This window comes from Prionailurus bengalensis, chromosome E1 (assembly GCF_016509475.1).
Source record: "Prionailurus bengalensis isolate Pbe53 chromosome E1, Fcat_Pben_1.1_paternal_pri, whole genome shotgun sequence".
In the NCBI taxonomy this organism is placed as follows: Eukaryota; Metazoa; Chordata; class Mammalia; order Carnivora; family Felidae; genus Prionailurus; species Prionailurus bengalensis.
This window is the reverse complement of record NC_057347.1, coordinates 57036727-57266356: the sequence shown is the minus strand read 5'-3', so window position 1 is coordinate 57266356 and position 229630 is coordinate 57036727. Positions and strand designations below refer to the sequence as shown.

At 52.5% G+C, this 229630-nt stretch overlaps 4 protein-coding genes and 1 non-coding gene across 6 annotated transcripts; 2 read left to right on the top strand and 3 right to left on the bottom strand.

The window, feature by feature from the left end:
* Nucleotides 1-12905: 12905 nt before the first annotated feature.
* Nucleotides 12906-21474, bottom strand: TMC8 (transmembrane channel like 8). 2 transcript variants are annotated; one of them, XM_043585692.1, is made up of 16 exons: nucleotides 21273-21474; nucleotides 20456-20823; nucleotides 20115-20263; nucleotides 19590-19739; nucleotides 19215-19297; nucleotides 18587-18723; nucleotides 18121-18268; nucleotides 17596-17766; nucleotides 17162-17301; nucleotides 15654-15777; nucleotides 15258-15355; nucleotides 14890-15073; nucleotides 14589-14647; nucleotides 14335-14493; nucleotides 13825-13903; nucleotides 12906-13429 (listed from the first exon to the last, which is right to left on the bottom strand). In XM_043585692.1, exons 2-16 carry the CDS (start codon nucleotides 20614-20616, stop codon nucleotides 13172-13174), a joined length of 2100 nt encoding a protein of 699 aa, XP_043441627.1. In that variant the 5' UTR covers nucleotides 20617-20823; nucleotides 21273-21474; the 3' UTR covers nucleotides 12906-13171. The 2 variants fall into 2 exon arrangements, with proteins under 2 accessions (XP_043441627.1, XP_043441626.1); XM_043585691.1 differs by having other exon boundaries at nucleotides 14589-14719; nucleotides 21273-21464.
* Nucleotides 21475-24829: 3355 nt separating this feature from the next.
* Nucleotides 24830-37856, top strand: TMC6 (transmembrane channel like 6). The gene is given in 21 exon segments (XM_043585690.1): nucleotides 24830-25409; nucleotides 25586-25725; nucleotides 25891-25986; nucleotides 26228-26386; nucleotides 27623-27728; nucleotides 27894-27990; nucleotides 28200-28400; nucleotides 28402-28461; nucleotides 28688-28878; nucleotides 30360-30504; nucleotides 31309-31464; nucleotides 31794-31945; nucleotides 32069-32150; nucleotides 32368-32465; nucleotides 33266-33361; nucleotides 33621-33696; nucleotides 34521-34654; nucleotides 34757-34933; nucleotides 35088-35166; nucleotides 36838-36905; nucleotides 37576-37856. Coding segments are annotated over 21 exon segments (2424 nt in total). The 5' UTR covers nucleotides 24830-25353; the 3' UTR covers nucleotides 37631-37856.
* Nucleotides 37857-42056: 4200 nt separating this feature from the next.
* Nucleotides 42057-141722, bottom strand: TNRC6C (trinucleotide repeat containing adaptor 6C). The gene is given in 23 exon segments (XM_043585685.1): nucleotides 42057-45073; nucleotides 49741-49880; nucleotides 50357-50427; nucleotides 51160-51354; nucleotides 53292-53408; nucleotides 55626-55769; nucleotides 56198-56389; nucleotides 58227-58394; nucleotides 61532-61763; nucleotides 61996-62079; nucleotides 65434-65553; nucleotides 67096-67242; nucleotides 68665-68814; nucleotides 70231-70373; nucleotides 78252-78309; nucleotides 79638-79718; nucleotides 83108-83274; nucleotides 84995-85141; nucleotides 85144-85209; nucleotides 96844-99453; nucleotides 121303-121629; nucleotides 140869-140890; nucleotides 141672-141722. Coding segments are annotated over 20 exon segments (5175 nt in total). The 5' UTR covers nucleotides 99236-99453; nucleotides 121303-121629; nucleotides 140869-140890; nucleotides 141672-141722; the 3' UTR covers nucleotides 42057-44712.
* A 45075-nt stretch (nucleotides 141723-186797) lies between these two features.
* LOC122484693 (collagen alpha-1(I) chain-like) lies at nucleotides 186798-189948 on the top strand. The gene is made up of 4 exons (XM_043582653.1): nucleotides 186798-186927; nucleotides 187140-187966; nucleotides 188080-189096; nucleotides 189201-189948. The coding sequence occupies exons 1-3, from the start codon at nucleotides 186798-186800 to the stop codon at nucleotides 189031-189033; spliced, it is 1911 nt and encodes a 636-aa protein (XP_043438588.1). The 3' UTR covers nucleotides 189034-189096; nucleotides 189201-189948.
* Nucleotides 189949-228374: 38426 nt separating this feature from the next.
* Nucleotides 228375-228459, bottom strand: TRNAQ-UUG. Its single transcript has one exon. It is a non-coding gene; the product is annotated as a tRNA-Gln (tRNA).
* Nucleotides 228460-229630: the final 1171 nt, after the last annotated feature.

The following is a 229630-nucleotide window of genomic DNA, read 5'->3' as shown; positions in this document are numbered from 1 at the left end:
AGGGACGCCAGGAGGGCCCGCCCCTCTGCCCCACCCACACTTTGCCGCCTGCCCTCCCGCCTTCTCCAGGAAGCCCAGCAGATAGATGCCTGTCTGGGCCTCACCCGCCCAGGACCCAGGCTCAGAAGCACCCCCTCTTTTCTCCCCATTCCATCCCAAACCCCAGCCCACAGCCTGGACGCCCTCCTCGACTGGCCCGTCGCTCTTTGCTCCCGTCTGGAGCTAAGCCTGGGGGTGGTGTCGAGGACCCTCTCCGCAAATTTTCCCGGGCTGAGCCAGGCCCCAGGGGTGTGTGACTTCAGACTTCCATGCCCAAGATGGTATGCAGACAGAAACAAAGTTTCCAGGGTGACAGGCAGAGGGCAGAGTTTAACCCAGCCCTCCCCCCCCCCCACCCCAACATCTTTAGAGCATCTGAACAGAGAAGGTTGATGGGGTGGGGTGGGGGTGCACTCCCTAGGGGCCACGGACTGACCAGAAGGGAAAAATTCCAGACAGTTTTTGCTAGTTGCGGGTAAGGATTAATGAGTGGGTGCTGGGGGGGGGGGGGCGGTGCTCAGAATCCTCCCAGGTGAGCCGCACAGTGACAGGCGACTAGGCCACCAGGAGATGGGGTGCCACACCAGGGAAGAGGGGAGCAGGGGTGGGGGAGGAGGAGGGGACGCTGAGTGGGTTGTTGCAGCTGGGCCTTTTCACAGTCTACCCCACCCTCTCCCCAGACCTGCAGGGACGGTGAGGACAGGGGCCACACAGAGGTCCCCCCACTTCCTATGGACCTCCCCTGCCATCACAGGCCCTTCTATTCATTCCATCCCCGTCCTGAAATTGTCACACTAACACCATGTGTGCTCGTGGAAGAACACCAGCCTTCAAGAATCAGGGCCGGCAGGGATTTCCTTCATTCAAATGGCGAGTCCTTCCGTAGGGGACAGACAGCCGGGGCCCTCTTGAGGGGACTCTGCCGAGCCCGCATCGTCTGGCCACAGCCTTGATGATAAAGGAGTTAAGATTCCAGGTTAGACAAGCACACCTCTCAGCCACCCCTCCCAAGGCCTCCAGGAATTTTATGGTGCCAAGCGCATCAGTGCCCTGGGCAGGAGAAGGGGTATAAGGCTGAGTCACTCCACTAAATGAAGGGGGGCACTGAATCACCAAGAGGGCAAGCGTCGGCTCCTGGTCACGTGGCGAGGGAGAGCCTGGTCTCCGTATCCCATTTATATATTAAAAAAAAGTTTTTTAACGTTTATTTATTATTGAGAGACAGAGAGACACAGAGCATGAGCAGGGGAGGGGCAGAGAGAATCCCAAGCAGGCTCCAGGCTCTGAGCCGTCAGCACAGAGCCTGACGCAGGGCTCGAACTCACACACTGCGAGATCAGGACCTGAGCCGAAGTCAGTCGCTCAACCGACTGAGTCACCCAGGTGCCCCTCTCTATCCCCTTTATAAAAGGGAAAACCGAGGCTCAGAGAGGTGACGTGGCTCTCCCAGGAGTCTGGCCTCTGGAAAGGACAGAGACGGAAGGAAGGGACACTGACGTGAGACGAGGAGAGTGCCAAGGATAGACTCCCGGACAGCGGCCACTGAAAAGCTTGGCCAGGGAGGGAGGAAGACAACCAGGAGACGGCTGTGTCTAGAGACCAAGGCAGGCGAGAAGTTCACGGGGCAGAGGTTGTTGCTGCCAAAGGCCAGACAGGTGCAACACGCAGAGGCCTGTGGGGCTTGGGGACAGACAACACAAAGGCCTGGTCGCTTTACAAGTCAGTGAACCGAGAGCCTTAGACAGGGGACCCCAGGAGGTCCAGCCCCTGCCTCTTGTCACCAGCTGGGAAGCACCGACCTATGTGGTTCCCACGGAGAACAGAAGCCCCTGATCCAGCCTGGTCCCCAGGAGGCTTCAACCCCGCTCCTCGTGTCCCTCCCCAGACCCGTCAGGAATACAGGCGAATGAATGCCCCACCCGGAGGCCAACTGACTCCATCACAGGGGAGTGTTGGTCGGGGTCAGATAAAGCCACGGAAGTGCAAGCCCTCAGCAGACACGTGGCACACAGTAGGCCCTTCACAAACTCTTGCAGGTGATGCATGAGCCACATGGCCCTTCGTTTGCCCTGGAGGCAGCCCTGTCCTCCAAACCCGCTACCCGGCCTCCTTCTCGCTGTCCCCCACATCCTGCACCCATTTCCTACCCGATCCGCGAGCTTGGCCCAGCAACCCAGAGGCAACAGCGGCAATGGAGGTGAGGCTACCAACCAGCCAGCACAGAGGTGGGTACCAGGGGCAGCTGCCCCGTGAGGGAGGCGGGGGTGGCTGAGCTGGCCTCCCTTAGGCAGGGCCAGGGCGGGGGGCTCTCCTACCTCCCGCTGACCCACCCAGAAGTGCCAACCGCCCCTCTGGAAGCCAAGGGGCCCTCTCACCTGGGGACACCAGCTTGAACGGGCTGGGGTGGCCACTGAAGTCGTTTTCAGCCTGGCTCCAATGCCAGGCTGACATCGGGGTAAGTGGGAAGAAGTTGGCAGACTGCCCGTAGTTCAGTCCCCGCTGCACGTGGACCTGTGGGTCCTTCCCGACAAGGCTAGAGGCGATGGGTGGGCTGCCTGAGGGCACCCGGCAGGAAATCTCCACCCTGGGGCCTGTGTCTCTGTCCAGCAAGGTGGAGTTAGCCTGTAGCTGAGACATGGGCTCCGATAGGGTGGAAGAGGTTAGCAAGGCATGGCTGCGTGACCTTAACACCCTCTCCCCAGCAAATTCCCTCGTTTCAAAGCGCCTACTGGGCTTGGAGGCCTGTCATTGCTGCCTCCTCCAGGCAGCCTTCTGGATTACTCCGTCTTTTTTTTTTTTTTAATATTTATTTATTTATTTATTTGTTTATTTATTTATTTATTTATATTTTTGAGACAGAGAGAGACAGAGCATGAGCAGGGGAGGGGCGGAGAGAGAGGGAGACACAGAATCCGAAGCAGGCTCCAGGCTCCGAGCTGTCACCACAGAGCCCGACATGGGGCTCGAACTCACAGACTGTGAGATCACGACCTGAGCTGAAGTTGGCCGCTTAACCGACTGAGCCACCCAGGCGCCCCTCCATCTGTCATATGCCTGGGTTTCAACCCTACTTGTAGTGTGTACCACACAATTTCACATTTGGTTTTGTTCTTATGGTACATTCTGGGTTGCAGACTTACCAAATAAAAATACAGGATGCCCAGTTAAATTTGAGTTTCAGGTAAATAATGAATAATTTTTCGGTATGAATATGTCCTGTGCAAAATTTATCTGGCAGCCCCTATTTATATTTTTTCAGTACTGATCCTTTTACTGGAATACATGTTCCTTCAGAACAAGAACTGTCACTTAGAAGAATCTGGATTCTAGGAGCTCCTGGGTGGCTTAGTCGGTTGGGCGTCCGACTGGCTCAGGTCATGATATCACGGTTTGTGAGTTCGAGCCCCGCGTCAGGGTCTGTGCTGACAGCTCGGAGCCTGGAGCCCGCTTCGGATTCTGTGTCTCCCTCTCTCTGTGCCCCTCCTCTGCTCGCACTCTGTCTCTCTCTCTCTCAAAAATAAAATAAAAATAAAAAAATAAAAACATAAAAAAAAAAAAGGGAGTGACGTTCCGATCCATGCTACGGCACAGACGAACCTTAAAAACATTACCCCCGGGAAAAGAAGTCAGACACAAAAGGCAACATCTGTTCTATTCCGCTCGTGGGAAATGTCCAGAATAGGAAAATCCTGAGACAGAAAGCAGACTGGTAGTGGGCAGGGGCCGGTGGAGGGGGAAATGGGAAGTGACCACTAGTTGTGCAGGGGCTTTCCTTTCGGGGTGATGGAAATGTTCTGGAACTAGATAGAGGTGTGGTTGCGCAACATTGTGAATGCATCAGATGCTGTGAATCGTCACTTTAAAATGGTTAATTTTGTGCTAAGTGAAATTCACCTCACCTCAATTTAGAAAGGAGAAAGTAGGGGAGGGGAGGGGGGAGGGAAAAGATAGAGGTAGGGAAGGAGGAAGAGAGAAAAAGAAGAAGAAAGGAGGAAGGAAGGAAGGAAGGAAGGAAGGAAGGAAACAAACCCTACTGGATAAAAGGCTACCTCTGGGACTTAGACTCTTTTTGTCCAGAATATTTTACTACAAAAACAAAATGAAATTAGGATGTGAGTAGGAAGCACGGAGAGGTTTGAACAGAGGTCGGGAGAGCGGACGGTGGATTCAACTTCTAGGTTCAACCAGTCTGTCGACTGGAACTCGCAGGACAGGCGTTGGTGTGCCTCGTGGTGACACCACCCATCTCGGGTTGGTTGGCTGAACCACCCGCTGCAGGAGACGGCAGCTCCTAATGCGCATGTCCAGCCGGGAGGCATGCGCGTTCCAGGCATCTCCTAAGGCGATAAAGTGCGCGCCTCGAGGACGCGCCGAGCTGGGGATTTCCTCCCCGAGATAGAGACAAGTTAGGTGCCAAGTCGACCAGCCACCCGATCAGCTGGCCCCGAGCTCGGACCTGATGCTGGACGGGGGAGGGGAGGGGGAGCTGAGACCGGGAAGGCCTGTCTGCCCCCTGGTATCAGAGGCCTCCTCTGCCAGACCCTCCAGGGTGCCTGGGATGCCCGGCCCCTGCTCCCAGAGGGGTCAATGTCTGGTTTAAAGGGGCCGTCGGAAGGCGAGAGTAGAGGGTATGACCCAGATCCACAGGGACCAGCTGAGCCAGAGAGAAAGATGCCACTTGGGAAAGCAGGATTCCGGAAGGAGACCGGACGCTCCCAGCCCTTGGAAAACCCAGGACCAGACCCATTGCCCGGCCACGCCCCGAAGGCGCTTGCGGAACTTGGAAGTAACTTCTTTGTTTTGTAGGCGGGTCCTGGAGTCGACCTGATGCAGAAGACATTTCTAAGAGCTTCCTACTGGCCCTCTCGCTGCCAATAGTGAATTCTCCAAGGCAGAGAGGCCAGGAGGAAACAGAGCTGCTTTCGGAATGGGGGTTTGCGGGGCAGGGTCGGATTGTTCATGTTAATGGTGCCTGTTGAAGAATAGTGGGGGGGCGGGAAGGGCGCCTGGGGGGCTCAGTCGGTTGAGTGAATGACTTCGGCTCAGGTCATGACCTCACGGCTCCTGAGATCGAGCCCCCCGTTGGGCTCTGTGCTGACAGCTCAGAGCCTGGAGCCTGCTTGGGATTCTGGGTCTCCCTCTCTCTCTGCCCCTCCCCCACTCGTGCTCTGTCTGTCTCTCTCTCAAAAATAAACATCTAAAAAGGAGGAGGAAGCAAACTGGAAGACATATACGACTCTCTCTCTCTCTCTCTAAATAATAAACATTAAAAAAATAGTGTGCGGGGGCAGTGCTTGGGGGCATAGAGAAAAGGGTTTACCAAATCGAAATCTATACCTTGTGCACCACCCTTGCCCTGCTGGGCACACTGGCTCTGGAAATCGCACCGCCGTCAGAAAACTGCTCACCGAGCAGAGAACTGGAACCAACCAGAATGTTCTTCCTCCAGAGACATTTCCCAGGAGTCCTGAAGTTTCTGACCCCTAAGCATAGTTCTTTCTAGATCAGAGGTTCTCCACCAGAGGTGGCCTTGCTTCCAGGGGACCTTTGTGTCTGGAGACATTTTTTTTTTTTTTTTGCTCCCTTCAACGGAAGGAGGACCTATAAAAGTTCAAAGGAAAAGCTGGCCGCCTTTGTTTCCATTTCGATGGCCATTAATAGAAGCTTGATTTACATAAGTTCACAGACCAGAGTCCCGTGAGCTCTGTAAGGGGGGTGGGGGTGGGGTGCAGGGTGGGGGGGGTCACTTTTCAGGACCGGCGTGGTCTTCGTCTTTTGATTGTTTAGTTGATGCATTTAACCCACGGGAAGTGAGTGCTCCGGCACGCACTTAAAAATTCATCGCCGCGTCAGAGCACTGGAATGATGCGGTGGAGTGGAGACAAGCCCACGCTCAGACCCGAAGCGGAGCCAGGCTGCGCTGGGCTGAGTGGGTGGCCGCGCAGAGCCCCCTTCTGTTGCTAAGGGAAGAAGGAAGCCCCTTGGGGTGTAAGCGGGGAGAGCGGAGCTGCCGCCGCCCCCGTGGCTAGGCGGCTCTCCAGACTTGTGTGTGTGTGTGTCATAACCGGAGGCTTGGAGATTTGAGTCCCAAACCCAGAGTTCCAATTTCTTAGACCTAAGGTGGGGCCCAGGGATCAGATGCTGAACAGCCAGCCCACCTTTGAGGGTTGAATTGTGTCTTCCCAAAAGATACCTTCCAGCCCTACCCTGCCCCCACCCCCGGGGTAATTGGCTGCAGCCGCAAGGAATTAATACAGCACCCCCTCCAATGTGGCTCTTATGAAGTGGTCTAGAACGTCACTCAAAAATTCCAAACAGGTTTTAGGCACGAATGGGGGACAATCCGAGGTTCCTTTGCTCTCGCTCGGGGAGGGAGTACAGTCTAGCTGGGATCCATGCTTCAGCCAGGTCCCCCTCCCCCCACCTGCTGAATGAGAACATTGTCATGTGTTCATGGCGGCCCCACGGGGACCCCCAGGCCCCCAGCTCCGCCTACCCTAGCTGTTGTCCCTGGTGCTGGGGGTCCCCCACAGCCTCCCCAGCACTGACCTGGGAGGACAGGGGTGGACTTCCCCTCGACACTTCTGGACTAGTCTCCCTCTTTCCTCCCTAAACACCATCCTGGAACCTCGTATCTTCAGACGTATTCTGCCCTGCTCCCCTGGGCTACCATTACCTAGAAACACCCACCACTCCCTGAAGATTCTTGCCCCCGGTTCCCACGGTACCACACTTGCCCGAATTCTTGGGGCTTTCATTTTTTTTTTTTCATTATATGAAGTTTATTGTCAAATTGGTTTCCATACAACACCCAGCGCTCATCCCAAAAGGTGCCCTCCTCGGTACCCATCACCCACCCTCCCCTCCCTCCCACCCCCCTCTTGGGGATTTCAAAACACACAGAGATACTCTTTCCAGTATCTTGGTTCTTCGGTTCCTTCACTTCCAATCTCTCGGGTCCAACTTCTTGCTCCCACTGAGGCGTTTCGCTGCACAATATTCTATGGCAAGACTCCACTTCACTCAGCCGTCCTCTGAGTCGCTCGGGCCAAAAACCTCGGGATCATCTCTCGCGGCTCTTTCGCAGCGCATCACCTCGTATCCTCAGCACGTGCCACTGGCCTGACCTCCAGAATGTCTTGATCGCTTCTCCCCAACCACCCCCCCCCCCCTGGGGCTCTGGCTATCACCAAATCTCGCCTCTGGATCCAGGGAGCAGCCCGAAGGCCCCTGGGACGCCCCCGTGGTTCCCATCCCGTCGCTTCTCAACACAGAACCCGCGAAGGGGAAAGCGGCCCAGGTCTTCGGCGCAAACCCTGCCCCTGTAACTGCTCAACCCTCCTCCCCATCAAGCTCTCCCCTCCCTACTGCTTCCTGCGCTCAGGCCTCGCCGGCCATTTCCTCCTCCAGCTTGGGTGTCTCTTTCTCAGTGACGATCTCCCAGTAAATGCTGCTGCCCCCGCCCCGCCCCACCCCGTATTCCTTTCTACTCTTACCTGCTTGCTTTTCTCTAGAACTTACCACATGCCAGCACACTGTGCAAATCGCTTATTTTCACTGTCGTCTGTGTCCCTCCCCCTCCCAGCCCCACTGGAAAGTAAGCTTTGTGAGGACAGGAGACCTCTGTTTTGTTTCTGCACATCCATCTTGGGGCCTAGAACAGTGCCTGGCACCGAACAGGTGCTCCAACAGGCTGTGCTGAATGAATGAATGATTTAGCAGCTGGTCTCTCAGGAGTTGGGTTAGGGAGGGTTGTTGGGTAAGGCTCTGAGCAGAAGGCAGGGGCGGGGCGGGGCGGGGGGCAGACGGGGGTGGGGGGGACAGGTACTTCCCGGGGTCGGGGACAGGAATGTCTGCCGCCTCAAGCTGCTGTCTCTTTTTAGCAGAAACACCACAACTGCCGCGTTTGTTTTTAAAGCGAATGAGGAAATGATAGTTCTGCCTCTGCCGCCTTCGCGCGAGGCCCACCCTTCAGTGGAATAGGGGCAGGTGCCAATTCTGTGACCCCGTGACCCAGGGAAGGTGACGGTTGAGATAAGCCAGGGAGGCGCGCCAGCCCCCAGCCTGGTGGAGAGGAGGAGGTGACCCACCACCTTGACCTTAAGGGTCACAGGGCTAGAAATGGGGGCGGGGCAGAGCAGGGCGGGAGGCAGGCGCGGAGGCGGGCCCAGGAGCGTCCCCGCCCCCTGGCTCTGTACCGCCCCCTGGTGGAGAGCGGGGACCCTGCCACCCTCCGGCTGCCTCTGAGAGTAAGTCAGGCTCCCTTGGCCGCACCTCTGAGGAAGCCTGGACTTCCTCTTCCTCGGGGCAGAGACGCCCCACTGGAATGCCCCCAGCCCTCTCTGGGGCCACCCCCACCTGGCAGAGCTGGGGGGCTCCAGGAAGGGCTCCTGTTCCAGATCGGGCCCCTGGGGTAAAAAGACTGGACGTGCCTGCCCAGGGACATGCGCGCTGCTCCCTCTCCCTCCCCCACCACAGCCCAGGTGGAAGCCAGCGCTCTCCTGGCCCCATGGCCCCTGGAGGTCCCACACTGGCCTGCTCACCCCGCTCCTCTCCGCACCCCCCCAAGACCCCGCAGGAGTTGAGGCCAAGTTCCAGAATCGTCCAGCTGTCTGCCAACAAACACCCCCTCTCTATCAGCAACCTCCACCAGCCGTCTCCTTCCCGCGGGCCACTCGCCCTCCTCCTGCTCCGCAGAGAAGCTGCTGGTGGCTTCCAGAGGCGAGGGTGATAGGGGAGTAAGCAGAGAGCCCAGGACGCAGAGGCCGCCTGGAGAGCCTCCTGCCGAGGCCAGAAGGGAAGCCTAGGACTCAGCAAGCGTCTTCACTCACAAAAGCTCTTTCGAGGCCTCAACATTTGGTGTCATCATTTTGTGGATGAGTAAATAGCGGGCCCAGAATGATGCCGCGATCGGTAACGGGGTCACAAGGGGCTGGTCTGAGACCCAAGCCCACGTCTCTCCCTCTCTCCTGCACTTCCAGAAGTGTCTGTGCCTCCAGGTCCCTCTCTTGTGCTCACTGGCACCCCTGCACAAGCCTGCTTCCCCGAGGCCCTGGTAGGGCTCCCTCCTGCCCCCTGCGCGATGTCCCCAGTGGCTCACCCAGCAGGGCCAAGCAGAGCAGCTGAAGGAGCCTCATGCCTCTGCTGGCAGAGGGCCCTCTGCTCAGGCTCACGAGAGCCCCCTCAACAGGGCCACCTCCACTCTGGGACCCCTAGGAGGCTCCCAGGGTGGGTTCCTGCAACAAGGAGATAACCCGGAGGCCACAGCACCCCATGGCCTCAGCAACCAGGGCTGGGCCCAGAACAGCTAGGCCCCCGCACCGCCCCCCCCCCCCCCCGGGGAATGAGTAGGCCCCTGGGACTTGGAACTAAACCAGGGCTTACACTCAGCTGCCACTGCTGGGCTGTAGGGGCCTGGGCCTGTTTGGTAGGTAGATGTTGGCGTCATAAACCCTGGAATATGTATGTTACTGGCAGAGGGGTATTAAGGTTGCTAGTATATATTTTTAAGTGTATTTATTTATTTTGGGAGAGAGAGAGAGACAGAGGCAGAGAGAGAGGGAGGGAGAGAGAATCCCAAGACACGGGGCCAGAACCCACAAACTGCACGATCATGACCTGAGCCCAAAACCAAGAGTCTGATACTTAACTGAGCCACCCAGGTGCCCCAAGGTTGCTAATCTTCTGATTTGAGATGGGGTCATTATTCTGGATTATGGGGACGGGCTGTTATTCTTTCCCCAACCCCCCCCCCCCAAAGGGGAGTCTGACTTACGGGCAGGGTATCTGGTGGGATGGACCCGCTGGAGACACAGGCAGGAGAGGCCATCTCTGCTCATGTCACACCAGTTTGTTAGTGACCCCCTGTCGGGCACCTGCTAGGTGGCTGACACTGGGCTCAGCCCCCAAATTAGAGCTCAGACCGGATGAGGCCCCTGGTCACCCCTGGACGGTGATGCAGTGTGGCAGGCACGGTGCTCCAGGACTGCCCTTGAACTCAGAGTGGCATGGGGGCCCTTTCTCACACCTGCGGACAGTGGTCATTCCCCAGGACCGATGCCAGCCAGTCTAAAAGGAGGCCAAACCACATCACATACGGGTGGCATGCGTGGCCTTTTTAGCAGTCTGCAACAGAGCTCACCGGATCTGGGGAGAAGGGTGGGAGTGAGCCAGGAAAACAGAGAACACTAAGGCCAGACCAGGGCTGGGGGTGCTCAGGGCAGGGGGCTCAGGGCCGCCTGGAGCAAGGGAGCAGGTAAGGTGTGGCAGCCGGGCTCCTCCTGAGCCAAACCTGGGGCTGCTGGGCCGGCGGGACCTCTTTATAGCCACGTTCAATTAGGGTGTTCAATTAGGGTGCCCCATTGTGACAGCCTTCCTCAGGGAAGATGTCCCACCCCCAGCGGACCAGCTCCCAGTGGGAGCTGTTCTTCCTACCAAGCTTCACAGGCTGACCACATGCCCATGCCCCATACAGCCCAGGGGTGAGCACCTGACCCAAGGAAGGCAGGGACAGCTGCCTCTGTGTACCCCTGGCCCTGCTCAGGGAAAGCCACTGGGGCCTGTGACATCTGGGCACGTTGGGAAGCTGGTCTAACGGATGACCCTGCCACCTGTGAGCAGCAGGAAGGATGAGGGGCCCGTAGCCAGAGCCCAGGGGGCAGATGGCTTGGAGCTCACCTGGGGACTAGATGGGTCAGCGCCTTGGTGGCTCCCCTTCTCCCCAGCAGGCGAGAACCAGCATCTGTCACTTGCCCCCCAGATCGTGGCTCGTTCCCCGAGGATGTGCCCCGTGGGCTCACCTACCTCCCTGCATTTGGGGAGCAAGGGTACCCCCCCTCAGTTTCCTAGCCAAATTCCCTTTCACAAAGCCTGTCCTCACTCTGCTGACATGGTTGGGGGAAGGAATCGAAGGAATTAATGATTGCAGAAGGACAGAAGGATGGTCTAGGTCGCTGCCCACCTGTCTCCCGGGGAGGCCCCGAAGCTCACGTCTTTTCCTCCATGTTGTGCTCCGGGGATGGGGTCTGAGCTCAGGCAATTCATGAGAAGCCTCCTCCTTCCCTCCAGGTCGGAGGAGAGGTGGTGGGCGGACCCGAGGAACATTCCCCCCAGGGCTTTGATGGGTAGGGCATGTCTCCTGCCCCAGCCAGGAGCCCTCTCCAGTGACCACCTGTGTCGCTGTTTTCAGAGGAGGCTGGTCCTCTGAGCTCTTCTGTCTCTTCTCTCCGCAGGCTGCATGTAGGATGGGACTCATCAGGACCCAGGTCACCTAGACTGTGTGGAGCAGGGGCTATAATACAACCTCAGTTACTCAAGGCACACATCAGGACACTTGATAAGTAATTGCTCATTTAACCCTCAGAGGAGGGTGCCGTGAGCCCCACGTTGCGGCTGAGCAAACGGGCCCAGACTTTGACTGTCTTCTCCCTGGTGTTGCACTTGCCCGGTTCTCAGCAAAGGTTTGCTGAAGCCTGAGAAAGTGATAAGCAAAGGCCCCTGGTGTTTCGGTGCAGCCTTCTACCATTCTGGGCCAGAAGAGCATCACCCCCGGAGGCTCATCACCAGACGGCGCTTGGCTCCACCCTGAGTTTCTGTTCCAGATCCGTGGAGCCTGAGAAGATGCATTTCTACCAAGCTCCCGCGGGATACTATCGCTGCAGGTCAGGGCCACGCTCTGTCTTGTTAATAACATGTGTCACTTTCACCCGAGACAGGCCAGTGGCCCTCCCCTGACCGAGCACACAGCACCACGTGTTTCCCGGGAACAGGGCCCTGCAGTTGTTGACAGACTGACGGGTCATGTGGCACCGGGTGGGTGAGAGAGGACAGCGATGGGAGGAGGTGAACCGGTCCAACCTCCAAAGCCCACGTGAGGGCTTGGGCCCGAGGGCAGTGGGCCAGAGCCGCCTCCAGCCTGGGAATCCTGCCGGGTGCCAGGCTGCCGGAGGAAGTAGAGGTTTTCCAAGCACGTCATGGGGTTTCTCCTGACCCTCCCTCCCGAAAGTTCTTTGGGCCAGCATTCTCAGCCCTGGCTGCGGGGGAGAGTCATCGGGCAGCTTTAGAAAGTCCCGATGCCTGGCCGCTGTCTGCACCTGCGCCAAACAGGTCAGCAGTCCTGGCACAGGGCCAGTTCTTTAAGGCTGAGAGTCACTGCAGGGGTGGGGGTGGAGGCCCTGGGCTGCATCCCTGCTCCGCGGCCCACTGGCTCCACCCCCTCCCCAGGCTGACTCTGGGGTGTGTCCAACAATGCAGGTCTACACTTGTCTCACAGCTCTTGTGGGGCGCCTCCCTGCCACCAGCCCCGCCACTCCTCGAGGTCAACTGAACGTGAGGGCGGGGGTCTTGGGGGGCATGGAGGAGAGTTAGAGAACAGGTTCTGTAGAAGCTAGGGCCAAGGGACCTCTGTTCTGGGTTCCTGAGGAGGCCCACTTTGTTGATGTGGGGTCCTGGGTCAGAATAGAAGACCATGAGGAATGCTGCCAGGGAGACGCTGGCCGTGGACCATCTGTTACTCAGACTCGGGTAAGGTCTGGAAGCACCCCCCACCCCCACCCCTCCACCCCGGTCAGGGGGCAGGAATGCACCATGCTGGTGTAGTGTGGCTCTGGGACCAGCTCTGCTGCTTGGTGACTCCAGCATCACTTGTGGGTCTCAGTGCTCTCATAGGTGGAGAAGGGATAGCAGGAGGCTGGTTGGGGGTGGGGGGCGCGGGGGGCAGCAATGGGCACTCAGAGGACAGCAAGCCCCTAGTGCAGGCGTGCTCAGCGGTGGCCGGGTCTTGCCCTTCGCGTAGATGTCAGCGGCGCTCCCCACAGGAAACACTTTCTGAGCACTTCCGGTGGGTGTGTATTTATATATCGCATTCGTGGCTTACTATGCTAATGTATTATGTGCGTTATAAACCATCCAACAAAAACAGAAACTTTACAGGACCGGGCTAAAAATAGAAATACAAGTCACCATATTTTCTTCCTGCTGCCCGGGGGCTCTCCTGCGTCTTGCTGGAGGGCCCACTGAGAGGGGCAGTGTTGTCCGGCACGGGGAGGGGGCAGGAGCTTGGGGCCAGGGGGACTCTGGTGGGGGAGGTGGGTCGAGCCCCGGGGAGGCTCCGGGCCCGAGGCAGGGGTCGATGCTACAGCTCTGAGCCGCTGGGAAGGCGGAATCTACGCGCGGGGCCCGGGTCACCGAAGAGCCCCGCGGGATCCTCGAGGCAAGGTCCGGGCCTGGGGGTCCTGGGGCCCGGGGAGCCGGGGCACGGGAATCCAGGGCAGAAGGATCGCGGGCGCGAAGCTCGGGAGTGAAGGGCCTCGGGCCCCACAGAGTCGCCGGAGCCCGGTTCCGGCAGCAGCCGCGACAGGTCCTCCACCAGGTGCCACTTTTCCTGGACTTGCTGCAGGGATTGGGGGAGAGCGAGCGGCCGGTTACGAGCGGCGCCTTCACCCCGGAGCCGGCCGGGACGAGCAGCCGGCCCCGCAGCTGTACCTACGAAATCCGCCAAGCCGGGTCCCTTGCCCCGCCCCTGCCCCGCCCCTGCCCCGCCCAAGCCTCGCCCCACCCAGAGGCCACGCCCACGCCTCCGTGAAGTCAGAGACCACGCCCCCAACAGTACCGCCTCCAGAAAGAAGCCACGCCCCCACCAGGGCCCCGCCCCTCCCTCAACCCAGAGCCACATTCTATCAACCCCGCGTTCCCAAGCCTAAGGCCATAGGCCTGTCATCTGGCTCCCGGCCTGAGGCCACGCTCCGGGGCGAGGTGTGACCCCTCCCCAGCCCAGCGGACACTCACCCACACCAGTTGCTTCCGGATCCGCTGGATGGCCCTCGCATTGGCCTGGGACTGGGAGACGCAGACGGTCAGGACAAGGCTTTGGACAGACAGACAGGAATCCAAGGTCATCTATCCCTGGAGGGCAGGTGCCTCCCCTACCTCCTCTCTCCCCACCCCAGTGTCTTAACGCCTCCCAGGGTTTTTCTGTCTGCAGACACCTTTCTCTCTCCTGTCCTTCCTCCCCCTGGCAGCCTCTTTCCTCTAAACGGCCGTAAGAATACCTCAACTGCAGGTTTTTAGTGTGCCTGCGGGAGGGATCGTGTGTCCCCGTGGGTCACACAAGGTACCTGCTCGAGGGGGCTGCCCAGGGCTACCTGCCTTTGGGCCCAAGCTCTGTCCTCTGGGACCCTGCCCCCCTGCCTCTCCTTGTCTTGCTCCCAGATCCCACGAGTGTCTGGGGGTGCTCATCGAAGGGCGGACGCCCTCCCAGGTGTGCCCCCTCTTGGCCCCTGCTGCCCTGAGAGGCACCTGAGCAGGATGAGGACGGGGAAGCTGAAGGCGTGGGAGCCCAGGTAGCGGAGGGCGCGCTGGCCAGAGGGCGGGAGCCGGAGGGCCATCAGCTCTGGCACCACCTGCCAGGGGGCCGCGTAGTTGGCGAAGAGGCCGCAGTCCCAGGAGGAGTGGATGCTGGGGAGAGACAGCCAGGGTGGGGCTGGCGTCAGGGCCCCGGGCGAGGAGGGGCTGCCTGCCCCCCCAGCCTCGGGCACCTCTGCTGCCCTCACCTGCTGACCACATAGCCCAGAGGCACGACGGCCAGGAGCTGGCCCAGGATGAGCACCAGCTGGAAGAAGAAGGTGGAGCTGGAGGCGCGGAATCTTCGGGGAGAGGCCTTGGAGTTCCTCATCAGGGTGTACTGGGGGAGGCGGCAGCAGGTGGGGAGGCTGTGAGCCGGGGGAGCCCGAGGCCCAGGGCAGTGCCACTGGGGGGCTGGGCGGAAGCGGGACGGGTCCCGGGCTCCGCTGCCGCTGGCTCAGGCGCCCACGCAGTGCCCCTCCGGCCCCCTCCCAGCCCCCGAGCCCTCACCTTCTTGATGTAGAAGGTGAGGAAGATGAAGACACTGTTGAGCAGAGGCAGCAGGGGACAGTAGAAGAGGCCCATCCAGGTGATCGTCTGGCCGGCCACAATGTCCAGGACATTCTTGGGCACCAGGAACTCTTCCCGGTCCAGCCAGACCCAGAAAGAGCCTGAGAACCGCTCCACCAGCAGCCTGGGGGAGGGGAGCATCCAGATACCCACAGCAGTCGTGACCACTGACCGTCACACACTCAGTCGCGCCGAGCGTGTGGTGGGAAGAACTGCTCCCCCTTGGCTGTGGCCACCGGCCATCCCCCAGACACGCCTGGGTCACCCCCGCCGCCCCCAGGTCTCCCCACGGTGTCCCCGGGGCTCACCTCCTAGGCAGGCTGACAAAGAAGGCAAAGGCCACCGTGAGGAGGAAGTTGAAGATGCTCAGCTTGTACAGCTCTTCCCCGACCGCGTTCTCCCAGCACTGGAGCAGAGGGGCACGTGTCACCCAGGGTCCCCGGCCGCCCCTCGCCCACCCACTGGGGGCCTCTGTGTTGTAGGAACCCTGCCTGGAGCCCGATAGGATTGCTAAGTGAGAACGGGGGCCTCCAGGGGAAGAGCTGAGCAGGGACTCCCCTCCGCCCCCCCCAGCTAGGGCTGCCGCCCTGCCCAGCGTGCTGTGAACAGTGCCCCCTGGAGGAGTGCAGCGCGCTCTCTCCCAAAGGTGAGACCGGAGAGGGACGAGGACAGAAGGGACAGGCCTGGAGGGAGCCACCAGCCACCTGGTAATCACAGGCGTTGTAGCCGAAGGACTCACAGCTGGTCTTGTTTCTGCCAAGGCACAGCACAGTCTGGCCCAGAGAGAAGGAGAACATTCCCAGGCTGGCCAGCTTCAGCACCACGCACCTGGGGGGGGGTGGGGGGTGGGGGGGGGACCGTGTCAGGGGAAGGGGCTCGGGTACGTGGGCCCAAGCCACCCAGGTTACACGTGCGGTGGAGCTCCGTTGGAGATCATGTCTCTCCGGGGTCCGGCGCACTCTGATTCCAGAGCCCAGCCGACTTCCAGCCTACTCTGTCCGGTGGCAACGTCGCCCAAGGTGTGTTCCCCAGAATTGTGGTCTCCAGATGATTCATGAAGCAAGGGTTCTGTTTTTAAATCAGCGTGGGAGACACTGTGTAGCCCAGCTGCCCTCCCCCTCCCCCGCGGTCACACTTGGTTTAGAGTTTAATATTCTCGCAGCAGGTGGGAGCTCTGTTTCTACCCTAGCCCGCTTACACGGTCTCACGTAGCACAAACATGCCCACGGGCACTCCTGAGTGTTGCATGACTGGATCACACAGGCAGGATGGCTTTTAACCCCAAACCGTCTCATGCGCATTAGAGCTAAGTGTGGACTCTCAGCTGACATATGACACGAGTTTGGCTGCGAACAGTGGTTCTGTTGAGGGAGGCTGGGAGGCAGGGCGGGTGGGGGCTTATTTTTTATCTTTGCTTTTTGTCAGCATTTTGAAGTTTTTTTTTTTTGTTTTTACCACGTGCGTGTGCTATTACCTATCCCAAAAATAAAGTTTCAAGCCACAGTCAGCCTTGGAGGAAAGCTGAATGGGCTGCAGACAGCTTCTGCACAGGGGAAGCAGGAGAGAAAGCCGGCAGAGCCAAGCAGGGGGGTGGAGGGGGAGACGGAAATGCTGAGCTGGAGCTCTGCGGGGGCTCAAGGAGGGGCTTGGGGTCCAAGGCGAGATCCTCGTCCTGAGCGGGCAGACAGAGCAGAGCATGGGGGTCGGGGGGGGGCTTGCATTTGAACCTGCACCCAACGGACATGGTGAGCTTGCCTTTGGCTGAGGCCCTTGACCCGTGCGAGCCTCAGTTTCCTCATCTGTCAAATGGGAATGAGGATGGTCCTGACTTCACAGGTGAAGGTTGTCAAGGTGAGGGGTGGAAACCCTCGGGGCATGTGGGTGCTGTGCGCCTCCCACCTTCCTGGTTTTCCCGGGCGAGAGGCTGGTTCCCAACCCTTCCTGGCTGTTTTGTCACTGGCCCCTCCGAATGGCTGGTGCTTGGTCCAGGCAGCTGGCTTACTTTGGAAGGAAAGGACTGGAAAGCTTTAGACGGAGGCTCTTGAGATCATGTTTCTGGAAGCTTCTGCATACCTTCCCTTGCTCGGGACCACTGGTGCCAGGCGGTAACCAACACGGGCAGCAGGACGCGGCGTCCTCAAGTGCCCCCGGGCCCTCCGTTCCTTCCCCTCCACACGCTGTCCCCCCTGTCACCCCCAAGGATGGCACTCACCAGATAAGGGTGAGGTTGACCTCAGTGTTGGGAGGGTAGTTCTCCAGCTGGATGAGGAAAACAAAGAGCAGGGGACCCACAAAGTTGACCAGGGCGATGACCCCCGGGGGCAGGTACTGTAGCAGCACGAACAGAGACTCCTGCGGGGAAAAGCAGGTAAGGGGGTGCGCACGGGCTGGGGGGGTCCCCAGCGGCTCCCTCGGGCCCTACAACCCCCTCAGGTGTAACTGGTGCGGGCCTGGCGTCTGGAAGCCCGCGGGCTATTCGCGACTGGAGGATATCGCGGGGAGAGGCGCTCTGGCCTGGTCGTGACCTCGGGCGGATTGTTTTCAACCTCTCTGAGCCTCAGCTTGCTCATCTGCAAAGTGGGACCGCCCCGTCTCCCCGCCAAGTTCTGGCCGGGATTAAATGCATGCGCGTCAGTTGCCAGGCACCTCTTTGTTGTCCTGTGAGTACTTGGTGGCCCAGAAGATGGCGCTGATGGCCCCGACCACCAGGAGACCGATGAGGACATTGACCCGCAGGTAGGTGAGCAGGTGGCAGGCCCTCTGGGTCCGGGTCTGCTGCTGCATCAGCAGGAATCGACGCCCTTCCTCCAGCTCCACCTGTCATGGGGGCGGGGACACAGACAGGTGGGGGCTGGGTGCTGCGTGCGTGGAAGGGGCGGGTGCCCTCCAACAGCGCAGGCCCAGGTCCGTGTTGGTCGGGAGACAGGCCGCCAGCATCCAGGCAAGGTTGGGGCGACCCTGGGGCGGGGGCAGGCTGAGGGCTGGTGGCCGGTCTTATCTAGACCGCCCCACCTCGCACCGTGTGCGTCTGCTCACGTCCAAACAGCGGCACAGCCCCACCTCCAGCTGGAACGCCCTACGCACGCGCGTGTGCACACACCCCCGACACACGCTTCCAAACCACGGCCGCTCACAGACCCAGGCGTACACGCACCACACGCTTGCACACACCTTGAACTCGTTGCTGATCTCGTGCTTCTTGATGGTGGCTGCTTCCTGTCCCCGGATACAGAAGTCCCAGGAGGAGAAGACTTTGACACTGACAGGTGACCTGTAGTCTTGGCCCAGAAACAGCCTCTGTGGCAGCTCCTTTACCATCCTGGAGGGGGCCGGAGGCCAGGGCTCATGGGGGAGGGGCCTCTGCCCTGGCTCAGGTCTGGGGTGGGAAGCCCCCCGACAGTCCTGGGGGCAGCCTGTGGCCTCAGCTATCGTTGGGGGTGGGGAGACAGGGGCGGTGTCCCCTGCCCCTGAGCTCTGCAGCTGGGGACACGGAGTTCAGGCCCTGGAGGCATAGATGAGCCTTAGGGAACAGGGGCCGAGGCCCTCCTGCTAACTTGGGGGTGCCACGCCAGGGGAGGGGCGATCAGGGAAGACCCCGCCCCCCGGAAGGAGGTAGAGGCCGGGGCTGTGCTCTCACCGCCGCAGAGTCCCACAGAAGCAGAGGAACAGGCAGGCCAGCGGGCTCAGGAGGTAGGCCAGGCGGATGCTGTAGGCCGAGCTGCTCTCCGGGCCTGCCCGGTATGCGCCATAGAAGAGGTAGGTGGTGTTGAAGGCCTGGGGACCGGGTCGGGTCGTGCAGGTGTGTGCTAAGTGTTTTCCAGGTCTCGGCTCTTTAACACTCACAGTACCCGCATCAGGTAGGGGGTGAGAGCCTCCCTATGTTACAGTCTCAGAGCAGTTAGGCAACTTGCCCAAGGCCACACAGCTTCGAGGAAGAGACATTGGCACATGGGAGTCTATACGGTAACCCCTCAGTGGCACCCAGGGGTGATGGTGGGGTGGTGCTTAGTCCACAGGCCTGGATGCTCCCCCAGCTGGGCTCTGAGGGCCATGGGCAAGTGTCCAGGGGCCTGGGCTGTGCATACTGGCCTCAGCCTCTCTCTGACCCCGTCACTGTCCCCACCAGCCTGTTTGTGTAGAACCATTTCCCTAGAAGCCAAAATGCCTTTGGAGGGACTGGGGTCCTCTTAGACTGCGGTCCCCTGGGGCCAGTTCTCCAGGTCCCCCAGCCCCCCTGGCCCATAGTGAAGGCAGAATCCACTCACCCTGCCGGTTAAAACATTCCAAAGTTGATTGTGGAATCTGGGAACACCAGTCTGGGGCTGGAGGCCACCAGGGCACTGGAGGGCTGTCGGGAGGGAGAGGAAACCAATAGGGAAGGGTCCCCAAGGGACATCTACTCCACAGCCCCCAGTCCTGGGGAGGCCCGAGCAGGGCCCTGAGGATATGTCGGGAGGTATGTCATGAACACGGCCCGGCAGGGAGGGTCCCAGGGCTGGACTCAAGCAGGAGGACGCCTGGGACCGGGACACAGAGGGTAGGGCTGTCCCAACACCCTGAGCCCCGGACCAGCCCCTCAGCGTCGCCGGGGGTGCCTGTGGGCTCCAGGACACTATTCCCTCGGCGGGTAGGGCACTCACTGAAGTTAAGGGAGGGGCCTGTGTCAGGGGGGCGGAGCCAGACCAGGGGCAGCAGCACGAAGCCTGCGGTCAGGAGCACGGTCAGCAAGTTGAGCAGCAGCAGGAAGCGAAGGAAGGTGAAGTAGGACTGGATTCCGGTGCCAAAGAGGCCTATGAGGAGAGGAGGGGGTCCTTCAGGGCCGCACCGAGCCAGGGGCCCCCCTGAGAATCCGAGGGCTGTGGGTGGCCAGCCTCGCGGGGACCTCGGTTTAGGGCCCTGGAGGCTGCCCTAGCAGTACCTCTGATGGCCACCAGGGGGTGCTGCCATCTATCGAGTTTTGCGCCCCGCTTGGGGCGGAACTGATGCGGATGATGGGATGGGGGGCGATGGTTGTTGGTGGGGGGGGCGGTGAGGGGGGAGGGCGGGGGTCATGGCAAGTGGGCTGGTGCCCTCCTTGGGCTTCTAAACTGGACTTGGACTCCAGAGAGTCCTAAACTAAATTGGACTCCAGAGAGGGGAGGTGGGGGTGAGGGCGCACGTCCTACCCCCGATCTCGTAGAGGGCGTCTTCCCAGAGGCCGAAGCCCCGGACCAGCCTCCGCGCTGCCTCCCCTAGGCGCCGGCCCGCTGTCTGCCCCCTGCGCCGCCATCGCTGCCAGCGAGAGGTCTTCACCCCCCGGGGCTCCCGCAGCTGCCTGGGACGGGGTGGCGATGGGGGCGCCCTTGAGTCACCCGCTGTGCCCCCCGGGCCAGGCAGAGCAGGGCCACGAGGCAGAGGAGTTTTCCCACTGCCGGTGACTCGGACCTTCATTCAACAGGTGCTTCCTCTCGGGGCTCCCCCTCCCCCACCGTCTGATCTCCAGCCGTGTGGGTCCGCGTGTACCCACCGGATGAAGCGCTTGTCCACCATGGTATACGGCAGCCCCCGGACTTGTGCCTGGGAGGACCACAGCCGCCCGATCTCTTGCTCGCCCAGCTCCTCCACCCCTGGCTCAGGCGCTGGCTCCCCGGGGTCCTGGCCGGACCGCGCTGCCGGCCTCCGCAGCATCTCCGCGGTGGGGGTGGGGTTGGGGTTGGGGGCGCCGGGCCGCCCCGCCCCTCCTCCCAGAAGGGCTGGGGGCTGCCTGTCGGGCGGGCTTCAGGGTCGTGGCCCTGGCATGGCCAGAGATGAAGAGAAAGAACTCAGCCGGAGCAGGTCTGGACTCAGTCCCCATCCACATCTCAAAGCGACACACAGCCAGAGGCCTCCGTTTCCCTGTTTGTCCACGGGGGAGAAAGGCCTAAAGGGCACAGAAAGATGGGACTGTCACAGACACAGACAAAGCCAGGTGTGGCCACAGAGAAGTGCGAGGGGGCCCAAGGCCTGCTGTACCCCAGTTACGCCTGCTGCCCGGGGGGTCACCCTTTGGCAAGACCATTCCTGTTCTCGGGGTGCCAATTCTCCCATTGGGAACGGGCCCCCAAACCCTGACAGGTCCAAGGATCCGGCATCCTGTGGCAGCACCGATTGGGATGTGCTGGGACTCGGTCTGCCGGGCGCCCCCAGGGACCCCAGATGAGGGGGCGTGGCTATGGTCTCAGACTTGGGAACCGGACCCTAATAAGCAGGCTCTGACCCCCACCCGTTCAGCAGCCCTCGACCTCGGTTTTCTCTTTCACCCCCTCACGCTCTGCCTCCTTCCCCCCAGTGTGGGCCCAGCTCACCTGGGGACAAGGGACCACCTCCCCGGAGGAGCCCCCTCCTTCGACCGGGTCCCGCCAAGCCAGGCGGGACTGTGAGGGAGCCGAGGGGAGAGGGGTCACATGACAGGAACCCCAGCTCTCCCGCCGTCTCCTCCCCCCTCCACTCCTCGCCCCCACCTCGGCAGTTTCCTCCGCTTTCGCTGGGGCCGCCACTTCCTGCGGCGCGCGGGGAGGGGGGGGCGGGCGAGCAGGTGGGAGGCGTGGCGGGGCAGCCTCCCGGGCGGGCGGCTCGGTTGCGCCCTGGGTGGGGGTCGCGCCCTCCCCTCCCCGCGGCTCCTGCGGTTGCCGCCTTCCTCGCCCCCGCCCCGAAGCGAGGACTGCTCACTTTACACCCGGGGAGGGGGGGGGGTGGCTTCTTATCTGCGGGTCCCAGTTTGTCCTCTCGGGAGAGCGCGATAGTGGCCTAACGGGTGGGCCCCATCACTTAGGGCTGCTCAGTTTCCAGACGCCCTTGGCGTTCCTGGCAATGAGCACAAGGCAGGGACCTAGAGCCTGGCCTATAGTGAAGGCTCAGGAATTGGCACCTTTGGGGCGGCTGAATTTTCTGCGAGCAAATCGTCTAAGAGCCATCTCGGCCATTTCTCTCTCCCGGGATCCCCTGGGGTCATGCCCTTCCTCCTTGCTCCCTGTCCACCTTCCTTAGGGCCCAGTCCATCTCATAGCTGAGCTCTGGTGGCTTTTCTGCACCCCTGCCTAGACCCCTTCAATTTCTGAGCCCCTCTGCTATGCCAGGCTCCAAGCTGGGTGCTGGCTCCCAGGGCGCAGTGGGCTCAGAGAGCGGGGGCAGGGGTGACAGACCGGCAAAAGATCATGTCAACAGGAAGTGACAAGTGCTCCAACAGGGGTTCAATCCAGGGAGGCTTCCTTGAAGAGGTGACTTCCAAGTTGGGCCAGGGTCATGCAAGTAACATGGGGCTGGAGCGTGGGTGTGCGTGGGGGGCGGGTAGTAGTGGGAGGAGAGGCAGGGGCCTGGGCAGGCCTGGGTCTTCATGGCCACCTGCCTTGTGGCAAGATCCCACCGGCAGTAATCCACCAGAGGTCCACACTGACAGCTGCAAAAAAGCCCCAACCCTGGCCCCTCCCTCTTTGTCCAACTTCAGGCCTGCGGGCCCCTTTGCCTGTTGCATTGCATCTTTTCATCCGGGAATCCTGGCTTGGCCCACCCGTTGTCCCCCCTCCCCTCTCCTTCCTTTCTGCCTCCCACCCTCCCGGCCTCTCAAGGCTTCTCCGGACCGGGAATGTCCCCCCCCCCCCACTCTCCAAATCCCGCCCATCCTCCCTCCAATCCTTGGGAGCCTGCCCTCTGACTGCCAGGCTTTCTCAAAGTCAGGTTTCTCAGTGGGGCTCTGGGGTGGACTAGACTCGCGCCCTGGCAGATGGCATGGGGGGAGGGGGGACTGACGAACCCCTGAGCCTCAGTTTCCTCATCTGTGAAGAAGGGACATGGGTGCCCACCTCCCTGGCTTATGGGGAAGAGCGACAGGGACAGTCACAGTGGCCTGGCCGTCTTCCCTGGGTCTCACCCCCTCCTGCCCACCTAGCACACAGGAAGTGACCCAGAACTGTGGGCTGACAAACGAGGCAGAAACCACGCCCAGACCAGAGGGGGGTGACAACCCGGGTTCCCCACACGCCAGCTTCGGAAAGTCGTTTGTCAGCAGGAGGACGCGCTGGAGGGCAGGGTTACCCAATCTGGTGTCGAAAGGCGCTGCCTCGGTGGGGCTTTGCAGCATCGTGCTGGTTGGATAACTGCCCGGGGTGGGGGGGGGGGGGGAAGGGGCGGCTGGGAATTACAGCCCCGATTGTTTGAAACTCGGGGAAACTGAGTCCCACTGCCGGTGTGGACCTAGGCTGAGGTCGGAGTAGACCTGGGCGCTCGGCCGCCCGCACCCTGCTCAGGCCCGGCGGGGGGGCGGGGGCGGGGTTGGAAGGTGGCCCGGCGAGGGCACGGTCGCCGCAGGGCGCGGGGCGCGCCGGCGGGCGGGCCGGGTCACGTGACGCCGGAGGCCCGCCACCACGTGGGCCGGGCTGGGCGGCGCAGCTCCCTCGGGCCCCGCGGGTCCTGCGACGGCCCCGGGTCGTCCCCCCGGGCCCGCGGTCACTCCCTCCCCCTGACCCCGCGGTGCCCGCCCCCCCCCCCGGAGGCGGAGCCCCGACTGCAGCTCCCGGCGGCGCTTTCAGGGGACAGGTGAGCGGCGCGCGCGCAGGGCCCCTCCTCCCCCACCCCGCGCGTCCCAGGTGAGCGGCGGGGACCCGGGGGTCGGTCCGGGGCTTGGGGGCGGCGCCCGGGTCCTCCCCGCCCGGCTGCTTCCCCCCGCCGCGGACCCGCTCCCAGTCCCTTGGGGCCCCCGGGGTCCCCGGGGAAGGGGGTTCCACGCCGGTTGCTTCCCCCCCCCACCCCCCGCCCTCAAGCCCCACCCCCGCGGGCCGCACCGGGGAGAGGGCAGTGTTGGTGCCCGCGACTGGGACGCGGAGGGGCGGGGAGGGCGCCGGGTCGCGCAGGCAGGTATCACTGGCCCCCGGCGGCGGGGGAGGGGGGGCGGGGGGTGGGAGACTGGCGGGGCGGGGGGGGGGGTCGAGGGGTTCCCGGAGTTGCTGCTGTCCCTGGGCTCCAGGCTGGGCTGCTGCTGCTCCCAGGGGACTCGCTGCCCGGCTGGGGTGGGGCTCCTGGAAACCGGCCCCACCCCTGCCCCTCCTCACCTGGCTCAGGGCTCAGGAATGGGGTGCCCCGGAAACTCTGCCGGACCTGCCCGGGCCTGGGGCGGGGTGCCCAGGCGCTGGGTGTCCGCTGGCAGAAGTCCTAGGCAGTGACGGGGAGCCCAGGTGAGCCTCTACCCCAGGCAGGCCTCCGGGATCCAGGCCTCTGAGCACCTCCCACTCCTTCCCCAACCCCCTCCCCCCAACTCCCCCTCCTCCCGGGGAGAAGGGGTGTGTGGGCGAGGCCTGTGGGTCTGAGCCTGCAAGGGGTCTGTCTGTGGAGGAGGGAATTCTAGCTCTAGGGACAGGATTGGGGGGCACATGGTCGGCCCCACCCCCAGCTCTGCTGGTTCCCAGCTGAGCTCCTGCTGGAGGGAGGGGAAGGGGCTTGGCCTGGGGGGGGGGAGGGGCTGGGCTGAGAAACGGAAGTCCTTGAGGCCCCTAAGTGAGGACACTGTCTGGGCACCCTGGCCTCACCCAAGGAAGTCCCCTTGAGTTGAGCCAACTTTTCTGAGCGCCGCGTTCCCTGGGGGTGAGTGTAGGGAGGACCGGGCACCGAGCAGACGCAGGGCACAGAGTGAAGAGCCCACACAAGGTCACGCTGGTTCCAGTTGGCCCCAGCCGACCGCAGAGCCCTCTGCCTGGACACAGGCTGGACAAAAGCAGCCTGTTTAACGCCCAGCCCCCCTTCTCCCAGGCAGCTGCCCTGGCCGGCCCCTGGGGTGATGAATGTAGGGGAGTAGGTCTGGTGACCTTGCAGCCCGGGCCGGCCCAGTGGGGAGAGCAATGTTGGTGGGGGGTGGGGGCTAGCTGTGGGAGGGGTTTCCTGGGAGAGGAAGTGCTCTGGGGTTATGGGCAGGCCCAGGAAGGAGGGCTCCGAGTCGCCCTGACCCTTTTCACCAAGAGAGTGGGGGTGTGTCCGGGGCAGAGCCCTTGGGAAGGCCAGCCGTGTGCACAGACACCCACCCTTCCCTTTCCAGGGACTGGCGCCATAGAGGAAACCGGCGGGGACTGCCCAGACCCCCCTCCCTTCCTTCCTCTCTCCCTCAGGCGGTGGAACGGGATCCCCCTCGCCCCCTTCTGGCATGAGTTTTATTCGGGGTCACTAGCCTGACCGCGTATCGGGCTGTGGATGGGGGGCGGGCAGGGGCTCGGGCGGCCCAGGCTGTGAGTGCCACCTCCCGCGGTCCCCAGGGAGCGGGTGGTTCGGCCGGGCACCGGGCATGGAAGGCTGACCTTGGTGCAATATTCTGTCTCATCAGATGGGCAGCGGGAGGCTTCGGGGGCTGCACCCAGGCTCTGAGCTGCCCTAGGGCTGCAGACTGGCTGGGCGTGGGCCCTAGACATGGCCCAGCCGCTGCCCTTTGTCCTCAATGTCCCTGAGCTCCCGGAGGACCATGAGTAAGTGGTCTGGGCCTGGCGGGGGTGGGGGCTGGGCGGCGGGCTGGAGGGCAGGGAGTCCCCAAACTCCCTGCCAGGGAGAGGCCATCTGGACCAGGGCCCGGGGAAGGGGCGGCCGCTGGGGCGGGACCGGGGCAGCTGAGTCCTGGACGCCCGCCCCCTTCTTGCCCCCGCAGCCGGGAGCCCAGCCCGTTCGACGAGAGTGAAGTCCATGACTCCTTCCACCAGCTCATCCAGGAGCAGAGCCAGTGCGTGGCTGAGGAGGGACTGGAGTTACGGCAGAGGGGGCTGGGGGCCGCAGCCCCGGGGACCTCGGGTGAGCCGTCCTGGCCCAGGCGCCCGGCTGCTGCCGTGGGCCGGGCGCTGGGCCTTCCCGGCCTCTCAGGACACCCCTCCCTGCTGCGTGCGGGCCCCAGGTGGGGACCGGTGGCGGAGGCCGCTGGCCAGCCGGGGCCTCCGGACGAGTCTTTTTTGTGTACAGGCAGTGGCCGCCAGGCCCTCGTGGGGCCCGAGGATGCTGCTGCCCACAGCACGGCCACGCTCCGCATCCTGGCCAGCATGCCTAGTCGCACCATCGGTGAGTGGGACCCTGGGCGGCCGCGGCTGCGGGTGGCGCTGTGAGTACCCGCCCCGCCCCCTCCCGGCCACCGCCCGGAGCCCCCGTGCGGCCTCGCTGGGTCGCAGAAACGACCGCACGGATAAAAAGAGGCTAAAAGATAGGCTCCTGGGAAGCCAGCCGGTGGTGCCTGGGTCCCGGGAGAGGCGAGGGGCGGGGAGGCACAGCGGCGCGGCCCCCTGACCTGCCACCCCCCCTGCAGGCCGCAGCCGCGGGGCCATCATCTCCCAGTACTACAACCGCACGGTGCGGCTTCGGCGCAGGGTCAGCCGGCCCCAGCTCGGGGGCGTGGGGCGCTCGGCCCGGCCCAGCCTCCGCCTCTATGACCTGGAGCTGGACCCCGCGGCCCTCGAGGAGGAGGGTGAGTGAGTGGGCCCCGCGCCTCGGTGGGTCGGAGCCCAGGCCGGCTCCCCTCCTGCCGCGGGGCTGCCCGAAGGCTGCCAGGCCTCGTGAGGCCTTGCCACGGTGGGGGGTGGGGGGGGGCAGGGGCGGCCGAGAAGCGGGGCCTTCGGGCCGAGAAGGGTTTGGCCCGGGGCGGGTAGCGGTCGGAAACGCCTGGCCCACACACTCCCACGCTGAGCACCCGTTGCATATGCCGGTCTCGGCTTTGGGGTGCGATGAACCTGGGGCTGGGTCAAGTGTGGGAAAGTCCCTGACCGGGTCTGGCTCACCGGCAGCGAAACAGATCGAACCAACTCAATGGAAAAGCAGATGATTAAAGCACAGATAAGGGCGACGGAGGAAAGGCACGCTGCGGGAGGGGGATTCAGGGAGGCTTCCTGGAAGAAGTGACACTAGAGCAGAGGAGCATGTGCAAAGGCCCTGGGGTGGGAGGCCGGTGTGGAGGGGCTAGAGGGCAAGGGACGGTGGTTGCAGCAGGGCCAGTGTCACGGGTTGGCCTTCAACCTGGTATCCTCTGGTGTTCAGGTGCCCAGAGCTCAGGCACTGTGTTGGGGCCCCTCCTGTCTCCTCCCCAGTTTGCTCGAGGCCCTGCGGCAGGGGACGGACAGTGCGCAGGGAGGCACGGGCTCCAGGGTCAGGGTGAACTTTCCAGCTTCACTTTGCAAACCGGGCCGGGTGTCCGTCAGCTTTCCGAGTGTCACCTCTTGTCTGGGAACTTGGGGTTGGAGGGCTGCCCCCTCCCAGGGTGGTGGTGGAGATGAGAGAGGGAGGGGCGGGTCTCCAGGCGGCGCCCTCCCCCGTCACCCCACGAGAGCTGGTGTCGTGGGCAGTGGTCGGGGCTGGGGTCGGACCTCATCGCTGCTGACCGGGGTGGGGACGGGGGGGCGGGGGCTCAGGTGCGACGGGGGTCAGAGCAAGGTGCTTGTGGGGGCTCAGGAGGAGAGTCAGGGTCGAGGAGGAGGGGCCCGTTGGCCGAGGTGGGGGAGAGTGAAGACGGCTGGTGCGGGAACACAGGCGGGCATGGCAGGGCTGGCTTGGGCAGCAGGAGCAGAGGCCTCCTGGGCCTGGGCGGGCAGAGGTGTGTGTTGGGGTGGGGCCGCGGGGGCGGACAGGCTTGTCCGGGGTCACGGCCACAGGTGCGGGAGGGAGGGGTACGGCGGGAACCGACCCGGGTCCGTCCTCCGTCCTCCTGCAGAGAAGCGGTCCCTGCTGGTGAAGGAGCTCCAGAGCCTGACGGTGGCCCAGCGGGGCCACATGCTGAAGGGAATGCCCTTGGGCCTGGCCGAGAAACGCAGCCTGCGGTCAGTGCCCGTCGGGCCCGGGCGGCCCCCGCACCCGCTTCCCTGGCCGGGCTGGGTGGTCGGTGAGAAGCCCTCCCCCCCCTCCCCCCCCCACCCAGCTTGCAGCAGGCGGGGAGGGAGCTGGGTCCATCCCTGGTCCAACCTTGATGTTGCCTCCGCGCCCAGAGAGGAGAGCCGGACCCTGACCGGGAAGCACAGGGAGCAGCGGGGCCGGCGTGGGCTCTTCCCCTGCTGCGGTTGGCTCCGAGACACCTGCGTCCTGGTAGGAGCCTCTGGTCTGGGATGGGCCCAGGGCCGCCAGGTGGGGGGGGGGGGGCTTTCGTCCCCTGCTGTCCTCTTGGTGGGGTCTCCCCTGCCCGCACCCCCCCCATGCCTGCAGGCCTGCTCTCCCCCCCCCCCCCCCCCCCCCCCCCCGCCCAACCCGGGAGCTGGGGGCTGACCCTGCTGCCCTTCTCGCCTTGGTGCCCACAGGCCCTGCACGGCCTGGGGCTCTGGCTGCTGGCGGGTCTGCACGGCCTGAAGCCCTGGCGCTACGCCCTGAAGCGGATCGGAGGCCAGTTCGGCTCCAGCGTGCTCTCCTACTTTCTCTTCCTCAAGACCCTGCTGGCCTTCAACGCCCTCCTGCTGCTGCCCGTGCTGGCCTTTGTCGTGGGCGTGCAGGCCGCCTTCCCCGCCACCAGCCTCCCCGGGCCCCGTCCCCGCCTTCACGGGCCTGGAGCTGCTCACGGGCGGGGTGAGGGCCCGGTCGGGGCGTCCGTGGCTGGGGGGGGGCCCCGACTCGGCTGTGGCCCTTGGCCCACCTCCCCGCTCTCCCCCCACCCCGGCCCCGGCCCCGGCCCTTCCCCTGCTCTGCCTTTCTCCTCGCCCTGCCCCCACGGGTGCCCTCCTCTGCCTCGCGAAGCCCGGGGCCCGGTCGGGCGTGGGAACGTCGCTGACGCGGCGGGGCCTCCTGCCCGCAGGGCCGTCTCACCCACACCGTCATGTACTACGGCTACTACGGCAACAGCACGCTGAACCCGCCGTGCGTGCCCGCCCCGGACGGCGGTCAGTGTGGCCGCGAGACCGACGGCCTGCCCTACAACATGCCCCTGGCCTACCTCTTCACTGTGGGCGGAGCCTTCTTTATCACCTGCATCACCCTGGTGTACAGGTAAGGGCCCCGCACCCCATGACCTGCTCTGAGCACAACTCGTCGGCCGCCCGTCCGTTCACTCGGGGATCCTTCCTTCCTTCCGTCCGTCTGTCCATGCATCCATCCATCCTTCTTTCCTTCCCTCCTCCCTCCCTCCCTCCTCCCTCCCTCCCTTCCTCCCTCCCTCCTTCCTTCCCTCCTTCCTTCCTTCCTTCCTTCCTCCCTCCCTCCTTCCTTCCTTCCTCCCTTCCTCCCTCCTCCCTTCCTCCCTCCTTCCTTCCTTCCTCCCTCCTTCCTTCCTTCTTCCCTCCTTCCTCCCTCCCTCCCTCCCTCCTCCCTCCCTCCCTCCCTCCTCCCTCCCTCCTTCCATCCTTCCTTCCTCCCTCCCTCCCTCCTTCCTTCCTCCCTCCTTCCCTCCTCCCTTCCTCCCTCCCTCCCTCCTCCCTTCCTCCCTTCCTCCCTCCTTCCTTCCTTCCTCCCTCCTTCCTTCCTTCTTCCCTCCTTCCTCCCTCCCTCCTCCCTCCCTCCCTCCTTCCTCCCTCCCTCCCTCCCCCCTCCCTCCCTCCCTCCTTCCTCCCTCCCTCCCTCCTTCCTTCCTCCCTCCCTCCCTCCTTCCTTCCTCCCTCCCTCCCTCCCTCCTCCCTCCCTCCCTCCTTCCTCCCTCCCTCCCTCCTTCCTCCCTCCCTCCCTCCTTCCTCCCTCCCTCCCTCCTCCCTCCTTCCTCCCTCCCTCCCTCCCTCCTTCCTCCCTCCCTCCCTCCCTCCCCCCTCCCTCCCTCCCTTCCCCCTCCCCCCCTCCCTCCCTCCCTCCCTCCTCCCTCCCTCCTTCCTTCCTCCCTCCCTCCCTCCCTCCCTCCCTCCCTTCCCTCCTTCCTTCCTTCTACCCACCCACTCAACACTTTGTCTACCCCACAAACACTCGCTCTGCTCAGCTCGGGGCAGGAAGGTGAATGAGCACAGGGTCTGCCCTTGAGGGACTTGCTGTCTAGGGGAGCAGACAGACTAGTGAGGAGGCTGGGAAAATCCAGAGTCTTCGAGGCCTTTGCCGACTGTTATGGAGCGTGGGAGACCGAGTCAGGCTGGCTTCCGAGGGGCGTGTCAGACAGGGAGGTTAAACGCCAGCAGGCAGGGGAGAAGCAGAGGAAAGTGTTTTGGTTCTCGGCACAGGCAGTGCAAAGGCCCTGGGGTCAGCCGGCATATTCTGCAGCCGGCCACATCAGTGGGTCCTGGAGCCGCAGCCCTCGTCTAGCTGCGTATGGCTGGCGGGTACCGTATGAGACAGGCCTGATGACAGGCTTGATCGAGGGTGGCCAGCGGTCTGCAGCGGGATGCCCGGAGCGCAGGGCTGGAGGAGAGGGGGGTGGGTGGCGGGAGGCTGACGTGGCGCTGGGAGGGCTCCTCTGAGTGGGTGGTGGGTTTCGGCTGCAGGGAGTGTCCTGACTGCCTTCTCCCGCCCTCTGTGCCCCTCGTCACCTCTCTGCCTGGCTCTGCTCCTCCCAGCATGTCACACTCTTTTGGGGAGAGCTACCGGGTGGGCAGCACCTCGGGGGTTCATGCCATCACCGTGTTCTGCTCCTGGGACCACAAGGTGACTCAGAGACGGGCCTCCCGCCTCCAGCACGACAACATCCGAACCCATCTGAAGGTGAGCTGCTCGGGGGCCCTGGGGCTGCTGCCCCGACCCTGCGTCCCTGTGTCCCCGCAATGCCAGTCCTGGCCTGTGTCTCCTGCGTGTGGCGGGCAGGGGGCGGGTCTTGGCCCTGCTCACAGTGGGTTCCGGACACGGGGTGGCCCCGGGAATCATCCTGGATTTTCCTCCCGTGCACGCCTCTCTCTCGGGGCTGTCTGCTGGCAGGGGCTAGTGTCCCCGGTCCTCGAATGTGCAGGAGCCCACGTAGCTGGGACGCGCCGCTCACAGCGGGTTTTGGTGGGCAGGCGTGCTCAGGGTGGGTCGTTGCTGTCGGCCTGTCCTCGAGGCTGCTCTTGGGGCCCTGGGCCAGGAGTCCCCGTGTTCTCTGGTCCCCCAGCGGGAAAAGGCCCCGGGGCTCCCGCCTGCACGCAGCCCTGCCCCGCCCCCGTGGCCCGGGGCAAGCAGGGACTGTTCTCTTCCTGCGCTGTCAGTGAGCAAACTGAGAGCCGAGGTTTGGTCCCTTGTCCGAGGCCGGTAGCCCAGCTGGGCCTTGTGGGTTCTCCGCCTTCCCGGGGTTCGTGTCCGGGGATCCCCCAGCTTTGACCCGGCTGATGGGCCCTCGCCCCTCAGGGAGCTCCCGTGGGTGGCTCGGCAGCCTTCACACCCCAGGGCTCCCGGTCAGCCGGGGGCCACCCCCCCCCCCACGGCAGGTGGCAGGGGGGCTCAGGTCCCTCTTTGTCCCCGCGAGTGTCGCCCACGCGTCTGCCTGTCTCCGCGCGTCTGTCGTGGGGTTCGTGACGGGCTGGCTGCCGCCCGCAGGAGCTGCTGGCCGAGGGGCAGCTGCGGCAGGGTCCCCGGAGCGTGTGCGGGCGGCTGAGGCAGGTGGCGGTGCTGGGCCTCGTGTGGCTGCTGTGCCTGGCGATCACGCTGGGCTGCACCGTGGCCGTCTACGCCTTCTCCGAGCTCATGATCCAGGTGCGGGCAGGGAGCGGGCGGCCCCGGGAGCTCTGGGCAGGGGGTCAGACCCCTGCTTCATTAGGGATGGGTCCCCGGTGACCGGGCCCCTGCGCCTTCTCCCCCGCCTTCTGATCTTTTAGTTTCTTCTTTTCTTTCTTCCCCCCGCCCCCGGCACCTGTGTCCCCACCCCCTTCCCGTGCCCCCACCCCCTTCCCGTGTGGGTTGAACTTGAGGACTGGGGTGGGCCTGTTCTGGGGGAGGGAGGGAGGGAGGTGCTGCGGGGCGGTTGGGCCCCTCCCTCCGCCGGCGCACCTGCCCAGACGGCCGCCCCTCCTCCCCTCCCGCAGAGCCCCGTGTCTGCTGAGCAGGGGGGGGCGCTGCTGGCCCTGCCGGTGGTGGTCTGCCTCCTCAACCTGGGGGCCCCCTACCTGTACCGCGGCCTGGCGGCCCTGGAGCGACACGACTCCCCAGTGCTGCAGGTGTACGTGGCCGTCTGCAGGTGTGTGTGCAGGCGGGGCGGGCGGAGCTTCCTGGGGCACGACCCCTGTCCCCCCCCTCCCCCCCCCCCCCCCCCCCGGGCACCCCTGTCTCAGCACCGCCCCCGCCTCCCCGTCCTGTCTAGGAACCTCATCCTCAAGATGGTCATCCTGGGAATTCTTTGCTACCACTGGCTGGGCCGCAGGGTGGGCACCCTGAGGGACCAGGTGAGGGGGGACCTGGGTGGCGCTGGGGAGGCGTGAGGCCGCGGGCCCGTCGCGGGGGGGGGGGGGGCGGCCCTGCTGCGAGGGCTGGGGGGCACCCGCCGTGTGGCGCCTCTGGCCTGGTCTGCGGCCGATGGGAGGGCCCCCAGTTGGGCTGCTGGGGCGGGCAGGGTGGCGGGGGCACCAGGGGCACAGGGGGCTGAGGCCTGGTCTGTTTCAGTGCTGGGAGAACTTTGTGGGCCAGGAGCTGTACCGGCTAATGGTGCTGGATTTCATCTTTATACTGCTGGACACGCTTTTCGGGGAGCTGGTGTGGAGGTGAGGCCCCGGCCCCCGCACCTGCCTCCTGGGCACCTGCCCCCCCCACCCCTCCGCCGCTGGCAGGGCGGGCAGGGATCCCCTGGAAACCGGGCCTCGCCTCCCGGATCGGGGCCGTCCATCCGCACCCACGACGCCTCTTCTGTACATCATCAAACCGAGAAAAGCACAAGACAGGATGTACCCCCCACCCCCGTTTTCTTTTTAGATCGGGGGAGGGGGAAGAGTTTTCAAAATGATGTATGATCTCAGTCTTGTGCAAAGGGGGAAAAAGGGAAGGAAGGAAGGAGAGGGACGTTTTCAGGGCGCTGCGGGTGCTGACGCTGGAAGTGTTTTTATTTTCTTCTGTTTGTGTTTTTTTTCCGGGAACATATGCATTTGATAGTAATTAAAAAAAGGGATGTTTGACAGTGAAGCGTGTGAAGCCTGGACGTTGAACAGAGACTGAGGGGTGGGGGGAGGGGGGATGGTGCGCCCGGCGGGCTGGGTCAGTGGAACGTGCGACTCATCATCTTGGGGTCGTGGGTTCAAGCCCCACGTTGGGTGTGGAGTTTCCTTAAAAAAAAACAAAAACAAAAAAACAGAAAAAAGACTGGGAGGAAGTCAGCTGCAGCCTGGAGCCCCTCAGGTTGGGGGCCTCGGCCCGCCGAGTGCCCTGACATCAGCTGGGCGCCTGAGGGGGGCGGGCAGGGCGGGCGGCTCGGCCCCAGGGGAGGGTCACCGGCCGGGGTGCCTGCCTGCGGGGACCGCTCCCTGGGCCTGGGCCTCCTAAGTGATCCTCAGGGGCTCCTCTGCCCCAGGCTCATCTCCGAGAGGAAGCTTAAGAGGAAGGAGAAGCCGGAGTTTGACATTGCCGGGAATGTTCTGGAGCTGATTTACGGGCAGACCCTGACCTGGTGAGCATCTTCCGCCGGCCTGCCACTGCCCGGCCAAGGCGGAGCCCCCTTCCCCGCTCGGGACCATAGCAGGGCCCCGCCGTGGGACTCTGGACCGACGCGGGCCCCGACCCCTCCCCTCCCAGCCTCCTGAGCCCGGCCCGGCCTTGGGGTGCGGCCGGGAGGTCTGACCCCGGGCCGGGCCTCGGTAGCCCTGGGGTGCGGCACAGGGGTCGTGACCCCAGCCTCCGGACTGCAGCCCCCACCCCTGTCTCCCCAGGCTGGGGGTCCTCTTTGCTCCCCTCCTCCCTGCCGTCCAGATCATCAAGCTGGTGTTTCTCTTCTACATCAAGAAGGTAAAGGTGCCCGCTGGGCCCCCAGGAGGGGGGCAGGGCCTTGGGAGAGTGTGCAGCCAGGGCGGGTCACTGGGCTGCTGGACCCGGAGCCCCGGCTTTGGAACCCTCCCCTCGGCCCGAGTGGTCTGAGGCCGGCATCCCCGGGCTCCCTCTGGGGTCAGTCCCATGGTCCCCGGGGAACAGCCGACTACCCCCCTCCCCCCCCCCCCCCCCCCCCCCCCCCCCCCCCGCCTTACTGCCTTTCATAGGCTGGGTGGCATCCTGTCGGGTCCCTGGGTGTTGCTGGGCGCTCGAGCCTGCCGGGCCTCAGGGCCTGGCGCTGGGAGCTGCTCTGAGCGGAGGCCTCCACCTGGGCCGAGGGAAGCGGGTTGGGGTTGGGAACCAGGTTCTCTCTGGCCCTCCGTTTCCTCCTCTGGGCGATGGGGACAGTGCCCTGCTGGAGGCGACGTTCATAAAGCACTGGGCACGGTGCCCGCCCCAGCAGAGACCTTCAGTCAGCCGGGTGGTTGTTTCTATGGACTCTTCCGCACACGAGGGACGGTGGACGAGCCCCCCCCCCCCCAACCCCCGCCTGTGCCTCGGTCTCCCCCCTGTAAAGCAGGAGACTGGCCTGGCCGGCTCTCCCCACCCCGCAGGCTCACACGCGGAGGGTCTCCTTCGCGGGGGGGGGGGGGGGGGGGGGGGGGGGGGAGGAGGAGCCCGTCCCGTCCTGGGGTCTGGGCTCAGGGCCCCTCCCCCGCGGGAGGCCCCCTGCCGGGCCTGGGGGGGGGGGGCCGAGGCGGCAGGGCAGTGGCAGAGCGCAGCCTTTGTCCCTTTGCCCCCAGACGAGCCTGATGGCCAACTGCCAGGCGCCCCGCAGGCCCTGGCTGGCCTCCCACATGAGCACCGTCTTCATCTCGCTGCTCTGCTTCCCGTCCTTCCTGGGAGCCGCCGTCTTCCTCTGCTACGCCGTGTGGCAGTGAGTGGGCGCTTGCCGCCTGGGGGCGGGGGCGCGGGGTCGGCCCTGGGTTCCGGAGGCGCTGCGGTGTGGGGTGACGCGCCGGCCGCCGTCCTCCCCCAGGGTGAAGCCCTCCAGCACCTGCGGCCCCTTCCGGACCCTGGACACCATGTACGAGGCGGGCAAGGTGTGGGTGCGGCGCCTGGAGAAGGCGGGCCCTAGGGTCTCCTGGCTGCCCTGGGTCCACCGGTACCTGGTGGAAAACACCTTCCCCGTCTACCTGGTGTCGGCCCTGCTGCTGTGAGTGCGGGTGGGCGGGGTTTCCGGGGGAAGGACCGGCCCGGGCGGGGGGGGGGGGGGGGGTGGGGTGGGGGGGGGGAGGGGGGGAGGCCCCATCCTGTCCGTCCCCCCTCCCCGCCACCCCGACCCCAACCGACTCCCCCATTTCCTGCAGGGCTGTGATCTACCTCAACATCCAGGTGGTGAAGGGCCAGCGGAAGGTCATCTGCCTCCTCCGGGAGCAGATCAGCAATGTGAGTGCCCCTCCCACCCCCTGCCCTGCGGGCCACCTGCTCGCTGAGCCCCACCCCCCACCCACCCAGGCTGCTGAAAGGGTCTATTTGCGAAACACGTGACACCACCGGGGACTGTGTGTGGTTTGCACTAAGCAGAGGTGAGGAGGGAGGTGAGGAGGGAGGCGGGCGGGTGGCAGAGACCCCCCGGGGACAGGGTGTGCGGCCCTGCGGGGCGGGGAGTCTCTGTGAGGATCTCTGAGACATGGAAACAGCTGCTGGACTCCCTAGGGGACTCATGTCAGGTTGCGGACCCCGTTCGGTGCCTCCGTTTCAGAAACCAGGGGAGTGAGGTCGAAAGCGGGTCGGGATTTAAACATTTTTACGAAGCACGTTGCAGTTTGTCGGGAAAGTTTGAGAGGCAGGGTGGGCCCGGAAGCCCGGGGCGCGGCTCCCTCCTGGGACCCCTCGGGATCCGCCGGTCCCCTGCCGCCCAAGCCCACGCGGAGAGGCCGCCCGGCCCTGCCCTGCGGACCGTCCCTCCTGCCCCGAGCGTGGCTCTTTCCCCGCTGGGTTACTGGACCTCCTGTCATGTTAAAAGCACGTGGCTGTGGCATCTGGGTCGCTTGGGTGGCATTTTCCCAGCTGGGGAAGGTGTCTTGCCCGGGTCCGGGCTGGGTGCTCGGGGGGACCGGCCGGCGACAGCGGGTCCCCGCACAGACGCCGCCCTCCCAGGGCTGTTTTCCTTCTGGGGTTTTTCACTCGTGCACCCAATGCTCGGGCCACTTTGGGGCCAGCTGTGCCTGTGGCCCGGCATCCACGTGGGGCTGGGGGCCACGCCTCGTCCAACTGGGGGTGAGGGTGGGGGCCGCACAGCTCCACCTGCTAGTTCTCGGCCAGTGGGGCCAGCGGAAGGACGGGTCTCCAGGCGGGCCCTTGCTGCAGACTGCGTCTGCCCAAGGCCAGGCCCCGCCCCAGGTCTGCGGCCTTGGGGGCTGCAGGTCTGAGCTCAGCTAGCTCCCCAAGTGGCTTTTCCCGGGGCCTGGGAAACTGGGTGGCTGACTGAGCGCACAGCCCTCCAGATCCACCAGTTGGGACGGAAAGGGCCCCAAGCCCAGGGCTGTGGGCGGGTTGCAGAAGTTGGAGAAAGCAGGCCAGGATGCTCCCCAGAGTCTCTGGAAGGAGCCGGTTTGGCTGACACCTTGATCCTAGGCCCAGTGAGACCCATTTTGGACTTCCGATCTCCAGAACCGAAGGATGAATTTGTGTTGTCTTCAGCTGCTAAGTTTGTGGTAATTGGTCAGAGCAACAGTAGAAAGGGACACAAGCCCTATGAGGCAGACATTCTTATCTCCCTCTTACAGATGGTGACTCTGAGGTCAGAGAGGAGGTAATTTGCCCAGTGCAGAGTTAGTAAGTGGCAGGACCAGTTTTAGATTGGGTCAGGCTGACTCTGTGGCCTTCACTGGGCCCCCGATTACATTTCCCTTTGCACCTTGGCCGCTAGGAAGCTTAGATCTCTATGTATGCCCATTGCCTGGCTCTTGGTTTTTCCATCCTTGTTTGGTGCCTCTTTCCCCTTAAACCTTTTGTGCTTGTCCTGTCCAACAGTCCTTGTGAGCTCCCTAAGGACCGTTCTGAACAGACGGATGGACAACTGTTCCCTCACTCTTTGTGTTCTGGCCTTTCTAGGAGGGGGAAGACAAAATCTTCTTGATCAACAAGCTTCACTCTGTCTACGAGAAGAAGGAGAGGAGCAGGTGAGGGGCCATGGCGGGGTCAGGCACTTGGTGCAGAGCAGGGGTGAGGAGGGCAGGGGTGCTGGCCTCCCTGGCTGCTCTCCTTCCCACCTTCCCTGCTCAGGTGTGGTGAAGTCTGGTGGGCAAAGGCAGGCAGAGGAGAAGCGTGTGCAGGGGTGGGGTCGAGCTGGGCTCTGAGGCCCTTCCCCTCCTGTCCTCCCTGCCACGCCCTTTTCTTTCTCAGCTGGGGTGCCCGAGAGCTGGCCCCGCAGTTCCTGGGGGGTGCACGCTCCGGGCGGGGTGGTGCAGCTTGCTGTAGCGTCCCTTCTCCTCGCTCCTCTCTTACGTGTGGGCAAGCCCACCCGTCTTCCTGCTGCCCCGCCTGGGCCAGGTTGGGCAGGCTGAGGAGGGCAATCCAGGCCCCGGGGCTCATCCCTGGGCAGCAGGAACCTGTAGACTGAGCCATCTGACAGCCCCGCCCAGCCTACAGACACACTGGAGGTCTGTCCAGCCCCTTCCGGGCTCTCCAGAAGCTTCTTTACCCTTGGCTGGGGCGGGGGGGGGGGGTGTCTGAGTGCAGCCCCTGACAAGGGCTGCTGGGTGTCTGGCTGGACGACTCCTCAGCCTCCTGGGTGGGTGACCCGCTGCCCCCAGGACAGAGGGGCCCCTTGCTGACTCCCCCTTCTGGCAGGGGTGGTAGAACCCAGGAGGCCGAGAGGCTCGAGGAGGATCCGGACGCCCGCTAGGACAGCCCTGCATCCGCTCACAAGTACCGCCCGTGCCTGTCACCCTACGTTTCCACGGCCCCGCAGGCAGAGACGCCAACCTGAGACGGTGCACGCACCGGACAACCCCACTGGGCTACAGGGAGGGTGACAGGACTCTGCAGCCCATCGAGGCTGGAGCTGGAGGGTGGGCGAGTGGGGCTGGAGCCCCCCCCCCCCCCCCCCCCCCCCCCCCCCCCCCCCCCCCCCCCCCCCCCCCCCCCCCCCCCCCCCCCCCCCCCCCCCCCCCCCCCCCCCCCCCAGTGGACTAGATCCTGCTCGGGACTCTATTTATTCTGGTAAAAATATTTTGCAGAATGGGCCTCTCTTGGGAGTCTGTGCTCAGAGCCGAGCCAGCCGGGCGCCCAAGCACCACTGTGCTGTGTCCCCCTCCCCTTGCCTGCGGATGACGTCCAGGCGGAGGGCGTGGGAACCTAGGGCCCCTTTATTTCCTCTTTCTGGCTGGAGGCTTCTCTTCCCTCCCTCCGCAGGGGTGCGGGGGTCTGGCGCTAAGCACAGGGCGCCCTCTGCTGGCAGAACCTCAGATGGCAGGTGGGCCAACCCATGGCTTGACAGGTGCCCCTGGCCAGCCTGTGCCAGGTGGCTGGCACCTGTGCGGGCAGCCAGGCAGGCAAGGAGCAAGTGTGGGGGGTGTCCAGGGTGACAGAGCTCTCAGCGGTGGTATCCCGCGGTTACAGGGCCGGGGGTGTGGAGAGCACAGGGAGGCTGGGGGATGGCGTCCCAGTTAGCAGCGGGCCACAGGGACAGGAGCCTGCCAGGCAGAGGGGCAGCCAGCATGCAGGCTGGGACGGCCTGGTGATCCTGTGGGGATGCCATGAACCCGAGAGTAAGGGAAGGTGGGGAGAGGCCATCACAGGCCCCCGTGTCCCAGGTCTGTGGCAGCCGGGGAGATGGCCCCACGACTTCTCATCCCACAGGGGAATCCAGAAGAGCACAACTCGGGCCTGGGCGAGGCAGTGGGGAGCGCCAATCAAACCCACGGCGGAGACAGCACCACCAGCAGTGCCCCCAGCCGGGCCCACGCCCACCTGAACCGTCCCCTCTCCGAGGACGATCTCACGGGGGGTGGGGGCGCGTAGGACTGTTCGCAGATGTGCGGGGACAGGTCCATCCGCTGATGTGGCCCCGGAGGCTCACCTGGCACTCTCTGTAGGTGGGGGGCGGCGCCCTCGATGCCCCCGACAGCTCGATTCCTGGCTTGCCGTGGCCAGTCCCAACACGGGGCTTGGGGATCCCTGCAGATGGCTGGTGCTCATCCTGGGCACGAGCACGTCGGGGTGAAGTTGGACGGGCGTCCAGATGGAGGGAGGCTGGCCAAGGACCCTGCGACACGCCCTTCCCGACACCTGCCTCTAAACGGGCACAGACAGACCACTCCCAGTTTGAGCTGCCTCATGGCCCCTGTGAGGTCAGGCCAAACTGCTCTGACAAGTCAAAGGCCTGCCCAGGTTTCTGTAGAACTACCATGTGTGACGGCTGTGTGTGTCCCTCACTCGAGCACGAACTCGGGCGCTGCCGTTAGGGCGTTTCGCGGGTGTGTTTAGCACGTACAGCCAGCCGACTTTAGGGAGATTATCCCCAATAATGTGTGTGGGCCTTACCCAGTTGAAAGACCTTAAGAGCAAAACACAGGTTTTCTGAAGAAATTCTGCCCCAGGACCGCAGCACTGACTCCTGCTGGCCCGGCTCCCACGTGAGCCCACTCTCCTCCTGGACACCCGCCTCCCGTCGTGCTGTTTCTGACAGCGTGCGGCCTCAAGATCCTCCGGTCAGGGGCGCCTGGGTGGCGCAGTCGGTTAAGCGTCCGACTTCAGCCAGGTCACGATCTCGCGGTCCGTGGGTTCGAGCCCCGTGTCAGGCCCTGGCTGATGGCTCAGAGCCTGGAGCCTGTTTCCGATGCTGTGTCTCCCTCTCTCTCTGCCCCTCCCCCGTTCATGCTCTGTCTCTGTCCCAAAAATAAAAACGTTGGGGAAAAAAAAAAAAAAAAAAGATCCTCCGGTTAGCGCATCTCACCACGTTCCTCCTGCGCCGGAGCCCCCGGGGGATCGGGCCTGCGCAAGGGCTGGGGCGTCGGACGGGCCCGGATCCTGACCCTTCTGAGCTGATAGCCTCGCGCCTGCTCTGTGACCTTGCCCAGCCGGGTTCCTCACCTCGTGGGGCTGCTGGAGCAAATGACAGGTCCTGTACGGTGCTTAGCGCCATGCTTGGCATGGGGATTTTGCTTAAAAAAAAAAAAAAAAAAGTGATCTATAATTGCCAAAAGAGGTCAACTGAGCACTTAGAAATTGCTTTCAGGGGCGCCTGGGTGGCTCAGTCGGCTGAGTGTCTGACTGCAGTTCAGGTCATGATCTCGCGGTTCGTGGGTTCAAGCCCCACATCGGGCTCTGTGCTGACAGCTCGGAGCCTGGAGCCTGCTTCACATTCTGTCTCTCTGCCCCTCCCCCGCTCACCCTCTGTCTCTGTCCCTCAAAAACAAAATAAACGCAAAAAAAAAAAAAAGAAAAGAAAAAGAAAAAGAAAGAAATTGCTCTTCCAGGGGCCAGGAGGTTGACGGAGCTTTTGGGCTGATGACAAGATTCCTCCAGGCCACTGCTGCTCGGCTCTGGCTGCTCAATGGAGCCAAACGGGGAGACTAAAACTCGGGGGCCGGGGCCGCCCCCAGGGATTCTGCTTGCTTAGTTTGGGAGGTGTCCTGGCACTGGGGTTTAAAAAAAGTTTCCAGAGAATTCTAACGCAGCTTTGTGTAGCATCTGACACGGTCTCTTAAGCCCAAGGCAGAAGTGCCCAGGGAGGCGGTGTTGGGAAACGTGCTTCCGTTTCCCAAACCGGGGCGCCGGCCGGGCCTGCTACTTCTCCGGTTCCTGGTCAGACAGCGTCACGCAAGGGGAGCTCATCAACCGCGTTTGCACCGAGATGCGATGCGCAAAGCTGGCAAATTAATTATGACTCCGGTCGTGCTTCCTTGGGGGTTTCCCTCGATCCATCCCGAGCGTACGGCACCAGGGCAGAATCTTCTTGAAACGCCGCTCTGCGTTTCGCTCTGGTCAATGAACACGGGCTCAGCTGCTCGGCATCTTGGGTCTCCTCTCCAGTCATAGAATCCGTGCTCGCCCCTCCCCCCCCATGCCTCCTCCTCGGGCCTCCTGGCTGCGGGAACAGCCCCTTCTCAGCACACTCTGCTACCACCCACCGGGCATCCGGTCTTTTGTCTGCCATTCTCCCCGGGTGTTGCCAGGACCTTGTAAAAAGCGCAGCTCCGCACCTACCCTCTTCTCGATTCCAGACGCCGAGCCTCCTCTTGTACTGTGGGCACCGGGACCCCCGCTGCCCACTCCTGGTCCACGAACAGTCACTCCCGACCTGGGCTTACGTAGGGTCACCCACCCCGTCCCCAGCTTTCCGCAGCCCGTTAAAATCTGATCCGGCCTCCCGGGCCCGGGGCGGCCCCACCTCCAGCCTGGCGCGCCCCTTGGATGTTCTCGGGGCGCGCTGAGCCCGTCGCCCTGGGGAGCAGGCGCTGCCAGTTTGCTCTCTCGCAGAAACCCTGTGGACACTGCACCTGCTTGTTGGGAGCGCCGGGTGCGCTTTGCCCCGCTTCCGGCCTCCATCCCTTCTGGTCTTGCGCTTCTCGGACCGTGAGCCCCTCGGCGCGGTCCTGCAGCAGCTTTCCAAAGAGGTGGGGCGGAGCCAGGAGTCCGCGGGCCTGCCTTCCCGCTGCGGAAGGGGAGCGGAGACAGACCCTCCTCCTGCCAGTCTCCGGGCAAGTGGTCACAGCGGCGGACGTGCCGGCTTGCCTCCCAGAGACCGTCTTCACCATCCTGGTGATTAGAGGCGCCGATGCTTCCGGAACCGTTCTAAGGTCATGGTGTTCGGCGCGGACCCGAGAACATCACCGAAGCGTTCGCCTTCTGGCTGCCGCCGGAGGGAGATAACGGCACCGAGAGCCGCCGCGTCCCGGCCGTGCCTGGACTCCCGCTCTGCTCGTGCACAGTGCTTCGTGAAACGTACCTTCCACGGCTTATTATGGGTTGTTTTGCAAGGATAAACGAGGGAACGTCTAGGAAACACAGAAGACCTCCATCACGCGCTTCTGTTCAAATATTTCTGAGGCCCAAACCGGCTCGCGGGGGCCGGGGGGCCGCAGGCCCTGGCGGCGTCTCGGGCTCTCGACCATCCGCGGTGGGGCTTCAGTGCGAACTGCAAAGGTACAGAGACAAATGAGAACATTATCCGCCACCCAGCCGGCATCCGGAGCTCCGTCTCCTTATTCGCGTCGGCTCGGAGGCCATCAGAGAGGGGCGCGCTCTCTCCCCCAGCACATACAAAGTGAAAATCGAGGATACCTGTCCTTGGGAAAACAAAAACAAAAACAAAAACAAAAACCACATTTATTTGAACAGCCAAGAAAAAAATTGCAATTTATTAAGATTCAACAAAGCGTTGTCCTTTTGAAAGCAACTCTCGGTGCGTGTTCTTTAACGATCACATTCTATGAGGAAAAAACATTAAAAGCCACAAACTTGTTTTTTAATCTCAGAGTTACAGACATCTTTAATTCAAAAGAAAAGGTCAAAAAAAATTAACAAAAAACAAAAACAAACAAATAAAGCGTCTTCACTTCCATCCCCAATTTTAAAAACTCCGCTTTTCTACAACCCGATGCTAGGCGGCAGCACGGCCCGCTGTCTGGACGCACACGCATGCACGCACGCGCGCTCGCACATATATTTGCCGTACACGCGTAAGTAGGTGTACGCCAAATACATAGGACGCAGGTAACGGCAATGAGATGCACTTACTCTGAGGAAGGTTTGTGTAGCTAAATACACGACTAAACTTCAGAAAACAAGTCTTGAACCCGGTTTGTGCATAGTTCATGATCCTCTATAAAACCAGCTTTTGTCGATCTGCAATTTTGCAGGACTTTCTCTTTTTTTTTTTAAATTTTTTGTTTTTTTTTTTTTGTTTTTTGTTTTTTGTTCTTTTTTTGTTTTGTTTTGTTTTGATAAAACCATTAAAAAGCTAATTAAAAAAAATGTAATGCACAAGTTTCCTGATCAAGCAGGCAGGGAGCACAATGTTCATATATTTTTAAAACATACTTGAGGGTATGTTACTCCATTGTCTTTCTTTCTTGCAAAACAATCAAAACATTGATCATTTTTAAAACATAAAGCAATTTTTAATATATAAAGCACTCTTCAAACATCTATTTCTTTTGAGTCCGTTATTTGGTAAATATGTAACTGCTACACATTAGAGATTAGGTATTTTTCTTCTTTGTGGTTTTTTTTTTTTTTCCTTTTTTCTTTTTTTTTCTTTCTTTTTATTTTTTTTGTTTGTTTTTTAATAACATCTTCAGTGCTAGGAGTCGGGTTACAAAATACATGAAATGGTGTGGAGCTGCCCCTCGGGAACCCTGGCTTTCCTGAGAGCGCGTCCACATGTGCAAGACAGTGACCACAACGTCTCGTCACCTCGACGAAGGGGACACTCGACAGTCCACAACGATGGCCGGAGGGAAGCGACGACACTTGTTCAATCCCAGAGCTCTGAAGTAGCGAATCTGCATTCGGAAAATAGGTTTCTTTACCACGGAAGTCTCTTTTTTTTCTTTTTTTCTTTTTTTTTTTTAAATTCCTTTTTAAAATTTTTTTTTTTTTTTTTTTTTTTTTTTTTAATTTTAAAGTCTGAAGGAGAAAAAAGGGTCTGTAAACAGGTGGGAGCCCTGAGCACGGGCCCCTCCGAAAGCGGTCACCACCCAGGTCCAAGTGCTTGGCCCCGCTCCTCGTGCGGGGCCGGTGGCTCTCACCAGTATCTATGGCCACGGTCCAGCACCAGCTGTTTTCTCTTTCGCTTTATATTCCAAATGGAAACATGGTGCAATACTCTGGTAATAATTCTCTTGCATTAGTCCACAATAAAAAGCTGCTAAAGGTAGGTATACATATTATTTATCCAGAGATATACACTGTAATTTTTAAACGCAGTAACAGAGTCCTTGAGTAAACATTTACACGTGAATTGTCACCGGCCCTGTCCTATGAATTCTCTTTAACGTATAGGATTAGCGAAAGGAAGAGCAGGGACACTCAGTGCAAAGTTAGAAGCTAATAATAGTAACAAACGTTGGACCAATGCGCCAAAAAAAAAAAAAAAAAAAAAAGCATATACTGAATAAAAGGGAAAACCCACAGTTAAATCCTCACACGCTTAACACACAAACACAGAGGGGTGCGCACACGCGCGCACGCACACACACGCGCACACACGCACATAGGCTGTGAACTCAGAAATGTTTCCTGGAGCCTGTCTCCGCGCACTGGTGTCAGCTTGGGAGTGCGGAACTGGACGCGGCGAGCGCACGCGTCTCCTTGTTGGCCTGCTGGATTCAAGTATTTGCATGTTCGATATGTCTTTTTTTTTTTTTTAACTTTTAAAAAATATTTTTTGGGATTAAAAAAAATGACGGGAAAAAGTAACGAAACAAGGGTAATGTGCATAGGCGGGCCCGTGGGAGCGGAGGGCAGAGCGCAGGCGGCCGCGTGGAGCCCGCGCTCTGTGCCCAGGGAGGGACACCAGCCGCCCTGACTGCGGGCCGCCTCTGGTAATGTGCATAATCGTCACAGGCTCGTTTCACATAGGCTTTCTCGTCTCCCTCCCTCCCGCCCCCCTTGATAAAATAACCCTTTCCAGCCCACGATCTGAAAAGTGCCCTTCATGATAGAACTAGTCTAAGCAGCTTTTATACTTAAAAAATCAAAATGACGACACACCATACGAACATAAGACGACACAAAATAAAAAGCTATGAGGAACATCCTGTCATTAGCGTGTGACACTGACCAAGCGCAGCCCGCACCGTCCTGTGGACAGTTCGCAAGGACCGCGGCGGACATGCGTCCCCGGTACTGGACGGAGGTACTCAAGGGCTGCCGGGCTGCTCCGGGCCAAGCGGGGTCCTCAGCGCCGCCCGGACTGGAAAGGGTCAGCCTTCTCATCCCAGCGCTGCTGATTGTGGTGCCCGTGGGGTCCTCTCGGTCCTAGATGGATTCCCCACTGAGAAGGTCGCCGGGCAGCAGGGTGTTCAGCGGGGTGGGGCTTCCGATCACCCTGCCGTCGTCACTGCTGGGAGGGCCCCAGAGGCTGCTTGAGTACTGGGGGACCCCGCCCCACAGCAGGTCGCTGCTCCCTTTGCCGGCCAGACACGGGGCGCTCCAGTGGCCGGTGTCGCTCCGCACCAGGCCGTGGGAGCCGCCCGAGGCGCCCAGCCGCGCCTGGCCGGCCCCGGTGCCCGACTGCCAGCCGGAGGTGGACGGCACCGCCTGGCCTTGGGCCAGGAAACGATTTACCTCTTCTTCGCCGGCAAACTCGGCCAGGATGGTAGTGTTTCCCAGAACACACCTGAAAGGGCAGGACGGCAACAAAATTAAGAGCTGGTCTTTGGGGAAGATACAAAACTTGACAGAGCTTCAGCCGGACGAAGAAACAGAACCGCAAAGACTCAAGTCCGCAAGATCAGAAAGGAAAGAGGAGACACGACGACTGATACCACAGAAACACACGGGATCGGGAGAGACTCCTAGGAACGATCCCATGCCGACAAGCCGGGGACAGCCTAGAAGAGACGGACAAATCCCTAGCAGGACTGACTCGCGAGGAAACAGAAAGTCTCAACAGACCGATAATGAGCAAGGAGACTGAATCAGTGACCAGAGACCTCCCAGGACAGAAAAGCCCGGGACCACGACATGGCTTTCCTGGGGATTTCTACCTAGAATTCAACAGCGATCCTTCTCAAACGCCTTCAGAAAAACCGAGAGAAGGGGACGCTCCCACCCTCGTTTCATGAGGCCCGTGTCATCTTGACACCAAAACCAGACCAGGATGCGAGAAACTACAGAACAGTATTCCTGATGAACACAGACGTAAACGTTCTCAACACGGTATTAGGAGACTGAATTCAACAGCACATTAAAAGGATCATACATCGTGATTAAGTAGGATTTATCCCGGAGAGGCAACGACGGTTCGACACCCGCAGATCAACAAGTGTGATACGTCACGTTGACGGAGTCAAAGTTCAAAATCCGAACGTCTCAGCAGATGCAGAAATGGCATCTGACCAAACACAGTGACCTTTCACGACAAAGACCCTCCACGACAGGGGACAGAAGGGGCACGCCTCCGGGTAATAAAGGCCACCCACACAAGACAGACACACGGCCCATATACTCAGCGCTGAGAGGCCGGAAGCATCTTCTCTAAGACCAGGAACAAAACAAGGATGCCTGTTCTTCTCAACATAGGACTGGAGTCTCGGCCAGAGTAATCGGGCAAGACCAAGAAGTAAAAGGCATCCAAACTGGCATGGAAGGGATAGAAGTGGCATTAATTGCAGATGACGTGATCTTACGTAGAGAAAACTCTAAAGGCTCAACCCAAAGCCTACTGATGAATTCAGTAAAGTTGCAGGATACACAACCAACATACAGAAAACAAGTGCATTCATACACACTAAAAGTGAAACACCTGGAAGGGAAATAAAAAACCTCATTTGCACCAGCATCAAAAGCAACAAAACACTTAGGAGTAAATTGACGCAAGCAAGCGAACACTTTTCGTGCAATGAAAACGAAAATAATTTTAAGTAAAGAAACCGAAGAAGGTACAAATGGAAGGACGTCCTGTGTTCGTTCACGCATCAGAAGAATCAACACTATTAAAAGTCCAGACGACTCGACGCCATCTATACCTTCAGTGTAGTCCCTATAAAAACCCCAGTGGCATTCTTCATGGAAATCTGTATGGAACCACGGAAGACTCCAAGTGGCCAAAGCGATTCTGAGAAAGAGTAACACAGCAGGAGGCATCACACTTGCTGATTCCAAACCAGACCACAAAGCTACGGTATTCAAAATCAGTATGGTGACAAAACCAAAACGATCAACAACAACAACAACAACAACAACAACGACCCAGACAGACACAGACACACAGACCCGTGGGACAGAACAGAAAGCCAGAAATAGATCCCCACGTAGACAATCGATTAGTATTTGGCCAGGGCATCAAGAGTACTCAGTGGGGAAAGGGGAAAGGACAGTCTCTTCAACAAATGTGCTGGAAAAACTGGAAAACACGTGCGGAACAATGAAAAGTGGACGCCTATCTCACGCCACTCACAAAAATTAACTTGAAATGGATTCAAGACCTAAACGTAAGATTCTGGAACTGTAAAACTCCTGGGAGAACACACAGGGAAAAAGCTCCTTGACGTTGGTCTTGGCGATGATTTTTTTTTTTTAATTTTAGAGAGAGTGAGCAAGAGCAAGGTTGCAAGCAGGGGAGAGGAGCAGAGAGAGCGGGCGAGAGAATCCCAAGAAGGCTCTGTGCTGTCAGTGCAGAGCTGGACACGGGGCTCGAGGCCACAAACTGTGAGATCACGACCTGAGCCGAAATCAAGAGTCAGACGCTCAACCAAGTGAGCCACCCAGGCGCCCCCCTGGCAGTGATTTTTTGATATGACACTAAAAGCGCATGGGTGCCGGCTAGCTCAGTCGGTGGAGTGTGCGACTCTTGATCTCAAGGTTGTGAGTCTGAGCCCCACGTTGGGTATAGAGATTACTTAAATAAACACAACTTAAAAAAAAAAGCACAAGCAATAAAGAAAAAAGTGAATAAGCAGGACTGCATCAAACTAAAAATCTTCTGTACAGCAAAGGAAACTGTCAATCTAATGAAAAGACACTCTACGGAATGGAGAAAAATATTCACGAAAATATTCACATCACTCATCATCAGGGAAATGCAAATCAAAGCCCAATGAGAAATCACCTCACATCTGTCGGAATGGCTGTCCTCAAAGAGACAAGAGGTAACAACCGTTGGTAAGGATGCTGGGAATAGGGAGCCCTTCTGTACTGCTGGGGGAATGTGAGTTAGTCCAGCCGCTAGAGAGGTTTCTCAGAAAGTTAAAGACGGAAGAATCGTACGATCCAGCAATCTCACTTCTGGCCACATATCCGAAGGAAAGCATTCCTGCAGTGTTGTCCAAAGTAACCAAGACATGGAAAGAACCTGAGTGCCTGTCAATGGACGAACGGATCGAGATGGTTTACAGCCCCTGCCCCCAACCACGGAACGTCACTCAGCTGTGGGAAAGAAGACCCCGCCATTTGTGACAAACACGCACGGACGCTGGTGGCCTTAAGCTAAGGGAGGGAAGTCAGGGAAAGACAAATCCCGCGTGGTCTCGCTTGGGTGCGGAGTCTAAAAGATCCACGCTTGCAGACACAGAGAGTAGACAGGTGGTCGCCAAGGGCTGGGAAGTGGGGTGGCGTTGGCACAGGGGTACGGCCTTCCGGTTAGAAGAGGAGTGAGTCCTGAGGACCTGACACCGCGCGCCGACGGCAGCTGGCAACACTCTACACGGCAGAGCTGCTAAGAGGGCAGACCTGCAGCGTGCTCGCGACAAACACCAAACGGTAATTCTGGGCCAGCGGAGGCGTGAGCTATGCTGCGCAGCGATCACACCCGTGCAGGATACAAACGCGTTAAAGGCACACGTGCACACCTTAAACGGACGCAACGCCGTGTGCCAACTGGAGCTCGAAAAAGCCACCAAAACCCTCAAAACAAACAGCAAGAAGGAGCAGGACAGCAGTCATGTGAGTGGACCCCGCGCCTTCCTGTGCCCACCTCCCTGGCTTCCTGGGCTGCTTTCACGGAAAAAGCGCAGCTGGGGGCGTCACAGGTCACCCGGAAAGAGCCCACAGCTCGCGTTTTGCTTCTGCTGTTTCCAACCCCAGATTACGAGCTGCTTTCCTCAGCTGACACTTTTAGCAGCGATACTGTGTCGGTAACAGCATATTCTTCAGGAGGTACGTGAAGGTGCCCCTCAACTTGGGCATCATCTAGAATCTGTTAACTTACATCCTGGGCTAAAAATGGGAACGACTAATTTCCGGGCCCTGCAGCTCCAGTGACCGAGCAGGTCCATTCACACATCTTATCAGGAGCATCCTGTAATTGGGGGAGGGAGGTGGCTGCTAGCATGTGTCACCTGCCTGGGGCTACCCGGTGGGGACAGCGGTTTCCTTCTGTGTCCTACGTGCTCTCTCTTGGGGGGGAGGGGCTTTCCCTCATGGAGGGTGTGGCCACAGCAACCCCGCAGCAGAAGGAGATGTGTCATAGGACACCTGCTAGGGCCTGGCCCTCCAAATTCCTATGTTGGAGCCCTGACCCCCAGCACCTTGGCTAGGCCTGTATTGGGAGATGGGACTTGCAAGTGGGGATGAGGGGAGCCTGGGTGGCTCAATCGGCTAAGCGTCCGACCACGGCTCAGGTCATGACCTCGCAGTCTGTGGGTTCGGGCTCTGTGCTGACAGGTTACAGCCTGGAGCCTGCTTCGAATTCCGTGTCTCCCTCTCTCTCTGCTCCTCCCCCGCTCATGCTCTGTCTCTCTCTCTCTCTCATTCAAAAATAAAGACACTGAAGATAAAATTAAAAGAAAAAAATAAAGTGGGGATGAAAATGGAGCCTAGGGGCGCCTGGGTGGCGCAGTCGGTTAAGCGTCCGACTTCAGCCAGGTCACGATCTCGCGGTCCGTGAGTTCGAGCCCCGCGTCAGGCTCTGGGCTGATGGCTCAGAGCCTGGAGCCTGTTTCCGATTCTGTGTCCCCCCCTCTCTCTCTGCCCTTCCCCCGTTCATGCTCTGTGTCTCTCTGTCCCCCCAAAAATAAATAAACGTTGAAAAAAAAAATTAAAAAAAAAAAAAAAAAAAAAAAAAGAAAATGGGGCCTAATCCACTACGACTGTGTCCTTCTAAGAACGGGCAATCAGGACACACACGCTCAGACTCAGAGGCGTCTGCAGGCCGAAGAGAGATGCCTTGGAAGGAACGGAGCCTGCGACACCTTCCTGAGGTGTGGGTGCTCCGCAAAACTGGGGCGATCGACGTCTGTGCCCACGTGCTTTGTCACAGCAGCCCCAGACACACCTACGACCCCCAAACCCAGCGCTGCCGGGGCCGCAGCCACTGGGCAGCCGAGCGGCGGCCGAGAGACGTACATGTGCAGGGACTTCTGGGCCTTGGCGGCTTCCTCCTTGGAGCTGTAGCGGACCACGGCGTTGCCTTGGGTCAGGTTCAGGTGGAATGTGACGAGAGGCCCGTGCTGCAAACACAGCGTCCGTAGGGTAGAGCCATCGATCTGATTGAGGAAGCAAAGGGGGCAGTAACGAGCTTCCTGGGGCTTCTTCCGTGACATTCTTCAAAGGAAATGTACGTCACCCTGTGTACTAAACACTGGGCGAATGTCTGTCCTATACGACTTTATGCTTTTACCTTTTATGCCTTGTAACTTACCATGTAATCTTCAATGTAAGTTAAGTAAATCAGGAGAAAGAAAAGACCCCATTTTGGTTCTGGCCTCCCCGCCCACCCCCAGCCAGGGCACATCGCACAGAGCCCGTGGTCCTGGTGGCCTTGTGGCCCCTGACCCCAGAAAAGGCGAGCACAGGACAAATCGCTCTCGAGGGGCTGTAATTAAAGGCAAGCAACTGTCTAAAGGGTAGAGTCCTTAAGCCTAAAAAATACGCAATTCACCAGGAACACGAGGGCCCCCGGCACAGAGACCGGCAGGCGGCGGGGTCCCCGCACGGTGACCCCCACGGCAGGCGCCTGTACCTGGGGCGTGAGGTTGCGGAGAACGAGCCAGCTGCTTGTCCTTCCTGAGGTGTCGGTGCTCCACGCGGAACCTGCGCGAGCCAGGGAAGAGCAGTCAGCACGGCCTCCGGAGGCTTCTCATCTCGCCAACACTTGGTGGCCCAGAGCGCCGCCGCGTGCTCTAAGCCTTTCTCAACCTTTGAAAACCCACGCCGTCGTTTTGCTTTGAGGAACCCAAGCCCACGATCCCTGCAGACTCCTGGGGGCAGGTGTGACGAGGGACTCCTCCTCGGCCCCCATGCTGCTTGGAATCAACGCCCTGAAATCCCCCTTGTTAGTACCGCAGACCCACCGGGCTGCTCTCAAGGGGCCGACAGCCATTGCCAAACTATCTGCGGTGGGTTCTGATCTCAGCTTCTTAAACTCCCAGTGCACGCGTTTCTCCCATCCGCACAGCTGGTGGAGGGCACATCAGGATACAGGAGCCGCCTCACGCTGGGGGCCATCTGCCCCAGAGAAATATTGTGGAGACGCAAATGTGCAAGTGGCAACGGAGCCCCTTGTGCACGAACGGGCTTCCTCCCCGGGCCCAGCGAGGCCCCTCGAGGGGCGCCGTGACCGCCGGGGCCCAGACACGCCCCAAAAGTCTGGGGCGCCTCCTCCGCAGCCCGCCCTGGGACCTGGGGGGGCGGGGTCACAGCAGTCCCTGTGAAGGGGTCCCGGGACAACGCGACAGGCACGTTCCCTGAAGGGTAAGTGGAGCAGGTGCACAGCCCCCGTGCTCCCCCACCCCCACCCCCCTTGCAGAGAGGACGGATTCGTACCCGAGGAGTAAGAGCTGGTCCAGCCGAGGGGGCTGGCTCCCCAGGTGGAGGAAGGCTTGGGATTGGTTAACCCTGGAGGCGGCCTCGTGGGTGCAGTAGTGTTTCTGGGCACCTTCCACAGTTCGTGAGACAGAGAGGCTTGCGTGTGGGAGGCAGGGCCAGAGGACCACGTCGATTTAATGTCTGACAGTTTACCTAGAAAGGCAGAGAGACGGAGCACAGGCGTTCTTGAGACAGAAGAAAAGTCACCGTAGGGTGTGGGGCACCGCACGAAGTGCTCTCTGGTGCCGGCAGAAGCATCATGAGCAAGGAACAGCAAGTCAAGGCACCCCCACCCGAGAACCACGGGGTGTGCTCGCTCTTGAATCTCTGCCCGGAAACACAGGCGGCCTGCGCCCAGCAGAGACCCTGCCGGTTCTTACACTAATTCGCCAAATGTGCCAGAACCAGATCTGCCACCAAAAAATGGCATTTTTGTAGTTCAATGCTAAAGCTAATTTACCAACATATTCCACTGGGACGAGCTCGTTAACGTAACAAACTAATTGAGGTCAAAAGCCTAACCTGTAGATCCTTCAAGCTATGTCTTTAGGCATCAGCCCCTTTCCAGGGCTCTGCCCTGACCGCCCACAGCTTCGAGACCCGCTGGCGGGGCCGCATTGCGCACACGGATGCTTGTGGCCCCCCCCCCCGTGCTGGTGGCCGAGTGTTCGGCATCTTGGAACCTCGGCCGGGGGAAGGGTGTTTTAAGGCTCTTTGGGAGAAAAAAACCAAACTGGCAATGACTCCCGGCCCCAGCTTCTCCCGCACCCAGGGCTCGGCTGCGATGTGCGGACAGCCGGACGAGGGCCGGGCCTGCCTCACTCGCCCAGTGTGGCAAGGACAGGAAGTGCTGGTGGCAGAGTCGTCGTGGTCCCTGGACAGCATGGCAGTGACCAGGCCGATATGGACTGTGTGTGCAGCTCCCCTCCACCCCTGCCTACTGGCATTGACTGTGACTTCAAGCAAGCAAACAAACAAACAAACAAACAAACGCTAACCTTAGCAAAGGTGTCCTTGACGAGAAAAACCAAAGTGCCCTAAAAACTGCCTCATACAGGGAAAATGATTTGATTCTGCCCCTTTTCTTCAGCTAAATGATTTTGGAAGCATTAAAGGTCTACACACATCTCTGTAAACGTCAGAAAGAATAAGCATGAGAAGGAAGAGGGTAATCCAGACGCTTTTCAATAAGACGCTGAACTGTATGCTGAATCACTGTATTGTGCACCGGGAACTAAGAGCAGACTGTACGTTTGTTACACTGGGATTAAAATTAAAAAAATAAACAAACAGACTTCGGAGTGAGAGGGAAAAATGCTACATGATATCAAAACTACTTTTTTCCTCAGGTACGAGTACTAAAAAGAATTCCTATGGCGCTGGTTTAAGTAAGTTTAACTAAGTCTGGACGACAAGGTTTCAAGGAATACAGAACTGTACTTGAAGACGCTTATAAGCAATAAACCTTCCTTATGCAAGTTTTCTATTTACAACCCCGATACACATTCCGTGAGCGTGTGTACCCACGTCTCGTTATAGCCTTGTCTTAAAGTTTTCAGATACAAATTCTTCTGAGGTTTTTATGACAGACAATTCTCCATTCTCCTGTAAGCCTAGAAGAAAACTGCTCACTTCAAAGACGTAAGCGTCTAGGGTAACAGAGAAATAAATAATCCAGGCGCTGCACTTATCCGAGTGACCGGAAGCAGCCGCACTTTATGGGACCCGCTCTCGTCTCCTCCATCCGTGATGGCAAAGGTAACGGCAAAGTCTGAGCAGCTGCGCCTGTGTGTCCCTGATCCCCGCGCACCCCCTGTCCTGTAGCTGCGGGGGAGGGAGGGTGGAGGTACATTCAGGGGACAGGTGTGCTGCGTCCCACAACCACGTGCCCTTTGCGACAAGCCCGCAGAGGCAATGTTCCCATGCCCACCGCACACGGAAGGGGGCGGAGGTGCCCGGGCCCCGCCTTCCCCGCCTTTGGCCACACCCCAGGGCGTGCCCGGGGGTGTCTGGAGCCAGCGGGCAGACGGCAGGGACAGCAGGACCAGCCGGTGCCGCCTGGGGAGAGCCTGGGGAGAGCGGGCGCGTACCTGCAATGCTAGGCGCCGGCGCGATGCTGCTGAAGGAGCGACCGTAGCCGGAGGCACTGAGCGGCCAGGCACTCGAGGAAGGCAGCGCGGCACTCTGAGATGACGGTGGGGAGGACCCTGCAGGAGCAGAGGAGGTGCTAAGAGGGTGCCTAGCGGTGTGACAGCGCTAGCAACCAGGAGGGGATCTCCCAAGGGGGCTTTGGCGGGAGGCTGACAGCGTGAGCGACACGCGGCCAGGACCGCGGCCAGGGCAGGCCGCCGACGCTCGCCCCCCACGTGGGGTCCCACAGCCACGCGGAGAGGCCGGGGCGCTCCGGAGGGTACGCGGGGCGTCAGGGCCCGAGAGAAGGGCATCACCAGCAGGGTGTCGAGAACGGCGCCCTGCGTGGGAAGGGGTCACACTGATTCCCCCCCAAGTAGGAGAAAACGAACAGTACGGGCAGTCTCCAGCTGTTCACACCTCAAACAATACCCACAAAACTAAGAAAACCCTCCAAGTTCTTGGTTATCCATTTGGCCATTAAAGACCAGCGCTCCGCTCCGACTCCAAATGTCTCCATGTGTCTTCTGGCTCCCGTCCGTGCCGCTCCCGCTCCCGCTCCCGCTCCCTCATGACACGGGGGCGTGTGGTGGAGAGCCGTGTGGGGAGCTGGAGGGCTGGGTGCCCTTGTGTGACAATACCTGCTCGAGCACCGAGCATCACGGGGCGGGGGGACATGAGCACAATCGGCTTGTCACATTTCCTTCCGCAGGCTGACCTTCCCGGGGCGGGGCCCCACCTGGGCGGTGGCGGTGGTGGCTGAACTAGCTCAGCAGGTCCGGCCCTGGCAGTCCCCCCTGCGGCAGACTGTGCAAACCATTTACATACAGAGGAGTTCTGTAGGTTCCCTTCTCCCAAAGAGCAAACCACCAGGGGCTCAGGAGCAGGGGAGAGGGTCCTCTGGCGCGTGCAGGGGGAGCCTGGCGGGAGCTGCCTGAGACTCGAAACGTCCACTGACCACGCCCTGAAGTCACCCCCCGAAGTCACATCACGGGAAGCTCCGAGGTGCCCAGGTTGGACGGCTGCCTGATTCTTTATCCCGGAGTTGGAGGTTCGGTTTTCTCATCTTATCCTGATGCCGACACTTCTGAGGCTTCTAGATTTTCCTCTGTCTGCCTCCGCCTCAGCCACTCTGGACTGGAGGACGGCTGCTTAGCCCCGTCCTCAGAATTTACCTACTTCTGCAGGGCACCTTTGTCACGTCACACTCCTGTGTCGCCCGCGGTGCTCCAAGGGCCATTCAGCGGCCAATGGACCACTGGGGGACCCACGGGGCACTGGCCGAAGCTCTGTGCTACACCAAGCCACCTCGACTCCTTCTGAGGTCTTTCAGTACCTGGGTCAGTGCTCCCTCTTCACACCTGCCACGAGCCTCAAAATACACTGATGGCCGCTCCTGCTCAGACACAGCCCTGCCGCACACTCAGGGTGACGAGCTGTGAGAGCAGAGTCTGACTTCCGGCTTGTGCCTCTCTCCGTCCCCTGCCGTCTCACACAGGCTCCATTTCGTGTCCCCTGTACCACTCCTCTGTCCCCGACGGCAGGGTCTAAGCAGAAGCTGCATCGAGGCGCGAGGGATGCACAGCCCTGAACAGCGGGATCTGAACTTCTGCTGGTTTTCTACCCAAACCACAGAAACGCCTAGAAGCCCGTCACTTTAAGGAACCGCTGAAAAGAACTGCACCTCTCCCACAGTCTCACCCACAGCAGGAAAACTGAATTAATGTTCTGGGAACGACCCGAGGGGCCTCATTGGGGACGAGCACCCACGGCAGCCCAGCTATTCCCACACACCATTCTGACGGTGACGCCACGACTTCACCGGAGCTGCGCCGTCTGCCCTTGTCGGCGCCACGCCCGGAAGCTACACTTACGATTTGAACTTCACAGCCAGCTCCTCACTTCCTCCTGCTGGATCCTAACGTCTGACACAGGGCGTGCCAAAATCCAGCATCCTGAGTTCTGCTGGGAACATGGTGCTGGGGGGCGGGTTTTAGTCTTTTTACCAGACTTCGTGGAAGGAAGTGGACGGAGATAGGGCAGTAAGGGGTCAATTCACCTGCAGTTTAAATAGATCCTAAGTGGGAACTTTTTCACTAAAAGGCTTAATCCTTAATATCGGCATTTCGCGACATAGTGCTCTAAAACGGTGCGTTAATAAATCCAGCGAGCCCACTTGGTCGAAATCAGGCTCCATTTTCACCTTCAGCACTACCTCTGGGTGGGGAGAAGTGCACATAAACGCGTCTCCCAGCGTCCCTGCCTCACGGCCCGCACGGCACCCGACACCTCACCTCCACTCTTGAGGAGGTAGCGGTTGACGTCCTGTATGGTGGTATTGATGGTGGGCCCGGTGGGGACACTTCCAGGAGTGACGTCGGGGTCGTTCTCAGGGTCTATGTTCTGAAGTCCTTTCCACGGGACTCCAGGATGGAATTCTGGAAAATGCCAGACGGAATGGAAATCAAGACACGTGAGAATCACAGCACCTTCACGTCACCTCACGAGAATTTATGCAAATTCTTATAATCTATGAGTCAAAACAGGAGACACATCCTAGACTTTCTTTCAGGGAATCATCAATCCTCGGGAACCAGCTAGAAGCAGGTACCGTAGCTGCCCCGTTCAGAGAGCGTTCGGAAGGTGTAAAGTCTAGCAACCGTTTGACCAGACGCAACCCAACGCCCATCCTCCTTCCACTGAACTAAGGGGCTTCAGGATCTGGATTTCCAGGGAAAAGCCAAAGCAGGAGCTCACGCCTCCAGGACTCTCAGCTCAGATCCCGGCTTCTCCGGGGCGGAATCGCTCTCCCGGGGCTTGGCGCAGTTCTGCTCTGCCACTGCACGCAGGTCTCGTGCGCTCTTACCTGGGGGCCAGTTGATGCTGGAGCCATTCGAGATTTTATCACCGTCAGATTTGGCACGTGACCAGCTATGGGGAACAGCTACCGGAGGACTGGCTGGTGACTCACTGTTCTGGATTAAATCGTACCGGCCATAGGAGTCGTCAATGGAGGACTTAGCTGGAGGCCCGATGCTCAGGCCTCCAGGGATAGCACCTGTGAGGACAGCGGGAGGCAAAGAGCCCAGTGAACAGGGCGTTCTTGGGCCTCTGAGCCCTCGCGGCTGGGCGCCGGGCTCTGTCCCTTTCAGAGGTACAGGAACAAGCACACTCGATTTGTCCAGCGCTCTCTAAGGATAAGTGACTGTTTCAGTTAGTGCGTCTGTGAAAGACTGAAATTGTTTTGTTTTTTTAAAGATTTTACTTTATAATTATCATTTAAAAAATTTATTTTATTTTACTTAGTTTTGAGAGAGCGCAAGACGGGGAGGGACAAAAAGAGACAGGGACAGAAGATAGATCTGAAGCGGGCTCTGCGCTGACAGCAGCGAGCCCAACGTGGGGCTTGAACTCCTGAACCAGGAGATCACGACCTGAGCTGACGTTGGATGCTCAACCGACTGCGCCACACAGGTGCCCCTAAAGATTTTAAGTAATCTCTACATCCACCGTGGGGCTTGAAGCCACAACCCTGAGATCAAGAGCTGTAGGCTCCAGGGGCGCCTGGGTGGCTCAGTGGGTTAAGCATCAGACTCCGGCTCAGGTCATGATCTCGCGGTTTGGGAGTTTGGAGCCCCGCATTGGGCTCTGTGCTGACAGCTCAGAGCCTGGAGCCTGCTTCGGATCCCGTGTCTTTGTCTCTCTCTTCCCCTCCCCCACTTGTGCTCTGTCTCTCTATCAAAAATAAATAAATGTAAAAAAAAAAAAAATTAAGAGTTGTAGGCTCCATCAACTGAGCCAGCCAGGTGCCCCCAGACCGAAATTCTTTATAAAAAATTTTTTTTTTTTTTTTTTAAATTTTTTTTTTTCAACGTTTATTTATTTTTGGGACAGAGAGAGGCAGAGCATGAACGGGGTAGGGGCAGAGAGAGAGGGAGACACAGAATCGGAAACTGGCTCCAGGCTCTGAGCCATCAGCCCAGAGCCTGACGCGGGGCTCGAACTCCCGGACCGCGAGATCGTGACCTGGCTGAAGTCGGACGCTTAACCGACTGCGCCACCCAGGCGCCCCTATAAAAAAATTTTTTATAAATGTTTATTCCTGGGGCGCCTGGGTGGCTCAGTCGGTTGAGCATCCGACTTCAGCTCAGGTCACGATCTCGCGGTCCGTGAGTTCGAGCCCTGCGTCAGGCTCTGGGCTGATGGCTCAGAGCCTGGAGCCTGTTTCTGATTCTGTGTCTCCCTCTCTCTCTGCCCCTCCCCCGTTCATGCTCTGTCTCTCTCTGTCTCAAAAATAAATAAATGTAAAAAAAAAAAATTAAAAAAAAAGTTTATTCCTTTTTTGAGAGAGAGAGAGAAGGAGAGAGAGAGAGCAAGCAGGGGAGGGGCAGAGAGACAGAGGGAGACACAGAACCCAAAGGAACTGTCCACACAGAGCCTGATGTGGGGCTCGAACTCTCAAACCGTAAGATCATAACCTGAGCCGAAGTCGGACGCTTCACCGACTGAGCCACCCAGGCGCCCCAAGACCGAAATTCTTTAAGAACCATGAAGTTTGTCAAGTTGGAAGTCTACTGTGTTTTATTTTATTGAAAAAAATTTTTCTCGGTAGACAGACAAGTTTTCTTCCTGAAGGATACAGATAAAAATAAACAAATATTTAGGCTACGGTCCGTGTTCTCACTGCTCTGGGGCATCTTCAACACCTGGGTTTGCGGCGAGCGGGTGGCGGTTGGGGTTTCAGGAGGCCTGACTGCAGACCGGCTGGGGTCTTACGCACCCACGGACAGAGTATTCCGTTCTAAAGGAATTCTCAGGAAAGAGCTGCAGCGTGAGGTAGAAAACAAGCACGCTCTGCAACCGGACAGCCGGCGGGGGCACCGGCTCGGACGTACCATGCTTGCTGGGGTTCTGGTCGAGGGGAGGAGCAGCACCGGGCAGGTTGTCCATCGGGTTGGGGTGTGTCCACTGAGGGAGGCGGGACTGGGACTGAGACGGGTCCTTCACTGACAAACCGCCAGTCATGTCCATGCTGCTGACATTCATGTTTGGGTTCAGTCCAGCTAAAAATAAAAACGCTGTTAGGATGTGCCTGCTCTTCCTCCAAATGTCACTACCTTCTAACGCTCTCTTGGAGAACCCATCCGAGTCTCAACTCGTAGCCAAATACTTCAACTTTTAATGCTGGTGGAGAGAAAAGCTATTTGTCTTTCTAACAACATCTATTTCCAGGAACATTATTCCTGACTTAAGGTGAACTGGAAACGAATAGTCTCTGATTAAGTAAGACCAATGACTCTTTCTACTTTGCTCACTTCAGAGCTGAACCTGGTCCTGGAGCTCCTCAGAGCCCACTGAGAGACAGGACGCGTCCAGACGATTAGGACAATCTTAGGGAAGCTCCCCGGATCAGGACAGCTCTTTCGGAGTTCTAGACGGGGCTCTAAAGGACCACCTAAACAAGGCTGGTAGGGGTGATTCAATTGCACTTTTAGTGACCTTGCTCTACAAAAGTCTGCCCTTCAGGAGTTTAGGAATTAAATACCGAACTCCCTTTAAGGACCTGGCCTGTTTGAGAGTGTGGGGCCGCCACGTGCCCCCAGCCGGAAAGGCATGCCGATTCTGGGTTTTTCCATAGAGCTAAAAGCACGTGCGGTCGGATGTGGCCACGCTGTGCCAGGTTAATAAAGAGAGGGGAGGAGGATGGCAACGGGGCCGCAGTGAAGAGCCCCCGATGGGGACACCAGTTATGGGCTGGACTGAATGCACGGCTGGGAGAGGACAGCCAACGGAAGCACATCCCAGTACGTACAGACTGTTTCCTTCCCAGACCAGGCAGAAGTGAACCTTGACTCTCAAGCAAGGTATCGAATGCTTCTAGTTTTAACTTGAGATCAGCGTCTGCAAACTCACATGCCTACGGGAGCCAGGTGGGTGTGAGGCAGGCCTGCCGGGGAGGGTGACGAACCCTACAGGGCTCGTCCCGCCTAAAGTGCCTGCCGCTGCTGCCAGCCAGTGGTAGCCATGGGGCGGGCAGACCCAGTGGAGCCACTTGAAGAGAAGCCAGAAGTCACCTTTATTTAAAAACCTCCAATTTTGAAATTTTGGCAATTAACACACACACACGCACACACTTCGTGGATGGAACAAAACCCCTGTGTGCGTCAGAGGCTGCTGGAAGGCCACCTTCACTTCGCACAGATCTAGTCGGCTGAGGGGATGCCCGCTCACTCGTGGACGCCCCACAAGTCAGCATGACCGCCCGGGACGCGCCCTTTCCTCATCACTCAAGTCCCCGCCCTCTGAGACCCAGGCTGAGACCCTGCTCCGGTCTCTCCTTCCCCACGAGGTGAGCACGTGCCCTCCCTCCTCCGAAGCGCCGTCCGGGAAGGTTAGTTTTTGTTACTCTATGCCCCATCTTCCCGTGTGGACGACAGATTCCGGCAGTCAGCAAACACTGGAGCAAGGAGACGCTGTGGATGGGGGAAGGAAGGTGGATGGAAATACAACCGCTGAAGAAAAACGCCAAGAACCAACCGGACAGGCAATTTTATACAATATCATCGAAATCACTTTTCATCTCATTTTGAAGATTCACTGTACTAATTCTTTCATTTGCCCTGAGAAAGAACCTGTAAGAGTGAAGACTGACGTACTTTGTTCCCCAAAAAGAAGATCAGGAGGCCACATGGACACTAGGAGGCGGAAGCTGAAGCATTCTGGGATACCAGACAGAGTGGAGTTCGGTTGTGAAATAACAGTTCCTGAACCAGACGTGCCTCTGTCCAGCTCACATTCCAGACGGGCCTGTTGCATGCTGGGCACTGTCCTGAGAACTTCATGTATTAACTCACTTAATCTTTAAAGGACCTCAGGAGGGAAGTATCCCTACTTTATTTTTTTAAAGTTGATTTTTGAGGGAGAGCAGGGGTGTGCAGCTGTGTGCTGGGGGTGAGGAGTGGAGGAAAAGGATCTTTTTTTTTTTTTTAAGTTTACTTATTTATTTTGAGAGAGAGAGCGTGGGAGGGGCAGAGAGAGAGAGACAGAGAGAGAGAGAGAGAGAATCCCAAGGAAGCTCCACACTGTCAGCGCAGAGCCCGACGTGGGGCTGGATCTCACAAACCGTGAGATCATGACCTGAGCCGAAATCAGGGGTTGGACACTTAACCGACTGAGTCATCCAGGCGCCCCCATATCCCCCACTTTAGATGAGGAGCTGAGGCAGAGAGCAGTCGGGCAAGCCACACAAGAAGCGCTGAGCCAGCCCTGGTGGTGGGTGGGCCAGCTCCCGGGCCAGGCCTCGGCTACCAGACTACCCAGCTCCGTGCGATAAAGGGCCGTGAGCGAGGGACAGTGAGGAAGGGGTGGAATGATCACAGTGGGCATTCATCAGTTTCATATTAAGGACGCACCACACCGATCGTGTGTCAAGTGGACAGCGCTCACACGATCGGGATTTATGGCTCTTTTCAGAGTAGTGTCATGGAAAGGGACATCATCGGCCGGGAGCAAATCCAGTATCATGAACTGGCTTTTGCTCGTTTGGATGTGTATTTCCTGGGTTACTGATTCCCTTTGTCCTGTAGCCTCAGACTAACAGCCACCTGACAGACCAACCTGAGAGCTTTCACCAGTTTCTGGCTTCTTCTAGCAAACGTTTCTCGCGCCATCAATTTACGGACAGATGCCTCCCCGCGACATTTCCTCGGTACGGCCTCCGGTTACGTGACCTGTGCCCCCTGGCTAGCTTGTGAGACCCGGAGGGCGGCCCCTGCCTTCTGTTCACCTGTGGGTTTCACGAGCACGCCTCCTGCAGGCGAACGGGTCAACACATGCATGGTGATTGGGTGGATGACACGAACCCCTTTCTACACCACAGGATGTGTAGGGACAACCGTGGCTTTCCAAGAAGTGCCCGATCTGTAAAAACCTAAACGCCTTCACTGGCAAAACTGTTAGAAACTCACCCTGCGGTTAGGGTGGAGGATGGCGGCTGCTAAAGAGGAGGAAACCGGGGATAGAACTGGCTCGACAGCGGAAGTGCAGGAATTCTGGGGCTTCCACTGGGACGGCCTTCAAAGATTTTAGGCTTAAAGGTATCCGTGGCCGCGGCGAGACCTTGCTCTGCGGCACAGCCAGCGCCGCTCCCCCACCGAGCGGGCCCGGGACCCGGCGCCGAGCGGCCACGCGGGGGACTCACCGAGAGGGTAGGGAGCAAAGGTGCCGGGTGAAGACTGCGGCTCTTTGGTCTGCAGGTCAGGCAGGCCGGGGGCCTGGGGGTGAGGGGGGAAGCTGTCCATGGCCGATTTGCCTGCAGAGGGGTGCAGAGACAGGTGCGGCGGGGGCGGCGGCGGCTTCACGAGCAGGGCCTGGGCCAGCTGGCGCTGGTGCTGCTGGATCTGCTGTTGCAGGTTAGTGATTGTGCGCGCGACCTGGTGGCAGAGACGCGAATTCGAAGGGGTCCCCAGGTGGCGCCCCTCGCTCGTCCGCAGACCCGGGGCGTCCGGTCTCCTCCTCCCAAACCCAGGGGACCGCGGCACCGCTAACAGGGGCGGCCTGGCGGGCGGAAAGTCAACGACAGTGGAACGGCCGGCCGCCTGGCGTCTTCCGATCGGGGAAGACGGGAGCCCGCGAGTCCGGCCGTGCCCTCCGGGTGGCACCTACTTGCTGTTCCTGTTGTCTCACGGGTCCGGAAACGCTGCGCTGAGCCTGTAGCATCTGCTGCTGGATTTGTAAACGTTGGTATGCCTGTCGAGAGAACACAGTTAAGATCCTATAAGAAAGTCGTTGACAGGCGGTTCCGCCGTTGCGTATTAGTTTAAAAGAAAGGGCAGAAAGCGGCCAAGATTCTTGGTCCCCTGACCGTGCTGTGGTTTAAGCCTCCTGTGAGGCAGAGCGTTTTTAATGTTTATTTATTTTTGAGACAGGGAGAGACAGATCATGAATGGGGGAGGGTTAGAGAGAGGGAGACACAGAATCTGAAGCAGGCTCCAGGCTCTGAGCTGTCAGCACAGAGCCCGATGCGAGACTTGAACTCACGGACCATGAGATCATGACCTGAGCCGAAGTCGGCCGCTTAACAGACTGAGCCACCCAGGCGCCCCGAGGCAGAGCGTTTTTAAAAGGAGAAATGTCTTCCCCAAATCCTTCCAGTGCGTGGAGTTTTACAAAGTACTTCAGCCAGTACTCACCCCCCACCCCCCGTCCCTGTGTAGTGTAGACAGTGAGGTCTGTCTGCAAATGGTTTTTAGTTCATGAAGAGACCAAAATTCTTGTTTCTTTATTTATTTTGAGAGACAAGGAGAGAGAAGGGGAGGGGCAGAGAGAGGGAGAGGGAGAATCCCAAGCAGGCTCTGCACTGTCAGCCCGGGGCCCGACATAGGGCTTGGAACTCACGAAACCTGAGATCATGACCTGAGCTGAAATCAAGAGTCAGACACTCAACTGACCGAGCCACCCAGGTGCCCCAAGATCAAAATTCTTCTGCTTGAGTCCTACCAACTAAAAATAAAAACAAATGATGGCAAGATGAAAAACTAGGGGTGTCTGGGTGGCTCAGGCTGAGCACTGACAATGCAGGTCCTGCCTGGGAGTCTCTCCCCCCACCCCCTCCTCTGGCCCTCCCCCACTTGCACACGCACATGCTCTCTCTCTCTCTCTCTCTCTTTCAAAAACAAATAAATTTGAAAAATATTTAGAAGTGCCTCCTTAATCTGTGAATTATAGAGAAATAAAATACTTCACTGAAGTGAATCCGTAAAGGCCCTAAAAATGTCAGAGTGCACCAAAACTTTTTAACGATTATTTTGAAAAAAAAAAAAAAAAAAAGAAAAAAAAACTAAATGGGGACCTGGGTGGCTCAGTTGGTTAAGCGCCGACTCCGGCTCCGGTCGTGATCTCACGGTTCAGGAGTTCAAGCCCCGCGTCGGGCTCTGTGCTGATGGCTCGGAGCCTGGAGCCTGCTTCCGATTCTGTGTCTCCCTCTCTGTCTGCCCCTCCCCCACTCACGCTCCATCTCTCAAAAATAAATAAACTTTAGGGGCGTCTGGGTGGCTCAGTCGGTTGGGCGTCCGACTTCGGCTCGGGTCACGATCTCGCGGTCCGTGAGTTCGAGCCCCGCGTCGGGCTCTGGGCTGATGGCTCAGAGCCTGGAGCCTGCTTCCAATTCTGTGTCTCCCTCTCTCTCTGCCCCTCCCGCACTCACGCTCCGTCTCTCAAAAATAAACTTTAAAAAAATTAGTAAAAAAAAAAAAATTAAAAACAGCATGCTTGGTTTTAAAACAGAATACATGAAACGTAATTCAAGATTTTCCTGCAGTTTCCGCCATCTTCCCATGCTCTCACGGCAGTGTGAGTGAATGTCCTGGCAGATGCTCTCGAGAGCACAAACGACGTCGGAAAGAGAGGCAAACACCTAGCTTAGCAGGCTAGGCCCTGCTCCAAAGTCACCGTGTGGTGTGTGACTGCGATGACGAAGCACGGTGACGGCGGCCAATTTGAAATCACCGATGCTCACAGAGTGGGGAAAAGTGCTGTGAGCCTCCCGGGCGGAGCGACCAGCACCAGACGTGATGCACAGTGCGGACATCTAGAAAGATGGCCAAGCAATCTGCTCCCGTCCTGCCGTTTGGTGTCACGGTGCCGACCGCCTCAGCGGGCATCGTGGACCAGAGAGAAGCAAGGTGAAAACGCACCAGAGGGAAGATCCCGGGATTCTGTTTCTAGAGATGTGACACATACGTGTAAATAAAATGCCTCCATGGGAAAAAAGAAAAGATTCTCTTGAGGTCTTTCACACCGTAAGGGGCAATAAAAATGACTGTATGAATAAGAGACTCTAGAACATCAGTACGATAATCAGATACGTCTCATGTCAGAATACAGCCACGTCTTCAGTGTTGCCAAGGAGCATAACGCGATTTTCCTCTATAGCAAGAGTTCTAAATAATATGCTTTTTATGTGTGTGCCTGATTTTTATGGCTGTTTCCTTCTCCGTCATCTGAGGTCAGCTTGGTAGTAAAAGCACTAATCCTGTGCGCTTGAGCCACCCACCCTCGGTGCCTTCGGGTCCTGGGAAGCCTCACCCCCATGCCGCAAGGTGCCCCCGTTTCCCATTTTAAGGACAAAGAAACTGTCTCTGAGAGTCTGTCACGGTCACGACCCCCCTTCCAGAGTTCTGTGTCCTCCCCGACACCACGATTTGTCTCGGGGCACTTGTCTCCTCCCATCCCATGCTGCTTCTTACAGGGAAGTCAACACTCAAACTGGCTAGATGGGAGTCTAACAGAGAGTAAAGGCTTAGGGCTGAGGGGGCCCAGGGCTCTCCTGTGAGGAAAGGTTTCGCATCAATGCTTTTGTCTATCGGAGGCCTTTTTTCCTTCCCTCGTGATTCCTGGTCATTTTCTAGGAGATGAAGCTGTTGGACGAGACTTCTAAATAAACCAGGTGTCAACATATCAAAGAAAGAAAGAACACACTTGGTCTTTGGACATATACAAATGCAGTATGCCTTCATACATGACACGTGACCTGGCGTTTTATAGTAAAAGTAGAAAGACTGTTGACAATTAAAAATTTAAGACATGTTGAACTGTAAAGCCTTCCAGAATTATTAGGCTACGTCAACCTTTCTCAACAGGGGTTTCGAGAGAGAATTAAATCCTAATCTCCAAGGCATTCTACTGTATGTCATGAAGTAACTTCTCTTTTATGCTTCCAAAAGAGTATTCGCGTATACCATCCTGAAGAATTTAGAAAATCGTCAAGCGTTTCTTGTGTTCTGTGGTCCAGACGGGAAACTCTGGATGAGAAAAGCTAGCTGACACCCCAAGTTAGAGGGCATGCCTGACAGTAAGATCTGGATGACTCCGTGAAGGGACCAGGGAATTTACAAAGCTAAGGAACAACACCCGTAAGTGAAAAACTTCTCATCTTTTTAGTAGTCCGCAAATTTTAGGAGGGTCTCAATGGGCTTCCCTGACAAGGAGAAAGCGTTGAACCAACTACCTGCACGGGTCAGGGTGCGTGGCTGGCAGAGATACATGAATGTCGGGGGCGCACGCTTCCTTAGTTCTAGGAGCTGAACGGATCTGTCCACTCACCAGCTGCAGCTGATAGAGCTGGTTCAACATCGTCATATGCTGAGGATTGATCGGCGAGGTCAATAGTGCAGGGTTGAGACCAATGTTTTTTGCTGCAAACTGCAAAAGCTGTGCTTGAACCTGTTGGACACAAAGGATGGCGTCAGGTGCCTGCGCAGGTGGTCTCTCAAGATGCAGACTGGCTAATTAATGACACTTGTCTCAGGGATGAACTCCAAAGCCATTGACAAACCCCCGGACGTTTTGCCGTTGCAGTTAACGTGCTTCTGTGGGAAAGACGCACGGGAGGCAGGCAGGCAAAGAAGAGAAAGCCTTCCTCCTCCAAACGCCGCGGTCACGAGTGGAGCTGCTCAGGCTCCGGGGGACCCCCTTGCAAACGGATCTCACGTCCTGTCACCACGATTGAAGGACTGGAGACCGTGGATGTGGGATCTCAGAGAAGTCACACCCACTGGCGGGCACCGCGCCACCCCGCGGGAGGGTCTCATCGCAGGATGGGCTCTGGAAGTGGTCCACCCCGGCTCTGCCGGCCTGAGCCTGGACCGTCAATCCACCCTTCTCAACGGGACGGGCACCTCCGCGGCTGGGAACCAGGTGGGGCCCGGCACTGGGGATCTCAGTGTTTTGCCACTAGGCGGCGTGTATGGGCACGGGGGGGGGGGGGCGGGGGCGGTGACACGCGCTTGGCCGAGTGTGGGAAGCCTGCTGCCCGCCACCCGGGCCCAGGTGGGGCTGTGGGGCTCCCTGCTGTCGGGAGGGGCCGTGGCAGAGCCGCCCCACAGCCCTGAGCCGCCGCCTCCTGCACGGCCGCCCGAGAGAAGCGGACGCCTGTCTGGCCTGAGCTTCTGCCCTCTGGGGTCTCTGTCAGAGCCGTTCACCCCGTGTCCTGATTAATGAATTTAACTGTTACTCGACCTGCATTTCAGCCATCTCGGCTCAGGGCACAAACGTGGGTCCAATTACTTGTGGGGAAGTAATTACTTCCAGCTAATTCTATAACTTATTATCAGTCTCTGTTATTGAATATTTTCACACGGAAAAAGACCGAAACATTGTAACGAAAAATTCGGTGCAAAGAGTAAGATTATGGGATGTTACTCAGTAAGTAAACAACGTTAAAACGAAAGGATCCATATGCTTTTGAGCTACACGAAGCAGTAACAATCTCCTCCTGATTCTGCTTGACTTCTTTTTTTATGCTTAAGGACTCTCTGTGGACCAGCCTGGTCTAACACGAAGTAACGGACTTAACTAAGACGTCTGTGACGTATACGGGCTGACACACGATCCCGTTCAGTCGGCCACTAAAGCATTACTCGGTCCTTGACTGCTCCCACGTGGCCCCTCACGTCCTAAGCCAAGTGCCAGCTCGTCACCTTCCTCTCCCAGCTAGGACAGTGCATCGGGCTCGTCTGAGCGGCTGTCAAGAGCAGGACACGAATGGCAGCCTGGTAGCGCGGGAGGCGCCTTTCCAGCCGGCACGACAGGACGACCCCCGCTCGGCGCTTCCGGTGGCCACGCCGGTGACCCTGGCAGCCTCCCGTCGGGCGGGCGGGGGTGAGCCCGCCCTCACTCTACAGCGGTGACATGGCTATGGCCCAGGCGTGCGTGCGTGCGTGCGTGCGTGCGTGGCCTTGCCCGGAGCGCAGGTGCGGGCCCCACCTGAGGGGATAGAAACGGAGGCACTTGAGCGCGGAGGCTGGGCTGGGAGGAGCTCAGAGGCTGCACGGGCGGCTGCGGCGGCTGTTGCATGGTCCTGGCTTGTGCTGCTCCGCTGCTGCCGAACATACCCAGATTGCCACTCGGGATCTGCAGGGACACGGGAGGGACCGGGGCGTTAGGGCGCCAGCGCCGCGGGAGCTCCGGGGGAGGCCCCGCCTGCCTGACCCCGAGAACCAAAGCGTATCTACTCCCCCCTGCACCGTGAACTTCTACCAAAGTGAATTTCACAGCAAGCTGTGTTCGGCCTGCTTACAGGCGACGGCCGATCGGCCCACGAGGCCTGCCTGTGTTTCCAAATCGCAGAAGCCACACAACGGTGCCAGCCGGAAAACGTCCCTGGACAGGACTATCCCGTCCAGACAAACCCTGATAATACGGTGCTATGAACCACAGCCACGCGGAGCCACCGGGTTGCTCTACTTCTGTCACGGGAGACCTGTGGTGACGCAGGGTCGTCAGGGCGGGGACCACTAGGCCGAAGACAGCGACGTTTTCAAACAGGAAACACAAGTATGATCTCAACAACAGCCAAAGCTGAAGCTGAGTGAAAGGCCAGATCCTGGCAGGTATCTGCGTGTGAGATCTAATCAATGCATTTTAGGTGTACTTCCTGCTTCTCTGGGGTGAGTTAGCGGCCAGGCACGGGGGGCTCACTCCCATCACCCCGTCTGCAGGGTGGTCACTTGTCAGACGGCAGGACACCCGAAACGGGCGTTGCACTGAGCTACCACCGGCATCAGTGACGTCGGCCGCGAGGACCACACAAACAGGGACGCTGGTGGCAGGAGGCGCCGCTGGCCGTCACCGGGGACAGCAGGTGCGCACGTGGCCGCCTCACGCAGCTTAGCCTCTACCTAGAGAGGGCTCTCGGAGGTGGGTGCATGTCAGCCTCCTGCGTGAGGAAACCCAGGAAAAGGAAGTCCTAGGAAAGCCAGGAAAGCAGGTCATGTCTTCCAGAAGGACAGGGAGAGACAAGTGCCAGGGAGCAGCAGCCAACGCAACTCTCAGTCTTCCCTTCTGTGACGCCTGACAGGGACTTGCACCTTCCCTGAGCGTCAGAGAGGGAGAATGCCAACACGACTCTCTGGAAGCCACTGAAATGTCACCTCGACCTCAGGGCAAAGCAGGGGAAAAGGTGGTGTTTTCTCACAGACCAATGTATTTCCAGTTTTGAGGCCGGGAGAAAGTACAGCACCGCCTGGCTCCATGAAGGAGTCTAGCGGTAGGTCAGCACCAAGGGCACTGAACCATGTGTTACTTACATGTAACAATACAATCTGGAAGCATTTCCCTTACTACGGTTCAATCCCAAGAGCTGGACACCTGCACATTACCCGACACCTGCACATTACCTGCAGGATGATCTTTCGACTATGTCGGCTACCTTTTCATACGTGATTGTATCGTGAAGTATGGGTATTCATTAAAAATGGGACAGTTTGTGGCTCAAACACATTTTTTTACAGGCAGGTGAAACAGACCGCGCTGGCTTTCTCCCCACGGCCTTACCTGTCTAGAAGAATTCAAGTTTTGCATGCCCAGCCCTGAGGCAATCCCACCCAGGGCCTGATTAGGGAGTGCACTGTTTGAAAGGGGGAGCTTCAGGCTTGGTGAAGGCAAAAATGGTGAAGTCGTGGGCTCTTCCACCAGGCCGCCGTCCTGATGGGAGAAACAGAGGGTGAGCTGTGTGCAGTGTCCATCCACAGAGCACAAAGCAATTTCCCAAGGGCGTAGAGGGATGTGGATGGTAAAGAATTAGGAGGTCAAAACAGTGTGGGCAACAAGAGAATGGAGAACAAGGGCCAAAGGAAGAGGGGAAAAGCAAAAGAGAAACCAGACTGAGACGCTGCTTCCATTGTTAACGACCATTGCACAAGCACACACGGTAGCTTACGACGCTCTCATACACAACCCACCCCGCCCGGGGGCAGGAGTCAGGAGGACGACGGAAACATCCGCAAAAGCCTCATTTAGAAAACGGCGTACAACCGTGTTCAAGTAAACCCGCTCCTTCCGAGAAGTCATCACCAAGGCTCTAGGTGTACATTAGGTTGGATTCTGCTGACGCGCAGCTGTTTTTGACCCGCAAACAGCAATTCTGTGCCGTTTAAGCCAATAACAGGGCAGGTTACGAAACAGACTCTTACCCTGTTACATTTATTAAGGTCACGTTACGGACCAGGCCCTTTGCAGATCTATTTTTTCTAACTTCCCAACAAACGTGTGGCAGTACTCTACACGTTAAAGGTAAGGAAACAAGCCAGCGTCCCGTCCTGAGCCAAGTGTAAATACAAGATACCAAATTAAATTGGAATTGCGCACCGCCCCCTCTGGGCCCAGCCTGGCCACAGCGTTCGGCAGGGGGGCGTGCAGTAGGGGACCCTGTTTGTTTAAGAACGGAGGCGAAGTCTCACCTCTGTCTCCTGTGAGCCTGTTTTTTGTTTTGTTTTTAAACTTGTCCTTCCTTGCTTTAATTTTATTTCCAAGGTTCAACATTCTGACTGAATTCCGTGGGATGCTGTCCTCGTCTCCCTGTGAAGTCACACCAGTCTGGAGAGGGGGCATCACTATGGGACGGTCCTGAAAGGACCGAACCGGTGTCTGGACACGTGACCCACCCCAGGGGCTTCTGACAGACTCCTGCACGAACTCTCAAGTGGCCGAGCTGAGCTGGCCAGACACGGGCACCTGCACAACCACTTCAAGTCTCTTTTTCCGAGAGTAAACACATAACATCATTTCCGAGGGGAAGAACTGTGCATATAAAATAAGACAGTAAAACAGAGATTTGAAGACCCTTGTTACTGGGCAAATGGAAGCAGACAAGCCAGCCAAGTTCACCCACTACGATGAAAGTCAGTTTTCAATTTCAGTATTTTTTCTTAGTCACATCGTATGAAACACGACGCCATCTCTTTTGAGGTAAACATTCATACGTATCTTAAAAAGTGGGTAAAAGTCATTTAAGCGTTACAGCCCAGCAAGTATTTGATCCAGCTTGCATTAAGGACACGGTTAAAATGAAAAGTCCCTTGTGTTAAAAACAAACAAGCAAAACACCCCCTGAATTCATACCTTGTCAAGAAAGGTGGGGCGGTCCCCGGAAGAGTCTTTGGAGACTGGTGGGCGGCAGCCAAGGGCTTTGGTGACCCCTCCATTGTAGTCGGTCACTCCCAGTCCACGCCTGTCCACGTCCACCTTCTTTTCCAGCAGGGCGCCTGGAGCACAGCAAACAGAGGCAACACTTACCCAAACGCCCGAGGAGCGTCAGTCAGGAGTGCCGAGCTCAAGATGGGGGGCGGTGGGAGCCTCTCAACCTCCCGGAAAACAGGGAGGCTGTGGTTTTGCTCTCGTGAGCCCTGACAGTCTGCAACGGGCCCTGCTCCTGCCCCTCCGCCCACCACACGGGCCACTCCGAGTCCGCCCTTCCTTCCCCTCCTGGGAGGCACCCCCTTCTCCACACGGCCTTCCCCGGTGGTGTCCTCAGGACCCTGCCCTGATCATCCTGTTTAAAACGGCTCCACTGACCCCCTGCAGCCATCGGTTTCCATTTCCCACATCCCCCTGAGGGCTCTTCCAGACGCTGGGGACACCGTGTCATACGAGACAGACAAGGTTTTCGTCCTCATGGGCTCTCTGGCCAGCGACTGGCTTCGTGTGGCTACCTCCGACTTTGTGCCATCTTATAATTCTAACAGGGTACAATGAACTTCTTCAAGCTCACACTGATGGGTCATTTCTGTCCTGGCAGCTTGCACCAGAACATTTTGGCAGCTGCACGTAATTATCAAGTCAATCTTCATATTCACGGATTCCGCATTCGTGCATTCACCGACTGGCTACATTTATCTGTAGCCCCCAAATCGGAACCCGTGGCACTTCTGTGGTCATCTGCGGACACGCAGGGGATGGCGAAGAATCTCGGCTGCCCGACACACGCGTTCCCAGCTCAGACCAAGCAAGATGCTCTGCTTCTCACTCAGCTCCCCTACAGCAACAAGTGTCCCTCTGTGGTCTATTTAGTGCCACTTTTTTCACTTTTGTTCTTTTGGTTGGCGGTTTCGGTGTCTGAAATGGTCCCCAAGCACAGTGCTAATGCATGCTGTAGGGCTCGTGGGTGCAATAAGGCTGCGCTGTGCCTGGTGGAGAAAACACGCCAGCTAAGTGCTGTTCGGGCAGGAGCTGCGGTGCTGTGGTTCAAGCTCAATGTGAGTGAACGAACGATACGGTGCCTCCAGCAAAAGGAAGAGAACAGTCACCCATTTGTATGTAAGGCCGCCCAGAAAGAGCTAAAGCAACATCTACCGTGTGCGATGAAGCTATGGAAAGAATGGAAGAGTGGCTAACTTTTTGGAGTCACAAGATGACGACTGATTTTAGAAAGGTGTGGCCGACAGCACTGGATTCAGTGTGGACGGCCGAAGAGATCTACGGTCACAGGACCCAGGGTCGGGAAAATGCTAACTCCTTCTAGCCAACGTTTTACTATAAAGAAATACAGCATCTCTGTGAGAAATATATATTAAATAAGGTATCTTTAGCCAGAAACGCACATAAAGGAAGGTTTTGTACGGACTGGTCGACAAAAATGCTGTGGCTTACAGGAATTCGACCCTATTATTTCCTGGAGACGAATAATGAGAATCAGCTACATTTTCCATGTTAAATATCTAACATAATTATTGTTTCACTTATTTATTTTTTAACTGAATCAATTTGGCGTGTAATGCTGTATAAGCTTAAGGTGTACATGTTACTGGATAGATCTACATACTGTAATATGATGGTCCACGTAGCCGTATTTTATACCGTTACATAATTATACTACACCATTACTGTGCGTTCAGCATGCCGTGAACTGGGTCTCTGCGGCTTATCCACTCCTTGTTACAAATTCGTTCCCTGAAACACCATTACTCATCCCCCTACCCCTGCTCCCCGGTAACTGTCATTCACGGTTTCCTACGGGGCTTAACATTTTAGATGCCACATACAAGTGATATCATACAGTACTTGTCTTCCTCTGATGTGCTTAAGATCTGTCAGAATGAAGGATATGTTGCAGACTGAAGGATACTCCCCTTTCTCGTGGCTGAATCATATTCCATTGTGTATATACGGTGGCATCTTTTCCACGCATTCATCTGTTGATGGGCGTTTGGATGGTTTCCACTCCTTGGCTATTGTGAATAATGTGATACACATGGAAGCAACTATCTTGTCAAGATCCTGTTTTCCTCCTTTGGGTAGATGCCCGAGCTGGGATGGCTGTGTCGTACAGTAAGTCTACTTTTCGTTTTTGGAGGTACCTCCGTATTGTTTTCCATGCCAGGTGAACAAATTTACGCTCCGACATTGCAACAAGGGTTCCCTTTTCCCTGTGTCCTCGCCGGCACCTGCTGTCTCTTATCTTCTTGAGAAAAGGCATTCTGACAGATGTGAGGGGAGACCTCACTGTGGTCTGGATTTCCATTTCCCTGATGATCTGCATGGGTCTGTTGGCCACTCTGATGTCCTCTTTGCAGAAATGCCGATTTAGTTATTTTATTTAAAAAAAATTTTTTTTTAACATTTATTTTTTTTGAGACAGAGAGAGACAGAGCATGAACGGGGGAGGGTCAGAGAGAGAGGGAGACACAGAATCGGAAACAGGCTCCAGGCTCTGAGCTGTCAGCACAGAGCCTGACGCGGGGCTCGAACTCACAGACTGCGAGATCATGACCTGAGCCGAAGTCGTTCGCTCAACCGACTGAGCCACCCAGGCACCCCCGATTTAGTTACTTTAATCAAACTTTTTCTGGGTCATTAGTTTGACTGATAGATCCATAGATTTTGGATATTAACCCCTTATCCAGTACATGGCTTGCAAAATTTTCCTCCTGTTCTATAGGTTTTTTCATTTTGGTGCTTCTCTTGCTGTGCAGAAACTTCTGAGTTCGATGTAGTCCTCATTTGTTGACTTTTCTTTTTTTGTCTGTGCTTTTGCTGTCCACACCCCCCCCCCCCCGCCGTTATTGCCGAGACCAACACTGACAGGCTTCTTCTTTAATTTTCTTCTGCTTTTGTTTTGTTTTGTTGTTTAAGCCTTTGATCCATTTTGAATTAATTTTTGTGAGTAGTGTGAGATAGGGGTCCAATGTCATTGTTCTGCACGTCTCTCCGTTTTTCCCAGAACCTTTTGTTGAAGATACCATCCGTTCCCCAATCAGTACTTTTGGCTCCTTTGTCAAATACTAGTTCACTGTATATGCTGGGGTTTAATTGTGGGCTCTATTCTGTTCCACTGGCCGATATGTCTAATTTTTTTTTTTTAAGCAAGTTTTAGACCCAACGTGGGGCCTGAACTCACAACTCTGAGACTGAGTCACATGTTCTGCCAAATGAGCCAGCCCCAACTGTCTATTTTTGTGCCAGTACCACTGTTTTGATTACTGTGGCTTTGTAGTACAGTCTGAAATTCAGAAGTGTGATACCTCCACTTTTGTTCTTCCTTACGACCGCTCTGGCTACTTGGGAGTATTTTGTGGTTTCACACACATGTTAGGATTGTTTTTCTTTTCTTTCTTTCTTTCCTTTAATATTTATTTTTGAGGGGGGAAGGGGTAAAGAGAGAGGGAGAGAATCTCAAGCAGGCTCCCCATTGTCAGGCAGAACCCGACGTGGGGCTCGATCCCACGAACTGTGAGACCACGACCTGAGCTGAAATCAAGAGTTGGGGTGCTTAACTGACTGAGCCAAACAGGTGCCCCAGGATTGTTTTTGTTTCTTCTACTTCTGGGAATGCCTTTGGTTTTTTGATGGGGACTGCTTTGGGTAATATAACCAGACTAACAATATTAATTTTTTTGATCCATGAACATGGGATGCCTTTCCATTTGTTTGTGTCTTTTTCAATTTCTTTTAACAAAGTCTTACAGTTTTCATTGTGCAGATCTTTCACTCCCTTGATTAAATTTATTCCTAAGTATTATATTGTTTTTGATGTTATTGTGAATGGGATGGTTTTCATTCTTTTCCAGATGCTTCATCATTAGTGCAAAGGAATGCAATTGATTTCTGTATGCCGATTCTGTATTCTGCTGCTTTATGGAGACTGCCGACCGATTCTAGGTTTTTTGACTGATTCTTTGGAATTTTCTATATACAGGATCGTATCATCAGCAAATAACGAGAACTTGACTTCTTCCTTTTCAATACGGACAATATGGATGCCTTTTCCCCCCCTTCTGCTTTGCCTAGCTGCCCTGGCCAGGACTTCCAGCACTTTACTGGACAGGAGTGGAGAGAGTCAGCATCCTTGCCTTGTTCCTCATCTAATGAACTCTTTCAACTTCTCTCCACTGAGTAAAATGTCAGCTGTGGGTTTGTCACCTACGGCCTTTATTAGGTTTGAGGTACGCTCCTTCTCTACCCAGTCTGCTTAAGGCTCCCCCCCCCCTCCCAAATCATGAAAGGATGCTATATGCTGTCAAATATTTCTTCTGCATCTATCGAGATGATCACATGATTTTTATCTTTCGGTTTATTGATGTGATAGATCACATTTACTGATTTGTATATGTCGAACCAGCCTTTCATCCTAGGTACAAACGCCACCTGGTCACGGAATATAATCGTATTCATGTGTTGTTGAACTCAGTTTGCTAATATCTTGTTGAGAATTTTTGCATGTACGTTCATTGGGGATATTGGTCTACGGTTTTCTTGTGGTATCCTTATTAGGTTTTGGTATCAGAGTAGCGCTGGCCTTGTAGAATGGGCCTGGACGTATTCCCTTCTCCTTGATAGTTTGGAAGAGTCTGAGGACTGATGTTAATTCTTCTCTAATATTTGGTAGAATTTCTGTCAGTGAAGTCATCTGGTCCTGAAGTTTTCTGTGTTTTGGCAACTGACTCTATCTCTTAACTCACTGGTCTGTTCAGATTTTATATTTCTTCCTGATTCGGTCTTGGTAAGTTGTTTCTAGAAACGTATTCATTTCTTCTAAGTTAAGTAATGTGCTGGCATATAATTGTTCACAGCAGCCTCTCACGGTTCCATGTATTTTAGTGGTTATTAGTTGCAGTGTCTCCTCTTCCACTTCTGATTTCATTTCTTTGAGCCTTTCTTTCCTTTTTAGGTCTGGCTGAAGGTTTATCAACTGTGTTTTTCTTTTTGACGAATCAGCTGTTAGTTTCACAGATCCTTTCTACTGTTTTTCTAGTCTCTATTTTATTTATTTCTGCTCTGATCCTTATTATTTCCTTCCTTCTGCTAACTTTGGGCTTAATGTGTTCTCTTGCGAGTTTTGAGGTGTAAAGTTAGGTTGTTTCTCTTACCTCTTTTTAAATTCTCAGCATCTGTGTTTAACTGCTATACGCTTTCCTCTCACAACTGCCTTTGCTGCCTCCCACCACATTTGACATGTTTTCATTGTCACTTGTTTCGGGATAATTTCTCACTTTCCTTTCAACTTCTTCTTTGACCCAATGGTTGTTTAGAAGTGTGTTTAGTTTCCACATGTTTAGGGATCTTCTCATTTTCCTCATGTTGAGGAAGATGGTTGGTAGGACTTCTAACTTCTTAAAACTGAGAATAGTTTGGGGGCACCTGGGTGGCTCAGTTAAGCGTCTGACTCTTGACTTCGGCTCAGGTCATGATCTCATGCTTGTGAGAACGCGTCCCACATTGGGCTCCACACTCAGTGTGGGGCCTGCTTGAGTCATTCTCTCTCTCTCCTCCCCCTCTGTCCTTCCCCTGTTTATGCTCTATCAAAAAGATGAAAAAAAGAAAAAGAAAAAAAGAAAAAAGAAAAAAACCCCAAACAACCCCTAAGATAGTTTTGTGGCCTATCAGATCTATCCTGGAGAATGTTCCCTGTGTGCTTGAAAAATGTGTATATTCTGCTGCTGCTGGATGGAATGTTCTGTGTATATCTTTGAGGTCCATTTGCTCTGAAGTATGGTTCAATTCCATTTTTCCTTATTGATTTCTAGTCTGGAAGATCTATCCATGGTTAACAGTGGGGTATCTGAAATCTTCCATAAAATTACTATATTATTTCTCCTTTATGATCTGTTATTAATTACTTAATGTAGTTTGGTGGTCAGGTGTTGAGAATGGATATATTTATAATTTGCTTACATCTTCTTGACGTATTAACCCCTTTGTCAGCATATAATGATCTTCTTGGACTCTTGTCACCCTTTTTGGCTTCACGTCTATTTTGTCTGATATTGAGTATGGCTATGCTCGCCTTCTTTCCGTTTCTGTTTGCTTGGAATATCATTTTCCATGCTTTCAATGTGAGCCTGTGTGTGTCTTAGAGCTGCAATGAGTCTCCGGTGGGTAGCACAGACTTGGGTCTTGTGGCCTTGTTTACTTTAAACATTTTTAATAAAAAAAAATTTTTTTAATGTTTATTTTTGAGAGAGAGAGACAGAGACAGACAGACAGAGAGAGAGTGGGGGGGGGGAGGGGCAGAGAGAGAGGGAGACACAGAACCCGAAGCAGGCTCCAGGCTCTGAGCTTGAACCCACGAACCGTGAGATCATGACCTGAGCCGAAGTCGGACGCTCAACCGACTGAGCCACCCAGGCACCTTGGGTCTTCTGACTTTCATCCATCCAGCAGTTCTGTGCCTTTAGGTTGGTGAGTTCAGTCCCATTAAGAGAGATTACGGACATGTGAGCACGGACTAGCGCCCTTTTATCTTTTGCCTTCTGGTTATTCTGTCTCTCTACTGTTTTTCCTTCTGTCTCTGTCTACCTTCATACGTCGACGGCCTTCCATTTTCTCAGTCTCCCCCTTTTTGTGGTTTGTGTGTCTGCGCTAGATTTTTGCTTCACGGTTACCACGAGGTTTACATTAAACATTGATGGAATAGTCCCTTTTCTGCTGAGAACAATTTCTCTTCATTGGCTTATAAAAGTTCCACCCGTTTGCTCTCCCCCTTTTATATTTTTGATGTCACAAATGGTCTCTTTTTAAAGGTGCTATGAGGGGCGCCTGGGTGGCGCAGTCGGTTGAGCGTCCGACTTCAGCCCGGGTCACGATCTCGCGGTCCGTGAGTTCGAGCCCCGCGTCGGGCTCTGGGCTGATGGCTCGGAGCCTGGAGCCTGTTTCCGATTCTGTGTCTCCCTCTCTCTCTGCCCCTCCCCCGTTCATGCTCTGCCTCTCTCTGTCTCAAGAATAAATAAACGTTAAAAAATAAAAAATAATAAAATAAAATAAAGGTGCTATGATTTTGTTCCCAAGTTGTAATAGCCGTAAGTTATGTTTAATTCTCTTTTTCTTTACCCTTTATGAGTTAAGAGTTTAATACACCATTCTAGGCGTGCCTGGGTGGCTCAGTTGGATGAGCGTCCAACTCTTGATTTCAGCTCAGGTTGTGATCTCATCGTTCATGAGATCGAGCCCCGCTTCGAGCTCTGTGCTGAGTGTGAAGGCTGCTTGGGTTTCTCTCTCCCTCTCTCTCTGCCCCTCCCCCACTTGTGTGCACACGCTCCCTCTCTCAAAAAAAGGAAACGTTCAAAAGAGTTTAATATACCATCCTAAAACACAGCTACAGTATTCCGATTCTATTTATCACCTTTAGTTGTTACTATTTTTACAGCAGCTCCACAATGAGGGCTGCTCGTCCCTCGAGGTAAATCTCATCTGTCACCAGTAAGTGCTCCACCGGCACAGAGATGTCTCTGTGGGCTCCCGAGCAAGCCCGTTCTGGGGCCAGGTGCGAAGAACACGCTCAGTCAGTGTCGCATGAAGTCTGGCCTGTGGTCCCAGTGTCTTTCTCTACGAACGCTGCGATGACCTCCCCTCAAAATAGATGGGAAAAACTCATCTCTTGGCTGAAGTACAGAGAAAAATGAAACAAGCGAACGTGCCTCGACGTGGGCTCTGGCCATCCGTCCCCAGGGTCCACCACCAGCCTGCAGAGACTTGCTGTGTGGTTACCACGCTTCACACGCTTGCTCTTTGGCTGAAGCTTGGTCCTGTCTACCCAGCACAAATTGAAACCATTAACCCAAGACTATGATAAAACGCTTCTGGAAATCCAAACTCCACAAACTGGCACCTTTTAAGAAAGTATGCGTTAAGGGCATCAGAGTACTCACTCATGGCCTGGTCAAGATTCATATTGTTGCTCCTCAAGGCCTCTTCAGCTGGTTCTCTCTGTGTGGGAAAACAGAACTTTAATGAAGATTACGCTTCGACGGTAACAAAAAAGCTAGTAGAGAATTCGATCACTATTAGCTTAGAGAAGTGATTATGGCTGACGTAACGTTACTAGGTTTTGGAACCGGAAACACTGCCCTTCGTTGGCGAGGCTAGACACAAACGTCTTCTAAGTAAAGGCACTTCGAGTAAGAACACGCGCCGGGTTGACTTTTAAAGAACCTGCATCTAACACTTTAAAAACAAAACGTGCGGGGTCCGTGGAATCTTGTCGTGGACTCTACACCACAGTGAGTAGCAACGGTTCGGCAAGGATGAACTCCCTGCCAGAACGACTTTGGGAACGTCCCGGCAGCCAGTCAGAGCACAGAGCTCCACTCTCCACTGCGCGGACCCTGGGCCCTGCTGTTGACCACTTGCCACCAAGCAATGTACAAAAGACCAAAACAAAACAAGCAGATGCACGTTGATAACTGTTCACGTTCCTACGAACGGAACAGATGCGTGTCAGTGTGTGCGAGCACCACGGTGGAAATGGGGACTCCCGGGCAGGCCTCCGGTGTCCCGCCCGCGCTCTCATGCGGGAAGGGGCTGGGCCACCCCCGGGGCTGCACCCTGACCAGTGACAGAGGGCGTGTGCCCGACGCGAGGCATGTCGTTTCTGGACCGGGCCGTTCTGGACCCATTCTTCAGGGACATCCACAGAAATCAAAGACACATGTTCACTTGAGTAACGATCTGGAAAGAAGACCTTTGAAGGGAAGACCGAACAGACCCAGGGGATATCCCTCAGTAGCTGAACTCCTGCGTTAGGATCTCAGGAACGGGATGCCTCATGGCACATTTTCAGGGGGACACCGTACAATCTGAACTCTCCCTACACGTGACCCGAGACTCGGGCACTCAATAGGACTGGTTAGGACTCTTTTTTCTGGACCCGCGCTTTGGTACTTGATTCCAAGTTTTCTCTTGTGGTCTCTGTCAATCCACCGCATAAACTAACGAAAATTCACTTTTAATTATAATTTAAAAGAAAATGCAGAGCTGCAGAAGCCAAAGAAAGGAACGATCACGCGGCACGTTTTATTCCAGAAGGCACGCACACCCTACTTGACGGAATGGTGTGGATGCTCGCTCTGGTTGAAAGCAACGGTCCCTAGACAGAAGCACTCGGGTAAAAGGGGAATTCACGAGTTAGGCTGCATGAACACTCTCCTCCCTCAAAGGTCTTGCTTGTTACGTGTGGCAACCGCGGGCAGGACACAATCAGGGCCATGCATGGCAGCACACGCGGAGGGAAGCGGTAAAAATAAGACACCAGTCACCGGGAAGCCCATGTCCGTGAGTTGTTTGATCAGCCGGTTCATGATCCAGGCCTCGTCCTGCTTGCCAGACGTTTTCATGCCCTAGGACAAAGCGTGGGTCACGGGTTAATACGTTTCTTCTAGACACGGGAGCGGCCTAAACTTCACGGTGATTTCAAGTTAGAGAATCTTTCTGTATTAACGTCGAGCGATGCTGTGCTCCAGAGTCCCTGACTGCTTCGTGGCTAGTACTACGGAATGCTTTAAAAGGGTGCGTGTGCAAGTTGGCGTACGTGTGTAATTTATGGACTTTAAAAAAGCAAGATAATTATTTTTCTTCCCCAGAGAATTAATTTAGTTCATCACAAATGTGTGCCACTTCCATTATCAAATAATCCTAAGCGTTCCTTTGAACACGGCCCTATGCTAATACTATGTGAAGTTTACTAAAAATTACATGTTTTCTGCCCTTTTATAAGCTTTACTGTCAAAGATGACAAAATGCAGGGGGTTCATTCCAACAGAATGAAAAGGCAACAAGATGAAAGGAACAAAAAGCCTGTTAATTTTATTGACTATTCACTGCTTGCAGCCCTTGGGGTAGAGAAGACATAAATGGCAAACGTCAGCGAGGGAGAAGATGAAGAGAAAAGGAGAGGCGATCACAAAAAGCAAGCTAGGGCAGCAGAGGAGGGGAGCGGGGGGAGGGGAGCACAGGGCAGCGGAGAAGGGGAGCACAGGGGAGTGGAGGAGGGGAGTGGAGGAGAGGAGCACAGGGCAGCGGGGGAGGGGAGAAGGGGAACACAGGGCATTGGAGGAGGGGAGCACAGGGCAGCAGAGGAGGGGAGCACAGGGCAGTGGAGGAGGGGAGGGGAGAGCAGGGCAGCAGAGGAGGGGACGGGAGCACAGGGCAGTGGAGGAGGAGAGAAGGGGAGCGGAGAGGAGGGGAGCACAGGGCAGCGGAGGAGGGGAGGGGAGCACAGGGCAGCGGAGGAGAGGAGGGGAGTGCAGGGCAGAGGAGGAAGGGAGCATGCGGCAGCCCACAAGGGCTGGGCGAGGATGTTAAGTTTTCTCAGTGACGTCCCTCCTCTTCCAACAACTACAAAGGTTCTAACCATGTGTTCACACAGGGGAAAGAACAGCCTCCTCTAAAATCACTCCTCACAGCGCTTGTCACAATGGAGCCTGCCGTGAACTACAGAACGGGGTCTACGTGGCGATATTAAACCAACCAACGGGCGCTCTCTCCTCGAGGAAGTGCCTATTTGGAGGCGCCTGGAATCCCTGCCGGGGCCAGAGGTGCCAAGATTGCACAGTGTTTTAATTTACCAATTTCGTATTCCCGGTGCCGTCATTAACTGGGTTATTTGCCAGCCCAGTCGAAAAAAGACTCCTCGTCTGGTGTCTGTAATCACCTCCACTCCTGATGACGCGAGCCCTGATTCTAGTTTCTGGGTTCTGCTACTGCTAATTAAATGCTCTGCTGAATTCATTTTTCTGAACAGATAACACCTCGTAGGATTCGGATGGAGAAAAAGGGTGTGCACACAAAAGCGCCGCCTTCTTCCTACCTCCCCTTCCGTCCGCTCAGCTCCCGCTCTCTCTTCGCACGCGCAGGTGTGCGCACGCACGCTTTCGCCCCCGGCCCCGCAAAGGTGTGCACCACACGCTTTTCTGTCCCTTGCCTTCTCATTTGACAGCCTACTTTGGTGGTCTTTTCAGATGAATATAGGTAGACTCCCTTTATAAAAATCTGTTCAGCTTTCCCTGGTACGGATGTGGGGTGACTCAGTCACCCCATTAACGTACATTTAAACCATCGCTTTTTTCCCTACAAAAACGCGACAGGAGAAGACGGTGTACGGGTGCCACCTGCTACGCCCGTGACAGGCAGAAGCATCACATCCCGGCGCTGGCCCATCTGTAACCGTGGCAGATGACGCCAAACCGCCCTCCGCGGGGGCCCCGCCGACTTAAGTCCCGCCGGTGACGTGGGAGAGGGCTGCTTTTCTCACAGCTTTGCGGACAGAACCCGCTTACTCAACGCCGGGGGTTTTGCTGGTCTGAGAGATGAAAAGTGGCATCTCCCAGTGTTGTTTTAACTTGAACTCTTTCCGCAGGGCAGGCTAAAGGTCCCTTCGTGTGTTGAAGAGCTGTCAGTGTTTGTTTTCTGGGGAGCATCTATTTATATTCTTTGCTCATTTTTCTAGGGAGCAATCTACTTATCGATTAAAAAAGCCTTTCTTTATGTATATATCAGGGAGATCAGCCCTCTGCACGATAGGATACAAATATGTTTTTCCAGCTTGTCTTTTGATTTTATGGTATTTTCTGGCGTGCACTTTTAAAAAAAAATGTTTACTTATTTTTGAGAGGGGGAGGGCAGAGACAGAGGGAGACACAGAATCCGAAGCAGGCTCCAGGCTCCGAGCCATCAGCCCAGAGCCCAACGCGGGGCTCGAACTCACGGACCGCGAGATCGTGACCTGAGCTGAAGTCAGACACTTAACCGACTGAGCTCCCCCCGCCACACACCCCTGTCATGCACGGTTTTACTGAAGTCTGTAAATCTTTCAGGACTGAAAGTTTTGTAAATTTGATGATTTTTACATTTTTCTCATAGTTAGAAAGGCCGCTCACTCCTGCTCTAAGATTGTTTTTAAAATTCTTTCACATTTTTATATTTGTATTTATCATATTTAAATTTGTGATCTACTTGGAATTTATCTCGGTGCTTATACGAGTTATGGATCTCACTTAAATGTTTTTCAAATGGCTGCCATTTACTGCACAACCACTTAAAGATGTACCTCAGGAGTCTTCACACTTAATGGTGGTACCAGGACCAATCCCATTACTCTGTCTTATTTTTGAGGGAGAGAGACAGAGCGCAAGTGTGGCAGGGGCAGAGAGGGAGGGAGTCACAGAATCCGAAGCAGGTTTGAGGCTCCGAGCTGTCAACACAGCCCTATGTGGGGCTCGATTCCACAAACCCTGAGATCATGACCTGAGCCGAAGTCGGACGCTTAACCGACTGAGCCACCCAGGCGCCCCAAGATCGAGGATTCTAAAGAAATTCTGTTGATATGTTGATTGTACTTATGAATATGTACCGTAGGAGAAATGGAAAAAACCACTTATTAATTTGTTTAATAATTACAACAACAAACCCATCATCAGTTAACATCCACAACACTGTTTTAGTGGAAAATCGTCCTTTCTGAAACACGAAACCCTTTAGAGTGAAGAGTGGCACTGTCATAAGCACCTGCATGTCTCTACCGTCCGGCTTCTTAGAAGCAGCTGGATTCTCACGTCCGTCTCTGCCTTTACTCTGCTGTGACAGCAGTGCTGGGCAGCATCCGGATCCCCAGAGGGCCCCAGAGAACTCCCGATCTACCCGTCACCGTTAACTGGAAACCCCCTCTACCCTGAACGTAGTTCTAAGTGCCGGTGGTTTTAGCGTTTCTTTTCTTTAGGGCTGCACGCACCTTTGGGAGTCCTTTTTTGGGGGCGTTCCCCCAGGAGGCGCAGGAGGACGCGCTTTCTTGGGAAGCAGCACTGTTCCACATGCCCCCTTCTTCGTCTTCCCACTGACTGGCACCGAGGTTCATGTCGTCCCCACCACTGCCCCAGCCTTCTTGCATAGATTTCGAAGCTAGAAGGAGAGCACACGTGAACTTCACAAACTCACCCTTCCTTCCTCAGGGAGGCGGTGCTGCATTATAGCGCCATTTAGGGGGAGGTGGGACGAGGGGGTGCCCTGGGAGCTGCCTCTTTACCTCTTCATTTCCCAAGACCAAAGAATTGAATTTCTTGCGGGAGTTACAGAATACACACGCAGATGTGTACGTATTGTTTTCTCCAAACTCCAGCTGTCTGTAGTCTGTGCTGTTACCCACTCCCCTAACCGGCTACAGGTCATTTTGAAGCACGGGCTTCCTAACAACAGATCCTGGGGGCCACGGGGGAGGGTGGCACTGTCTGCATAGCAGGTAGCTGGTAATATGCAGAGTCCCGGAAATACCACTGTCCGCCACACGGTTTTTGAACCCGCAGCGGAAGGTGGGCCAGTGCCCCTCTCACGTGACCAGACCCGAGTCACCTGGGGATCACGAGAAACGCACAGGTCTGCGGTTGGGCCTGACGGTCTATGTTTCGGACACGCTCCCAGAGTAACAGGGTGGAGCCAGTTGAGGCCGTAGGTGGATGGAGCCTTGAGCTGACTACTGAGTTTGGATTTCAGGATGTTATTTCTCCTACTTGTTTTAAGATAGAGTGATTTCTGGTACAAAAGTTAGCCCAAATTTTCACTTCCAGGGAGAAGGCGGCCAAAGATTAAGTGATGATACAGTTAGCGGGAGTCTGTAAGACCATGAGGACAGGACGCTTTTTCAAGGTAGACACGTGTACGATGGCGCCTCCGAGGACAAACTGTAAGAGCAAACATACTGCCTCGGGACAGCAGGTGAATCTAAGGACCTCCCTGTCTTTTAGGTTTGCAACAACAAGGCATAGGAATGGAATAATCCAGCAGAATGGTGGATATGGGGAGCACACTGTCCAGCGTTAGCTAAGTAACACACACAAAACTCATGTAAAATATGGTAGTAAAAATACAAAAATAAGGTTGCATTTTAAGATCCGACAGGTTTAACGATGGCCAAAGAAAATATGAAGCTCTCGCAGCCATCTGAACGACGGATCTTAATACCGGACCTAACTCACACGCTTAGGTCCACGCTAACGTCACATGCATCGTGCCGCAAAATCCCCACGCGTCACAGAATTCCACTCGGTAAACGTGATCTGGACGTGTGTGAGAACGCGCATGGTGCACGTAGGCTTCTTACACTTTCAGATGACGTGAGGAAAGCGTGGCCTAATTTTTCTTATCTTCCAAAGAAAAAAAAGAGAACGCGTAAGCCTGGAGCCCCAACGCAGAACGGCGCTCCCAAGAGAGAAGGCAGAAGGGTCTGAGTGCCGTGAAGTCACGTCGGGCTTAAACCCACTCTCAGAAAGGAGAGACGGCGTGCTTCACCTCGTCCTCGTCCTCGTCGCTCAGTGAGCTAGTGAGCTAGCACTGTTGAAGACGGCAGGCACGGGGGGCCCTGCTGCCGTGTAGACGCCACTGACGGCATCCCGCAGCCCTGCGCCAGGGTGTGGATTCTGGTCGTTAATTTTCTAACAAAGGAGCGCAGGGGCTTCTGTTAAGAGCTCCTCTGTGTCCGTGTACCAGGCGCGGCAAGTAGACGTTAGTTTTAAAGCATAAACAAAATGAGGAAGGTGTCCTAAAACATTAATTCTTAAAATCCAATGAAAAGTATCCCTCTAACTAAAATATCCTGACCCATTTCTAAAGTGCCGGTCGGACTCACCTGGTTTGCACAGGGCCGGGGCGGCAGTGGGGGCGCCGGCTCTCCCGAAGGTCACGGGCGGCTCCGCGGGCTGGTCCCCCCATCCGCTGCCACTGCTGGGCGGCTTGCCCCACGCTGCGGTGCCGTTGTCAACCAGGGCAGAGGGGAGGACGGCTCTCCCCAAGAGCTCTCAGCCTTCGAATGGACGTTAGGCATCTCTCCCCAGCCCGATGAGACTGCAAAGGGCACCGCCCGAGAGAGAACGAGATTATTCATGTGATAAAAGTGAAACAGGGAAGAAGTAGAAAAGGTAGTTTCAAGTTCAAAATCATTTCGAGACGATCTATCTTTAGGACGGCTGCCAGGGGAGAGTGGAGAGGAGGCAGTATCTCATCTAATCAGATTTGCTTCGCTTTTTAAAATCACAGTGTTTCCACTCCCGCCCCCACGTGCTTAGAATCGAGAGTCCCTTAAACATTAAAGACCACTGACCTCGGCATCTGCAGCATAACAGCGTTCAAAAGAATTGTTAAGAAACTGACGTTTAAGAAGTAGCTTTTTCACTTCCAGTATTACAGGTAGCAGCCGAGAAGAAATTGTACGTCACACGTCACCTTATTCTCTTCGAAAACAAACTTACAAGTTGCAAATATGTCTTCACTCTTGCTGGTCTTTAAGACCCACCCTCAAAGACACAGATGTGGGCCGAGAAATGAGGCGACGGCAGGTGAAACGTGCAGAGAAAGTAACGGGGGAAAATCCGCACGGCGCCCGGCAGCACCTGGGCGCGCTGGGAGGTCTTCCCTCCCCCGCGTGCCCAGTGCTGTGAGCATCAGGCTGGCACCCTGTGGGCGTGCCACGGAGGAAACGGGGTCCTTACTGAGTCCTGAGGGTCGCGGCACTGCTCTCTACAGGTACAGAAGGCGTCGCGGGGCCAGAAGGATCTCCCTACTCTCTTCATGCTTCAGTAAGGTAAACATCTTACTTTATTTTATTTTTTAAAGTTTATTCATTTATTTTGAGAGAGAGAGAGAGCGTGTGTGTGCGTGTATGTGTCTGTGTGTGCGCAAGTCGGGGAGGGGAGCAGAGAGAGAGAGAGGGGCAGAGAGAGAATTTCAAGCAGGCTCCTCTGCTGTCAGCGCAGAGCCAGCCGCGGGGCTCGATCCCGCGAACTGAGATCGTGACCTGAGCCGAGATCAAGAGTTGGGCGCTTAACTGACTGAGCCGCTCAGGTACCCCAGGAGAAACATTTCACGTCACACACGTAAACTGCGTTTTTCCAACTCAACCCGTACTTCGTTCTGCCTCTGCCTGTAAAGCTTCCTTGACGCTCCCGATCGCCAGTCCTGGCAGCTCACATCAGCTGAAGTTCCGTATGGACACGGTTTCTCAGCGATGGAAATGCGGACATTTTAAATACTATCTAAAGAACAGGAGGCATGCAATACAAACAGTTAACTGTAAATTTTAGGTTATTTGGTGGCAAGTGGATATTATCAATTCTGAAATGTATTTATTTTCTGACTAAAGACAGTATGGAATGAGCTCCCTTGATGCTCTTTATTCTAATAAGATGCTGTAATATTGATTAATGACAAAAGGCCGTGCAACCTATGAATCATTGTAAATTACAAGCTCCATGCTGAGCAATATATTATGTAAATTATTGCCAATAACAGGGAAGTTAGCCCTAATCAGTTATTGTCAGCAACTGCTAACCACACTATTCCCTATAATTACACAGAAAACAATCACGTATATTGGGGAAAGTAGTTTTATAAATTGAAGGGACAAAATTAAATCAGGAAAATTAACATAGCTGACAAAAATTATGGATGTTTTGGGAAGATAAAATAATTTCGGTGTTGCTAAAGGGCAATCAGCTGTAAAAACACTGATTTATTGTGGGTAATTAAATAACAAACTCATTTAAAATTTGTCACCCTTATACGTCCATCTCTTTGAAAGGCACTATGACAAATTACTTAAGGAAGTCAAAATGAAGAATAAATATGAAGACTATGTTAATTATAGTTAATCGATTTTTACCAAGAATTTTCAATTCCTGTTAAAGCGGTGCAAAGGTCTACAGAGCATTTCTGTACACAAGGCTAACGGTCTATAAGCAGCACGTTTCAAAATCCTACAAATGGAAGAATGGCTATTTACCCTCGAATCAAGAGAACAAGATTTCCTTTTTTTTTTTTTTTTTTTTTTTAAGTGGTCAAACAAGAAAGGACTTTATTTCAGCGATGCCAACACTAGGAAGACAGCGGACTAGTTCTCAAAGACCGTCTCCCCAGCAATATTTCCATCTCGAGTTGATCCCTGGCAAGAATACAATCGGCTCACAGTGCCGAACGAACACGTACATCGTAACGGGTGCACCACGGATGCTCGAGAGGCCCTGGAAAAAAGAGGTGCTACAACCTTAAGGCACACTGGCAGTCTGTGATGCAAAGCAAACGTGTTCAGTAGACAGAAAAGAATTCTAAGCACATACTGTGAAAATAATCTCCACTGTTCAGTGCCTACTGCTGCAGTGAATTCTGGTACGCTTTTTGTTAATAATTTCATAGAGGTTCTTTTGTACAGATGGGCTTAATGAGGCAGAATAAATTTCTACTTTACATTTGAAACACTGATACTAGATTTTTCAAAATGGCCCTTCAAATGCTACTGCTTTTTTTTTTTTTTTTTTAACGTTTATTTATTTTTGGGACAGAGAGAGACAGAGCATGAACAGGGGAGGGGCAGGGAGAGAGGGAGACACAGAATCCGAAGCAGGCTCCGGGCTCCGAGCTGTCAGCACAGAGCCCGACGCGGGGCTCGAACTCACAGACCGCGAGATCTTGACCTGAGCCGAAGTCGGACGCTTAAGCGAGTGAGCCACCCAGGCGCCCCGAAATGCTACTGCTTTTGACAGAACATTTCTGTACTGTGGGGGTCACGAATTATCCCCCTTCTTCAACTGAACACCTACAGTATTGGGCCTGAAAGAACAGTAACAATGAAATGCCACTGGAGTACGTCGTTTTCATTCAACTTTACATGCACAGTCTTCATCAGAACGGAGAAAACAAAGTGCCCGTGTGGTGCACACACAGCAGACTGGTAGAAAACGAACACAAAGCAGTCATAAGGCCGGGAAACAGAACAGACGCTCCGTCTGACCAGTGACCCTCATCTTACGAGCTCCAGACAGTGAAATCCACAGAGTGCATTCTTTCTTTTGTGAAATAAGAAACCAACTCTAGCTTGTTCCACGGGTGCTACCTCTATAGTAGTTTTGTAAGTATGACAGGCAGTCCTTATTGGGAAGAAAGGATCAGTTAGAAAATGGCCGATTAGGGGCGCCTGGGTGGCCTGGTCAGTTGAGCGCCCGACTCGCGTTCCGCTCAGGTCGTGCTCCCGGGGTCGTGGGATTGAGCCCCGTGTGGGGCTCCGTGCCAAGCATGGAGCCTGCTTAAGGTTCTCCTTCTCCACCCCCCCCCGCCCCTCTCCCCGGCTTGTGCACTCTAATAATATATTTTTTTAATTAAAAAAATGGCCAATTATAATTAAATGAAGGAAAGATAAAAGACTGAAATTGCATCGACTGAGCACCTGAGTGCCAGCTATGTGCTTGGCATTTCTAGGTACCGACTTGAATATTAACGAGATGGGATTTTGTTCACACCAGTGGCCATCCTGCGTACTATAAATTTATTACAATGCTTGGTTGGCTACTGGCTTATGGAGGGACAACCAAATAGCTGGTAGCCATGGCAAGAATTAATTTTTCATATTTGAAATCAAGACAGATATTTACATAGTGAAGCCCTCTATACAGGAGTTTTCGCTCAGTCAGATGGTAGAGTCTCCTACTTTTCTGAATGCCTCGTTTCAAGAGCATTCATTTAAAACTTCTCTTCCGGACTCAAGGGACTCTATGTGAGGGTTACAGATAAGGTCCTTTCTCACTGGCCACATGGCCTCGAGCTGCTCAGAAGAGCTAGATGTTAGAAAGGGGGGACGTTTCTTTAGTTTTCATTTGAGTGCGCTAATAGAGATTTTAAATGCACTCTTTTTCATTGATACGAGGGGGAGCCAAATTGTACTTTTAATGGTCTTATTCATTCCTTTTGAACCGAAGGTACCTCCAGCAAAAACCTGTGTCCGTATCCCCAGGGTGTGCACTGAGAACTGTCCCTCCCACCTCTCCGGCAGGACGCTTCTGATGCCCTGTTTCTCCTCCTGCTCCTGCTCCAGCCCCACTTACCACGCCCCCCCAAAACACAGGAAAGTGAAGACGCCCCCCCCCCAATCCCATATCCACAAAAAGCAGACTGCTCAGATGACTCCTCTTAGTAACTACCGTGTGGTGCTGAAAACAGAATCACTCTGGCCGGGGCGGTCCTGGCGATCTCTCCCTGAGGTCGCGGTGTGAGAACAGCTGCGCTCCTGGCAGCACCTGCTGATTCTCTCTGCAGGTGACTCTGTGTTTTGGTATCATCTTATACCAAAGGATGATGAAGGGGCGGGGGAGCTGCAGGAAGGACAGCGTTCTCCAGCTTCTGCTCTCTAAGAGACTGGGGGCAACAACACACGCGTCTCGTCAACCTAGGCAGAGGGGTCCTGAATCCAGTTTGTTCCAAGTTTTAGTTTATCGGACGGGTGATAAGCCTCTTCCACGATTAGCTTGCACAATCTCTGCCTTTGGTTATGATTTTGTGCTGGAAAACTAAGTGATAAAACAAACCCACGTAGTATCAGGGGATTAAGTACCCAAGTGCAAAGTGCAGTGGGCCTCTGGCGGAGCCTTCTCCGACCTGCTGGGGGCAGCCACAGTGATTACCCTGGGGCGGGGTGGGGGGGGGGGTTCCCTGCTGGAATGTCCCGCCAAGGCAGTGGATAGACACGCCTGAGGAGCTGGGGAGAACAGGTATAAAACGGATAAAAAAATCCTGCAATTCGATCAACGTGAGCAGTGCGGTCCCAGTTTACCGATCGGCCTATGGCATTAATATTTCACTTCCATTCATTGCTGGAAAACACAGCCCCAAGCAAGGTTTTACGAGGACGCTATGCTGCTGGTTTAGCTCGGATCCAGTCTACAATGGCCTTCCTATCTGACGCTAAACGAATTCTATGACTAGCGATCTCTCTACTCCCTGACCCCCCGGTTCCTTTCAAAGCGTCGATCTAAAGGTTTGGGCGAAACCTGAGAGAGTTCACCCTGACATTCTCCCCCAATCTCATTGTTAGATTCAGAGTCTGCAGTGAGGGTTTACTTTACATCAAAAGTTTAATTAACTGATATTCAACGTTCTCCTGTGTCTGCAAATTGAGTTTTAAGTGTCCAGAACATTTACCTCTAAGTGTATTAATCAGGCCGCGGAGTATTTTTAGGATCCGCGTCCTTCCCTTAGGAACAAAAGTAAACGCTATGCTTGCACGTCCCCACTCTGGGCCACACCTCCAGTGACTGTCAAAGTAACAGACGGGCTCTCCACAGACTCGGTAGCTCTTTGCCGCATTAGGGCACAGGCGAGCAGGTCCTGCACACCTGGCTCACGTTCTCGTGAAGTCACAGGCACGTTAAGGAGCAGGTTCTGCGTCGTGCCGTCTTACACGACCCGACTGCCCCACGGGTCCCTCTCCGGCAGCTTATCATCCCTGATCAAGACAGGCAGGGGGACACTTGTCCAGAGTATTACCACGTTCCATCTCCTGAATGGCTTGAAGCAGATCCAAACAATCCAGTTTATGAAGCTATGTTGCATTTCCTAAATTACCTTCCATTTTCCTCAGGCTCATCAGAAAACAAATTAATATCCGCATAACAAGAATGGGACAAACGTGAGTGTCCTAAGTATAGCATTTCCTTCTGTAAAACCAGACACACACAAATGTAATTGAGGAAACATATCTTGTAGAAGAGGTCAATACTCTCAAGTGATCATGATCAACAGCTTAGAACCCAAGCTCTGACACAGGTGCAAGTCTGTGTGAAACCAGCAAGGCCAACGGCAAGCCGCCAAAAACGTGCAAAAGACCAGCTTTATGAAGAGCAGAAAGTTCGTCAGTTAGTCGGGTGCATCGGTTAGTTGCTGGCAGCGCAGAAGCCCGGAAGGTTTACGAAAACCAGTCGGGGCGAGGCTTCGAGCCACAAGGTGACTCACAGCCTGATGGGGGCTATGACCGCTGCTGCCATGAGTGATGTTACAGTCCCCGCCAGGAGGGCCACGGGGCTGACCTTTGCGTGGACGAATGCAGAGGGCCAAAAGGAAGGGGCGGGCCGTCATCGCTAGGAGGCAGCTGGTGTGACGGGGGGGACTGCTCCTTCTGCAGCCTCAAGGAACAGCTCGGTGCGCCAGGCTGGGAAAGTGACAGGCTTCTACGCCCTGCGACCCCTGAGGGCGACGGGCTCCGCTCTCACTGCACAGAGTGCCTGCTGCAGGCCTGGCACTTGAATCCCTGGGGTGATGTGGGGCAGGACCCCGGCCCACATCACCATCCGCTGAGCTCGGGAGTTTCTGCCCGGAAGACACCGGTCTCACTTTCTGTCCGTCTCCGTCAGGAGGCCAAACACAGCCCTCACCGCCCCCACACTCTTGCTGCGGCCCCGCGATCGCTCACGTGCGTCAGGCCTGACACCTGCAGGGGACACCAGGGAGGCGGAAAACCACTACTATGGTTGCATGGAGCGCATTTCCCTTCCTTCCACTCGGTGATATTAGGTGCAATTTGTTAAAGAAAAATCACCGGTAAATATTTTTCACATAGAAGAGAACGATTTGGGCGAGAGCGTCTTTATCGGGGGTAGAGGTCTCATTCTCTGTCTACCACAACACCCGGGAAGAGTAGATCCTAAGGGGAACATACCAGAGAGGAAAAAAATCACTAACGCAACACGGTTCCAACGTCTGTGGGGCCGTTTCGGACGCAGGCTCGCAGAACGGCATTGGGCGAGGCGGACACCGCACACCGGGACGTCGCCGCGCGCGCGCGTGTGCCCTCAGTCGGCCACTTTCCACCTGTACATCGAGGCCCGGGGCCGCGAGGTTCCAGGAGAGGGGGTGCGCAGGTGCACCGCGCGTCAGGAACCCCCGGCCCAGGGGCACGCTGCGGCGGGAGCTTTTTCCAGAAGACCCTGAGCAGAGCGAGGGGGCGCAAACACAGACACTCAAACCGTGACCTGGGAGGAGTGGCACTGGGGTGAGGATTCCCAGAAGAAGTCTCAGGCGGGCGGGACAGGACAGTTGTGTCACGCAACGCCACCCGTGGGGCTCGAGCTCACAACCCTGGGACCAAGAGTCACATGGTCTACGGACTGAGCTATTTTTAACCATCAATTCTTCTCAGAGCGCAAACATCCCCTGGGGCGCTAATCACACCACAGTCTCGGTGACGTAGCTCATCACCTCTGCCCCCAGAGGCACCACGTCGCTACGTCTGCATCCTTCCGTTTCTGGCTTCAATTGTCTTGCTTCCCACTTCTCCTCATTCCTTCAAGTTCTTTACATGACATTTTAAAGTGCTTAGAAATGTTAGTTATAACCTGGTAAAAAACAGGAGTCCCGAGCCCCAGCGCCCCAGGGAACCAGCCGGTTCACGCACACAGGCCCCCCCCCCCCCCCCCCCCGCGCAAAGCGCCCGTGACCTCTCAGCGGGGAGGCCTGAGAGGCGGGGGGGTGGGGGGGGGTGGGAAGCGACGAGGCTCACGGGCTTCCAGGCAGCCGCTCTAGCTGACCGCTGCCGTCCGAATCCAACGTGTCAGAGCTTCCGGGATTTCAAGAGGCCGGAGATCTGGAATTTTATATAAAACGTTTTCGTTATAAGTGCTGATTCATACGAAAACGTGGGCCGCTGAAGGCACCTCTGTGGACGTGTTGCAGTCCGCGGCCCACCGGGTTTCTGACCTTTGGTTCGGGGAACGGAGGCGTGTGTGCAGGCAGAGGCTACAAGAGCCTTGAGCTCCGGAGAGGATTCCCCATACGGCGGCCCAGAGCAGACTGAATCGCCAAGGAATCTCAGGAGGCTGCGGAGGCCACGTCCGGCGGGTGGACCGGCGCAGGGAGGGGTCTGGAGGGCAGCGAACTGAACTGAACTGAACTGACCGCACAAGGGGAGACAGCCCTCCTTCCGCTCTAGCTGCTGGATGCTTACAGCGAAGACCCAACAGCTAGTCACGTGCTCGGCGGCCCTGCCCGAGGTGACGATCTCTGCCCCCCTCGCCCCTGCCCGGCTTCTTCCTCCGCACCGCCGACACCCTGCACAGTCGCTGGCTCACCCGCGAGCCTCGGCCCTCCTTCCCGGATCACACCGCCACCAGGGCGGGGTTCCGCCTGTTCTGTTCCCTGCTGTCCCCCAAAGCAGAGCGCGAGCCGGCGCACAGTGGGTCCTGACGAACACACGCTGAGTAAATGAACGTCCATCTACTGTGAAACCGACCTCTGGGTCCCAAACGCTGTCCAGCAGCCCTCTGGGGACCCCTGCTGAGCCCTCTGCTCCGTCTCCTACGTGGGCGAATGCGACCCTCGCCTCTGCTCCTGCCCGCCCCGTCTGCACTTGAGGCCGGGGTCCTTGACACCCTCAGAGAAAAAGAATCCCGGAAGGCGTCTGTCGCTCTCTGGCCACAGACACTTGGGCCTCCTCCCAGCTGGATGCAGGGAGCCCCTCCCTTTGCATTTACTCTCCCTCTCTACTGGCTCCTTTGTCAGTCTTCAAACAACAAGCTGAGTTCTACCGTCTTAAACAAAACCTCGGCTCCCGACCCTGCCCTCGACTCCTGCCGCTCTCCCCCCGCTGTGCCTGCCGGCCAAGCTGTGGCTGGGACCGGCTTCCACAGCCAGCCTCTGCCACATCTCCACGGGACAGATGTCTCCCGCCGTGCTCCTGGGTGAGTCAGCGAGGGACATGCCTACCGGCCCGCTTGCCAGAGCTCCGAACCCCCGGTGCTCACCTTTCCTCTTTGTTCCCACACCTGGTTTCCAAGCCCGGTTGCCACCTCTGTCTCCATGGTGCTTTCCAGCCACCGTCCCAACCCAGGCCACCGTCACCATCAAGACCCTGGCTGAGCTTGGCTCCTCCTCTCCTGCTTTGCTTCCCACTGATTTTTGTAGTTGGGACGATTCTACAAAGAGGTCTGATCATTCAATCTGTGAAGCTTCTCACCGGCCTCTCAGAAACCCCTGGGTACGACCTGGCTCCTTCAGGGGCCTGAAAAGCCCGGCCCAATCTTGCCTTGGCCCCTCTCCAGCTCTTCTCTGCAAGGCCTGCCACCCCACCCCTTGCCCCAACCCCAGATCCCTGTGAACTTCTTTCTGCTCCTCCCACACGACGCCTCTTCTCCGGCGTGGACCTTCTCAAGCGCTCGCCTCTCCATCCGAAACACTCCTCTGCGCTGCTACCCAGCGTCTGCTCAGCCCCGACCCCTCATGGTCCGAACCCTGGTCGGATGCCATCCTACGTGCCATACTTTGCTGGCCCTGACTATCGGGCACCATGCTAAAGCGGTCCACGTGGAGGTTCAAAGAGGGCAGAGCTCCTGTCTTCCATGCCGTTACGTGCCTGGCACGCCAGAGTGTTCAACGATGTATCTCCAGTGAGTGTAGGTCAAATAAAGGGATAAAGGCACCAGTTCCAGAAGCATTCGTGCAGATGGGTGTGAGAGCGTGGTACCAGGCGGTGGGGGTGCACCAACGATTCTCCCTTCGCTTCTGTTTCAATGATGTTGGGTGGTCAGAGCGATCTTTTTTATTTTTTTTTTAAATTTTTTTTTCAACGTTTATTTATTTTTGGGACAGAGAGAGACAGAGCATGAACGGGGGAGGGGCAGAGAGAGAGGGAGACACAGAATCAGAAACAGGCTCCAGGCTCTGAGCCATCAGTCCAGAGCCTGACGCGGGGCTCGAACTCATGGACCGCGAGATCGTGACCTGGCTGAAGTCGGACGCTTAACCGACTGCGCCACCCAGGCGCCCCCAGAGCGATCTTTTTTAAACCCACATCTCTGCACAGGACAGAGTCAACAGCCACTCAGCATCCATTCTCCTGCTTTCTATGAGGCTCACAGTTCAAACACGTCACCTTCCAGACTCCCTTGTGTTGGATTTTGGATGCAAATTCTGTTCCACATATAAGGTGACCGACCGAGTGACCGTGAAGAAAGGACTCTATCTTTAGTGTTGTCTTTATGGCACGTTTACGAAAATTTACGGATTCCAGTAGAAAACTGGAAGGAATCACTGATACGCCGATTACAGAATCAGGAAACAATAAGATCTCAACAGGCTAGGGGACTGGAATCCAACGTTTACTGGGTGCAAAGTTCTACGCTTGGGACCAAGGGGCCAAGTGCACAAGGAACAGTCCTGAGCAAGGAAGGGCTTCGTAGCAGTCGTAACGAAAAGAGGTACTTCAGACTTTAAGCTGAATTTAAGGAAAACAGTGTGACGCGGCTCCAAAAGGCTAAAGGAAAACTTAGAGCGCATCACAAGGAGTAGGATTCTGAAGAGGGAAGGAGGTTACAGCCTCACCCGATTCTGCGCTCGCTCGTTAGAGCCACACGCGTAAACCCACGACATCAGTTCTGGGCACAAAGACCCTCCTCGGCAGCTGACAGCTTATCCAGAGAACAAACAAAAAGGAGTTAAAACCATGACCGTGAGGAGGAGCTCTAAGGAGCCAGGAAGACGTCCCGGAGAACGGGTAGACGGAACAGGACTATGTGCCACACTGCCGCTCGAAATTCTGCGACATGGGACAAGAGGGCCTGCCGTACTCTGGGTAGTCCCCAAGGACGGCACTACGCGAGCAATTACAGAAGCCAGAGGGAGGCTGGTGACGGCACCGCCTGAGGAGACATGACAGCCAGAGCAGCAGGCGAGAAGGGCACTGGGCGGGAGGGGGCCCCCCGGTACCGTGGGGGGGCCCTGACGCAGAGGCTTCTAGCTGTGTGGGGAGCGTGCAGGAGGGGGGGGGCCTGACTTGGGACTGTACTCTCCTTCTGGTTCTTCTGTACCTGGGGACTCTGTGATTCGGGGGCCCGGTTAGGGGTCACTGCTTAGGCAGGCTCCACGCCCGGGGCAGTAAGGCTGTGTGCCACGCACCGACGTCCCAGCTAGAAAGCGGGGCCGCTGCCAGCTCCCGTCACAAAGCCCGGCTGGATCTTATCTGGATCCCATGCGGTGAGTACTGTGTGTTCATCCTGTCACAATTCCCGCTCCCTGGGGGGAAGATTCTGGTCTGGGCCTTCTTCCGGTCTGCCAGTGTCCAGCAGAGTGCCTTGTGCAAAGCAGGAACTCAAAACCCAAGGTTTAGTCTAATTTTAGGATTTTTCTTCCGACTGGAATCACAATGTGCCTTGTATTGTATAACACCACTCCCGCTTCACGCACGATTCCATCTCAGCGCAACCACGCATCAGAAACGCCCACGGAGCTCTAAAGCTACCAGCGAACGGGCTTCCCGCAGACCCACGTCGCCAGAGACGCTGGTGACTGGTCCCCCGGCCCCCAGGCACTTCTAACCAAGGCCGGGCTGGAGGACCACTGGCTCATCCCGTAAGGAAACGAAGACTGTCGCAAGGAAACAACAGCTGACACAACGGTCCCCGGTGTTTTCCCGAACGGGGGGTATTTCTTCTTTACTCTCCTTAACACTGGACCTGCCGAACCTCTCTGTCTCTCTCGGGTAGAAAGCTATCAGAGAATCCTACTTTATTTATTCTCCGGGGATAATATTTAAGTACGATGCTACAAGGCGAAGGGCACTTAAATCAACGTCCTCTGCTACCTCAAAACGCCACGGGGATACGTACACACCCGTGCTAGGAACAAGCGATCTCGCGTAAGTTCGAGAGTCACCTAAAGGGCCCGCCATACCTGGACCGAGCAGCGGCGATCGACTCAGCTGGGCGCCGGCCTGGTGTGACGGCGGCGTCTCGACCACGTCCGTGCTGCTGCTCGTGGTGGTGGTGGTGGTGGTGGCGGCGGCCGTGGTACTGCTCTGCATGCCCGGGTTGTTTCTATCCCACATGTTTACAGTTTTATTATTGTAGTTGCTCGGGTCGCCCCAAGCTGAGGTACCATCATCGATTTCCATTTTGCGTCGAATGGATGGCGGAGAAGGCTCCTCCCAGCCCGTGGCCTCACTGTTGTCCTTCTGTTTGACAGGGACCGGACCCCCGATCCACCCGGTTCCCGTCTGCTTAACGGAAGCGGCTCCTCCCCAGTTACTCACATTGCCGTCTTGGGGTTTGCCCGCCCAGTTCTGCTGGGGGCCAGGTTTTAAAGACTCTCCCCAGTTTGTCCCTGGATTCACCTTTGCGTTTGTGCCATTACCCCAGCCGCTGGTCCCAGACCTGGTAGCGTCGTTCCAACCAGACCCTGACCGATTACTGTCGGCATCCCATCCAGAGCCATTTTTTTTCCCGTCCCCCAAGTGTCCGAGGACGGAAGACGAGTCCGCCCAATCTCCCCCTCCAGCGCTCCAGGCCGGATTGGATTTTTGTCCGTCTCCCCAGGTTTGAGATTTGGGCTTCTGGGGCTCCCCCCAGGTGGGCGACTTGTCCTCCTGGTTTCCGGTCCCACTCCAAGCGTGGCCGCTCTTGGCGACAGCAGCAGCAGCAGCATTATTAACAGCAGTAGAGCTTATCGAGTCCCCCCAGACCCCCGGGCCATTTGGCGCTTTGTTGCTGCCGTCCCCCCACCCTGTGCTCGCCGGCGCAGCAGCAGGCGGTGAGCTGACCCACCCAGATACTGCAGAGGTATTTGTACTGCTCACGATGGACCCATCACTCTTCGCCCCTGAGTGTGAAGGCTGAGGAGCCGCACAGCCCCAGGCCTCTGTCCCGTTGTCATTTTTCCTCTCAGACCTAGGGGACTCCTCAAATTCCCAGGCAGTGTTTTGCTTTACGGGCGTCTGTCCCCAACCAGTATTAGACAGGACTCTTGGGTCCAGATCGTTCCTTGGCAATTGGATATGCCCTTGGTCTAGGATCCCTTTCTCTCGCCTCCGGCCTTCTGCTCCTTCCCTCCCGGGGCCCCCTTCGTGGTGACTGCCGGAACTGTCGCTACTTCCTTCGCTCGCCGTGGTTCCAGAAGACGCAGCTTTGGCCCAAGAGTTCACGTGCTCGCTGCCGGGCTGCACGGCAGGATTCTGGCCGCTGGCGCTCGGACCGTCCCACCCTGCCGATCCTTTCCCGTTGCCGTCACCGTTGGAATGCTGGTTTGGGGGCTTCCCCCACTCCCCATTCACACCGTTAGAGGCGCTTCGGGTGGGGTGGCCCCAAGCCCCCGAATGGATGTGACCGACGCCGCTGCTGTTGCCGCCGCCCCGTCCCCAGGCGAGGAGCCCGGGGCCGGCAGGAGGGCCCGAGTCCCAGGCGTTACCGCCACTTCCTTCCTTCTGCGCCGCACTGCTGGATCCGTTCTGTTTAGCACTCAACGCCGAGTTCACAGTGTCTCCATTCCCCTGACTGAAGCCAGAGCTGCTGCTTCCCGCGGCAGGGTTACCCGGGGACAGGCCCCACACGGAACCGCCGAGTCCTTCGCCGCCGCTCCCTCCGACTTGAGAAACCGAGGATCCGTTAGCACCAGGAAGGCCTTGCAGGTGGGGTGGGATGATGGCCCCCATGCCGACGGCCATGCCCCAGTTTGGCAGTCCGTTCGTCTGCATTGCATTGACAGGGTTTGGCGAAGAGTTCATGGGGTTAGTGTTATTTGGTCCATCAGTGTTAAGGTTCTGAGGTTGTACGCTGAAAGACACATTCTGAGAAGCGGACGTTTGTGGTTCTGTGCTCTCCGGCGGCAGCAGGCTTCCCCAAGCACCTAAAGTGCCCGGCGGGTTCCCGTTCTGGTTGCCCGCGTTTTGACCTATGGCACTGACCGGACTGCAAATACTGGAAGGGTTGCCTGTCGCCCCAGTTCCTTCGTGTCCGAGTACGGGCCAGGCAGCTGGGTTGGCATTAGGGTTCAGGTTAAGATTAATGCCGGCATTGGAGTTGGAAGCACCCCAGCAATTCTGACTTCTCCCGTCTCCGATCATGCTGTCCATTTTCCCATCCCCGCCGCCGAGGGAGCAGTGAGCTGGGCCCGAGCTGGGGCCCGCGGCTACGCCCCACACTCGGGCCGCGTTCCCGTTCCCGTTGGCGCCCCCTGCTCCCAGGGCACTCTGGTTAGAAGGGCTCTGGACGGGCACTCCGTTGGTGCCATTATTGCCGCTCGTCTTCTTGGTGTGTCCGGTGAAGGCGCCCTGGGCACTCCCCGTAGCCATGCTACTGTTCTCCGAGCCACAGTTGGAGGCAGAGTCAGTGTCCGTAGTGCATTCTGAGGCAGACTCAGTCTCTGTTCCTGTGATGGAAGGCCACGCCTCCTTGTCGGTCCTGTCTGTGATCACTTGGTCCCAGCTGCAGCTGGCTTCGCTTCTGTGCGTGGGCTGCTGTCCCCGGTGGGAACTGTCATAGTGATCTGCCGATCCGCCGTGACTGAGATCTGCAAGAGATGAAACACACGCGGAATTAGATCTTGCTCGCGTGGGTCAGCGGGGCCCCTGTCAACTAGTCTTTGGGAGAGGCCCCGCATCTCCAGCTTCAATTCTGAGCGGCACATGCTAAAAAACGACTCAAAGGAAACAGTTATTCGGCGTCATCCTAAGTTCCCATTTGAAAAAGGGCTGACGTTTCTACAATTATATCCGTTCTGGCCACGACAGCACAGCGTCATCCCTCTGGAGGAGCCTCACAGGACGCGTGAGCACGCGGGCGTCTCGGAAGGCGTCCGCAGTAAAGGAAGCTGCATAGCTGAAACGCAGCACGCTGGAAATTTCGGTGGCCGTGGCACACCTAAACCTACTCAGACTTTGGAAATGCTGGGGACGACGTGTCCACACGCGGCCTTGAGTCCGGCCCGTAGTTCTCTTCAAGACCTCCAGCCGGAGCTAGCATAGAGTACAGAGGCTCCACGGCTCATTTAGTAGAAAACGAGTGTAAATATGGTGCGAAACTGCGGAACAGAACTAGTATTTTGGGGGTGGGGGACAGAGGGAGAGAGAGAAGAGGCATCAGAAAATGCTATCTTGTTATCAGGGGTACCAAGGATTAGTTATACTATTAATTTATATGTGTAATGACATTTACACTATTTATCTAGTATGACCAGCAATTATGGCTTATCATTGTTTCCTCTGTGTTAATAACAACAAATAAGAAGTCTCGAAGGCTCTCCAAGGATTCCTTCCACCCTTGTTTTCCATTTCCTTAACTTGCAGCCTTCTCATTGGAGACCCCCAGAATCACTTTATACAGTGTCTTCCTATATTGCATTTATGTCATTTCACTCTGGGTGAAATGCTTTTAAAGAAGAATTTAATGGGGCGCCTGGGTGGCTCAGTCGGTTGAGCGTCCCACTTCAGCTCAGGTCATGATCTCACAGTCTGTGAGTTCGAGCCCCGCGTCGGGCTCTGTGTTGACAGCTCAGAGCCTGGAGCCTGCTTCGGATTCTGTGTCTCCCTCTCTCTCTGCCCCTCCCCTGCTCATGCTCTGTCTCTCTCTGTCTCAAAAATAAATAAAAACATTTAAAAAAATTAAAAAAAAAAAAAAGAAGCATTTAAAGGTGAAATGCATTTTTTTTTCAAAATTACTTTCATTTATTTAAAAAGTTTTTTTTGATGTTTATTTTTGAGAGAGAGAGAGAGAGAATGAGCATGCGTGTAAAGTAAGGGCAGAGAGAGAGGGAGACACAGAATCCAAAGCAGGCTCCAGGCTCCGAGCTGTCAGCCCAGAGCCCGATGCGGGGCTGGAACTCACGAATCATGAGACCATGACCTGAGCCGAAGTCGGACGCTTAGCCGACTGAGCCATCCAGGTGCCCCAAGGTGAAATGCTTTTAAAGAATCCACCATTTGGTATCTGCATTTTATTTCCTAGTTATTCAAGTATTTCTTTTTCTTTTTTTTTTTTTTTCAACGTTTATTTATTTTTGGGACAGAGAGAGACAGAGCATGAACGGGGGAGGGGCAGAGAGAGAGGGAGACACAGAATCGGAAACAGGCTCCAGGCTTCGAGCCATCAGCCCAGAGCCTGACGCGGGGCTCGAACCCACGGACCGCGAGATCGTGACCTGGCCGAAGTCGGACGCTTAACCGACTGCGCCACCCAGGCGCCCCGTATTCCAGTATTTCTAACATTGCAATCCAACTTCTACTCCAACGGATTTTCCAGCAGACTGCATTACAAGTATGTATCACTAGGGGCACCTGGGTAGCTCAGTCTGTTAAACATCTGACAGCTCAGAGCTTGGAGCCTGCTTTAGATTCTGTGTCTCCCTCTCTCTCTCTCTGTCCCTGCCCCACTTGTGCTCGCTCTCTCTCAAAAATAAATTAGCATTAAAAAAAAATTGATGTATGTATGTATGTATGTATCACTCAAAAATAAATAAAATTAATATAAAAAATTAATTTAACTTATACATACAACTCACACAACTTAGAAATCTTTGACAGTTTCTTCAAATAGTATGACAGATAACTGCAATAAATATTTCTTCTCTTTTACAATCTTTTCATCATTATGTTTTCTTCAATTTTTTAGTAAGAAAAAACTTACTCGTAGGCAGTAAAACTGGGCTTCCCCCTTAAAATTTAATGAAGCTAAAAGAAAAGGAGAGAGTGCAAAGAATGATCACTACAGCCACAAAGAACATCCTAGAGACAACTTCAACCTTAAAAAAAAAAAAAAAAAAAGAAAAAGGTTTTGGTGTCTGATTTAACTGGGAGGTGATGAATTTAAGCTATTTTAAAAAAATGTTTATTTCTTTATTTTGAGAGAGAGTGAGTGAGTGTGGGAGGGGCAGAGAGAGAGAGAGGCAGAGTGAGAATCCCAGGCAGGCTCCAAGCTGTCAGCACAGAGCCCAACGCGGGGCTTGATCTCACAAACTGTGAGATCATGACCAGAGTCGATATCAAGAGTCGGACACAACCGACCGAGCCACCCAGGAGCCCCTTTGCAACCCTGGTTTGTGACGATTTCCCCCACGGGTTTTGTGTGTGCTACAAAAACTAGCTTTTGTAATAACTAGTTTAAAGAAATGAATGAGCCTCTTGTCATTGAACACAGAAAATAAGACCAAGTTAAAAACCGGGGATTATCGCTCATTATCAACAAATCTCCCACCGTTCACTCCCCATCAGTCCTGCTTCCTTCAGGGACAGGATATACCAGGAGGCAGACCACTCCCCTCCTGACCAGGCTAGCCCTCACTGCAACCCACACCTAGAAGCCAGGACAGAAACAACCTGGCTTCCAGTGTGTCCCTTCTGAGACCTGGGGTACCTTCTGAATACATCGCATTATCATTTCTATCCCGTAACAGGTCACAGTGTAAGAGTCCGTTCTCTCTTAATGGTCCAGAGGGTTTGGGCAAAATGCTTTCTGATTACTGCTCACCTCCCAATCTGATGGACTCACACACAGTTCTACATCAGGTTTGAAAAAGGCGTTTGCGTCCTTGATGGTATGAAGGACAGCATCACAGGCCAGTGGAAAAAGGAAGGCCTGGCTAACGAATGCTGTTGGGACAAGTGGCGAGCCATATGGAAAACACAAAAGTAGGTCCCTGCCTTCTTTCGTGTACTAAAGTAAGTTCTAGATGGATTACAGACCTAATTACGAAAAGTAAAACTTTTTAAAAGATGTTTATTTATTTTGAGAGAGAGAGAGAGAGAGAAAGAGAGAGACAGAGGGAGAGAGGGGGAGAGCACGCACATGCGCACGAGTGGGGAAGGAGCAGAGAGAGAAGGAGAGAAGGAATCCCAAGCAGGCTTCGCGCTGTCAGCATAGAGCCTGATATAGGTCTCGAGCTCACAAACCATGAGATCGTGACCGGAGCCGAAATCAAGAGTCAGAGGCTTCTCCGACTGAGCCACCCAGGAGCCCCAGTGAAACTTTTTTTAAGCTCAATAAGTAAATACAGAAAGCTGTCGCCATGACCTGGGGCATTCATCTTCTTAAAGAGTTGATAAATCTGACTAGTCAATATTAAAAACACTTGTATGACAGAAGATATCATACAAAGGAAGCTAAAAAACGAGCCACAGGCAGGAAGAAGAGAGAACAGATAAACGATGATTATCAGAATAAAGAACTCCTAAACTCAATAAGAAAAAGACAGCAACCCAACAAAAATGGGAAAAGGAAGACGCAATTTCGAGGATGCCCGCGACAGCTGCTGAAACATGAAATAATAACCAATCTCATCAACCACTAAGAAACGCACTTGAACACCACGAGACACCAGTTTACACTCTGGTCATTTTACACAAAAACACGAGGACTGATTCCCTTCGGCAGAGACGAGAATGGGAACGAGCAACGTCCGGAACATTTCTAAAATAGAGATCTGAAGCAAATATGGCAAAAGATTATGTTAACTCTGTATTGTAGATAGTCGTATCATTTTCCGTACGCTTTCTTCTACTGCAAATGTTTAAAAAAAAATTAAATGCTTAGGGGCGCCTGGGTGGCTCAGTCGGTTCAGTGTCCGACCCTCGGTTTCAGCTCAGGTCACGCACGGTCCCAGGGTTGTGGGATCGAGCCCTGCGTCTTGCTCCATGCTGATGGCAGGAGCCTGCTTAAGACTCTGCCTCTACCCCTCCCCTGCGTATGTGCGCACGTCCCCTCTCCTTCTAAATAAAAACAAAACAAAACAAAACAAAAAATTAAATGCTTAATTGTGATAACAAAAGTGACATAGCTGGAATCCCAAAAGGTACCCAAGATGAGCGGCCACTGTTATTAGACAGTAGGAATGCAATTAAAAGATCAAACCTCTACTGTTCAAAACTGTTCTAACTTTACGCATGCAAAGAGATTCAGTGTGACGAAAACACCAATCTGGTCACTGAGTTACGTCTAATTCCGGAGGTGAGTTCCTCGAGGACACGGATGTATCTTTTGAGTTTTAGAGGCATCATGCCTGCCACGTGGCAGGCGACCAATAAAGGTTTCCTGGACAAACCAAAGCATACGCGTCGAGTAGCGAACCTGAGTTCCAGCTAAAGGCACGAGTGACCCCAACAATGTGAAGTCCCTTCACTCCACAAAGACGATGACAGACCACATAAACCCTAGGGTTCTCAACTCCAAACCGGACGATTTCTGGAACTGACAAATACTACACACACATACACACACACACACACACACACACACACGTGGCAAGCGACGTGTGTGGCATATTCAATCTTAAGCAAAGATTTTTTGTGGTGAAACAGACATTTCCCATCTCCGCCCTTTTTGAGTATACAGTGCGGTGGCTTGAAGCGCATTCATACCGCACAAGCATCAGCACACTGGAGTGTATACCTGTTCCACACCAGCTCCTCCTTCCGTCCCGCCCCCCCAGCCCCCAGGCTCTGGTCACCACCACTCGACTTTCACACTCTGGGACTCTGACTAGCCCACGAACTTCCTATAAATGGAATTCGTGCAATCTCTGTCCTTTTGGTCTGGCTGATTTCGGTCAGCATAATGTTTTCCGGGTTCATTTGTGTTGTAGCAGGTGTCCCAATGTCCTTCCTTTTTCCTTTAACGTTTATTTTTTTTTTTAATTTTTTTTTTCAACGTTTATTTATTTTTGCGACAGAGAGAGACAGAGCATGAACGGGGGAGGGGCAGAGAGAGAGGGAGACACAGAATCAGAAACAGGCTCCAGGCTCTGAGCCATCAGCCCAGAGCCCGATGCGGGGCTCGAACTCACGGACCGCGAGATCGTGACCTGGCTGAAGTCGGACGCTTAACCGACTGCGCCACCCAGGCGCCCCTTTCCTTTAACGTTTATTTTTGAGAGAGAGAGACAGAGAGAGACAGAATGTGAGTGGGGGAGGGGCAGAGAGAGAGAGGGAGGCAGGCTCCAGGCTCCGAGCTGTCAGCACAGAGCCTGATGCAGGGCTTGAACTCACGAACCACGAGATCATGACGTGAGCCGAAGTCGGACGCTTAACCGACTGAGCCCCCCAGGTGCCCCGAGAATTTCCTTCCTCTTTAAGGCTGACCCACACTCCACTGTGTGCATACGCCACATCGTGTTTACCGACTCATCCGTCCAGGGACGATCTGGGTTGTTTCTACCTTTTGGCTACGGTGAAAAATGCTGCTATAAATACGAGTGGACAAATACCTGTTCCAGTCCCTCTTTTCAATTCTTTTGGGTACACGCGCAGAAGTGGGACAGCGGGGTCACGGGGTAAATCCATGTTTAATTTCTTGAGGCAATGTCACACTGTGTCCCATAGTGGCTGCACCATTTTAAGCGTTTCTAACAGCAGGACACAGGGTTCCATTTGCTCCACATCCTTGACAACACTTGTTACCTTCTGTTGGAAAAACAGCCATCCTAATGGATATTTTTAGAGTCGAACTTACTTATTCTGTTTAAAATAAACAGAGTCAAAGACAAAACGCTACACGGTCTGGCAAGAAAACACCACAAAACCCAGTGCGTTTTCAATAAATACCATAGAACAATTCCAACATATGCCATCCTGTTACTCAGATGATTTTGTTTTGGAATTTTCTATAAATATTTATAATCAAAATATGAAACTGTAAATAATAAATACGAATACAAAAATGAGCCAGAACATTTGAGACATTATGAGATGATAAAATATAGGGGCACCATTACCGCTTATGAGAAAAATAAACAAATGCAGATCTTACATTTGCTAACACTCTGTAAGAAAAAGCAATTTATAAACTTCTCTGTGAGGCAGGAAGAGGCCAGGGCTGACAAATACTTACATTCTGTACTTTCACAGATAGTTCTTTGTCTTTAGAGCTTTCCAACACCAACAAAGGGCCAAGGACCAAAGGCTAACGCTGGATTCAAGGAGATGACCATGTGAGAAAAATAATTCTTTTCATTAACAGAAATGAAAACATCTCAAAGTTTGAAGTACCCCTAGTCATTAGGCTAAAAAAGGCTGATAACTGCACCGAGGTGCAGCCGGGGTATCAGAGGCGCGGGGGCAGCCGGCTGTCTCTGTCAGTACGGCCATCTTGGGAAGAGATGACCGCCGTGACAATAAGGCCCCCGCTGACGTTCGTTCCTTCCCAGGGTCTGAGGCAAAGAGCTCCAGAAAAGCAGAGCAGGGCAGTCCTGGCAGGAAGGAAAGTCACTTCTATGGACATGCCCGACATCTGAGACAGCAGACGGGCAGGATCAAGTCATGCCTGTGAGTTTAGATGTGAGTCTTTCTAGAGAGATCTCAGAAATGATCTCAGGGTGGTGAGTTTGAGCCCCATGTTGGGTACAGAGAGTACGTAAAATTAATAAATAAATTAAAACTTAAACAAAAGAGAGAGAGAGAGAAACAAAACCTCCCTGCGAACGTCCCCTGGCCGAGCTCCCCACTTCTCGACTGGGTTAGGGTCACAGCGCCCCAGGAGCCCCCCCGCCCCCCGAAGCCACCCTGCTCCTCTGTAGGGAGCCCCACACCACGTGTTCTTTCCAGTCGGACACCCAGCACATCGCGACTGCGCGCTGCAACACTTCAAAGGGCTCCTAACGTAAAGACCCAAGTCTGCGGGTCACCCACCGGGCTTGGCTGTCTCTCGAGACTCCATCTCACACCGTCCCTTCCCCGCCTCTGTGCTCAAGCCAGCTCCACCAGACTCCGCCCGCGCTCCGCTCCCCACGGGCAGGGCCTCGCTAGCAGCTGCCCCCGACCCGGACTCCAGGCCTCCTCTTCTCGCCCATCTCAGCTCCGCAGACATCTCAGCCGAGAAGCGTTCTTCCCTCGCCGCTGGGGCCCTCGGACACATTACACTTGGCAGTCTGCTTTCCTTTTCATGCGTTTAGACCAGGGCCTGGCAAACATGTTCTGTGAAGGGCCAAAGAGTAAATATTTTAGGCCCTGTGGGCCATATGGCCTCTGAAACAACCACTCCGCTCTGTCACCGTGGCGCAAAAGCCGCCGTGGATAATACGTAAATGAAGGAGTATGGCCGTGTCCCAACAAAACTTTATTTACAAAAGCAGGTGGCAGGCTGGATTTGGCTTGCGGGCCGCGCTTGCCAAGCCCTGATTTAGATGAGAACTATCTCGGAGCGCCTCCTACGTGCGGGCATCATGCTGGGGACACAGTGCTGAACCAGACAGACAAGCTCCTTCTCTCATGGAGCGTACATCTTGGTGTGCGTTATCCGTCCGTGTGACAGTCTGTCTCTCCCTCTAGGCTGTAGATTCTGACAAGGCAAGGACGGCCCAGTTTTTTCCTCCCGTGCTCGGCAGAGCATCTGACACGATTACAATTAGCAGTGAAAAAGTTTACATTCACAAACAGTTGTAACTGACATTAGAAATCTACAACGATCGATCGCCTCTCGGCCTTTTGGCTAAGATCAAATGTAGACATCTACAACGGACACGTAGTCTCCTTCAAAGGTGGGTCCTGGAGTGAAGAAGTCTGGGGCAACACCGTTCTACTTAAAACAAAGCAAACTGCTGGGCCGTGTATGCCCTCCCCCACCTTCCCGCCGCCTGTACGGTCTCCCCCCGGGTCCCCCTGGGTCCCAGACAAGCTGCGGGCTCTGGGGCACCTTGTGGCCTGGCACACCTCCCGTCCCCATGTCGGTTTCAGCTGCAGCTGCTGACATTTCACGTCTGGCCTGCCATCACTGGGCACACTGTCCTCCCTCCTCCTCCTTTCTTCTAGTTCAGGGGCTCTTCCGTTTCTTCCTTCTTGGTCCTTCAACAACATCAGAATAAACTAGGTCTCCAAAAATTAATTCAGTGGCGGTACGTGGAGACCGAAAGTACATAAAAAGTACCTAAAAAGTAAACAGGAGGTATTCTTGTGTTTCCAAGGGTAGGTTCTAGGTATTTCTCTGAAAATTACGAATGCAGAAATAAATACATAAAAAAACCAAAGGGGAGGGGCGCCTGGGTGGCGCAGTCGGTTGAGCGTCCGACTTCAGCCAGGTCACGATCTCGCGGTCCGTGAGTTCGAGCCCCGCGTCGGGCTCTGGGCTGATGGCTCAGAGCCTGGAGCCTGCTTCCGATTCTGTGTCTCCCTCTCTCTCTGCCCCTCCCCCGTTCATGCTCTGTCTCTCTCTGTCCCAAAAATAAATAAACGTTGAAAAAAAAAAAAAAAAACCAAAGGGGTCTCTGGGTGGCTCAGTTGGTTGAGCATCCGACTCTTTTTTTTTTTTTTTAACTTTCTTGGAAAAAGCTTGTTTATTTATTTTCAGGGGGGAAGTGGTGGTGGGAGAATCCCAAGCAGACTCCACACGGTCAGTGCAGAGCCTGATGTGGATGGACCTCGGTCTCATGAGCTGCAAGACCGTGACCTGCGCCAAAATCGAGAGTTGGACGCGTAACCGGCCGAGGCACCCAGGTGCCCTGAGCGTCCAACTTCCACGAAGAGCATGGAACCTGCTCGAGATTCTCTTTTTCTTTCTCCTTCTCTGTCCCTGTCTCTCTCTGTCTCTTTCTCCCTCCCTCCCTCCGCCCCTCTCCCAGCTTGCATGGTCTCTCACTTTCTCGTTTAAAAAAAACCAAAAAACAAAAAACAAAAAACAAAAAACAAAAAACAAAGCCGGGACTAAACATCGCACGGAGCTATCGTTTTACTATCAGAAACGATTCTGAAGAAGCGAACCCCCTCATTTTACTTTCCATTCGAGGAAGTGGCACCGACGGACCCAGACAGGGCTGCGCGGCCGGCTCGGTCGGTGCGTCGTGAGATCCTTCATCCTGGGGTTGTGAGCTCGAGCCCCACACCGGGCACAGAGATTACGAAATAAATAAAATAAAACTTGAAAAAATACACAGAGTTCAACTGCCATAAAGGGCGCTGTTGGGACAACTGGTGAAATTCAAGCGTATGAAATCCAGGTACACTAGCTAACGGGATGATGCCAAAGTTAAAGGTCCTAAATCTATCATTACACTGGGGCTGGAGAAGAGAGCATCTCTGTACACAGGAGCCATGGAGGGGCCGTGATGCCTGCAGTCTACTTCCGAATGCTGCTCCAACAAAACAAATAAACGGGCACACGTGGGAAGCGAGAGCCACACAGGATGGCCAACAGAAAGCCCAACGTTGACCCACAGGGCAAAGATTAGTAACGCGTTCCTCCTGTACTTCTTATATCAAAAGTAAACAAGAGTTCTCGTTTGCTGCACATCAGCAAGTTGGGAACGCGCAGCCTCTTGTCAAAGACATGTGAGTTTCAGAATGCCAGCCACTCTGCCAGGAGAGGGCCGGGAGTCTGTTCGGCGCCAAAGGTGGTGCCCTGGGCCCCATTTCCCGAGGCAGCAGCACTGCTCAGACGGCCCTGTTTGGGGCCGTCAGGCGTATGGAAACCTCACCGAGCCCACACGAGCTGACCCGGCTCAAAACCCAGAGTGCAAGAAGGAACGACCGTGGCCCTGAGACGGCCCCTTCCGGCAGGTGAGGCCCCACCCCCCCCACACCCACCACACGTGTGAGACCTGGGACCCAGGCCCGGATGGTCGGTAGAGGACACACGCATCAGGCTGTAGAGCAAATATTAGAACCAGAACACTGGGATTTCTTCCTTACCTTCTATGCTAAAAAATAAAACCAAATGCTAATTTTTCTCCATCCTCCACCTGGGTAGCCGTAGCTGAGGCTAAGACAGTAACGATAATCTAACCTGAGGGCCTTGCGGTGGGAGATGGGGACAGGGAGTGATATTTAGCTGGCAGAGTTGACAGGACCTACAGAAAGACTGGACATGTGGGGAGCGGGACAGGAAGACTCAAGAGTGAAGCCCAGATCTGGGGTTTGGGCGCTGAGCTCGGGAGCACTGGAGTAAGAGCAGTTCTGAGAAGGGGGAGGAGGAAGGGAGATGACGGTGCAGACTCAGCAGGGAGTCTGGGGTGCTCGCGAGACATCCAGGCAGATCCGCCCCAAAGTCCGGGGAGAAATCAGCCAGGAGCTCAGATGTGCGTGGTTCAGCTCATCAGCACAGGGCGTGTCCTTGTCCCCTCTGTCTCCGCGTGGACGGGGGCAAGCTGCCGGTGCTTCATCTAGCTCTTTAAAAGGCCACCAGTGCCACTCCTGTCTCCTCTCCATGCCCGTCGGCCTCCTCAACGGCCCAGCCGAGTGGGAGCCGCATCTAACAGGCGCCGTCCCTGAGCAGTGTCCTCTTCCTCAACAGCGAGAACACGTCCGCAGGTGGCACACGCCAGGAGACAAGTGCTCGCGACTCAGAGGTGAGCGGAACGTTCCGGAACCAGGCATGGACAGCGGGAAGGGGCAGAAAAGAGTGAGAAGGCCGGGGAAAGAAGAGCGCGAGGAAGGGAGAGATGAAAGCAGATGAAGAAATGTCTCAGAAGCGACTCTGAAGAGTGTTCCAGAGAACGGCGCACGCCCTGCACTCCCGCGCGGAGAGGACGAAGGAGAGGGCCTGCTCGGTCCCCAGCGCTGCCCAAAAAGCCCGCATCCACTCGCAGCGAGGGCCTTTGTCCCCAACACCGCAGAGACCTGCGGGCTCTACACACGCAGCTCTTGGGAGGGGCCGACGAGGAGGCTGACAAGTTAACTAATGTGCTCCTCGTTATCAGTGGTGTTGTTACTTGCTACGTAGGCTGCTACAAATAGTTCGTATTTAAACGTCTCTAGTTGTAATGAAAACGGTGGATAAGGAACAAAATGAAAGGGACAATTATTATGATGTTTTTCATTGTAATTAAACTTTCAGGTCTCCAAACTAATATAAGTATTTATCTAAGAAAAGTACTTTTGTGGGCGCGATTTACACTAAACACATAAAAACCAAGAAGTTAAGGATGAGTAGTAACAATCTCTCTATGCTGTAGGGCTACGCTTCTGATTTTTTGGCCCTATTCCTTGATGCTCCCAGTTCTGGTACATTCCCAGTGCCCTAGGAGTGTTCTTATTTATTAAAAGATTGAAAAAAAATTTTTTTTTGATGTTTATTTATTTATGAGAGAGAGAGAGAGCAAGAGCTGGGGAGGGGCAGAGAGAGAGGGAGACACAGAATCCGAAGCAGGCTCCAGGCTCTGAGCTGTCAGCACAGGCCCAACACGGGGCTTGAACTCATGAACCATGAGATCGTGACCTGAGCCCAAGTCCGGAGGTTAACAGACTGAGCCACCCAGGTGCCCCTGAAAGATTTTTTTTAACGTTTATTTGTTTTTGAGAGAGACAGAAAGACACGGTGTGAGCAGGGGAGGAGCAGAGAGGGAGGGAGACGCAGAATCCGCAGCAGGCTCCAGGCTCCGGGCGGTCAGCCCAGAGCCCGACGCGGGGCTCGAACCCACGAACCGCGAGATCGTGACCCGAGCCAAAGTCGGACGCTTAACCGGCTGAGCCACCCAGGCGCCCCAGCCCGGGAGCGTTCTTTCAGACGTCTCTCTGTACAGGGCAGGGCCCCGTATCACACCCGTCCGCATGCAACCCCCATCACAGTGTCCTCAGCCACTGCTCCCTCAGACAGACCCGTCTAGCTGAGCACCCCTGCTTCCCAGGCCCACCTGATGGGCTTACAGGGACTCTTCAGGTGGACGGACCCGGTGTCTTCAAGAAGAGGACCTTGTGCCGTGACAGAGGCGGGCGCAGGACACACAGGCTCCATTCCTTGCGCTACTTTTCCCTTATTTTCCTTATTCCGCTTGTATCTTGTTTCCTCATTTTTTCCCCCCTGCTCAAGAAGTTTTACGAGGAGAATCATGTCCTATTGCTTCAGTGTTAAAAAACACCAACAGTTCGAACATAAAAACGTGTTCAGAAGCCCGAAAGGTCTCAAAAGCCAAAAAGCAAAAAGTTATGATTTTCACGCCACGGTTACGGTTTTCAACTAAAGACTTGTTTTGAAAACACCACTCACCGCGGCCTTCTTGGCGCAGCGCTAAAGACAGCACAAGCGCCCAGACGCAAGCAGGAGAGCTGACATCGCCAACACACGAGGTGTGACGCCCTGAGCCACTTTGGAGAATCAGGCCAGACTCACTCGCCGCCGTCCCTTCCCCACGCGGGTGCCTCTGAAATCTGTGGGCCTCTGAGGAGCACCGTTTGAGCAGCTCTGTCCCAGGGATCCCTAACTGTGTCTCCCCCCTCCCTGTCCTCCTGCCGTCACCACGGCCACGGTTTTATCACTAGCCTGCCACCTCCAGCACTGCTGCCATGCACTCTTTTTCTCTTTCAGTTTTTTAGAGAGAGACAGAGAGAGAGAGAAAGTGTGTGCACAAGCGGGGGGTGGGGTTAGAGGAGGAGGGAGAGAGAGAACCTTAAGCTGGTTCCATGCTCAGCACGGAGCCCTACATGCGGCCCCATCCCACAACCCTGGGATCATGACCTGAGCCGAAATCAAGAGTCCACCGCTCAACCGACTGAGCCACCCAGGTGCCCCCACGACATATTCTGATAATTTATTCCAAAAATGAAAATGTAAAAAGGCCGTCATTCTCTTTATGTTGAAGGCACACCATTCTTCCTAAGAAAACTTTCTGACTTCCACAATATTTGAATAACATGCTTCTCATAAACCAAAGTTCACCGAGAGAATTATGCAAAGAAGAATTTGTGAAGTGACTGACTTGCTAGGAGCGGGATTTTGAAATGAATGAGAGCTGTGAAGCCAAGCGAGACCGTATTCTCTTGCAGGTATTCTAGACTCTCCTGCGTCGCCCAGGGGCTCTGGAAGGCTAACGTGCCTGCGATCGTACGTCTGAGAGAGAGTACAGAGTTGTCACAGCCACAAGACAGCACACAGCACTTTGAAATTGCAAGCATCTCCACACACACTGACTTAACTGAACCTTAACAAATAATGTCCCTCTCAGAGACGGGGAAACCTCTGTTTCAGAGAGCTCACACTTGGAAAAGCTGTTTCGGCTAACAAGCAGTGAGGGCTGAACTGAACCCTGCATCTAGTGCCCCTCTCACTCTACCATTCTATCAAACTAGTTCCCCCTAAAAGAGCTGTAAAAAGAAAAATCGAATGAAGTTTGTCTATCACGTTAAAATCTCTTTTCTTCTGCCGCTAACGTTCTAAAAATAGATGTCTCTATAAAAATCTAAGTAACATAACTGCCTTAAGTGATTAAACTAAAACGGGTTACACAATAGCATGATTTAAAGAGAAAAGCCTCCTTTTTTTTAAATTCCAAAATGTTACCACACACACACAAGGTCTTCAAGTATTTAACTCAGAACTTCCAGCAGCTGGAGCAAGCAACATCCTAATGAGGGATCAAATTCATCAGATAGGGAAGCGCCGACACGGTTCACCCAGCAACGCGCAGAACGCTTCATCAGCACTAGCACTGAGCCACCGACCAACAGCCCGCTGCTCGTTCTTCACCCCCAAAGCCCCCGGGACTGAAACGATCAAACAGCAAACCATACATTATGGAAAGGAATTCCGAACGCTCCCCATAGCTGAAAATGTTTCCTAATGCTGACTGATAACACACGGCGCCTGCCACTCGTCCTTCCAGGAGCGGGATGAACGAACAACCGCGCTCAGCTTTTGACAACCAGAGCCGCCTCCCCTCCCACCGCCTTTCCCGTGCGCCAGGATGTCGTGGAGAAAGCGCTCTGAATCGACGATTCCATCTCCGGGCACAACTCTAAACACTTCATCTGTCAACTTCCACAAATACAAGGAATTATGAAATGCAGAACAGAGTAAAAGGTTTACTGAGAACAACAGTCCAAGTGTCCGCAACACTCAGCTTTCGGGCCTGTGCTTTCTGCACAGAAATGGCTTGGGGGCAAGTTAGGGACCTATCGGCGCGGCAGGACCCAGGGCAGGCCGCTGGGCGCTCAGCAGCTCAGCTCGGAGGAGGGAGCCGGCAGCGCTGGGGAGAGAGATTTGGAGAGAGCCGCGGGAGCCCTCCGCCCCCGCCTCCGCCCCCGCAGCACGGCCACGGCCGAGGTGGCGCAGCGGGTGGCCACGACGCCATTTTATCCACTCGGGGCCCCGGGCGCAGAGCCGCCCCGCTCGCCTCCGCCTCCCCGCTCTCCCCGCTCTCGCTCGCGCCGAGCGCCGCCGGGGGTGGGGTACCTGCAGGCGCGGCCCGCCCGGGCCCGGAGACGCTGCCTCGCGAGCCGGCGGGGGCGCGCGGCTCCACCATGTCGGCCGCGCGCCGCCGGGACCGTCCCGCGCAGGCCTGCGGCCGGGCAACCTGCGGGCGCCCGCGGGGCCGGGGGCCGGCGATGCCCTTTCCGCGCCGGGAGGTACCCGATTCATCCCCTGCCACGAGGGGGGAGGCACCCACCGAGGGATTTGAAAGCTCTGATTATCTAATTGCAGCTGACACTAAACCGATCTTCCTTCCTCTTTAAATTCTTTCGATTGTCACCCAACGTTTGCACTTGAGGACCGGCTAGGCTACCGGGCGCACCAGCGGGGGCCCCTCTTCTGTTGTTTTGAAAGGCAGCCAGAAGAATAAGGCCTAGCGCCTACTGGCTGCGTGCAAATAAACGCTGTTCTTTCATAGTGCCTTTGTTTTCCGTTCCTTCCTCCTTCCCGCTTTCTCTAAACAACCCTGAAACATTTGGCATACCAACACTGGCGATAATATTCTAAACGAGTCCCATATGTAAACTGGCAAGGGTCCAACTTCTTAATTACTTTCCTGCCTCTATCTAAAAAAGATCTAAGTAGCAAACACTACCCTACTGCATATTAATCAAAGCCTCTGTTTATAAATGTACAAAGCAGCCACCAAAACAATACATTGTTCTGCCTTTAGCACAATGAAAAAGACTTTTTTTTCAAGCTCTCAAGTGTCTCGAGCTACAGTTATGTGGCAGACTTGCAAAAACATAGTCTGCCTAGAAAACCACATGACAAAATGACATCTTTCTGGAACCTGGATGGTGTGAATCACTGCATTTATCTGCTACCACGCATCTTACCAGTTACAACTTTTGCCAATTGGCTAAATGAGCTCCCCTCCAAATTAATACATGAATTAAAAAATCCATCCCCCCCCCCATTATTTTTTTAGAGGGCCAATGTTTTATTTCAGGACAAATGCTGTTTAACTAGGGAACCCGGAACCAAGGCTGGGGAACCCTGGCCTCTCCGTCTCGTCTCGTTTTGCAGGAGCCCCCCTCTCCAGCCCGGCAACTTGTATCTCTCTGTGGAAACCGCCCACGACGGAGGACTGGAGGGAGACCCAGCAAAAGCTCGGCTGGTTCTCGAACACAGGTCATTCTTTATCTCCACGTGGCAAAGCACGGCGTCTGCCTCTGGAAGGTTCATAATGTCCCCTGCACGTGTAACTGCTCCAAGGGGTCTTTGTCCGTACTGCCTCTTGACTGCCGCTCACCGACCACCAGATCGGGCCACTGGGCAGGCGATGAGCGCCGAGCCAACAGAGACGGGGCCGCGAACAGATGTATTCCTAGTTAGAACCGCTGGGTCAGGGGACAGGACCACCTAGCGTGTTTACCAGTTCTCCCCAGCTGCCCTCCCCAGAGGCCGCACCAGTTCACATCCCTACCTGCAGCCAGTTGCCCACTGCCCCTTCCCACACTTCCACCTGCCGGGTGTGGTGGTTCCGGAGTCTCGCTGCGAAGACTAATAAACAAGTTAATACGTGTAAAGCACTTGGATCCGGCAAACAGTGAGCGCTCCCTCAATCACCGGTGCCACAGTGACTACAATAGACTGTCAAGTTCTGGCAACTTGGTACGTGAAGAACGATGTGGCCCTGTTGTTTTCATCTTCATTTATGTTTCCCGTGGCCACACGTAACATTATCTCTCAATGCTTAGGACTCACTTGTAGTAGCTTTATGATCTGCCGGCCAACAATCTCTGCCCACTCTCCTACCGAACTGGTTTTTTTCCTCGTTGATTTATGGGAATGCTTGGTATTTCCTCTCAGGTTTTATTTACGGGTTCGTACAAAAATCTGTAACTTTTTTATACACAACTTTGTCGGCCTTTCTTTGCACGGCTTCTTGCTGGAGAGAAACCTTCAGGCCACGATGTGGAAATATTCTCCTGTGTCGCCTCTGATAGTTCTCCCGTGCGTTTTGCGTGTGGCTTTCTAGCGCTCCGTTGACCGGGGCCACCGTTTCCCAGGAGTCTGTAAGGCCACGCCATGCTCACCTCGGTCTCCACGCATGCACGTGTCTGTCCGCAGTCTCTCCACTGCATCGCCTCTGTTCGTTTGTTTTGTCTGGCCCCAGTCACACACAGTTGTAATCAATTACTAGGGCATCATTAGCTCTACTGGGTGGCTCATTATTCTTTTAAAAAATGTTCTTGGGGGCACCTGGATGGCTCAGTCGGTTAAGCGTCCGACTTGGGCTCAGGTCATGAACTCATGGTTTGTGAGTTCGAGCCCTGCATCGGGCTCTCTGCTGTCAGCACAGAGCCTGCTTCAGATCCTCTGTCTCTCTCTCTCTCTCTCTCTCTCTCTCTCTCTCTCTCTCGCTGTCTACCCCTCTCCTCTCTCGAAAAGAAATGAAAACATTAAAAAAAAAAAAAAGAATGTCTTGGCTTTTCTATTTATGTACGTTTACTCTCCTAGATGAACTTCCGAATTAGCCTATCAAGTTCGAAAAGTAATGTGCTGGGATAGCTCTGAATGTGGATTTGATGGGACTGGGTCATCACAGTAAGTTTGCTAGTTTATTGCTATACTCCCTGGCAGCCACCTTTCCAGCCCTGTCTCCTCTTGCTGACCCCGGCACGCTGCCCCCCCCCCGCCCCCACGCGGAACCACCTTCATTACCCAACGAGGCCCTCCCCGCACGCAGGCTGCTCTATCGCCTTCCAAAACTCAGCTTGTGTCGTCTCCATCAGAAAGCCTTCCTTGGCGGGCGCCCATCCTCAGTCTGGGTTATTGTGCATGTGACAGCCCGCCGTTATCTCCGACTGGGCGCCCCACCCCACCTGGGCCTCCCTATACTTAGTAGGCATTTAATATGTGTTTTGCTCGATGACTTAACGCTAGAAGAAACTCTGGAAGGTCAGCCTCTTCTCCCTTGTCAGAGGCATACAAACGGCCGTGTGGGACGGCTGCCTAAACATTTAGAGGGAGGAACAAAAGGAAAGAGACAGTGAAAAAGGATGAAGCCAGTGTATCGGTTTGTCAAAATACGGCAAAAACTGGCGTTGTGATTTTTCCATAGGAACAAGTGTGACGGATTAATGTAAATTACAAGGTGAATCATAATGCAACTTAAGAGCTGGACTCATCTGCTGACGTATCCTCTTCAGAAGCATGTGCAACATGAAGGACACGAATGAATTAAAAAAATCACTGTCAGGCTGGGTCTCTCTCCATATGCTACCAGCGCCTTCTACACCAGTAGAGAAAATGTATCTACGCTTGCTGGGCTAAAGCAAGTGTGACTTCGGCTTTCGACTCTTCAAAAACGCTCCCATGTCTCCACCTCCACCGCTCACTGGTATCTGTAAATGCTTTCTGTGTGCCGGATGGATGCGACCACTGTCCCTTACTCCAGCGAGGACTGCAACAGTCCCCTCCCCATGGAGGAGGCAGCACTCAGATGGGAGGCAACCAGGATGCTCATGAATTCTGGCAGGTTTGCACCGTGTGACTGTTTAAACCTAAGAGCTATGATAAAGGTGATTCAAAGTCCACCAATTCCTTCCAGGGATATGCAACCTTCTCTAATCTTTGCCAATCACACTAAACCTTTTTTTTTTCTTTTTTACCTATTTTGAGAGGGGGAGAGAGAGAGGGATCGTGTGCGCACATGCACGCACACAAGCAGGGGACAGGTAAGAGAGAGGGAGAGAGAATCCTAAGCATGCTCTGCACTATCGACACAGGGCCCGACACGGGGCTCGATCCCACGACCATGAGATCACATCCTGAGCCGAGATTAAGAGTTGGACGCTTAACCGCCTGAGTCACCCAGGTGCCCCCACACGAAACCTTTTGGGGGAAGAAGGGTCCACATACTGATACACCTTGTATGTGTGTATTAATTTTTGTGCTGGGCTGAAAATTAACGTGCTGGGCTGAAATAACCCCTTTCCACTTTTCTTTTCACGAGAAACGGTCTGCTCTTAAAATCTGAAGGATAAGTCACGTACCCACTCCCTGCTTGGGTAATTCGATCTTCGTTCCCTGACCGAAGCTTCTTTATGTTTTAACTTAACTTACAGTTGGAGGAATGGAATAATGAGCGGAACCGCGTTTTTCATTTTCACGCAGGTGTGGCTGCAGAGTGGAAACCTGCTTACCCAGAACGAAACACGACGACGATCTACGTGTTACTTAAAATAGAACTTACACGAACTTGTACTTGAAGCAGTATCTAGGAAAGTTTCAAATGCACCAGGAAAACGTGGCCACTCTTCTGGATTTCACCTGGATATGAATTCAGTGCAAAATACGCACCATGGAAAAGAAAAGTTTATAGAACGCTTCATCTCTAGGAAGGTCGGCTAAAATTTCAAAATGTACGCAGGTCACAGAGGGACGAGAGAGCTTGCTCGTGCTGTTGCAGAATTTACTCATTTAAAGACTTTGCGAGTTTAAAAAACGACTGCTGCCCCATCATAGCGTTTCAAAGATGGGCACATATTTGCTGCACTTATGGAGCACTTACTGTATACAAGGCCCTGTGCCGCACATGAAGCAAATATCTCACCCTCAGAGTCCTGTGAAGGAGGGGTCCCCCCATGTCACAGGTGAGGGCTCGAATAGGCAGTGAAAGCGGCTTGGTCGAGGTCACACAGGAGGTCACAGGTCTGGAAACGTTATCAGGCCCGGGGCCTGCAAGCCTGTGTCCTGACCGTGCTGCTGCTGCTTCCTGGCCAATCCCTGTGCTGGTGCCTGAGCAACACGGGGCACGGTGCCAGCGGTGCCTCTGCTGACAAAATCAAGCAAGCGCTCTGGAGCCAGTGTTTGAGTCAGAGATTAAAGGGAAGGGACCTTAGCAACTAGAGGTCCCGAGAGTCTCAGACTTCTGATTTTAGGGGGGAATGAAGTCCTAGCTGGGGGTGTGACCCATGACAGCTGCCAGGCCTTCCCCCTGGTGCAGAGCTCTTTCCATCCAAAGGAAAGTGAGAAGCTTTCTTTTAAAAAGAAAAATTGTTTTAAGTTTATATATTTTGAGAGAGAGAGAGAGAGAGAGAGACACAGAGAGAGAGAGAGAGAGAGAGAGAGACAGAGAGAGAGAGAGAGAATCCCAAGCGGGCTCTGTGTGGTCAGTGCAGAGCCCAATGTGGGGCTCAAACTCATGAACCGTGGGATCATGACTTGAGCTGAAGTCGGACACTTTACCGACTGAGCCACCCAGATGTTCAAGAAGGTTTCTTTAGAGGGTACTTTCAATTTGATAGAGAGGTGAGACTCTTACAGTTAGCCAGCAAACGACGTGGGCTGCACCGTGTGCCAGAAGGGGAGGCTGTGCGTGCAGACGAGGAACAGAGAGAGTGGAGGAGGGAAGGGGCTTCGTGGGGGCGGGGCGGCCGCGGCCTGGGCAGGCAGGCAGGCAGGAAGGAGGGAAGAGACGAGAGGCGATCTGGCGGACGCAGGGCTGGTCAGGGTGGGAAGCGGCCACGCGGACTAGGAGGGGCAGCACGGACTGGACAAGACGGGAAGGGCTGTGGCAGCCCGGGAAAGCCAGACCCTGTGCAGCAGGAGCTGGGGAAGCAGGACAGGTTTTGAGGGGACCCGAACCAGTCAGAAAGGTTCGTCTGGCTACAGGACCAGCAACTGGCGGGAAAGAGATGCGCTCGGTGTAAAAGGAAGACCTCTGCTCAGGAGCCATAAGGCTGCCCTTTCTTAGCTTACTGACAGAGTACAGACTGATTCCATGTTCTGAGCGGTTTTACAGAAAATGCGGATTTATTGAGTCTTCTCTTTTTTTCGAAAGCATAATAAACTGCAAACAGCTTTCTGGAGAAGGGTATTTGCAGAGGCAAATAAGCCAAGGAGATACCAGCGGCAGCTTTTGCACCAACGGCATTTGAAGAGTACCCGGACGCAATACTTCCAACGAATCCCGTGACAACAGGACAAGCCCTGAAGACAGCAGGTGTTACGCTTCTTGTCCAGGTTCTCAAACTAAGCATCTTCAGCTGATACACCGAGCTGTTTAGGGACAGCCACACGCTCCCTGTGTGTGTTAAGACTGTCCAGAGGACCACCCTTCAGCGTAGAAAGAACGGTGCTCGATTATATAATTGCTTGCGGCGAAGCAGACGGGACTATATTCCTGGCCAATGACTATATTCGATCATTCCTTTTCCTCCTTGCTTTTTGCTGACAATCACTGACCTACATCCCCTCTCCCGGGAATTTAGCAGGTAAGAGTCGGGACTATTTGAAGGGACGTGGCAAAGTGGTCTAAAAAGACTTGTTTCAAATGTATCACAAAGTCAGAGTTTTGTGAAATACTCCTAGAGATACCTTTAAGCCATGTTGGAATTATTCTCCGTGTTAAAAGGCAGCACACGAAAGAAAACATTAGTCTAACTTGTGACATGTTTCTTTTAAATTCCAATCTAGCACAAGAAGCCTCCTCGCTTCTCTAATTACAGACGTGAATTTCACTGCCATCAGCAAATATGGTTTCCATGCTAGAACGAGTGCCAACCGTTAAATCATCGGAAGCGGAAAGATTCAAGAAAATAACGAGAAGTGTGGCCGTTGGGCACATGTACTTTGCTCTCTTCCAAAAATTTCTAAAACGTCAGTAAACGAGTGTTTCAAGTCTGAGTCCACCAGTAAGGTCAAGAAGGCGGGACGAGGAGAGGGAGGCGAGGAGAGCTGTCAGCGGTCTGAAGGCCGGAGAGCCAGCGGACGAGCGGCGCTTGCTCTCGGAGCCAAGAGAAAGCCGGTGTCCAACCGCAGGCGAGGACGCCGGCAAGGAGCGGGACCCTGGACGCCGCGGGGGCCGAGCCCGAGGTCTGACAGCTTTGGCTCAAAACTGTCTCTGAACGAGTTCGAGAGCCTCACCCCCGACAGAGCGGGCCCACCCCCGGGCAGCCTGGTGGCCGGGCAGGAAGGGTTACTGAGGGACCCTCCCCGCGGCCTTCTCCGCACCTGCCGTCACAGACTCACGAGGACTCACGTGCAGACCTGTGGCTTCTGGGGAGAAACGAACTCGGCTGACGGAGCTAATGCCATCTCAAGACACATGAGGAACCATACGGAGAAGAAGGCGAAAACAGAACCCAACTTTAAGGTCCGATACAAACGCATCTGGCTAGCTGGCTGGCTCGCGCTGTTACACGTACACCGTGAACGGGGGCCAAACTACGTCTCTCTGACGAGCGGGCGGCAAGGCTGAAATGGCGCACCGTGGTCAGGTGAAAGGAATGCCTCCCTCTGAGTATTTTACCTGCTTGGAGCTTACTGGGGTGCTGCTGCGCTCCGGCTCCAGGGAGGGGAGGAGGGCTTACGCCTGCGGGCCCAGCAGCCTGGGTCGGGCTCACGCTGGCCAGAGCCCCGGCAGGCAACGGCTGGCCTCTCTTTAACAGCTGCTTCTGTTCTTGCTGGCGGAAGCGTGGAGGCACCTCGCGAGGCAGGTAACGGGGCGCAGCCGGCTGCTGGCTGCTGGCGGACGCACGTTTGCCATTGCCGCCGCTCGGCAGGGCGCTGGTGCAAACGCTGGCGGCGGTACCGGCGGGCTGGGGCTGGCTCGAGCAGGTCTTGGGAGGTTCTGGCACTGCAAGGGACAAAACGGAAAGAACCCAGAACTTTAGTAGCCCTCCTGAAGCCCCAACCCAAACCAAGGAAGACAAAGCAAAAACCGAGAAGGAAAGGGTCGACGTCGCGCCCGGGAAACGCAACTGGACTGAAGTCCAGGGTGTCAGGCGCGAGACCCGGTTTTCTTACAGACTAACCGGAATTCGGAGCAGCAGGCTGTGGGCCCCGGGTGCCTCGTCTGGGACGTGGGCGATCCCGTTAGGCCGGAGCAGCGGCTCACACCTCGGCTGCGTCAGACTCCACGCAGGGCCGATGAAGGCCCCAGGCCTGCCCCCCACACCCCTTCCAGGGAACTCAGCAGGGTGGAGCGAGGAGGGGAGACTTTGCATTTCTGGCAAGGTTCCGCGCAACTCTGATCCGATGCTGGTGGTCCCGGGGCCACTCTTTGAGAACCACTGCTCTTGGCGTTTTTTTCAAAATTAAGGGATTTTTGTTTTAATTCTGATGACCACCCCCCCCCACCCCCACCCCCACGCATCCTGCGTTATCCGAATAATTAAAGCATTGGTGGAGCTATCAATAGCACTGACTGCACTCCGTTAAAGATTTACTTGAAAAGAATGCAAGTGGACTAACGTGCAAATGATGCATTTGAATTAAGTGGAAGCCAAAATGCCATCTGGGTGTTGCACAAACAGAAGCTCCACAGTAATTTCAACAGAAACAAGGAGCGGGAGAGCAGAGCGGAGTGGTGACCCTGACAGTAACCAGCAGGCCAAATGCAAAGGAGATCTGCGTAGTCACCTGCACTCCTAAGGGAGCACAGACGCATCAAATGCAAAGAATCTGAGCCTCAAAAGTCATTCCCCTCTTGAACCTGAAACGCTAATATCCGAGACATTACATTTACCTTGTTATTTGAAAAAAAAAAAAAATTTTTTTTTCTACTTAATTTGTAAATGTCTTTGTGCAAAACGCGTTTATACCTAGTTTGGTGTATATCTTAAGCGTGTGAGTAACAGTATGAAAAGATGCCCGGTCCACACTGCGGGGAACACAAGCCGTTCCTGTCGGCCTTTACACCACCCACACCGGGGGGGGGGGGGGCTTCCCACGGGTGCGCCCGGCGCCCTGTGCCGTCTGCACCGTCTGCGTCCACAAGGCCTCGGTCCACTGTTTTTCGGTCATGGTGCCCAGCAAACCCTTAATCCTAGATGAAGCCACTGTCCACTCTCCACTCCTGACTCAGATCACAGCCAGGTAGTCTGGTGTCATTATGAGTTTACATCTCTAACTGAGGACACCCTCAGTGCTCCCGGCCGTCCTACAATTTCCTGGGTCTGCCTGGCCCCACTGCTGTCAATGACTCACTCAAAGACCTTGCACTCTGGAGCGGATGATGAGGTCGGACTTTACTTTCCAGAAGAAATAAAAGCCGTGAGGCAAAACCTTCAAGTTTCTGCCACTACAAACACACGAGCATCACACTGTTCTCCGTCTCAGGCTTCTGATGCTCCCACCTGAGGCAAATACTGATTTCACCAATTTTAAGACTTAAATGTCTTCAGATGTGAAAAGCATTTACACTGGGATGTGTCTTACTGTGGATGACAGGTCAGTCAACTGGCAGTGTTTTTTCCTTCTTGGTACGTGAATACTGGCGCATCCCACAACGAATGGTTTTGGAGAGACAACTGCAAGATGCTGCCCTCCGGCGGATCCCATCTCGGGGACTTTGGGTCTTAAGCCCCGACACCCTCCAGAGCAAACACAAAGGCCCGAAGCTTAAGAGTGAGCCTCTGATTGATTCTTTGTTTTGTAAATACAAGTACGCAAGAGAAGAGATCTAGCCACTTGGGTTTGTGTGGAGAGTGGAGGAAAGCACATGTGCAACTTCTAAGTTGCCCAGGGATTGTGTGTGTGGCCGCTCTCTGCAACGAACTCCTCCTCGTCCCAAATCTCCACCACTGTCAAAGACGGCGACCACCACCACCCTCCTCGGCCCCAATCCCACCTCCCCACTTGTTGCCTCCCCTTCTGTCCAAACTTCTCGGAGGGCCTGTCGGAGCCTCCTCGTGCTGCCTCCTCACCCACCGCTGGCCCTTCCCCAGCCCCTCTTGCCCTCTACTTTGCGGAAATGACAATCATTCAGCACTTCCTTGATGCTAACATCCAATGCCACGTTCTGAGCTGTCTTCTCCACCTCTCCATTGTCTTCTGCAGCGATGGTCGCTTTGGCCATCCGAAGACACCCTCCTCCTCGGCCTCCATGGCTCTCAAAGTCCTCGCTTGGATTCCTGCTGGCCTCTCGGGCCACTCCTTCCCGCTCCCCTCTGGGGGCTTCTTCTTCTGCCCTTCCTTAAGGTTTTGTTGCAGACTCTCTCTGCTCAGACACTCATCGTGGGTCATCCCGTGTGCACCCATCAGCCCTGTGCTCACCATCCGAGCCCCCTGTGACTTCCAGAGATCTACACCTGGCGGTCTTACAGGCACTTCAAACTCAGCATGCTCCCGGTATTCATCAGCTTCCTCACTCACTTTTCTTCGGAGTTCTGCAATCACGCTCTTGGCCTGTGGCTCTGTGCTGGAAACCTGGGCTCCGCCCTTGGTTCTTCCCTTAATCCACCCCAACCTACCGTGAGCCAACCACCAAACCTTGACATTCATAGTTTATCTTAAATGTTCCTTCTAAGTGCCCATCAAGCTCATCTGCCTGTTTCCGTTCCTATTGCCCTGACCAGAGCCTGGAGGACTCGTCTGGACACTACAAGAGCTTGTCTGTTTCTTTTTCTTTAAGTAAATAAGTATGTACATATACATACATGTATTTAGAGAGGGGAGGGGCAGAGAGAGAGAGAGAGAGAGAGAGAGAGAGAATCCCAAGCAGGCTTCCGCACCGTCCGCGTGGAGCCCGATGTGGGGCTCGATCGCATGAACGGTGAGATCACAACTTGAGTCAAAATCAAGTCAGGTGCATAGCCGACTGAGCTGCCCAGGCGCCTCTAGACTGCTTACTATTGGGCCTGTCTCCCCGCATCTGATGTCAGCACAGTGCCTGACACACAGGAAGTGCTCAACAAACACTAAAGGACTTGACTGTTTTTCTTGAACACACACTGAAGTTAAAAAGCAACGTAGAAATCGCAGAATATAAAGAATATTCAGAATATGAAGACCATGCAACGGAAAAAATGCCAAACTGGAATGCCAAAGCCCTGGATTTCAGGCCAGCTACCCGAGAGTGTGTATGATCCTGCTCAAGAAGTTTACTATCCCTGGAGCTCAGTTTCCCCACATGGAAATGAAAAGTTTAGACCAGCTGACTCTCTAAGGTTTTACTCTGTGAGGACTGTTGCTTCAGAGTCCACTGAATGTCTCTACTGATGCCCGGCCCCTCTTTGCTCCTAGTTAGTTCCCTGGCCTTGGTACAGACATGGAATGTTTTTATAATTATTTAGATCTGAAGATTATTCACAAAGGCACAGGAGATGAATATCCATTCTGTCTTTCCTTTTTTGAAAAGAAACCTATAAAACCTATTATAGGTTGATTTTTAAACATAGGGGCCTTCACACGTATTTTTTTCTGACATGGGCCTTTAGCCAATGAAAATAGCAGAAGTTCCTAAGTATTTACCCCAACGAGAGGAGGAAAACTTCTATCTACACAAACATTCACAGGAGTGTTCAGAGCAGTTTTATTCCTAATTGCCCCAAAGGGGAAGCAACCCAGATGTCCTTCAACAGGTGATGGATGAGGGAACTGGTACAACCACACAATGGAAAATTAGCATTTAAAGGAAATGAGCTATGGGGTCCCTGGTTGTCTCAGTCAGTTAAGAGTTTGCCTCTTGATTTCTGCTTAGGTCATGGTCTCCACGGTCTCCTGGTTCTTGGGATGAGACGTAGGGTTCTGCAGTGACAACATGGGAGCCTGCTTGGGATTTTCTCTCTCTCTCTCTCCCTCCCTCCCTCCCTCTGCCCCTCCCCGCTCACACTCTCATGCGCAAGCTCTCTTTTTCTCAAAAGAAATAAACTTAAAAAAAAAAAAAAAGAAATGAGTTACCAAACCTTGAAGAGGATCATACACACAAATTGCCAAGTAAAAGAAGCCGGTCTGAAAAGGCTTCGCACTATAGGATGCCTACTAGGTGACACTCTGCAAAAGGCAGAACTATAGCGACAGTAAAATATCTGCGGGCGACAAGGGCCTGAGGAGGGCGGGAGGGACGAGGAGGCGGAGCACAGGGGACTTGCAGGGCAGGGAACAGGATGACACAGTCATCGTGGACACGTGACATTATGCACTTGCCTAATTCCACTCGAAGCGTCCAACACTCAAATGGAAACTGCGGACTTCAGTCGCCAGTAACGCATCGACGCTGGCTCACCGACTACAACGAACGCCCCACACCGAGGCGGACGTTCCTCACAGCAGAAACTGAGGATGTGCTGGGGTGGGCGGAGGGAGCATTTCGGGAACTCTCTGTACTTTCTGCTCAGTCTTTCCATAAACCCAAAACTGCTCTAAAAAACAAAGCCTACTGGGACCCCTCGTGCATCGATGGTGACAATGCGAGCTGTGCAACCACTGTGGAAAAGAGTACGGGGCATCCTCGAAAAATGAAAGACAGAACCAGAACCACCCTAGGATCCGCTAATTCCACTGGGCATCTGCCCAAAGAAAAGAAAACATTAACTTGAAAAGATACGCGAACCCTGCGCTGACTGCAGCGTGATTTACAACAGCCAAGATTCGGAAGCAGCCCCAGGGTCCACTGGTAAGCGAATGGGTAAAGATGATGTGGTACGAATACACGCACACACACACACGCGCGCACACACACACACACGCAGAGGAATAGCACTCGGCCACAGAACACAATGAGATCTTACTGTCTGTGACAACACGGGTGGATCTAGGGGTATAATGCTAAATGAAAGAAGTCAGAGAAAGACAAACACCGTATGATTTCACTCATATGTGGAATTTAAGAAACAAAACAATCAGAGACAAAGAGACTCTTAAATACAGAGAGCAAACCGGTGGCTCCCAGAGGGGATGAGGGTGGGGGGTTGGGGAGAAATAGGTGAAGGGGATGAAGAGCACACTTAGGGGGCGCCTGGGGGGCTCAGCTGGTTAAGCGTCCGACTTCTGCCCAGGTCACGGTCTCGCGGTCTATGGGTTCGAGCCCCGCGTCGGGCTCTATGCTGATGGCTCAGAGCCTGGAGCTGCTTTGGATTCTGTGTCTTCCTCTCTCTCTGCCCCCTCCCCAACCTGTGCTCGCTCTACGTCTCTCAAAAAAATAAATAAACGTAAAAAAAAAAAAAAATAAGAGCACACTTAGGATGAGCACAGAGTCATGCACAGCATTGCTGAATCGTTACAGTACTTCTGTCTGTCATCCAGCCTCTTCGAAGGATGGAAATGGAAGAAAACGTACCTGAACTCAAAACCTGATGGAGGGGCGCCTAGGTGGCTCGGTCAGTTAAGCACCCGACTCTTGATTTCGGCTCCCGTCATGATCTTACGGGTTGTGGTTCAAACCTCACGTGAGGCTCTACGCTGACAGTGTGGAGCCTGCTTGGGACTCTCTCTCTCTCCCTCTGCCCCTCCCCCACTCTCTCTCTCAAGATATATAAATATGGGGGCGCCTGGGTGGCGCAGCCGGTTAAGCGTCCGACTTCAGCCAGGTCATGATCTCGCGGTCCGGGAGTTCGAGCCCTGCATCGGGCTCTGGGCTGATGGCTCAGAGCCTGGAGCCTGTTTCCAATTCTGTGTCTCCCTCTCTCTCTGCCCCTCCCCCGTTCATGCTCTGTCTCTCTCTGTCCCAAAAGTAAATTAAAAAAAAAAAAAAAAAACGTTGAAAAAGATATATAAATATGAAAAAAATAAAACAAAGAAACCTGATGGAGACAACTGGCAAGGGCTCAGAAGCAAAGAACCCAAGCTGACAGGAACCTGAGAAGTCACCGTGTTCACCCTCACCCGCACAGACCCCCAGGGCCCAGGTGAGCTAATAACCAAGATGACACCAGCATCCTCGAGAGGAGAATTCTAATCTCTGACAGCCAGCCACAGCTCTGCCACTAACTACACTGTTAGTATCTTTCCGGAAAGATCAAAGGACAAATTCGGGGCTATTTTTCTTCAAAATATTTCCAGGAAAAGGAATTCATGCTGCAGAAACGAAGCAGTGTGATGTAATAAGCGAATGCCGTCGGTCCCTGGTTTCGAACAAGTACAAAGAACGAATGCTACCAATCGGTAACTATTTTTGAATATAAAACAGCAATTCTAACATATCTGAATACGGACTATTTCCCCTTTGGATCTGTTCTTATGATATCGATGAATCAAACGGGCATTTTCTGACCAGCCATCCACCCTCTTCAGATACGAACTTCTCCATCTCTCGCCACCCAGAGAGTGGGTAGGGTATCACGACACTGCTCTTCTCAAACTCACCTGCCTCTAAGGTTATCCCTCGATGACAGAGGCTCACGGACGAGTCTACCCCACACACCACTGTTCCAATACAGCAGCAGAACCCAGCCAGGCGATGGGAATCTTAGCCTGATTTAGGGACTGTCGACAAGTCACTGATTCAGAGAACATGAAGACAGCAGCCAAGTAATTTTGGTCTGTCCAAACTCTCTCCCTGAGCTTTCCTCGCCCTAATAAACTTTCCCCTTTTCTTTTAAATGACGGCGACACCTGCTGGGGAAAAGGCAGATAGGAAACCATCCTCTCAGAAAGTTGGGCTTCTTCAGAACGACTTTCTTCCCAAGAAACAGTTTTCTGCTTTCAGTGGCAGTTTTCAGAGGGCACTGTCACAACGGGGTCCAAACGGGTTCTAAGTTCCCGCTACTTCTTTCCCAAGACAGCCAGCTGCAGTATGGGTGGGGAGTTCAGGCCGACCCTTCGGGACAGGAGGGCTGTTCAAACTTCTGCAATACTCTTCAAACCCGGACACCACCCAGCTCCCTCTCGGTGTGTGACGCGGGGCTTGCAGGTCACGGAGACACTGGCCGACCTTTCACTCACACGTGCTGGTAAGCCCTTCCAGAGCCAGCCACTGTTCCAGGCACCGGGGGAACGCCGGAGAAGAGAAAGGGCAGACTCCCACCCGTCGAGCGGACACCGTGGCAGGGCAAGAAGACAAGGACAGAAAACGCTACACTGTGAGATGCACGGCAGCAGGGGGCAGGTGCTGCGGGGAGTAAGGGGTCAAATGACAGTTCACTTTCTCTGCCCAGCATTCTTTTTACCCCACAGACTGTGTCTTACCCTCACGTACCCTCTCCATATTCATTTATTCGGGACAATTTAATGAGTATACTGGGTATACCGTGGAAAATACACACAGTTCCCGTCCTTGTAGTTTATAATCTAGTAAGAGATTGTAACGATTCCACAGATACACAAGTTGTGGGAAGCCCGATACGAGTAACAGTGGGACAGAGGATCTAACTCCTGTGAGGCAGTGACAATCAGGCCGGGCCTGGAAAACTGGTGGCCGGGTAAAACGTGTGCGCCTGAGCCGGTGTGTGGCTGTGGGGTCCGCGGGGGCTGTGGGCTCACACCTACCGGCCGGCACGGCGCAGGGAAAGGTCCTGACCGGAGAGGGAGCTTCTGTGCTCTCAAGGACGGACACAAGGCCAGGGTGACTGGAGCTCGTTGCCCGAAGGGAGGGCTTCTGGGCCTGAGGCTGGAGAGGCAGGCGCAGGCTTTGCAAGGGTTCTGGAATCCATCCACCGATGGCTGGGAGAGCACGTGGGGCGGCCTGACGGAAGGCTGCTCCGCGGTGTTCCTGTTCCGGCTGCGGCCTCCAGTTCCAGGGAGAAGTTCTCCAGGGAAAGGCTCCTTCGGTTACAAGTTCACGGGGTCTCGATACACTCTTTCACTGCTATTTAAACTCCACAAGCAGGTGACCTTGATCAAGACCCTGTCTGTGCAGGCTCCGGAGCCACAGGATCCTGTCTGCTTGGCCGACGTCGCCTTCACAGGCAAGGGAGACAATACAGCAGCCAGTGCCCACGGCAGCAACCCCCTCCTTGCTCCACTCTAGAAATTCTGCGGGGCCCCCCTTGGGAGGTTAGGTTCCCAGCGCCGTCCACCTTCCGCTCCTCACCAGGGGCTCAACAGAACCGGGAGCATGAGAGCACAGGGCACCCAGGGCACCGAGGCGTTCCCACCTTACTGCCCAAGTCATACTACCAAGACCTTCTTTTCTTTAAAAACGCGTCCGGCTCTGTGCTGACAGCTCAGAGCCTGGAACCTGCTTCAGACTCTGTCTCCCCCTCTCTCTCTGCCCCTCCCCCACTTACACACACACTTTCTCTCTCCCTCTCTCAAAAATAAATATTAAAAAAAATTTGGAAATATCAGATGGACAAAAAAGCACAAAGACTGAATCATCAACAAACCTTCATGTATCCAATCTCCAGTTTAAGAAATCAAATGCCACCGATTCCACCAAAGCCCCATCTTCCCCTCCCTGGATGTATACCCTGAAGAGATTCTCACCACGAGCAATTTGGAATTTACCATTCCCACGCACCTCTCCAGAGATACAGTGTAGTGGCTATGAGTATGGACTTGGGGTTTAAACTTCAGCTCTGCCCCTTTACCGGCGGGTGACCCTGGGTAAGTTACTTAACCTCTGTGTCACTCGGTTGTGCCATCTGCGAAGTGGGGGTAAGTGGAGGATAAAACAGAGCACCTTCTCGAGAGGGTTCTCTGAAGGGTGAATGTTACTATAGGTAAAGAACTGTTCAGAACAACGTCTAGCATATAATAAGTGCACTGTGTTTATTATGTTAAACAAAAAACATGCCACGTGACACTTAAGGACACTGAGGCAGACTCCACTCAGGACCGTTGTGCGGGCGTAGGGACCATGTGAGGGGATGTGCAGTGGGGGAGACAGACAGGGCTCATACCTGAGTGCAGCGGGTGGAAAATCGCTACGAGGACAATACATCACGGGGCAGGGGGCTTCTGGCTGATCTGACACAGCAGGATTCTGGCCGGAGGCAGGCCGGGGGGTCAGGCGTCACCCGGGGGCCGGTGGAGGATGGGGAACCCAGTCAGGTATCTGGGAAGCGGAGGGTGGTTCTGCGAAACTGACTCTGCAGGGTTCTTGCTAAAACTGGATTTGACAAGGAAGTTCGCGGATGGGGCTTCCAGAAGGTTCAGGAGCCTGACTGAAGTTCTGGTCAGCAGTCCTAGTCAGTCTTTTTTATTTTTTATTTTTTTAATGTTTGTTTATTTTTGACAGAGAGAGAGAGAGAGAGAGAGAGAGAGAGACAGAGCATGAGCGGGGGAGGGGCAGAGAGAGGGGGAGACACAGCATCCGAAGCAGGCTCCAGGCTCCGAGCTGTCAGCACAGAGCCCGACGCGTGGCTCAAACCCACGGACCGTGAGATCATGACCTGAGCCGAAGTCGGACGCTTGACTGAGCCACCCAGGCGCCCCAGTCCTGGTCAGTCTTAACAATCCTCACTCCTCTTCCTCCTCGAGGAAGCAATGGGAAGGACTTTAGGCTGATGAACAAAAACTCAAAGTCACGTGACGTGAACTGCAATTAATGAACGAAAGAAGGGAGGAAGGTAGACAGAGACTCTGACGGAAGTGACCATGGTAAGTTAGCACAGGTACTGACATCTGTACTCCTGACTGCAGGGTCAGATCTCTAGCCTGGCCCTAAACTTCCCACTTCATTTGGGTCTCACATCTCCACCGTCTGGAAAGTGTCGAACACCACACAGAAGTTAATCAACAGTCACCCATCCCATCATTTTAAAGAACGTTACCGGGCGGTCGTCAAAGCCGCCTCTGCCTGCCCCCCTTCTCCAACACGCGCACCGGCAGCAGGACTCACAGGGGTCTGGCTCATGGCTGCAAGGAGGCCTCAGTTGTGGATCAGGCCCGTCAGATGCATGTGCCCATGCGATCCGGCAGCCAGTGACCTGGCTGCTCTCTGCCTGCTGCACCAGCTCCAGCCATAAGCACAGCCCTGAGGACGGTGGACGTTTGTTGCTGTGCAGGGTCCTAGTTCCCAATCACGACCCCTCAGGCAGGGAAGCGATAGTGTTGATGGCGGCTTCCCGATCCCTGGGCTGCAGTGGCGACACGGTGCCGGTGCCGGTGCTGGTGAGGCCTCCTGACTCTCCCAGGGAGCAGCTCTCTGGGATGACTCTGTGGGGAATCTGTTCTGGAGGCCCAGCCTAGGGGGGCGCCCCTCTCCCTTCCCTCACAATGATTTTACAAGCATCTTGTACTTAAAAACAGCTAGAGTGGTTTCTATACACTTCACTGAGCTCTGATTAAGACCAGATTTTGGCGGGGGTGACTGGGTGGCTCAGTCGGTTGAGCATCCGATTTTGACTCAGGTCACAATCTCTCGGTTCATGGGTTCGAGCCCTGCACTGGGCTCTGTGCTGACGGCTCAGAGCCTGCAGCCTGCTTTAGATTGTCTCCCTCTATAAATGCACATTAAAAAAAAAAAAAAAAAAGAAAAAAAAGACCTGATTTTTGTTTTTAGCAAGTAGTATATGCAACTCTCTCACCTTGACAACGTCATGGTATGTGGTCATGACCTAGATATTCCACAGTGGTCTCCTTATAACGGCATTTACTGAAATGGGACCTCCTTACACACACCCTCCGTTAGAGTCTCATGGGCTACCGCAATCACCCTAAAGCACACTGGCAGGTGAGCATGGAAAGTAACCTTTTATAGATAAATGCCAAGCTAGAGGGACATGTTAACATACCTTATTTCTGAAATTTGGATGCACCTTACAATGAGTGTATAAATTTAATATAGTTTCATTAGCCCTCCAACTGCACCCGTATGGAAGATATTATCAGATCAATGATGTTCCAGAACTGGTGGCATCTTAGAAGAAATAAGGGCGCCTGGGTGGCTCAGTCGGTTAGGCGTCTGACTTCGGCTCAGGTCATGAACTCACGGTCTGTGGGTTCGAGGCCCGTGTCAGGCTCTGGGTTGACAGCTCGGAGCCTGGAGCCTGCTTTGAATTCTCTGTCTCCCTCTCTCTCTGCTCCTCCCCTGCTTGCTTGCATGTGTGTGCTCTGTCTCAAAAATAAACATTAAAAAAATTAGAAAAAAAAAAAAAAAAGTCAAGACATAGAAGTTTTTTGCATGATAAAGCATAGAATTTCTCTTCCATAATGGCAAAAGAAAAATACTCAAAAATCATGCATTAATTCTAGCTATTTCAGAATCCATACTCAAAGATGTAGAGCTCTTAAAAATTTTAATTTACATTTACTGAAATCTATATAAAAGAGAACTATTTTCCAGGCCTAAAAGAACCTGTGATTCCAAGGAAGATTTTCATTATTACGATCTCTTCTGCAACCTACACAGCAGCAAACGCGGCAGCAAGAAGTTCCTTAGAACAAGAGGCGAGGGGAAGACGCTACGTGCAGGAGGGTCCATCTGCTGTGTTTATTGGCAGCCCCGGCAGGGTACCAAGCCCTGGCCTTCTGTGTGTTCTGTTGACGGCTTCTGGCCGATCCGTCACCATGGCAACTTGGGGAGCTCAACTCAAAATGAGCACAAACTCATTAACTACTAACTACATTATCTTAGTGCCTGTTGCTAATGAGAGAATGCCGTTTAGAGATATTTTCTATTCTAATGTATTACAGTTACCTCTCTAAAAAAGCATGAAATTAAATTAAATGCTACTCTTAGTACACCAGACTGGATAATATGAATGTTAAAGTAAATTTGCTTTAATAATGACTGCTAACAGTAAGAATCGTTTTATTAGAAGATTACTTTGTTTTGGTCCTTGGATTCTTCTACTCTCAAGAAATGAACATACAGGCAAATATTTCCAACCTCTTTTAAGCAACAGCCAGCAGATTTAGAAGATCCAAGTAGAAAAATTTGATAACAGCATATGTTAAAGCCAAGTAAACTATACAGCATTAATACATATTGGCTTTTCTATCACCTTTTTAATATGGAACACTGGGGATATGAGTATGTCCCCTGATGAGGCAACACACTGGACAGACATGAAGGGTGAACAGAGTCCCCCGAGCACAGAGATTCTCGGCTCTCTCACCTCCAGCCTGACCTCGTCTCTTTCCATACTCAATCATCTGGAACTGAACTAGCTCTTGAAAAACAGCAGATCCTAAATCTCACGAAACACAGAAGGGTTAAGTGGAATTATGTCTGAAATGTATTCTCTTAGGGCATGCTTACTGCCTCGTGTGGCAGGACCGCACGCGGGCGCGCGCCTGTGTGTGTGTGTGTGTGTGTGTGTGTGTTTTCTGTAATAAATGTACAAATTGTGGAACAGCGTCGATCCTGGGATGTTTATCCTCCAGAAGTGCAGAATCCTACAACCTGCCAGAAGAGGGAGTCCGAGACAGACTACGCCGACATTCAGCGGGAGAAGGCTGGGGAAGGGGAGGCAAACCGGCCATATTGCACATGGGTTTTGAAAAGGAATATCCCACCTCCACGTGCCCTGTGCACACCGGGTCCCCATCCACCTTAGCCTCAGTGACGCCACTCTCCCCCGTGGCCGACAATTCACCTGCCGTGCCAGCTCTTTGTTTGGTTCCGGAGAATGCCACCCCAGCCGGCCGGCCTTTGCAAATGCCGTTCCCTCTGTGGGCACCCTGGAGTCCCCTCTCTGCTCTCCCCGGCCTAGCCAGCTGCCTTCTCTCCATCCTTCAGATCTCAATTCAAGCTTCACTCAGGATGCCTCGGCCCCTCGCAGCCCGGTTCCGATTCTTCTGTTCTATGCTCTCATTAAACAACGTTCCTTTCCATCACAGCAGCCGTCCCAGTCAGTAACGACACGGACAGCACTGCGGCTGAGGTTTCTGCCCATTCCCCGTAAGACTCTCCCCTCCAGGAGGGTGGGAAGCCTATCTGTGCCTTTAAATCTCTCCCCCCACAGCGAACAGTGCCGGCCACACAGGAGGTATTCGGTGAAGTATCCGCCGGAACAGATTAGCCCGGTCAGTCTCCAGGCTCTGTCTGCCCCGCACCACGACCCTTCCTCTCTGCCCACCCCGCGCCACACAGTCATCAAGTAGGCAGCGGTCTAAATGGACCCGCTGCCCCCAGTTCTCTCGCCACCGTCGGATTCATCTTCAATCTCGCATGCTCCGTGATCCTTCTAAAATGTGAACCTCATGATGTCACTCTCCCATTCAAAATCTCCAGTGGCGCCCTCTGGTCTGAAAGGTCACACACACCTGGAGTCCCAACCTGGGCCCCGTGGGCCTCCCTGCCCTCCACCTCTCTAGTTTCAACTCACTGTTCGTGGTAGGACAGGCTGGTGAGAGGGGCCTCATGGGTGGGTTCAGGGTGGCTGGGATAAGGCACCCCCCCACCTTGTGTCACGTGCACAGCTGACTTGGGGACAACCGGGAGAGGGGCCAGTCCCAGCCTGTGTTTATCTTGTTCTAAACCACTATTTGCCTTTCCCCCAGTTTTCCCACTTATTTTTAAAAACAGGCCATCTTTTCTTCCAGGGATATAAATATTGAATGAAAAGTGAAATGTACTTAAATCCTTTCAGGAACAAGATGTGGGATAAATAAAACACAACCCCCGGAACATTTTATTGAGTTCATTTGCTTACATATCTAACCTATCTCTTTGAGAACAGAGGATTTATCTCTGTCTGGTGGATATTTGTTAACTGTCTAATTAATGAACTAACTTGACAACTCTAGGTAGCAAAAGGTGACTAACCACGCCTTTATTAATGCAGTCTTTAGCAGACGTGTTAAAAGCTAGATAGAACGTGATCACAACTACCGTATTTTCTGAAATTACTGTATTACAAATAACCGCACACGTAGAAAGAAAGGGCAACGACTGAGGCATGACGAAAACTAAGCTGCCATGATGAGTCTCTCTGCCCAGCTCCAGAGGCCAATTTAATATTAGAAACCAATCAGGAATAAGAGAGCAAATAACTCAGCTTTTTAAAAGGTAGCAAAATGTTTGACTAATTCGCCAAAGATACGTGGAGAGCAAAAAAGCACAGGAATGACATTCAACACCATCAGCCCTTACAGATATCCAATCAAGGGCACAATGAGAGATCACCACCCACCTATTAGAACGGCTACCAAAATCGAGACTGATTTTCCAAGTGTTGGTAAGATGTAGAACTGGGAAGGGGTGTAACCACTTTGAAACGTTTTGCGGTTTCCTCGAAGGGTAAAGCCGAATCTACTCCAAGATCCGGCCGTTCTATTCCTACCCATCGACCACAGAAAAAATCATAGCAAACGTCCATACAGAGACTTCGATATCAAAGTTCGTAGAGGCTTTATTCACGGGAGTTAAAAACTAGAAACAACTCAACGTGCCCACGAACGGGTAAATGGACAAACTGTGATGTACCCAAACAATGGAACTCTGCTCAGCAATGAAGAGGAGTGAACCGCTGATATCCACGACAGGGACGAAATCTCTAAAGCATTACTGAGGGAAAGAAGCCAAGAGTGAATCCTGTGTGATTTCGTTTCCCTAACGAGAGTCTCGAAAAGAAAACCTGCGGTAGTGACGGGAAGCGAATCAGCAAACGTTTGCCTCCGGACCGATGGAGGCGGGGAGGGCATGAGAAGTGGCTAGGAAGGGCCGGGGAAACCTTCAGGAGTGGTTTCATTGCGGGGATGGTTTCCAGGCTCGCACGCACCGAAACTTACGAAACACGTGCAGTTTACTGTGTGCCAATTTAAATCAATAAAGCTGTTTTAAAAAAAAGAAAAAAAAAAAAGAAAGTAATCTGTTAAGTGATTTCTCTGAGAGCAGATTGTCAGCTTCCTTTGGAGCTATAAACTGTAACTTTCGCTAAACTTGGAACTGCCTTTATGTTTAACATTTGGCTTACTTAAGCTAAACGGGGATGTGGACTTTCACTTCGTCGGAGACTCATCAGAAGGGCCTGCAAGGAGATGTTGTCAAAGGGCCTGCAACAGAAGCAGAGTGCGGCTTCCCAGCCACCGGCGGATATTCCCTTCCTTCTAAGTCTGAGGGGGACCTTCTACGCATGTACCCGCTTAGCTGTCTTCCCCCCGATGATTTCTATCCTTTTAAGCTGCCTACGTATTAGGGGAAAAGTACCACACCTTAATACACTTTCTTTCATTCCCATGGAAAAAATAGGAATGCATTTATTATATCTTCCTTCTCCAGGGATTTAACAGAAAAATTAAACAATTACCTTAAACACGGTAACATGGCTAAAGAGAGATATCTAATATTTAAAATCCTGTAAGATACCATCCCATAAAGATCCCTCACAAACTGAATCCCTTAGGAATTTCTTTCAGCCTCACTTGACAAGACCCTAAGTTACTTCCTAAAATGAGCGATTACACTGACCATGGATATACGATGTTGATGTGTCCCTCACAGGACAGTACGATATATATATATAACTGGCAGCCGGAAGAGGAGGTTCTAGTGTTCTGCCCCTAATTACAGCTGTCCAGACATAGACTAAGTGCTTAACCTCTCTGAACCTCATTTCCTAATCAATGAAGGAACTGGAGAGTCTCTAAGGATCCCTCACCCCCTAAGATTTTATTAATTTTGTAGACAGGCAAACAAAACGCCATATTTTATAAACCATACTATGCCGAGCACGCTAACTAGACTTTTAGCTACCGCTTCTAAGAGTAGCTCATACACTCAAAATAATATCTGCTTTGGTTACGTGGATGTGAACGTGAATACACGTGAACTCAGGGAACCTGGCCAATTTCACCACACCGTGTAATTCAGGAACACACGGACGTGACGCCTGATAAAAACAAACCGCTGAGTATTGTGCTGAGCAAATAGCTCAGGACCGAGTGAACCGCAATCGGCCAGCGCCGCCAAAGAGGAGGGCCAGCTAACCGGTGAGGTGCAGAGGCTGGGTTCTCACTTCCGCTCGTCCGTATCTACACCCGACTACGAGCCTGGGAAGGCGCGCTTCCAGCTTCACTTCTCACCTGCATTCGTACTGAGAGAAACACACGTTGAGAACGAGCCTTAACAGGACTACAGCACAGTGCGAATCACCTGCGACCCCCCAAAACCTCTGTCACTCCGCATAAGGCTGCCGAGAGCATACGGTTTCAACTGATTTACGTTAACAAAAGCTCATGAAGATTTTCGTAAAATTAGCATTACAAATTGAATGCATGGCAAAGTTGAATACCCGATCGCAAAACTTAAATTATAGTCCATCCTTTGAAGCAAGATTAGGAGACTAATCACAATGTGTGAATTTATTACAGTATATGACTCAAAACCATAAAGCATTAATCATATGGAGTTTGAGACATATTGGGTCATCAAGATACTCGCTTTCATACATGATATAATTAACTGAGCTTCTTGTATGAAAACTTATCTATTTTATGAACTTTAGGAAATCTGGCCAAAACCAATAAATTAAATTACTTCACATTTATGGATGTTATAATTAATCCTAAAAAAAATTAAATTCATAAAAGACCCAGAACACAGTAATAGACAATTTGGGCTTACAAAGTCATCACATCACATAGAAAGCTATTGTTATCTGTGCCCAAATTAAGAGCAGCGCCCAAAATAAAGAAAACAGATCACTGATTACCGAAGCAAAACCCGTTAAAAAGCGTCAGGTGCTCAGATGGCAGAAATACAATACATAGGTTGGTGGTATGTCACGACAGGGTCATGTCTGACTGCCAGCCCCCAGCTACGAGAGCACCCCGAGTCTCACCGAGGCGTAACAAGTCACCGTGTTCCTCTCCCTCTCCCTCTAGTCACCAATAATGCAAAGAGAGCGTTTCACAGAATTTACAAAAAACAATTTTGCTTGTGAGCAGGCTCACACGAAGGTTTTCCACGTGCTGAGTGCAGTTCTTTGAGAGACAGGGGCTGAGGGGAGTGCTCATCAGGGAAAGGGCAGGCCCAGCCTGTGGTGCCCAACACGCACGGCCAGTCAGAGATTCAGAACCACCTTCCTGCAGGCAGTTAATTTCAATTTGAACCAGTAATAGGGGAGCACCTGAGAAAAATGTAAACCTTGATACTGCTCATATGCATTAATGAATTACCTAACAGCACTGTTAGATTATTTATAATTTAAAACGCCTTTTTTTGTTGTTTAGAAGACATTAATAACCATTACTATTATGTGTGCTGAGGCTAGTTATAGTTAGTACAGCTGATGACAAATTGGACCCAAAGGAGCAGTAATTTAGAGGAGAGAAAAGGAGAACATAAAATACCAGCAGAGTTTGGAGTATGCAATGGCAATACTCATCAGAACAGTAACGGGAAATGATAACTCCGTGTAGTGTGGCAGGACCACGTAACTCACGATCACTGCACAACCAAAAGCGGTTTGTTACTATCTGAAGAGACAACGATGACAACAGAATACAGCCGAGATTGAATCGGGTTACAAAAGCTTCCCAGAATGTTTTAAAAAAGAAAAAAAAGGGGGGAGGTGGGGGGATTCAGAACAACGATCCTGTAGTTGCAAGAGGTGAGTGTTAAGAAACCACTGTTTCTTATTCAAGATGGTCACTGCCAATACAACTATGCACCACAACCCCTTGGACCTTCTGGGAAAGTGTGATATAAACTCCCACTGCTTCTCAGAGTAGAGAAAAATGTCCTTTTTGAGAACCAGGCTGCCGCTCAGTATTGACTCGATAGGAAGTCCCAGGCGTACTGCGACCCTGGTGCAGGGACTCGGAGGCCCGCTGCACGGGGGTCGGAAGCCCAGGCCCTCTCCGGTCTGCTCTGTCCACGAACTGCTGGCCAAGTGCGGGCCACTTAACTCGCGCCATGAGCCTGTTTCTTCACGGTAAACTAACACCTGCTCTGCTCAGGCATGCAGTTCAAATGAAGTCATACACACAGATTTTGCTTTGGAAACTAAGACGCCAAACAAAAGTAGGGTCTTAACAGTGGTACCACCCGAAACGGCACCCCGCCAAGTGTTTACAGCGTGTGTACATGCTTGCGTGTGCTCGCGTGTGTGACTGTGCACACGTGGCGGTCCAACAGAAACTGTAACATCGTAACCATTCATTACAGCTAACCCTTACTGAGCACCAACTGTATGCCGGGCCCTGAGCCCGTTCCCTACATGGTCTCACTGGATCTGCACAAGCAGCTTTACAAGGTGGGAACCATGCGCTCACCAGCTTTCTCATTTTATTTATCTATCTATCTATTTATTTATTTTAAAACTATTGTTATTATTTTTTTATTGTTTTCAAATTTGGCATTTGTCCAGAACGCACATTTACATTTCTAAATCTGCATTTCTAATGCCTATTATCTTTACCTGGTGTGGAGACATTATTTAAGAAATGTTAAAATAAATGAGCTCATCTTAACAGCATGTTGTTTGATTTTTTTCAGACTCACTTTTTAAAATTGATGTTGTGATAGCTGATTGCTCTAGGCAGCCAAGGCAGTTTAGACTTTTGGATATTTTATCTCATCTCATCAAGTTTCTTTTTTTTTCTTTTTTTTTAACCAGCTTTCTCATTTTAAACAGGAGGTGCTCGAGGTTGACAAGTGAGGTCGCCGGCCCCAAATTACAGAGCTGGTGTGCGCGGATCCCGCACGCGCACGCGCCACCGGACTGTCCCCGACCAGAGTAAGCACGGAGTGAAGCTCGCGGCGTGGCTGCCGCTTCGCTCCCTTTCCAGCAAATCCCAGGGATGCCCAGGTTCCTGAGGGAACTACGTGTGTTTGCAACACCCACAAGGCAGTCATAAGCAAAGTCTGGACTCAAAATAATAAAGAAATCTTTTCTGTATCAGTAAGCAAAGAGGGAATAAGAAAAGAATAGATCTCTTTTTATTATAGAGAGTCAGCAAAGAGAAAGTGGAAGCTTCAAAAATTTCAGTATCTTTCAGTCTTATTCAAACCGGATCAACATTGTCAGCTTAGTCCTTGTTTGGTGGAAAGCAAACCAAAGGAAAATGAAAAAGCATTTCTTAGAAAGCGAATACAATACAACGTTCTTTAAGCATTTTTAGGTCAAACAAATGCCAATGAAATACAGATGGAAAAACAGTGATAAGTGAAGAATTTCATAGTGAATAACAAAAGAAGATTCCAGAGATTCAAAGGGCTAGAGTCTTTGTTTCTGACCACCAATTAAAACGAGAGTCACCCTCATCATGAAAAGTCTGCTGCTGCAGTAAAATGTACCGCCCGCAAATAAAATAAACTTACCTTTGGTTTTTTGATCAGCAGCCTGAAAAAGAAAAAATCAGAAACTCTTTAGGAATAATAACGTGTAGAGTGTGCACATCTATGAAAGTTTATACACAGACTTTAATAGTGTAAATTTTAAAAATGAGTTTTTGCCCGGGTGATTTGTTAAAATTTATTAATGAGAAAAATGTGTAATTGCCTACATGCTATCACATGCCAACAGTGATCTCAAGACCAAAACCACCACCTATCTGGAAGCTCACCCGAGCTCTGTATTTTAATACAGACTAAAAAGGATTCAGTTTAAATCACAAAATACATTAAACTAGGCAAGAACAACAAATGGCATAACTTGGTGTGTTAAATGCCATAAAATTCAAGTGCGACCGAAAGATTTACAGTAGGACTTTCAATTCTTAGCATTTACTAACAGGATTTATAGAAGAACCCTGGCCAAATCTGCGAAACTGACTTCTAGCTTCCCTAACCAAATCAGTTACGCGGCCCTTTCCTCACTTCTCAGACACGACTGCCCTGGACGGGGCGCCATGAGCGAGGAGCGCGGACATTCTCTAGCGGCAGCAACGAAAACCAGACTCCTTTCAAACGCCGCTCTGCCACTTCTAGCCCCTGAAGACAGATACTCTGTGGCTGTCACCCCATGTCCGTTTCGCTAGTATGACACCTATTTTTTGCTAATCAAAGAGGTGGCGTATTGCTTTTTGGAGGTCATCAAACGAAACTCTGTAACACAATGGCTGTGACGGGGCAAATGAGGCACGTGGTGATTATAGTCAATGGGGTGGTAGTTGTGGCCAAACCTTTTTCTGAGCACCTTCCTTCTTTTTCTTTTCTTCCTGCTTTTTCTTTTTCTTTTCTTCCATCAAACGTTCCTCTTTTTGTGTTTCTTGTTCTTTCTCCCTGTTCAACATAAAGAAAGATGGCATTAGTATAAAGTCCCTCTTAAACCAAATGGTATGCAGAAGGGCGCTCTGAGAAGAGGCACTAAAAACGGGGCCACTTCTCTGGGGCCACGGCCAGTTGTCCTGAGCGCACTAGTGGTTCCGTGGCTGTTCATTCAGCCCACGTGTCAAACGCCATGCTTCCAGAAGGCAGTGTGTTAGGCGGTAAGGGCACGGCCTGCATAACACTGCTGCTCATACAGCCCGGCCCCAGGCCTGCGTCCCTCTGCTCAGGAGCCTCGCTGTCAGCACCCCCGAGGGCACCGATCAAAAACGCAAATTCCTGGGTTCCACCCTAGCCCGAATCAGAACCTTTGGGGAGGATTCTTTTTTTAAGTTTTTCTTTCTTTATTTTTGAGAGAGGGAGGAGGAGGGAGAGGGAGAGGGACAGGAAGGCAGGAGCCGAGAGAGGGGGAGACAGAGAATCAATCCCAAGCGAGCTCTGTGCTGTTAACGCAGAGCCCAACGTGGGGCTTGAAGTCTCCAACCGTGAGATCGTGCCCCGAGCTGAAATCAAGGGTTGCACACGTAACTGACTGAGCCACCCAGGTACCCCCAAGGCAGTTAAGCAAAGATTCCTACCCAGCGTGGAGAGCCGCTACAAGGCTACACGGGAACACAGCGCAGAGTCACGGCCCTCGGAAGGGTGAGCTCTGTAAGCTAGGCCTCGAACACTGCAGGAGCATCCGGCTGGCACGGCCTGGTGGGTCAGATACCAACTTACTGCTGGGCCGCTCCAAATTCAACCTTCAACACACACTGCTGTGCGTACCTGGGCAGGTTCCTTCAACATTTCTCCTTTCCAGTGGGCACAACTGAGCATGTAGCTCGCTGTGAAGACGCCAGTGAGGACCCCAGCCATGGGCCAGAAAGGGCGGTCCCTCAAGCAACCCTGCAGCACGTGGTCTAGTGTCACCTGCCCGTGACCCTTTGTACACAGACCTACATGCTGTAGGTGCTCCAGGCTCCAGGCCACAGACACCGTGTGCTCCAGGCCTCCTGCCAATTACCCTGCCCCTACATTCGTCTTTTGTGGTCCCGCCAATGACACGGCCCTCCCGCCGGGACCCCGCGTGCTCCCCATCTCCTGCCGCACTGATATTCCTTCCCCAGCACGTCCACGCGGCCGGCCTGCCACCAGGGCCGCACTTCCAGTGCTCCCGTGCAGCCGCACGCCTGGCTACTGGCCGTGGCTCTCCCACGCCAGGCGCGTGCCGCGGAGGGGCACTTCCTGCGGCCCGGCACCCGCGCCCACGCCGCCAGGGAGGCACTCTGCCACCAGAGGGCCGCAGCTACACCTCCCTCGGGGAGCCTGGGCCCCGGCCTCGCTCGGGCACTCTCCCTCAAGCCAAGGCGCCACGCAGTTTCTACAGTGGCTCCTCTCCCACCACGGCTTCCTTCTTCTTTGTGGGAAACTTGCCCTGTACGTGACCGTGCCGTTCCTGTCTCCTGCCTGGGCCGCCCGCGCCGGTGCTGGCGGGAAAGAGGATTCACCAGACCAAACAGGGAGCAGCGGGCACAGAAGCCTCGGGAAAACCTCATCCAAGCATACATTAATGTTTTGAGAGTTTCATTCGTAAATGTGTTTTATATATATACGGTTACACGCATAAGGAGTTTCAACCTACTGTCCGTGTGCACCTATTTAAACACTATCATAATAAACATAATTCAAGTCAGCACCATGTGGGTGGGTGTCCTTAGAGAATATTCTTCTTTATTATTTTATTTTATTATTATTATTTTTAATGTTTATTCATTTTTGAGAAACAGAGAGACAGACTGTGAGCGGGGGAGGGGCAGAGAGAGAGGGAGACGCTGTCAGCACAGAGCCCGACTCGGGGGCTCGAACTCCTGAGCCGTGAGATCATGACCTGAGCTGGAGTCGGATGCTTATTAACCCACCGAGCCACCCAGGCACCCCGAGAATATTGCTTTTAAAGAAGGACAGTACATTTATCAAGTTTGGGAAATGGTTATTATTCATTTTTCCAGGAATATTTTCATGTTAAAAAGTGCAGAGACCCTAAGAAATCTGCATTTAAACATTCTTATAAGGCGCAGGCAAGTCTGTGAGTGATGGGTGCAGTGCTATAATCGTCGCGCCTCCTGCCACACGTCTTGGAACAAAGTGAATAAATAAAAACCAAGTCGTGGCTGCCTACCTCTATTGTTACACTTTCTTAATCTACAGTACAATGAAAGCCTTAAATTATCTTCAGATATTAAACTTAGTAAGATAGGCAAGTATGGGTACATTTGTAAAAGGTATTCAACTGAAGTGAAAAAAAAAAGATTGCTTAATTCTACTGCTCTGACAATTAAAGTAATTAGAGCCGGCTACTCCCCCAGCTGCACAGTTAAGGTTTCACCGTAACAGTAAAATAAAATGTTGTAAATAAAGAGCCCAAGTAGCCGCGAGGTATCCTATCCCTACCTGCCAGAGCTCATGTGTGTATGACAAGGCGCAATTCACACGTATGGTCTTCAGTACAGTTTTATCTAATTTCCCCCAATTAACAGTAATTTCTTCTACCTCTGACTCCAACACACAGTTACGGCCATTTCTCGCTAAAAATCTTTTTTTTTTTTTTTTTTAAATCAACGTTTTAAATGTGATTTAAATGTGCTTTAAAAATCAACATTTTAAATGCGATTTAAAATCACATTTTTTTTTTTAAATTTTTTTTTCAACGTTTATTTATTTTTGGGACAGAGAGAGACAGAGCATGAATGGGGGAGGGGCAGAGAGAGAGGGAGACACAGAATCGGAAACAGGCTCCAGGCTCTGAGCCATCAGAGCCTGATGCGGGGCTCGAACTCCCGGACCGCGAGATCGTGACCTGGCTGAAGCTGGATGCTTAACCGACTGCGCCACCCAGGCGCCCCTAAAATCACATTTTTTACTTTAAAAAGACATCTTCCATAAGTATACTCTCTTTCCAAGGGACACCTTATTACTACCTGAAATGATCAAGTAATAAGATTCTATCTACCTTTCAGGGCTAGTGAGAAGATTATAAATTTAGATTTGGAGGGGCGCCCGGCTGGCTCAGTCAGAAGAGCACGAACTCTTGATCTCAGGGTCATGGGTTTGAGTACCAAGTTGGGTGTAGAGATTACTTAAAAAGAAAAGAAAAACCACCCTTAGGTTTGGTAAGTTTCTTGACCTAGTGGAAGAGGAAAAAACTAATATGTATCAAGTATCGACTATACAGCTGACCCTTGCATATCGTGCAGCTTAGGGACACCGACTCCCCAAGCAGTCAGAAATGCACATGTAACTTTTAACTCCCCCCGGATTTAACTGCTAAGGGTCTGCTGTTGACCAGAAGCCTCACTGATCACATCAACAGTCGATTAACACATATCTGTATATATATTGTATACTGTATTATTAGAATAAAATAAGCTAGAGAAAATGAAATGTGAAGAAAATCATAAGGAAGAAAAAATATATTTATGGGACTGTACTGTATTTACCAAAAGCAAATAACCCATGTGTAAGTGGAGCCCCACAGGTGAAATTCCTGTTGTTCAAGGGTCAACCGTATAGAGTTACTCGGTATTTTTCTCACGTGGGACAAGTACGAAACAGACTTACAAGTTAAGCTGCAAGCAGCAGAAAGAAACGGGATGGCCAGGCTGGGAGAATTTCATTTGTAACTTTAATTTTTAATTTCAATGTTTTCTTTTAAATCTTACATGTAAATACACAGCTGTATACACGTGTGTAAATGTAATCCTATACTGTTCCCAGCATACTCTGCGGTTTAGTTTCTCATTGGCTTGGCCTTCCTCCTCCCTCCACAACCACAGCAAAGCTCCATTCGCCCTCACTGCCCTTCCAGATAATCCCCATTAACCACCTAGTTCGCACCCTTCTGGGTCTTTCCCCACTCTCCCGGGACTGTATGGAAACATACCTACCTACACATTTCTTATGAAGCATTTCATTTGGTCAGTTCTGTAAAACTGGGAACACATTGTACAAACTTTTTCGCATCTTGCTTTTCTCATTCAGTACGTATGTGTGAATCTCCTCATCCCCTCCCCCAACGGATGGATCTAATCTATTCTTTTTTTTTTTTAACATGTATTATTTTTGAGAGACAGAGAGACAGAGCATGAGTGGGGGAGGGGCAGAGAGAGGGAGACACAGAATCCCAAGCAGGCTCCAGGCCGTCAGCACAGAGCCCGAACGCGGGGCTCGAACCCAAGAACCGCGAGATCATGACCTGAGCCGAAGCCGGACGCTTAACCAACTGAGACACCCGGGTGCCCCAAATCTATTATTTCTAATGGCTACACAATATGCCACGGTGGGAACATTATCCTATCCCTTTCTGTTCGTACACCTGCACTTCCCCTCTGGTTCACTACCACCACCAGCAGTAACTCCCGCGTTCCCGTCCAGCTTCTGCTCAAGAAAACAGCATTGCTTTGACTGGTGGTGCAGCTTGTTTCAGTAGCAGTGAAAACTGGGTAAGGAGAAAATCTGGTACGAGGCTCAACTTCTGGATGTCAAACTGAACCCAAGGCCAAACTGGATAATAAATCACCTATACTCTGCATGACAAGGCATATTCTAATGGCCTCCACTATACTGAGTTGGATTAGAAAGAAAGTATTTTTAAGAATCTGGGTTTTAAGAATCTAACCTTTCTTTTATTCTCAAATAGTTTAGCAATCACTGACTTACTAGCGGGCCTTGGGTGGAGGAAGGAGCAACACCCTTATTTTCGAAGCAGCCAGAAGAAGGGAGAGTTGGGAAGTAGGGGAATCCCCATAATTGAAGCCTCGATGTGTACCAATCATCTCAGTATTCCTGGTTAAACTCACATTTTCCCAGAGACACCAGGATTCAAAAGATACAATTATGTAGGGAGACTGGGAATGTAGCCACCCCATGCAAAACTATGCTGGTTGCAAAACCTTCCAAATTTCCAGCCTTTCTGTCGGTTGATTTCTCTTCTTTTTGTACAAGAGCAGGCTTCAATAAGAGAGGGTGGGCCTGTCTCTGCCTTGGAGGTTTAGTTTCCAGAGATTGCAGCCAGTCCTCATCCTGAGTTTCACCTACAAGACCCACCACAGCCTATACTCTGAAGTTATCCCGCTTGGACTCCAATGCCCAGTTGTTAAAGCGCTCACCAATTCATCGTGTGTTTGTGTTCATCCCATTATTTTCAAAGTTTGGCTAATCCAATTAGAATTTCCTGGCAGTGTTTAGGTTAGAAAGGGGTGATAAAGTGTTACCAGACAAATTTCAAAAGGGAAGAAGGAAGTGGTATCCTGTCCAGCTGTCACTGAAATATTTAAGGTTCTTAATTTTTCAACATGTGTTTGAATACCTGCTATGTGCAGGAAATACTCAGGAGATCCTGTGGGCAATACAAGAGGGAGGGGACATAAAAACAGACTTGGACCTCAAGGGACAGAGAATCTAATAAATAGGAAAGTGAAGTTAAGACCTGAATTACCCTTAATACGTGACAGATGATGGAAATAAACAGAATTATGTAGCAAAGAGCATATGCTTGGGATTTCAGGACAGCGTTCTAAAGTAAAGGTCACTAGCATACAGGAGGTCAAGAACTCATAGGTCCGGGTGCTGGATGGACTGTCTAGAAGAACCAGGAAGTCACTCGGCATTACACCAGGACTAGGGGTGGAAAAGAGAACCACGGCTCTGATGAGTTAAGAGCAGAGGGAGAGTTTTTATTTGAGGATCAAAGGATAAAGTAGTTGATAGAGACTCTGAGGTCTCCTGATGTTCACACCTTTGTATAAATGCCCTCCTGTGAGTGTGGGAGGGACCCAAGACTTGCTTCTCACCATTAGAATATAGCAGAGGTGATGATATGCTGCTCCCTTGACTACGTTATTTAAGACTCCCCCTTTTTTAGCAGACGGGTTTTAGTCTCCTTCTTGGGAGGGAGACACAGCTGCCATGAATCCTACTGTTGCAAGGAAATGAATTCTGTCAACAGCCTTAGTGAGCTTGGAAGCCCATCCTTCCCCAGTCAAGCCCCCCCCCCCAACCCCCCAAAATGAAAAGCCAGCCCAGGCCTGGACTGCAGCCTAGAGCAGGCCCAGCTAAGCCACGCCCAGCCTCCTTGTCTACAGACATTGTGAAATACTGAATGTATAGTGTTAGGCTCTAACTAGGTCTGTGGTGATCTGTTATGCGGCATGGAAAACCATTGCAGGTAGTAATTTATGACTTCTGGGGCTGACCGAGACGGAGGAAGCCCACAAGAGCCTCTCTCAGCTGCTGATTAGAATAAAAAAACCGGATGAAGTACAATGTAAATACAAAAACACAGCAAGAAAAGAAAGTGAAAAGCAGGTGGGGTAGGGAGCAGACTTAAAACTTGGGGAGAGGGGCGCCTGGGTGGCTCGGTCAGTACAGCGTCCGACTTCGGCTCAGGTCACGATCTTGCAATCTGTGAGTCTGAGCCCCACGTCGGGCTCTGTGCTGACAGCTCAGGGCCTGGAGCCTGCTCCGGATTCTATGTCTCCCTCTCTCTGCCCCTCCCCTGCTCGCGCTCTCTCAAAAAATAAAGGATAACATAAAATAAAATAACAAACAAACAAACTTGGGGAGGTGACCTGTATGGGGGTGAGTTTCTCCTCCTCCCCTTTTCTCTCGCGCCTGTTATTTTGTCCACGGGTAGGTCCCAGTCACAGAGCTGTCCTGGGGCAGCGGTGGCACAGGCAGCTAAAACTGAGAGAACCCCATCTTTCTTTCTTTCCTTTTAAAATATGTATTTATTTTATTTTTGAGAGAAAGAGAGCGCACGCGAGGAGGGGCGGGGGGAGGGGGCCAGGAATCCCAGGCGAGCTCTGTGCCGACCGCAGTGAGCCTGATGCAGGGCTCCAATTCACAAGCCAGGAGCTCATGACTTGAGCTGAACTGAGACACTCAACCGACTGAGCCCCGCCAGGCGCCCTGAGAGAACCTCTTCTTTCTAACGGAGGATTAGGAAAAGGAGCTCTTGAGAGCAACACAGTGTGGGGGAATCCGAGAGAGGCACTGGTCGGAGAAGGCCTCTAAATGCGGTGTATAAACGTTCCCAGTTCTGGGCTCACATTCGAGTCACCCACGAGTGGGACAGATCCAGAACAGCAGAGTAAAGGCTTTGAGAAAACAACAGCAACAAAAACCAACATACTCTGGAGGAGTTTATAACAGGAGTCAAAATCTGTACAACAGGGGCGCCTGGGTGGCGCAGTCGGTTGGGCGTCCGACTTCGGCCAGGTCACGATCTCGCGGTCCGTGAGTTCGAGCCCCGCGTCGGGCTCTGGGCTGATGGCTCAGAGCCTGGAGCCTGCTTCCGATTCTGTGTCTCCCTCTCTCTCTGCCCCTCCCCCGTTCATGCTCTGTCTCTCTCTGTCCCAAAAATAAATAAACGTTGAAAAAAAAAAAAAATCTGTACAACATATTCAGAATGTCCCGAATAGAATCCAAGATTACTCCTTATTCACAGAACCAGGAAAACGTAGCCACTGCCCGGACAAAAAACAAAGCAAGCTGGCTCTCAGATGAGCCGGGTGCTGGAATTAACTTTACACTTGATCTGAGCCAAAAGGCCGAGAAGCGATTGGAATTAACTTTAAAGCAGTTATTGTAACTTTGTTCCAGGAGGCAATAAAGGCACATACATTTGAAACAAACAGGAATTTAGGAGTTCACAGCAGATAAAGAAAAACTATAGAAGAAGAACAGAAAGATAAGAGATTAAAAAAAAAATGAAGAGCCTCACAGACCCTTAGATATTATCAAAAGGCCCAATATTCATGTTATTGGACCTCTAGAAGTAGGAGAGAAAGACTCGTGTGAGAAGACAATGGTGGGAAACCTCTCCAATTTGGTGAGATTCAAAAAGCTCTGTGAACTCCAAACAGGGATAAACTAGAAGAAAAGCACACTCAGACATAGCATATACTAAGTACATACTGGGGCATAGCATATACTAAGCATATACAAGCAGGCAGTTTCAAAAGGCCATGTGGTGTATCGCCCATTTATGTGACACTCTGGGAAAAGAAAAATCATAGGAACAGCAAACAGACCAGGGATTGCCTGGGGCCGGGGGTGGAGTGAGACACTGACTACGAAGGGGCGGAGCAAGGGAACGTTTGTGAAGGGTGACGGGATTTCCCAATAAATCTTGACGGTGGGGGTGGTTATGTGCATGTATGTATTACGTATACGCTGCATGTATTTGTTGGGACTTACATTAACTGGACACCAGAGAGTGAATTCTACTGCATGTACTTTTAAAAAGCGAAAAGAACAAAGAAACCGAAAGCAAAAAAAAAAAAAAAAAAAAAAAAAGCGAAAGCAAAGAAATAATGATTTAGAAATGGTCATGGTAGGGGGTGTGGTTCTGGAGAATGCTGAATCCCTCCCTCATGTGTTCCCCCTGTCCCTCCATTCCTGGTCTGAGGAGAGGAAGGGTTTGAAGTAAATGGATGGGGTTGGGGGGGGGGGGGACAAGGGCCAGGGTTAAGGGTTTTCACTTCCCACAGGACCAGAATGCCACAAGGCACACAGGGAAGCTCTGGAGGAAAGGACGAAGAAACGGACTTGGAAGAGATCCTGCAGGAACCTGGACTGTGGAAGGATGGAGAAGAACCTTGGCAAAATCAGCAGGCCTGAAGGCATCTCAAAGGAACTCCGCCCTAATTTTCATCTTAGTGCTAACAGGCCTCCAGCCCCAGGACTCAGGTCTCAAGACGTGCTGCTGTGTCTACAACACCGAACCAGACCACCCGACGGCGCCTCAGCAGCGGCTTCTGAAGTCTGACCCAGCAGAGACTTGAGAAACAGCCTTTCCCGCTTCTCACCTTCAGGGTGCTGGTTGTCCACCACGCAGGCACATCCGTTTCCCGGTCTCACCAATGTTTTCCTACATTCTGTTATCTTCTTCCGCTGGCTTTTTATCACAGAACAAAAGGATGTTCCTCATTTCCGCTGGCGTTTCTCTGAACCATCAGGCTGGCTACCCCTGTCTGTTATTTTTGCCAGGCAGCTCCCTCTACTTCTCCACTGGTAACTGCACCCCTCAACTTCCCCTGGAGCACCAGGCCCTCCCTCCCTTGAACTCCATGGACTTTTTTAGGGCAGTGGCTGCAATCAAAAGGTACCACACTCCCGAGCCATCCGCTAGATTCAGGGACGACTCTAAGGTTCAGGGATGGACCTAACAGGATCAGAGGAACAGAAGCTGCTGGAACATCTCCCCACCACGGAAGGCCTGGAAATGAAACCAACACCAAGGAAGAGAATCTGAGAAATGGAGTGAGAACGGAGTCTCCAGGACCAGGACCTATGTCCCTGGAGCCCAGAAACAGCTTGTTCCTTGGTCTGGTACCCCAGTGCCTTGCCCGTGCCTGACCCTCCCGGGCCCTCCTCGGAATGTGAATCCTGCACCGAGTGGCAGACAGCTGGGGCAGATGCGTCTCACCGGCTGCTCCCTGCAAAGCCGTCCACTGGCGCTGGCTACCCAGGTCCCGAGAGCTTTCTGGTGTTGCCTTCAGTGATGTCAGCTGCCCCCTAGCATCCCCGAAGTCCCCCTTCCCTTCCCTCCTTAAATCAAAGAACTGATAGACACAATAACTTTTCAATAATCTATTTAATTTAGGCCTGCGTAGAAAGGGAAGTGTTGACTGGATTCAGCACTATTTAACTATGATTTGTCTCAAAACGAATCAGGTTCAGTAAACATTTTAACCACTATAAAAGCTGCTTTCGTATTACCATATTAACATGTCAATTACAGGTATAGGAGTCACAAGTGCCATTTTGCAAAACCTCTTATTTCATTTCTGAGTTAAAGCAGCCTCAAAATGAAAACGACACTACAATTTTTAACGCTACTCCGTTTTCAGAGTCAATTTATATAATGACACTTGAATATGTGTACTTTAAACATGCTTAAAATAACAGAAGCGAACCTCCAACCAGCCTCTCAGACACAGTGGTCCTTGCCGCCACGTCCTGGTGTGTACCTACCAAGTGGTTGTTACCAATGATCAGGATTTCATTGTTCGCTACAAATTTTCAAAATACGCCCTGTGTGTAATCAGTGATAAGCATGCTTTCCCCAAGTGTCTCCTTCCAAATACTAAGGAATCTGGAGGTAGGGAGCTAAGCTGGCTATTGACTTCCTGCCTCTTAGCTCCACACTCAGCTTTTGGCCCGCTCTGTGAAAACTGATCTGGGGCCTTTCAACGTTTTTTCTTTGCCAGCTGGCATGACGCTACGCTTGTTCAGTAGAGGGCGCTGGAGAGATACGGCAGAAGAAGAGTGGTGGTTTTTTTTTTTTTGTTTTGTTTTTTCCCCTCCTTGGCAGGCTCCTTGCAATGCTCCCGGCCACCCAGCAACCTCCTTCCTAGCTGCTCCCCTGCTCCCCCTGCTCAGTGAGTTCGCCTCTATCCCATGGGCCACAGCTGTGCCCTCTCCAACGAGGTCTGGACCTCAGCCTGGGAGGCTCTCACAGGGCGCCTCATCTCAGCCCTGGGGGCAGCGGTCCTGCTTCTCCCCCCTATTCCCACATTCTCAAAAACTGTTTCTACCTAGCCAGTCCCTTTTACCTCAATCCCCTGCTATAGCTGGCGATTCCTTAAACTTTCCCAGTTCACACTGCTGCATGGTTTCTCTCTCCTCACTGATCGAAGAATCCTTACATCAGAGCCTATTTCAATTCTGTCAATAAACTGGACTTTTTGATACGGTCACACCAGCAAATAAAAACCACAGATGTGGGGCACCTGGGTGGCGCAGTCGGTGAAGCGTCCGACTTCAGCCAGGTCACGATCTCGCGGTCCGTGGGTTCGAGCCCCGCGTCAGGCTCTGGGCTGATGGCTCAGAGCCTGGAGCCTGTTTCCGATTCTGTGTCTCCCTCTCTCTCTGCCCCTCCCCGTTCATGCTCTGTCTCTCTCTGTCCCACAAATAAATAAACGTTGAAAAATTAAAAAAAAAAAACACCACAGATGTGTCTAAATGACAAATAAATGGCACTGAAGTATATAACTACAAGTTACACTTAAATAATAACACAAACCTCAAATATGAAACCTGATAGATGGTGGAAAAGACCACTTGCCTCAATCTGCCCAGTGTTTTGTGTTGTTTTTTTTTCCTTTTGTTTTTTTTTTAAACTCCATTATACCTCTGTGTTCTAAAACTTGTGGTACATCTGGGCAAATTCAGAAAAGGCTCTCCTTCATGATCATGAAAGAAAGGACAAAGTCCCAGCGCCATACGACTGCGGGGCACTCCCTGAAGCCACGAAGCCGACGCCTGGGGCACTTATCAATGAGCGCTCTGGGCTGCAGATGATCTCCAGGGTAACTTTCTATTAGGAAATTCTGCAATTCTGTGAACTAAAAAGACTGTTCACTGTAGATTCAGTTTTGGAAGCCATTAAGCTAACTTGTGCTCAGGGCTGGATTCTAATTTGGGAGAGCAGGCAAGTGCACAAGACCTGAGCAGAAATAGCTTTATGACAATCTGCACACGGGCAAAGTCAAATATAAAAAGAGATGATACCACCATCCAGCCAGTCCTCTGATCTGGAAACATCTGTGAAGTTCAGGGTTTGTATGGAAGGACAGCAGAAAAGAAGGGTTCACAGACATGCACTGGACTCACAAGCTGGTAAAGGAGTCAAATGCCGCCTAAACAGTTTCCATAATGAAACATAAGGTAGAAAAAAATGACCAATTATATGTGCTAAAGAAAAAAAAAACCATCCCACAGGTATTAAAAGGATTGTTAATATTTCACATCAAAAATGTGAAATGTAGAAACTTGTATTTCAGAAATGATGAACAAGAAAACCTACCCGAAAATCTCAGTTATATAAACAAATTTTAATTTTCTTAAAAAAAATTTAATGTTTATTTTTGAGAAAAAGAGAGAGAGAGAGAGAGAGAGAGAGAGAGAGAGAGAGAGAGCAAGAGCGAGGGAAGGGTAGAGAGCAAGGGAGACACAGAATCCCAAGCAGGCTCCAGGCTCTGAGCTGTCAGCAGAGTCCGACATGGTGCCTGAACTCACAAACCGTGAGATCATGACCTGAGCCGAAGTCGGAGGCTTAACCTACTGAGCCACCCAGGCGCCTCTGAAATTTTAATTTTCTACTTTGTTTTTAAACGCATGCCAAGTTCATATGGAAACAAACAAACAAACAAACAAACAAACACTCCAGACAGATGCTACGGTTACCACCTAGGTTAAGGAAGAAAGCATTCTATAATTTGCTGTATGTACTATTCTTATATATCCAGGTTTAGTCTTTAGTCGTTCAAGGTGAACTGCTTACTGAGACAGTTTGAGGCCCTGACCTGCTCAGTCCCATGCTTTGTAGATTAACAAGTATTTGCCAGTCACAGGCTGCTGTCCCTGCACTTTAAATTGCTATCTTGGAATTACTGCCACCACCCCCCAATTCTAACATTCAAAGTTCAGAAACGGTATGAACTGCGTATCCAATACTATGTTCGTATACCCATTTTTTTTTTAATTTTTTTTTTCAACGTTTATTTATTTGTGGGACAGAGAGAGACAGAGCATGAACGGGGGAGGGGCAGAGAGAGAGGGAGACACAGAATCGGAAACAGGCTCCAGGCTCCGAGCCATCAGCCCAGAGCCCGACGCGGGGCTCGAACTCACGGACCGCGAGATCGTGACCTGGCTGAAGTCGGACGCTCAACCGACTGCGCCACCCAGGCGCCCCTCATATACCCATTTTTAAAAGCAAATGTTTCTGGGACGCCTGGCTGGCTCAGTGGATAGAGCAGGCAACTCTTGATCTCAGGGTTGTATGTTTGAGCCCCACAATGAATGTAGAGATAACTTAAAAATTTAAAAAAAAAAAAATTTTTTTTTAAGCAAGTATTTCCTATTACGCTCAAAGTTACCTTTCTGCTAGCTGCCGACATTCTGGCTTTCTGATTTAAAAAAAAAAAAAAAAAGCCTAGAATTTACCTCCTTAAAGGACTTTAATGGAACCACAGCTAGTCAGGATTAATACAGGTATGCAGAGCTAACCTACAATTTGCCCTATAGTGGAAGCAACTACCAATTTCCCAAATTATGTTACTATTTATGATTCAACTCCTTTCTCTGTCCTTTATGGCTTCTCATTAACCCTGAGAACACACACCAGTTCTACAATGGTAGAAAAAGTTTCCCTGGCCCTCAGGTCTAAAGAAGGTTTTCAGGGGATACCTCGCATAGGTGACAGAGTCCAGGCCTGGACAGCCTCTTTCGTGCCCTGGGGCACGCACAGGACAGGCTTGATTAAACAATCTCTCACAACCTCCCCATAGCCAAAAGCATGATGGGAAATCTCAGGAAACTCTCAAAACCTCAGCAGTTCTCTGGGGAATCAAGGCAACACGGTCCAAACGTGAAGGTTTCTGATGATTTTGCTTAATCCAAAGATATAACCTAGAAGATCAGACAAACCTCCATAAATACCAAGCCCAACGGAAAAAATACTAGGGCAGCAGACAGCCTGGGGTTGCAGTCTTTGGAAAAACTAACGATGACAACAGCTGTCATTTACTAAGCACTGGGCTAGGAAGGCCTTTTAAATAGATGATCTCATTTGTTCCTCAAGAGAATCTCGTTGAGGGGCACCTGGCTGGCTCAGTCGGTAGAGCACGCAACTCTCGACCTTGGGGTCGTGAGTTCGAGCCCCATACTGGGCACAGAGATTACTTAAAGAAACAAGAAGAAGAGGACGTCCGTGAGTAGCCCACCGTGACACTGACAGTAAGCGACAGCTGCCATTCAAGCGGAGGTCTGACTGCATCTCAAGCATGTGCTTCATCCATCACGCCACACTGCGTCCCCGAAGAGCACATATACTCCTCGCTGTGGTCCAAGAGTGAGAGCCACCTGCTTCACACCTGAGACACACCGATGGTGAGGCTGACCTCATGCTGTTAGAAACAGAAGAGCCCGCCCGGGACGGTCTCTTCGATGATCATCAGGTGCAGCACAGGGAAAGCTGCTATAAGAGGCCCCCAAACACAAGCACAACGTCCTCAAGATGTTTCTCCCCCGCGGCCCACAGGCTGGCCAGGCATCACTGTTGCATGAGGTCACCAAGGGACCCACGTTCTTCTCACTAGAAGGGGGAAAGGAGGAACTGGAGAGCAAGCCATTTCCTTTTCCGTTCACTCCCGGGCAGCCCACGCTTCACTTCTGCTGACATCCGATCAGTCAGAACTTACCCGCGTGCCCGTGCCTAGATCCAAGGAGGGCCGCGGAAAATGTCTCTTTGAGCACAGCTACAACTTCTTCCAAAAGGAAGGACAGAAAGCATTCCAGAGGGATCATCGACAGCCTCGGGAACCGACGGATGGCCGGCCCACCTCTACACAGAGATCAAAAAAGTTCTTCCAAAAAACAGGTACACACACACATACACAAATTTGAATCTGTGTGTTACTTGGAGCGAATGATACACAAATCAAGTCCCCAACATTCAACTCGGCGGAGTATGACCAAAATGACTATAGGCAGAAACTTCTTCAAGGGATCAGTGACCAGTTACCTGCTGGTGGCTACAGGAAAATCTTAGCAATGCTTCCATGGAATGACTGAGCACGTCAAGGTTCTCAGTAAATCTTCCACAATGAACTTGTTACAAAATACCAAATTGTATCTAATCTAAGAGGCCTTCAGATGTAAGACGCACCATTAATTTACGTGCCACTAAGAAAAATGCTGCCAAACGCACCATAATATGCCGTTATCTACAAGATGTGTGCCTATTTCAGATGTGGTGCAAATGAGAAAAACGTTTCTTAGAACCATTGAGATAGAGTATGCCCCTGAAAAAACGTATCAAATTGATCTACCCTATAAAATCACTGGATAAAAACCAATTAAATTTTATTTATTTATTTTTTTTAATTTTTTTTCCAACGTTTATTTATTTTTGGGACAGAGAGAGACAGAGCATGAACGGGGGAAGGGCAGAGAGAGAGGGAGACACAGAATCGGAAACGGGCTCCAGGCTCTGAGCCATCAGCCCAGAGCCCGACGCGGGGCTCGAACTCACAGACCGCGAGATCGTGACCTGGCTGAAGTCGGACGCTTAACCGACTGCGCCACCCAGGCGCCCCAAAAACCAATTAAATTTTAGAAGACAAATTGTTATAGTTGCTATTAGGCCATCCTTTATGATGATAATATAAATATACTGAGGCCACACCTATACATCAGGAATTAGAAACAAAACAAAACCCAATTCTATGGGAAAGACAAACAGCTACCTTTATAACACACTCATTACAATTTGCTAAGAAGCACAGGGTGCTGTGAGAGCACAGGATGGGAGGGCTTTCTGGCCTCGTCAGGAGAGTATGGAGGGTCGCCTATGGAAGTGAGTGAAATTCCGGAGGACAGCCAGCTGCCACGGCAAGGGACACAGCATGGACCATGGAAGCTCTACAGCGGGGAAGGAATAAGACAAGTTGGGGAAACAGCAAGTGATTAGCAGGCTTAAAGCATGGGAGCAGTGAAGAAATGGCTAGCACAATTCCGGCTACTACGGAGAACAGATTATAAGGGTTGCTGAGAATGGACAAGTGGAAACCAATGAGTAGGCTCCTGCTGTCAGTCAGAGGGAGTTTAGACTTGGTACTTTAGATTTGAGGATTTCCAAATTAGGGGGTGTCTCGGGGTAGGGGTTTGGGGCTAGAAAGCAGGGTTTGAAAATTATTTAAGAGAAAGAATGAATGGGGCTTGGTGACTAAGTAGAAATAGGCATAAGGGAAGGGGAAGCATCAAAGATAACCCTTGGGTTTCCCGCCAGGGTGACTAAGTAAGATAATGGCGTCGTTCGCCGAGATAAACACTGGAGAAGGGCATGTTGACTTTGAGATGTGTGAGCATGAAGCTGGGAAGGGAGCTGGCAGACAGATATGCAATTCTGGATTCAGAGCAAAGATTCGGGCTGGAGAAAAATCTAGAGAGATGTCAGTGTAGAAATACAAATCAAAGCCATGCTCATAGCTGTGGTCAGTAGAGAAGGGGGTTAGAGCAGCAGAAAGGAGGGCCTGGGGCAGAAGCTTAAGGGACATCAGCATGTAAAGGTCAGGCTCAGATAGATGAGACAGTCATTCAAACGTCCATTCATTGTTTATGCATCAATTATTAATAACTGGCCACAATGTGCCACTCTGTTTTAGGTATCCTTTAGGTTATCCTTAGGATACCCAGGATATGTAAGATCCCCATTTATTAAGGAGCTTACAGTTTAGTGTAAAACCCAAGTCAACGACCAAGGTAATTTCAGTTTGTGATAAGTGTTACGAAGAAAATAAAACTGGCTTTGCAACTCAAATACTATGAATGGCACTAAACCAGTGATGAGATTTCCAAAATGATAAGTGACTACTGAGAAAATCCCACACAGAGTACAATCTTTCCTCAACTCACACCAGAGGTGCTTTCCCGGGAAATTCAGTGTATATTATCACAACAGCACAGAAAACTGTACAGTATACCATAAGATAGGTTCTGCACTAAAATAAACTGGTTTTTCACTTTCACCTACCTAGACATCCGTCTAGAGGGATATCCGAGGCAGGAAGGACGCAGTATGAGTCTGTATTATATGGGACTGGTCCGGGCACTAGGAAAGATCCAGGATCTCTGGCTCCCACCCGCTGAACGCCACTGTGGCTGACGCCAATCACATGGCACCCCAACCACATGTCCATATTTCCAAACGCCCCTCAAAGGGGTCGGTACCACCCCTGTTGAGAACTACTGCTTTAAGGCAACAAAGTATACACTGTGCTAATGACACAAATTCTGAGAAACGGTATCTGCGACACGTGACAGTCGCCAGACATTTCCACCAAGTGACCAAGCGGCAACTGTTTCATTCGGCATGGCTTACTGAGAGTGTTCTACGTGCCGGACGGTGTTCTTCCTGCCTTCACAGAGCTCACAGTTTAGAACACTGTAGTATATACACAACAACTTGAAATGAAGATGGTGCAGAATGTGTGTGGCTCTTATATTTTGAATCTATGCACCTTGTATCTCTTGGGCAAAGTATAAACGGCTTTCTGAAAAGTAATGTTATTTTCCCCATTAAAACGGTCATTTATCGACACATGTGCCATAACATAAATGTAAACATTCAGCACCCAACGAATGACATCCAACATTGGAAAAGCAACTGTGTAGTTTCAAATCCCACCAAATAAGTTTTTACAGTCTAAGAAGAAATATACACCATACAGTAGCACCTAGTGGAAAAGATGCTAATTGTAACTGAGCCGTTTTGGACTCTAAATATGCTCAAAAAGAAAAGCAAAGGTTGGGGTGAGGGCGGGGGTGGGGGGCTGTGAGTTTCTCACCAAGGAACCATTCATGTTCAGGAGCGACCTCGATCTCCTGTGAGAATGAATTCACAGACAGGCAAGTGCAGAGAAATTCTGATGTTGGGAAGATGCAAACGAAGAATAAACAGGTGGTAAATACTAGAAAACAGAGCGTAAAGCAGCAAGCCACCACCGACCACCATCTGAACTCACGCTCTCACAAGTACTCGGTTCAGTTTAGAGAATTTCCCAAACTTATAAAAAGGACATGGCTGAAATGATCCTTTATATAGGATTTTGTATTCTGTTTTCATTTACAAGGTATTCTCACACTAAACAAGCTTCATAAATATCATTCTTAAAGACGACACAACACTTTCATTGTGTACGTAGACCATAATTGTCTCAACAATTCCCCCGTGCTTATTCCATTTTGTACTATGTTCATCACCAATTCCCTCTTGCGTAGTTTGTTCTGAATTTGTGATTCCTGCCTTAAGAGAGATATCCAGAAATAGACTTACTAAACAAAAGGGTATAATTAAGGGTATGAATACTTATAAACTGTTACCCAAAAAGTATTTTAATAATCTGTACTTTTATTAGCCGAGTATAAGATGCTTATTTCAAGCACTGAGTATCTTAATTTTTAATCTTTGCTGATAATCAAATAGAAAAAGTATCTCATTGGCCTTTATTTACAATTTCTTGATTGTTAATGAATATATTTCCCCATATTTGTTAACCTGCATAAATTTTATTTTCTATGAACTGTTTCTATATTTAGGTCTATCCCTTGGGTTCTCAGTAGGCTTTTTCCCTATCCATTTATAAGAGTTTATATATGTTCAGTGATTAACCATTTATCACGTTGCTATAAACATTTCTACTATTTTTGGTTTGGCTTTTGATTATTTTTCACATTCAGAAGTTTTAAATTTCTATAAAATCCCACAGAAAGCTTTCATATTTTACGTTTGCTATTTTCTTTTCTAGATTTCTCAATTTTTTTTTTATACAGATGATGCTTTATTTAAATTTTATTTAGGTGGAAGGTAGACATTAGGATTTACCTTGCTTTCTTTTTGAACCAAATAGCTAACAGAATGCATGGGCATCATTTAGTGCCCCAGATTAAAGGACCCTTCCTTTCACTACTCAGCTGTGACCCTGCGTCTTTATACATCAAAGTCACATGTAACAGATGGGCCTGAAGACCACTCTGCTCCATGAATAAGTAGGTGCTTCTGCCAGGACCACACGATTTTAGTCCAGTTTCATAAAATCTTTGTTACCTACCACTCATTTTGCTCATACTTTTAAGTTTATTTACTTTTAGAGAGAGGGAGAGAGCGAGCATGAGTGGGGGAGGGGCAGAGAGAGGGAGAGAGAATCCCAGGCGGGCTCTGCACCATCAGTGGGGAGCCCGACGTGGGGCTCAAACCCACAAACCGTGAGATCACGACCTGAGCCAAAGTCAGACACTTAACCGACTGAGCCATCCAGGTGCCTGTCTTCATTTCTCTTTTTAAAAAAATTACTCAGGGGGCACGTGGATGGCTCAGTTGGTTGTGCGTCCGACTTCGGCCCAGGTCACGATTTCACGTTTCGTTGAGTTTGAGCTCTGCATCGGGCTCCGTGGTGACAGCCGGAGCCTGGAACCTGCTTCGGATTCTGGGTCTCCCTCTCTCTGCCCCTCCCCTGCTCGTGCTCTGTCTCTCTCTGTCTCTCAAAAATAAATAAAGATTAAAAACAAATTTTTTTTTAAAGTTACTCAGGTCACCTGGCTGGCTCAGTCGGTAGAGCATGTGACTCTTGATGTCAGGGTTGTGAGTTTGAGCCCCATGTCGGGTATGGAGATTACTTAAAAATAAAATCTTAAAAAGAAAAAAAAGAATTGTTTTAAACTTATAAATTAACTGAAAGCTCTGTAGGATTTAATTTTCCTGCTTGAGAAAATCTACGTCTTTCCTCTTTCAATGAAACTGTCATTTTCTTCCTATTTCCTATATATATGTTAAGCTCATTTCTAGGTATTTTACGATATTTTATTTTATTGTTGTGTAGGATATAATACGATCAAACATTCCACGTGTGGCCTAAATGGTTACCGACGGTAGGGGTCTAGTCGGCTTACTGACTTATCTCTGTTGCATCAAATCACTTTTCAGCTGATCATCTTGGACTTCCTGGGTATAAAATGTACCAAAAATATCTTTTCACCTTTTTATTTCTTATTTCTATTTCATACTGTGCTGGGCAGAATTCTCAGACTCCCTCCCCCCGGCCCCCACCACCAAGGTTCTGGGCCCTGGCGTATGCATACGTTCTCCCAGTTATTCAATCAAGCGTGAGTGTAGGCACTGTCACGAAGGGGTTCTGCACATGTAACTAAAGTCCCAAATCAGCTGGCCTTAAGACATCCAGGTGCAGGAACCCTGTAGGCTTAGAGGTCAGAGACACAGGAAGTCAGAAGCTCAAAGCACGAGAAGGAAAGAACACGCAGGTGCTGGCCTGAAGTGGAGGGCACACGGCGGGGAACACGGCAGCCTCTCAGAGCCGCCAGCAACCCTTGCTGACAGCCGGCAAGTCCCACGACGACGAGGGACTGAATTCTGCCACGACAAGCATGAACCTGGAGGCAGATTGTTTCCCCCAGAGCCTTGCAGGAGAACTCGCCTTGGCTGACGCCTTGAGTTCAGCCTGTGAGGCCCCAGGCAGAGACCCAGCACTCCCGGCCTGCAGAACTGGTGGGAACTAAACTAACACTGGTCGTTCTCTGAAGCCACCAAGTCTGTGGTAACCTGTTACGCGGCAATAGAAAACCAACACGCCTATCTTACTTAATTGGTAGGAACTTAGATGGCAGTGTCAGACAAGACTAGATAACAATGTTAGTTGAGTCCTAGCAGTCAGGGAACAGTTGGAGTCAGAACCCACACCAATAATTTGAACAGAGTGGACTTTTTTTTTTAATGTTTATTTATTTTGAGAGAGACAGAGAGAGAGGGAGAGAGTGTGTGTGTGAGCAGGAGGAGGGGAAGAGAGAGAGAGAGGGAGAGAGAGAGTCCCAAGCAGGCTCTGTGCCGACAGTGTAAGGCTCGATCCCACGAGCCCACGAGATCATGAGAACAGGGTGGACTTAACGGAAAGATCTGTTAACTAGTACAAGTTGGCTAACTTTTAAGAGAGGGGAAAAGTCTTTACGGGGTCTGGAAGAAGCAAAGCAGAAAGCAGAAATCTATCTCTGGTCTGAGGGCATATAAATAATGGGCTAAGAATTGAGAGACGGGGCTCTGCACGAGGACCATGAAGGATGTGGCTGCCATAGGACACACAGAAGACGATCAGCGGCAAAGAGACCTAACAGAGGGCTCAGGTCAGAGATGGTCCACGCAGCCGCCCTACTGGGTGGCGGCTAATGGTCCCGAGGGTACAGGTAGACCACGCTGCCATAAGCGTCGCTGAGATGAGAACTACCAGGACTACAGATGCTGGCTTGCTGACTGTTGCACCAAAAAAGAAAAAAAGAAAAAAAAAAAAAAGGAAGCACGCCTGAACCAGAGCCCCTTTTGTCCCTCTCTCCCCACTTCTACTCTCCAGCGCCCTCTATCGACAAAGACTAACATGATGCCAGCCAGCCAAAGGGAAATGTTCACAGCGCCCAGCTCTAGTATCACAGGCCAGGCAAAGAGGGGGTCGGATCTACACAGATTAGAAGATGCGGGACGAATTGGTAATGGGCACACGCTATCCTTCTGGCTACTCGGCTTCCACATATGCCCTCTACGCACATCTGAACTTACATACAGCACCAAACAACTGTTTCCACCGAATAGCACGCAGCTATCTTCCTATAAATGAAGATGCTTTCACCTTCTCACCAAAATAAGGAGCCACAGTCCTAACAGCCACTGTATCCATCACTGGCTATATTAATTACTTCTTAAATTCTGTACAGCTCCACTAAACAGTCTCCTCTCCAAAGACTAAATTGTCAAATTAAATCCCCCAAATTTCTATATAAAATACGGGCAAGAAGAAAAATAAAAGTTCAACACACAGATATAACAAAGAAAAAAATGCTAATTCACTACAATTCTCATTTCTGCACCTGGTCATGAGGTCACTGATGGTGTCCACAACTTTCCTTTTCCACTTCCTGTCCCATATCTCCTGTGTCTTCAATCAGAACCTCACGTAGTCAGAGTTCTCAACATGACAGGATAACCCTAACCCTTATTCTTTTTTTTTTTTTTTAAGTTTATTTATTTTGAGAGAGAGAGAGCAAGAAAGCAAGCTCACGAGAAGCAAGGGAGGGGGCAGAGAGAGAGAGAGAGAGAGAGAGAGAGAGAGGGAGAGGGAGAATCCCAAGCAGGCTCCGCACCATCATCGCAGAGCCCAACACGGGGCTCGACCTCACAAACCATGAGATCATGATCTGAGCCGAAACCAAGAGCTGTATGCTTAACCAACTGGCTCAGCCAGGCGCCCTACGCTACCCCTCATTCTTAAAGGATCTGACCCTTCAGACCTGCCTTTTTGGGGGTACTGCAGCTGTTCATTACTCTTCAATACAGCGCATACTTACCGAGAGACACCCCAGAGAATCCTGAGTTAGCATAGCCTTCCTTGTCCCCACTGTGTAGCATCACCCCTATTTTCCCTTAGTATCAGGATCAAGCACTCCAGGCAGTAAAGTAGCCCCTCCGGTTCAGTGGTAAGAGAGTCGCAAATGGGTGGGAGCCTCGCATTCTAATTCAGTGGAACTCTCCTGTATCCTCTGGGAGAAGCACTCCCCCCCCCGGCTGGGAAAATAAGAACTCCAAACCAACAAGCTCAAAGTTGCTAGGATGGAAAGCAGAAATTCCGCAAGTGGGTTACTAGGTACAATAATAGCGAGAGATTGCTTTCAGGGTTTTACCATGAAGTATGATGTGGAAAGCTGGTCTGAGAATTTATACCACATTAAACAAATACCCTACTCTTCCTAACTTGTGTCTAATAGAAGAAACAGCAATAGCAGATCTATCTTTTTCTTTTCAAAAAAAAAAATTCTTTAATGCTTATTTTTGAGAGGGAAAGCAAGCAAGTGGGGAAGGGGCAGAGAGAGAGGGAGACAGGATCAGAACTCAGAAACTGTGAGATCATGACCTGAGCCAAAGTTGGCTGCTTAACAAACTGAGCCACCCAAACACCTCAACTCCTTTTTTAAAAAATGTTTCTTTCTTTCTGAGGGGGGTGGGGAGGAGAGAGAATGAGCGGGGGAGGGGCAAGGTGAGAGGGAGACAGAGGATTCCCAAGCAGGCTCTGCCCTGTCAGCACAGAGCCCAATGCAGGGCTCGAACTCACGCACCGTGAGATCATGACCTGAGCCGAAGCTGGACGCTTACCTGAGCCACCCAGGTGCCCCTCTTTTTCTCCTTTTGATCCTGTTGATTTTTGCTGTTTGCATTTTGAAGCTCTGTTATTATGTGCATACAAATTTCCTTGTGGATTGACTCATTTTTCATTATGAGATTTCCTTCTTCATTTCTATGAATACGTTTTGCTTCGAAGTCTACTTGGCCTAACATCACTTCAACTGACCATCTTACTACTCATTTTGTAACTTGTCTCACCCATCTATCTGTCCCACGTTTCTTTTTTTCTCTTCTCTCCCTTCTTGTCTTTTTTTTGACGAGTAAGTAGTTTTTATCATCTCATTTCCCCTCTCCTCCTCTATTAACACGGTAGCTATAAATCCTTTCTATCCTTTTAGTGGTTATGCTAGAGCAGCTTCTCGCAATTAAAGCTCCATGAGAGAACCGTCTTACAGAAAACAATCTGAGCGGCTCTTCTGTTAATTTTTCCAAGGTTGATACATAACCGGTGCCCTTCTAGATGCAAATAAGCTAATTCATTCGATACAAAGGATTCTTTAGCATAGATAGAAGTTAGCAAACTTTTCCTATCAAGGGCCAGGTAGTAAATATTTTGAGCTTTGTGGGCTACGCGGTCTCCACAACAACTACTCAACTCAGGCGCGAGAGCGTGAAAGCAGCCATAGACAGTACATAAACTAATAGGCACGGCTGTGTTCTAAAAAACGTATTATTTATTAAAACGGCAGCAGGCCGGATTTGGCCCACAGGCAGAAGCTTGTCAATCCCCTGTCTTTGGGCATTAGGACATGATTCTCTCACTAAACACGGTAGAGACGGGCTGCCTTAGGTATTGTATCTTCTATCCCAGACTCCTTAATCTTGCTAAATATAAATTACAAGGACCTTAGGATGTTGAAACTATAATTAGCCTCTTCCTGCTTTCTGTGCTACTGTTGTCATTAATTTTACTGTTCTACGCATTTAATATTACTTCAGATTTATTCACCGTTTACCCTTTTTCCACTGTTCTTTCTTTCCTGTATCTCCACGCTTCCATCTTGGATAATCTTCCACTTACCTTGAGAACTCTCTTCAGAGTTTATTTAGTGTGAATCGGTCAGTGATGAATTCGCACAAGTTTTTGTCTGTCTGACCTTCATTTTTTGCCTGATACAAATTTCGAGGTTGGCAGTTTTTGTTGTTGTTTTGCAACACTTTGAAGATTTGGTTCTTTGGTCTTCAGATTTCCATCTCTTCTGCAAAGTCAAGCGTTAGTTGCTCCTTTGAAGGTAACGTCTGTTTCTTCCTTTGGCTAATTTTAAGGCTTTCTTTGGTTTTTAACAATTTTCCCTTTTTCTTCCCTTCTTTTCTGTTTTCTTCCTTTTCTCCCCCTTCCCCTTCTTTTTGTTTTGTTTTATTTTTATCCTGCCTAGGTCCACAGTGATTCCTAAATCTGTGGCTTGATAGCTTTTGTCACTTTGGGAAGATTCCCGGCCACCATCTCTTTTAATATCGCCTCTGTCCTTTCTCCTCTCCTTCTGAGTCTCCAATTCTTTTTAGACTTTTAATAGTGTCCCGTTTGTCTCTAGTGTGTTTTTCTTTTCCTCCTCTTTCAACCTTTGTGCTCCAGCATGGGTATTTTCCTCGGATCTATCTTCCAGTTCACGAATGCTCTTTTCAACTGTGACTAATCTGCGAGGAAACCCTTCTGTTACCGTACTTCTCAATTCTAGAATTTCTACTCGGTGTTTGTCATAGTTCCAGTTTTCTACTGAAACTCTCCATTTTTAATTTTCTGAGAATATGCATCAATGTTATTTTTTTCCCCTCATCAATGTTATTTTAAAGTCCAAGGCTGGTGACCCTTATATCTGGATCTTCTGTGGGTGTCCTTGTGGCCTCTCTTTTCCCCTGATTTTCAATCTTTTTATATGCCTGGGTTTTGACTGTTATTGTGTGTGAAAATTTGTGGAGCTAACCTGAGGTTCTGAAAGATGGAATCTTCCTCCAGAGAGGATTTACTTTTCCTTCTACAGGCACTCAAGAGTAGAGACAGGGGCGCGTGGGGGGCTCGGTCAGTTAAGCGTCCTACTCTTCATTTCGGCTCAGGTGACGATCTCACGGTTGGCGAGAGCGAGCCCCGCATCGGGCTCTGTGCTGACAGTGCAGAGCCTGCTTGGGATTCTCCCTCTCTCTGCCCCTCCCCTGCTTGTGCGTGCACGCTCTCTCAAAATAAATAAGTAACCAGAAAAAGAGAAGAGGTAAATCATTTTAATGTATTTCCATTAAAAACTAAGTTTTAGTTTTTCTGAGAACTGGATTTCAGGATCATCCTTAGGTTCATCATTATTCCTACGCTAAAACTTTTTTTGAGGTGCGGGGAGAGGTCCCAACCAAAAGCCTGGGATGCTCACCGGGTCCTTCCTCCGCTGTCATTCCTGAACTCCCGTTTTTGTGCCTCCCATGCTCGTAAGTCTGCTGAACACTCTGCTCAGCGTCTCAACTTGTCTTCTGTTCAGCTTTTCAGTCACAGCTTCTGTGTTGGCAGTGCCTCTGGGGGTCAAATAGCACCAAATGTTGATCCTGCCTCCTCAGACCTCTCTTCTCCTAGGGGTGTTGGCCCCTCACCGTCCTCAATGCCCTGGCCGCCTCTAATGCCTTCAAATCATCGCTCTTTGGTCTACCTAGTACTTTTCGTTCTTGGCAGCATGCTGGTCTGACACAACTCGTCTGCCCCAGCCAGAAACGGAAGTCTCAAAACGTACTGGATTTTACTCAGTAACTCTTCAGGTAGCAATTAGGATCACCTCGGGAGTTTTCTTACTTGATCTACTAGTGCAGTGAAATGTTAGATTTCTTGCATCCCCAAGGTAACCCTTACTTGGTCTTACCACTCTCCTGATTAATATGCTGCTCCATTTATCTCAAACTTTCTTTAGAGATTTTAAAGAAACAGTATGAATACTGACAAATTATACTCGTTGGTAAACTGTTTAAGATTCTCAGACTATATTTCTCTAACAGGAATTTAAGTTAGCTTTGTTGCTATCACTTTCAAGTATCTGGTATCATAATTGTGCTAGCTTCATAAAGAGGACACCTTTCCCTCCTTTTTAAGTTCTTAGGGGCACCTGGGTGGCTCAGTTAAGCGTCTGACTCTTGATTTTGGCTCAGGTCATGACCCCAGGGTTGGGGGATCGGGCTCCATGCTGAGTGTGGCACCTTCTTGAGATTCTCTCTCTCCTTCTGCCCCTCTCCCCTGCTCGTACATGTGCGCAGTCTCTCTCTCTCTCTCTCTTTCAAATAAAAAAGGTAATAAAGTTCTTAGACGATTCACACAGTAAATATTAAAAATATGAAAGAATTAATTTTTATTGACATTATCTGAAAAGGAGAAACTTTCTGGAGAGAAATTCTTTTATAATTAAAATGTCTTTCCTGTTCTGCTTAGGTTTTCTGGATTCTCCAAGGGTCCGTGACTACCTAAAAAGTTAAGGTCCTGTCCTAGCACAAAGCTAAGACTCAACAATTCCTGTTTCCTTTTGACCTAAAAAGTTCTCTTTTTGTTTTGCACCAGGTCATGAATATCTACCATTTTGAGTCAGGGAGTTGCTTTTCATGACCTGAAGCTTTACCATTACTGGAGAGCATGGATGTAGGAAAGATACTGTGAAACTGTATCACCTTACTTTCCTTGTTGCTGGGAATCTCACTGAACTTGGGGGGAGAGAGCTGGCGCCGTTAGAAGTCAGCAATCCAACACATATGAAGATTTAGTTATTCGCCCAAGCAGTTATCTACTGAGTGCATACTCTATATTAAGCTCAGTTTTATAAAAGATGAAAAAAATTAAACCCGAATCTTGCCTTCAAGGAGTTTATAACCTAATAGAAGAAAACTTGCATACATACACAATCATCATAAAAAGTAGAAAGTCCACGTCCCATTAAGATAGCTAGCTACCAACCAGAATCACCTGTCGTTCAGTAATTCATACAATCTGTATGCCAAGTAGCAACAAGTTAAACATTCTATTTTCCCTCTTTAACATACCTTTAAAACGAAGGAGGAAACCACGCTTTATAGGTAAGTGACTAAGCGACTGTATATTTCTTAAGTATCTCATCTTAGTGAATAAAGCTTTACGCATTATGGTAATTAAATGCCACAGGAGACCAGTTTATAAGCATTTCTGGGACACTGACTGGGGCTTCTTTGTGTGAAATCCAGCAAATTAAACCGACAATATGATCGTCACAAGAACAAATCCTAATAGTCTACAAAGAATACGAATTCGATCTCTATCCCATGTCTTTGCTCACACGATAATTTTATGTCAGCTTATGTGGAGTGTTTAGAGTAACACACCCTGCGCCCTGACCACCCCACACACCTTATAAATCAGGCCAAAGCGATTACATGGCCATGTCTGTGGCAGGATTAAAATAACGCCACCCTCTACACCGGAATCACTCCTCTGAAATTACAGCAACACGCACACACACAAATAGATGATGACAATGCAAACACGTGCTAGTGAGGAACAGACTTTGCAGGCCTGGACACAGAGAAGATAATGTGTACCTACAAGGTGTCAAATTTACGCACTCTCTCATTTAAAACATATAATAACCCTGTAGTAGGCATTAGTATTCCCACCTTCCAGATAAGAAAACAAAGGCCCAGAGCAATTAAAAAATAAACCCAAAGTTACTCAGCTTGTAAGGAGCATCCCTAGAAACCTAGCCTAGAATTGTGTCGACAATTCCCAAGACCACACTTCCCCCAGTGGTCCCCAAATGCTGGTTAGCAGTTGACGACAATAATACCCTGCACATATTTAAAGTGTACCATTCAATGAATTTTGTTCTACGTGTACCCCCGTCACACTCACTCACGCACACACGCGCGCGCTACTCAAGCTAACTCCACAGGAGGAAAAAAGGAGGATGACGTCAGGTAAACTTTTCATAAAGCTCCATTCACTCGCTACGGGACTCTCCTCGAAGCTGGTGTCCTTTGGAGTTCTTTGCACAGGAGTGTCTTTTCTTTTATAATGAGAAGAGTGGATGGCGGCGGTTTTTTGGGCGTCTCACGTGGCACGTAAAAGATGGCAACCGCAGGCCGGCTTCCACTTCTGTGGTGTAACGGTACCGGTGTACAAAGTCTGAACCACAATGCCTTTCCGTGTTTTCAAAAGAACAGATTTCGCCCTCAAAAAGAAAGGTCTGATCAAATCATATTTGGGAGATACCTACTTCTCCACAAGAATGACAAACGTTTTTTAAAACTGCTGTGTAGAGCCTCCTTGACGGGCAAAATTCTAAGGGAGGCACCCCCCTTCCCGGCACTGCCGTCTTTCCAGGGGTCCCTCGGGGTCTCATCTCCTTGCCCTGCTCCCCCCACCCCCCACTTCTACCGCTCAATCTCAACAGACACGCTCACAGGTAATCATGTATTTCAGTCCCCTGACATGGATGACCATCTTCACGGCCACATTCTTACCAGCAGCACAGGAGTGGAAGAATTTCTCTTCTCATCGTCCTGAGGATTCTAGTTAAACCTTGCCAGCTGAACATGTTCCCTCCGAATCTGGTTTCTTTAATTTGCTTTTCTCTGATTATTGGCAAGATTAATTTTTACAATATGTTTGCTCGCCGACCTGTTTCATAATTGCCTTCCCTTTTGCTCTTTTGTGCCAAAAGGCATGAAAAAAAACTAGTTTTCTCCAAGACCTGGGTTTGAACCCACGACTGTCTGATCCTAGGCAAGTCATACCACCTCTTTGGATCTCAGTTTTCTCCCCTAGAAACCCCAAACATCCATGAATTTCAAGTAGTTTACATTAATTAAGACTTATTCCTAAAAACACAGCAGGCACACAAAATATAATGCTGATAATAATATTGCTGTTGCTAACACATCATCACCTTGACTATAGAGAACATTAAATAGCAACAGTAATATAAACTCCGAATAAAACTAAGCAAACACACACACACACACACACACACACACACACACACACACACAAAATCCTCATATTTTTAACGAAAAATACAGTAAGAGTGTCTGAAGAATAAGGGCACCTGGGCGGCTCGGTCATTTAGGCGTCCGACTTCGGCTCAGGTCATGATCTCACAGCTCGTGGGTTCGAGCGCACGTCAGGCTCTTTGCTGACATGACAGTTCGGAGCCCGGAGCTTCCGATTCTATGTTTCCCTCGCTCTCTGCCCCTCCCCCACCCGTGCTCTCTCTCTCCGTCCCTCAAAAAAACAAGATTAAAAAAAAATGTCTACAGAATACATTCATATTCGATGCGTATCAAAGCCTTCAGATAAAAGGACAGCTTTTCCTTCTCTAAGGAGTCAGTACATTTAGAGTTGAGCAGCCTTAAGAACCACGATCCAGTTTCTGAACACTTCCATTACCCACAAAGATCCAGTCTGTAGCCTCACCCTTAGCTCCAGACAGCTCCGAACATGCTTTTGGATCCTATGGTTTTGCCCTTTGTGGAAACAGCCCATAAATTAAGCACAGCTATTTTCGCTTGTTATGATGTTTTTGAGATTCATCCACACTACAGCATGTATCGGAATTTCATTCTTTTTATTGCTGAATAATATTCCACTGTACGGCTAATCCGCATTTCCAATATCTATTGACCAGTTGATGGTCTGGGATTGTTTCCACTTGTTGGCTCTTTTGAGTAACATTCACGGTCACGTTTTTGTGTCAGCAGACGTTCTTGTCTGCACTGCAGAGATAGATACGCAGGGAGGAACTGCCAGGTCATATGGTAAATTTACGTGTAACTTAAGAAACCGCCAAACTGTTTTCCAAAGCACCTATACCAAGCAATTGCCACCAGCAATGCGCGAGGTTCCCCATTTCTCCACATCCGTGTTCTCACCTGGCCTTTCAACCAAAGCCATTCTAGTGCGTACAGAGTGGTTACCTCTTGGTTTTAATTTTCAGTTCCTGAATGATTAACAATGGGGAGTGCTGTATGTGCTTATTAGCAATCTGTGTTATCTTCTTTGGCGAAATGTCTATGGAAATCCTTTGTCCGTTTTTTAACTGGGCACTTTGTCTTATTATTGACTTACGAGAGTTGTTCTTTTTATGTATTCTGAATACCAGTCCTTTATCAGCTCTATGATTTGCAAATGTTTTCTTCCAGTCTGTGGACTGTCTTTTCATGCTCTTAATGCCTCTTAATGGTGTCTTTTGAAGTACAAAGTTTTAGATTCTGATGAAGTGATGGATCTTGCTTTTGGTGTTACATCTATGAACTCTAAGCAAAGGTCACAAGGGTCTTCTGCTGCGTTTCTAACAGTTGCAGCATTTTAAATCATTAGTCTATGATCCATGTTGAGTTTGTTTTCGTGTATGACGTGAGACAAGGGTCTAAATCACCTTCTTAAAAAAAAAAAAAAAAAGGTCTATCTGTGGATTCACAGATATCCAGCTGTCCCAGAACATGTATCGAAAAGACTATTTTGGGGAACCTGGCTGGCTCAGTCAGTGGAGCGTGCAACTCTTGATCTCGAGGTTGTGGGTTCGGGCCCCATGTTGGATGTGGGGATTACTTAAGAGTAAAATCTTAAAAAAGAAATGACTATTTTTTCCCCATTAAAATGCCTTGCACAGTGTCAAAAATCAGTTCACCCTAAATGTAAAGGTTTATTTCTGAACACTCAATTATGCTCCATTAGTCAAGATGTCTGTCCGTGTGCCAATACCACACTGTCCTAACTGCTTTAGCTTTAAGGTATATTCTTAAATTGGGAATTTGAAGTCCTTTCTTTCACTTTTTATCTGGTAAATGGCTTTGGCTATTCTAAGTCTTTTGCATTTCCATATAAATTTTAGAATCAGCTTGTCAATTTCTGCAAAAAAAAAAAAAAAGAAAGAAAAGCCTTTTGGAACTTTGATAGGGATTCCATTGAATTTATAGGTCAATTTAAGGGGAATTGCTACATTAACAACATCATGTCTTCCTATCCATGAATGTAGGCTATCCCTACAATGACCTGGATCTTCCATCATTTCTCTCAGCAATGTTTTGCAATTTGCAGTGTAAAAATCCTTCACTTTTTTGTTAAATTCATTCTCAAGTATTTCTTTTCTTTTTTTTTTTTTAATTTTTTTTTCAACGTTTATTTATTTTTGGGACAGAGAGAGACAGAGCATGAACGGGGGAGGGGCAGAGAGAGAGGGAGACACAGAATCGGAAACAGGCTCCAGGCTCTGAGCCATCAGCCCAGAGCCCGACGCGGGGCTCGAACTCCCGGACCGCGAGATCGTGACCTGGCTGAAGTCGGACGCTTAACCGACTGCGCCACCCAGGCGCCCCTCAAGTATTTCTTTTTGATGTTATAGTGAATGAAATTAAGAAAATGATTTCAAACTGTTTCCTGCTAGTATATAGAAATACAAATGATTTCTGTATATTAATCTTGTATCCTACAACTTTGCTGAACTTGTTTACTAGTTCTAGTAGCTTTTTTTTTTTTTAAGATTGTATTTTTAAGTAATCTCTTCACCCACCGTGGGGCTTGAACTCACAACTCCAAGATCAAGAGTTGCATGCTCCACTGACTGAGCCAGCAAGGAGCCCCTCAGTTTGTTGTTGTTGTTGTTTTTTTACAGACTCCTTAGGGTTTTCTACATACAGAGTCATGTTATCTGTGGATAAGAACAGTTTTACTGCTTCCTTCCCAATGTAGATGTCTTTTCTTTCTTTTTTCCTTTCAATGTTTTGTTTTATTTTTGAGACAGGGAGAGCACGTGTGAGTGGGAGGAGGGCAAAAAGAGAGGGAAACAGAAGGTCTGAAGTGGGCTCTGCCCTGACAGTGGAGAGCCTGACGCAGGGCTCGAACTCACGAATGGTGAGATCATGACCCAAGCCAAAGTCGGATGCTTAACCAACTGAGCCACCCGGGTGCCCCTATTTCCTTTATAAACTGACTGCACATGCTAAAATCTCCAGCACAACGTTGAGTAGACGTTAAGAGGATGGACATTCTATGTCTTGTTCCCTATTTTAGGAAGAAAGCATTCATTACACACCCTTAAGTATGATGTTAACTTCTTGTGTTCTGTATGTTTTTCTTACATGCTCTTTATCAAGTTAAAGAAGTTCCCTACTAAGGGCATCTGGCTGGCTCAGTCAGAACCCCTGACTCTCGATCTCAGGGTTCTAAGTGTGAGCCCCACATTAGGTGTAGAGATTACTTAAGAAAAATAAAATCTGAAAAAAAAAAAAGAAGTTCCCTTCCATATCTAATTTGCTGAGAGTTTCTATCATGAGGGAGTGTTGGATTCTGTCAAGTGCTTTTTCTGAATCTATTGAGATGGTCATGTGGTTCCATTCTTTATTCTAATCAATATGGTGTACTACATAAAGTGATTTTGGGATGTTAACCTAAACTTGCAGTTCTGCAATACACGTCACTTGGTCATAATCCCCCCCCACCCTTTTTTTAAGTTTATTTATTTATTTTCAGTAATCTCTGTATCCAACATGGGGCTCAAACTCACGACCCCAAGCATCAAGAGTCACACGCTCTTCTGAATGAGCCAGCCAGGGGAACCTGATCATAATCGTTTTTATATCTTGCTGGACTCAGCTTCCTTATATTTGGCTAAAGATTTTTGTGTTTACATTCACAAAAAATATTGGGCTGCAGTTTTATTTTTTTGTGATGTCTTTGGCTTTGGTACCATGGCCATACTGGCCCCACTGAATCAGTTAGGAAGCATTTCTTCCTCCTGTATTTTCTGGAAATGTTTGTGACGTCCTGGTATTAGTTCTTTACTTCTGAATTAGAATTCACCAGTGAACCCAAGATGACCTGGGTTTTTCTTTGTGGCAAGATTTGTAATTATGGGGGCTCCTGGCTGGCTCTGTCAGGGGAGCCCACAACTCTTGATCTCAGGGTCATGAGTTCAAGCCCCCCCTTGGGTATAGAGCTTACTTTAAAAGAGAGAGACAGAGAGATTTGTAATTACTAATAAATGTCTTTTCTTGTTATATGCCCATTCAGATTTTTCACTCTTTTTGAATGTTTTGGTGATTTGTCCATTTCTACCACTATCATTTCATCTAAGCTATGTAATCTGTTGGTATAAAGTTATTCATAGTTCCTATTTAATTTCTGTAAGATCAATACTCATTCTTGATTTTAGTAATTTATATCTTCTCTGTTTACATCTATCTAAGCCACAGGTTTGTCCATTCTGTGGATCTTTTCAATTAACCAGCTTTTGGTTTTGTTGATCTTCTCTATTACTTTTCTGTTTCTACTTCATTGACTTCTACTCTAATATTTATTTCCTTCCTTTTGCTTTTTTCAGTTTGTTTTTCACTCTCTGGACTCATAAGGTGGAACCTTAATTTTTGATTTGAGGTCTTTCTCCGTTTCTAATATAGATATTTAAAGCTATAAATTTCCCTCTTAGTACAGTTTGGCTGCACCTCATGAATTTTAATATGTTGTGTTTTCTATTTTTAATTCAGTTCAAAATACTTTCTGACTCTCCCTTGTGATCTCTTCTTCGACCCAATTACTCAGAAATCTCTTGCCTCATTTCTTATGGACTACACATGGAGACAAAGAGCAGAGTCCAAAGGGATTCCAAAACTTTTTACCGGAGCAATTGTAAGGAGGGAAGTGCTGTTGGAGATGGGGGGGGGGGGGCGCAGGTGCAGTGGACGTAGGGGCAAGAGCAGCAGTTCAGTCCGGGACATGTGAGGTGGATATTCTCACGCAACAGTCATGTGGGGATATGGACAATTGGATATGCAAATACTGAGTCTGGGGAGCAGTCCAGGCTGGTGATATAAAACTTAGGAGTCTTCAGGGCATGTGTGGTATATAAAGTCACAGGACTGAATTACCAAAGGTGTGAATGTCCATAGAGAAAAGAAAGTTTCCATGTGTGAAGTCTGAGACAGTCTCGTGCAGGAGACTGTTGTTAACTTAGGTATGTTAGGACACTTAGAATTTGATCTAGCAAGGACAAGGCAATTCAAGCACTCTGCAAGCCACAGATGTAGAATAAATGTTGTCACATAAGAACACGTCGTCATCTGTGACTAATGGAGGCGCTGAAGATAATGATATTAAGAGATCTAGATCTCCATATAAACAGACATTTTACAGTACGGATGGATACATCTACGTCGGGCTTACTGTATATATGTCTGCTAAAATGATAACATCCCTTAAATTGCCCATGTTCCTAAAACAAGGTCTTTACCTCACACACTTACTTTTCTGTCCGTATCTCTACCAGTCATTTAACATATGTCTCTTCGGAAAACCGTGAAATCAAAGGGGCAAAATTGTGGCTCTACGGCGGGAATGAAGACCATTCTCAGGAATGTCACTCTGAAGGGACACACTGTTACTGTGAAAGGCCCCGGAGGGACTTCAATCACATCAATGTAGAACTCAGTCTCCTTGGAAAGAAAAAGGAGAGGCTCTGAGCTGACAAATGATGGGGAAGCAGAAGAGAAACGAAACGACTGCTGCTCGTACTACCTGCAGTCGCCTACAGAACATGGTCAAGGGTGTTACCCTGGGCTTCCGCTACGAGATGAGGTCGGTGGAGGCTCACTTCCCCGCCAATGTTGCTACTCAGGAGAATGGTCCTCTCGTGGAAATCTGAAATTTCTTGGATGAAAAAGACGTCCGCAGGGTCTGGAAGAGGCCAGGTGTTGCTTGTTCAGTATCTCAAGCCCCAAAAGATGGGTTAATTCTCGAAGGGAATGACATTGAACTTGTAACAAACTCAGCTGCTTTGATTCAGCAAGCCACGACAGTTCAAAATAAGGGTATCAGAAAATTTCTGGATGGTATCGATTTTTCTGAAAAAGGAAACAGTTCAGTAGGCTAATGACCAAGATCTAAGTTCTGCCCAGTTGTACAGAAACAGCAGGATGCCAGATGATTTTTCAGACCTATTTGCGTTATTCTAAACTTTTTGTTTTAAATTTGAGAGAGAGAGTACGGGCGGGTAAGGGGCAGAAAGAGAGGAAGAGAGAAGGAGAGAGAGAATCCCAAGCAGCCCCACGCTGTCAGCACAGAGCCTGACGCAGGGCTCGATCTTACGATCGCCTGAGACGGAATCAAGAGTCGGACGCTTAACTGACTGAGCCACCCGGGTGCCCCTTGAGATATTTAAAAGATGCAATAAAAGCTGTACTGATTTGGGGCTTCTTCTTAAACCAACAGTCCTTTCCAACTATTTGGCAAGTAAACCACTGCAAAGTAAAAAAAGCAAAAAAGAAAAAGCAAGAAGCAGTAGCAAAATTGTTATCCCTCCAGCCAGACAGCCACATGACAAAACAAAAGATAACATGCTTATTCCAAAGCAAGTGTCTGAATCTTGTTACCATATAAGTCTTCAAGGGTTTACAACACTCCATTCCCGCAAACTTTTTTTGTTGAAGAATCAGAAGAAAGATAGAATACTGAAGAAAAATGGGTCAAGTGAGGGAAATTGCTTTCCAACTGAGATTTGAGATTGAATAGGAAGTGGGTGAATTAGAAGAAAGACAGTTATCACCCATTTGTACGCTGCTCTTATATATCAAAGGCAGCTTACTTCCAGCTTACCCCATTAACTAAAGCATTCTAGTTTCAAGGTGACACAGAGTTTTACAGAAATGTCTTCCCACTTTTAATAATGTGGCTCAAAACTAGAATCCCTTTAAATGGGCTTAAAATTTCCAGTGATGTTAATTTTCAAATAATGTTTCAAGAAAAACCTGCTGCTGTGGCAGAAAAAAGAAATAATCCAGGAGATGTGTGTTTGTCTCACAGACACCCTTCTTGCCTAGCTTCATTCTAGACACCAGAGTTAGAAATCAGAGAGAAAAGAGAATCCATCATCAAGCGTTCCAAATATAAACAACATTTCTTATAAACACATCAATGTCAGTTTTCTCTTAGTATACTCTTAGAGCCCACAATGACACTATCTGGAACTACAAACCCATTAGACACAGGTTATTTATGTGACACTTAATAAAACTGTTTTATTAAAATAGGTCAGATGCCACAGTTCAAATTTGGGGCCCCAAGGATCTCTTAGATCTTTACAAATACTGAAAATCACCCTGCCCATCTGAATGCAGTGGGCAACAGGATGGTCAGGTGCACGGTTACTGCAGTCAGACAGACCCGACTTCTCCAAGGTACCTCGGGGTTTCAGCTATCGATGAAAATAAATGAGATTATAGTAGGCTTTCTATACCTAGCATGTGATGAGCCCTCAAAACACCATAGCTATTAGGAAGTTTGGAATCCTTTCTCCAGCTCTGAATTTATACCTTCGGAGCCAACAGGCTTAGCAACACAAGTGCACTGAAATGGAAAAAAGGGGACTCTTCGCCCTATCGCCAAACCAGGCCTTACCCCCATTTCCAAAGTGCGGTTTCAGGAAAGAGAAACGAAAAATAAAATGAAAAGGTCGGGGGTGAGGTTATGGGAAAAACAAAAGAAAAACTTCTGAGTGATCTTAAAGGCTGAATTCTGAAATTGATGTCCACTGACTTGAGACTTGGTTAGAAAATCACAATTTAAAAAGAAAAAACAGGGGCGCCTGGGTGGCTCAGTTGGTTGAGCGTCTGACTTCGGCTCAGGTCATGATCTCACAGCTCGTGAGCTCGAGCCCCGCGTCGGGCTCTGTGCTGGTAGCTCAGAACCTGGAGCCTGCTTCGGATTCTGTGCCTCCCTCTCTCTCTGCCCCTCCCCTGCCCACGCTCTGTCTCTGCCTCTCTCAAAAATAAATAAACATTAAAAAAAATTTTTTTTAATAAAAGAAAAGACATCTTTTTTAGTCCATTGGATCTGCACAATGAAAATCTGCCATTGAAAGTAAAATCAGGCATGTATGTAAGCTAAGAACCACATTCAATAATTCTGCCAAAGGAGTATTTAAGTTATGAGTCAACATAAACTCAGTTCAAGAAAAAGAATTTCGACAACATCCTTTTAAAATCTGATCTAATTTCCAGAGTTCCCCTGATGGAGAATAAAATAATACGTTAAATATATACTAACCACATATTCTGGGTTGGCAGGAATGAGTCCATTACTTAAAATACTCATTTTTACAGTGGGCTAGTATCTGAAGATAGTTACTAAATCTGTAAAAGGTAAACCCAGAGTTATTTTGTGATTTATCTACCATTCCTAAAATTCAAATGCCCTTAAGAAATATCATCCTTTGGTTGGCGGTACTTTTCCTGGAGGAGCCCAAGGGCCCCTGGGAAAGGTAACAGCCCGCTGCTATGGGTGCCAATTGAACATACGGTGCAGGGGCGCCTGGGGGGCTCAGTCGGTTGAGCGTCCGACTTCGGCTCAGGTCATGATCTCGCGGTTTGTGAGTCTGAGCCCCGCGTCAGGCTCTGTGCTGACAGCTCGGAGCCTGGAGCCTGCTTCAGATCCTGTGTCCCCCTCTCTCTCCGCCCCACCCCTGCTTGTGCTCTGTCTCTCTGTCTTTCAAAAATGAATAAACATTTAAAAAAAATTTAAAAAAAGAAAGAAAGAAAGAAAGAAAATCCAGTGCAAGTGGGCCACGGCCGACTATGGAGGTGGACTCACCTCTGAAGCTCTCCCCACAACTACAGACACACCAACAGGCTGGGCCGACTAGCTGAAGATATGGTCAGTCGGTCACTATCCTAAAAAGACTAAACACAGAGGAAAAGTACGCATTTCTCAGCCTCTTCTCTCTCCCTACTCTCACTGGTGGGGGCAACATCTCTGAAGAAACAGACGACTCAAAACAAAACTGAAAATTCTGATCTTAGTGTCCCCAAAATACTGTAGACATTACAAAGATGAACATGCCATCATCCCTGCTATCAAGTAACTCAAAATCTAAGAGAGAAATGATGGTAATGAAGAAACCTTCATTTCTTTGTAAAGCATGAATCTGTAAAGGGCTGTGCTGGGGTTTAGAGTCTGAAATGAACAAGAGTGACTCATGCTCATCAATTAAATACAAAACCATAATATATACAAAAGTACGACTGTGGCTAAGGTTCTTACTCATCACCTGACTGTGGTAAATAAATAAGATTCTTGTCTGCTTTAAGGCTTCCCCACCCCGCTCTACCGTGGGGTGTACAGTTAAAAAAAAAAAAAGCCCATTTTGTTGTTTTAGTTGTTTTCTTTGTAAAGAACAGAATCTCCAATCACTTTGGTTTAAGGATTCTATTACATTTATCTAACCTTTAAAAAGTTCTAGTAACTTCAACACAGCCTAACTACTAACACTGCTATTTATGTTATAAACTGATCTGCTATGTCATAATCTGATCTTATGTTTCCTGGAAATACTGAAGATTTGTTGTCTCTCTTTTCTGTCAATATCCTATTCCCATAAAATTTATGACATATCTAGGACTGTTACATAAAGTCTGAGTTAAGATATTTTCATGGGTATGATACCAAGAAAATTCGACTTCGTTGAGGATACTCACCCTAATTAACAGCAGAACCCTATTATTACATGGCTCATTCCATACTGGGATTTATGCTGTGGGTCAAATCTATACCCCAGAACCTCAAATAATAAACTCCCCTAAAGCTGATATCTTATGTGTCATCTTTCCCCAATCAGCGTTTTAAAAGGATGCATTATATATTTTTACCAAATATTTTAACTTTAGCTTCTTTATTTACTTAATTTAAAGCTTCTCTGCAACTTCCAGGAAAAGCAGCAAGCATGTCTTACCTCTGAGAACTTACTCCTTCCAACAGTCCACACCAGTCATTCTGTATTGTTTTGTCCTGCTGATTCTTCCTGGCACCTTCTCAGTATGACCCTGCCATCAAGCTTGTCCAAGCCTGCATCACCTACACAGACAACTACAAGAGCCATGGTCCTCACCCTTCCAACTTCTCCTCCAACCATCTGGGGATGGAGGGATCTACATTTCGCCTCAAAAGAAGTTTCTAATCTAACACTCGGTCTGTGTCATGCCCATCAACAACCATCGATAGTTCCCAAGCAGCCGAAGAACGGAGTCTGTACCCATACAGCCCCTTCTAAGCCTACGTGCCAACACAAAACTCCCATTTACAGAAGGTCCTAGTGTCACTTATTCGGTAAAAATTACTGAGTTCCAGCTGCTATGTTAGGGACTCGCTAAAACTTTCCCCCATCCAGCCAAGTTCTATCAACTTTCCAGGACCTGTTTCCAGTGAAGAAGTCTTGCCTTCATCACTGGGACTCCTGGGTCCTCTCCCTCTTCTGAATGACCGGGCACTCTATTTATTTCTGCGTTCCCAAAGTTGGTTCCACTGAAGCAAAAGGCAGTATGAAGTGAAAACAGTGTTTGGCAGTCACATACATTTGGGGAAAACCGGGCTAACAAAGGAAATCATTTTTTTCTGCTGGGCTTCTCGGAGCACCCAGCATGTTCACGTGCATCTTCAAGAGGGCAGATATGGAATATGTATAATTATATGCTGCCAGAAGTTTTTTGTTAACTTAAGGACGTGTCACAACATTTAATTGTTTTTCCGTTTTTGTTTTGTTTTGTTTTTTGTCTGGTGCCTGCCCCTCTCACTAGTCAAACTCCAGGAGGGCAGGGAGATGTGGATCCTTCCCAAGGCCACCGCTCAGAAAAGACATGAAGTTTTTGTGGAATAAAGAAAGAAATGCTGTGCCCAGGCTTGGGGTTTAGAAGGCAGCGTGGGGGGCGGGGGGTGGTGACAAAGAGCTCAGACTCCTGCATCAAAGGACCGAATGCATCATTAAGGCCCTGCCTTTGGGTAAGTCATTCAACCTCCGTGGGCCTTAGCTTCCCCATCTAGAAAATGTACGCAGTAACACGAGCTACCTTACAACTTACTGTGCAGGAATGGATCTCACACACAAAGTGCCCAAAAGGCATCCAGTTAATATTAGCAGATGGACTGGGAGGATACAGACCAGAAGAGAGACCAAGTAAAAAGCTATTCCAATAGTCAAAGTCATTTATCCGCGAGTGAGGCTTTAAAGTGGACCGTCTGAGTTTAAATTCTGGCTTTACTTCCTACAGGCTGTAGGATCTTTCTCTGGCCTCCCTTTCCTGGTCTGTAAATCGGGAACAATAAAAGCAACCATTTTCCGGGAATGCCGTGTTGTGAAAATTCAGTAAGAGATCGCTCCTGTCCTCGGTACACGTCACACAGTAAGCGCTCGAGTACTAGTTGCACCTATCTGAAGATTATTATTATGGTTTTAAAGTTTATTTATTTTGAGAGGGACAGAGACAGCACAAGTGGGGGAGGGGCTGAGAGAGAGAACGCCAAGCAGGCTCTGGCACAGGGCTCGAACTCACAAAACCGCAAGATCATGAGCTGAGCCGGAACCAAGAGCTGGACGCTTAACTGACTAAGCCACCAGGAGCCCCTGAAGATTATTTTAGATGGAGGCCTGGTTACCCGCACATGCCCCTGTTCCCCATCCCCAATTCTCCATTGTCCCCCAGAGACTCAAACAGCCTTCCTTCCACACAGCCATCACCTTCCTCCCTCACCTCATCGTCTCCCCACCCAAACCCGCTCATTGAAAACATCACCCTCCTGAAGAACAAACCCTGTTAAATTCCCTTCCTACACTCTTTCCCTTCCTTTCTCATATTTATTTCGTACACAGTGTGAGACAACAATGCAGTCAAAGGAGCAATTCTGCATCCCCCCCCCCCGTAATTTCTGAACAACTCCGTTAACATCTTTTCACAGCACGAATGGTTGGAAAGGTGGTAAATTGTACCAACGCTGCCATTTCCCAATCGCAGATCTTAACTTTAATTCCCAGTTGCTAATTTAACTTAGATTCTCCCCGCTTATTAAAAGAGTAATTAAAAAGAAATTATCTTTGGGAATAGAAAGTAAACAATACCTTTGCCAGGCTCAACCCAAGCAACTGATTTTAGTTGCGAGAGAGACACTATTCTTAATGAGCTACACTGTACACATAAAATGAACCCAACAAAGCACATATTCCCCAAAAAGCACCTTGACACTGGCCAGTCTGCACCTTAGCAAGGGGCTCCACCACAGACAGGGGTCACCCCCCTGCTGAGAATAATCCGGCTCGACACTGTGATACTGCAGGTTTGCAGTTCAGGCCTTCGCAGGAAGGGCATTATGAAGACATAAGAGTATTAATTTCTCAAACGCTCCAAAGAAGGGCAACAGAGAGGGTCTTTAAAGAAGAAAAGAGCTGTTCAGGTGTTTGTATTTTAGAGGATCACAGGGGATCACATGGATTTATATGAACAGATGTTGGTCACAGAAAATGCTGTAACCTTATAATGCCGATGAGCTGATATATCTGCACACTCTTCCAGTGTCATATTTTTGCACAAAAACTTTTCTAATTTTCAATTTTGTGTGTGTGTGTGTGTGTGTGTGTGTGTGTGTGCGCCAAAAAAGGCTTATGAGGAAGCAAAGTGGGAACCGGGCCATGACAGACCAATTCCTCTGGTTAGCTCTCTGGAGGACAGATTCCAGATGACCCTCTGGGCCCTGGGTGCTGTGACCCAGTGGCCCAGTGACCCTACCTGTCTTCAGGCAGGTTGTTCTTGCCACAGGAGAGGCGTGTTGTGACAAAGAGGCAAATAAAGAAAGGGAGACCACGGGACAGACAACCCACTACTCCTACTTCTTAGAGCAAATATGCAAATCTCCTGGCCTAGAAGAGACAGATCTCAGAAGCTGTATTCTTGCCCGTCCTTAATCATTACTGTATCTTCGAAAACCAAAGTCCCGGTGCACGGCGAAAACTCCAAAGAGCCACATGGAGTATTAAGAGTTCAAAGTAGCAGCGAACGCTGCTTTGCCAAGGCCATTCCTTCTGCGGTGGTTGCAGCCAGGAGGGCTCAGGAGGGCGCGAACAGCTATCTGTGCTTCAGCAGTGATGTTTTATGGCTGGGTGCCCAGATTGTCTCGCTCCGCGCACAGCTCTACAGCCTTGGGAGGGCTGCAGAGGGAGAATGCATTCTTAACAAACAGCTCTCCATCCCTGCAAGAGCTTCTTCATTCTCTGAAAGCATCCGTGGCCAAGAAAAGAATTCATTTTCAGTCAACTCTAAAAATGGCACAAAGGGTAGGAATTTTCACCACGTTTTTAATATGAAAACCTTGTCACATCCCAGTTGGAGCATTTAAAAATACGTATTTTACTTTTCATTAAGTTACTGTTGAAATGCATGCTTTGCACAATAGGAAACTTACAGGATTGTCTTAATCAAGTTATTCAAACAAGTTCACTGGGCAAGGATTACATATTTCTTGGTTTCAACATCACACGTGCAATCTCTACACAAGGTTATAGTTTTTTTCTGACAGGTAATCTTTATACTTTTAAGTAATTATATTCTTGAAAAGTTGTTTATAAGCTGGATGTTTATACTTGAGAACATCATTATGGCATTAAAAATTTATCTAAAGAAAGCTGACGGTCTATTATTTTGCAGAGCAAAGAATGCTCTCCTCGTGACTGACTACACGATTATTTTAAAGCTAATCTGTAAAAACTTAAATATCCGTGATTAGACTGGCTTAAAGAAAATCTGTGAAATCTACCTGGAAAAAAAGGGGGGGAGGGGCCAGTTCTCATTTGATATTCTGCTCTCTCTACTTGCTTCTATGCATGACGTCGCCAAACAAAATTAAGATGCTAACTGTCTTAATTAAGCAAATAATCCAGTCATCATACAAAGCAGGCTGCAGCACCAATGCTCCTTCAAAAGATTTCCTTACAGCTCATCTCTAACATCAAGAGACCCTCTGAAATAAAGCTGGCACGAAAGGTGAAAGCCCACTTCTCTCAAAACCATGAATAAGGAGCCGTAAGAATTTCAAAGAAAACAAACACAAAACAAAGTTGCCTGGTTTTTCCCCTACTTAGACCTTCTAGGCTCTGCCTGCTCCAGGCTCCACTTCCTGCTCCCTCAAGCCATCCTCCTCCTGGTTCCAAGGCCTTCCATAAATCTGTCCCCGGTCTCCTCTCCGTTTCTCATGCTCCCCCACCCCCGCCCCTGGGGCTTCGGCTGCGATGGCTAGATAATCTGTGTTTGCTGCATCCCCAAATCTTAATGATCTCATATATTGTTCTGATATGGGGAACGGTCTCAGAGTTGACAATCTATTTTCTTCCTTATAAAATCTTCTCAGACAGCAACCTCTGCACAATAAACCCTGACTGAGTGGTAGGGTCATCTAAAACATACGCGTGCGATGTAATCTCATGGATCTAATGCTTACTGGGCAAGGCCCTAGAGACCCACAAACAGTCTTTAAAATGGCCCGTAAGCCGTAAAATGTTGTGAGGAAAGTTCTATGATGCCAAGACATTCCGTATACTCCAATCCAACAATGGATAAATAAACTAATCTCCACCAGTACTCTATTTTTAAAAATTTAAGATTAGCATCATTTTCTTGAGTCAAACAAGAATAAGGTTACACTCAGACCTCCTGGCCCTCACTTGAAGCTGGGGCAGTAATGCAAACATTGCATTTGCAGCCAGTGCTACAGGAATCTTATCTTCCATTTCTTTCCAACTGAAAGCTCTCTTCACTGAGGAAAAAGGCCGCCCCACTCCAGCCCTGACCTCCTCCTCCTCCAGCTTGGTTTTGGAAGTGAGCCAGATGACAGCATTTGGAAAAGCACAAATTTATCTCAGTAGAGCCGGCTGTTTAACCAAAAGGTGGTGGTGGTGGTGAGAAATACTGTAATTTGAAAGGAGATTTCCCCCATGCCTTACTTCTGTTTTAATCCCCGTGGGTCCAATGAAACCGTGCACCCCCACTTTCCCTCATAATCAGCACGCTAATGCAACTATTTGTTCCAAAACTCCTGAGCTGACTAAGTATAAATATAAACCTGCTACAAAATAATCTTTGTCAAAGTGCTAAAACATATGCCACTTGAAAAAGAACAACAATAGTAAACATTGTAAGAAGAAAAACCTAGAGTCAACATTTACATGTACCCAGGTTACTACTAAAATATTTAAATGCCAGATTCCAAAATGAAATAGTGAGGATTAAGCCTTATGACAGCCTCAGTGTCCACCTTATTTAGTTTAATAGTTTAATAGTAAAGCAGAGGTGCCCATCAGTAAGGTCTTCCGTTTGGACAAGAAACACGTAAGGCTTAGAATCAGTCTTTGAAAACTAGATCCTCGTAATAAAATCAAGTCTGAACATATATGTACAAAATACCTGGGACCCATGGGTCCATTCTCTCTTGCTTAAGGAAATGCTAACTTTAAGAAATTATTCTACATCACCAGAAGTAAAGTTTAACTTAACCAATACTTTTACCATTTTCTGAGCTATCAATTTCCCATGACCCAACGTGTGAAAGAAGAACAGATTCTAAGAACCTCTATTCTTATGAAACGCAAACATCAAAAAGTTTCTGTAGAAAAAACTAACTTTCAGGGTAGGTAAATAAACTAGCAGCTACTTAGACCATTATTATCTTCTGTAAATACCAACAATAAAAGTAGCGTGGGTAACATAACTGGGCCGCTCATTTTTAAAACCTCATTTAGCATCATTTTCCCCCCAGCAAAGCATCCTGGGAGCGCTGCACCCAAAAGGCTTTCAAAGACCCGAACCACCTCCATGGTTCGGGTTGGGGGGGGGGGGGAGGGGGTAATGCAAATGTCTTCAAGGTGCCCTCAGCCAACCAAGTTCATCTGGCCCGGGGTTAAGTTTTTTTCCTCTACTCTGTCTCCCAGGACCGAAGGAAGTCTGGAATCCATGCACAGAACTGTCAACACCCCTACATATTTCAAACCGTCCGCTGTCCGCGGAGATCACTCAAGCCACGTTTCCAGGGTCTCCAACGCATCCTCACAGTTACTGGATTCTAAACGCAGGAAACAAGTTGCATACAATAAGCCGTCTGCGGGTCAGATTACGTTCGGGGACGCAGCCGTCTCTACACAGCGACCACCGCGCACTGACCACCTACACCGACCGCAGCACCGCGGTGTCCGGAGAACATCCGACCGTCGGCCACACAATGGATTAACCCAGCCAGATGCCTCCAACTCGCAACTCCTTCCAGGCGCTCAAGTTGGACACGCACAGAGCACCATTTTGAGTTCCGAATCTGCAGTTCATGCCTAGACATCACCGAGCAGACGACTCAAATGGAGGTTTAATCCGACAGGGAGGCAAAGGTTCGCGGCAATTCCATTCATCTTGTACAGAACCGCTGATGCGGTCAAGTGCCTTCAAACGCGGAAGGCGCAGCCGGGATGTGCGGCTCCTCCGCCGCCGCCCCCCGCGGCACCGATCGCGCATCTTCGGGGAGCTTCCCAAAGCCCCGTGTGACCTGCAAGCGGACGGTTCCCCGGCCCGGCTAACACGCAGGGAACCCGTCCAGTCGCACACGCACGTCTGAACGGCCACGAATCAACTGATTAAGTGTCATCCACAAGGCGAAGGTGCAAGCGAGGCGTCGCTCGAGCGGAGGTGGCACTGGGGCGCTCGGGTTACGTGATGTGCTAGCAGGGCGGCCGTGGCGCGGCTCCTTTTCCTCGTGCGCACGGCTCCGCAGTCTGCAGCACCGCTAGCAGCCCACCTGACTCCAGACCCGCAGAGGGCCGAGGGGGGCCCTCACCCTCCCCCAAAGCACGCCCGGGGCTCGCTCTTCCCCCCAACAACGGCGCGGGAGGCCCTCCACCGAAAAACGCCTCGGGCTCGTGCGTGCCATCAGAGATGCAAAAACCCACGGGTGACCGTTCCGGGGGAACCCGGCTCCAGCAACCGCGCGAGTGGAACGCGCACACATCTGGCGTGCGGCCGCGCCACCCGTCGCGACCCCGCCGGCTCCCCCGCACCCGGCGCTCCGCGAACCTCTCTCCCCGCGCGCACGCACGCCCCGGCCCCGCGCCGCCCGCGGCTCCTCCCGCGCCGCGCATCCCTTCCCGCCCGGGACCCGCCGGGGCCCCTCGCGCTCCGGGCCCGGCCGAACAAAGGCGACGCCGCCAGCTCGGCCAGCTGCGGCGGCTCGGAGGCCCGGCCCGCGCTCACCTGGGCTCCGTCCCCGGCGGCGGTGGCGGCGGCGGCGGCGGCGGCGGTTCCTCGGCGGGGCTCCGGCAGCGCGGGCCTGGCGGCGGCGGCCGCGCCAACAGCAACGGCGACGACGACCCGGGCGGCCGCCCCGGGGCCTGCGGGGCGCTCGGGCGGCAGGGGCCCGCTCGGCGCCGGCGCCGCGGGCTCAGGTCCCGGCGCGGGCGGCGGCGGCGGCGGCGGCGACGCGGGCGGGTGGGCGGCGGCGGCGGCGCGTCCCGGCAGGTCCAGGTCCGGCCCCGGCGACGCCGCGACGCGCCCTCCTCGCGCCCGCGAGCGGGACGGCGGCTCCGGCGCGGCCCGGGATCCGAGGTGGCGGCGGCGACGCTCGGCGCTCGGCCGGCTCCGCTCCCTCCGCCTCCGGCTCGGGCGGGCCCGCGGCGGCGGCGGCAGGAGCGCGGCGGGCGCGGGGACGGCCCTGTCAGGGGCGGCGGGGGCGGCCGGGGCGGCGCTCAGGGCTGCGGGGCGGCGGGGCGGGCGGCGGCGGCTGCGGCTCCCGGGGCCGTCGCGCTGAGGTGCGGAGCTGCCACCGCGGCCATCTTGTTGCTCTAACTGACAAGAACCCCCCCTCCCCCCGCTCCAGCCAGACGGGGCGCTCGCGCCCCCTTCCCCGCCCCGCGTTGGCCTCCAACAGGAAGTCGTCCCGGCCCTGCCACGTGACTCCGCCGCATCTGCATACCGGAGGGCGAACTGGCCAATCGGCGCTCCGCGCCGGAGCTCCGCCCCCACGCGCCCCTCCCCGGCCCATTGGCTCATCCCGCCTAGGCCACGCCCCGTCCTTCCCCCTTAATACCCGCTCGCGTTGTGGTTCCGCAGACCGCGCGGGGAGCGCGCCGGGGCGCAGGCGGGTGCGCGCGCTCCCCCTGTCCGGGCGCGTGCAGGTCTCGGGGGCCCGCGCTCCGCCTGCGGTGCCTGGAGACCTTCAAGATGTGTGGGCGCTGCGGCTCGGTGTCAGCGCACTGGACGGCGGGGCCCGGGCCCGGCCCTGCGAGGCCGCTCAGTTCCCCCCCGCCGGCGCCCTGGGGCGTCCGGGCCCCGGTTTTGCGCGGTATTTTCACCCGGCGGCGCCGGCCCTCTGTGCAGCGGCGACCGGCGGCCGCTCCGGCGCGCGTCCCGCCCGTGCCGTGCACACGCCCTACACCTCCCCACCGTGCACAGACTTAGGCGCGCCGACCCGGGCCCCGGAGCATCCAGCTCGCCGCCCTCCTCCCAGCCTGCCCCTGCACGCAGCAGTCCCCCCGGGAGCTCCCTGCTGCGAGCCGAACGAACCTCCCTGCGAAACAGCCTCCCGGGGAGGACAGCAGTGCCCTCGAGAGCGAACACTCAGCCCCCACCGCGCCGACCCCGGACAGGGCGGGACCCTGACGCCCCGGCGCTGAGTACCGGGTGGTGGTTCTCCAGGCCGCCGCTCCTCTTCCGTAGACAGTAGTGATTAACCGTAGGTAGGGCCAGGAGCGATGTGCAATTTAAAAGTCTCTTTTCAACTTTCGGTACCAATGACGAGGAATTTTTTTTACAACCAAGAATTTTCTCCGTTTTCGCGCAGGGTCGTGGTAGCAGGCCGGCTTTCCCCGTCGTGGGGGTGGAAGGAAGCTCAGCGGTGCTCCTTGAAAGTTGCTCGCGTTGGAAGAGGCCATTCCCTGTCTACGTGTCCCCATCTTGAAGAGCAGATAATGACACAGTACTCAGGCAATGCAATTTTGTTACCGCAAGTGTCATGCTTTGCAAGTCCGTGGATGAAAGAGACACAACAAACTCTCCGCTCTTGTTTCCCATCAGGGTCTCGTGAGCGTCATGCACTCTCTGTTACTGCCATATTTTGAGCCAGATTCACAAACCACTTTCTTCAAATGTCTGGGTGGTGGATTCCCCCTCCCCCACACCCACATCCCTTAGAAGGATCTGAAGTCAGATTTTATTTACATTAATTTAATTCTTGACTGCAGAGAAACCTGCGTTTTTTCGTCTTTCTCAAAAACAGAAGTGTTACCACATGCTCCAGGAGGGAGTGCAAAATAATAACATCTTCAAAATATGCAACGTCCACTAAGTAAGGCTGCTAAATCAATGGAGGAATCCAGGTGCTCGGGTAGACCAATCATTGTAGCAAGCAGAAATTTGGGGGAAATGGAACCAAAATTACATTATTTAGTGTTTGTTCTTGATGTGAAATTTGTGCTGTAACTTCTCACCTTTCCACTGTCTTGTTCTCTTTACTGCTTGCCTCCCTCAGCTTAAACCAGACAGAACAATTGTCTCCTCCTATTAGACTATAAACACTTGGTGGAAAGGCAGCACTATATTGACCATATTTTCTGAACCAAAAATTAGACTCACAGTTTGGCATGAGGACCTGTGGCACCAGAAAGAATATTTAAAATTAGGGTTGGTCCAGGGGTGCTTGGGCGGCTCTGTCCGTGAAGCATCTGACTCTTGATTTCAGCTCAAGTCATGACCTCACAGTTTTTGGGATCGAGCCCTGAGTCAGGCTCTGCACTGACAGTGTGGAGCCTGCTTGAGATTCCTCTCCCCCTCTCTCCCTGTCCCTCCCCAACTCGTGTTCTCTCTCTCTCTCTCTCTCTCTCTCTCTCAAAATAAATGAACATTTTAAAATAAAATAAAATGATGGGGCGCCTGGATGGCTCAGTCGGTTAAGCGTCCGACTTCAGCTCAGGTCACGATCTCACGGTCCGTGAGTTCGAGCCCCGCGTCGGGCTCTGGGCTGACGGCTCGGAGCCTGGAGCCCGCTTCGGACTCTGTGTCTCCCTCTCTCTCTGACCCTCCCTCGTTCATGCTCTGTCTCTCTCTGTCTCAAAAATAAATAAACATTTTTTAAAAATAAAATAAAATAAAATGAGGGTCGACCCAGAAACGTTGAGGCATATGCCATGAGTGTGGAGATTGCAGAACGCAGTGTCGCTCATTCGTGGCTGTTTGAGCTGAGTAAAGAATGAGTAAAGACCCCAAGCAAAGTTATAAGATGAGTAAGTGCCCATTTGGGGTCTCCATCCCCTGAGGGGCCCTGTCATTACCATCTCATAGTTAAGGTGTGAGTTAATAATCTATGCTAATGGGCAAAACCCACAGAATCACGTTTTTTTCTTAGTTTATTTATTTTGAGACAAAGAGACAGAGTGCATTTGCACGAAATCCAGGGGGCAGGGGTGGCCGGCAGAGAGAGAGGGAGAGAGAACCCCAAACAGGCTCTGCACTATCAGCAGGGAGCCTGACCTCACAGGGCTTTAACCTCACGACACGTGAGACGCCTCATGTTTCAAAATCGAGAGTCAGATACTCAACCAACCGAGCCACTCAGGCACCGCCAGGGTCACATTTAAGACGATTAAATGTTGAATGTAGCTCTTGGGTTAAAAAGTCAGCTACTTAATGACATCTGGAGAAGACCTGGCTAGACACAAGCTCACGTAAAAAGAAGAAATTCTGGGGCGCCTGGGTGGCGCAGTCGGTTAAGCGTCCGACTTCAGCCAGGTCACGATCTCGCGGTCCAGGAGTTCGAGCCCCGCGTCGGGCTCTGCGCTGACAGCTCAGAGCCTGGAGCCTGCTTCCGATTCTGTGTCCCCCTCTCTCTCCGCCCCGCCCCTGCTTGTGCTCTGTCTCTGTCTTTCACACGCGAATAAACGTAAAAACAAAATCTTAAAAAATAGCGTCCAGTTCAAGAGAGTGTATTCTGAGCTGGCCAAATCCCACATGGAGTATCATGGCCAGTTCTGAGCACTAACTATATGGTAGGCAAAAGAAATTGGCAAGCTTAAACACAGTCAGGGGGACAGCAAGTCGTCGATGGAAATCCTCTGGTCGTGCAGCAGGGCTGAGGTAGTGGAAGAAGTCGACATAGGGAAGAAGAAGCAGGCAGGACAGGGTGATTGTCCTCAAATTTTTAAAGAACTCCCATGTACAAATAGGCACAGGTAAATTCTGTGAGATCCTAGGAAGCAGACTTAGGGTCAGTGGATGCAAGGTTTGGGGGCAAATTTTGAGCCCTGCATCACACTCAGTGCAGAGCCTGCTTGGGATTCTCTCTCTCTGTCTCTCTCTCTCTCCCTCTCTCTGTCTCTCTCAAAATAAATAAACATTTTTTAAAATGTGATAGGCTTGGGGTACCTGGCTGGCTCAGTCGGTAGGGCACGTGGCTCTTAATCTCCAGATCATGACTTCAAGCCCCATGTTGGACGTAGAGGTTACTTTAAAAAATATATATACGATAAGCTTGAAAGGCCTTCCAGAGCCTTGGTTCTCAAACCCTGTTCACATGAATTACTAAGGCAGCTTGTTTCGAATACGGATTCATCACGTTCAAGGTGCTGTCCATGAAGCTGCATGTTTTATCAGCTCCCCAAGGGATACTGGTGCTATCGTCCTCCCACTACACTGAGGAAAATCCTAGAATAGAGACAAGAACCTCAAAATATGAATGAGGACTTCAGATTTCTTTGTATCCGTCAGTGAGTTAGAGATAACTCATCAATTTATTTGTTTATTGAAGCTGTATTGTGCGTCAGGCAGTGGACTAGGGCTTTAAAGCTGAAAGCCAGGATTATAATATGTAACAAGGTGCTTAAGAAAGGCAGGAGGAATGACCGAGGTCATTCTGGGGGGCTCAGAATGACTTCCCAGAAGGACCTCTGGTTTGATTCTTGAAAGATGCCAGAGGGGAGATTGCCACAAGCTGTTGGAAGGGCACTGAAGACGGAGGGAACAGTGGGTATGAAGGAAATATAAAAGAGCAGTACAGCACTTTCAGGGGGTAGCAAAGTTGTCAGCAGGGATGAAACAGCCCTCATATAATGAATGGAAAGGAAGCAGGAGAAATGACCAGGGGCCAGATCATAAGGAGCATCTCATGTCACGTTTAGGAGTTTGGACTTCATCCTGAAGGCAATGGAGAGCCCTTGAATGATCCTAAACACCATGTTTGGCTGTCCAAGAGATCACTGTGGGGACATCGTGGTAGATGACACAGAAGAGGACGAGACAGAAGGTGGGACAGAAGGTGATGGCCCAGGGTGGGAGCAAAGCCATGGGGCAGGAAGTTAGAACCTAGAGAAATGATCAGAGTGGCAACAGAGGTCACACGGCAAGGGTCCATTTGAAAAGGTTTTCGCTCCTGGGGACTTGGAACTGATGTATATGAAGCATGAGCGAGGTGGTAAAGGATGATCCTGGTTTTCTTAGAGGCGGGGGATGGTAAGACAGGGGCTACAGAAGGCCCTAGATGAGACCCCCGGGGGTGGGGTGGGGATCAGGTGGAGTACATTTGATTGAGAGGCACTAGAGGAATAGCCAGGAGAGATGGTCAGATCTGCAAGCTGGGAGAACCGTCTGGGCTGACGAGGTCAGGGATGGCCTTTGGCGGGGTGTAGGTCAAAGGCAGGAGCACACAGGATTAGCTTGGGGCAGGGGTTAGGAGAGAAGCTGGGGTGGCTGGGTGCTGAGCCCAGGAACACCCAGGAGGAGGACACGCCAGCCCGACATATGGAATCCCGGTGGAACTGGAGGGGCCAAAGGAGGCAGGAGTGTGACACCGTGTGACAGTAAGGTCCACCTGTTAGGGTCAGGAAAGTTCTACCAAATTGGGCAACCATGAGGTCATTTAGTCCTTAGCAAGGGCAGTGCAGGAGCCAGGGGGCAGCAGGCTGTGGGTCAAGCGGGGAGCGGGAAGAGTAAGGACGGACCCCTTTTTTTAAGTTTGGCGGTTCTATGGGTTGAATTGTCTCCCCTCCCAAAAGATTTGCTGGAGTCCTAACCCCACCACCTCCCTCAGAATGGGACCTTCTTGGGAGACAGGGTCTTTCAGATACAGTCAGGTTGAGGTCATTTGGGTGGGCCCTACCCCGAAAAGACATGTGGACGCAGATGTGAACACAGGGAGAAGGTCATGTGCAGATGAGGGCAGAGATCAGGGGGAGATGCATCCCTGCGCCAAGGAGCAGCAAAGGTGGCCAGCAACCCCCCAGCAGCACCCCGGGATCCCGCACTTCCGACCTCCAGAACTGGGAGACAATAAATTTCCGTTGCTTAAGCCACCCAAGTACGTGCTACCCCACATCTGCAGGGCCAGGACGCTGCTAAAGCCGTGGAAGGGAGAATGTGACTTACAGAGGCAGGTGAGCCCAAGAGAGTGGTTTTTCAGTCATTTTGTTTCTGTTTGCTTTTTTTTTTTTTTTAAAGGGAGACACTTAAGTGTGTGAATATGCCGAGAATAAAGAGCCAGTAAAGAGGATGTTTGTTTGTTTGGAAAGGGTTAAGCCTGGAGTAAGAAGGGCCTTGGGCAGATGCGGGGGAGGGGGCACTTCTGTTCCTGAGACTAGAGGTGTGTGTGTGTGTGTCTGTGTGTGTGTGTGTGTGTATGTGTGTATACGCACGCACGTGTGCACTGGAGTAGGGTGTGTTTTGCCAAAAATGGAAGGCATGCCACCTTTTTCTTTCTTTTTAATTTTTTTAACGTTTACTTATTTTTGAGAGAGAGACAGAGCATGAGCAGGGGAGGCGCAGAGAGAGAGGGAGACGGAGCCACAGAATCCTAAGCAGGCTCCAGGCTCTGAGCCATCAGCACAGAGCCCGACGCAGAGCTCAAACTCACGAGTGGTGATTTCATAACCTGAGCCGGAGTCGGATGCTTAACCGACTGAGCCACCCAGGAGCCCTCTTTCTTTCTTTCTTTCTTTCTTTCTTTCTTTCTTTCTTTCTTTCTTTCTTTCTTTCTTTCCTTCTTTCCTTCCTTCTTTCTTTCTTTCTTTCTTTCTTTCTTTCTTTCTTTCTTTCTTTCTTTCTTTCTTTCTTTTTAAATAAAGTTAAAAGTAGCCTAAGATTCCTTATGGGTCTAAAATTCTCTTTCTAGATCTTTTGGAACCCACAGCTATTTAAATACAAATTACTGTTTTATTCTACATTAATAGTAATGTGTTTTAATTTATTGTCTGTGGTGTATTAAGCCCTTAGGAAGACCTACTCCTCCTATCTTTGCCTGTTATTAAAACAAATCCCAAACCCCAAGCTATAGGGGACCGCATACCTAAACCATGGGAGGCATATTTTGTTTGCCTTTGTTTCTTTGGGTCTGAATCATAATGTGACATTTGGAATGTTCTGGAGGCAAGCCTGGGGTTTGCATGTGCCCAGCACCTGGGCACTTCACAATGCCCACTTTCTACTTGTGTCTGTTCCTTCTAGACTCAGGGGTGAGAATCTGCGAGGTCACCTGAGTATGGAATGTAAGATGTTCTATAAGAACATAAGACTGATGAAGTCACGAGGAGGATGTCACCTCTGCGAGGGGCTCGGGGATGTAAAACAGCCTCGTTTGTCTGGGTCCCGTGATACTGAGCAGAAGTCTTCCGGGGGCACTGCTGTTTCTTCTGTCCTCTTCTGTCAAATTGGCAATCTGGTGTCCCGGAGAGCGAGAAGGTGGTTCATGTTGAAATGAATGAAAGGAGACTCTTGTCACTGGGGACAGAAGCAAGCTTTCCCTCCCAGGCTGTCCCCCAGCTGGGCTTCCCTGTGGCCCAAATCTGCTCACAGATCTGATGGTCGCCTAGGAGTGTCTCAGCAGCCAGTAACCCTTGGATTTTCCATCTGCGGGAACCCCTCATTCCGGGGCTAGCTCCTTCAGCCTTGCACGAATTGAGCAAATATTTGCAAGCACCTGGCAGACGCAAAGCACTGCAGACTTTTCAAGTTCACCGGTAACTCCTCCCCGAGCCCCTAACAGAGGACACATGATCAAGCTGGAGGCACTTTTGTCTCCCTGTTCTGTGTTTACTCTTTTCTACGGCATTTATCACCTTCCGTGGTACACGGCTTACTTTTTATTGTGTTTATTGTTTCCTTCTTTCCGGTTAGGATGTGAGCTCCATTAGTGCAAAATCCTTCTGTGTTGTTTGTTCACTAATGAATCTTAAGCACCCAGAGCGGAGCTGGCTCTGGGTGCTGGCTCTGGGTGCTCCATAAATACGAATAGGAGTCTCCCTCCTTCCCTCTCTCCCTTCCTCCTTCCTTTCTCTCTCTTTTTCTCTTTCTCCGTTTATTTGGTTACTCAGGGCAGCACACAGAAGAAATACCAGAATGTTGGGCATTTACAAATGGCATTTTATGAGAACTTTGTAGAACCCAAATTTAGAAAAGAGAGACCTTTAATATATTTTATGATTTTCGATTTTCTCCCCCTCCCAGGTAAACCAAAACGCGTATGTGATTTTGAGTAGAAAACCTCAATGGCTGGTGTTAGTTATCTGTTGCTGAGTGACAAATCACCCCCAAACTTAGCAGCTTAAAACAGCAACCGTGCTGCATCGCACAGTTTCAGAGACTCAGGAGCCCCGGAGCAGCCGAGAAGGTGGTCCTAGCTGAGAATCTTTCATGAGGTTGGGGCGAGTGCTGGCTGAGTCTGTGATGGGGGCCGGGGGATCTGTCCCAAGCTCACTCTCATTGCTGTTGGCAGGAGGCTTCAGCTCTCTTGTCGCATAGACCTCTCCATAGGGCTGCTCAGGGCATGGTTTCCCCCAAAGCGGGCGATCCAAGAATGAGGGGGCGCCATGACAGAAGCCAAAGTCCTCTATAGTCAAATATGACAAGCAACCACCCTGTGACTTCTGCCAGATGTTGTAGGTCACACAGACCAACCGTGGCTCAGTGTGGGAAGTGATTACATGGGGTGTGAATATCAGGAGACAGAGCCCATGGGGCCATCTTGGAGGCTGGCTCCCATCACAACAAGGAGACGCAATGCTTGGAGGTCAGCCAGGCTCATTCCCTGTACATATATATAATTCAAATTCCCGGCTCAGCAAACTTCAGATCGTGACTTGTCGCTGCCTTCGAAGTTCCTGCTGAACGGTTCACATGCAGGGCAAACAGGTCTGCTCTGAATGCCACGCTTTGGGGATTCCCTCAGCCTTCCTGGGTCTGGTTTCCCCTCTCTTATATCGGGCGGGTGGACCATACTGCCAACTGTCCAACTCTCAAACTCCATAACTCAGAAATTCAGTTTCAGTGAGTCAGTGCAGGGTTATAGGAATGAAAAAGTCTTCGGGGCGCCTGGGTGGCGCAGTCGGTTGAGCGTCTGACTTCGGCTCAGGTCATGATCTCACGGTTCGTGAGTTCGAGCCCCACGTCGGGCTCTGGGCTGACGGCTCGGAGCCTGGAGGCTGCTTCCCATTCTGTGTCTCCCTCTCTCTCTGCCCCTCTCCCGCTCATGCTCCGTCTCTGCCTCTCTCAAAAATAAATAAACATTAAAAAATAAAAAGAAATGAAAAAGTCGTCAAAGAGGAGAGGGAGTTTGTATTTGAAAAAACCCCTAGAAGGATGGAATGGCCCCATGGAATGAACATACAGAACTAACTGGGAGAGATGTTAACAAGACTGGCAGCTGGGACTACAGAAGGGCCCTGTTGGGAGGCAGGACCCACACAGTTTGGATAAGTAAATGAAGATTCTGGAGGTCATGCTGCAGGTGGCCGAGATGCCTCCATCGAAATGCATCCGTCCCTCCGCAGTGTGAGTCTCCCCTGAGCAGAGGCTGTGAAGCCGGGGACTACATTCCCCAGCATCCCCTTCTCATCTAGGTCTGGCCATGTGACTACTTCTAGCCAATGGGACGTGACCAGAAGTGATGCGCTTCACTTCTACAGGGAGACAGCAGAGAAGCAGATATGTCTTCCCTTGCTCCTTCCCCCCATCCCCCGCTTCCTGGGTGGAGAGGATCTCAGGGCTCCAGGGGGTGGAGGAGCCTCAAAACGAAAAGGGCTTATGTTCCAGAGACGTGAAGAATAACATCTCTTTGGAATGCCGGATGAGTGAAAAAGGCACCTGTATCACGTGAAGCCCTGTTTAGACTTTGGTGTTTGTTTTTTTTTCCAGCAGCTACCACTGCCCCACCGCACACTAGAAGACCTTCGAGAAAGTCTTTCCATGGGGATTTCATGAGAAATGTAGTCTTAGGAAGATGAACATGCCATTGGTCGGTCGGATGCTGTAATAAGCAAGGAGAAGAAAGTATACCCCGAACAGAGGAATTGAAATTGGTTAGGTTGCTGTTGTGGGACTGCCACATGAAATGACCTGGGAGAGCCTGGTGTCCCCACTCCCACCTCTGCTTGGTGGCAGGATTCATGGGAAAAACCCAAGTAGTGATGACTGTTTCTTCTCTGCTCATTGCATGCCAGACATTATGCTGTGCACTTTAGAGCCATCATCTCACTTAATATTTTTAGTCCCTGTTTAAATTTTTATCTTGCTTCATTGGGCATGAAAAACAACTTTTAGAAAACAACTTTTAGGGGCGCCTGGGTGGCGCAGTGGGTTAAGCGTCCGACTTCAGCCAGGTCACGATCTCGTGGTCCGTGAGTTCGAGCCCCGCGTCAGGCTCTGGGCTGATGGCTCAGAGCCTGGAGCCTGCTTCCGATTCTGTGTCTCCCTCTCTCTCTGCCCCTCCCCCGTTCATGCTCTGTCTCTCTCTGTCCCAAAAATAAATAAACGTTGAAAAAAAAATTAAAAAAAAAAGAAAACAACTTTTAAAAACCAAACTAGGGGCGCCTGGCTGGGTTCGGTCAGTAGAGCATGTGACTCTTGATCTTGGGGTCGTGAGTTCAAGCCACACGTTGGGCATAGAGCTGACTCTAAAAAGGGTTTTAAAAAATGCTTTAAAACAGACAAATCCATGCCTTAAAAAAATTTTTTTTTACATTTTATTTATTTTTGAGAGAGAGAGAGAGAGAGAGAGAGAGAGAGAGACGGAGCACAAATGGGGGAGGGGCAGAGAGAGAGAGAGAGGGAGACCTAGAATCCAAAGCAGGCTCCAGGCTCCGAGCTGTCAGCACAGAGCCTGACGCGGGGCTCGATCTCACGGTTCGTGAGATCGTGACCCGAGCCGAAGTCCGGCGTTCAACTGACTGAGCCACCCAGGCGCCCCTGGACTTCCCACTTTAGAAGATGAGTATTCAGATCTTCACCAAATCCTGTATCCTGCATACTTCCCCTCCCTCACATGAGTAAGATTTCAACGGCAGAGGTGAGTTTTCTAGACAGGCAAAATAAACACAGCAACAGTTATAATAGTACGTAGGTTATCCTGGAGGGTTCGAAGCAAGTGAAGCTAGAGAGGTAGCTTGGAACTAGAGCACGGAGAGCCACCAGGCTGGGGAGTTAGAATGTAATCTGGTGTGCAGTAGGGAGCCATTGAGAGTTTTATGCAGGGGAGTGACGTGAGAAGAAGGGAGCGGGAGGACCAGGGGATACTTCTCCGGGAAGCACCACAGTGGAATGGAACAGAGTAAGGATCATATGAGAGTCCAGGTCCTTGGCCTTTTAGGCATTCGTTCATCTGCTCATTTATCCCTTCGACTTCCTCATTTACATTTACAAATGGACCACTGGTAGAGCTCCTTCCTTCCACTAGACTGTCCTTTCCACGAGAGCAGAGAGTGCTTGTTCCTCTGCTTGCTGATCTTCCCCGGCCCTTGCATAGTGTCTGGCACCCTGTAGACGGTGTTGAGGAAGTGTTTGTGGAAGGAAGGAAGGAAGGACAGACGCTGAGGACGTGGAGATTAAGTAAGGTGGTGGCCGTGACTTAGAGGCATTTTCCAGAGAGACATGACTCTGGCCGCCATGGGGACTGGTCTTGCTCTTAGACCCAGGGCAGGAAGCTCAGGGAGGTACCCCGTGTTGACTCTAGAAGTCACCTCCGGAATGCAGCCTTTGTGTTGGACAGCATGACCCTGGGAATCTGTCTCACCCACAGCCAGGCATCTAGGGTCAGTGTCCCTTGGAGAACGGAAAGCAGGACTCGATGAAAGGGAGTCATCTTCCCGTAAGGGGACTGGGTTGAGTACCTTGTGAATCTGCTTCTTGTAAAGCAGTGTTTGAGCCCCATGAGCCAAAATGTGTAGAGTGTGTGTGTGTGTGTGTGTGTGTGTGTGTGTAGCCAGAGTGAGGGGGAAAAAAAAAACCAAACCCAAACCTGATAAAATTCAGATGTTGCCAAACCTCTAAATTTGGCATCTGGTGTGGTCAGGAGTCGACCAGGAGGCCTGGGCAGGGCTCCCAGCTGTCCCTTGTCAGCCCACGGGCAAACGTGATACGGGAACAAGGCAAAAGCTAGATAATAGACTTGCCACCCTGTTCTCCCACAGCAGCCACTTGTTTGTTTCTTTATGTTTATTTTATTCTTTGCAGACATAAAATAACACCCACTCTTTATGAAAACTGGTAGAAAATACAGAAAGGTAGAAAGAAGAAAAATATCACGTTGTCCCAGTCCTCAAAGATTATGTTCACATGTTATTTTTTTTTTAATGTTTGTTTATTTTTGAGAGAGGGAGGGAGACAGAGCCCAAGCAGGGGTGGGGTGGAGAGAAAGGGGAAGACAGAATCTGAAGCAGGCTCCAGGCTCCGAGCTGTCAGCACCAGAGCCCGAGGCGGGGCTCGAACTCACGCGAGATCACGCGAGATCACGCAAGATCATGACCTGAGCCGAAGTCGGATGCCCAACCGACTGAGCCACCCAGGCGCCCCGAGATTATGTTCACATTTAAAAGTGTTTCTTTCCAGACTCCTATCTTAGCCTAATTTAAAAAGCCGTGGACATGTTCACAGTCCACGAATTGTTTTTGAATTACTCTCTGGGGAAAAAAAGAAACATGTCTAGTCTAGGAGGAAGAAACTTTTTCACGTTGTAATTTTTCACGTTATCACAGCAAACTCTATAAAAACCATCTTTTTTTTTTTAATTTTTTTTTTCCAACGTTTATTTATTTTTTGGGACAGAGAGAGACAGAGCATGAACGGGGGAGGGGCAGAGAGAGAGGGAGACACAGAATCGGAAACAGGCTCCAGGCTCTGAGCCATCAGCCCAGAGCCCGACGCGGGGCTCGAACTCACGGACCGCGAGATCGTGACCTGGCTGAAGTTGGACGCCTAACCGACTGCGCCACCCAGGCGCCCCTATAAAAACCATCTTAATGGCAGACGCACCATTTTATCAAACGAACAGGCCATAATTTGCGTAACGAACCTCCTACTAGATACAAAAGGGTCTTGGGTCTAGGTCCTTGTCTCTGCTGGGACCTGGGGGCTCTCGGTCTTGTTTGGGGGCTGCCGCTCCGGGAAAGATGCCATGTGGAGGGGTCAGTGCTGTTTATAGAAAAAGCAGCTGCCCTTGCTTTCTTCCACCTGTTTGATCGTTGCTATTTACCCCTGAAGAACAGATTTTAGTTACTGCTGCATTTATTTGGGAAAGTCTTGTGTCCGTTCGTCTTCTTCTTCTTCTTTTTTTTTTTAATAAGATCTACGCTCAGTGTGGAGCTTGAACTCGTGGCCCTGAGATCAAGAGGCATTTACTCCACCGACTGAGACAGCTGGCTGCCCCCCTTTAGTCTTCTATTGTTTGAAGTTATTTATTTATTTTGAGAGAGAGTGTAAGTGGGAGAGGAGCAGAGAGAGAGAAGGAGAGAGAATCCCAAGCAGGTTCTGAACGGTCAGTGCAGAGCCTGACGTGGGGCTCGAACTCCCAAACTGGGAGATGGTGACCTGAGCCGAAGTTGGACACCCGACCGGCTGAGCCACCCAGATACCCCTCCCCCCGTTAGTCTTATCTTTAAAAAAAATTTTTAACGTTTATTTTTGAGAAACAGAAAGTTAGAGCGTGAGCAGGGAAGGGGCGGAGAGAGAGGGAGACACAGAATCCGAAGCGGGCTCCAGGCTCCGAGCCATCAGCACAGAGTCCGAGGTGGGGCTCGAACTCACCATCCTCGAGATCATGACCTGAGATGAAGTCGGACGCTCAACCGACTGAGCCACCCGGGTGCCCCAGTCTTAGTTTTAAAGCAGGTGAAAGAGTTGGGTTGGCTTACTTGACAGAAGTCAAACTCAAGCAGACGGTCGTTGCCTTTGGGTGACTCTGCCCCCCCCCCCAACAGAGCTTCTTTCTGGAGCCCCCGGATGCCAAGTGGCTTGCTCACGGTGGCTCCGGGTTGGCTGTGTGATGGCAAAGGATTTTCGTCCACTGGGAGCATCCACACGCCCCCTCCCCTCCCAGGAAGCCTCAGTTTACCAGCTCCTTTTCTCTTCAGCTCTTCAGGGAGGAACTGCCGCATGCCCTCAGGGTCAGCGGCTGCCCCGGGGTGAGATATGACCTTGGAGAGCCCCACTGAACCTTGCAGCCTCATGGGGGGGGGGGGGGACTGCTTGAAGGCCCTCCCCCAGCTCCAGGCTGCACCGCCAGCTCTAGAGCCTAAGAAAATGGCTCGGCAGGATCCCGTAAGTGACCAGCCCGGACTCCTTCGTCCCAGGACCTGTGTCAGTGAATCGGAGACACTCTCCTCAGCCGTTGGGACACAACCCGGCCTTTGTGCGTAGGGGTCAATCACCGCTCCTAATTGGCAGTGTAAACAATGGGCCTCTGTGTTTGTTCCCAGAAGACAACAGCGTTCTGGAACAATGACACGCGTTTCAATGTTAAAAAAAAAAAAAAGAGCAGACTGGCACTCCAGCAAAAATCTCTTCGGAGAATCCTGTACTTCTCACTAAAAGGCCTTGTTGTACCTCGTCCAGATGGCTGCAGCAGCAGCCTCCGGCCACTCGCAGGCCACAGTCCGTCTGTGGGGACCGTGTGTGCAGATGACCGCGTGCACAGTGCCAGCCGCTGCAGTGATCAGTGGCTTTTGCGAGATTTTATTGGGCTTGATTTAAGGGCCGTGCCTGCCGCCAGGGGAGTGCATCCCGAGTCGGTTCAACTCAGGCCGAACACAGCAGCCGTCGGGAAGAAAGCAAGCCTCTCTTCTGCACGAAGGGCCCGCTGGGCACTTTGGCGAGGGGCAAGGTTGGGGGGCTCTCCCGCCCCCAGACCCCCGGGAGGGGGAAACGGGAAGGCACCTGTGATCTGACCACTGGCACGGGTAGGGGCAGCTCCCACGCTCTTTGCGGTAGAGACTTCAAGGAAGCGAGTCCTGAGACGCGTCCCTGGGCCGGGACGCACCTCCGTCCCTTTGTGTCCTGACCCTGGCAGCTAGGGAGCAACGGGGAACCAGTAGCCGTGCCTTGTGCTTTGCGGTATCGGCTCAGGTTCTGCAGAGAAACAGAAGCAACGGGGGAGAGAGAGAGGTAGGTAAAAAGGTATACAGAGGGGCGCCTGGGTGGCTCAGTCGGTTGAGCGCCTGACTTCGGCCCGGGTCATGATCTCGCGGTCCGTGAGTTCGAGCCCCACGTCGGGCTCTGTGCTGACCGCTCAGAGCCTGGAGCCTGTTTCCGATTCTGTGTCTCCCTCTCTCTCTGACCCTCCCCCATTCATGCTCCGTCTCTCTCTGTCTCAAAAGTAAATAAACGTTAAAAAAAATATTAAAAAAAAAGGTATACAGAAAGAACAAGAATGAGAGGGAGAGGGAGGGAGAGGGCGAGCGATGTGAAGGAATTGGCCGGGGCTGGCAAGTTTGAAATTTGCAGGGAGGCGGCGGGCTGGAGACGCAGGGAAGGAAGGGTTGATGGGTCCAAAGGCAGTAAGGAGGCAGAATTCCTTCTCCCTCAAGGGGACCTCAGTTTCTCTCTCTCTCTCTCTCTCACTCTCTCTCACTCTCTCATAAGGCCTTCAACTGATTAGATAAGCCTCATCTACATCTTGAAAGGTAATCTGCTCTACTCCAAGCCTATCGATTTAAATGCTAATTGCGTCTAAAAAATCTGATAAATGTCATAGCAAACGTCTAGACTGGCGTTTGACCAACAACTGAGTATCGTAGTGTAGCCAAGCCAAACTGACACGTAAAATTAACCATCCCAGCCGCCTAGGTGCCCGAGGTGGTAGCACATAGTAGGCGGTCATTCTGTATTTGCAGACTGCACAAACGAACATCCTAGGATTACCCTTACCTTGTCTCCAGTCTTGCCCTCCTCCCGGGCACCTACTCCCATCTGGCATCTTACAACTTTTCCATAATTATTTGCTGCTGCCTGTCCTGGATTTGTGTCTGTGTCGTCTTCAGCGCCCAGAGATGTGTCTGGCCCATAGTAGGCACTCAATAAGTCTTTGCAGAATGAGTGCATTTTTTTTTTTTTAAGTAGGCTCCACCCTGCTTCGGATTCTGTGTCTCCCTCTCTCTCTGCCCCTCCCCCACTCACGCTCTGTCTCTATCAAAAAATGAATAAACGTTAAAAAAAAAAAAAGTAGGCTCCACGTCCAACATGGGGCTTGAACTCACGACCTCGAGATCGAGAGTCGCATGCTCTACCCACTGGGCCAGCCAGGCGCCCCCAGAATGGATGAACTTAAAGGCTAACAAAAGCAGAGCATTAACCCAAGTTCGAGGTCCTTCTATGTGGGCGGCCCGTGGGACTGCACAGGTCCTGTGCCTGTGAACCCCACCCTGCTAACCTACGTCACTTCGAAACACTTTGCTCATGGCCATCGTTGGATTGTAGGTCTTTTCCAACATGGAGGCTGTGAGCCTCTGGAGGGCTGGGCCATTCCAATTTTGCTGATTTCCCGGCGCCCGGCACCGACCAATGAACTCAGTAAAATGTCAAAGGACTGAATGAATGAATCGCAGCTTCATTATTTAATTTCCCACCATCCTTTGCGTTCCGGATAGTTTGCAAGTTGCCATTTCAACCTCTGCCTCTCATCCCTTCCCTCAAGGAGTGACTATAATTGAACTCTCAGTGCCATTCTGGGGACACTGATGCCACCCGGCCACTTTACAATAATTTCTGCCTGTTGCCTTCACCCCTCCTGCAGCCAAGGGCTGGGCAGGCTCTTCACTGAGTCTGTCCGTGGCCTCGGCATTCCAGCGGGGGGCCCTCTCGGGGTTTTGCAGGATTTATGGACACCCACCCACCATTCCCGCAGTGTGACAGCAATACAGATCCATTAGACGGTCATTCAGAGAGAGATTAAAATAATGAAGGTGAGAATAAAGCGAAGCCCGTGTCCTGTTGGAGCTCCATTAATCATCATTTGTGGCGTCAAGAAAGAGTTATCATCCCAGCCCATTAAAGAAAGTTGTCAATTAGGCACGAAGTGAGACCTCAGAAAATCGTTCCCCGAAGAGAATTTTAGGAGGGTGGCCACATCCCAGTGATGAATTTATCACCAGAGAATCCAGTGTGGTTCCCTGGGTGAAGCTGGGTGTATCTGGGATGCCAAAGAGAATGCCCTGCCCACCACGGCTGGGGAGCGCGGACCGAGGCAGGGTTTGGAAATCGAGGGTCACCAGGATGGGTTCCTGAGGTCAGATCACCCACTTTTTAAAAAATTTTTATTAAAAAAAATTTTTTTAACGTTTATTTATTTCTGAGGCAGAGAGAGACAGAGCATGAGTGGGGGAGGGTCAGAGAGAGAAGGAGACACAGAATCCGAAACAGGCTCCAGGCTCTGAGCTGTCAGCACAGAGCCCAACGCGGGGCTCGAACTCACGGACCTCAAGATCATGACCTGAGCCGAAATCGGACGCTCAACCGGCTGAGCCACTCAGGCGCCCCAGAGATCACCCACTTTTTTTTTTTTTTAATTTTTTTTTAAATTTTTTTTTTTCAACATTTATTTATTTTTGGGACACAGAGAGACAGAGCATGAACGGGGGAGGGGCAGAGAGAGAGGGAGACACAGAATCGGAAACAGGCTCCAGGCTCTGAGCCATCAGCCCAGAGCCCGACGCGGGGCTCGAACTCACGGACCGCGAGATCGTGACCTGGCTGAAGTCGGACGCTTAACCGACTGCGCCACCCAGGCGCCCCTCACCCACTTTTTAAAGAATCACCTCGTCTACCCCAGGCAAAATTTAAAAATGCTTCAGGTTGTATTTTTATCATAGCATCTATTTAAAAAGCAACCTGTTCCAGAATGATCAAATAGATCAGTATGCATCATTTCCAACGTATCACGAATGCTGTAGTGTTAAGTGAAAAAAAGTAAGACATCCAACACATAGATAATATGACCACAGCTACATTAAAAAAGCATACATACAGGGGGGCCTGGGTGGTTCAGTCGGTTGAGCGTCTGACTTTGGCTCAGGTCATGATTTGCAGTTCGTGAGTTTGAGTCCTACATCGGGCTCTCTGCTGTCAGCTGGGAGCCCTCTTGGGATCCTCTGTCCAACCCCCCTCAGCCCCTCCCCCACTTGCACTTGTTTTCTCTCTCTCTCTCTCTCTCTCAAATAATTTTTAAAAAGGGGCACCTGGGGGGCTCAATCGGTTAAGCGTCCAACTTTGGCTCAGGTCGTGATCTCCCAGTTTGTGAGTTCAAGCCCTGAGTCAGGCTCTGTGCTGACAGCTCAGAGCCTGGAGCCTGCTTCGGATTCTGTGTCTCCCTCTCTCTCTGCCCCTCCCTCAATCGTGCTCTCTCTGTCTCTCAGAAATGAATCAATGTTAAAAAAAATTGTTTAAAATAATTTTTAAAAAGTTTAAAAAGCCTACATATAGAAAAGCCCCCCAAATGCTAACAATTGTCTTTTGAGTGGTGAGATCTTTTTTGGTAAGTGTTTTGGGTTTTTAAAATTTCCTATATTCTTAGAATGTTCTCTCTCCTGGGCAAGTGTGGCTGAGCACGGCCCCTGCCAGCCCCAGGAGGCATTGGTGGTTTTGTGGCTCAGCTCTACTCCTTTTTTGTGATAATAGCCATCCCAGCTTTTATTTAAGGACCTACCTACCCATTCCTTTTAGATGCCTAACAGTGAGATGCTGATGATGACGACAGTGACGTTCCAAAGACCTCCTGGATTCAATCAACACACCTCATCCTCCCAGTCATAGGCTCTGGTCGGGAGATGGGTACTCGATCAAGGGAAGACAAGTGAGGCCAATGAGCCACTCTTCCACTATTTTGATCTGACTCACTGGGAAACTAGACTTCTCCCCCTGGATACGCTGCTGAGAGCACCTCAGGGAGAGCGGGGCTGGGAACGGAGCCAAAGGAGGGAAGCCGAGAGAGGGACGGCAACAAGTTCTGACAACGTTGTCTGGGCTCCTGCATCAAGCCGCACCTGAAGCCAGCCCTGCCTTCAGCCCCGGGACCTAGCACATTCTTTGTGGTTCATCTCATTGGCTTAGTTTCCTGTCCTTCGCCGCTTCAGGAGTGCTCTCCAATACACCCGAAGAGCCTTCTGTCCTGTTGGGGACACAGACAGATTGATGACTTCAGATGAGCATGGGGTGTTTGGCACAGGGACCTGGGGGGAAATTAGGGGGCCAGGCCTGCACTCCTGGGGTTTTGAGGAGCGGGTGCCTGAGCTGAGTTTCACACGAGTGGACAGGGCAAAGCGTGGGGAGCTGTTAGCATCTCCGTGTGCTTTGAACACGTGGTGCAAAGCAGCCGGGGGCAGGGCTGAATCCCCGTGGCTCCAGGGCCCAGGCGTGGGACCACAAATGCTGAAGTCTGCGTGGCGGCTCTCCAGAAAGCGCCCACATTTCCTGGGTACCGGAGTGGAAACATTCATGCTCCACGGGAGGGAATTCTCCCTGAAGGAAGACTGAGCTTTCCTGTTGTCTGCTTCCAGACTGCCAGATCAAGCTTCAAGCTGGAAAACCGGGGGACAGAAGGCAAAGCTGGGACCGAAGCAGCCGGGGAGGGAGTTTCACAGCGAAATCTAGGCGGGTTTGGGATTCCTAAGAATACGTACGGCATCTCAGGAGCTGGGCAGGGGAGGGGAGCTGGGGGCTGAGAAGCTGGAGTGTGTTTTCTTTCTGCTTCCGGTAAAAATGTGTTCGCAATAGAAATACCACTCAATAAATAAACGAGTAAATAATGAACAAACCATCAAATCCTGCTTTGGGTTTCCACTGACAGTCGGGAGGAGAGGCAAGTTCAAGCAGATCATCGCAAATCACGCGATGCAAATAATGCTTCTTATCAGAAGGAGGAAGCTGAAGGAAGAAGCGATCCCTGCACCTGACTGATATTGCCATGGGTATGGAGGCCCTCTGGTTTCCACCATCAGTAAATACCCAGCAGACAGAGGGGCTGCTGGCTAGATGCAAACAGATCAGAAGCGAGGCCTTTCCAATAGAAAGATCTGGGGATTATGGCCTGCGGTGATTTCCCAAGGGACTGAGCTGAGGTTCCGCATTTTATTGAAAATTGGGTCAAATTAAGAGACCTTTCTCAGCAGTTACCTGAGGGGCCTCTTCTCTGTAATTACCAGGATTGCACACTGAAAACAACCTACCAGAACCAAGAAAAGGGGGTGTATTGGGTTCATTGCTAATGCAAAACAAAACAAAACTACGTGCAAAGAAATCCCCCAGCTGCTGCTGGGAATGCGTCTTTGAAAACAGATACAAGAGACCGTGCAAGTAAGAATATACCCGTGGCCCCCCAGCTTCCTTCCTCATAAATCAGTGTGGTTAAGAGCATGGTGACCAGGTTATGTTAAGCCCTTCCGACAGCGAACCACAGAAGTCCACACCTGCGTGCGGGCTGTACCAAATTTAGAGAGCTGCAGGTGGTGTTCACCTTGAGAGCCTCGGGGAACACCTTGAACCACAATAGTTTTTTTCCTCTCTTTTAATTCACCGTGATTATAAGATGTACGGTCAGCTGGCAGGTTTCTCCTGCTGGTTGATTATACGATGGGCTTCGATTTGGAGAACATTAGAAGGTGAAGAAAGTGTTCCTTTTCTTTCTTTTTTTAAAAATTAAAAAGATGTTTATTTTTGAGAGAGAGAGAGAGAGAGAGAGCGGGGAAGGGGCAGAGAGAGGGGGACAGAGGATCCGAGAGGGCTCTGTGCTGGGAGGTGACACTCCATGGGGGCATTGGTTCCCAGTGAGGCTGGGTCCTGGCTGGACTCTCAGTGTAGCTAAATCGCCATGTAAGATACAACACTGGGGAACCTGGTGCCCTAACCCGGTTTCTTTGGGAAGGGGGGCGGGTTTCTGGCTCCTGGAGAGCATTCCAGAAACCTCTTGATCATCAGCCTCCCCCCCAGTCTGGGGACACCTACCCCATCCCCCGTCCCTTGCTCTCGTGACGGGGCTAGAGAAGAAGGACAGGCCCAGGGCGTAGAAGGGACAACTCACTATGCGCCCGGTTGGCTCTGTGGACTGAGGGCTGCAAGGGTCCACGGACACACCCCTTCACCGCGGTGACCGGACGCAGACAGCTCAGTGCGAGCCTGTCTGTGTCCGCTGAGTTCGTGCAGGGAGTCCCAGGCCTGAGGAAGCTTCCACAGCTGCACGAGTGGAGCCCCGTTACCCCCTGCAGCCAAGACCCATTCAGGCCTGGCTGCACTGTGTGCCTGTGTAGGTGTGTGTGAGCACGTGTATGTGCCTGTGTATGTGTGTTTGTGGGCAAGTGCACGTGTGTGTGTGTGTGTGTGTGTGCGCGCGCGTGCGCGCGCACACCGACACGTGTGCCCAGAGAAAGTCTGTGCTGGGCACAAGCAAACGGGAAGAGGGCAAAGGCATCCCTGTGTTATATTCTCCAATGACCCTTTCAAATATATGACAAACAGTTAAAACAAAAGCCCATTTAGCTTTTCTGCCTGTGATTCTCGGTATCCATTCCAGTTAATTACAGTGATTTAAAAACATCTGCATTTAATAAAGAACCTTTTTTTTCCTCCTGTTCTCAGTCCACACCCCGCCCCCCCCCCCCCCATCTTTCTTCAGGCCACTGGGCTAACGCAGTAATTATCATCTCCGCCAGCCCAGGCCGTAGCCATCCACCGTGTAAGAAGACCAGACTTTGGGAGGCCCAGAGAACACGGTGAGGCTTGGGGGAAGGAGGGAGACGGGAGGAGGGAGTTGGGGAGGTGGGAGGGAGGATGGGTGGAGGGAGAGGGGAGGAGGGAGGGGGGAGGAGGGACAATGGAAGGAGGGGGAGAGGTGGAGGGAGGAGGGAGCAGGGGAGGAGGGAGCCTGGCAGGCCTTCCCTCTAGCAGAGGATCGTGGGCTGGGAGGGTTCAAATCCAGGGACTAGGAAATCGCCACATTCCAAGCTTTTCATTAATTGTGGGCCTTAGGACTGTTTATTTGACAAAACGGGAGTCTGAGGCAAGGCAGGGGACTTTACCCTTGACCCGGGATTTCCCTTTGCTCCAGGAAGGGGGCTGGGGGTGGAGAGAGAAGGGTGAGGAGCAGAGAAGCTTCCAAATTGGGTCTTCAGCCCTGGGTCCAGAGCCTTCCTTTTATAAAACACAGAGTCCGGTCTCTGGCTCCCTTCTGATGCCCTGGTGATACATTTGGGGTTCCTGCTCAGGATAATGCCCGTCATCAGCCACAGCGACTCCCTGACTCCTCAGTGGATGCCTAGATGCCTTGGGTGGATTTTTTCCTAGGCTGAGGCCCTCCAGGAACCAACGGAAAGGCTCACAGCCGGGGCTGCTCCTGGGAAGGGGTATGCCCAGGGGCCCTGCCTCCTGCCCAGGAATCTGGCTCCCACCGCTGCTGGCCACCGTGCAGCACCTTGCCCACAGCCTTCCCCTGCGGGTCCCCACTCTCAGTGCGGAGGAAGGCCAGGCCCTGTCGCCATGAGGACAGCTCTGGGTGGCTGCCAACCGCCTGATTTCAGGGGAGGTGAAAACTGAGCACCTGGCCCCACCCAGCAGTTCGCTGGGAGGTCTGGGGACCCTGGGAGGGGGAGGCAGAAGCAGACATCAGCTTTGGGGCCTGGAGAAGGGAGGCCAGAGGGGACATTGGGAAGTGACAGCTTCCCAAGTTCCCAATGAGAGACCTCAGACTCTCAGGCAGGAGGGGGGAGCGGCGGAGGGGGGGGGGCAAACCGAAGGGAAGGAGGTGCTCAGACTTCACAAGGGCTCACGTTCTCCCTCCTGGTCTCGAAAGCCCCCTGACTCCACCCCTGCAACCTGCCCAGAACCACCACCCCCTTTCCTAATCCCAAGGGGCAGAGACTCCTGGCACTGAAGGACAGACCGTCCAGCCTAAAGCTTCAGGCCTTGGGAGGCCGACAGGAGAGGCCTGCGGACTGCGGGAAGGTGCCGGAACAGGGAAGGGGCTGCCTCAGAAAGACAGTAGAGTGTCCTGCAAAGGGTAAACACAGACTGTGAAGGCCATCAGCCAGGGGTTGTGCACAGGAGCTGTGTTCGGATGGTGGCAGAGGCAGGACGTACTGGAGAGGCCCCTGTATTCAGCACAGCCTGGCCGGCCCCCTGCCTGTGCACCCAGCTTCCTCCTAGCTCAGGATCCTTGAGACAACTATCCTGTCTCGGTACCTCCTTTAAACTTGGAAATGACAAGGAGCTTTGCTTCCCGAGCTTGCTTTTTTTCTGGTTGCTTCTTTTTTTTTTTTTTTCCCCAAAGTCACAGCGAGGGAGGCAGGATCAGAGACGGAGTTCTCAGTGGGATTCAGGTCGCCCTGCTGGGCCCCGCTGCTACCTGCTGGGGCCAGGCTCAGAATAAAACCCAGGGGGTCAGACTGCTTGGCTGGGGGTGGGAGAGGCCTGAGGAACCTCCCCCCCTCCCTCCCCTCCCCTGCCTATTTTTCTTCATCACCGCTAGCAAGGCATCACGTTTATTTGCTCCAAGAGAGCACCGACTGGCTGTCCCGTGCCCTGTGGGTCCCCTGGAGAATAGAACGGTGCCAGGCGGGGGCGTGGGGGCAGGTGGCCAAGGCACAACCGGGGGCATGCCGGTTCTGGGGCCCGCGCCGAAGGGCAGGTTGCGCACAGGCAGCGCGAGATGCCTGGGGAGCAGCTGAGCTTCCTTTGTCCCCTGTCCACCTTCTGCCAATTCCATCCCAGCCCCTTTCGTTCTGAGCGGACCGGTTCCTGCCACATCCTTCGGTGTTTCCTGGGAAGGCCCATCCATCCTCTCCCTTGAACTCACAGAAACCTGGATCTCCCTGATAGCAACGTGCACCACGCCTCCTCCAGGCAGCCTCCCATGATTTCACCTGCCCCTCTGTTCCTCGCACACCCACCGCTGGGAAGAGAGACCCAGACAGACCCTCCCACGGATGCTTCCAGACTGATAATCGTTGTGGTCTGCCACCTCGCTGCCCTTGTTTGGCGATCCTGCCGACGACTCCCTGACTTCCCCCTACCCCCTTCCCCCTTCTCCTTCTCCGTCTGTTTCCACTCTGGGACTCACCGTCCCCACGGCTCCCCTCCTCCTTTCCGCTTCCTCCCCGATTCCTCAACTGTCTGCAGGATCGGGGTGGGGGGGGGCCACTTCCAGGGCCCCCCAGCCGTCCGGGAGAGCCTGGGCCTCTCTCGCGAGGCTTCGGTCACCCTCTTTATCCTCAGGCGCCCTTTCTCGGCTCCCTTGCCCTGCCGCGTCCCAACCTGGGTCAGTAGAACCACCTGGACTCTCAGGCAGCTGAGTTCAGTTAAAGTCAACGGGACTCCCTCCCTGCATGACCCTGGGCAACTGGCTGGGCCTCTGAGCCTTAACTTTGTCATCTGTGAAGTGGGCGCAAGGAGAGTACTGCCTTGCGGGGCCGTGAAGATGAAGAAGACCCGCCTGCGAGTCGGCGAGCGCAGCACCGAGCACGCGCTCAGTGCACGTGACCTGTAGTCAGTCACCTTTGGCAGCCCCTACCCTGGGGGCTGTTTGCTCCCAGGTGGCATTTTGAGTCTTGCCCGGCGCGATGTTCTCAAGCCTTTGCGCTCGAGATGAGGAGCCCCAAAAGGAAAGGGTGGGTTGACTTGGACTGGGTTTCTGGCAACTTCGAAGTCTCCAGGATTGTCTGGTCTATCTCTTCTCTCATCAGCCGTTTTACGAACGGGGCTATGGCTCCAAGCATGACTCAGATTCTTGCTGGAACACAGCCCGGCCCCACACTTTCTCTCCTCGGTGCCAGGCCTGCTGGGTGAACCCCACATATCGTTGGGCTCTGCTGACGTCATGGAAAATCTCAGCAGCTCACGCGCAGGACGTCCACTTGTCAATTGGCCGGAGAGCTGACTGCCCAGGGAGAAAGCTTTGTGGTGCCACATCGTCCTTTCCGAGAGACCAAGGGTCCTCTCCTCCGGCCTCTGAGGAGCACTTTCCCTAGCCTCCTACTGGGGCCACCCAAGGCCAAGGCCGTGGGGAGGTGGAGGGCCGCTATTTGTTCTATTTGTTCTGGGCACCTGTGCCCGGGGCTGAGCTACCCGGGTGGGAGGGAGGGTTGGGGAAGCTCTCTGGGGCTTGTTCCCGGGTAGGGAGTAGAAATGACAAATGGCTCCCGCTGGGAACCCTGCCTGCCTTCCAGCCCGATCGTTTATCTTGGAGGCGAGTGATTTGCATACTGACGGTGGCTAGTGTGCCTCTCAGCTCACCTCCCCTGCTCAGCCCCCCCCCCCCTCTCCTGCGCCCACTCTAGCACATCTCAGAGCGGGGCCGCCTGCCCCGCGGCCACCTTGAGTGGCGCCCTAAAGCCCTCGATCGCCGCCCCCACTGGCCCCGCAGGAAATGATCGCTTGGTTTCCAAAAGGCTCCCGTCGAAATCAGTCAAAGCTGCTGCTCTAAGGGGCAAGGGAGACCTTTCCTGGTCATCGGGGCAGGGAAGGGGCCCTGGGACAGACTACACTGAGCCCTCCCGTGTGGGTGTTCCGATAAAAACTGGGCCGGGAGGAGGAATGGGGAAGCCGAGGCCGCCCGCCTGTCCCTTGTGCCGGGTGCCCCCTCTATATGTTCGGGTCTGGTGCTTACAGCTGCTCTGACGCCCCAATTCTGGTCCCAGGTACAGGTGGGGCCTTGTCTGGGCAAACAGCCCGTGACTGGCAGCATTTGAATCCAGATCTGCTGACTCCCAAACGCATAGGTCCCAAGGAGGTGCCTGCACCCCAGGGGCATCAGGGGAGATGGGGGTGAGCCGTGGTGACCAGACAGGCCACCGCCTCACCTCCGGAGGCTGTGACCGGGTGGAGGGCCGGCTGGACGCACTGGGCAGGGTGGCCGAGATCCAGGCCGATTCCTCCTTCCCGCTGCTCCTCTGCTTCCTGATGACTTCACCCCTCCGCCGGGCTGACACGGGAGACTCCCAGGTCCTCCCAATTTGCAGGGCCGGTCAAGCCGGGCGTGGCACCTGGCCATGGCAACAGTCACTGGCCGGCCTGGTGGGTGAGTTCCTGATGGAGGGTGTGAGGCCCGTGTAGGGAGGTCCTGAGGGCTGGGGAGGGCCGGGCAGGGGGCTCTCTGGGAGGCCAGGTTCAGTGGGGCTGGGGTGTCCCGGGAGAGGTTTCCCAAATCAGAGACGAGGCTGCCCAGGGCACCCACGATGTGCCCAGGTCAGTCTTTTCTGGAACTCTCTCGCAAGCCTTAGCACGGAGGGAATCCTCCTCTTGCATGCTTGCAAGGGTTTGGGGTCTCTTGTGGATTTCCCTCCTCTCCCGGTCCTCTGCCTTCAAGCTCTTTTTTTCACACCATGCACTGCCCCGGATATATGGCTCAGCCCCCAGGAATGGGGTGGGGTGCCGGGTCGGGGAGCCGGGGTGTCCGAGGAAGTCTTGGCTTTCCCTCTTCCTGGACCATGAGGGACAGTGAGGGACCCGAGACAGGTGGTGGGAGCGGTCTGTCCCAAGTGCGGGCGACGAGGATGCGCAGTATCGCTAGGAATTTAAAAACAACAATAAAACCAGCAAAAGTTGGTCTGCTTTTTGTTAACACCAGGCAACCCGCAATTCACAACAACGTCCCTGAAAAATTTTTTCGCTGGTTTAAGTTCTGAACAATTGTTTTCGCTTTGGGGTTTTAAAAATGCATCTGTAAGCTTCATACCGGCACGTTTTCTGCGACTTAACTTTTGGTAAACCCCGTATTCTCCGTGGGAGTCAGTTTGGAAAACCCCAGGCGTGCTGCCGGTTCCCAGCCCAGGGACGGCCACTCGTGTTCAATTTGGGGACATAGTTGTAGTTTGTAAGACTCTGGGATGGTTCAAGATCGCGCCAGGGGCCGTTTGTGAATCCAACCCCCACAGAGTTCATGTATTTATGTTTTTTTTTTTTAACATTTATTTATTTTTAAGACAGAGAGAGACAGAGCATGAACGGGGGAGGGGCAGAGAGAGAGGGAGACACAGAATCGGAAGCAGGCTCCAGGCTCCCAGCCATCAGCCCAGAGCCTGACGCGGGGCTCGAACTCACGGACCGCGAGATCGTGACCTGACCCGAAGTCGGACGCTCAACCGACTGAGCCACCCAGGCGCCCCAATGTATTTATGTTTTAATGTTTATGTATTTATTTTGAGAGAGAGCATGTGAGCGTGAGCAGCAGAGGGACAGAGGGAAAGAGAGAGAGAGGGAAAGGGAGAGAATCCCAAGCAGTCTCTGTGAAGCAGGCTCTGAGGGGCTCAGACTCACAAACCCGTGAGACCATGACCTGAGCGGAAATCAAGAGTCAGACACTTCACCGACCGAGCCACCCACGCGCCCCGCTTTGTCCTGCATTTAAACAGCAGGTTTGGAGTAAACCTTGGCAATTCGGTGATCGCAGGGATGAAGAAAAAAACTTGACTTGACTCAGTCCTCCTGGCTGACTCCGTATAGTTTTTGTGTTTAAAATTTAAAGCAGTGACACAGTAGGAACTGGGACAAGATGTTGTTTACGTTTGGCAAGTACGTATGAAACGTCGCGCCGAATTCGAATGACTTTTCAAGGTGAAAACTTCTTTTAAAATGATCGCGTTCGGGGCGCCTGGGTGGCGCAGTCGGTTAAGCGTCCGACTTCAGCCAGGTCACGATCTCGCGGTCCGTGAGTTCGAGCCCCGCGTCGGGCTCTGGGCTGATGGCTCAGAGCCTGGAGCCTGTTTCCGATTCTGTGTCTCCCTCTCTCTCTGCCCCTCCCCCGTTCATGCTCTGTCTCTCTCTGTCCCCCAAAAAATAAATAAACGTTGAAAAAAAAATTGAAAAAAATAAAAAAAATAAAAAATATAGTGGCTTACTACAATACATGTCTGTCACCTTAGAGCTCTGGAGGCCGCAAGTCTGAAGTGGGCGTCACTGGCCGAAATCAAGGTGTTGACAGGCCCGCCCTCCCTGCGGAGGCTCCAGAAGAGGGCCCCTCGCCTTACCTTTCCCCGTTTCTAGGACCTGCTGCATTCCTTGGCTCGTGGCCCCTTCCAGCATCTTCAAAGCACTCCAGTCTCCTCTTCTGTTCTATAGCTTTTCTCCTCTCTCAGATCTGCCTCCGCTTCCCTCTTACAAGGACCCGTGCAATCACTTTTAGGGCTCACCCGGCTAACCCAGGATCATCTCCCCGTCTCCAGATCCCTAACTTAGTCACGTTGGCAGAGCCCTTCTCACCATACATGGTAACCTTTACAGATTCTAGGGAGTAAGTAGGATGTTTTGGGGGGCTGTTTTTCAGCCTACCGCAGTTACCCAAAATCATTTTGTTGTCTGGCGTGGAGGGTTAAAAAATCGCCCACTCCGCGTGGGCATTGAAGCTGTGTGTGTGTGTGTGTGTGTGTGTGGCCCGTGGGCTTGATTGATTGGATGATATGTGAAGGGCGAACGTGGGGCTGCTTATAGGGCCCTGCATCTGTCCCACCCCAGGGTCAAGGATATTTGAGCTCAGCCCTTGTAGGACATCTACGATTTATTCTTAGGAAGTGTTCGTGGCACACAGTCTTTGCCACCTGACGTACATATACGTGTATGATATGGACTGACTCTGGTCCGTGATTTACTGAAGACCTACTATTCGCAGGCACTCTTCTAGAGATCCGGCAGCGAACACACAGACCATCCCTGTGCTTCTGGAGTTTGTCTCCCATCCATCCGTATTTGTTTATCTGCCTCACATCTCCCTGAGGGCAGGCCCTTTCGTTGGTAATCAGGCACTACCCGGAAAGAGGGCTGGCACGCTTCTCGTTTATTAAACGAGTTGAAGTCCTGTCGGGTCCATCTCTGAGAGGCATGAGTTTGGAGTTATGGCTTGTCAAGTACAAATGTCCCAGTAGGTGACGTATACGGATTTTCTCATCTCCACATTGTTTCTTGGGCCAATGCTGTTGTTTCTCCTTCACTGTTTGCTTAAAGTCTTAGGATTTGGGGGCACCTGGGTGGCTTAGTCGGTTAGGCGTCTGACTTTGGTTCCGGTCATGATCTCAGTGAGTTCGAGCCCCGCGTCGGGCTCTGTGCTGACAGCTCGGAGCCTGGAGCCTGCTTGGGATTCCGTGTCTCCCCCTCTCTCTCTGCCCCTCCCCTGCTTGCACTCTGTCTCTTTCTCTCTCTCAAAAATAAATAAACATGAAAAAAAAAAAGTCTTAGAATTCAGTGTCTATTGTGGATCTGAGGTGAATTTCTGAACAACTAAATCTGGAAGGTATAAAGGTGATCCTTCCACGGTCACTCACCATTTTGCCGAGACACGTATTAAGTACCATGAAATCTAACAGGACCCAACTCACTGGATGCAAAAAACCTCCCTCTGGCTAACTTTACACTGCCTTCTCCTCCTCCTCTTCCTCCTCCTTCTTCTTTATGTTTATTTATTTATTTGAGAAAGAGAGAGAGCACATGTGGGGAGGGGCAGAGAGAGAGACAGGGAGAGAGAATCCCAAGCAGACTCCACGCTCAGTGTGGAGTCCGATGCGGGGCTCGATCCCCCGACTGTGAGATCATGACCTGAGCCGAAATTGAGAGTCGGACACTCAACCCACTGAGCCACCCAGGTGCCCCAACTCTGCCTTCCGATGCTCCCTCTTCCCTAAAGCCTCAACAAGGCACGCTGCTCCGGCATTCTCGAATTCCCGCCTCCCCGTCCCCCAGCCCTGCTCTCCGTAGAGACAGGAAGGCTAAGGAACCAGAGAGGCAGAAACTCTGCGTCGCAGGGAACAGCGGCTCCGTTTTCAGGCAGACGTTGGTCCCAGGGAGATGCAGCCTGCCACTTTAGATGAATTTGGGGATCTTTCTGATTCTCTTGTGACCCTGCCGCAAAGGATCGGAGCATCATACTTCTGCTTTCCTAATCCAGTTCAGAATCTCAAAGCCAACGCCTTATGCCCCTTTAGTGAGGGGAGTAACCTAGGTTCTTGGAGTATGGTTCCGGCTGCCCTTGGGAGGAGCAGGGAGGAACAGAGGCCCGGATGGAATCCCTGAGTTACTGATCGACAAGCCCAAGACAAGACACAGAGGAAAGGAAATGATGTTAAATAACACTCCCCCCGCCCACCCCCCTGCCACCCACCTGCTGAAATGGACATAAATTCAGGCTGAGATTCCATCCTGGTGTTCTGATGACGCCAACCACAAGAACAAAGCTAAGGGAGATTTTTAAATGTCATCACCAGGCTCCTCTATGGAATTACAGCTTTATTATTTATTATGTAGTGTCAGGAACATAGAATTCCTTATGCTCGGTGGTGCGGGCAGACTTTCAGCTCGGTCGTCCCGCTGGGCTCCACACGGCGTCACCGTGTCGGTTCCTAGAGGTGCCAGCCGCGCAAGGATCATTTTTAGAAAAAGATTTTTTAACGTTTAGTTATTTTTTGAGAGACAGAGAGTGAGCCGGGGAGGGGCAGACAGAGAGGGAGACACAGAATGGCAAGCAGGCTCCAGGCTCTGAGCTGTCAGCACAGAGCCTGACGCGGGGCTCGAACCCCTGAACCGTGAGATCGTGACCTGAGCCCAAGTCGGATGCTTTACCGACTGAGCCACCCAGGTGCCCCGAGAATTAAAAAAAAAAAAAAAAAATAGATGTCCTCTGGGATGTTGCCAGGCCAGAACGAAAGATGCAGGGAGACTGGGATGCTGGGGACTGCCTCCACCTGCTAAGATCAGGATTTGGGGGGCCACTGCCCATTTACAAGTGGCTCCCTCTGGCAGGGTGGGAATTTGCTTGTGTATCTGTGAACTAAAAAAATAAAACGCACACACACACACACACACACACACACACTCCCCAAATAGGAGCCCAAATGTGTGTGGCCAGCTGGCAGAGGCTCCAGGCTATAGCTGCCTCTCGATGTTGTTCCGGAGCCTGAACCCAGCGTCCCTGAGCCTCAGGCGGCTCCTCTGTGTCCTTGGGGGACAGAGGGGGGTGCACAGCGCCGGCCGATCTGGGCAGCCGCAGCCCAGCCGTATTTTTTACCTGTATGCCTGCCAAGCTGCCCTCCGCTTTCAGAATGGGGAAATTCAGACATCAACCCGAGCTTTCCAAGGAGTTTCAGATCCACGTTTTCAGCCCGAGAGGAGGCATGCTGACAGATTTCGCCCATGTGACAATGTGCGGGAAGTGGCCGAGGTGGCCAACGTCACTGCTTTCTAGCAACGACACTGGTCGTGTCAGGCCAGGGGTTCAGGGCTCAACGGGGCGCTTCTGCTTTTTCCCAGAGAATCCTTTCTTCTTTCGAATTCGGCCTTTTATTTTTTTGTTGTTTTAAATCTTTTGAATTAAAAATCATTAAAAGAATTTAACCTTTTATTAAAAAAAATTTTTTTTTCAACGTTTATTTATTTTTTTGGGGACAGAGAGAGACAGAGCATGAACAGGGGAGGGGCAGAGAGAGAGGGAGACACAGAATCGGAAGCAGGCTCCAGGCTCTGAGCCATCAGCCCAGAGCCTGACGCGGGGCTCGAACTCACGGACCGCGAGATCATGACGTGGCTGAAGTCGGACGCTTAACCGACTGCGCCACCCAGGCGCCCCTAACCTTTTATTTTTTTAACATTTGTTTATTTTTGAGAGAGAGAGAGAACACAGAAAACGAGCAGGGAGGGGCATGAGCAGGGAGGGGCAGAGAGAGAGGGAGACACAGAATCGGAAGCAGGCTCCAGGCTCCGAGCTGTCAGCACAGAGCCTAGCGCAGGACTTGAACTCACAGACTGCGAGATCATGACCCGAGCTGAAGTCGGAGGCTCAACAGACTGAGCCACCCAGGCGCCCCAAAATTTGACCTTTCAAACAAAGCTTTGACACTTGGTCATTGGAAGGAAGCCCTTCGGAAGAAGCCAGCACACAACGTTACGTCGTGCCCCAAACACAGCGGCCACGGAAACTCAGTTCTGTAAGAAATATTCTGTTTAATTGATTTTCTAAAAAAAAAAAAAAAAAAAAAAAAAAAATCTATTCTATTTCTGTGGGCCTGTCTATTGATCTGCAGCCCTACAGAAGTAATGAAGAAGCTTCGCGATCAATAAGGCCAAAGTGTATCTTACCCTGAATCTGCTTTGCCTGACCGGCCGGGTTCCCCGGACGGCATTGGGAGTGTGACCAGCCTTCTCCGTGACTGCTGAGATTTATTTCTGTTGGCATCCAAGGAACAGATGAAACCTGCCGACTTTCCTTGCTCTGAAAGCCGAGACGCCCTGACACCAGGCGTCACGAAACACACAAGACCGCAACTTGCAGAGAAGAAAGGAAAGAACACTGGAACATTTGTTAACCTTAGTGCCTTAACTCCCCCCCCCCCCCAATTCATTAGGATAATATTTGACTCCTCAGCTCTTCAGCTGGTTTTCTTTCCTTTCTATTCTCTGCCCCTCCCACCCCTCCAGATTGGTTTTACAGGTCTTAGAAGGTTCTTCTGCCTCCGTGGGGAGTACCGAGTACAGGTGGGTGCCACTGCAGGCTGATAATTCTGGAAACAGCTGACTTTGCTCTCTTATCCTCTAAAAACTAAGAACGTGGGAAGAGATAAGGGCCCCGCAGGAACACACAAACGGCAGCCGGGAAACACGGCAGACACCATCCAGCAGCATTTGGCTGCAGAAACGGGAGCTTCCTGAACCCGATAAGGAATCTTGGCGGCTGTTAATTTCAGAATTTATCGTTTGCATTTTGCCCTTAAACCAGAGGACGCCGCCGGAGGCGGATTCTGATCAGATGCAGCGCCAGCTCACTCCGCGGCCTTGAATGGAGTTGGGAACAAGCCCTCTTCAGGGCTAGAGCTGTGGTTCCTGACCGCCACCCCCTCCAATGAGTTGGTAGGTACAGCTGGAAGGGGGCGGGGGGCGTGAAGGGGTTGCAAAGTGATGCTGTCGAGGTCAGCGGGGACCGCATTTCGAAGAGCTCCGCTCAAGGGCACTGGGGAGCCATGGAGAGATTTTTATGAGGGGAGAGAAGTGACCAGATGTGTAGCTTTACAGCCATTACCGCCCACGGTGCAGGAGGGCAGTTCTCAGCCCCCTTCTGTGCGTGCGCATTGGAAAGAGGAGAACGGATGGAGGTGGGCTCCAAGTTTTATATGTCACAGCTCATTTCACACAGCAACCTTATCAGGGAGATACTGTTATTCTCCCATTTTGCAGATGAGGAAACCGAGGCACACGCAGAGGGTCCTGCACGACAGGGGAGCATCCATCTCGCGGACCACACTCTCCTGGCCAGGTGTGGAGTTGTATCCCTCCTCTCTCGGTGCCCCAGGAATGCATGCCGGATAGGAGGTCCCGGAGGGAGGATGTCTCGCATGGAGAGGGATAAATAACCCTGACGCCGTTCGAATTTGTATTCTAAAAAGCAAATCATGCGGGGAAATGCAATTATTAGTAAATGATTGCCGGAGCCCATCGTCCGGCCGGTTAAGATGAACCAGGGTGTTCTGGCTTCTAAGGCCAGCTGGGAGCATGGCCCAGTGGAGGAGGCCGGGGTAGCCGTCATGGGAGGGACAGCGCCTGCCTTGACCTGGCGAGGGGAATGGAAGGGTGAGGGGCTGTGCCCAGGGGTCCAGCCAGACCGACCCGGGGCGGGGGGTGCCTCGCAGAGGCGGATGAACACCTGCGTGCAGGTGTCTACACCATCATCCTGCATGTTGGCCGGGTACCCCGTCTTCCGCCCAGCACTCCTCCGTGCGAGGCGCCGGGACACTGCAGTGACACGCTGGGGACGTGGCTTCCAGAGCCGACCCGCCAGCGGGGAGCACTGGCGACTGCAGCGGGGGACAGAGAAAGAGGAGCTGAGAAGGGTAGAGCGGGAGGGATGACGTCAAAGAGAAATCCCGCTGTTGTCACACATGCCCTGTGCACCCACTCACGCCGGGCGGGGCCGGCCTGCCGGTGAAGGAAGAGGGTGACCACGGCTCCGCCCTTACAACCCAACCCGCACCAGGGGAGGCGGCCCTGGAGGCTGGCCAGCGCCCAGCTGCCATTCAGACGGCTCCCAGGTTGGGAGAAATGGCTTGGAGCGCTGCCCCAGCTTTGAGCCACCGAGGGAGGGAGGGAGGCGTAGGTGAAGGAAGGGGCCCGCGTCTTCTCCCTTCCGCACCTGCCTCATGTGTTGACCTGGTTTCTCCCCGCTCCGCTCCAAGCCATGGAAAGCCGTTCATTCCTCCTTCTGTCCAGGTGACAGGACCTGGGGGTGGGGGGGAACGCGCTAACACGGCGGCCCTACGTGGCCGTTCGCTCCGGAGGTTATCACTGGACCGCGTGTTACCATCCCCCCGGGACGCTTTGGAAGCACAGAAGGGAAGCTGGGCCATCCGAGACACGCGAGGTCACCGTCTCTAGGTGAGGCCTGGGCCTCGGCAGTTTGACAATCCCCTGGGGACTCGCCTGTGCAGCCAGAGCTGAGATCCTGGGGCGAACCCTTCCCTGTGCGTCCACACCGTGGACTTCAGGTTTGCTTGGGCAGCGGAGAACTACAACAGAAGAGGCAGGCGGGAGGGTGGGGGAGAGAGAGGCAGGAGGGTTAGGGGGGCACCTCAGAGACAATTCTCTTTCCTTCCTCTTTGATGACGAAAGGGCCACAAGCTGGGGGACCTTCGGTGGATGAGGACCTTACCTGTGCCTGGGCACAGAGAAGGTGCTCAGTGACCGTGGGGAGTGAAACGGGTGGATGGTGACTAGAGGTGGGGGTAGGGGGTGGGTGGGGGTGGGTTGGAAGTGGGGGTATAGGGTGGGTGGGGATATGGGGTGGGTGGGGGTGGGGTAGAGGGTGGGTGGAGGTAGGGGGTGGGCAGGGGGTGGGGCGGAGGTGGGGGCAGGGGGGTGGGTGGGGGTAGGGGGTGGGTGGGGGCGGGCAGAGGTGGGGGTAGAGGGTGGGTGGGGGTATGGAGTGGGTGCGGGTGGGGCGGAGGTGGGGGTAGAGGGTGGGTGGAGGTAGGGGGTGGGGTGGAGGTGGGGGCAGGGGGGTGGGTGGGGGTAGGGTGTGGGTGTGGGTGGGGCGGAGGTCGGGGCTGGGGGTGGGCGGGGTGGAGGGGGATGGGCCTCACGAGCTCCTCCTGGGTGACGCTATCACGTGGTGTGGCTGCGCGGTGGAGGTGGGGCTCAGGTAGCGGGGCTTCTGTTCGCTTTGGCCCCTGGTTTCACAGGGAAGGTTCCTGAGAAACGAAGACCTGTCTCTGGACAATTAGAGCTTTGACGGAGAGCCAGTCTTGAACCCAATTTGTCCCCGGCTCTTTAGCTGGGAAGCTGAAGGAATCTCAGTGTCCAGAGGGAATCGTTACGACTTTGACTTTCCCGATCGGCTTTCCAGGTGAAACTCTATCCAAGCGTGGCGGGTTCCCCGCTCCGGAGTTCCCCTCTCTGCCCGGTGGGCTTCGTGGTCAGGACCCGCCGCATCTCCTTCCCAAGGTCTCGGGCTCCGCCTGGAACCCGGTGTGTGTATGTCGCGCTGACCGTGAACGCCCCTCCCCGGATGGGTCCCCACTTCCCTCCTGTCGTCCCGGCTCAGCCCCTTCCCACCCCCCTCAAAGCCCTCCTGGTCTGATGTCTGATGCTGGTTCTCCAAGGCGGCAAAACTCAGACAGACTTCTGAGTCCTTCCAAATGCTGCATGTGGTCCCGTTAAAGAGTTACCTTCTATGCTGCGATTATGTCCTTTGCACCTGTGGTGTTAAGAAATCCCTTATTTTATAAATAACAGTGCCCTCGGCTGGCACACGCTTTAGAAACCGCACCGACTCAGAGAATCCGTTGGCCACCCAGATTCATTCCGGACTTTCCCGTTTGGACGTTTTGCCACGTGGAGGACTCGAGGGGGTCGCGGCCAAGTGAGCAGGGCTTCTAGGCAGAGTGACGGAATTAGGTGGGAGGGCCCGAGGACCCCAGTAACCCTCTCCTCCGACCTGGGCGTTGAGCGGGCATTCGTTCGACAAACGTTGCCTGAGCACCTGCCGTAGGAGAGACACCAGGGGGGTCCTGGGGACACTGCGTGGTCCCTGCCCTCAGGTGGGGGTTGCACTAAGACTAGAAGTCACCAAGTGCCTTCAGAGGGTGGACCACTGCCTGCCTCACATGTTTCCCCCGCCCCCCTCCCCGGCCACAGTGCTGCTGGCTTAGTAACTGGGCCTTGAGCCCCCTTCTGCTGATCGGGACAACAGCTGGCTGGTTCCACTGGCCAGGGCACGTATACCTAGACGTATGGATGTGTGTGCGCTTTCCAGGTAAATCTATATGGTGAGCATTTTAACGGTTTTGTTTGTGTGCGTGTTGCCTTCACGCTGGTGAAGAACAGAATGGTAACAAGTGTGGGAATGGATGTGTCGTTCTGAATCTTTGGGGTTGGATGCAACCCTGTTTTTTTTTTTCTTATGGCTGGCCCTTGTGTGTGTGTGTGTGTGTGTGTGTGTGTCTGTGTCTGTGTGTGTGTGAGGGAGGACGGAGGAGGAGGGGAAGAGAGAGAGGGAGGGGAGGGGGAGGAAGAGAGACAAGGAAATAGAGAAAGAGAGAGAGGGTGAGAGGGAGAGAAGGGGGAGGGAGAGAGAGACAGACAGAGGGTAGGAGAGGGAGAGGGAGGGAGAGATGGAGAGAGAGAGAACGGACGGCCCGCCCGGGACAGGAAACACTTCCTAGCCGGGTCGTGTGAGCCATTCTCTTTTGGCCCGAGTTTCTAGTGAGATCGGCCAAAAGAAAATCAGAATGAAAAAGGGTTTCCTGGTGGAAAAGAGACCCCCAGGCCTCCTTCCTGTCGCTCACGGGGCCCTCCCTCCCCGCCACGCCACTGGTCCCCATCCATTCTTTCCTGTTCACCCACCACGTCTCCTCGGCTGGACGTGAGGAGGCTCGTATGTGACAGATGCTCCGTAAATGTTTGCTGAGGGACTGGTCTTCGTCTGGCCTCCCAGGCCCCCAGAAGTGGTGACGACTTAAGCTGCATTTGCAGAGGAGGAGACAGAGGTCTGGACGGAGAGTCACCTGCTGACGGCCGCGCACGTGGGATGCGGCCGGGCTGGCGCACTCGTGCCCATGTCTGGCTGGCTCCTGGCTGCGCAAGCAGGGCCCTGACCCCCCCCCCCCCCACCGCCCCCCACCAACGTGTGCCTCCCTCCTTCTCCAAAACCTGGGGACGCGGAGGGACCCTACAGAGCAGCCCGGACAGCCTTCGACTTTGCTGCCAGAAACTGCTAGTCTGTCTGAGACGATGCTCAGATAGACATGGCCAGAGCGTTGAGCCCGCTACAGACCAGCCCCCCTAGCCTGAGCAGGGGCCACGGCCAGCTGGCGAGGGGCCACGGCTGGCACTGCGTGTCCTGGCCGCAAGCGGGAGGGAGCCAGCTGGGTCTGGTCCCGGAGGCTCCCCCCCACTTCCTCCTTCCACACCGGTGGTCCTTGCCTGGCAGCCTGGGGTCCAGGTGAAGGGTCTCCTTATTTTGTGCTGAACAAGGTCTGGAGGCCCGGATCCCCAGCCGGGAGGGGACTGCTCATCTCCAGAGGTTGTCCTTGTATTAACACAGAGCGGGGCACATCGCACATCGCTCCCTCCGGGGGCCTGTTGGGGGGGATTAAAACCCTCTCCTGGTCACTGCCGGGGCCTCCCAGGGGGCAACCAGGGAGCAGGACCCCCCAAGGCTGAATGAGCTTGCAGGGAGACCCAGGGTTGTGGGGTTAGGACTGGCTGGAAGAGGGAGGGAAGGCATATGAGGGGCTCTTAATGAAAAGAGGCTGCTGGGTCCCAGGCACTCATGTTAAAAAAAAAAGCCTATGGGGCGCCTGGGTGGCTCTGTCAGTTAAGTGTGCGGTTCTTGATTTTAGCTCAGGTCATGATCTCAAGTTCTGTGGGACTGAGCCCCGATTCGGGCTCTGCACTGAGAGCAAAGAACCTGCCTGAGATGCGCTCTCTCTCTCTCTCTCTCTCTCAAAATAAATAAACTTAATAAAAAAATAGCCAGCCACGGGAAATAAATGACCCTTTGCCATGCTTAGAAGAAAAGTCTATGGGAAGCCAGCAACACAGAGCGCAGAGGAAAAAGCCTCCCACTGTCCAGGAGAAACTGACCCAGCACATGGTCTATTTCAACTTTGCTGATGAGGTTGGAGGGGAGGAGAAATGAGGGAGGTCTTTTCAAGCCAAAAGACGGGAGCTGTCCCCATCCCAAGCCTCTGAGTGGCTCTGGTGGGTGAGACGTGGGTTTGCGAGTTGCTCGCGTGGTCCCTGCCTCCGCTCGGCGTGTCCGGCCGCCCACGCAGGCCTGCAGTGGCCTGGGAGGCTAGTGGCCGGGCCAGGATTTATTGCTCTACGTATCTAATCTCATTGCATTTTTTTTTTTTTTTAATCTCTGCACTTCTTGGACACATGGCTACCAGAGGCTCAGAGGGGTTAAGACGCTTGCCCCGGGGGTGCAGAGCTGGGGTTTGGACCCAGTTCTGTTTGCCTCCTGGGCTCCTGACTCTGGGGGTGGGGGGGATATTCACGCCTCCGAATCTGCTGGCCTTGCTTCAAATGGTCATTCCTCCACTTACGAGACCTGTGACAAGGGAAATACCGGTCAAGTCTTCTTGGGGTTGTAGTGAGGATTAAGCAAATACTCGTGAAACCCTCAGTGGAGGGCACGCTTTTATCCGTCCAGGAGTTTAGGTTTGGGAATGACTTTTCCATCAAAATTGCCTTTAAATAGAGGGGAGCCATCCAGGCAAACATAAGCAGCATCACTCAGCACGCGTTCACACACATTCTTATCCCTTCACGCACATATACATATATTTACATACACACATATTTATATTACCTCCATATGTATACATTTACATACACACAAGCATACTCACGTCTATTTATGTACACATATATATTCATATGTGCATATATTCATATCTATCCGTGCACACATATACATATATTTATATATGCATGTATATTTATATCTATCTGTCCCCGCATATATTCATATCTATCTATGTATACACACACATACACACATTCCTTTCGCTTTGCTTTTCTTGGCTGGCAAGTTGGATGTTCCTTCCTCCTCCCTAGAAATGATGGCATCAGAATGATTCCTGAAGCTAAATTTTCCACCAAGAGAAAGCAGCCTGGCCCCTGCCGGTGGGAGAGGTGGCCTCTCTCCTCTGCTGCCACAGGCCAGCGGCCGAGAGGGGCCCGCTCAGCCCACAACCCCGGGGCCTGTCTTCCCTTCTTCCAGGAGGCAAAATGAATGCCCGATCTCTGACGTGTCAAACCAGCGAATGAGCCGGAGAACTCGGGGCCCCGAGAGCCTGACCCTCACCTATGAGGCTTAAAAATATGGTAATGCAATTAGCAACCTCGGCAGCCTAATGAGACCTCTCAAAAATGCTGATAAAATACCACTAAAGGAAAATGCTGAAGAGCCTCTTCAAACTTCCCAAAACGTGAAGTGCGTCCTTATGGAGAACACGCCAATCTAGTCTCCTTTCTTCAAGGTTCAAGATTAATTAGGGGCTTATTTAGTGATGAATGAGGACGCATATGAACTCCTGGATCACAAAGCACCGAGACCAATTTTTTAATCTTTTTTTTTTTTTTTTTACAATTACATTCCTATCATAAAAGTCTTCATTAGACGTTGTCACCAGCTTGTATTGTGTTAGGGAAGTGATACCATCCCGGGCTTTTGACAAGACTGCATTTCCTTCCCATTAAAGAGGGCTCTCATAACAAAAGCCTTTTCTTTCTTCCCAACAGCTAAGGGCTGTGGCTTGGAAGGCTGGTCTAGGCTCCAGGGGAAATTGAACGCCCTCCTTGCTCACAGCCCCAGCACGCCGGCATTTTCCGTAGACGCGGCCTCTTCCCAAGCAAGGCCAACGGGGTGGGGGGCAAGCGCACCCGGCCCCCCAGCCCGCCGGACCGTGTGTTCCTTGACACAGCCCTTTGCGACGACGAGACAGGCTTGGGGAGGAGAGTGAGTCCTGCACCCCATTCGCCCCGCTCCCTACAAACAGCCATTGAGTGGAAGCCAGTCTGAACAGCCCCCTAGGTACTATCAACCCATCTGTCCCTCCTTTTGGTAAAGGTTGTGGTGTACCCACTGGTGTTATGCACTCCTAGGGGTTGGGGTGCCGCAGTGAGTCCTGGGCGACCCTGCCTAGCCTGCCTGCCTCCTGGGGGCCCCCAGCTCAACCCGCAGGTGCCCGCCCGCCCAGCAGGTGCGCCCTTGGTCAGCCCGCGGGGCTTTCCAGCCCTGGCCAGCTCTGGGCTGTAAGAGGTAGACAAAAAAAAAAAAATAAAATAAACCAACAAAGGAAGTCCGAACCACGCTCCCCGCTGCCCTGAGGGGATGCTCCGCCCTGAGGAGCACCTGGAAATCCTTCCTGCTCGACTTGATGGCTCAGAGAATGCCACAGTCGCCACCATTATAAACCAGTTGGGGTGTGTACCTGTAGGGCGGTGGGGGGTGGGTGGGGGGTGGGTGGGGGGTGGGATGTGGTCCTTTGCTTAGCCGTGTGACCTTGAACTTGTCCCTCAACCTCTCTGGACTTCCGTATCCTCCTGTGTAAGATAGGGAAAAAAAATCATACTTTGCAGCTCTGTAATGCAGATTACATTTTTACTGATGTAGCTAGAGCTATGCTTTCCTGTATATTTTCTTTCCTTCTTTTTTTAAATATTTACAGATTTTTGGAGAGTGCAAGTGAGGGAGGGGCAGAGAGAGGGGGACAGAAGATCTGAAGCAGGCTCTGTGTGGACAGTCTTGACAGCTTTGAGCCCGATGTGGGGCTCGAACCCACGAACCGCGAGATCATGACCTGAGCCAAAGTCAGATGCTCAACCGACTGAGCCACCCAGGCGCCCCTCTTGTGCATTTTCTATGGACATGGGGCATGCCTGCGGTTTAACACCTGGAACAGCATGGGGTACATAGAGGGCCCTCAACAAACGGTGGTCACCGTGCATCCCGAGTGCTTATGCAGTGGACAAAGGTGATGTCTGCTGTGGAGCCCCAGCACAGGCAGATCACGACCAGAAATGATCAAGGTAACTTGCAAATCTCTGCAGTCGACCCTGGTCTACAGCTCCATGAGCAGGAGAATGTAGGTGCTTAGAAGAACCCCGGGAAACGTGGCATCCGAGGGCCGGTCAGGCCCGTGGCGGGGGGGGGCAGCCCCCTGCCTTCCACGAAGCCCTGTTCCCTGTCCCATCGCCAGAGCACCCTGCCCTTGTTGCACTTGAAGGAGACGGTGGCCTTCAGAGCGCAGGGAGGGCTCAGCTACCAGATGACAACAGGAGATTCAGAGAGCTCGGATTTGCATCCACTTTGCATCTCATTTGCATAGGACCGCAGCCTGCCTAGCCCATGCCTCCTGCTCATCCTCTTTGGGGGTGACGGTGGGGGGCTCCTCAGTGCTCTGTCCTCTGGGGAGGAGGAGGGAGGCCAGCAGGAGGAGGACGGGGCCCCTGCCCAGGGCTGCAGGGGCAAGGATCGGCTCTCCTGAAGTTCCCTGGAAAACTGCCAGTGGGCAGGAAGTTCCTCTTTTTTCCAGGGGATCATTTTCTCTCTTAAGCCAAGAGCTCACTGTGCTAACGAAGTGGCCCTTGTGGCTTAATGTCTCTCTGGGTCACTCGGTTTCTGCGGCTGCCAGGGGCACAGCGGTCCTGAGTCCTCTAGAAAAGGGGGAGACGCATTGTCCTCGGTTTGAATGAAATTCTTTCTAGAGAAATTCTTTCATTACCATCACGACAGGTGACAAGGCTCAGCCGGCCCCTTCCGGTGCCAGGCTGGCGGGCTTGCACCCCCCTCCCTGTGGCAGGCCAGGCAGAACGCAGGGTCTGGGGGCGTTGGGAGCCCCCCAGAACCTACCCCGGGCTTCCTGATGGGGGAGAGTCATCCCAGAGGGTCTGAAGCTTTTTTTTTCGACGTTTATTTATTTTTGGGACAGAGAGAGACAGAGCATGAACGGGGGAGGGGCAGAGAGAGAGGGAGACACAGAATCGGAAACAGGCTCCAGGCTCCGAGCCATC

What these genes read in the sequence shown, in the direction of transcription:
- TMC8 (XM_043585691.1), bottom strand. Translation starts at nt 20,616, where the DNA reads ATGCTGCGGAGGCCGGCAGCGCGGTCCGGCCAGGACCCCGGGGAGCCA. An exon ending in GTGGACAAGCGCTTCATCCG is followed by an intron (nt 20,264 to 20,455) that starts GTGGGTACACGC and finishes ACCCCGTCCCAG; the next exon opens with GCAGCTGCGGGAGCCCCGGG. An exon ending in GGAATGTTTTAACCGGCAGG is followed by an intron (nt 18,724 to 19,214) that starts GTGAGTGGATTC and finishes CCCGGTCCCCAG; the next exon opens with GCCTTCAACACCACCTACCT.
- LOC122484693 (XM_043582653.1), top strand. Translation starts at nt 186,798, where the DNA reads ATGCGGTCAAGTGCCTTCAAACGCGGAAGGCGCAGCCGGGATGTGCGG. An exon ending in GTGTGACCTGCAAGCGGACG is followed by an intron (nt 186,928 to 187,139) that starts GTTCCCCGGCCC and finishes ACGGCTCCGCAG; the next exon opens with TCTGCAGCACCGCTAGCAGC. An exon ending in GGCGCGGCCCGGGATCCGAG is followed by an intron (nt 187,967 to 188,079) that starts GTGGCGGCGGCG and finishes CGGCCCTGTCAG; the next exon opens with GGGCGGCGGGGGCGGCCGGG.